We start from the raw sequence: 288,358 nt of genomic DNA, 5'->3' as shown, positions 1-288,358 counted from the left end.
TTTTTTGACCAATTACAAAACTTTTCCATAATATTTTACACCATTGTCTTGACCTCAAGTAGTTTAAATAATAAAGTCAAACATTATTAAACATGCACTTCGCAGGCATTTGCTAGTGTTGCTAATTTTACACGTTCATTAGACATTCAAGCTGCCAAATAGCAGTGTGTGCCAATAGATAAGACTTGCAGAAATGGGTACTTTGCAAAACATCAAACCTGCACCCCTGTTGAGGGGGATAGTAAAACTAAGATCCTGTAGATAGATTTCAAAGCAGTTTGACACGGTTTGCATTTTAATTTTGATCAATTTGTATGCATTTATTTCTTGTTAAACAAATGCATATGTAATATTTTTTGTGACCTTGTCTGATACCTTAATAAATTGAAGTTAATCGCAGTCATGTCCCTCCAGTCTTCCCCCATTGCAGTGGATCAGTGGCTCAACACAGTGGGTGAGTGTTGCTTATCAGAAGTACTTTATCCAGACATCTATACATATGAAGATGTCCGGATCACATTCTAGGCTTAAAATAAATAAAGAACAAAGTAACATAAAATAAACAAATAAATAACAACAGCAAAGCAAGGCTAGACGGATGGGAATCAATTTAAATAGGCTATTTGAAAGAGGTGAGTTTTTAAGCAGGATTTGAAAGTGGAGAGAATGTTGATGCTTCGAATGTCCTGTGGGAGGGAGTTCCAGATGCAGGGTGTTCAGAGCGGCTGAAGACTCCAGACCCCATGGTGGTCAGGCGGGCTGGCGGGACAGTGAGGTGGAAGGAAGAGGAAGACCTAAGAGTGCGAGTTGGAATGTGGATGTGCAAGAGTTGGGAGAGGTACGGAGGAGTTTGGTGTGTAAATATTAGGTATCATACCTCATGGCTAATATTCTGCATGTAAGTGAAAATTCAGTACCGTCGACATCACACATAAAAATATGGGTATTTGTGGGCTCCAGGTACGTTTTACAGTTGTTAAACCTTCATGGCTAAAACCCATATAATATAAAAAGAAATAACTAACCTTGTGTGTTCTAATTGTTATCTTAATGTGTCCAAGGTTTTTTTTTCATTACACATTTATTTTAATAGAATCTCCATAGGGAAAAGATTACACCAATGACACCTGATTTTTGTGGCTTATGATGGGGAATCAGCTTCAGTTAAAACATCTAGTTACTATCAGCAAATAATTAATCGACGGAGTGAAGAACTTATTCGATTTTTGGCCACTGGAGCAACGCAGCAATCTGAAAACACAACACATATGGCCAACAACAGGTAAGTCAGCAGTAGCGTGTTTACTCATCCAGCAGTTAAAGAGCAATATTTGAATTGTGTCTGCTCACCTGGCAAATGTAAGACCAATATTCACTCTTCTTTTAGCTCTGTTTTTGGTCACCTCCAACTTGTAAGGGAAAAACCTGGTTCTTCTTCAGCTGCTAAATGCTCCACTATGCCCACAAGTTGCTAACTTTATCTGTTGTTTAGTGCTGAGCGGGTAGCATACAGCTGGAAATGTGGTTCATGAAAGCAGTGAGAATGAAACAAAACGGTAAAGTTGCTGGCTGTAAAACCAAAACAAGGAATTGAAAGACGTTAAAAAGCTTTGTAGAGCTGAGGGGAAGTAGCATGTTTTTCATTTCATAAAATTTGTTTTATGTAACTACTGTTTTCAATAAATTTGACAGTAGTGACAGAAACCTTTACTGGAAAATGAAATATAGACTTCATAAATTCAAATGTACCCTGACGCTGCACTGGTAGATTAATATAGCGCTGTTGAATCCAAACCCAGGCATCAACCACTAACCCAGGAGCCAAAAGCTGAAGAGCTGATCCTTAAGAGTGATAATTGGTTGCGTCAAGTCTCGACGCAAAGTGTGGTTTAAGACACAGCTGTTTCTTATACATCACCTACCAAAAAAATTCCACATTTGCACCTACACGTGCTCCTAAATGTTCACCAAGAGCCAGAACCTCAGATCCAAAACATTACCTGCTTTTTGTAGCCAAGAGCTAATTGATATTTTTCCACAAACAGCATCCAGTAAAGTTCTCTAATGGCCTTAAATCTTAATCATTGCAGTTGCTCTAGACTAGACATGACATCATGGCAACAGGTAGCCCAGTTTGTTCCACGGGTCTTTAATCATCAAGATTGCCATCATAATGGCTGAGTGGGCCACTGGTTCACAAAAGAAGGCCTCTCTGTGTGGAGGAGTCAGATAAGGTATATGTCTCTGCTTCAAACAGTCTGGAAACAGAAGAGAAGAGAACAGTGTTTCCTTTATTGCGATGATCTCGGATCCGATGATACACCAGAACTGTTCCGTTTATGAATATCTGAAGGTTGCAATAATCCAACAAGATGGGAATGAACATAAGAGAATGAAGATGTTTCTAAATATGGTGCAGTGCAATGGACTAAACACCCACATATGGCTCTCAGATTTTGGACAATCAACAGTTATAGATTCAAACCATCACCAATGACCAGACCCCTGCCAAAACACAATCAACTCCCTGTCAACACATTTGCTGCAATCCTTCCTCTTTTCTCTCTCCTCTTCCCTTCGCTCCTCCTTAGCCCTGCATGTTGGATGCCTCGGTGTCAGCCACACCAGTTATTCCCCTAATCCTAAACAGATTGGCTTCCGCCACAGAAGAAAACCCTCAGTCTGGCCGTCTCCTCGGCGCTTGCTCCGCAGAAACCCCATTAATCGGCAGCACATGGCGATAGGTTATGGAATGGATTATGGGCCTTGCAACGTATGTGGTCCGCTGGCTGCTCCGATGGTTGCATGGTGGTGTTCAGGGACACACTCCCTAACGAGGAGACAGAATTGATCGGCGCTGTTCTCACTTTTACAGCCGCCCCGACCAAAAGGGGGAGGGGGACAGTTGTCAGTCATTCCTAATAGTTGCTCCCCTCAACAGCGGAGTCAATGGCTTTCTCCCTGATGTGAACACTGCATAGAAACTCATGCGGCGGGCTGAACGTGTAATTATCAAACTTGGAGCTGCTTATTAAGATGAGAAAGAGGACAGGGCGATTGTGTTTCTTTTATTTTTTGTTTCTCGGCACAATAGAGTAAGTGGAGGTCTGTGAAATCATGGCGAGGAAGAAGGATCTGAGAGGAGGAGGACAAGGGAGGGAGCGGGGAGGGGGCAGAGGGAGAGAGAGAGACATGGGGAGAATGAGATAAAGGAGAACACACATGTCTACACACACACACACACGCACACACACAATAGGCAGAGAACATAATAGTGAGGTAACCACAGTTCTCTTTTTTTCTACTGCTGTGCCAGTAGGTGGTATGTGTGAACAAGTGTGTGTGTGTGTGTGTGTGTGTGTGTGTGTGTGTGTGTGTGTACCACCTCTTAGGGGGTGGGTGAGGTCTCTGAAACACAGCTGCAAGGCCCGCTCTGCCTCTGTCATTTGTACAGCACTAGTCTGCCAAGGGTGAAAAGTGACCAAAATTATCCAAGAATCCAGGGTTAACGGTGTGTGTGTGTGTGTGTGTGTGTGTGTGTGTGGTAGGGGGTGTCCTAATTCAGGAGGAAAGGGTGAAAATTACACCTCTGCACACATGTCCAGAGAGTGGATCATACACCGGGTGGTTGCAAAGCCTTCTGAAAAGGGAGGACAGTGTGTGAGAGTGCTTGTGTGTGTGTGTGTGTGTGTGTGTGTGTTTGTGTGTGTGTCTGGGGGGGGGGGGGGGTTGCTATGGATCTGACATTTGTTTATTTGTCAACATGATACCTCAGATTTTAATCTAATATTCAAAAACGATACATCTCACCACCCTAGCATTTAAAAAAAAACAATCAGAGGTTCATATGATGCTAATTTGCTTTGCCAAATTGATAAAAAGCACAAGAACTTGACAGATATAGAGTTCACATGTTGTGTCTCTTGCATATATTTAGTTATAGTCTTCTGAAATGCTTGGTTGATAATAGGAAAGGTTCTGGTTTTAGTAAGATATTGAAGAAGTCAACAACTTTTGTCTTCAGGTTAATGTTGACTTTTTCAACAAGATTTTGGCATCATAAGTGTTCTGGGGTCCGTTTCACAAAGCAGGTTTAGTGGAAACTCAGAGTCTGTTAACCCTGAAATGAGGGAAACTCTGAGTTTTCCGTTTCAAAAAGGGAGGTAACTCAAACCAGAGAAAGAGGGGTAACTCTAGCCTGTTTCAGAGAGAGAGGTAACTTAAGCTCTCGGTCAGTTACCATAGTAACAGACTCTATGAACCTAACCTGGTCAGGACCAGGTTTTTCTCAATGAACCTCGAGTTTCTCTCTGTCTCCGCCCTCTTTCAGAGCCACACACTCCATCTGATTTCCTCATTCATTCAGTCAGCAGGCGAGTTTTGGCGTAGCCTAGTTCTGCCGTCTGTCATTTTAAAAAATCAGTCAGTATATTAGAAGTCCATTAGGCACAGTAGGTGGTGACTTTTTTCACTAACATGGCATGTCCTTTTGATAACGATCCCGTGGATGAAGGTGCAGCATTACTGCGCAGAGAATTAAATAGGCCTATTCGTTGGGAGATGGTTATCAGACCGCGCATAGATGTTTTAGCATTTCCACACAATTATCTTTTTGAGCTGTACCGTTTCACGTCACAGTCCATCATCTACATACACAACCTAATCCGTCCTTACATTCGCAACATTACTAATCGTAGTCATGCTCTCACATCCCAGCAGAGACTGTGTGTTGCGCTGCGTTTCTTTGCAAATGGAAGTTTTTGTACAATGTCGGAGATGCTGAGCACTTGAGTAAGGCAACTGTATGCAGGGCGGTCAGAAAAGTGTGCTCATTTTACAGGCATCTGCCTTCTTTCTGTTGGCTGAGTAGAAGTCTGTGTTAGTTTAAATAGGCTTAATTATTTAACAGAACATGATATAGATGAGAAGACATTTATGTGTGTGAAAACAGCATTATGTTGGGGATAAAACAACGGCACAGTCAAACAGCCACTTAATATTTACTTTACAATGTAAAACATTATCAAAATGAGGTACCCCCATGAGATTATGCCGAGGTCTTACCTGTTTGAACAACGTTTTTATATTTCATCCTAAACTGCTGCCAAGTGCGCTTCTCCCCTGCGGGATTGCACCTAAATGAAATAAATTAATAGGCTACCATTCAAGCAGTTTTCCCCTGTGATATTATTGTGATTGCAAAGGACTACATTTAAACTTTGCATTGACCAGAGCAGCAATGTTGTCCCATGCCGTCTCCCTCTCTTTTGCAGCTGCAGCGGTGTTGCACTTCTTTTTGAAAACGTGTGCAAACTCGCCATATGAGCGCATTAAGATTTCTAATTCTAATGGGGTGAAAAACGCAGCCCTCCTCTTCCCCGTTGCCATGGTGACTTGTCAAATCGGGGCTCCATTGATGCTGGCTTTTTATAGTTGTGGTGCATGCGCATAACTCCAGGTGAAACTACTCTGAGTTGATTAAACTGATTCAAATCAGCTGTTCTGGAACCAGAAACTCAGAGTTTCCTGTCTCAGAGTAGATCAACTCAGAGTTCAGGATTAGACTCAGAGTGTGTTGAACCTGCTTTGTGAAACGGACCCCTGGTTTCCGTTTGTAGTTGTTCATACGCAAATGTCTGTTTATAGAGATTAACCAAAGTGACGGGCACATGGAAGAGGAAGTCTTGCTCGGATATCCACTGGCTACACTGGATCAGTCCAAAATATTGGCCCTCGACCCGGAGGCTTATTTACGTAGGTCAGTTCATTTGCTGTTATAATGGGCCTGGATGAGAGGTTAATGTTGAAGGTGGAGTTTTTGACCACTGGTGGTGCTATAGAGCCGTGTTTTTATGAGTAGTCCCGACTTTGTTTGTGACATCAATGTGCAACAGTGAAGATTCTCAGTCATCCAGGTCATGGTCATCTTAAGTGCCATGTCATAGGCAGCTTCTTGAAGTCGTTTCACCTCTCATCTAAGAGGCTTCTTCACTTCAGCGTGATATACATTACTGCTAATGTTTTTACAAACAATGCAGGATTTAAAATGCATTTTGGTGAGTAACACTGAATGTAATCAGAATTTTTTTTTCTTTACAAGAATAGAATAGGTCTGAGTGAGGAGCAACCAACCAACCAACAGTGGAAATGTGTGTCAAAGTTGTCTTGATGTGATGTGTTCGAGAGCTGTGAGCAGTCACTGGGACTAAGGTTGAGCTAACTGTTGATGGTAAATACCCCCACACTGCAAGCTGGCTATTTGTACACTGATGAGTGGGTGTGGACACTTTACAATTCCTGTTGCTGTTGCATACTTAATAATGTATTTACTTTTTAAATGGGTATGAAGTAATGAGTAACTAATTACATTTACAAGTCAGTTGCACAACACAGCTCACATTCATTTGGTAAAGAATTGTATTTCGTTGAATTACTGCGTAGACGAGGTCCCAAACATTCACTTGCTGTATGCGCAAGAACACGTGACTGGTCATTATGTCTGAGTGTGTGTGTGTGTGTGTGTAGGCCTATGTCTGCGCATGTAAGGCTAAACAATGGGACTGGTTCATAGACGCCACTGCAAGCGGCCCAAGGCCAGAAGGACGTTGGCCCAACAACAGCTCATACAGACGACTCCCTGGCTTCTTGCCCATTATCTTCCCCCAACCATCCAGCCAGAACTACTCTGTGTTCTCTGGCCTTTTCCAAAGGCTAATGAATAGAATCCGCGGCAAGACCTGAGGATGCCTAAAAGGCCATTCTGGGTATTCTACAACTCTGAGAGGACTGTCTACTCACCCAGTAAATGGTTGATTGTGGTTGCGTCCTCACGCCTTTTGGGTGGTTTATCTTAGAATCACAGAGATACCATCATGCTCATAGTTTAATAAAGACGTGATAAACCCCTCTTTGCAGATGATAGCCCTCTTTTATTTTGAATTAATGCTGTCTTCTGACGCATCGAAGAAAGATGAACAGGTCAGTATTCGACAGATGAGCATGCAAATAAAATCAGTGGTGTTCCCAGCCTTTATGCCCTTTAGTGCCAAGCAATCAGACATAATTCAGGTTGCTGTAGTTTTTAATTTCAAATGATTTTATTACCATCCAGGATAAGCTGGATTTTATTTCATTAGAGCTACGGGCTAACCTCTTCACACTGCTGCTGTGTACAGTGTGTAGTGTTACTGCTGATATTACCAGCTATGTGTTGTATTTTTTTTTTAATGCTTATTATTCTGAACTGTGGATGTTCACATAATGGAAGAGAAGAGGTGTTTCACTGAGCAGGTCAACTCAAAGTTACATCATTCTAAACTCTTTATCATCTCTTCACAGAGTTAAAAGCATTTAAAAAAGTGTGCACTTTATTACATGAGAGGATTTTGGGGAAACTACTATGAAACACCTGCGTGCACATGGTTGTGTTTGTGTGTCATGGGAAAATTGATTTTGCAGCCATGTGAAAGAAAATGCAACAATAAAATGCCACTGAATTTTAGTGTTCTTTAGCATTGTAAACATACGTGGTAAGGTCCTGTGTGTAGGATTTAGGAGGATATATATGCATAAATGGAATATAATATAATAAGCATTTTTTCGGTATCTTTAGTATCTGTAGTGTATAATCACCTGAAAATAAGAATCGTACTTTCATTACACCAGAATGAGCTGTCTGTATCTACATAGGGAGCAGGTCATCATCCATGGAGTCTGTCATGTTGCATCACCATGTTTCTACAGTAGCTCAGAACAGACGAACCAAACACTGGCTCTAGTTAGGGCCATTAGTGTTGTGTTTTCGCATCGGCCGCCATAGTTAGCAGCCCCTCCGTGATAAGCTGAACAGTGTCGGAAAAACACAGATTTTTAATTTGAAACTACTTTATTCTGTGTTTTTACTGGTTTAAATCACAGCGTCAGTTTGCTTTGGAGAGGAAGAGACCTCAGATAGATAATTTGGCTCCCGGTAAAAACTTCCTGAACATCTGGATCTTAAATTGTCAGAGAAAAAAAGCGAAAAAAGTGCAAATTAGCAGTTGCTGGGCTTGCAGCCTGTCTGGAATGAGCTGAACAGTGTCGAAGAATCAAACTATAACGTGAAACTGCTTTATTGAGTGTTTTAGTTTTTAATCACCTGGTCCGAGGAAGAGACCTCTGCTTAAAATTCGGCTCCCGGTAAAAACCTCCTGAACAATGACGATTGAAGGCATCCTAACTAGGAGTTCTCACTTGCAACACGGGATAAATTTCAGCTGGTTGCAATACAATCCTCACTGCTAGATGCCACTAAATCCTACACACTGGTCCTTTAAGTGAGTGTGGCTACAAATATTTTTTTGCATGAAAATGTTTTCCAGGGGAAAATGTTTAGTGAACAGCAACAGAACAATATGCTGATGCTGATTAATCGACTCATTTTGGATCAAAAGACCAGGTTATCCTCTCCGACCATCTTTTCAGGCCAGTTGGTGGGTCCCATTAACTTTGCTAATGATGAACTATAATCTGACTCTTTGGAAAATCAAATTTTACTCTGTGATGACAATGGAAAGGTTCCAGAGCAACCCTGAACTGGCCTGCATTTCCCCTTTTCGTGTGTCTAGTTCTGAGAACCTCCCACGCAATCCTAGACTGCTTTGCTCTGGATCAAAGGTACAGTGTGTCATTAAGAGAGCCTGAAACTATGATAAAGGGACTGCTGTTACAATTAGCGGGAAGTTACCCTTTCACCATCCTGGTCTTGTAGTCTTGTTGAACGGGCAACTCTAGACACAAGAGCATCGTCTCTGACCTCTGTTTGACAGTAATGATTGTCCCTTGACCTCAGGCTTTTTTGTCTAAGTGATGATGACCCTGCCTGTATTTTGTTGAGACATGACTAAGCAAGATCTGGCATGGGTGATATGGTGTACAACACACCATAGTAACAGGATGGTTAAACAGGGAGATGATTGAGTTTCAGTAAACTGAAACCTTTTTTTCCTCTCCCTAACCTTAACCTCCATGGGCTGTAGGACTCTTTAAACCACCAGCTGCACTTTCAAATCTCATATCCCCGTATGCATGCATGGGAACTTGTCCTTTTTCCCTTGCAGTCCCCCCTCCTTGCATCCCCCCATCCACTTCCTGCTATCTCCAGGGCCAATCTAAAGCTGCGCTATTACGAGTCCTGTACTCGGTGTGTTGGCGGCCGATTTAGAACATCAACACCATCAATCAACCCGCCGATGGGGCCAACCAGCTGGCTGAACCGTCCTGTCCCACTGCTGGACAATTTGTCATCCGACGAGGCCAAGTTGCGTTCACGTAACTACACCCAAACCTTTCTCCTCCCTGTCTCTCCCCTTGCTAAAAACCTCTTTTGATGACTTTTTGACTTCTCCTTTCAACTACTTCCTTGAAGCCTCGGCATCTTGACTCACAACAGCCTCTTTACCAAAAGCTTTACAATTGTGTTTTCTGTCTGTCGCTCCATATGAGGATAATAAACACTTCAGCACCCACGGAACAAGGCTCACTTTGGTTCTTCTTGACTGATGCTTTTGTTTCTGTTCACAGCTTGTTTTATTCAGTGTTTTTTGCCATTACTCTTGCTGGAAAAATAAGCTGTGTATTGGCCATTACAAATGTTTCCCCTTTTGCTTTATGTGGTTCACTGAGGTGGGTCATTATCTACCAAAATATATGGCCAACAAATAAACAAACAAATAAACATGCAATGGAGAAACCATGAGTCATTGTTCTATAAAACATTGGATACGACTATATCCCACTCACATAAACTACCCAAATATTTGATTTTATGCGTGCTTCCTGTACACATGAGCGATAATAATAGAGTAGAACAGACTTTATATGTTCATAAAAGTTGTAGACACGGTCGATAAAAAGGAAGGCTTTTCCCAAACTAATAAAACAGAGGCAAGATTTATTTTCTAAATTCATGTCATCAACTAATATGCAAAAAAAGGGAGACACTCCAGCTGTTTCATATTAAATGATAACTCTTTATTTGGTAAATCATAATAAGAAATCTGAATTACTGCAGCTATGCATGCAACAAATGGCTTTTATAAATTCTCTGTTACAATGATGTCATAGATTCCTCATCACTCCATAGCTCCTAACACACTCACTTGCAGACACACATACAGGCACACACTTCCCCTCGTAATTGCTCAGTGTTCACTGCTTTGCCTTATTACTCGGTCGCTCTCACTCTCCGGGCCAGCTGAGAGGCCCCTGGGGGCACTGGGGGGGGCTTAGAGTTGTCCAAACACCCCAAATGAAGGTCTGGGGAAGTTCCTTGCTCTTTTGTCTCTGCCGTCTCAGCCAGGGAAACAAGTGCAGCACAGTGCGCAGACTTTGGAGTGTCTGCTGGGGTCATGATATGGCTGCTTGGCGGTCCCTCGCAGTCACGCTACCATTTCTTCCCTCGGCACCCCACCACCCTGGCCTGCCAGACAGCCGGCCCCAGCTGCACAACTTGCTGCCCTTTACCAGTTCAATCAGCCAAGGTCACCAACAATCAACCGGTGATGATGCACATCTGTGTCTATGTGTGCGGGCAGGAAGGTATTGAGCAGCACACCTACTCTGAATTCTTTAAGGTCCCTCTCCAGACGCATTTAATAGGCTACTAATATTTTGTTTAACAAGGTTTTCCCACATATTAGTTAAAAAAAAAAAAAACTCTGAGAAAGGACTGGAAGCAGATCTACTCTTTCTCCCTCACTGCAAATTTTGCAAGCGTAGGTTTCGCTTTCGCTTAGCGCTGCTTGCACTAGTTTGCCCAGTGAAAGAGCAGTGCACGTCAAGATAGTTAGTGTTAGCATTAGAGGAAGTATCGGAGAGATTTAGCCATACATGTTTGCACCACAGTCTGATCTATACGCACATCAGGAGTCTGTCTTGCAATAAAATTGGCAGCAGACAAATCAGGATGATAAGTGTACTTAGCATTTTCTATTTGTTAACTTGTATGCTAAGTGGCAGTGGCTAGGCTGACCAAACGTCCTCTTTTGCCTGGACATGTCCACTTTTCACGTCCCGTCTGGGGCGTCCGGGGTTTTTTTATAAACTGATGATAATGTCCGGTTTTCCGTATGTTTGTGTGTGTGTGTTAGAGTGAACCCAAACCGAGCCCAACATTATTTAATGACCAAAGCACTGAGTTTGTGTCACACAGTTGTTATGGTTACAGGCTAACAGGCTGGGCGTGCGCCGTGGGTGCTCAGCAAAAAGGGAGACCTCCGTGTTTGAGACGGGAGCGGGAGGCGGGAGCGGGAGGCGGGAGCGGGAGGCGGGAGTTCCGACGCTTCCAGCGAAAGGGGAGGGAGACATAAAACAAAATAAGATAAAATAGGAAAAACCTGTCTCCCTCTTTTATTTTATTTTCAGCGTTTAATCAAGGCGGAGGCGGGCGGCTAGAGGTCTGAGACTTCCAGCGAGGGGAGAGGTAGAAACAAACAGCCAATGTGTGTCTGTGTGTGTTATGTTCAGGTGTTGTCATGTAAATAACAGTGCCCAAGCAATAAACAGGACAGACAATAGGATTTTATTTATTTTTACACTACATTTTCACTGAAAGCTGACCGAATCCGACCCGAGCCCGAATACAATTTATAGCTACATTTTTGACCAAACCCGGTCTGACCCATCGGGTACCGTCGGGCTCGGATCGCCACACTCTAGTGTGTGTATGTGTCCCCTATTGGGGCCTATCTGAATTTCTGTCTTTGAGAGATATTATTTTGTAATATAACTGAATTTTCTATCCATAAATATAAATTTTAAATATATTAAAATGATAAGGCATCTTTGAGTAAACTGCAAGTATCATTTAAATAGGCTATGTCGTGGCCGGCTGAGTGTCCTCTTTTTTGGAAATCAAAATATGGTCACCCTAGCAGTGGCTGACGCAGCATTAGTGGTTGTGTAACATCCAAGAATATCTGTTATGATGGGGTTTCTGGTAGGTAGTGAAACGAAGCTCCAGCATCCAGTTTACATCCAAAAACTGCACACTCGACCAAGTTTGCAGTCAAAACTTGCTAATGCTAACTCTGGGATTCTTGTTTTAGGGCATGGTCACACATGAGCAAAACTAACACCAGCGAATATTCATCTCACATTGACTTCCATTCAGTGGGAGCAGAGGCACGAATGAAACATTTGTTTCCAGTGGCAAAGCAAATACACGTCTTTCCATCACGTGGAACTCAATTTTGGTGAACTTTGACCGGCAAAGTCGCAGCCTCACCCAATAACAAAGTATGTGTGGAGGACACATTGATTGTTGCCTCGTCTAACCAGCCAATATTGAATGATATTAACCATGAAAAATACAAACTACCCCACATAAGAGATGCTGCCTGGCTGGCAGTGAGCTGAGAGACAGGCATGGACTGTAAGAAAATAGAAAATGTACCATTAACATATTCATTATTTATTAGCAAGCTCGCTAACATTAACTAGTAACGTGGCTTTCCTTGTCTTGTTACGTCAGGCACTGCCCTCATTCAGCATAAATATTGCCTTGGCAGGATATAGCCACTCACTTGCAATCGTATGTGACCGTGACCTTAGACAGCAACTGGCTTTCATATTAGTGACATATCTAGTCTAGCCTGCCCAGTTGCCACATTGCGATCTTCAGTAGAGGAATGTGAAAACAACGCTTTAGTGACTAACTTTACACAGATACAAGTCCATCAAGCTCATTAATGTTAGGACACATAAACATAAGGAAAACACATTTTTGGTGGAAGGGGATTTTGAATACAGCAGTGACGTATCTTCCACTACACACACAGTTTTACACATGATCAAGCAACTGTATGCACATTCAAACACACAAAAATCATGCTGTTGCCATCTGCGGAGAGCTGTGTTAAATTTAGATGATCAACTTTCAAATGTGTGCAAAGGATTAACAAGAGTCTGCAGCAAATCACAGGCGACACTTCCAAATTTCAGAGTGAAAATGATTTCTGCTAAACAGAACCATACACCAAAACTGGGCGGCTTTTTACGCGGTCGCACGCAACTTTATTTGCCTGTAAATAATTTTCCAACATCCCATTCAAGAATTGGAGCGTTTGATTTTCGGTTTTATGAGTGCATGTTTTACAAATGCTACACGGGCCAAGAGAAACTGTACCTGGCAGTCACACTGAAAAAGGCTTTCCTCACCTTCTCTGAGTATTAATGAGCCCAGAAACAGCTCACATCCAAAGCCAAAGTAGATTACATACAGCGCGAGGCAGCTGCCAAACATATTGCATGACAAACATCAGTGTAAATGCTGCTGTAAAGATGCTGAACTGGATTCCATCACATTACCTAGAGACTGATTACAACAATTAATGTTTAAAAATCCAAGTAGAAAATTTGTAGCAGCGTTATAAAAACATTTCTGGCGTTACGGGGAATGTGATATTTTTTGCATTCAATCACACACTCTCAGTTGCAACTTGTGCAGTGTTCTTTGGATACCTGGAAGAAGAATGTGTTTAGGGGCATGGGGGAGTGATTGGAGTGAAATTATAACAAGCATGAATTGGACCCCTGGCATTGGCCTTTCTCTGAAAACTCTTAATGACAAATCACCACTTTCCCTTTCACCTCCTAGTGTTTCATCTGGGCTCTACCCAGGTTGCTCTGCTCCAATGTGAGCGCCATATCATTGGCTGAGCCTTCTTAAGCCTCGCCCATGGCCATATTCTCAAGAAGAAAACTTTTTTGGTTTTATGCCTGCCTGGACTTCTGTGCTAAACCGAGGTTTACTTTTGCCGCTGGCTGATTCGAAAGTGCAGCCTGGCAAAGTATGTGGGAACCATGGTGTTCTGTTGTAGTGCGAGGATTGATTCTGTGTCATTAATACCCCCTTGCAAAAAAGCATAAATGATAAATCATACATGACTCTAACAATTTCTGCCTTTGCTAATTTCGGTGTGAAAGAGAACCAAACTAAGCAAACATTCAAATAGTTTTACATGTGTGGAGTGTATCGCAGCCTTTCCTTTCTGCTTAATTTGAGATGTTTATTTTCTCTTTTTCTCCCTCAAACTTGTGAAATTGACGATGAACAGACATACTGTGCATCTTTGTTTAAAAATTCATCGAAGGAGAAGAAACAATTAAGAAACAGTAATGACTTTACCAAAGGGGGGGACTTCGATGCCTACTCTTGCATACATTCCTCTCTGTTTCATCATTAACTTCCCCCAATACAAATAACAATACCTGTGAAGGGAATTTAAATTGATAGCAAGGGGGTAAAGTTAACAAGGACTGAAAATGCTTAATTAAAATGTAGACTTCATATTGTCCTATCTTGTGGACAAAGCTGGATTGTTATCATGTTATTCAAAACACAGGAATTTTTTTTCCCGTGGTTGTTTTGATAAAGTGCTAATAATTACATCTTTTTACCTGACCAGGCTGAACAAACATACAACCCTTGACCTCAGTGCAGAAGAGAGGATTGTGTCCCATTCCCAACATGAAACCACAGTCAGACCACCAGACCTGACTGATGGCTGAAGGATGCCGAAGCTAAATCCAAGCCCAGGTGACCACCGGCGGTCCCTGTCTGCAGCCCTCGTCTTGAGGTTCTAACTACTTAATAAGTGGCTGTCCCAGGTTTCCTGGACATAGTCCAGACCCACAGAGGCCCCCTTCGAACGGACGCCCAAAAGCATGAGGAGGGCTTCATTTATCAATCAGACCAATCACAGACTTTTCCGGGGCTAGGGACGGCCACATGTTGGGGATTAGGTGCACGGAATTCAGTACAACCAAATTGTGGAGGGTTAGTCAGTTAGAGATTATAGCAAATCAACAATGAAAAGAGATGGATTACACCACAGTTGCAGCTGGATCGATGTGCAGTGGGTATCACCTATCAATGTAAATTCAAGGCACAGCGGCCACTGTGGTTACGAATGACTTTATAGGTAGGGCTGGACAATATGTAGAAAATCAAATATGATATTTTTAACCACCACAACAACACTTTCACTTAACAAGAAAAGATACATGATGTATGATACGTAAAATGCTACGGCAATTAAGTAACAGGCAAATGAAGACACCATGGGAACTACAAAGAAATAAAAGTAGCTTAACTAGAGAACGTCATTGAGAAAACTCAAACAGGGGTCTGTCCTGTAAAAGACAACACTTACGATATTATCAATTTATTGCCCAGGCTTAAATATAAGATAATGCTCAGTGCTGGGAGGGTTACAGGACAGATTACTGAATACATGCCCTAAAATGCAGTTATGTGTCATTGGATTATTCTAAGTAACGGAATTCCAGAATAGCCTTGCTGAACTCATTTCTCTGGGTCTTATATTTTCACACCAAAAACACACGACAGTGTCCTGGCTGTGTGTCTCCTCTGCCGTTGTTGTGGGGCAGGTGCACTAAACACACTTTCTTAATGATCTGTCTATTGGGAAATGCACGCTTTATATGAATTTTACACCATGTCCTATCAGCGTTGCTCTCTGTCCACGCTAAATCTGTTAGGTATGTACTTCTGTTACGTCATGCAAACAAACCACATATCTGTCAGATGTGCGCTTGACTGAAGATGATCTTCTTACGTTTGTGCTTTTTTAAACAGAAAACACATTTGTGATATTTTCTGAAAATGACATAACACATAGCCAACAGCAAGCAGATGTTAGTAGCGACGTTCATTTACCAGAAACTTCCAGCTCCCTGGCGATCTCACTCCAGCAGGCTGTCACCTTATTTAGGTTTTTGTGGTGAAATGAGGAGGCGTTTGTAGATAATTCCCCATTTCAACTTTACTAATCAGCCATTCTTGGTCCATTGTGGGGCTTTCGAAGCAAGTGACAGGATTAAATAGAAACAGGGAACCTGACAAAAGTTTAGTATCGACATTCCAGTAACAAAGAATGCGATCAAACTGGCACTTGCTGCATCGCATTCAGTTCAGACATGAGCAAATAAAACAAGAACAAATCAAGTAATCCTTTTTAAGAAATCTACTTTTAACGACAGTAACTGTATTCAAAATACCACCAACTGAAACTGCTGCTCATATTTTGTATTTTAAATGCATAATGCTGTTAATCGTATTGTTACTCCCCAGTCCTGGTAATGCTAAATGCTGAACCGTTTAGCATTAGCTAAAATGCTAAGTTATTGTAACAGTAGCATAATAAGCATCTACATTTTGCTTACATTAGTAACCATAAGACCACATCAGGCTGTAACAGAAAGACCTGTGAGAGTATATTCAGCATTTTATTGCTTAAGAAGACAGCCTTTCATTAGCAGGAGGAAGAGATAGATACTTATTTTGTCTCTCAAAGGAAACAAAATCTGACTTTAAGCATCTATAGGCATGTATGTAGATGAATATATCTTGCAGCATCTTGCATCAAACTCATTCGTAGTTTAACATGTGCGGACTGATGCTCACCATGCATGTTTCTCCCGCCACATCCGTAGCATCTCAACTAAAATGTCTGAGGGAGTGTGACATCACTGCATTGCAAATAAGGCTCATCTGAAAGCCTCGGAGTAGATAATTATTATTACCCAGGCAGCAGACGAGCCGTGAGCTGTGCAACTGATTTAGAAGCCGGCGGAGAGAGGTGAGCCGTCACCGTCACCTCTGGCATGTTGTGTCACTCCCGCTCATTTCCATCTCTGCGCACAGACGACAGACAAGGCTCTGACAGGTGTCAGAGAGGAGCAGAGCAGGTCTTGTCACTCATTCACTGAACCCTCCCCGCTGTGTGGGACATGCACACTTTTATATACCATGACTGTAACTAGAGAGAGAGTGAGGGAGGTGTTTCTGTGTCTGTGTGAGATAGACAGAGAAATGGAAAATGACTGGGGAGAGGAAAAGGGAGAAAAATGGGAGACACATGGGCGATGATATATGGAGGCAACAAACAATATGTAATGATCCTCTTAAAATATCAAGCAGACAAAAACTGAAGTAAAGTCTGGATAAGCGGGGATGTTTGTTTGTTTGTTTGGCACACTGAGAGAGGGTTAAAGATTTTTTTAAGCAAGAAAAAAAAAAAGAAACCCAGGTAGCCAGAATTTCTCCATATGTCATCTCTTACAAAGCCCTTTTGTGACGCTGATCTTGGGAAACATCGCAACACAATAGATGCACTTTAGCACTTTAGGCCTAAGTTAGCAGTAAGTACAAAGAAAAGAGAACATGCATCATTTTACCCTCTTGGCCTAAATGAAGAAAATTAAATTACCATTCAATTATTCCATTTTTCAAGAGGAATTCTAGAAAAACATCACAGAGCTCAGTCATTTAAATATACCTGCATGTATGGTGTAATATTTCATATCTGTGGGTTCCACTGTTTCATTTATCTGTAATATATTTGTAGCAGTCAATGAAAATATGAGTCAATTCACCAGGCACCATTGCCAAAGAAATTAACAACGATTTTACACAGAGGACAGCTTAAGCTAATGACTTTGTGTCAGCATGAAGATAGACTTTGCAGATAATGGGTACTTCCAATAAGAGTGCTTTTCACAGAGGGGGTTATCACCTATGGTAAGAGTGTGTGAGTGCTTTTCATGTACAGTATAGGTCCATGGCATTGGACCATGGACACAGAGGTAGTACACTATTAGCGCACATTACTGGAAATAAATTAGCATGTAATTTTATGATTTTATTAAATGATATTTTGGAGGTCTAAAAGTACAGCTGCTGTAATTGTGATTGAAAGTGTAGAGCAGCGGGATTATCATGCATTTATGCAAAGGAAATTTAGAATCTAAAAAGATTGCAAAGCCTGTGAGTGGAATTTGTACCACCTCGGTGTTGGTACCAGTATTAAATAATATTGACAAATAACTATTGTGAATATTGAGTCATATGGTGTTAATGCCAGAGGCGGGACTAAGTTTTTGTATTGCAAGTCACACGTAAGTCTCAAGTCTTTGTACTCAAGTCTCAAAACAGAACTGACACGTCCCAAATCAAGACCCAAGTCCTGAACTTTAAGTTTAGAATCTTAAACAAGCCATGACACACTCTTCATTGCTCTTCATGTAATGCCATTTTAACAAAAGAGTAATAATTAATAATAAATAATTAATTTACAAAAATCATTAATGTTTTTTTAAAATTTGTGTTTATTTGTTAAAACAAGTTCATTTGAAGTTGTTGCATCTGCATCTGTAAATTACTACCTGCACATTTTGCTTACTGCAATTCATTTTTTTTTTTTGTCACCACCATATATTATTGTTTGCAAATGAAATTATCCTTGGTATCATTTTTTCCTGGGTGGATCTTAGGAATGTTGGGAGTGTCGTCTTGCTGGGAATTAATAGCATTAACGTTAGCTGATTCAGAAAATGAAGGGAAATTAATTATTTCAATTGAAATTAAATCAACAAATTACACTTTTCTAATAACATACTTTTCAATCTGTGGGCTTGGGGAAAGGTATCAAGTATTTTTAATTCAAAAGGCTCAAGTCCACATGAAGTCACGAGTCACTGGTGTCAAAGTCCGAGCCATGTTGCCAGTCTTTTTTGATTTTGACAAGTCGAGTCCAAGTCATGTGACTGGAGTCCTCATCTCTGGTTTACTTTGACCCTACAGGCAGTCTAGCCCCACCAATAGAGGTGTCATTGTTCCTCAACACCAGATTTCAACTAGGGGCTCAGGCAAAATGGAGCTAGACCCCCCATATTTCATTTCTGCCTTGCTGATAGCATTTATCAGCGGTGTCCTGATAAAAACAAAATATGCAACTTAAGCCTGAGCAGGGCTAAGCCGCCGAGGTGGACAGGATTACCTGGAGGCTAGCCGGGACAGGCATCAGATTGTACTGTCATAAAGGGCCATTAGCCTCTTGGCAAACTGTACCTCAAGCCCAAGATGACAGAGCTTTTCAAGAGGGACAGGGGGGAAAATATGAAACTTAAATTCGTCATGACAGACATCTCAGTGAATGAGACCCCCGGAAAAATGGCTTCGTAGCGCAAAACAAACATAAAAAGATCCTTTATTTTTGTGTGCATTTGACACCTATGGGTATTGACTTGTCTGTATTACAAAGTTTGAAATAATCAATATCCACTGTTCTCTACTGGATGTCAGTATTTATACAAAAAGAGAGACTGGATTTCCACACAGCACACAATGGAGTAGACTTACTGACTGGCTGGGATTAAATTTAATACAGGATCTTGACAGACATATCCTGGAAGCATATCACTCTCTCTGCAGATTTCCTAGCAGCAAAGCTTACATGTTTTTTCTTGGATTTGCCTCATTAATTGCTTAGGTAAGTCCCCTTAATCCACGATGATCACTTTCTTGTATGTCTTAGGGCATTTCTTTAATATCCCATTCCTTTCCTTGTCTTTATACTTCACAGCTTTGACAGCAAAATTAAGCTCAAGCACAACTAAACTTTCTACGGTATGCGCACACTCAGTCTTGAGTGGCACTGTAGGAAGCCTCCATTTTGAGGCAGGGAAAATAACAATGTAAAGTGTAATTGTTGGGAGGGGGGTGTCTAGACAAAGTGTCCACAGGTACAGCAAGTATACGGCTAGACATCACAGCAGACAGCCGGCTGTCTTCCTATATGCTCTGTCACTTTCTCTGACATGTGGAAGAAGAGGTCTTGTCTGTTATCTCGCAGAGGTGATCTGGATTATTTAGTGACACGCACACACACATACACACACACACACACACACTTCTCTTTCAAATCTCCACCCATTTCCATCCATCTACCTCTCACTGTGCACTGCCTCAAGGCCATATCATGAGCAGGCCCTGTGATAAAGAGCTAGGCGGGGGTGATGTGTGCTGGGGGGGGACAGACCGTCAGACTGGCCGGGCAGGCTTCACCTGGAGTCTTCCTCTGTCTACCCTGTCTGTCTCTTTCAGTGTACTTATAGCGGCTGCCGACCTGTCCTTTCCCAGAGGGCTTTGTGAAAGGACAGAAATGTGATGCTGCTACTCAGACATAAGTTGCGGTGGAGTCTGTCTGCGGTAGCCATGTTGTATCTCCCCCTCCCACTCCTCTCCACCTCCTCCTATTTTACCTGAGCAGAGAGACTCCAGGCGCCAGGCGCGGTGTAACTGCAGTCTCAGGTATGCTAGGCGGACGTTGCAGTCAATTCCCAGGGCTTCACCTGCACCTGAGACTGAGTGATGTGGGCACCATAATCAGCTAGGGACAGCGGTGGCCCGGGGTGGGACCAGGGATGGCCATGGCCCCCCTGATACAATTGCTGATCCTCCCCCAGTGCCCCCTGACAAAAATAATTGAAGACTGAAATTACTGTCTTTAGGGCTGTGGCACGCTCTTTTTTTTAAGGTAGTGCTAAGACATTGGTAGCTTGGGAAAGAAGACAACCTAAGGCATCTATTGGTACCAATCATGTCATACTACCTTGTCAGGAAAGGGGCTAAATAAGGCTCCAAATTTAGGCGAGGGAAAAACTGGCATGGTGATTTTCAAAGGGTTCCCTTGAACTAAAAATGGGTGCTATGGGTACCCATACACAACTGTACCAGTATTAGTCTATGCTCATCAGATAACCAGTAATGTTAAAGGGGAACTAAAGGGGAATTTCAATAGTTATTTCCATGGCCTCTACGTTCTATCAATATTTGTGAACATGAGTTGCAGATATTTTGTATATTTTATGTCAAGAAGTTGTTTTTTTAAATTTTAGAAATCAGTCGATTGATCAATTAACCGCAAAAAATAAATGCAGATTAATTGGTGATAAAAAATAATTGTTAGTGCCAGCCTTATAAGCATAAATAAGCATGTAACACTAATTTCTTCTGTCATTACTTCAATTGAAAAGTCATTAGGAATGTTACTAAATTTGTTCTAATTTGTGATCTTCTGTTTTAAATGTTTTTTATGCCTAAAAGCTGCAGTTTTAAGCATGCATGTCTACGTCTAACTGCAATGAGCCTATTTAAACACAGTGGCATTTACTTCCTGCACTTTCTCTCCATGTCTTGTTCCTCTTTCTTCCGAATGTTGTGGCATTGTCATGTGTAAAGGCTTAGGATGATTACAAAATAATTTGAAAATAGAATAAGTACGTAGAGCCTAAGTTGAGGTTTGCACCATCTGTCAACATATGACAGCGGCAGAGCAATTTTCATTGTGGTGCGAGTGGTTTTGTGGTCAATGTGCGCTCTCATTTATCTAAAATACATCCTAAGCTGTGGCTGCCGCTTCATTATTTGAGCAGGCCACATGGGTTACAATGTGCATTTGTTCCTAAATGAAAAATCTTTGCTGAAATTTGACTGACTTGCATGCATATGTTTTGAGGAAAAAGGGACTGCAAGAGGCTTTTGTGGTGGTGTGGGAGAGAGAGTGTGTGTGTATGTGTGTGTCTGGGAGAGAGTGAAACATGCAGGGAGAAATTCAGAGGGGCAGAGAGAAATAGCTTTTCCCAAATATTTGCAAGTAATTTCAAAGCTTTGCTCCACCCTTTCAATGTCAAACCAGCTGCTATTGAAAACCATCCATGCTGAAAACAAGGAAACAACCAAACACGTGCAGTGCAGTAGCTCTAGGCGCTATACACTGATGAAGGTCTGCATCCTTTTTAAGTTGTCCTTATCCAAGAGGTAAAACAAAACGTAAACTTTTTAAGCCAGTGAATACCAAAGAATATTTGCTCCATTTATTTAACTTTGTTTTAAAGTTCACATCAAATCAAATTCATCTGAAAGTCTTTTACGCTTTTTTGCTCCTCACATCTTTAATTAAGGTGTCATGCTGTTAAAGTTTGACAATACAATAATGAAACAACAGTTTGGAGCCAATCCACTGACATAAGTGCATGTTGAATTTATCCAGAATCAGTCTGCACATTGCTATTGATAAAACTCATAATGGATAACAGTGTAAACAGTTTTACCTTTATGAAATTACAAAATTATTTGATTGACAGCATATAACATCCACCTATAAAAATTTCAATGACACCAAAAACATGTGGACTCAGGTACATTTAGCCTAAGTCTTACATATTTTCATGCACATCAAATATTTTATTGTCACATTTACATTATGACAAGTGAGTAAACTGTAGCCCAGGGATTTTTTGTACTTTGAATCATAAATAAGGCACCAGAGTGTATAAAAAATGCACTACATAGAGCTTGTTTTTCAGAGTGTTGTGCTAAGCCTCAAATGTATTTAAAAGTCCCTGCATACATGCAACCGATGTGACTGTGGACTGCTGCGACTGGATTTTCCTCTTGGTAAAGATGAGTGAGGGCAGCATATGTTGAAAGGCTGAAAACAGTCAAATCGCAGATTATTAATACTGGTAAATATAATTAATGTCTGTTTATTAACTTGCATTTTGCAGAAGTGGCCCCCAGGCAAAGCAAGGTCAGTGTCCCTACTGTAGCCTGTTGGTGGTCAGTTAGGCTACTGGTCATCCAGAATTATTTTACAGGTGCATTCAGGTAAAACACACATACCTGTAAGTCCTAAATATCAAGTACAGGAACTGTAATTCACACAAGAGTCACACTTTGTCTTTGGAATGCAGCGAGCAAGTCAGAAACCTCAGAATAATTTTATTTTGAAAAATACATCAAAAGCTAGACTACTTATATCCCAAGCTGATTTGAGAAAATGGGTCATGTATTCATTTCAAGTAAGTTAGACTGCTGTGATGCCCTCCACCACTGTATGAAGCTCACTGTATGCGTGTGTCAGTGCTGTCTGAGTGGTGACTGTGGGATATTTACCGTGGCTGCATGCACATTAATGTAAAACACATGTAGTTTACTTGTAATAAAATGTGCTGCATATAAAGGCTTTACCCTACCTTGCCGTGAGTGGCTGCTGCGCTCTCCTGCGCAGTCAACGCAATCTCTACCCGCTCGAGCAGCTCCAACGTCCCATCCCTGCGTCACACAGCCATTCATTAAACAGCAGCATCACAGCGGCAGCACAGCTAACGCTAACATGTCAGACAAGAAACAGACCGTGGACCTCGGCTTACTGGAGGAGGATGATGAGTTTGAAGAATTCCCAGCCGAGGGTAAATAATGTGAATAATATTTGAAGCCATGTTGCTCTTGTTTTCAGTTTATTTATATCTGTTACTGTTTTTCGCAGCTGGGCCCTGCAGCAGTGACTCAGCTAGCTTAGCCATGTTAGCGTTAGCTAGCAGATAGCTAACTTGCTGCCAATGCGAAACAGCCAGCTGAGTTAGCTAAATTTACCAAATTAGTTGCCTCGTGAAGCTGTATGTCCTTCAATGTCATAGCCATTGTGCCTTCACCACTTAACATTAACGTGTATTTGCCAGCGTGTGTACGTTAGCCATCTTGCTAACGTTAATGCGTGCCGCTACAAGCTACACAGCTTTAGCCGTTGAGGTAAACAGTTAGCTCAAGTGGACGCTCACAAGCAGTAACGTTAGCACCTATAATGTTCTTAACGTTTGTTTTGTCAGAGAGTTGATTGAGGATTGTCCTAGAGTACTTTTGTTTCTAATGCTGGTGATATCCTACTTTATAATTCCTAGATTGGACGGGGCTGGATGAAGATGAAGACGCTCATGTTTGGGAAGACAACTGGGATGATGACAACGTAGAGGATGATTTCTCAAATCAGCTCAGGTAATTCAATGAACACTCACACATTCACAATGTTCAGGTACACATCTTCATAGGCTGTCAGTGTGTGTAGTGCAACAGGTCAGGTAACCAAGATGCAAAGCCCAGTGGGTTTATCTTCTTAGATAGGGCACCAAGTCACAGGCCAAATCCTCTTGCAAAAATTCAGTACATGAGACAAACAGCTTTATGATTAGTTATTTGACATATACTAACTGAAACAAACAACAACCGGTATCCACAAATAAGTACATCCTTTTGTGACAGGCATGCCTTTCTTCTAGTTTGTTGCACTACAGTAATGAAATGATAATACCTTGATCCTTGAAAGATTTCCAAATTTCACTGTATGATTAGCCACTTTGGTTTTATGTGTTTACTAATATTAGTATAATAATAATAGTATTAATGTAAAACCAAGTGGACTGGTTTGAAATTATTGCTCTTTATATCTTACTTAAATCTGTGTTAACAAGAAATTAAACACACGTGAGTAAACAAAATATGCCCACATACAACTGCAGGTCATATGGGATCAAATGTGACAGATGAAATTGGTTTAAACAGATGGACACATTTTGACAAGAGCAGTTACAAGTGATTTCTGTCATTTATCAAACTCATGCCTGTGTGTTTCAAAGTACTTGATATCCAGCATCAAAACTATATTTTATGCATGCCTTTTATACATTTTATATGCAGTGAAATTAAAGGTATACTAATACAGTTTTACCTTTTGGAAGTCAATATAAATTTTGTAAATTTTCTGCTATAAAATAATAATCTGCACAGCAGTCAACATCTTAACACAGCTGTATTTATGATCTGTGGTCATGATTATTGTGTGTGTGTGTATATATGTGTGTGTATATATATATATATATATATATATATATATATATATTTATTTATTTATATATATGTATGTATATGTGTATATGTATATATATATACATGTATGTGTGTACTGTGTATACTAAATCATATATGTGTATATATACATACATATATATACATGTATGTGTGTACTGTGTATACTAAATCATATATGTGTATATATACATACACATACATACATATATATGTATATGTGTATATATGTATATATATGTGTGTGTGTGTGTGTGTGTGTATATATATATATAAAAATATATGTGTGTATATATAAAAATATATATGTGTGTGTATATATATATGTATGTATATATGTATGTATGTGTATATATAAACATATATGATTCAGTATACTCCTTGTTAAACAGGAATGAAATCCAGTGCTTATATTTTAAGGATGAAGGAAGGTTTTCTCTAATGTACAGCTTGAAGGTCAAGAGCTCGCAGCACCAAAAAGCCTGCTTAGGAAGCTACTTACTGCAGATGTGTTAATGCATCTTGCATTTTGAAAATAGCAGGAAGCCAAGTGTGCTCATATTCCCGGTTTCCTCACGTTGCTGCCATCTTGCAGCTCCTCCTTGACAGCTTATGTTGTTAATTGCACTTTGCCACTGCATGTTTCACTTGCATCTGAAATTGTGCCACAAACACCTTGCATTTCACATCAACGTTACCATCATCATCATAAGATCTGTCATGCTTACACTCACATTTGCTGGATAATCAATAACTGTTGATAGATAAGTGGCTGGTCTGTTTTTATTTGAGTACACTTTACACAGTAATATGCTATTGTTTTATTTAGGCCAATTATTATAGCCGTACTATTAAGTTGTTTCATAAAGATATTATTATTGTTAAAGGGCACTGCTGCCATATATACTATGTATATATGTAATCATCAAATCCATAGCTGCACGCATTATGCAATATTTATATATTTCTTCACTCCCATCTCTTAATGGTTCTCACAATCAATAGCAGAGGGTACTTATGCCTCAACCACCCACCTGTAATCATCTCTACTGACTTGATCTTTCTTTCCTTTTCCTCCCTGCAGAGCTGAGCTGGAAAAACATGGTTACAAGATGGAGACCTCTTAGCGGCTGACGAGGCCTTTCAGTGTTCGATGACATCAGATATGGACATTTATATTTGAATATTATCGGTTGACCCAGCACACCCCCAGGAGAGAGGATGTTAATTTGTTTCCTTTTTTTTTTGTAAAAAAATATTGATGGAAAAGTAAAAGTGTTTGGAGAAAACAGGTCTTTTGGATTGTTCTTACTTACCAACTGATACTGCAGATGTTTAGACGATGACATATATAGAAGGGTCACCACAGGTCCTTGAAATCATTGGAGGAAAAAATCATGCTCTTTAACATTTTTGAAAATAGACATAAATAGACATGGGTCATTGAAAGTGCTTGAATATGTACATTTTGTGCAAGAATAGAAGTTCTTTGTCTCTATCGCTCAACTTACACATGCTGTTTTGCTTTGCTGTGTCAGAGAAGGCAAGGAACACAGACTGGAAAGTCCTTGAACTTGAATTTTAAGGTGTGGGAACCCTGTTATAGATAATACACATGCTATAGTTTACACATTACTTTTGAGTTTATTTTACTTAATGTTTAATTAGATATACAGAATGCACTTGAACTGGTCTAATTGGATTGCATTTCTTTAGTATTCACAGGAACATTGCTGAAATTGAGGAAGTTATATTGGTAAATGAATACTTAATAACTGCCTTCACACCCCCAACAAAGACTACATTTAGCTGATGCTGGAATGATGATAGCCAGAAATCTATATTTGCATCCTTCCATTTCACCTCGTCCTTGGACAGCTCATACTCTTTCATGCATAAACTAAGTCCATCTTTGCAGTTATTAGTCTTTGTATAGAAGATGACTCGGGTTTGGCTAAAATATCTACAAATTACAGTCTTTGTAAGAGCTGTTGATTTTTTTAAGAAGCACATCTGTAGAGTCAACACAATCTACCTGTACTGGACAGGTGTTATCACCCTCTGACATGCTGTGCATTTGTTTCAGACGACATGAGTTACTCAAGTTCAAGTGCTCATCAGAATTTATCGGAGATATTCACAATCATTTTGTAGCAACTGTACATTCATGTAGAGCTCTATTTATTGAAACTGTCACAGTGATGAATGCATGTTGGAGGAACAGAGAGAAAGTGTACACACGGGAAAATGTACATAAGCTGTGCGCAGTTGAAATACACAATGCAAACAAGTGTGTTTGTGGTACATGCTGCACACATACAGAGGCAGTTCCTCTGCACTGTGCCGTATAACAGCCCCCTTCCCTCTCAGCCCCACAGCGCAGGGCCGAGTCCCTGAAGGAGAGATTATCCACTGCCGTGTTTGTCAAAGGCAGGGAGGGGGTCTCAGCATGGGGCTTCCCAGCCTGCCTTGCCTGGGCCTGCCCCTACTGCCAGCCAGGCCCTTCTCTTCCGCTTGGCACAGCGGGGACTCTCGTACTGAACCAGAGGCCAATTTATCCCCGCCACACTCCCCCGGCAAAATGATTTCTCTCAGTGTTTTGTCGACTCTCAGTCCCAGGGTCCTAATGAGGTGAAATGGATGCCAGTAAGACCGGGCTGCAAGAGCAGCTTTTATCCTGAAAACAACATCCATCCTCTGCCTCTAGAAGTGGAAAGCAACCTAAATACATTTACTCAAGCACTGTATTTATGTATAGTTTTTGTGCATGTCTGAGATGGAAATGTAGTTCTTAACCCACTATATTTAATTTATGTAGCTACTAGTTACTGTGACTAATGCAGGTTTATTTTCAAAACACAATAAGCTCAAAATGTCATGCAGTGTGTGACAGGAATGTGCTGGCTTTGAATAAATGTTAATACACCACTAAAAATTACCATATTATCAATCCACACCTGAACTAAATCCTACATTTTTGTCATCTAAAACAAGTGCCACACAGTGCGAGATTTTAAACCTGCTTCCAATATAGTCAACTTGGTAAGAACAATAATAAATGAAACTTAATTGAGCAAAAATACCTGAAACATTAATGAAAATCACAAATTTGTTCAGTTTGTAATGATTGTTTTATCAACTAATTCCATAAGAAAAATCTCACCTTCATCCAGCGCACAATATTGTAAATTAAACCAAGCTGTGTTTCTGTGTGTCCTTCACAGTATGTCCTGTTTCGAAAGGGTAAATACCACCTGTGTATGTATCGAGTGATTATCTGTTGATTTTAGCCTATGTGACAATTCATGAATATACCTACATATTCTTAGAATACTTTAACTGAACTTTTCATCCAACCTATGTAGCATAAGTTGACTGAATGGTTTAGATTCTGCTAAATTATTCTGAAAATATTCAGTTAATCAGACAAAGCAAAATACTGAATGGTTGGGTCTCAACTAATAAGCTGTGGAAATGTTACAAATACTCTATAAATGGTCTGTAGGTGGACTTTTAAAATAAGGTGCTACCAAAGGGTTACACTGAAAGCGACACACCCTAAAAAGAGATGTCATTTCATATTGTTTTGTATTAGTTTCTGCCACATTTAGAGTATTTTTTCAACCACTGCCGTCTGCCTGTGGGTGGCCATTCCTACCAGCTTTTGTTAGCCTCCTCTTCTGGTGTTGATTTGCCAGAACTCTTTGCTGTTTTGCATCAGTTTATATTTGGAAAGAGTCATTCTGCACTTCAAAGTGTTTCACCCTGATTTTGGCATTAAAGGCTGGAAAAGGTGGAAGTGGAAATCTGTTAGCTCAGGTCAAGCGTTTGAAAGTTGGCAACTGGAAGCATGCTGACAAGCATCTGACAGTCTCTCGTTCTCTTCTGGGAAAATACAAAATCCCTGTTTACTACTAGCTGTTATCCCAATCAGCTGCATATCACAGCCCAACAGCTCTCCTGGGCCCATATTGTGATTGAGAGACAATGCCCCAGCTGCTACTGATATACATGTCAATAAAGAAAATAAATATTTGGTTGGCAAGTACTGCAGGAAATAAAGCAAGGTCACATGATCATCAAGTGAACTCAAAGAGCACTGACTCAAACATAGGAGATACTCAGATCTGTTTATGCCCTTGAAACTAAGGGCCCTGGGCCAGATGATTATTCTAAGGGTTGGGAAGTCGGTGAAGTGAGAGAATTGGTAAGTGAGAGCAACAGAGGAGGACCTGTGACCATTTTGTTTGTGCTGAGAGCATGAGATTGGTCCCTTGTGTTTGACGCCATGAGGGCCTCAATGGGCCCTCAATATTCATCCTCACACAGATCGCCAGGCTGTTCAGTGTCCCTGCACTAGTTTGTCTTTGATCCCATTCGATTGTGACTTTAAATTGTGCAAACATTTTTGTTGTTCCTTTGTGACCCACATGATTCCCCAATGACATGTATGAGAAGGCTCACTGCGGCTGATATTGACTGTCTTACAGAGGCTTGATTCAAGGCAGTAATTATAATATATTTCGGGAGGGGGCACACACACCCCAATTTTCAGATATGCTCAAAATCCCACCTCCCACTATACATATATATATTTATATTGGCAAATGTAATTAGAATGATTTATAAACTTAATAAATTGCCATTATTTGTAGTACCATTCCCAGTATGACAGTGTGGTTTGTCCAAGTGGTGTTTCCGTACGCCAGCAGAAGCCATTGCTCAACTGCTGTGTGTAGGTACCATAAATATTTATGGTAGGTAAAATCAGTGTCAAACATTGTACTTTCTCTCTATTCATTTTCTTTCAAATGTATTAAAAAGTGAAAAACTAGAATGTGAAATGAGTGATGTAGGCTATATCACTGAGAGATAGTTAAAGTATAATTTTATGAATGGTTATTTCCTCGCAATGTTATGTTGTGTTCACTCCGGGCACAAATAAAACAGTTTGCATGAGTGAATTACATGTAAAGTCCATGTAAAAATGCAATTAGACGCGAATTTCCCCCAGGTGGTGCAATGGACATGACGCAAATGATGCAAAATACGCAAATTAAGTGGAACGAATGAAGCAAGTAGCACGATTTTGCATCATACTTATTTACAAGAGTTGAAAAATCTGAACTTACGCACGATAGCTAATTAGCATTGAGATCATTCGGGGATGTATGACGTAGAGGATGCACTGGCGGTAGCTCATTCATTGAATCAGCGAATTCACGGGTGTATGACATGCGTTATTAGCACATATGAAGCGAGTCAACACAAAATATTCTAGCGTTCAAACTTGTGCAAATAACGCAACGCAAAAATTCGCATCGCGTTTGGTATGAACAATACGCTAAATTTCTGTCAAAACATTGGCTAGCTAGCATTACGTTACATGCATTAGCTAGTGCACAGGCCATACTCTCGGAGCATATTTCACTTGCTAGCTAAACCATTGATGTTACCATCACTTGTTGATCGGAAACTTATTATTACAACACCATACCAATAATAGAGCCAGAGTGTGTTCTGAATCACGTACTTTTTCTTTTTACTTTTAGTAGGTACTGCAGCTGTACGTAAAATGTACGTACTATTGCATGTAGTGTGCACACAACTGAGACATTCTACTTACTCATAACGTTACATCCTGAACTTTGACCCTTTTACTTATACGTCTGTTACCATGGAGATAAAACAAAATGCTGTTCACCAAGATCACCAGAGACAGAGATCAACCCGGAGAGGTACTTGGTATTTTTGACACACTGCATTTGACATACTATGTGTTGGGACATACTAAATGTTTTTCTGGCATAGTATATAGTATGGGTATTGGAACGCATTGCTAGAGACCGTTAATAAACTGAGGCAGCTCATTTTAGGTTTATTTCCTGTATCCGTGTCATGTGGGTTTCACCACTGCCCCACCCCTTTAGGAGACGAGCAGCGGTCCTGACTCCATTCATTCTAATGAGAAAAGTGGAAATGAGTACAGATTATGACCATTCTCTTCACTCCATAGTCACTGAAGTTAATATCGGACCCATTTTTCACAAGACCCAACCCTTCTAGACATGCTGACATTGAATAAGCATTTTCCAGACAGACAAATCAGGAGAACATTAACTGTTAATTTTTATTAGTTTTAGCAACATACTCTTGTGAGATCTGGCAACAACTGAGGCGATCTTACACTCGGGTGATACCAGACATTAAACTAGCAGATGAATCTGATTGAATCTGATTTCATCCATCTACACAACGTTTACTATAATTAGGTGGGGGGATGCAGTGGAGAGACGACCATGCTACTTAGAGACCTGAAGTGTATATCATTTCGTTCCATTGCTGCAGTGGGGTATCTTCAGTTATAGAGTATCTTTGTTAGAGTTCCCCAGGAATAAGTCCTAAAGCCGGGAAGTGAGTTAGCATTTTACCACTCCCAGTACCCTTGTCTTGAATGGGTTTTCGGTTAGATGCCTGAAGGAGCTGTGGCTTCAGAGACTTTCATGTTTTGTTCTATGATATAAGATATATCAACAAATGCTCCTCTCATTAATTTGAAGTTTTTTGTGTCTTAAAAAAGGTGGTTGCTAACAAGTGGCTAAATGAGACCGCAGCATGTCGTCATGCTGTCCACAGCTTTACAGTCGTGCTGTGGGGGCAACGTTAAGACATGCAACAGTGGTGTAGTTCTTTTATAGCCTAACATTAGCTTTTTGCTTCTGGTGATTGCATTGATGCTTCAGTGATGTTAATTTGTGAAGATTATCTTGCTGAACAAAACATGGAAGTATCATGACTGTTTGTTTGCCATAAAGCTTATTTTCTGCAATAATCTAAAATCTAGTGGAAAAATCCAACAACTGACAAGGGAACCAGAGCGAGGCTAACTTCCGTGTCGACCTACAAAAAACGTCATCCCTGGGGCACTCGATAACACTTCACTTCAGCCAGGACATGCATGAAAAGGTAATGTTTACTTAACATGCCATTTTGCGCTGGAATTGCAACTGTGAAATTAATATTTTGCTCAAAAGTTCCCTTTGCAGTTTTGTAGACTCTATGGCTACACCCTTAGCCTGAATAACAATTTGCTGGGTGAATATTTCCACATTATTCAAAGGTTTCATTGAAATCTTTTAAAGATCTTTAATTTTTTAAACAGCTGTCCTTGTGTAAGGGGTGGCAAATTTTAGTCTTTGTACAGAAATCCACATGTAATACTTTATACAGATTACATTTGGGATCAGTCTGTATTGAAATTACTGGATGCAGCAAATTTCTGTAAACTGATTCTTGTCTTTATGAAAGACTAGATTCTTCAAAAAGTGTTTTCTTATTTGCAAATAGTTTTTCCTCGGCCCACGCAGTTCTGAGACCACATGACTCCGTGCGAGAGAGCAGCCAATCGAACTGTGGCGAAGACTATTTCATAATACTTCATGTTGGGAGATGGCAGATCCATTGTTCTCAAGGCCCACGAGCCTGTGGGCGAGAGTCCCTGCTGTGTCTACACTGAGGAAACACACCAGCCTCCCGGGCTATATTTTCCTCTTTCCTGCAGACACTGGAAGCTACTGTGACCATTCGAACTCTCTCTCTCCCCACTGCTGCAGGCCCTGCTCTCGCTGCTTCTCCCCTCTCCAGTCCCTTCACCACCGAGCCAGGGAGAAGACGAAGCTGTCTCTGCACAGCTAGGAAGCAAGCAGCTGCTACTATAATAGCCCTAATTGCACGTTTCTTTTGTTGGGCTGAAATTAGTGGCGGGGCTACAATACTACTACTAAACCCCCCAAAAACCTCCAAGTAAAGATGGAGGGGAGAGAGTTAAAAAAAAAAAAGACACTCGGGGCTGCGTTCACCATTGAGACTGCCAAACCACTGCCGAGTGGCCCACACCTGCACGCTCGCACCCCCGCTAAAGTAAACACAGATAATAAGGTATAATTACTTTAGAAAATAATAACGAGGAGCAACCCTTCAGACCCCCCTACTCCCGTTGACAAAGGGCTGCCTGTTTATTGTGGGGGGAGAAACAGCCCCAAAGGACTCTGGCGAATGCCCTATCAAAAGACCTGAGGGCCCTACTGAGGGTCCCTCATAGGACAGCCATCAGTGTCAAGGAGGAGTGGGGCTTTTAAGTCGCTTCTACCCTAACTGCCTCAATTAACCAGTGTGGACTGACCACAGGCCACTTTTTCAGCTCCATTCATCCTCATCAAAATGATCCTGTGTTGTCTTGAATGGTTCTCCTTCTCTCTATGGGATCAGAAGAACCCAGAATATGTATCATCTAAAAACACACCAAGAATATCATGTACAAAGTGAAAGTCTTTTGTGTTAAGCAGAAGTTCAACATTTTGGGAAAAAGGATTATTCATTTTCTGGAGGGGAGTTGGATAAAATGATCAATATCCATTTTATATCTGTCCGTTGAATATGAAGCTGCTGCCAGGTTAGTGGACTAGCATAAACACTGGAAACAAGGGGTATCAGCTAGCCTGGATCTGTCCAAAGGTCAGCCTATCAGCACCTTTAAAGACTGAAAAACAATAATTGCGCCATCTTATTTTAGTAGAGGACCACTATTTCTAGTCTTAGGGTGTGGTTTGTCCCACTGGTAACACTGCCCACCGTGAAAGGTTGAGTTGTTGGTTTCTGATTCATCTAAATTAAGCTAACTGGTTGCTGGCTATTGCCTCATACATGAAAAATATCTGAAAAAATATCACAGTAGTTGTATCAATCTTCTCTTTTAACTCTGTGCCAGAGCAGTTGTGTGTGATTTAAAGGTTTTGTATGCAACATTCAGAGCGTTAATATCACAGCAAACCACTTGCTATTTAAAGTTATAGTGGAGCAATGGCATCCTGGGCAGAGAATGTTAGTGCATATATGTTAGCTCATTGCCGCCACTTTGTACTGTGCTGATAAGGCGGTTACCGCTGATATCGGGATGTCATGGAGGTGTAGCACCCACCCTCCAGTTCTGCCCCATTAACACTGTTACCTCTGTCAGCACTGTTGCTGTTGTTTCGCACTGTTTATGGAGTTAGCACCATAGCTGCTATAGCTACCGTCTCAGCCACCTCTATCTTGAGAACCATGTCCAGGCAACTCATACACTCTGAATTTTGTGGAGAGCCCCTTTAATGTCCTCCCTCTTCTCATAATGTCAAGGTAACTAATCTCTGTCACTGTAGATTCAGCAGACATCATTCCAAACTCAAGCCACGAAAAGCCTTTTAATTAATAAATGCATATGTTGAAACTACTAGGCTATTACTTTGATCTTTAGAAAACTAAACAAGTCTTCACTTTGACACTTCAGTGAGCATCGAGCACCATACTTTGACCCACAATGTAATACTTGTGGTTGAGGGGAACATGAATTTCTAAAATGGAAATATTTGACTCCACCTAGTTACACATGCACTGAACAGATACAATATCTGGGTTACATTTCATGCTTTTCTCTTGGTTTTTATGAGAGTCATCACAGCTCAGCTAAAAATGAGGATAAAGCCATTTGAACATGTGGACATGACACTGGATATCTGAGACAGTATGGGATCACGCCACGGCCTCACCGTCACTTAAACCCATTCAGATTTTAACCTGATCTGACATGTTGGCACACAGAAAGAAGCAGATGGGTATGTTTCAGTTTAGCGCTATCCCTGGTGGTTGAATCACTATGAAAACACACGACTTTGGTTTGATGTCAGGACGGATTATGAGTGCCCTGTTTCAGCCTTGCAGTTTATGACTGTTCGTCTTGAAGGTCTTTGACAGACAAATGTATAATTTTACAAAGGCGAAAAACAGAGTACAGAGAATTTAATATAGTAGTCTACTGCTACTCTACAAAGAGCAAACAACACTGAGTGCAAACCAGAGTCTGACCCAAAAAATATTATGCCACAGAAATTTGTAATTTTGGGGTAAAAAAACAAAATATAAATTTTTATGTTCTGGAAAACTGAGATTAAAACTAAACTGCAGTGACTGTTGGCCAGTTACAGCTAACGTTAACTAGATAGCCTCAGCTAAAGCTAATTTACCCACTTGTTTTGTGTTTCCCACATTTGAAAATCAATTTTAATGCTCCAGCATTTTAGTAATTAAATTTCTTACCACATAAATAAGGCAGTGGTAAAATCTAATCATAGTGGAGAGAAAAATAACACTACATGAACTAGTGCTGCTAAAGTTAACTAGCCTAGCTATGCAGGGTGTCAGTAACTGCCGTCTATAGCCTCAAGCTCTGAGTTCCATTTCCTTCATAAGTCAGAGGGCGGAGCTGGGAATGACCTAACACCCAAGTTGACCATGTTCCAGTAGGCTTACAACAAGTGGGAAAACTAAGATATTGTTAGCAATACCAGTTCTAGCCAAATTAGCATTAAGCTGTACTGTGTGCGTACACACACTGCAGCAACGTGTCTATAGGTAGAAGTCGGACAGTACTGTGTACGACAGTATATTACTACAGCTTTCACTACTGCTGATGCATAGAGCAGCCATCCTGGATTCTGAGGTTGATCTTGAGGGTTAGTGAGGTTCGTCCAACTTTCAGAGTCGGAAATCCGACTCAAAGGGGCGTTCCAGTTGGAATTTTTTGACTGGGAACTTCTAAATTCCAACTTCCCGGTGCAAATGGAGCGCACCATGACTCCAGTGAAACTCATCTGATTTGATCTGGTTAAGCTACCTTAAACTCACATATTTAAATGTCATTAGCAATGAATTCATTGGACTAGTTATGTAGTTCAAAAGTAGAGGGCTGAAGAAGAAATAAGACAATGTTTTTTTCCTGCAGCCTTTAGATTGTCTAAGCATCTGGTGCAGTAGCTGTCTGGTTAATTTTTTTTTTTCTTTGAGGATTTTTGGCGGCTATTAATGATTGATGTTTTCCAACTATTATAACTCTTAAACGGTGTTTTAAGGAGCTTAAAACTTTTTACCTTTCTTTCTTAACTGTTTTTGTAGTTACTCTTTGTAAAGTAATGTTTTCAACATCTGTGAAATATGACACAGTACAGACCTTGGTAAAACCTCAACAAAACCAGTGCTACTTGAGTCATCCATGAGCAACCAACTTGGTGATAAACAAGGCTGATAGTAGCGTACAAGCAGCCTACACCATAAAATAACACACCTAAGTGAAGCGGAAATTCTCACAGAGTAAATGTTTTGCATCTACTCAACACAAGCCTTAGTGGAGTCCTGTACTTTTACCAACACAAAGGGGGCATAATAGCTGCTGTGATTAAGGGTCTAATATAAAGTAAATCAGTGTTGCATGTGAGTCATCCTCATGCCATCATTAAACCACAGTGTGCAACCGAGCCGAACGGCCCTGCGAGGATGGCAGCGTGTTTTTAACTGTGACGTCTGTGGCAACAACATCCCCCCGCTGTGTATCCTTTCCGTACACCCATGATACCTGGCAATTAGGGTGTTTGTTTTCTATTTTTACTCCCAATTTTTACCCATCCCCTCCCAAACCTTGAATATTTGAACACACACCGTAACAGCCATTCACCTGTCCTGCTGCACTTAAAAGCATTGGACAGTGAAGGAAGAGAAATTAATAGGGGGGGACAATTTAGACACTGGAGAGGCTTTTTCCGCCAGAGCAGTAAAGCACACTTGATGTTATTATCATCTCTGGTGAATTATCAGGCCTCTGATAATTGTAATTAATCAATCATCAGGCTCACTCATGCACTCCCATAAAACCCAGCATCACAGTGGATCAACCTGAGCAGTGTTGACCTATGAGAAATCAATGTGCAGCCATGACTCAAGGCAATAGCTGGAGCTTCTTTCACTTGGATCAAGTAATTAGAGCATGGTTAATTACTTGCCACAGTATCTGCATCGTAACTGCACAAGGGTGAGAAACAACTGCAGGAAAAAGTCCATTAAAGACCTTTAACATCGCACCATCCAATTCAAGTGAACATAAAAAGGTTGCTGGACAAATCGTCCCCTCAATTCACATCGATCATTTTCACCACATTCGACCAAAGAAACCTCACCGCTTCACTGTGTGGCCGGGCTCAAAACAATAGCATATGTTTAAAAAGGGAGTACAATGACAGACAAACTCATAAAATAGGACATAACATTCCCTCTCTCTTTTTCGCTGTCTTTTCCTTTCATCACTCTCTTACTTTCTCGCACACACACACCCATGTCTGGTAAGGCTGGGTGGGAGGCCTTGGCCCAGCCACAGTCAACTGGTCCCAGTCCCAACAAGGAAACAATTAATCATGTGTGAGCGGCTGTCTGAGTGTCTGCTCTCTGGACAACAACAACACTCAGCCATTTATCTCCCCTCGAGGCAGGACAGCCAGCCAGCACACCACGCAGGCATGCACTCTCTCATCCTCACACACTCACAGATGTGGAAGAAGAAGAAGAACAAAAATGCACACTCTTCCAAATTCACTCTAATGTACCAAAAAAGTACCCATGCGAAGCGTACATACACATGCAATGCAAAAAAAGCGCATTAATGCAAGCACATGGTTACTTTCAGCAGATGTGAATGACATTTGCACGCACACACGCACACTTACTCACAGGTGCTTGCTGTTTTGTCATCTTAATCAGATAGATGTCAACACTTCCTAATGGTCATGATGACACACATACAGGAGCTACATGTTACTGCCTCACTACAAATCTCCGAGATCAAAGACAGACTAAAACAACTCAACTTTCCTTCATAACTCATTTAAGAGTGAAGCCTTTTACCACGGTTGCCTTTGATATTTCAAACTCTGTTTGCTATTCAGTGCGCAAAAACAGAATGGAAGGACTGGGGTATTTTTCTTGCACTCTTCTGAGATGATGGAGCAAAGTTGAGTTGACAGTCATTTCATTTCAGGAAATTTAGTCCTCTCTAATTTAACTCTTGTTCTTCCGACGTGGCAAGGCAGGTTAGGAGTGAGCTTAAGCAGGCAAGACTTACTGAAATGAAATAGGAAATTTGTCGTTTATTCCTCGTTGCTGCATCTACCTCAGACAGGGGGTGGTTTGTGAATGTGGGTGTGTGCATGTGTGGTGGAGTGTGTCCGAACATCATGTTGGTTTCAAAGTGTGTATTTTTGGTTAATGTGCATCTGGGTTAGTGCATGTCTAACTTGGTGAAAAAAAAGGGCCCTAAACCTCAAGTGGAGCAAACAAAGAGGCCGGTGTGTGTTTCAGGATGGGGCATCTGGATGGCATCAGGAGAGGCTGGCAGATTGGTAGTGACACAGGTTACTCCTGAGGTCCCTGGTGAGAAACACATCGCTGTAGTCTGCAGTGGAAAAGGAGCTTTGAAGCGCCACGTCCACGCCAAGCATAGAAAGAGGTATCTGCATTACAATGTTTTCATGCAGCTATTTTTTTTTACCACACCACCCACCTCTTGCTGAAGATAGGGTCACAGGTTGCAAATAGCAAACAAGTGAAAATCAGTCAAGAAATGAAGACCATTTTGCAAAGTCCACTTTCAGTCAGTTGTTGCTGTGCGAATATGGCATGGGGGAAAGGTCACTTACGGTACAGTTGTAGCTCTGCAGAGAACTGCACGGAAAAGCAGCAAATTAAGATTGTTTTCTTTGTGACATCAACACTCCAACATGCTTAAGAGCTGCTGTGTGACTGGTTGTACGACTGACAAGACCAAAAGTCCAAGACCCCAGTTTTTGATCATACCAGAGTTGAGGGAGTGTAAGGAAAATATTGACTGGCAGCCATCAACCCATTTCAAAGCAGGTGAGAATAATAAACCAATCTTAAACAGTACTAATAAGTCACATGAATATGGTGTAATAGTGATACTCCGAGTCCATGTGTTTGGTCTTGCATTTTGGCGGTCATAGGCCCAGGCTTGGTCAGTTCAAAGTGCTTTTTTTTTAAGATAGTTTGAAGCTAGTGGCACCACGTCAAACTAGAAAACCTAAAGTATCCATTGATACCAACCATGTCATTCTAGCAAGGGCAAGTTTGCTCTCATATCTTGCCTTAGAACACCATGTTGGCCTTAATATACTTCAATGAAAATGTCACTCATGGTTGTAAATTTAACCACAACGGGTGAAAAACTGAAGCTCATTCAAGATTTTGCAGTGTATAGACCAGAGAGTACACACCACTTTCCCCACCAAGATGACAGCGATCTTGTGATGTCACGTTGACTTCGGTAATATGAATACCAACTCTTTCGATGAAAATCCCAACTGTTATGTTGTATGGGAAGACTTATATTTTGATAAATATAAGGTTAATGTCAACAGCTGGTTATCTTAGGTTAGCATAAACAGGTTAGGTTAGTCTGGAAACATAAGAAAACAGCTAGGTAACACTTCTATCTATCAAGTCCCTTTAATCTATACAAAAAAATCATAGTGTAAAAACAGCATGTTTTGATTTTGTCGGGGCATTTGCCGCACTATGTCTTGGCTGGGTGCAGGTGGATGCACTCGGCCAAGAAAAAGGTTAGCAGGCTAGCCCATTTCCCTTGTTCCCAGGCTTTGTGCTAAGCTAAGCTATGTGGCTGCTGGCTGTTGCATTACATTTACCACACACACATGAGTGCGGTATTGCTCTTTTCATCTAACTCTGCAAAACACAGACTATTCCTGAGACAGGTATTATACACTGCAACTAGAGTGACAGTATAGCGTCCTGGATCAAGATGTATAGCCACCCTGCACCTCTACCAAAAATCCCTCATTTAATCACACTGTTCATGTTACATTCTAAAACTTCCTGTGCCAGCTTGAACTTCAATCAAGTCATTTAGACGAATGCGACCATCATTCTCTCGCTCCCTCCTTCCCTCTCAGTCCAGGTGGCAGCTTGACAGGAAGAGGAACAGGAAAGGACTTAAAGATTTGCTTCTGCTCTCATTCTCCTTCAAAGACAAATGCCCCTCTGATCATTTCCCACAATGCTCCTTGCACGGAGGCCTCTGTGATCAGTGGTTATGAGAAAGCACAGGAATCTGACAGATAACTGCCTCCACTAGGGGAGTAAGAAAAAAGAAAAAGAGGTCTCTTTTTCTGTCTCCACCACCCACTCCCCCTGCCTTCATTCCCTCAGCCTGGTCGCTCTGCATTTGCGGGAAGCATCTGGGTTCATTTATCCCAGCCCAGGCAGGCTGGAGGACCCCTGTGCCCTCTCGGGTTGCAGGGTCTGAGCGTGCTTCAGCGTGGGTCCTTGTTGTTGTGGAAGAGAGGAGCTCAAGCCTGCCCACTAGCCCGTCTGGACCATCTCAAAGCTCCCATCCACCCCTTCCCCTGCTTCGCCAGGCCCCGGGCCCATCCCAGATGCCCTGAAGCATGGTTAGTGTAGAGCTTCATCTGAACTGAAAGATACTAAACAGATTCATCCAGAAGCTGTAGCGAAGACAGCCCGCCTTAAGGTTTAGGTTGGCAGATCTAAAAGAGGGAGAGTCTGCAGAGGAAGCAAAGCTGGTGCTTCAAATAAATGTGTATGGGTAGGGCTGATATTAACTACTCGTGTCTCACATGTTTATGAATGCACACGTCAACATTTGCATAATGAGACTAGCGGACGTACACTACATCCGTAATGTGTGCACAGGAAATGCATTCCCATGTCTCAAGGCCGCAGGTGAAATGCCTGAGAAGTCCATTCAGCCCTACTGTTTGGTATAATCTGCAGTCCACTCCATGCCAAACGTCAGTCCAGGTTATCAGGCTGCACAGCTGAATGGAAGCAGAGTGAGTCTGGCTGCTGGTTACTTAAAGTCATTGAGAAGTTATTCAAACACCCAGTTATTATGGTGTAAACAAAGGCGGCTTGTCACACGCTATTACAGATATGGTGTTTACAAGAATGCCACTTTAATGCAGTGCATGTTATGTACGGTGATTAAAGATAGTGTTTGACAACCAACTGATTGGAGAAATGAAAGTAGATTATAATAGGCAGTGTTTTGTTGTTAGACAGACAGCAGAGACTATGCATACAGAGAGAACTCTATTATTTTGCTAATAGGCTCCCTATATGACTGATAAAGAAAGGACAAAATGGCTTTTACGTATTAGCAAGAATAATGTTTTTTCTTATGGAAGAGGTAGTCCGCCATAAATAAGCACGGAGGAAGCACAAAATGTCAAAACAGACATAAAAATCACTTTTTTGTCTTATGATAAATGTATGAGAGGGTTGATTTCATCAGATTGGCCCCACAGCACTGTTTTCTCCCATCATTTCTCTTCTCGCCACCTTCTCGTCCTTGATGCAAAACAGATTTGTCTGAGTTGTCCCACTCAATCTGGGCAGTCTGTCTACTGTGTGGTTTTGGTGACACTTCGAAGTTATATAAAATTTCCACTTTGGCAAGTGTGAAGTTTGCAACAATTTGTCATTGCACAATGGGCGTTTTCATCAGTCTTGGCTCTTACATGAAACATAGTGAATTAGTGGGGAACTAATGTGGTTATAATCAAGTGGTTGCAGGTGTGTCCATCAACAGCCATGTGTCTTGCTGGTGTGTCTTAGCTGAATAAGGGCATCAGCTGACATTGTACAAAACAAAATCAGAGATCCTTGGAACAATTAAGACGTGGGTTAGCCCAGGGCCACCCAAACTGGGGGACATAAAATTTGATTTTGCCAATTTGAAAACTCATTTATTTCCACTTTTAAATATTTTTCACTTTAAGGGCATAATTCTGCCCCGTGTGCCCACAGAGCTATAGATCAAAGTCACTCACAAGGGGTTATAATTTAGTCTCTGCAGCACAGTATACAGCCTATAAACTAATAAAAAGCACATTTTTTCCTATGTGCCTGAAGGTAGATTTAACACGACTCTGTTGTCCTGGCATTCTTGTTAACAACCTTTATGCTTTAGTGCGTCTGCAACTTAACTGATGTTTAAAAGATAAATCTGATATCATATTATATTATCGATAAATCCCATAAAAAGACTGAAATGTGTTGGTCCTTCTCAGTACTTCCTATGACACTCACACACAAGCCTGGTGGATTCTAATGAAAAAATATATCTAAAAATGAGTCACAAATAGTTTTATGTACTCTCATACAACAGTTCGTATGATATTAGGGGTCGACAGATAATCGGCCTGGCCGATTATCGGGGCCGATATTATGAATTTTTAGGGTTATTGGTATCAGTGATTTTTTCCACCAATATGCCGATATACAGTTTTGTTTTCCTTAGCTGCGCTGTTTTTCCCCTGGCGTGCTTCTCACTGCCTGCACGTACCACTCTAGGCTCTTAAAAGCAAACTCAAGACCTACCTTTTTAGCATGACTTTTAATTGAGCTGTCCTTTTTGTTTTATTTTATTTTATTATTATTTTCATATTTTTCCATTCATTTGTTTACTTGTCAAAGTTTTTTTCAAAGTGCTGCTGGCAGCTCCTTGTACTGTTTCATTGGAAAAGTTCCCAGAATAAATATAGGCTTAACTGCATTTGAATGTAGTGCTTTGTCAGTGTTTAATTTTTTAATTCTGTGTTCAGCTATCGGTATCTCTGTTTCATAATAACTGGTATCGGCATCGGCTCTGAAAAAACCATATCAGTCGATCCCTATATGATATCTAACAAATTAGCGCCTCACGAATGGCATTGTCATGTCACCTCCTTAACATAAAGTTACGTACTTAATATAAAGTTCTGTAGGTTAGGTTTGGGTAAGTAAAGTTACATAGGTAAAGAAGCATGGTTTGGCATTGTCACCTTATGTACTTAACGTTAAGTTACGTACTTAATGTAAAGTTATGTATGGTCAGGTCTAGGAAAAGAAACATGGCTGGGCGTTGTCACCTTACGTACTGAAAGTTCCATAGGTTAGGTTTTGGCATTAACTCACAATTAACTTGGTGTCACATGGGACACAAACACCAGTCCTATGTTTGTTTGAGCCATCCACCACCACAACCACATTGACTTCTTTGTGATTACAGCCTTCCCTATTACGTCGGTTATATACTGATAACTTGCTTGTGATTATGTGGGTTGTAGGGTTGCATACAAATTCTGGTACGTTACTTTTTACAGGTATTTTTTAAAGCACATTGGGCACTGTAGTTTTCAGCAAATGTTACACATACAGGAGGAAACAGTGCATATGTTTGGTACTATTTTCAGCAGTGGATTAATACACATTTGGTGCTCTATTGAATATTTTCGGCAGCAGTTTGGGACTGACTCAAATTAAACTACAGACTTATCCTTTAATACTACAAATACAATATATAAGGCAGCCTTATTTCAACTGTTTATATCTGTTAAAGGGAACAATCATTTTATCATGACGACTTCTATGGTCTTGGGTTAGTTAATTAATTACTTATTAGTATTAAGAAAGGACTGCTTTACAATGTGCTCACAATTTCACTTGTATTGGTTAGCATGCAGGGATATCCACTGCCATTATACTAATTTTTCAATTTTTGAAAAATGATGACATTTTGCATGTCTTGCACATTTCAAAAACAACACATTTATGGTGGGATAACACAGTGCAACAATGTAACACCACTATAATTGCCACTGACCTTGCTCTCCATCAATCACAGCTGTTTTGACAGTAAATGACAGATCAATAAATTCCTTGGTTGTTTCGAGCTTTTAACTCTTCGGCTTTGTGTCTCCATCCCATACATTTTTTGAAGTGACATTAGGAATAGTGAGAGTGACTGCGAAACTGTATTCTTGAGCGGAGGAAAACAGGACAAAGCCGTTGCCACAAGCGGCCTCTTTTTTTTTTTTTCAGGTCAAAAATGTCTTACAAATTTGAATCTCATTACCATGTCATGAATACGTCTTTGGGAATCCATTAGGCATTTCCTGCCTAAAACTACAATAAGAATTCACATTCAACCAAAAAAGAAAAGAAAGAGTGGGGAATGAGAATAAAGCCCCAGCGAGAACATTACTGTAAAGCTGTTTTAGCTCTTTCAGTCCACTTAAGAGGAGGCAGGAGAAAAAAAAGAAAGATGTGAGTGACTGACAGATGATAGCAATAAAAGTAAGAACAAACTGGCCATTTTACTGCGGTAGGGCCATTTGAGAAGGGATTATTAACTTGTCAGCATTTCAAACTGAGACACAACTTTTTCTCCTCCAAAACACATCCCCATGTCTCTGTTACTTTTATTAGAAAGTCTTAAAACCTTTTGACCCCAGAGGGCCTCCGTTATTGGCTGTTAATAGGGACTCGCTGGTCAGTGGGGAGACCCTAAGTGCCCTATTAATCATTTGTTTAGAGCTCGGGTCTATTTTGGAAGCTCTGTGTTTAGTGTGGGTTTAAAAATAGGAGGAGACAGATTGAGACAGCAGTCCGCCACTCATCGCTCAAGCTGTCAGGACGCGTGGGCCCTTGGGGACGTGGGCAGGAGACCCCTCGAGCCACTGAAGTTCAAAGGTCGCAAGGTTTATCATTATTACCCACTTACTCCGTGGGCGCTGACAGAATCATTGTTGGTTTGATTGCTAAAAATAGAGGCTGAGATGCTGCTCAAAATCATTTCACTGAAGGTAATTTTAAAATCATTCTTCCACATAAACAGTCAAGAGTTGTATGTCAAAGCTCCGAGACACTGTAGTTTACATGCCTCAAGTAAATTTAGCAGTTCATGAATAATACACAAGCAAAGCAAATGCTGCTACATGCTTCCTACACCAAATGCCACAAGTAAGTGAGTTGTTTGCTGGCAGATTGACAGTGATGGGAAATAAAATGTCATGGGATCAAATCATTAATCTTGTCAAATATTGTCATATGACAAGGGAAAATACAGGTGTGGAGATTGCATCGGCTGATAAAACATTACTTACAGCCATTTTTCCAATAAGCGATGGACTCAGTGCTGTCAATATTTGGAGGGGATGTGAGGTATGCCCTAGCGAAGGCCATTTTGTGAGGAGCAGAGAGCCTGCTGGGAAAAATACAGTGGTTCATGCTGGGTCTCCGGGAAGCTGAAAAGCCACCGGCAAAAAGCTATGAATTATTTTGAGCGCAAAATACATTTTCTTTGAAGACTGTCGGGCCATTAGAGCCCTTTTGCTCCCTTTTAAATTGTTTTTATGCTGTGAGTAATGTTAACCTTTGCTTTTGTAGTCATGAAATTCTCTCTGCACCTTTTTCCCTCCTGGCACAAAGCACAGATGGGCTGGAAAAGCTGGAAATAAAGTATAGGAACCATTTACTGCGAGGAATGAAAAGGTGTGGGGAAGGAACTAAGGCTTTTATTCTGACGTCTATGGACCTCTGTTCCCTAGTACAGTACAGTCTCAACGTGCATAAGTATAAACCCATACACAGATAACCATGTTTTGTAATATCGCTCGAGGTGCATCTTGCAGCAAAAACTTTTAAAAATATTTCGCCACTACTCGTAACCTATGATCAGAAATGTCACTCTCATGACTCCTTTTCATATCGGACTCACTTCTATAGTGAATGAAATAGGAAAAATAAATCTTTTCTCCATTTTTCTGGAGACCCCCTGAGACTCCCTCTAGGACCCCTGAGGGTTTCTGGACCTCTGGTTTGGACCCAGTGTTTTACATGATCACTGTGGAGCAATCACAAGATAAGAAGCCCCAAGGCACAGACATGTAGAGGGCCTCAACTCTTAACCCTACAGCATCCCTCCATATTGTTGGAGGTTGCTTTGCACGTTTTCTGGTATTTTACAGGTTAACCCTAACTTTAAAGTGTTGTTGGTTTAATACTGTAGCATACCAATTATTATAAAAACCATCAAAAGAAACCTGTTATGCTGTTTTTTTCAAGCAGGGTTTGAATTTCTTTACTACTACCTAAGTATGCTTTGTGCATTAAAAAAATTGATACTAGATGAGCCTCGATATCAGAAATGATAGGATCTGGATTAAATAAAGGGAGCAGGATATGGATAGTTTTGAATGAGCCCTACTTAGAAATACTTATCGCAGTCACTCAAACAGGATCTTGAGCTGGTGCCCCAAGGCATCTTGGGTCCCTGTGCCTGTGTACTGGGCCCATGCATAGCGGTCACACATTCAGGCAGGGGACAGAATCTGATTTAATTGCCCTAGAAATTATTTTGATTGTTGTTTTTTCATTTAAAACAATAGTTTCTCCAACTGTTTTTAACATGCATGTTTAAAATATAATCCGAATACAAAAAAGATACATTTAATAATACATTTAAACACAGTAGGGTAGATTTAGACTCATTATTTATTACAAAACAAAAGAGGAAATGTGCTTTCACAGTGTGCACAAACATTAACAGCACAGATTTTAAGGCATTTTCATTCAGTAGGTCTAGTTAAATATAAGGCACAGGTGTAGAAAGAGTCTGTCTCACTGTAAAACAAACAAACAAACAAACAAACAAACAAAAAAACCCCAACAAAAACACAAACAAAACCCTCATACATTATCAGATCAATTAAAAGATCTGATATTCCCAAGCCACTGACCAGTTAACCTCACGTGCCCCTGCACCACGTGCGCGGCTGATCCTCTTTCATCCTCCTTCCACTGCACCGGCGCGTGATCTCCATGGGAACGTCGTCACGCAGGAGGAAGTGAACGGGACGAGTTGACAGTTAGCTTGATTAGCATGGCAGCAAAGGTAAGCTGAGTTTTCAACTTCAGTTTCTCCTCTTTCTGGGGAGCTGTCGCGCTGGCGGTGGTGCTGCTCAGTCCCGGGAGTGTCTCCTCTCCTCCTCTGCGCTGGTTAGGGTGTCTGCCTGGAGGGCTGTTAAATGCCGGTTAGCCTGCTAAGAGGATGTGCTCGGGGTTAACACTGGGCATAAGGCAATGACATTGAGGCTTTACTGTAGCCGGTTAACAAGTGAATGTACAGTTGGCTTAGTCAAACTGACTGAACTGTCTTTCAACAATAATACAAAGGGCAGTAATGACACTGCTTTTTAATTCATGCTGCCCAGGCCCTCTGTCTCTAGGTTACCGGTGTGTCTTGGCTAAAACCCGGTTGTGGTCATAGTTAACCTTTGCTAGCATGATGCTATATGTTGTAGCACCCCGCCATAAACTGTCTGTTTTAACAGTTTCTACAGGCTTGAGACGTTTTAACATGGTTGTACTTAGACATACTGGTTGTTTGTATACAACCAGCATGGGTTAGAAACTGGTTCACTCTCACATTTTCGGACATTTTGGGTGTTTCTCAAAGTCAAGGAACGATCCTTAGACTGCTGAATTTCAAGAATCCTACCTCATCAAATCTCACCAAACGACTAAGGATCCTTCCGAATTTCACCAAGGATGTGAGTCCTTCCTTCAGAGAGATTCCAAGGATGCATGTGTATCATCAGCAGGTATCCATTACCCACAATTCTACACTTTCAGCATTGAATTTGCTGGGAGTGAAGGCAAGGCCTCTTCAATGAAACCTGCACAGTGGGATACTGACAAATATATCACTTATTTGCATTAATATCGCCAGGAGTTTATAATCATACAAGCATAAAAAAAAATCACTGACAGAAACCTCATAATTTATATTTTCAAATGTGTCCACTGTGGAACAATGCAATTTTTTAAATACTGTGATTTCGATAAAACATGAAAGTGTTTAAATTTATCATTTACAGCAGAGATGAAGCACTAAGTGCCACAAAAGTTTTGACTCTGAAAACACTGCTGACATTTGTTTAAATTGTACAACGACATTAGAGAGTGCCAGAATTATCACAGTACCCTGAAACCCCCTGACGCACACCTGGGGGCACTCGTTAGCCTGTTCCAATGTGTGTTCACCAAATGCTAGGAAGGATTCTTGCCTTGCCTCTGTAGGACGAGTCCTTCCAAGGAAGTATCCTTGACTTTGAGAAACACTCTTTCACGTGGTGCCAAATCAAAATGTCAACGCCATTTTGTCATTTTGACATCGTGGACATTTTGACGTGTCATAGTTGGACATGCATAGGTTAAATTGATAACATTAATAAGAGGCTCAACTCCATTAAGTGTCCCAGTAAGCTATCCCAGTGAGCTAGCATGCACAATTTCAGTGCAATACCCCTTAGTGTAATGCAGCTATCATTATTGTTATTAAATACACCATTGCTTTTTCTACTGACATGTCAATATGTCAACCATGAAAACAGTCCTTTACACCAGCAACAAGTGGTCACAATTTAAATCTGAGGTGTTGCGAGATGATTAAGAGGAGAGGAAAAACTACACAAGACATCAAGAAACATATTTCTGCCACCCAAGATTAAGCTTGTGATAAACCGGTCTAAACCCTAGGTTCACTTACTGGCTTTTCCAAGAGCTCTCTAAATCTTCTGCCTTTTTCAATGACTGAGTAAAATCCACAGAGGGATACAGTCAAAAGCTCCATGAAAAGCCAGTAAGTGAACCTTGAGTTTAGAATATTTAATATGAGATGTTTGTCCCCAAGGTTAATAATCAGTCTCTACACTCAAAATTGTGTTTAATTTGACAGTTTCTATTTTGTCACTTGGCTTGCCAGTTACTGGATACGTTGATGCACAATGCAAAGTTGGGTGTTTTGTATAAAAGTTGTGTTCACAGAAGTTTACTTAATGTCTTACAGACAGTTCTGCCTAGGAGGGCCGACCCCACTGAGTTGAAAGCTATTTTTGAAAAGGTAGGATTTTACCTATGCATTTTTTGTTTTCCCCTTTTGTGTTGGTCTCTTATGAAAGAAGCTTTTTCACTCATCATTCGATTTATGTTTGTTTCTTTTTTTAAAAATCAAATTGTAAGGCTCAGCGTGCGTCCTCCCTTGTGTCTGTATCTGTTTTTCTCCTTACAGTATGCCAGCGTCAAGAAGAATGACGAGAGCTTCATGTCACCGCAGGACTTCGTGAGCCGTTTCCTACATGCCCACACAGACATCCGGCTGTCGGACGAGGCCACAAAGCTGCTGGCTGGAGTGGTGGATCAGAAGAAAGACGGGTTGGTATTCTGATGTTTCTCTTTTAGATGATCTGATGTCTCACATGAATTAAGATGCTGGTACACTTTGAATTCGAAACTGAATTTATTAGATAGTCCTTGCAGCTTGGAGGGTATAATTATAAAATAACTGCTGATCAATGGAGGGCAAAAATAGCCATAGATTTTTTGCAAAATGATGAAAATAGAGGATCAACAACAGAGTGTCTCATGAGGATTATACTGTTTGAAAATATCTCTGGCAGAAGTTGATGATGTGACGATGAAATTGCTACGCTGAGTCTCAGTTTAAGCCACAATATTATCTTCTCATTAATATCAAGCAAACTGCTAAGTAGCAATCTTATGAAAGACTCTTATCAAAGCTATCAGAGCATGTATTATTTATCCCTTTGATCCCGTGTGACTACCTTTCTAGTGTTATTTTGCATTTTATAAACAAACCTATGACTGAAACCTTTGGTGTAAAAAATTCACAGGATGGATGTTCATACTTGAATTATATAGCAAAGAGACATCAAACCACCAAAGGCCCCTTTCAGGTGTTTCCTTCTTTGTAGATACACCCCCAATTTCACACTTACTCCTCCCCCCATCCCCATCACCCCTGTTTTTTTTTTTTTACATTAATATGTATGTATTTAATGATACATAATGATGGGTAATAAAATGTTAGGGTAAGTCAAAAAAGATAAAATAAAAAAAAATACATTGCCATGGTAACCACCTGGGCTTCTACAAACAGCAAAGTGCACATGGCTGCGCAGTTTCATGTTATTACATCTGCTTTAAGGTGTGTGTGTGTGTGTGTGTGTGTGTGTGTGTGTGTGCGCAGAGGACGGTGAGATGGAGTAGTGGGGGTTTTGGAATTGGAAAAAGAGAGAGCAAGGCACACGCACACGCGCGCACACACACACACACACACACACACACACACACACACGAAAAACACACACATGCACTGTAATTGCCCGTGCTATTCAGGAGCACTCCGTTGCATTGTGCGGCTTTGGAGCAGGATAAATGGTGGCCGTGGCATCAGGGTAAATCTATTAGGAACCCATGGCCCAGGCTTTGTATCTAAACCTCATTTTGGTTTTGTGGAGGGGAATGGAAATGATATGGGGGCAAAACAGGAAAAAAAAGTCTGTTTAGACCCAGGTTTAGATGTGATTCGTTTTTTTTTTTTTACAGTTGACATTGTAAAGGCCTTATGATGCTCGTACTTTACAATGTGTTATTTTCCTCCTGAACTTTGATAGATAAATGATTTGACGAGACAAAGAGTCTGGATGATTGTTCTGCAAACCTGTGTCTCACGAACACAAAACAGATGGATGTAAAAAGTAGAGATGCAGCAACATCAGCACCGTCAGTGGTAGCTGGAAACACAAATGCATTGTTTTTTGAGCGCTCATCCAAGCAAACCTTATGAAAGGAACAGGGCGCAAGACAAAACAAACCACTTTAGTGACTGTATTTTCATCCAGCTCGCCCGATCTCATGCAAATATGTTTGTGAACAATAAGTTTTGGTTGGTACATGAGCGTAGTATATTTGAAGCTCGTATGCCTGCTGCTGTTTTTGCCAGATAGGACTCCATTTCAGCAAGATGAGTCAGGGGTAATAGATTTAGCAGGGGGTCGGATGGCAGGCAGCATGCTTGCTTACTTTTCTTTTGGAGTGTATCTCTGTGAGAGAAATTTTACTTAGATGCCAGTGTGTGTTTGAGTGTATGTGTGGGGATGTAAACAGTGAAAATGCATTTGTCTGCCTCCCCGCGACTGTGTAAATCAGGGGATATAGTGACAGTCGTAACAATCTGTTATGTGGAAATCACTTTCCTCCTTCTTATTCTCACCGCTCCCAGTGAGACAGAGAGATGGATAGAAAGACATAAGAGAGAGAGAAAGAGAGACTTTAGAGGGTGGAGATGTCTCAATTTCCAAGAATCAAATGTTTTGTGTATGTGTGCACTGACGCACGGAGCTTCTGGATGGTTTAAAGATTTTTCCTCTTTCACTCGACTATTTATATCCTCTCTTTTTCCCCCCTCTGCTCTCACTTTCTTTACACTCTCTCACATACCATAATGCACTCTAAGCTCCCTCCATTTCATTTTGGCTCCTCCGACTCCCTACCTTTCTGCTTCTCTATTCCGTCTTCCCTGGGATATTTTGATAGAAGCATCTGTTCAAGTGTGAAAAAACCCCTCTTCCCCCATAGACTGTCGGAGGTTTGGAGAAAAAAAAGGAAAAAAACTTTGTTAAGGGAGCGTGCTGGGAAAATAGCAGTCTGCCAGCTGCTGTGGGTATTCTGGACTTGTACTGGTGGGTGTCCACTCTTAGAAACCGAACAGATACTGGCAGCTAGCACTCATCTGGGTGTGTGTGTGTGTGTGTTTTGGGGTGTTTGTTGTGTGTGTGTGTCTGCATGCAAGCACGCTCTAGGTGGGTGGAAGGCTGTCAGTAACAATGCCAAGATGCCAGGGACAGGGGATTATTGAAGCCCCTCCAGGCCCCTCTCTCCCACTACTATCAACGAAGGAGAGCTGTCTTTCTATCAGCCGGGCCTAACCAACACCATGCATTTATGTTACTTGTAAACAACGTTTCCAAGGCTGGTTTTCGGTTCAGAGGAGTGTATTTGGACGCCTGCTGAGAGGAGACAGAGATAAAAGCCGGGTGGTGAAGATAAGATAAAAACAAACAAAAATATATGGAATATAGGGTGGAGTTTTTATGCCGGATGGACGTAGCAAAGACAGTTTAAATTGCATTGTATTGGCATCCTAACAAAAACATCATTCAACTGTCATCCGTAGAAGCACATGCTAGAATCAAGTCTTTGTTTATGTCTTGTGTGTTACATCTCTCATCTGATACATGCCATGGATATGTCTGCGACTGTTTTAAAGATTTAGCAAAATCCTGCAGAGGAAAGTCAGCACACAGTACACTGAAGAGATGCCATACTGCAGTATCACATTAGCCCTGTCTCCGAAGTTCATCCCGGGCTGCGTACATGGATCGGGCAGCCCTGGACACATGCCATAGCAGTTGATGGTTGGGAGATGCTGTCGGTTGATTTGATTATTGAGTGTCTCGTTGGGGTTGGGTCCGCATAGCAAAAACGACGGCTTCCCCCTCTCATGGTAATCATTTTGCAGCCGTCATGGCGCTGCTAATCAACCATCATAAGCTTCATCCCCGGCTACAGAGCTGTGTGTAAATGCTTACGAGTATGTGGAATGTTTCTCGTGTGTGTTATGGAGATGCCCCCTGGATCTTGTCTGGACTCCCTGGTCTAAACCAAAGTCCAATCCCTTCATGATCAACAGCCCTCTCGGTTACACTAATATGCTGATTATCCACGTCTGGGAAAACACAGACAGGACGACCAGCGTGCATGTAAATTGATGCGTGTGAAAAAGAAGAAATCTGACTTTTTTTTCCCCTCGGTTCTGTCTGGGAACACTAGCTCTCTGTGAGTCTTTGCACTGCAGTCCGTACCTGCTTAAACTCCTTCATTAACCTCTGAGGTATAATTTCAGAGTGTACTATACATCTGTCACAAACGAATGATCATTATCGGAGAGTTTGATAATATTCCAGCAGCGTGAGCGGCAATGGTATTAGTTTTGTTTTTAGCAGTGGATCCACAGTCGCAGCAGTGTGCTTTTGTGCCCCCTTCCACCTACTTGCCATCAGCAGGGCCCCGCTCTTAAGAACTACCTGCTTAGTTAATAAAACAATTAGTCTTGCCTTTGAAACGACAGCTGATTTGCCACTGAGGAGAACTGTATGCTCACTTTTATTCCCTCTCCATATTTTTTCTTTTGCTCTCATTCCAACACACATCTATTATTTTCTGGAAGCATGGTGAATGCCAGTATGTATTTCTAAGTCTTTATTGAAACCAAATGCTGATCCGAGTCATTTGTGTTGACTGTTTGGCTTCTATGTGTTTTTTTTTTTTTTTCATGGATGGTTGACGGGAGGAATAACATCTTTGCAGACAACATGCAAAAGCCAGTAATCTAAACATGCTTTTCAACTCAGGTATCTCTGGCAGTCACCAATTTATATTTCCCTTTTTCTGGTATTGTGGTGACAGGGGCTGCCAATACCAGTTTTTGGACATCGAAGCTTCAGTGATAAATACCCACAATGAATCGTAGCTTCAGCTGGGTGATGGTGGTAGTGGTTTGGGGGGGATGGTAGTCTGACTCACTGGGTGTAGACTGTGGCTATAAGCTTACCATTGGGCCACTGATTTTGGCCGACCAGCACCCTTCCATCCGCTATCTGCGTGTAACCATTTCCAAATCCTCTTCACAACTGCAGACAACAACAGTCTCCAAGTAAACAACTTCACGCTAAAAAAATGGCAAGATGTGGATCATGCGATAAGGCATACCATTTTTGTTTCGGTGAATTGTTGTAAAGATCTACAACGAATAAAAAAAGTAGTAAACGCACCTCAGAAAATCCCAGACACCGTCTCGCAGGATTGTCATGCCCCTGATGCTGATCCATTTTCTGACACATTGGAGTTGATTTGCCACATCTTTTAACTATGGCAGCTGCATGCCCCAGTGACACTGACTTCACGAGTGTTCTGATCCGTTCCACTTCGCACAAGCTTCTGTGATATTGTCATATTAATGTTCTGTTATACAGCCAGGAAACCATTTGTGGTTTTAACAGGTTCGATGAGTACCTCCAGAGCTTAAGTATAGTCAGGCTTCCCCTTAAGGGCACTGATTATCAAGCTATGTTTTTTTTTTGTCACTAAAAGTTGAATCACACAGTGACATACAGCTGTTAATGTTTTTTGGTGGTGCTTTCTTGGGTCCTTTTTAATGTGCAAATGTTCCAAAAAGACAAGTTCACCTCCCACTCTTTTTTGCAGGAGCACCATCTGCATCCTAGTGTCGTCCAAGATGGCTGTGATTGGTTTAAAAAAACAAGAACAACCCAGACTGTTTTTTTTTTCTCCTGTAGCAAAAGGATTATCAGTGATTCCAGACTTTTCTCTAGCGTTGACACAGAGCTGTAGAGATAGGTCTGGCTACGTAAGACTACGGAGGCTTAAATGAGTGACAAGTTGCTGTACCTTAAAAAACGTAACAATTAGCCACTTTTTAACATGCAGGTCGCAGTATTAGCCATGATAGCTTTAACTTTACAAGATAGCTAAGCTGTTACCTACAGTTTTCAGGTGAGCTTGTTGTAGATTTGTGACATACTAGTTTCCTTTTGCATATCTGACTCTCGACTTTGGTGGGTCATCTTCGCAAATTTCAAAACTATTCCAGATGCTTGACTTTTTCGACATGTTGCAAGTGTATCTGTAAGCAAGTTACATGTGGTCAAACTGTCCCAGTTTCAGTCGCACTGGATAGTGACTGAATTAGATGAGATCGAGTCAGAGCCACAAAACTTTAGTTAAAATGTCCCTGTGTGAGATTGAAAAATTCCCCTCTCACCCCCCAATATATATATTAGGGATGCACCGAATATTCGGTAACCAAATATATTCGGCCGAATATTGCAAAAAAACACACATTCGGTATTCGGTGGAATAAGTTAAAAGCAAGGCCGAATAATAGCGGCGTGTTTTGATAATGCAATCAAACAGCGTGCCGTGACCGGCTGAGTAAAATGTCGGCAGTGTGGCGATCCCTCCGTCACCACACTCGCATTTGCGAATAAAAATAGTTTTGAGCGAGCAAAATAGGCTTAAATCATTCAGCACACTGTGCGAGTAGCCTACAGATTTCAACCAGCAGCAGAAACGAAAGGCGAATGCCACCGATTGTGGGTTGAACGGGGGTCACAGACACAGACAGTAATGCATTCCTGTCAATTACGGCGGCCATCGGCTTACCGGGCGACGGAGAAGTCGGCTCCAATAATATCCTCTTCTTGGCGTCATGACTGCCCAGAAGTACCTGAACAGCTGAGCCAGCTGAACACAGACCGTACGTGATGTGTCAGAGGAGAAACGAGCCGTTCACGGCCCACAAACCTCACCGCACTTTAGGGACTGTTCTTTACTTATGAAGGGGAGGAGGGTGGCTGGTTGATTCTTATTTTATTTATTTATTTTATTTTGATCCCCCCTATGTTAATCACTCGTTGATGCTGTTTTTGAAGTATGAATAAGTCAATAAGTAATTTATTCCATTGAAATATCATTGATGTAGCCTATAATAGAAAAGTGATTTATCTTTTTATGAATGACAAAAGGCACATCTGCCTCATTTTCGTTGTGGTATCGTGATACTACTCAGAACCATGATACTTTCACTGGTATCGTACAGTGGGATCCAATTTTGGTACCGTGACAACACTAATTTGGAGGGGGTTCATCTGCAAAAACTAATGAAAAACTAAACAACGATATTCAGTACTCGGTATTCAGCCAAGCGTTCAATATTATTCGGCTTCGGCTTCGGCCACAAATTTTCATTTTGGTGCATCCCTAATATATATACATATATATCGTTTTGGCGATGATTACCATGGCAATGATCGAAGCATTTATGTCAGCCCTAATTTTGATTTTGATAACAATACTTTTGTAAGTGCACAGCTCTTTTCCTCCTCAGTCCGTTCATCTACACAGTACTATGTCTGTGTATAAGGATGCACATCAGCACCCACATGCAAACCCGAAACACTCAGACTCCAAACAAACACGTCTAAATTTCATCCGTACCATAATTAATTAAAAATGTAATCATTGCACCCCCCCGTCCTTCTCCGTACTCCCCCCTTGGAAATTGAAATAGGTTTAATAGATGGATGCTCACTTGCTCATTAGCACTGACCCCTTCTGTAATTATCAGAGCCATTTGTGAAATTCATAATGGACTTGTAGCAACTGTGAACCAGGGCCTAAATAAAGGCGAGACTGCGTGGTCCAGTTCCCCACAGCAGGGCTCTCCCTTGGGGGCTCTCAGCGTGTTCACACAATAGCAGTGTTTATGTTTATTTTTTTCTTGTTAATGATGTATGTGGGCATTTTGCGTTACTATAGAAAGACGGGAGATAAAAAAGTGTTAGTCAAAACACTGACAAACTTGCAAAGAGAGGCAGCAGTATAATTAGAAAACTAATGTGTTTATTTCCAACTCATAGTTTTGTGTTTCTTGTGTTGATGCAGACAAATTTGTTCCCTATTTAAATTTTTTTTCCACGTTGGCTCGTCTTGACTTTAACTCTAAACCACATATTGTATTACGTTTATATTGACTGGAATTATATTTCCTTAACTGGCTCCCAACTCCCTCCTCGCCTGTCTACTTGTTTAAAATGGCACACTAAAATATAAAACTTCATATTTAATCATTTTCTTTCTGTTGGTGTAAAGTTGGCTCTCTCTATACCAGCTGCCAGCTCAGACTGGGAACACACACTGAGCTTTTTAAATTGTTTTATTTTCTTGCTGTCACACTCGATGAGTTTATGACATTACATATGGAATAACAGACTACTGGATAAAAGGCCTCTTGAATTGCGCGTGGCACAGATTGATAGGCTGTCTAAGTGTGCTGGTTTGCCACTGTGTGGCAGTAATTACAATGGAGTTTGTAGTTTAATGCAGTGTTAAAATAGCTTGTTTTTTAATTTAATATTTTATTGTAAGAGTGCAACTTAGGTTAAGTCTTTTAATTATGTATTATATGACTAAATGAATATCAAAGACTGTGTCTCACATTTGTAACTGATTAAAGATTCATACAGGGAACTTGAAACATGAATAGAGCAAATCAACTCAATTGACAGCATTTAGCAGTCTCTCACAGTCCTGCCTATGCTCTTACCTTCTTTCTTTCTTTTTCCTTTCTTCTCTCTCCTCTTCAAGGTTGATCTCCTTTCAGGAGTTTGTAGCATTCGAGTCAGTGCTGTGTGCCCCGGACTCCCTCTTCATGGTTGCCTTCCAGCTGTTTGATAAAGCAGGCAGTGGAATGACCACTTTTGGTAAGCAGCTCTGACTCTGATTCATGGGGTTAGACAGAAAAATGCTACAGTGAAAGCGTTGTACTGAACTATTACCATTTGTATGGCAGGTGCTGTTATGTGCTTAGCAAGAAAGGCTCACACACTTTGAAAAGTACAAACTTCAGAAACTTATGATCACTAATGTTATGAAGAGATTTCTTGCCCATTTTCAAATATTGGTATAAATGTATTTATCACATCTTGTCGTCCACTCTTCTGGGAATGTTGTTTCTTCATATATTCTGTAGGCGTTTTACTTCTTCTCTTCAAAAACTGAGATAATTCTGTTGTCCTCTTTGTTGGTAATCAGGGAAACCAAGTCACAAACACAGTCGCTTTATTGAAGATATTTAAAAATTTATAACTTAATGTTATCATGTAACTTAATATAAAAGTTCAAGTCTTATCACTGCTTTGTTTCTTTGCAGTTGACATTTGAGCACTGAGCACGTTTCCCTAAAGAAGTTTTCATACAAACTCCTTGTTTATTTATGTAAGGGTCTGACCTCCGCTCATCTATTTTCTTAAAAACCAAACTACTGTATGTGGTACTGTATCTTGCCTGTAAAGAAGATAAGGTTAGGTTTGGAGGTGGAGAGGGCTGGTAGCAACTAAAGGATGGAGATGAAGATGGAGGAGGGGGTGGGTAGCGCTGTGTGTGTGTGTGTGTGTGTGTGTATGCACACATGATTGGCACCATTACCCTGATGCCTGGAATCTCTGAGGTGAAAAGGGAAGACATTTGTACTCGTTGCTTATTTCACATTTGCCTAATTGATTTAAACAAGTCTAATGCCAGCCTTCTGTAGGTGTGCGAGGCGTTAGCACATTAGGCTTGATTTGAAATGCAGCGCACACGTCCCGCTCGCAAACAGGGAAGAGTAAGTGAATTTCATTTTAATTGTTGCTGTCGACAGGGTGCAAGATCATTGCGGGTGATTATATATGCACATATGTAAATTTTCATATTTAAAAGGATCAATTAGAGTGACGTTGTCTTGGTGGCAATTAAAAGGTCTGCTGTTTTTCTGCGTCTCCCAAAGGTTAATGAATATCCCAATGCCTGTGAGTTATGAGACTCACATACAAGTGGAAAATTGCATGAAAAACATACCACACATCATGCCATGCACAAACACTGACTACAGTGTCTGCCACTTGCATCGGGCTACCATTTCACCAAAAGCAAATAACTTGTGACTGAGATTATAGACTTGTCAAAGTTGCTTTATTGTGATGCATTACAGAATTCTGCCTTTTTCGCCACTGCTCCCTTTTCCCTCGTTGCCGTTCATCAGATTAAAGAGCCTCACCAAGGTACAAAATAAAGAGCTGCCTTCTTTATTACCTATTAAAAACATTAATAGCTGAAACTTACGTCGCATTAAAGGCGCGTTTGTTTTCCCATGCAGTAAATGTCTATGCTCTGATTTCTTTTTCTTTCATTTTTCTATAAAGCCATTTTTATTTGATAATAACCTGAGTAATTTCTGTTAAGTACAGGCGGCTCAGTGCTCTGAATTCTTAGCGCTTAAAAAAATAAATGCGTAATTTGGTGGAATGTCGAGTTCATAAAAATTGCAATGTAACATGGCATATGAAATGCAGTTGTGCCTCAGCCAGTGAGACAAAAAAAAGAAAAAGCTAAAGAGGACTGAGTGTTGACAGGTCTATAAAAGCTGATAATATAAACGACAGGCTCTGGAGCGGCCTCTCCTTTAAAGAGTTAAAGGCTGTATATTTATTGCCTCATTAAAGTGTTAAAAAAAACAATGCACAAGCTGTCTTCCTTCAGAAGGTAAGGCTGAGCAGAAGTAAATATCACCTTTCTCTTTCTCTCTTTTCCCCTCCCTGTCTGTCTTTATAAAAAAAATAGTTTCTTTCCTTTCTCCACTCATTCAGCACAGCTTGTTTGGTAATAAGAAACAGGTCGCTCTATTGGTTTGTTTTTGTTTCTTTAGTAAGGCTGTAATTTAGGACTCATGTTCAGTGTCTCTCCACTCCGCTGGCTGCAGAGAGGCTTAGAGGGTTCAGGCAGAGGAACATAAGTGAGAAGAAAAGGCTTTCCCTCTGAATACAGAGCCTACACAGCTCAAACAAGTTCTGCCATGTGTCATTCAAGACTGATTTAGAGTTGAGGAGCTTAAGTCTCAATCAGAGCAGAATTGTGTGCTGCAGATTGACGTTGACATTTTGTCACAAACAGTCATAGACTTTTTTCTTTTTCAACCAAAATCAAATAATTACTAATGTTAACCGCAAGATAGGAAACACATGCTGTTTGTTAAGGCCTGACGCACAAGACTTTGTATCGACAGACTTTATTAGAGCAAACTAAAAGAGGAAGAAGTATTTGATAATTGTTTGTTATAAAAACATGAACATTCAGAGAGGATTTTAATAGAGGTGATTGCCTTATACACGGTTAATGTATGCGCATTAGCCTGAAAAGTGTGCAGCCTGTTAAACCTAAACAGATCTGTTATTCCATCATTGTAAAGGAACACTGTTTTGCTTAAGCCTCATTGCTCACTGATATTTGTTTAAATTGTCTATATTGTGCATATATCAACACAGGAAGTCCGTGATGGATTAAACTAAGTACATTTACTCAAGCACTGTACTTGAGTATAATTTTGAGGTACTTGTTCATGAGTGCTTTCATTTTATGTTACTGATATCTGTTATATGGTTGAAGTTAGCTTCAGCTTGACTACCTACTTACACATTAATGCATAAGTAAGAATATCTAACAATCACATGGGATGTTTTTCTAAATATGCTATAAAAATATCCCCGTAAGCAATTAACTCGCAATCTCTGCTTTAAGCAGTCAAAGTCAGGGTCAAGCAAGGATAATAAATCAGACACCCCCAAAAAAGGGGGCTCTGGGCTAACAAACTGTATCTCACACTGAACATTCACTGTTACATTCATTGTTTACTGCTAACCTGATGTCCAGCTCACCTGCCGGTCCTAAGTGCGGACACACCGTCTCTCTCTCTCTCAGGCTGCAATACACTCAGCTGTTTTCTGACAATGTTTACATTTAGCTTTATTTTGTCCTGTATTGTGCCTACATGACCAACATGGCATCTTTATGTACACCAGCTCATTCTCAGTCGTTTTGTTTCTGCGTCTTGAAATGCAGGGTTGAGTAGGGGAGACCGGGGGCAATTATAGCAATTTTTGATTTGACATTTCTACTCTAAAACCTCTTCAACTATTAAGATTTTTTTTGTGTGTGCGTGTAGATAACTTGTGTCTGTGTTCTTTTTGTTAACAGCCATCAGTTGTTTTTACAAGCAGTGATAAGAGTCACAATGTTGATTGAAACACTAGATGTCAAATGTTACATCTGTCCCCATGTGCAGGAGCAATTGTAACAGCATATGGGGTATGGGAAGCATTTCATTAAATGTAATTGACATCTACAACTGTAACCGAATATGTATCTAAAGCCTTGCTCATGTCAGCGATTGTGCAAAATAAAACTTACGCACTTCAGCACTGCTCCTGGAAGAAATCAAAGGGGAAACACTATGTTTCCTGGAGAAATATAGTGTTTCCCCCAAAAAATTTGATATTAGTAAGTCAACTTAGAAATAGTAAAATCAAACAATTTTAGCCTCTTTTTAGGTGTCAGCAGTGAAAACGAGTCATCCTTAACATTGCTGAAGAACAATTTGGTACAAAACAGGATGTAGGCTCTACAGGATGATTTTTTTTATAAGGAAGCCCAAATGATGCATAGGTTTTTAAGCCTTCTATGATCTCAGATGGCTTAAAAAATAGTGCTTATAGCTGCGGTAACTATGGAGCATGCCCCTGCCCCCCCCACCTCCCACCTAGGTGTGAGCTGAGCCCCAATTATATACAATCTCTAGCTCCAGCCCTGCTATTACTTTGTATGTAGGACTTTTACTTGTAATGAAGTATTTCTACAGTTATGTCTTTACTTTGACTTAAGATAAAATAACAATACCACTACCTCTAATTCTGGCACACTGCCGAATGGAGTTGTTGCATCTTGTTATTATGCTGTCAAATGCAACATTTCACCACTCAGTCGTTATTAAAGCAGCATCTTGTCTCTTTTTATCTCCACAGAGGATGTGAAGCAGGTCTTCAGCCAGACCACCAATCACCAGCACATCCCCTTTAACTGGGACTGTGACTTCATACGGCTGCACTTTGGCGCAGAGAGGGACAAGAAGCTCAGCTACGGAGAGTTCACCCAGTTCCTCCTGGTAGGTTTCACGGTGATCACCGGCTCTCATCGTCTTTCGCATGCCATTTTTTCCCCACTCTGCTGATGTGAAAACACCGTCATTGTGTCTTTGTTTTGCCTCTTTGTCTCTCTGTGTCTCTGTCTTTTTGTCTTTTTAACTAACTCTGTCTTCTTTCTATTATCCAGTGGCCATCAGTGATAGTCAATAAATCTGTATCAACTGATTTATGCGTCTGTACACATTGTCTTATCATCACATATAGTTTACAGGCTGTTAATACAATCCTGTCATCTCACTGTATTGTTAGATACTTATCTAAGCTTAGCCAGGCGAATTCGGGCGCGTGCAGACACACACAGATTTTCCCGATCCCTCTCAAACACAGCCCTACATATTGACCAGATTAGTCATTAATGAAACACTGAGGTTATATATTTGGGATATTTTTGGCATTTGTTTCCCATTAGCTGACGTACACCTAGCATTACTCAACTCCACCTACTCTGCAGCAGGTAGAGACGCTGTTCTACCTCCATAAATAGTATAGCTGGAATATTCCTAGTGTATTTCTGGTGTGTGAGCCATTTTCCAATATGATGTCTAGACTTAAATCAGGCCTAAGCAGGGGGAGGTGGTGGTGGGGGGTAGGAGAGCGGGCCTGAGCTGTGCCAAGTTTGCATCCACACTCACCATGTATCTGAATGAGCTTTTTATATTACACTTAACGTAGACCAGATGGCTTACACACAGTGGGCAGCAGCCCATGGATATTGGGACATTGTTATACGTGCGTGCGTCCTTGTGCGTGCGCTTGTAAACTTACAAGATGTGTGTCTGTACATACTGTCTGTGCGGTTCTGGATATGTGTCTGTGTTTATCTAACTTATCTGCTTTACCGTATGCACAAGCAGTGGCATGCAATCTTTGTGCATCTGTGTTTATGTCGGTGTTTGTGTATTTGTGTGTTCTTGTTTTTGCTTGTGTGTGTGTGTGTGTGCATGTGTACAAGTCTGTGGCGCTGTGGCCAGGAGACGCTGTACTTTGCATTGACAGTGTGCCCAGTCCTCTCCCAGTCAGTCACTCAGTGGTTTCCAGCTCCTCACAGCAGCATGCCGCCAGCAGCTGAGTCGCACTTATTGCTCAATATGAAATGCACATTTCCTGCTTATGCTCTCTGTATTTGATCAGTTCTTGTAGCTTTTGATTCATGCCTTAATACATGGCAGAGGAAAGAGAATGTCACGTTACTGCAGAGATATTCATCAGAGAATTTAAAGTGTTGTAAATATCGTCCTGCTTGTCATCTTTTATCACTTGTTTCATGAGTATATTTTATAATTATATGACAAATATTTTACCTTAAGGGATCTTATGCTGTCTTGGGTTCAGTTAAACTGTGTCACATTAATAAGGCACATTCATATAATTGTGATAGTGTATTACTTACTGCAATTACAGTACTTAGGTACAAGTTAAATTCAGATATTGACAGTTCATTCTTTACAGTGTGTTATCAGAGACTCCAGTGATTGACGACATGGCAATTAGGAAAGGTACAACAACATTTCCTGAACTAGAATTTAAACCTGTGCAATTACTACATACTTTGTGATTGCATCCCAACGCTGTTATGATACTTTTGTTAACAGGCAAAGCCTTCGTAAATGTCAGCCAGAAAAAAAAGTACACTGAGCAGCTATAAAAGTTGTCAGAGAGTTGTGAAAACCAACACACTCCCAAACACACACACACACACCATTTTCTGAATATTTGTCAGTTATTTTTATAATTCCCTAACACCCACCCCCCCAAGAATGTTCCTATCCTTTATTTCCTCCCCTTCCTGCCATATATGCATGTGTTTATTGTGTTTTTCTGCCATTGTAACCACGCCACTGCCAGATGCTCACAAGATGGGATTATCGGGGAAAACGTTTGCGCCGCATATTTCTCACAAGGGCTCTCTCTGGCCAATTACTGGCTTGATGGAAGCCAGAGATTCTCACCAATTACATGCATTTTTCCCGTCTCACGCGTGGACGCCGGCCAAGGCTCAGCTCGCACTGTCAGCGTGGTGTTGTCTCTGGCAATGGTATTACCGATGTCCAGAGAAGTGGCACATAGTAGCCCATATTATAAATCCTGGCAAGTAAAGGGCTTGAATTACATGGAGGGGACACCACATGTCCCACTTCTTTTCCCAAGCACTTAAAAAAAGTGAATTGTTGGCATTGCTTAGATTTTAAAAGTCCCAATTATATGTTTGACTCTCCCAAGAATCAGTGGGCAGCCCTTAACATCACTGTGTAGAGGGCTCACTGGCACATGTAAATGAGCAGTTGTGCTTAAGCTTCCCCTTGTATAGCTTTAGCCCTGCGCTGACAAGAAGCAGGGATTGGAAAAGAGAGATACAATCCTGCTCCACTCATATCTATTGTTTAAGTTTTGATGAGAGGGGGGAAGAGAATCACAGCCATTGAAAACAAACAGAGGTGGCTTGTCATGTGTTAGACATTAAAGCGACTGCAAATGCCTTGGCGGTCTCCTTTTGGCTGTCTTAAGCCCCGAGCCTTACGTCTCCTGCCTCCCTTGCTCCTCTCCCAAATAAAAAACATGTCCCTGAAACACTCATACAGTTGCTGCAAGGTTTTAAGAGGCTGAGACTATAAACTGCTCCGTCCCCTGGACCACAGTTGTTTTGTTGCTCTCTGTGGTTGGTGTGTGGCTTTTCAGACTTTCGACTTGTCCAGAGAAACAGGATCTAATTTTTTTCGTCATTTACAGATGGACACAAACACAAAGATAAACGCTTATTTTTGCACATGCACACAGTCACACATGCAAAACATTATCTTCCTCACTTTCCTTTTTTTGTTTTGACTTTAAATATTCAGCTCTTCTCCTCCCTCTCCTCTTCCCGATTTATTCCACACCAAAGTGTTTTGACCTACTCACAACCGACCGGAGAAGTGAGTCACGACACTCAGGATGCTGACACCAAAATATCTCACCTTATTTACCTTGGGAGTGTTTACATGTGTCAATCTCTCTTCGTTTCCTCGCCTTCCACTCACTTATACACTCTCCGGAGCCCCTGCTGTGCTCATAGGTGATACTGACACACGGCTGCTACATTTGCTGTTTTTGCAAATCTGGCTCTTTTGTTGCAATGTCTATTCTTACTCCCCTCCGGTCTCCACTCAGCTTTGTGTAAATGTCACTCTTCCCCAGTCAGTTTCTCTTGGGTGCCGCAAATTTAGAGTTCGATCAGTTATGCTGTCAGTGAAATATCACTCAAATTCAACACAACAATAAGTCATAGCCTCATAGGGTTTTGTGTTGTGGTAATACCACTTTTTTGAGTTCCATTTCTAACAATAACATCTGAATCAATCAATTGAATAATGCCATGCATGCTCAAAATTTAATCAGTCCCCCTTCAGCACTTTTTGTCCAACAAGTAAGGCTTGAAAAAGAAGGTCCATTCTTCTTGAACAAATTGATAATCGTTTATTTTGAACAAAATTATTAACTTACTTATTGTACTAAAACTACTAGCCGGTACTTACTTGAAATGTCATTTAGAAACATTTTCCCTGACATGACTGACATATTTTCATTCTTTCGGCGTGTTCCTATTGGATAGTCTTTTTTTGTTTATTTTATTATAACACATTTATGAAATTATGTGTGCAATAGAATAACTTAATATTTAAGTCGAATGGTGCCTTTTTAAATAGAGAAATATGCAATAGTCTTGTTCTACATGCATGTAGAGCTACAACTAAGGATTGTATTAATTATTTTCAATTAGTTGATTAACTGCTCGGTCTATAAGATGCCAGAGAATAGTGAAAAATAGCAACTGCGATTTCTCGTCATGCAAGCTGACACATTGAAATTGCTTGTTTTATGCAGGATATTCAGTGCACTGTCACAAAACCAAACAAAAAACTTCAAATTTTTACTTTTCAAAAGCTGGAAACAGTGGATTTAGTCATTTTTTGTTAAGATCAATCAGTTATTAAAATTGTTGCACATTCATTTCCTGTTGATCCAGTGATTAGCTCTACCTATATGAGGGAAATTGCAAGAGAAAGGGTCTTAAAAACTCTTGTATGGATGTTTCAGTTGTGTAAACATATTAATATGTACTTACAAGTAAGTAAACTTGAATTGGTAATTTAGTTTTTTTGTATTGTGTCACCATATGTCAGAAACCTTTATGACTAAGAGTAGAAGAATTTCTTGCCTCATTTATTTTTTGACCTAAAGGCTGTGATACATTGCAAGTGAGTCAACAGCCAAAGCAACTCATTTAAGCTGCCGTCCTCAAGCTTATGGCTGTGTTAGTTGATTATTATTGTTCTGATATCCCTGTCTTTTGCTGCAACCGATTTTTTTGTCATAAGATAGAGGAAGCCTCTGTGGCAGCGGTTTGTTTACAGCTTCTCTCTGTAGACTTGTGGTTGCAGGTACCGATAATGGCTGCTAATTTCAAAGGCCTTGTGGGATGTGTCCCCACCACAGCCTGCTGTTGTCCCTGTGGACCTTTGTGCGTACATGTGTGCAAGAAGAGAGACAAAGTGAGCAGTTGGGTGATTAGCTGTCTTGCCTGTGTGTGCACGTCTGTGTGTGTGTGTTTGTATGTTTCTCCTTCAAGTGGCTTTAATGGGGATTTGGGGAGGGTGTGAAAAGCCCAAGCGACACCTCACAGTAGGTAAGCCGCTGTTGGGAGAGGGGGCGAGTGTGAAGCCTGGCCAAACGCTGGCTCCCCAGTAACTGAGATGGGGAGACGGCACCAGGGGGCCCATCAAAGCAAATGCTGTGTTTTTATGCATAGATGTTTATATGAGTGAGTTTATGTGGATTTTAATTTATGAAGGCAACTTAAAGAGGTGTATGACCCACATATGTGTCCAATAATCTGCATTTACTGTATGAGCTAACACCCAAACTTCCCTCATTCCCTCCCTTCCACAGGAGATGCAGCTGGAACACGCGCGGCAGGCTTTCATCCAGCGTGACCAAGCCCACAGCGGCTCTATCTCAGCCCTGGACTTCAGGGACATCATGGTCACCATCCGGCCACACATGCTCACATCCTTTGTGGAGGAATGCCTCGTGGCGGTGGGTTTTTTGTTTGGCCTTGCTGTTCTCCCGTCCATTTGTTTTACAGTTGTCCACAGGAGCCAAAGTCACACTGGTTAAAAATAGTGAGATCGGTCACTGCTGTACGCCTAGGAGTTGTAATTATTTGTTCATTATATGTTAAGAAAATATCGTCAAACTGGGTGTTCTTTATTTAGAAGTGGATGTGCATCTATTCTATTCGTCATGTGTTAGCGATGTTGTGGCGTAGTAATGTCTCTATGTATTTAACAAAACCATTGTATGACCAAATGTGAGATGATGGACATGGAATTTGAGAAACAAACACAATGTTAAGGAGTGCGTTTATAAACAATGTTTGCCACTGGTTCAGTTTCTGATGCCAGCTAGGACAAAAAGCAACCTGACATTACTCTATTCTCCATAAAAGGGTTAAAGGCAAGGCTATTTTCTTCCATCTCACCACCTCTTTCTCGTCTTCTCTCTTCCCCTGTGTTCGTTTCTTTCTCTCACACCCCCACAACCAAACGCCGTGGCTTTCTCTTTCCCTCCAGCTGTCCATCTCTCATTTCTTCTTCTTCCTTCTTTACCTTTTCTGTCACCTCTCATCCGTCCTCTCTCTTCTTTTTCCCTCCCTACATTTTTTTTCTCTCCCTCTCTCTCTCAAACCACCCCTCTTTCTCTCCCTCCCTCCCCCGTGTCTCTGTCTCTCTCCCAACATGTCATTAAGTCTAACCTCTCTGGCAGTGTCAAAGCCAAACAGGCCAGCTGAATGGGAAGATAGAGACAGAGATAGATGGAGACTGGAGCTTTACAGTCCATCATCTTTGCCTGTGTGTTTGCGCGTGAGCAGCTGTGCACGTGTGTGTGTTTGTGCGTGTGTGTGTGTGTGTGTGTGTGTGTGTGCACTCTTATTTGTTTTGAACTCTGAGATGTTTGTCTTTTTTTGTGTCTTGCCTTTTCTTTATGTGTGTTAGTGTTTTTGTTGCGTGCGCGTGTCTATGCCTTGCCCCATTTCATAAACACCTTGCATACTCTGTCATTTTCTTTGCTGTGTTTACCTCACCGACCAGACATCTTAGTGTGCTGTTAGTAAACTCTCTTACACACACACACACACACATACACACACACACACACACGCACACGTACATATATCAAAAACCCTATAAACACTGCCGGTACATTAAAGGCGGCATTATGGCAGAACACAAACAGTGAAACGGCAACCTTTAATTCACTCACCAAACATGGTAAATGATCAGCGCCACGCTCTTTTCACCCAAATATTGTTCTCCTCTCCCCCTCTGTGAAAGACTCTGTGTTGGATATCGTGGGAAGATCCATGCCTATAGGCTCATAGATATGAACAGATACAAAAGTGTCTCTCTGTTAGGGCAGTTTCACCCAAGCCAGAGCTTCCCCCCTTGTTGCAAACACAGTGAACCGCAAGCAACCTTTCTGAAAGCGTCTGTAAAGCAAACAGTGCCATCTAGTGAAAGGAAGCTCCAAATTTTCTATTGCCTCAACCCCTCAATGCTGTTATGAGCTGCAAAGCCTCAAAGCTCATCTGATACTCTGGCCTAAGCTACCCAAAACAGGCAACAACATTTATGAGATGTACTCGAACACACATTTCTAAACAGACAGCAATGAGTGCTGCTCCTCTTAGTGTTTGAGAGGCTGATTTGATAAAGATGGGATGCTGACTCACATAAAAGAGTTTGTGTGCAGTCTGCAATGTCCTCAAGAGCCCGGGGTCTATTTTAAATCCACTACCTTTTTTTTTTCTGTTCTTTTATCACTTCCTCCACCTCATAAAGAAAGTTAATTAAACTCCCTGAGAGTGTACGTTGTGTGATGGAAAAAGTAGCGGTTGAAATGGGTTTACTTCTTCCTGTGGAGCGACGGTAAAGAGGAACGCTGATGATTAACCACTAGTGTTTGTCAAGATTTCCTCTTGATGTTAAGAGTTTGTTCTGTCTTACACATGATCATAACATCTAGATGCATTTGCTGTTTGGTGTGTAGTGTGATTGTGTTTGTGGGTTGTTGAAAGCTTTTTAGTGCATGTTAAAAATACGTGCCTCCATCCATGTCCAGGTTGCGGGTGGCACCACTTCTCACCAGGTCAGCTTCTCGTACTTCAACGGCTTCAACTCGCTTCTCAACAACATGGAGCTGATAAGAAAGATCTACAGCACCCTGGCTGGCCATCGCCGAGATGTGGAAGTCACTAAAGGTACACGGGAAGGAATAAAAGACAGCACAAAACCTCAATCTTATATTAACACAGGCAGCCAAAATCAGATGCACACTTATAAGTACACAGTTTACGCACTCACACATAGTGATGCTGCAAAAAACAGACAGCATACACTCACAAAACATGAGCATGTATTGTATGTGCTTAGATGCACAAACTGATACAGTCCTGCACTACAGGCAGCATTAAATGTGTTTTTGCCAGATAATGTATTTACGTCTGTGTGTGCTGAGGGTGGAAACTTGTTTTTGTTTGGTTTTCTTCCTTCCCGGTGGCATTTAAATGGGCATGCTGGATCTGACCCAGCACACGTACTGCATGCCCACAGTCCCTGATGGAGCCTGTCTTGTCTATTAGACATCCTGGCACTGATCTGAGGACCACTTTTTTTGTCCTGGGATGCTTTTGGTTGATAATGAGATTTTAAATTCTTAACAAAAAAAAAAAACAGACAAAAATGAGGAACGCTATATCAGAATCATGTACTTACTTTTGAGGATGAGGTGTTGTGTCACCCTGTGGATCAATGTGCACGTTACATAGTTAAAACCATTTTATAAGCTTTTCCTTAACCCTATAATTTAAATCACTGTAAAGCAAAGATGTAAAGCTACAAGGTGATGAAAATGAGGTATCATTATCTATCGATCCTACAGCCTTTGTCTTCTTTTAGACATTTTCTCTCTGTTTCCCATGGTTAGTTTCTTTAAATCCTTATCTCTCTCACTTGCCTGCCCCACTTGCTGTCTCTCATTCCTTTCCTCAGTACTTGGCAGGAAGCCCAGTTAGCTTTCTCTGTCTCTCTACCTTTCTCTGTCTCTTTTCTTCCTGACTCCATGTCTCCCACTCTGGTCGGTCGTCTTTAAGAAACCATTTTGACCTCTCTGCACATGGCCCAGGGCCACTCGTGTAGCCTTGTGATGCTATCTGAAGCCTTATCAGGGGTGTGGACCATAGCCGACCCAGACCAAGAGCCCATACGCTCCCCAGGCTGTTCCCACCATGGGTACACCGAGGCTGGGCTTGGCTCGACCCGCGGTGGCCCGTAGCCAGCCAGACCTCCACAGCCACCACCCATCCACCCTCCACTCCCTGAGTCATTAAGGCCTCCTCTGGGACTGCAAGTGCTCGGCTCCATGTACCACTGGCTGGCCGACAAACACATACTGCACACACACACACCCGCATGTATCAAGTGTGTGCGTATTTTGTAGCACACCGCTTCAAACATTTCTCACATACACACAAGCATTCAGAAACATTAACACAGCCAAGCATGCACACATGCGTAATAATCCTGATTGATTCCGTATGTGCAACAAGGCCACTGTTTTGCCTTGGGGACGCCATTACAGTGCTTAACGCCTACACAACAGTGAGTGTGCACATGTGTGTGAGTGCTTGTGTGCGTGCGTGCACAGGAGACCTTTACAGAACACACCTTTTATTGAGCCAGCAGTGTGCACCACAAGGCAAATCATGACTGTGCAGCTTTCTGAGCAGGTTAAAATCAGGTGTGTTGATGAAGTACATGTTTTAACACGAGACTGTAAATGCATCTTTACTAGATAGTCCCAGAAGTGATGATAGTCTCACAAATCATAGTTCTGATCAGGTTTGCCTGTTGGGTTTCTTGACCATGTCACAATTTCAGCTTGTTTTTACACCAGTTATTTTTAGCCGTGCCAGCAGTAAGGCTCTAGAGAAGGCAGTGTCGGTCAGTCGGTTCACTGCTTTAGATCACACTGAAATTGACATGAAATGTTCTGCTGACATTCAGTGTCTAATGAGGATGAAGCCTGCATTAAGTGATCCCCCAACTTTTTGTGTAGTGCAACCATGAATTTGACATCTGTGGTTTTGAGTCAAATGTCTCAACAACTATTCGATAGATTGCTCTGAAATCTAGTGATACCTTCCCTCAGGATGAATTTTAACAACTCTGCCGTTATAAGATCAGAATTGAATTTTGTCCAGTTCTTTTGTTTGTCACCGAATGCCTGCAACAATTTTTCGATCGTGTGTCATTCATTCTGTCATAATCAATAGGGAATCCAAAATCTAACAAACTAAAACAATTTATGTATGAATCCAGCACAAAAAAACTAATATTGGTTTGTTTTTGGTGTCATTTTTATTCTCAAGTCAGCAGGTCACTGTTTTTTGTGATAATGTGTCCAATATTTGTTACCAGGACGCTGCTCACTTTTTTTTTTTTTTAAAGATTATTTTTATTGGCTTTTTGCCTTTATTGACAGGACAGAGGGTGAAATGGGGAGACAGAGAGAGAGTGGGGACTGACATGCAGCAAAGGGCCGCGAGCCGGATTTGAACCTGCGGCCGCTGCAGTGAGGCAGTGCCTCTGTACATGGGGCGCCGGCACTATCCACTATCCAGTTAGTAACTTCCTGGTAACACAAATCAGACACATTAAAGCTGCAGTAGGTAGAAAGCCTGAAAACAGTTGATTTTTGAGTGTCATCTGAGTTAGGTTTCGTTCTCTCCGCCCTGAGCCCCTCCTACCAGATGAGCACGCGAGTATTTTATCCTACTTGGTTCTGTTTCTCCCTCTCTGGGAGCCTCGGCTCTCCCTCACAGCGCAGCAGCCCTCCCCATCCCTCCCTCGCGGCCCCGCACATATTCCCGAGCCTCGCTCTCCCTCACCGCGCAGCAGCCCTCCCCATCCCTCCCTCGCAGCCCCGCACCTATACCACGAGGCTCGGCTCTCCCTCACAGCGCAGCAGCCCTCCCCATCCCTCCCTCGCAGCCCCGCACCTATACCCCGAGGCTCGGCTCTCCCTCACAGCGCAGCAGCCCTCCCCATCCCTCCCACGCGGCCCCGCACCTATACCCCGAGGCTCGGCTCTCCCTCTCCGCGCAGCAACCCTCCCATCCCTCCCTCGCGGACCCGCACATACTCCCAAGGCTCGGCTCTCCCTCTCCGCGGAGAGCCCTCAGCTCCGCTCCCATGGCCGACCCTCGCGCCCTCCAGCTGGTCCCGGCCCCACCTCACCCTTCCCCTCCCTCTGGGGCTCCGGGGAACCGAGTTCTGTCTTCCTTTTTTTGGGTTGTTTAGCCGTGTAGGCAGTTGTAGCCAATGCTGGAATAGCTATTTTACCTGGTGCACTGTTCACCATTGCTGCTTGCTCTCCCCTTCTGCTGGCGGCACAGGAACGTGCATATGCAGTAGAACAGCCAATAGGAACGCAGTGGTCTGAGCTGACCTTTGATTGGTTGATGCACATCAGCACGATACTGATTCTTTAGAGGCTGAACACAGAGCCATGGTGAGGTGCAGAAACCTATTGTTTGTCTTAGACCACTTGATTTACATTATGCTTAGAGGATATTGTACAATTTTTTACTCAATTATACCAAAACATTGTTGCCTACTGGAGCTTTAAATGTGACATCAAATTTAAATTTGGTGCACGGCCTGTTTTTTATTTTATTTTTCTTATATTCAAATTGAGCATATAATTCAAGTACAAAAACAAATCTTTATTAGTTTTTTTTGCTAGTGCTAATTATATATATTTGTTAATACTATTGTTTAAATTTCTTATATTTTCACGTATCTTTCCTCTCTTGCAAGGAGCACCTGTAACATAAATAATTTCCCCTCGGGGATCAATAAAGTATTTCTGATTTTGATTCTGATTGATTGTGATTAGAGAATATTAGCATGCTAACATTCCAATTTAAGATGGAGAACATGATGAAAATTATATATATAATGTTAGCATTTAGCTCGACGCACCACAGTGCCTAAATACACCTCAGAGATCTGCCAGCATAACTGTAGACTATTGTTAGTGTTTTTGAAAACTCTCTTGTATGTAAAAGTATTTTTGTCCCTGTTATGTTTTACTTGAATGTGTTTTTTTAAGCTATTTGTAATGCACTTTGTAATTGTTTTCAGAAGTGCTATATAATTGACAATTGATATTACAATACTCCATTAGGCACTCATTAACAACAACGTACCAATTGCCTCGACAGAGGATAGTAGAAAGAGTTTAATTTTAGCAACTCTATGATATCTTGCTTTTTAAGTCGAGTCAAGTCAAACTATAATTGTAGAGCACATTTATAAACAACGGCAGTTGACCAAAGTGCTCAGCAGGCTCAAAATACCAAAACAGATGAATACAGATGCAAACAACAATCAGACCAATAGTAAACAATAAACTTAATAGAGAACAAATTGCAGTACAACAGAGGATGAGGTACAACAGACGATGAAGCCAATTAAAGTATCAAGCTCAAAATCAATGGTATGCCAACAAGAAGAGGTGGGTCTTTAGCAGCAACTTAAAGGTTTCTGTTGTCAGAGCAGTTTCTGTTTGAATAGGTAAGCTGTTCCAGAGTTTGCGAGCAGGCACTGCAAAGGCTCGTTCACCGCAGTTTTTGTGTATTCTTCTTGGTGCATCCTGAAGCACCTCATCAGTCAAACTTAGTACTCTAACTGGAGTATGAGGATACAATAGTTCTGCTGTATAGGGTGGTGCCAGACCATTTAAAACCTTTAAAAAAAGGGATCAGATCTTAAAATCAATCCTAAAACGTACAGGAAGTCAGTGGAGCAAGGACCATTTTCTTTTTTCCACTTAAAAGACGAGGGACCACAGTTTGTACTAACTGCAGATGGCGAAGCTATGACTGATCTATACCCAAAAACAAGAATTACAACAGTCTAGCCAAGAAGTAGATCATTTAGGGGTAGATGAGCCTTTACTTAGCTAAAAGCCTAAACTGGGAAAAGCTAGTGTGCTGCAAAAATCACACCAAGTTTTTTAACAAAATGTGGACCGTGAGATGCTAAGCGCATAAGAATACCAACAGAGTCGTCCAATAGGTCGAGTCGTCCAAACATAGCAATCTCTGCCTTGTTTTCATTTAGATTTTATAAACAGTTAAGTAAAGGCTGTGCAGAATATGTACTATTTGTTTTTATAGGCAAATAGATCTGTACATCATCGGCAAGGCAATGAAAAGGAATATCATGTTTATTTAAATGCTCTGAAGTTGTTAAATGTCAGTAGGGAAATGTTGGCAGCAATATCCAAACTGATTTTTACATCACATTTATTTTTCCTCATCCTCAGTCAGTTTGAAAATCTGAAGTTTGTAGAAAGGACAGTGAGAAAAAGTATGTTCTGCTGCACAGATTTACACACAGCTGCATATATATACTATCAAGGAACTGTGTGTGTAGACAAGCAGTTGTGTGGGACTCTGCTTATCATTTTATTACACAATGGGCTCGACCACGGAGAGGCAGGTAATCATAAAATGTCTGTAGAGGTCAGTCAGGTGTGTGTGTGTGTGTGTGTGTGTGTGTGTGTGTGTGCGTGTGTGTGTGTGTGTGTACTGGTGACTACAGGCTACAGGTAGACAGGTTATCAGCATTGTGATCTGTGATCTCTCCAGACAGAATTCTGTCTATGTCTATGTGTGTGTGTGTGTGTGTGTGTGTGTGTGTGTGTGTGTGCGCGTGTGCGTGTGTGTGTGTGTCTTTCTTCTTGTGTAAGTATGCTCTCTCGCATGCTTGTGAGCATTACCTGCATGTACTCATGGATATGTGTGTGTGTGAGAGGGAAAGAGAGCATGCCTCAGGGGTAAGCTGAGCCTCGGCGGGGTGAATGGCTCCAGTGTAGGACGACTTTGTCACAACCCCAGCCTGCTGCTCTTTGAATAAAGCAGGTCAAACAATGCTGACTCCTCCACTGTAAGCCAGCCTACAGTCAACCTGTTCTTTTTTCCCACCAACAATAGACCAGGTCTTGAGTTACAGCGAACTGAAGCTTCCTCAGAAGAACTCTTGAAGTCCATATCTATCTACTATAAAACAGCTACTACCAATAGGCCCTTCATGTTAGGGCCAACTTTATTAATATAATTTTCACATTCTCTCTGCATTTAGATAAATGCCCATGATTGATTAAAAGTAGCCTGTCTTTTCTGAATTGTCAAAAGTTCCAGGAAATCAGAGACTGATACAGACGTATATGAAGCAGGTTATATGATAATGGAAACACCCACAAATGAAAAAATATTGAATTAAAGGTACAGCACACATAAAATAAAAATGTATAAATAGACAATGTAACTGTATTTTTTTTCCTTTTAGGCTTGCTGCACATCATAATAGCTGTAAATGTGTCAGATTATGTTGGTGCAAAGTCTGTGATACAGTATGATGAACAGTTAATGGAAATACAGTATGAATCAGATAAGAATAAAAGAGATGTCAGTCAGAAGAAACTGCTCTTGTTTGTGATAACAGATTGCAGCTTTAGGTGATTCATTCAGCTCAGCACCACATATTGTGACTTATTTACATGTTGGAATGGTGGTGCTTGATAAATCATGCTGTCATGAAAATGTATCATGACAGTTCAAGTTAAAGTACCCACTGCAGATTTGCTTTGCTGCTTTACACCAAAACCCTGACAAATCAACTAAAGTGGATAAATGACTTTTCAAGCTTTTTTGCCTTGGAAGAAATAAATAGAATGCTTTGAAGATATAGCAATCCCTTGAACTTAAACTAGAAAAATATGGAATAATAAAATCACTCTTTATTGGGTCTTGGGATTTAGGAGAAGCAATATATATTCTGTCCCGGTTGTGAAACAGTGGACCAGCTATTCACACTTGCATGGAAACTGCTGCCACAAAGTTGGTTGCCAGGACTGTTGGTCACAGTCATCCACTGCTTGTATATCTGCATTGAAAGCTGCGTCTGCATTCTGTGCAGTAGGTCAAACATATTCTCAGTGGGATTTAGGATCCACCAAGGCTGCTTCTTGTCCCCCATTCTGCTCATAATTTTCTTCGACAGACTCTCTAAGCACAGCCAAGGAGTTGAGAGAGTTCAGTTTGGTGACATCTCAATTGCATTGCTTCTTTGCTGATGATGTAGTCCTGTTGGCTCCATCGGGGCATGACCTAGCATGCACTGGGGCAGTTTGGAGCCAGCTGTGCAGCTGTTAGGATCATTTTTGGCACCTCCAAACTTTAGGCTTGGAAAAAGGCCAATTGACTGCTTTGAGTTATGAGAGAATTGCTGCCTTGAGTTAGGGAGTTGGAGATATGAAGTTGCATCTATGTATGTACAATAAGGCATGAAATGGACAGCCAGATGGGGCCCTGTTTGTTCAAATGTACGTTGCTTAGCGTGCCCATGAAGCCAAAAAAGTTAGAATTCCCAGGTATAAAACTACCTGATTTTTCTGCATTTGCCCATAGAGCAAGCACACTCTAGACTTGCTAGGCCGTCAGTTCAATTCAGTTCAATTTCAATTTTATTTATAAAGCCCAATATCATAAATCACAATTTGCCTCACAGGGCTTTACAGCATACGACATCCCTCTGTCCCTCTGGCTACCTCGCACTTGCGGTTTAGTGCTCTGCTAACTTGAATGGGGATTTAATTGTGTGTCTTCTTTGGACTTACAAATTGTTATCTCCCTAATGGATCAAATGTCGATAGTGAAAGGAGTCATGTCATGAGGGTTGTGATGCTCAAAAAAATGTTTCCACTGATAAACAGATGTCTCTTTCCCAATGTAAGACTATGGGAAAACTGTTTTTGTGGCCAGTGGCATCACTTGACAGAGCCGGAAGTTGTAATTACACTGTTTGGCCACAAAAAAGATTGGCTTCAAAACCTGGTGCACTTCCAGGGCATCTGCTCCACAGTCTTATGAATGTTGTACCCTTGCACTCTCACGGTGACACGGTAACTGAGCCCAGCAGCGAGGCTCTGAGGTTACCTGTCAATCTTGTAGCACTGGTAGTCATGGGCTTTGTTCATCTGAGAGCTCAGACATCCAGAAGGGGCTCAGAGATTGTGGCTCCTTCTCATTGAAAGAAAGCAGTTAAGGTTCAGGCATCTGATCATGATGCTCCCTGTGTGCCTTGTTGCTGAAGTCCCCAGAACACACTGGAGGAATTATATGAATCCCATCTGGCCTGGGAGTACCTGGGGATCCCCCGGGTTGAGCCAGAGGATGTTGCTGCGGAGAAAAACCTTTCTGCTGTTGGAACATCTGCTGAGTTTGCTGCCACCATGAACTGGACACAGATAGACGGTGGAACATAAATTTGAAACTGAGATTTTTTTTTTAATTTACTTTATGGCTTCTATAGTACTGTGTTACCCTGTTTTTGAATGTCTGTACATATCTGTGTGTATTTTTGTTTGTATATTAAGAAATGGTTCTAATCAATTTAGAAAAAAAAAATGAAATAAAATTATCTCTTTCTTCTCAGAGGAATTCATTGTGGCAGCTCAGAGGTTTGGCCAGGTGACACCCATGGAGGTCGACATCCTCTTCCAGCTGGCTGACTTGTCAGAGTCCCGTGGGTAAGACAGACACAGACACATACACACACACACACACGCACAGCTTTAATACCTAAATTTTGATAATGTGACTGTTTTGGGCATAATTTGGATTTTTTATATGTAGTCTAGTCTAGAGGGGGTTGATATAATCTCTTAGGAGATAATTATTAGTAATGTGGATATGATGGCAATGCAGGTCGAGGCATTCATTCTATTTTTTGACTGAAACAGGCAAATAAGTTCAGAAAATTGTTGCTGTGTTACAGCTGTAATGGAGGAACAGCATCCCGCAACTGAATTCATACTTAAGTCGTTTCATTTTTTTTCCTCAGTTAGTCAGGGAGTTGTAGAGAGTAAGTCTATCCCATACTTGCCCCCCATAGCGCACCTTTAGCCCCAGGGTCCATACCTCAGAGAGACGAGCGCTTTCTTCCTTCTCAAACGTCTCTGCAAAAGGATCAAAAGAATCAGACATGACTACATCAGTGCCAGAGAATCCTCTTTCAGTCCAAAACCAATCCAAACTCCCATTTATTTGAAAAAAAGGGCAATTCCAGTCCCTATGATCCGTGGCACACAACAACTGTATGCGTTTCACATTCCCCCACTTCCTTTGCGTCTGCCTCGCGGCCCAACCAGTGCGCTCATAATTCCTAACCCCGGCCTGAGACACCACCTGATTATTATTTCTGGGCAATGGGATACTTTAATAGCCCTCTCCACTCCCCTTGATTGGAGATGCGAGAGATAATAGCCCCAATATTCAGAGGAGAGGGGTGGGGGGGATTTGGCGTTCCCCACTCCCTCAGCCTGGGAAATCTGGGGCTGCCATAGAGATGCAGTGGAAAGACTCAGAAAGCAGTACTTTTACATCCAAAGGTTAAATATCTTTGTTATACTTGGATGAAGGGATAAAGGAGTGGGAGTTGTCAGTTCCTATAGATCGGTTGTCTTACTCAATCATGCCAAGCACAGGCCTGGATTTTTGAATGCCACAATATTTTCACATGGAACGATGGCAAAGTATCTGTAAACTTAAAGTAACTTCAGACTGACGGATCGCGCTTTCAAAGGTCATGGACTAGATGATGCATTGATGAAATATTATATTCCTCAGAGAGTTTTTACAACAGTTGAAAGTTACTTGAAACCTCTCACTCTCTCCTTTCTCTCTCCTCATCAGACGTGTTGGTTTAGTGGACATTGAGCAGATCGCTCCGCTGGAGGAAGGCGCCCTGCCCTACAACTTGGCTGAGGTCCAGAGACAGGTACAGAATATGAAGACTTGTTGATGTGTTTGGTTTCCTCTTCCACACTGGCAGCTCCTTTTTCGTCTCAGCACATTCTCTGGTGTCACCATGCAGATGAATAAGATTTATAATTAAGGATAATGATATCTCCTGTTCGCAAGAAATTGATCCCTCAAACCAAAACAACAGTTTGATTTGTGATTTAAGCATTAATTACATAGTAAATTCTTTGAAGCATTGTTTTGGAGTTACATGTGCAGGGTTCCTGTGCAGTATGAAAAGCATGGTATATGATTTTAGGATTTCCAGGTCTGAATAAATATTTAAAAAAAGAAAGAGAATATGAATAAATATTTGTGTTTTTAGACGATTGACTGTTCCCTGTTTTCTTAAATATAGAATTATGAATTTCTAAAATAAATTGATCATACAAGCAGAGTGTTTTTCAGGCATTTGGAGCAGCCATAATGCTTACCACTGTGTTAGACAGTGCGGGCTTAGTGGATAGAGCAGGCGCCCCATGTATAAGGCTGTTGCCGCAGCAGCCCGGGTTCGAGTCCAGCCTTTGGCTCTTCGCTGCATGTCATCCCCTCTCTCTCTCTCTCCCCCTTTCACACTTAGCTGTCCTGTCTATTAAAGGCAAAATGCCCAAAAAAATCTTTAAAAAAAAAGATGTTAAGGAAAAATGATATTCGTATACGTAGCACTGGTTTGTTTACTTCCTCCTTGGGCGGAGATGTTTGACAGTGGAACATTGTCTGACTTTCTGCGTAGGAGCGTTGACTGAACATCCACAATGGATAAATACGTTTTTTTCAAGGGTTGGCTATTCACACTCAGATGTCAAATATGGTCTGAAAAATCTATCAAGAAGTCTTGAAATTTGAGTCTGGAAAGGTATGGAATTTTGAAATGGAAAATGTGTAGGAACCCTGCAATAAAGTAAGAGAAAGAAAAATACAGGAGACAAATCCAAACAAGTTTTGTCAGATGTAAAGTGGAAAGTTTGCCCCCCAAAACCTGCCAGTGTTAGTCAGCCCTGCTCATTTTCAAAAGTCCACACCAAGGTTCAGACCAAGTCGTGTCCAAGTAACTTCCCATCACAGACTTACAGAGACTCTTGAGAGAAAACACCACTAGACCTCTCCCTGACATGTGGTTTGTGTCTTTAAGAAAACATACAGACAAAACTCACAAACCCAGGGAAATAAAGACAAGCAGAGCCATCCTCAAGGCCTAATGAACCTCAGACATGCTTCACATTGCAAATGATAGATGGGAAGAGACTTTGCAGCAGCTAACAAGAGCAATTTGTAATGAAGAAGAGGAAGAAGGACGTATGGACAGCCAGACAGATGAGCAGAGCACTGTTTTCCTTCTTGGACTCTTTGGTCAGAGTTGTTGCCTGGTGGGTTCCAGCACTACAGTAAAGGCTTGGCCAGGCCATATTGGAGCAGGCGGGGGCCAAAGGGGAGAAAGCAAAGGGGCCCAGCACTACACAGACGCCAGTCCCACCACAATGAGCCACTTTAGGCCCTTGTGGTTTGGCCTCAGGGGCTGGCCGCCAGCAGGCTGGAGCTCTCCCTCCTCATCCTCTGCTGGTTCTCTCCATTTCCTTTTTTTGATCTACTTCTCTCTCCATCTCTCTCATTTCTCTACATGTTTGTCGGTTTGCCTTTTCTCTCTTTATATCCTGTTAACTTGTTCCCTCTTTCTCCCTCAAACATCCTGACAGTTGGTCTTGCCAAGTTTCACCAGTTCTCGGGCAGACAGAGCTGAGGAGGATGGTAGAAGTGGGGAAGGTTGTGTTTAAAGGAGACATTTGGGCAGGAAGAAACCTCTGGGGATGAAGTGAAGAGGGGGGTGGGAGTTCACTCTGACAGGTGGACCTGTTCTAGTGACTCCCATCCCCCTCATACACACAAACACACACACACACACACACACACATAGACATACTTACAACACTGCACCCCTCACCTTCCCAGGGTCAAGAGGCCAGGACTGGGCTGACCAGACCAGGCAACAGGTACCTTGGGTGGAGGGGGGCAGTGTGGCTACTCTTTTCCTTTGCCATGTTTCCACCAAACACCTTCAGTATAGTAACAATATAACTGGTGCTTAACCCGTACAGACATGTACCTAAACCCTAGATCTGCTTAATGTTTACACTGCGGACAATACTCTTGAACGTAGGGGGGGTTGTTACCAGATAGTAATAGCTGTGTTACTGCTTCGTCCAGCTCTTGCTGTATTTCCTCTTCATGAGCAATGCAGATAAATACTGCGCCTTGCTAATCGTCCACGGAATAGAAATAGCGGGTTTGTGCTTTGAGTTCTTGTAGAGCAAGAATGATGATTTTTACTTGACCAATCAATGGACTGCAGTGTTTCTAGCTCCACATTTTAGTATCGCATTAGTGAAGTAGGTACTTCAACAGAGGGGTCACAGAAAAATAGTTTAGTTGGTATACAGTCCACAACTTTTGACATTGGAAACACAAAAATAATCTTTCTGATGTGTAACGAAGTGAAATGAACTGAACGGGCTGCTTGGTGGAAACGAGGCTCCACTGTATGGCTAATGCTGACTACTAACACTCTCTCACTCACGGGTGCACCAAGATCACTTTGATTCCAGTTTTAATTCGACAGCTGCTCTGACACATTAGTGTAGACCAGATGATTACGGCATGGTGAATTCTCTGAGACTGTCGACCCAAATCAGCAATAAAAAAATGTAAGCAGTCGGTATAAAGATGTTAAAATATTCCAACAGATGATACAAGCAGCTTTGTGCTTCGTGATAAGTTCAGGTAGAGAAGGGTAGTGAATGGAATATGTGTGTTTAAAAAGAAGTCATCATAAATACCCGCGCACCATTTCAACTGGGCTGGACAGCCACAAAAAAGGTTCACAGGCTGAGATGTACGACTGTCCTGAATAAATTGACATTTTTTGGCAGTGATATCAGCCTGTGAATCTTTATTGTGGCTGTCCAGCCCTGTTAAAGTGGTGTGCTGGTATTTCTTCTGCCATCTTTTCTTGGTTGTCCATTGTACTGACGCACCGAAGATACATTTTTTGTCACCCTAAGTAGGCGCAGTTTCACAACAGCCCTAAGACTTTGTAGAATAGTGAAACCATCTGTATTTAGATTGGTTCCCTGTAAGCCTCACTTTCACTGTGCACTTCTGCCTGCCACCGGGTACAATGTCCTGGGAAAAATTAAGTTTCGATTTGCCGCACAAAGGAAGCGCATCGACCGTTGCACAGCCAACACAGGAAGGGGATAGAGCTTTTGTTTTCCATGGTATCTATCGGCAGCTATCCCCGGTTACCAAAGAGCACCAATATAAATTCTTTGCTATTCCCAGACATTTTTGTATTGTATGATTTTGTGTATCTCACCAACTAAAAACTTTTACTTACTTTTATGTTCAAGTAGTTTCCCACTCTCTTTCCTGTCTGCGTAGTTTATTAATTGACCATTATACTGCATACTAATGTCCCATCATAAAAGTGATAAAAGGGTGGTCCCATGCAATGCTCTATAAGAAACAGCATTAAAGTGTACGTGGATTGGTAGAGGGAAATCAGTGTCTTAAACAGCCCCTTGTCTGGTGTAATGTCTGCTTAATTTGTTGTGTCCCACTTCTGCACTGATGTCTTCATTGTCTCCTTCCCACTGTGTGAGCAGCAATCTGGCAGTGACGTCTCCCGCTCAGTCCTCATCCAGGTGGCAGAGTCGGCCTACAGGTTCACCCTTGGCTCAGTGGCAGGGGGTAAGAGTCACGCCCCATTGGCTCCCTGCATACCTTCACCCCACCACCCACCCATCCACCTACCTGCTTGCGTGTCTACCTGCCCCCCGCCCTCTGCTGTCTTCTTAAGAAAATGGTGAGACAGACAGAGGACAATAGCCCCTCTATTGCCCCTTCCCTTGCTTATAAGAGCAATGGTTGCTCCCCTGCTTTAAAAAGAAGTGCTCCCTCTCCTTCTTTTTCTCTCTCTATCTTTGTCCTGCTCTTTACCATTCCTCTGCCTCACTCTGTCCTGTCTCTCGCCCCTGTGCGTGCCATGGGAAAACACTCCTGTGTGGATTCTTTTGTACCTGTGTGAGTGATCAGAAGAGGGAGGATGAAGGTGGGGGGTGAAGGCTGGTGCCTAGGCCTTGTGTTTGGCTTCAGACTCCCCACTGTTTTTCTACTCCTCCTCCTCCTCCTCCCTTCCTTCATTCCTCCCTTCTCCTCCTCCTTCTATCCCAAGGGAGACAGCTTAATAAGGAGGTATGGGTCTGCCATCCCTTCTTCTTTCTCGTTCTCTCTCTAATTAAGTCTGTCGCCTTGGGTCGGTTCTTTTTGTTTGTGTCCGTCTGACGGGTCGAGGACACTGGGACTCAAAACATTTCAACGTCTTTCTTAACATTATCCCCACAGACTTCCCCTTCCTCCTCTGCCTTTTCCTCCTCTTCCTCTTAAAGGGTCAGTTCACCCAAATTGCAAAGACATATTTGATCACCCATCTCAGGTGGTATCAAGCAAAGCTACCTTTAGTTTGTCCTAAACCTGTCTTACTTCTTTCTGTGCGGCTCGATGTGAGTTCCAATTTGCATTACACAACTCTGAGCAGCACAAACTTGTCATAAATTGCCGGTTTCAACCTGATGAATACCTCCTGTTAATGAGTGGGTGTGTGTTTGTGAGATTTGTTTCATTCATTTGTGAACCATTTAGTCTACATCTCTAGTTACACTTCATACAGGTCACTCTAGTCATAATAGTTATAAAGAAAAGGTACCTTAAAGATCCAGTGTGTAGGATTGAGGGGGATATATTGGCAGAAATTGAATTTAATAAGTATGTTTCTTTAGTGTATAATCACCTGAAAATAAGAATGGTCGTATCTTTGTTACCATTTATATCTGCAAAGGGGGTGGGTCCTCATCTACAGAGTCCTGCACCACCATGTTTCTGCAGAAGTGCAAAATGGACAACCCAAACACTGGCAATTATAGTTAGCAGCCCCTTACGACAAGCCAAACAGTGCCTGAAAACCACTGATTTTTAATGCAAAAGTGCTTTATTCAGTGTTTGCTTTCATTTGTTTCGGAGAGGAAGACACCTCTGCGGATAATTCAACTCTTAGTTAAAACTTCCCCGAACGTCTGGATCTTAAAAATTATCAGAGAAAAAAACTGAGCACACATTAGCATGTGCTGGGCCAGCGCAGCATCAGAAAAACCCTGATTTGTAATATGAAACTTCTTTATTCAATGTTTTTACTGCTTTAAATCATCTGGTCTGTTTGTTTTGGAGGGGAAGAGGCTATTTGGCTCCTGGAAAACGCACAAAAGGAATCCTAAGCGTGGCTTCATGCATGGCACATTGGAGAAGTTGGTTGCACTTTGCAGTCTGCAAGATGCCACTAAATCCTTCACACTGCTCCTTTAAAGTCAATCAGTACTATCTTCTCTTTACTCTTACTCTGTCTGTAACGTTTTTCAACTTTTTTTTTACTACTGCTGTCTTCAGTGGCGACACACAAAGATTTAGGCACATGAGTGGGATACAGATGTGGTTAAGGCAAGGGGAGGACAATGGTGGCGTGATCATGACAGTAAACCACCTCAGTGAATATGTGTATTGAAATACACAAAATGTACCTTCATAACGTGATTGTTTTTTTAATAAGCTTTTTTTAAATTCTCTGTAGCTGTGGGTGCCACAGCAGTGTACCCCATTGATCTGGTGAAGACACGCATGCAAAATCAGAGAAGCAGTGGTTCCCTGGTGGGAGAGCTCATGTACAAGAACAGCTTTGACTGCTTCAAGAAGGTGGTGCGCTACGAAGGTATCTTTGGACTTTACCGAGGTCAGTGTGCATCGACACAGATTTAAACCCCTGTTGTTGTTTTTTTATGTATTATATCAAATATCCACATGATGTTAGTCGTGGTTGCAAACTGTGCGGCTGAAACCATCTCTGAGGACTCCATACAGCATCTATCCTGCTACTGTAGCTTATATGAGCTGGAGTGTCTGTTATATGTTCATTATAATGCATCTCTTGAACTTTCCAGATCTTTCTTCTTGCATGTAGGAAACACTCCAACAACAGTATTTCCAAGATCATAGTGATTACCAGGGTCATGCTGCGTATAATGTACAAATGTAGGTTTAACATACAGTGTATGTAATTTTGTCAAAACTTAAATAAATTGGCCAAAGTCCATCCCCAAATTTGTATCTACAGACAGCTTTCAGGAAAACCAACTCACAGGCATTCAAATCCACAAAACAGGTTTTAAAAAATAAAAGAGCTGAGATGTGAGAGAAGAAAGAAGAAGCGAGTAGTAGGGACAATGAAAGAGGGGAGACGAGGAGAAGAAAAGTGTAGGGTGGACAGGAGGGCTGTGTGAGTTCACCTCTCTGTTGACCTGTTTCCTTTGAAGTGATTACCGGCTGGCTGGGGACTTTCAGAGCAGGACAATGAACGTCACACGCAAGACCACATACCTTAAGGCCTGTGTCACGATGTGGTGATGTCGCATGTCTGGACTCACACACTTATACCAACGCATACACAGACGCTGAGCAGACGCACAAGTATGTAGGCATGCACACACGGACATGCAGGCGACTACTTGGGCATGCAGGTACGCACATACCAGGGCAAGACATCTCTAATGACTACCTGCCCTGTCTTCAGAAGCCGGGGTTAGAGTGTCTGTGTCGGTATTGTTGGGGTCGGATTGAAGAAGGATTGAAAAAAGGTCCCCTGGAACAGTGGCGGGGCCTTTTTAAAATCCCATGATTCTGATTGACAGCGTAGGACTCCCGAGAGGAATCTTGAATGCTTGAATTTCTGTGGGAAACACAAAGGCCATCAAGAATGGAATGGCCTCACAGACACAGAGACAGACAGGTCTGGCTCCAGATAGATGGCCAGGCAGGTATCCTTACAGCCAAACTGGAGTTATGTAATATAAGTTGAAAGTCCCTCCATTGGAATCTCTCATAAACAAAATGGCACATGAGAAACAGGAGCATCTTTTCATAGGGATGATTTTGCCGCAATAAATTGGGTGTATATTCCCATGTCCTGTCATGTGTGGGCATGTATATTCTGTGCTGAAGAAAGTATGTCAGCATTCGGAAAAACAATCTTTCAAAAATGATTTTGGGCTCCTTTTAAATGAGCTCCAGGCTTCAGGTCCTTTTGCCAAGATCCAAATTGAGTATATGATTATGTGTGTGTGTGGCCTCGCTACACACAAACTACTGTAGATTATTAACTGTGTTTGTTACTTTGAGGAAACGTGTGTGTGTGTGTGTGTGTGTGTGTGTGTGTGTGTGTGTTTCTTGCCTTGGGGCTGGGTAGGGGGCCAAGTTTTATTGTGCTCTGTTGTGATTATTTTGTTTATTTTTATCCTGCTCTGGGTTGTAATTGAGGTCTGCGTAAACTTTTGGTTGGTTTGTTTTATACTCTGCCCTTTTTTCTCCTATTCTGGGAAGCAGTTTCTTTCTCTTCATCCTCTCTTTACCCCTTCTTCCTCTCTCTCTTGTTGCTACTCTGATGTCCCCACACTCCACATCAATAGATTTCATTAGCGTCTGGAGGATCTTTCAGGGTCGGACGCATGCAGCGGGAAGCCACACATCATGTGGAGTGTGTGGAAGTGGTATATGTATATGTATGTATGTGCATGTGTGTGAGTGAGTAGGGGTACCACAGCGCTCTTTTTTTCTAATCATTTCGTCGTTTTTCTAATGATAGGTCTTGTACCACAGCTACTGGGTGTGGCGCCCGAGAAAGCCATAAAGCTCACAGTAAGTCACTGCGTTAGAAGGCGCATAGACACACAGATGCACATTCACACAGACACAAAACCATGAAGCTCTGCCATCGCATCAATCTGTCGGATGGATTTGAAATTACGTGAAACTGCACGTGTAACACACGATTAGATGCAAATAATGACGTACTGTATAGCTACACACATAATCTGATTGAGTCTGTTAATTTTCTACATTTCCTACAGAAACATTGTCCACTGTATATTGACTTGATATTCATATCATGTTTCACCATACCAGCTTTAATATGGAAACAGACATCTATTCCCTCCCAGCATTTCTAACTGGTTTTATTGTTGCCGCTGCTGTTCCAAAGACAGCAGGATCATATGACATTTTCCTCAGAGCCTAGCAACTACAGTTTATCCAACTTAACCTGCTGGCATCTTACAATAGTCAATCATTTGTCTGCTTAACTACTACTTCATTATAACAAAAAACACTATGTTCAACCACTGCTCATTTTAGGAAGGCCACTACAAGAAAATGTGTTCATTTTTAGTTTTTCAAAGGCGACAACTAATCTAGATCAGGGGTGTCAAAGTCATTTCAATACATGGGCCACGTACAGTCCGATTTAATCGCAGGTGGGCCTTTTTTTTTTTGTTCAGAGAAATACATTTTAAAAAGACTAATGCATTTACAAAACAGCCTGTGATATCTCCAGAGGACAAATGTAATTTCAGTATTTGTGTTTTTCCACATTCAGTCAGTTGACTACTCACTCTCATTTCATGTGCATTTTCCCACACATCTTCACTGCTGTGTAGTAATCCAGACATCACCACACCAAACTAAAGTGAAAGAACTGTATTCTGGTCGGGGTGGAAAAGCCTTTTCATGAAGAAAGCTACTCAGTGTTTAACATGCTCCTGAAACCTGGCACCTCTTAGCCTTCCCAAGTGCATCAGTATTAGGTGTGCAAGGTCATCCAGTGGGCTGGATTGGATCCTTTGGCGGGCCGGTTCTGGCCCCCGGGCTGTATGTTTGACACCCCTGATCTAGATGTTGGTGTCTGACTGGTCTTAGCTTCCTTGTAGCTCCTGGAGCATTTCCTGGTTGGTGGCATTAGCTAGCGGTAACGTTAGAAGCGTAGCTACTGCTCACAGCCTGGCTATTGTCCAATGCAAGAAACAACAGTGAGAATCCCAATTAGAACTAAAAACCCTTAATCTCAGTGCTATGATAAAGAAAAAAACACCTAGTAGTATTAATAAACAGGCAGATTTTGTTACTAACTGGTCTAGTAGAAATACACACTTCCTTCAAGCAGTGAAATGAGCCTTCATTTACCCGGGAGACACCCGGTGACAGAGAGCATTGCATAATTACAGCGAGGCCAGTAGGGAACCTAGAGAATCTAATAAGTTGAAGCAGAAATCTTGTCTACTGCCACTTTAAAAATCCTTGATCTTTGTCTGATTGTAACCTGTATGTTTCCAGGTGAATGACTTTGTGCGAGGGAAGACCAGACAGAGAGATGGCACAGTCCCGCTGGGAGCTGAGATCCTGGCTGGTGGATGTGTAAGTCTTAAGTCGACTGTTAATAGCCTTTTTGTAAGTAAACTAGAACTAAGTAAGGTGTCAAAAACCTGGACATGATTTAAGATAGATTACCTACTGAGTGTTACGTTCTGGGGCCTTTCTTTCATCCCATCAATTTATAAAATTTAGAAGTGAAATGGGTAAAAAAGATATTAAAGGTATAGAGTGCAGGAACTGCAGGTTACTGTTTGTGACCACACCAGGGAAAATGAAAGCCAACCTCAGATTCACTCTCGTTTTGGAACTAGCTTTGTCCGCTTGGCGTCGCCTCGCTATATTTGTGTTTTTTTTCACTGGTATCCACAATTTTTGTAGCTCCCTCTTGGATGTGTGCTGCCTACGGTGTAGCCACTTTGCCAGGGTATAGGTCCCTTTCAGTTCCTCACTCAAAATCTCTGAGAAGCCAAAGCTCTCCTACGAGTTCTATGAGAGCGCTTTCAATATGAATATGGCCACAGATATTCAGCATGTTTGCAACAGCTACAAATATAGTCAGCATTACATTTTTCAGTGTTCACCTATTTTTTCCAGAAAAGCTCAAACATGGAGTTTCTCTCTCTCCCCCTCTTCATCATCCTGGCTCTTCAAAGTGCACTGTGCTGAAAAATGATGCTGCACAGTCCACAGACAGCATATACAGTACTAAGGCAGCATACATCTCTTAACTATGTTTACCTGTTTTCTGAGTGCCGCCCCTCTGACAGTTGAGCGGACAGACATGGACCTGTTTGGAGGCCAGAAGTCTCTGTTTGTTGATGGAACGTGTAGAGATCACACATGAAAGAGCAAATGTGCATACTGTACATGCGCGTAGGAGTGTGTGCATGCATGACAAACAGAAGAGCATACAGGTGCACAGACAACACACACTTACTGAGAGGAGATGATTGACAGCAGCTGCTACCTGAGACCTCTACCAGTCTGTTACCTGCTCCCCTCCCATCATAGGTTTTGATCACTGAGCTGTCACAGTCTACCCCCAGTGCATACACACACACACACACACACACACACTGTGAGTCCTCCAAGGCCAGCAGCTTTAGCCTGAGCAAATGAAAGAAGGTCTTTCACTCAACCCCTCTTTTGATGCTGATCACTAAAGCAAAGTATTTCAGGATACACAAGTCATTATGGGTTTAGCTCCACTCAGGCACATTCAATTGACCTTATTAGTTCTAGCAATATGTTCAAGAAATGTTTTAGCATGCTACATTTGCTGTTAATTTTACATTTCTTACGCTGATTATGTTTTGTGACGGAGACAAAAATGAAAAGGTGCACTAACCACAGGAAAGCAAATAAGCTGCAGAAATGTTCTGCACTGTACTGAGTGTGAAAAGTAGCGGTTGCCTTTTTTTATACAGCCCGTATGGATTCAGAAGTAGAACCATCACAGATGCATAGGGAGAGGAGAGGATAAATGTAGAGGAGAGGAGTGTGGATGGATGGATTTTTCCTCTTTTCCTCCGTGAGCCGTCGTGACAGCTCCTTTCATCCTGGCTGAGGCCCCGGTGTTAGTGCTGGCACTGCACTCTGCCTGCCACTTTATCTCACACACACACACACACACACACACACACACACACACACACTCGCGCACACAATCACACACACGCATAGACGTCGAACCCTCCTGAACCCTGTTTTAGCGAGGCTCCAGCCACAGCACATGAAATCTGTTTATATCATTTGGTAGCTGTGAAAGTGTTGGTTTGGACCACAGTGTCAGCCTCAGGTCCACAGTCTATAAAGCAAAAGACAGAGAGAGAGAGAGGAAGATGGAGGGAACAGGGGATTGTAATGTTATGTGTTCGCTTTCCATGTCATAAACTTATCCCAACTTCTTCATCTCCTCTTACATGCTGTTTTCCTTCTCATCTTTTCTTGCTCTGTCCTCTTCTTACCTACCTATTTCCTCTCCTCACCTCCTCCTCTTGCTCCCTCCTCTTTCCCTCTCTAAATCCGTGGCTCAGCATCATTTAAGCTCCAGCGCCGGTTGCCAGTTTCTAATGATTATTTGGTAAGAATGGCATGCTCCGTTGACTGAGCTGGCTGGATGCTTATCTGGCAGTTACTGGCCTGCATTTTAGGACTTAAGTTACACAAAATACTTACTGGGTCATTGCTGAGGGGGGGTGGAGAGGGGGGTTAGACTGAGAGTCAAAATACAGTAATACTTTGTTCATTGTGAAAGTATCGCAGTTTGCATGGTTGGTTTGAGTCTTTGTAATGGGTTTCTTATTATTATTCTTATTATCAGAAAATCGAACACACACAGATCTGCACGTAGAGCATGAAGGGTGTTAAGTACAAATGAATTGTTATTTATGGAAAGCAGCTAATGTACTCGTGTGTATTTGTGTTGAGGGGGGTGTGTTCCTCAAACTTAACTAAGCTCTTGGTATGCTCTCTGCAGCACACACACACACACACATAGCCAGGAGCTGTGATGCATGCATAAGGTGCTGACGTCCCAGGTTTCTACGGATCACCTTGCCTTGTAATTACCTGGGAATCATCAGAGAGCCGCCGACGCTGTCACTCCATAATCACAACCCTCAGCCTCTCCGCCCCAACCTCGACCTTCCCTCACTTCTCTTGTTTTGACTACTCCTCTCTCTTGTTTCTGTCTCATCGTCTTTCTCTCTCTCTCATTAGCTCACTCTGTTTATTTGTCCGATCCTCTCGTTTTCTATTCGTCTCCCTCTCTCATCCGGGATGCTGAAAGTTTTTCGAGTTATTTTCCAACAGTTAAGTAGGAACGTGGGATGGTGAAGTGCACAAACAGCTCTGCACTGTCACTCCTTTTATCTCATGTTGTCAGGTCTAATTGTCAGCTCATCTCTCTGAACAATGTTGTTGTTTACTCTCCTTGAGTAAACAACATCTCCATCTCCTCCATCTCCAGTCTCATTAGTATCCAATTGAAGCAGCCAACACTGCTAGGGGCCGGAGCCAATAGCCTCTTGATGCTTACGCTATTAGCCAGCATGTAATCAACTAGGTTATTTCCATAAAACAAGTCATAAAGAGTTAGCTGTGAGATGTAGCAGCTTTAGAGCGGCAGGCCTTCTGCTATTCACAGCCTCTCATTGGGTCTGGAAGGCAAGCTGTAGCCCACTATGCTCTGTGTTATTTAAAAAGCTGCTGCACACACCTTCAATGAGACTATTATGATCTCTGTCTCTCCCTCCTCCCTCTCTTCTTGTAGGCAATATATGGTAACACTTAAAACTGAGGGACATTTAGCAAAATGAATGCCCATGTTGCAGATTGGAGCTCGATGCCTTCCCGTAAGGCAGGAGGCGACAAGCACAATCCATCATTCATAAGGAAGCGACTGAAGGCGGGGGAGAAAAGGAGTGAAACAACAACAAACAGACCAGGCCTATTTAAGACAGAAATGGCGCCATGGCAACCGATTGCTATCTAATTGCGATGTGCCACCCTTCTGCGTGTAGCTACAGTAACCACTGGCAACCGTAGCAAGAGAGAGACAATATTAAAGAAGATGAGAGAGATCGTTTGAGAAGAGGTCAAAGCAAGAAACGTTGAGAGAGGATGCTGGAAAAGCCATTCAGAGGAAGAGAGAAACAATTAAAGGAAAATAGAAGGCGTAGGAAGTCAGAAAAAGCCCACTTTCGCCCAAATGGAGTAAACATTTCTCAATATCAAGACGCATGCTGGAAATCCCGTCATGTTCCCTGACTAGACACAGTTAACCATTTGTCTCGCCACAACTCTACCACAGCAGCTACCTCTTATACTTAAAAGCCCTGCCGACCTGAAAGGCAAAGAAACCAGTCTGAACTTGCTGCAGTATTGTTGCCCTCACAAGTACAGGTTTGGAGAATGGTGCGAAGTGAGAGGTTAGAGAGGAAAAAGAGAAGTCAGAGTCCCCGCAGGGTCTGTGTGATGAAGACAAACAGCTGACAGACTTGACTGCATCAGCTGGATTTCCTGGTACTCTCCCCTATTCTCCTCCTCTCTACATGTTTGTTTTGCAGCTGGTTGCTGAGGAGGCACTATTGTTAAGTTGCATCACTTGCTGCTGTTGCGTACAAGCCAGATAATAGTTACATTTTTAGTCTTGATTATATCAAAGAAACAGCTCAACCCAAAATCAAAAATATATAATTTTCCTCTTACCTCTAGTGCTGTTTCTCAATCTAAATTGCTTTGATGTGAGTTGCCGATGCCTGCCTTCTCTTGAATATAATAACAATATTACTATATTTCTATTGGAGCACCACACACCAAGTACCATCTAAGTTCCAATACATTCAAGAGAAGGCAGGAATCTCTACGGACGATATCTCCAACACTCTGCAACTCACACCAAAACATTATAGCTTGATAAATAGCACTACAGGTAAGAGTAAAAAATGTGGTTTTGATTTTGGGGTGAACAGTCTCTTTCAAATGTTTTTAGTGTTATGTTGAAATAAACTACTTTACTAGAACTCAGACAACACACTCAGAAACTCATATTAAACATAGACAAAATCTCTGTTGACATTAGGTGTTATTTGCTACACCAGTCAATATATTAAAGCCAGTTATTATGTGCAACTGAAGTATGCCTTTGTCTTTCTGTTCCTCCAGGCTGGTGGCTCCCAGGTGATCTTCACCAACCCTCTAGAGATTGTAAAGATCCGTCTGCAGGTGGCAGGAGAGATCACCACAGGGCCGAGGGTCAGCGCCCTGTCCGTCATCAGGGACCTTGGCTTCTTTGGACTTTACAAGGTGAGAAACCTCCTTGGGGTCAGAGGTGCATGTATAGTGCACATGTCTAAATCACAAATTATTCTTTAAATTCCTCTTCTCTCTTGCTTTGGGTCTATTTTGATGCAATCTGCTTATCAGAGGATACAGAATTTTACCTTGTGTATAGAATATACAATGAAGTTATGGTTTCAGTAGTTCATTTTACTTCTTCTGAGGTGTTTCAGTGGTTATTTTGAATGATTCTAGTAAGAGATACCAAGGCGAGTACAGGTGTCTGACTAAATGTGCATAAGCAACTAGTTTGCACGAGGTAATGTGCAGAATGAAGAGCAGCATAATCCTATAAGCAGCTAACCAGGAGGCTACAGATCACATACTATGAATAAGCACAATATTCTCAGTCTTATCTGATGTTTTCAGCCACATTTTTGGTCAAGTCACAGTAGGATCAGAGAGTAGAATTACAAAATTTACGTTTCCTCCATTCCCTTCTAGAGTAGAATTATCACTGTGGTAACTTCCACCCACCATCAGCGCCAATATCCCAATGGAAATGTGTTGAGGACTCATGTCAGTCTGTCCTCCTGCCCCCAAACCCATGTTTTCATTTTGTCTTATTTTCAACTTATTATGTAAGCATGTCATTCATTCCTGTCCCAGGAGATGTGTTGGTGAGAAAATTCATTTTGAAACAGTCAATAGGCTGAAGAAATGAACCTTTAGCAGTTTAAAATAAGCCCACCACATCATATCGGTATAAAGACATTTGACATAACTACTGTAATAATAGAACTCTTGTAAAGAACGCATAACTTAAAACACAAAGCTCACATTTATCTTTAAATGAGACCTACAGTCCCGGAGGAAGCCCAAAGCCATATTTAATGTAACACTGAAATCAAGTTGGATTTGTTGCGACTAGGTTAATTAGACGTCCAGTGTCCATTCCATTGTGTTTTCATCAGCCTCACCATTTCACAGCAATCCATTATTTCTCATTACTGTTATGACTAAATCATATGTGATTTTTCTATCAACTATTGTAAAATTATACTTTACCCCACATCAGCCATCATTTAAATCAACAATTCTATGTGGTCTTCTGTTTGAGAACAAGAAAAGACACAATTTATGCTAAAAGCTGTATTTAACCTTAATTGCCATAATTGGTATTTTTCAGTGGCACGGGGCTAAAAATTACAGTGCACTGTTTGAACATATTAGAGTTGTATGATATTATGCACCCATTAGATTGTAAAGCAAGCGTGAAAAATTATAGTGTCATAAGAGGCTAATATAAAAAAATACTGTTGCGTTGGTGTGTTTAAAGAATATTTTCATTATGTTATAATTATTATTCTTAGAAATCTTATGACTTCTAACATCCATCTGTGTGCACAAGTGAAGTGGACAGTCACATAGTGGGGTTTTTTTTTTTTTTTTTTTTTGGACAGCTATAGGAATCAGTGGCTACCACTAACAGTAGCAGCTTAACTGGCTCGACAAGGACATTAGCCCTCAGGGTAAAACAGAGCATGTCTAATTAAATTACTTAAATAAGTCCTAATGGAGCTCGGCGGGGGACACTCTGCTTCGACTGTAAACACAATCAACTGAGAAAATGTCAATCTCATACCTGCGGTTGTGTTCATTTGCAAGTAAGATGATCGCACTTGTGTTGTCAAATTCCAAGAAGTAAACTACTTTTCAAGAACATCTAGTCGTCCCTCAGACAGGACTTTTAATTTTGATGGTCTGCTGATTATTTGCTACGCTGAACCATATCACTCTGAGTCTCGCAGGTTTGTCTGTGTGGTTTTCTTTCTGTCTGCACCTGTCAGCTCAGCCAACTTCCATGTGCGCCTTTTGGTTCTTTTAACAAGGCTGTAATAGAGTGTGGAGCCTCCTCTTGTTTCTGTCTACCTGCCTCTTGTTCCTGTGTTTGTGTGGCTGTGCACTCACTCCTGTAATTTATGACTATGTTGAAGAGTATGTGTATGTGTGTGTGTGTGTGTGTGTGTATCCACATAGCTACTGTCTCCATTTAGCTGTCTGCGAGAATGCTGTTTGATGCAGTGTGTAAATGTGTGCATGCTTGTGCACATACTTCATTGTGTTTGTCTCCTGGTCCACGCATAGAGAGGAGACAAAGTGCATTGAGAAAGCAGTAGCGGTGTTGGCGGTAGAGGTGGCGGTGGTGGTGGTGGTGGTGGAGGAGGGGAGGCGGGGTGGAGACGAGCTTCAGCCTGCAAGCCCCAGACGGGCTGGCTCCGGAGGGGCTGCACCCAGGCACAGAGCTGCCTTTGTCAGGGTAATTATCCTGACGCTCACCCTCCGCTGGTGGAGCTACCGGTTGGTAGGGTGGCTAACGCACTAGCGCCACCATTCATCACTGGGGGAAAGTTGTCAGTGTAGGAATATCACCCTGGGTGAAGTTTCATGTTTGAGGACTTATTGTGTTGAAGTTTTTCTTGTGTGTAGGAGTACATCAGAGGCATTTTGTGTATACTTGCTCAACTAAATCTTTTAATTTCATCTCAATACACACAGTATCCGTGAGCCGCCGCACTGCCAGTGCATTACCCAGCCCAACACCCTGATATTAAGGCTTCCAGTCCCAGTCCCTGTGACGCTGCTTGTCTGTCCTGCCTTGATAGAATCTCCCAGCTTTCAGCAGCCGCTCGGGCCCCAGCCAGCCAGCAGGAGGGACAGGCAGACAAGAAGTGCCAGAGGAAAGAGAGGGAAAGAGATAGCCCAGATACCTGCCAGTCCTCTCTCTGTTTGTGTGTGTGTGTGTGTGTGTGTGTGTGTGTGTGTGTGTGTAGGAACCAAAGGATTATCCCATAGGAGTTAAATGAAGCCTGTCCAAAACAGGGAGACCCTGCCCAGCTCTTTAAACGCCTTCTGTTGACTGTAGTTGCTGTATCAAGCAGGTGGCAGCGGGCCAACAAGCTTGAAATACAGCAGGAAACTCAATAGGCTTGATGATATAGTGTTGTTTACAGTGGCAGACAAGGAGTCATCTTCGTCAGCCAGTCTGTCTTTCTCTGCTTTTCCCACTCTTTTTTTTTTGGTGCCTGTCAGCTTTGCTTTTGGAGCTGCCTCCCTCACCTGCTGCTGAGGACACAGATCGTTTGCACATGGAGAGGCATGATTTGTTGTGGTCGATACTTCAGAGTTCTTTTGGAAGTAGTTTCCTTGGCTGCAACATCAGTTGATGCCTGAATATCTGGTTTGTGAACAGACAGTTGAAGTTACATATTGTGGTGAGGAAAAAACCAATCCATCTTTAAAGACCTGAGCCAGAAGTCACGGTTTGAATCCCCCCTAGCATCATCAATCTTTCTCTGCTCTCCTTTCTGTTTATTCTTGTCTTTGTTTTCCATTTCTGAGAGTTTAACTCTCAACCCAATATTATAACCTAAAACTTCTCCTTTTCCCTCTGACTGTCTTTCTCCAGGGCTCCAAAGCCTGTTTCCTGCGCGACATCCCCTTCTCAGCCATCTACTTCCCCTGCTACGCCCACCTCAAGGCTCGCTTCAGTGACGAGGATGGAAGGATAGGACCAGCCAAGATGCTGCTGGCTGGAGCACTGGCAGGTAAAATACTCCAGCCTTTATACTTCAACAGAAAAATAGAGAACTATTGTATCAAGTTCAGAGGCAGACGTTAGTTTCAAGTTTCCAGATCACATTAACAAAATGTTTTGCAAGAATTATACTAGAGGGATCCTGAAATTCAAAGCTTCAAAGTACTAAACATACTGACCCTAGCATTTATCAATGTGGACGTGAGCAGGTGCTACACTTGAATCTCACGTCAGGTCTCATCTGGCGTATGCAAGTGGGAGTCAGGGTGGACTTAGTGGTGGACTAGTGAATCTGGCTGAGTTGGAGAATGGTTATTTGACCATATTCTGATTGGGATATTGGAGTGTTTGCAACCATAGATTCAATATATGAAGGGTGTAGGCTGGTGCATGTAAGGGATGTATAAGATAAATTTTCCAACGTCAGCTGGAGTGTGATTGTCTACTCCAACTTTGTTGACCGCAGCAGTGGTTTATTTCTATACTGCATTTGACAGACTTCCATTGATGTCACTTTTCAGGCTGTCAAAGAGAACCAGTTGGTTAAATTGGACCTGGAACGTCAGCATTTTCATTCTAGTTTAGAGATGTTTCTCTTCTTGGCCGTATTGCGCCTCTCCATGTTGTAAACTCAAGGACAAGGCCTCTAAAAGAGAATATATTGGGGCAGGATATTTAAAGCGACACTTACCTTTCTGGAAATTTTACGCTTTTCTTTGTTTAGGTTAAAATGCTATTAATAAGCTGATGGCACACTAAAATGTAAGTGAATTCCAGCAGAGATCAAATCTCATAATTGTACCATTCTCATATGGTTCTAAGAAATCTCAGACCGAATGCAATGATTGGCCGAGTGTCCTGTCTGTCTTCCCCATGTGGAGGCCTCTGACTGACGTAACCACTCGCGTAACATCTCTCGGGTCAATATCGGCTCTGCTTTCGAGCAATGGCGAAGACTGATGCAGCTTCATCCTGAGCTGAAAAAGGGAAAAGTTCCTGCTAGACAGGTATTTTTAGTTTGCCTCTAGTGTAACATAGGCTATAACATGATGTATGACAACACAGCATCCAGTTGCTAATGGCTAACGTTAGCCTACTGTAGCGTAGCCTCTGAAACATTAACGTTATCTTCCTTGTGTGTTTCCACTTAGTAGTAACGTTAACACTACTATCTAACGTTAGCACTGTAACCTTATTCTAAAACTCATCACTGACTCCAGTTGAGTTTTAAAACTCCAGGGTTGTGTTTGACTGTCTTGGTTGTAACATTACACTTGCTCTCCTCTTCCATGTATCTAACGTTAACTTGCCAACGCCTACGCCTATCATAAACGTAATGAGGACGTAATGGAGGAGGGGGGAGTAGACCTTTGGAGGGGGGTGGAGTTGCAGGAGGAGGGGGATGGGACTTTGAAGGGAGGCGGGTGCCAGGTACTCCAGCTTCCTCCCGCAGTCCAAAGACATGGTGACTCTAAACTGCCCGCAGGTGTAAAAGGAAGCGTGAATGGTTGTCTGTCTCTATGTGTCAGCCCTGTGATAGTCCGGTGACCTGTCCAGGGTGAACCCCGCCTCTTACTTAGTGTCATATGGGATAGGCTCTAGCTCCCCCAGCGACCCCTAATAAGATCTTCGGTTACGGGTAATGAATGAATAATGAATGTCATCAACTGCTTACACTATGATCAGCATGATAAGAACGCTTCATGAATCACACGTGATCCTTAGATGATTTCTGTGCTTGGATCTGCGCTGGTTTGTACGTTAGATGGATACATGAGGGCCACTGTGTCTGTACGCGAGAATAAGAAGAAATGAAAGCAGTGAAATTGTAATTTGTCTCCTATGTTTTCACTGTATTCTCTGGCATCTCTGGTGAGACTTTGTCCAAAATCTTAAAACCAGACCGTTAACAAAAAAGATGACTTAAATTTTAAACTTTGTTATTAAGTCTGTTAAAGGGACAGTTTACCCTAACAGCAAAAATACAACATTTTCCACTTACCTGTTGAGCTATTTATCAGTCTAGGTTGTTGCAGAGTGTTGGCGATATCAGCCATAGAGATGTCTGCTTCCTCTCCAATATAATGGAACTGTGGCACTCAGATAATGGTGCTCAAAGCGATAAAAAAAAAAACATTTGGAAAACTCAACAGTAATTTCTCTTTCTATAAATCATGACCCGGTTACTCAGGATAATTTCATGCAGGAACTATTTTCTTTCCACCAAGCTACATCCGCCAGCTACATCACCGCACAGACGGAAGCGTGTATCAACTCCTGGACAAGAGGCTGTTTTTTAGTTTCATTATATTTGAAAGAGGCCATACATCTCCAGAGCTGATATCTCCAACACTCAGTAACTCACACCAAAACAAACCAAGAGGAAAAATATGCATTTTTGATTTTTGGGTGAACTGTCCCTTAAAAGTCTGCATTACTGTATACATCTCCAGACACTACTGTCAGTATGAATGGATCCCATGATGCCAGGAACAATCTTCAACGTGTTGCATTTTTATAACTTCGCCTTTTAGAGTGTGTGTAATTTGAAAAACTGCATTTTGTCTCATAAAATATTTGACTATTCATAGTGAGCCAGAGGGCTTCAGTCCCAGAGGCAATGTATAGAGTGCTGAAGTGTATGAAAATCTTTAGTCCGGTCCAGTTTTGAACAAAGTGTGAGAACAGGTCTAAATCAGCTCTCGCCTCAGACCTCCACAGGTCTGCAGTAACAGTAGCAGAGCTCAGAGTTTGGAAGCGAGGCAGCCTCTGACCGCAGGCTCCATGGCGGTAGCTGCTAATTAGAGCGCTGCTCAGTGATTGGGGACTGGGGTTTTGGAGCTCTGCAGCAGGGAAGCGCCTCAGATGCCTGCCAACCAGGCCGACAGGGAGGCTTTCCAATCCTAATATATTGTACATGCACATACACACACACACACGCAGGCAAGCACACAAACATGCATGTGCATACTTTATGCATGTTCATCCTGCAAGAATGCATACAGTCCTGTCTGTACGTTAGTCATAACAGTTAGCAAAGAGGCCAAGAAGACAAACATTCACTGATGACTTAACAACTTTATCGTCTGCATGAAAATATGATCCAAAGCAGAGTTTAAATATTGGATTTATCCCTAAAGCAAACACTAATGACAGACCAGCACTCCCCTGCCAAGTTAAAAGGCTTTACATTTGCATAAAAGACTTAATATTTGTTTTGAATCCTCGGAGATGTGTCAGCAGCACTCTCTCTTTGACGCAGAGGCACAGCACAACACGGAAAAATCATAAATCCTGCCTCCCTCCTCCATTTTTACTCTGGTTTCTCACCACAAGACTGGCAGCCACGGCCCACAGACTCCGAGCTGAAACGAGCCTCATGATTTCTTCATTTTTTTTCGTTACTTCGACACATTTATCTTCCCTCTTTCACATGTATTTATCAGCGGTTACAGCATTCTGGCAATTAGTGTTTTACAGTCAGCACAGGAAATTGAATTACACGCTCAGTTTGCACAGCATTATTTAGCTAGGCATTACTCTGGTCTGTGAAGAACATAGTGTTGGCCATCTCTAACTGGCATTAGCTCTGTATGTGAGAAAAAGTTCTGGTGGGAATTTTAGGCCTTATTCGCTGTGGGGTGTAAGAAATGTCCATGTTGCTTGGTCTTAGTCATGTGCTGTGTAGTCAAAACAATTAGTCAATTCATTGATTGGTATTTTGACAGAAAATTTAACTATTTTGGTAATTGTTTTATTGATCAAGTCACTATTTACACCTTTTTAAAAGGAAACTTCTGCATTTTTCAACCATTCTCCCATGTTTTTGTGTCTAAGTGACTAATGGGAACAACAGTATCTGAAACCGGTCCAGTATTGAGAGAGAGCTGCAGCCACAGCAGTCAAACAGGCTGCAAAGTAATATGCAACATCAATTTATGCCTTTTAAAATGGTCGTTTTTGCCACTGACAGGCTCAGATAGTTATTATGTGTCTGACAACATTATGGAAAGGACCCTGCAATGAGAAGAAACATTCTTCTTTACATTTCACTTGATCCGATCTGTTATTAAAACATTTCATTTCTCTGTAGGAATCCTTCCCATAATGTTGTCAGACGATTATAACAACAACCTGTCATTGGCAAAAATGGTACATTGATGGTGAGCTGCTTGGGAATTCTGAGGTCGGAGGTTCGATCCTTTTCCAGGGCAGGTGAATTTTAAAGTCCAGCGTCCAAATAAAAAGGTTAAATGCGCCTGGAGAAAAGCGTATATGTGTAGCAGCAGGATAACTCAGTGGTTAAGGCTCCTGGCTTTAGTGCGGGAGACTGGGGTTCACATCCAATGCTAGCTCAGGAATACGCTACAGCAAGGGGGAGCCAGGACAGCAGGCCAAAGTGGAGATGCCATCATCATCCCCTCATTTTATACACGATAAAAAGTGTAACTGTAAGTGTAGTTGTCATCAATTAGAGTAATTCATCAGCACCGCGACCTCTCTGCTCTTGTCTCACTTCACTCTGTTGTGTCTGTGTGTGTGTGTCTGTGTTTGAGTGTGTGTGTCTGTGGGGAGGAGGTCAGCTCTGACATGCAGAGCGCAGGAGAGAGGCTGCTTCATGATGATATATGAAACCAAAACTTTAAAAAGTAACAATAAGAGATGATTACGGCGGAGCTTATTATTATTATTATTATTATTATTACGGTCTTAAATGTGCCTCAGGCCGTTTAATACCGGGTCTCTGTACCAATCCCTGCTCGGGCCACTCAGAGATTGCTTCTGGGCCGCATGTGGCCCGCAGGCCGCTAATTGAATAGGCCTGCTATAGACATCACGTCAGGACAACACTTGTTTATTTCTATTGTTATGTAGTTTCTATATTGGCTCTAACTCAGATACTTGTTCCTAAACTTTCTTTTGTCTCCATCGGCTATTCTCCACACCTCCTCAAAAAATCCACAGGAAGCCTACTCTCCTCTTTCCTCCTTTCCTATCTTCATCTCTCCTCTCCTCTCCTCTCCTCTCCTCTCCTCAGTGCAGGTGGTCAGTCTCCACCGGGTGCCAGTCGGTTACCTAATGCTGAGATGATTAGGCTTTCTGAATAGCTCGTTTGGCCGTTACAAAAACCAAGAAGTCAGAATAAATCGTCAAGAGGGCAGTTGATGGTAATGACCGAGCCATCAATGATTGAGCCCATTCATGGCTGAAGTGGCTGGAGTGGGGGCTCTGCAGTCACTCCCTTCAGTCAGCCAGTCACTTTCACCGGCACACGGGGCACAGTGTGCATTGCTCTCATTACCGTCCATTGTCTGGCCCCGTTCTAACGGCTGTATGAAAAGTGGGAGAGGGAGGAAAGGAAGAAAAAAGGTAGAGATTAAATAATGGCCTCGCTGGTGGTATGGATTAGTTGATGGTGAAGTGATAGGAACTGGCCCCTACTTGTGTTTAGTGTATGTATGCGGCAGACTTGCTGCAAGATGGTCAAGCTCCAAGATGATGTGTGTTAGAAGAGGGAACAAAGAATGCTGAATCCACTCGATCAGATGCAGTTACGATGATATGCAAGATTTCGTCCAACCGTTGATGGCCGCTCTCGACAAATCACCTAATTTGTTTGGAGCTGATTTTAAGTTTGTGCTCCATTTAGAAGCGAACACATCCGACGGTTTAAAAAGGATACGCGTCACACGGCTGAACAGCTTGTGCTTTCTTCCCCGCAGGCATGCCAGCGGCCTCTCTGGTGACCCCAGCTGACGTGATCAAGACCAGGCTGCAGGTGGCAGCGCGTGCCGGCCAGACCACCTACAGCGGCCTGACCGACTGTTTCTGGAAGATTCTCAGAGAGGAGGGACCCAGGGCTTTCTGGAAAGGAGCTGGAGGTAATGTTCACCAAGGCCAACATGTAATGGGCTACATTCATGTTGCCAACAGGTTGCTGGGCCGTTTGCAGCCTCAGAATTAAACTGCAGAGACTGAAAAGGGGCTGTAAAAGTACTTCCATCACCTCTTTGTGTTATTTTGATGAAATAAAAAATCCATCCAGGTTTTAATTTACAGGTAATAGTCTCTTGAAAAGATGCTACAAATAAATGTCAATCAAAGATAAAACATTACAGGACTGTGTTTCAATATCAGTACACACATTTACATTGACTTCTTACAGTTGCATACACTGGACACTACATTATTTGTAATTAGAATTATTTTAAATGTAAATTAACACATTTCTGAACCTTCTCGCAGCTCGTGTGTTCAGGTCCTCACCTCAGTTTGGTGTGACCTTGGTGACCTATGAACTCCTTCAGCGCTGGTTCTATATCGACTTTGGAGGACAGTAAGTATCACTGTCTTATTTACAAACAGTCCATGTGGAGAGCAAAGAGGCGGGACGCACTGGTGCGAAATGCAATCTCAAACTTATCGGCTATCGTCTGACGATGATTTAGCTTTTTATATGCTTTTTCCTGATTTATCTGCATTCATATCCCACTTCTACCAGAGAGAGAGAGACATGCCACAAGACCCAAAAATAATTTCTGTGCACATTAGCGGACAGATTGAAGTCCTGACTCTGACATCATGTACTTTCCCCACTTCTGAGATTGAAACAAGCTCATTTTCCTCCTCAAAATAGGTCAGTCTCAGGAATAATTCATGAGAGAGTTTGGGAAGCTCTCACAGTGACTAAGAGAGAGCTTCTTTAAACGGACAGCTGCGTCACACATGCATGTCACTGGGTGGCTCGTGGCTCTAACATGACGCTCCCTCTCTCCCAGAAGACTCAGTGAAACTAAATCAGCCGCAGATCCAATGAAAATTCGGTGTGGTTTTGGGCGAGTTGATCTGTGCTCCTTTGCTGTCCGCGTTGGCAGCCAATCACAGAGCTCGAAGTGAAATCAACGAGGGATTTGATTTGTTCTGCTCTGAGGGAGAAATGTTCCTCCTTTGATTTTCTATTAAGATGTTTATTTCTGCGGCGAGCAGTGTTGAATATGATAATATTAGGTCAAGATTTAATAATGATAACAATAAAACTCCTGCCTGTGCACGCTCTCTTTCTCCTCCACTTGGTTACAATAACATCTTATGCAGTATTTATGTTGTTCGACAGTTTTCCCCTTTACCACTCCTCACCTTCTTCTCCCTTTCTCTCCTTTATTCCAACCTCTCTCTGACTGCGCCTCCGGCTTCCTCCTCCCGTCTCTCTCTCGCTCCCTTCACACCGCAGAAAGCCTGCTGGCTCAGAGCCCACCCCCAAGTCTCGGATCAGCCTGCCGGCGCCCAACCCAGACCACATCGGAGGCTTCAGGTTGGCGGTGGCCACGTTCGCTGGCATCGAGAACAAGTTTGGGCTCCATCTCCCACGCTACACGGTGGCGGCGGCAGCAGCAGCGGCCCCCTCCAATGCAAGCACCCCCTGAACCTCCACTGGTAGTGGGAGGGGGGGGTTAGTGAAAGAGAGGGCTTGAGTGTTAGTAGTATTTTAAGTTATTTAAAGTTCTTTATATTTTTTCTCCTCATAATCTTATTTAAATGGTAGTCTGTATGCAAGCATATGGATTAGTGAGGAAATTAACACGGGCGCACAAAGAAAACTCTTTGTAGGACTCGTGCAGTATTTGTTTTATCTTTTGATTGACATTGTATAGAGATGTATTCCAATGTGGTTTTGTTTTTCATACAGTCCAGCTGGTTCAGTATATGCACACAGGCAGCAGACGGGCTGGCAGAAGTTAAAACACACCTTAACTGCTTGCTTTCTTTGGAACATACTATGAAAAACTACATATAGTATCGCAGCTTTTTCCAGTGTCTTCCTTTTATTGCTTTATAACCAAAAGCACATTCCTCACGGGATCGTATAGCTGGCCAAAAAAAAAAAAAAAAGACTGATCCTAAATGTTGCACTTCTGTATATATGAAAAATTCAGAGACATATTTTCATATCTCTACGGCTATTTTGGTCCTGAGTTGCTCAATTGTATCCACGAGAATATGACCAAAAAGTAACTTGAATGTAAAGAGGCAGCGTAACAATCTGAATGTACACAATGTTTACTGTGAGATGTTTGGTTTCAGGTCTAAATGTATGCAGATGTGTGAATATATCTGAGGGACAGCTGGCACCGACTGTAGTGTGCCACGACTGAGTATTAAAACTTGTTCAGCACAGAGGATGTAGGAGTTACATATGGTGTGTAATAACCGTGCCTTACTGTGTGTACGGCAGCAACATGTGTTCGAGAGTAAAAAGAAACTTATATTAGTAAACTGAATGTGTGTCTGAGTTTTCATTTCTACTCCCAGGTGAACGCTACAAGAAAAATCAAGACAGCAGTTCATCAGCTATGCTTTAATACTCAACATAGCAGGTTTAACAGCCAGCACTCTGCAATACAATATACCTCTTGATAATTAACAGTTCATTAAAGAATATACAGTCGTCGCTCTCGTTTGGAACAAAAGACAAAGTGCCAACACCACGCTCAATTCAGTTTCTGACACACTGACATAAAGTAGCCACAAAGCCCCACGTGTGGAAATGTCACCATAACAACTCCATGTTTATGTGTCTGGAATATTTCAGGAATGTGTCGCATGCAGGCGTAGTACAGAGAAAAGAAGCACAACATAAAGTGAACATGACATTTTGTAAACAATACATGACTAGTCTATGGACCCTGCTTTTATTTTTACGGTAGTGCAAAGCATCGTCACAGTACACATATCTTCATAAGGCTATAAGACTGCCACGTCGTATATACTGTAGGCTCACAGGTTGCAAGCAACAAATCATTTAAAAAATAAATAAGGGCGGACAAATCAGTAGAGGTCAACAGTTTACCCATTAACAGACGGTTTGCTTTTACAGGAGAGTAAATGCAAGAATACAATAAAACTGCAGTCCTGTTTGAAGCAGACAGGAACATGTAGGTAAAGGTGAAGGAACAAAACAAAACTGACTGAGTCGCACATGCTACAGTGACACCGATAAAAGCACACCAGAGGGTTGTACTACGAAGCAAGTTTGACAGCCAAGCTATCTTTGCGTTAGCGTCTGTTTCCTGTGATTTTACAGAAGGTTTCTTTTAGAGCTAGCAGGAGCAAATGGCCACAGAACACTACAAATACCTTCAGTAGTTCAATGAGAGCAAGAACAACTTGTATATGTTGTATACAGTATTCTCGCTTGGATTTTCTGCATCAACAACTGAATGCATGTACTGTAGGTCCCCATGGCAGAAACAAAACACAATGTGATGCATACAGTTTGGGCTACTTTGATTACAACACTTTGTTCCTTGGCATTACTAATGTACGGCTCAAGTTTGCATATATATCATATTCTCTTAGCCGAGAGTGTATATCGCTCTGAGAGATATCGTCATGACTTTGCAACAATAGTGACAAAGGAGTTGATAAGTGAAAGGCGCTTTTTACAGCAGATTTCATTCCAAAACTCAGCGCACGTGTGCAGCATAAGTTACCATGGTGATCTAATCAGCTTCCTGACATTTAAAACTCTGGCTTTAGGCTAAGCAGAACTCGCTAACCCACTAATCTGGCTTCGTAGTACACCCCTCTGGTCTCTGATTCCCTCTGCTTTGGTTTGGAGTCTTGCTCTATGAAGCCAGCTCCATAGGCCCCTCCTCTTCACCGTCCGCCCGGTTAGCACGGATCTCCATCAGGGTACGAGCGAAGCGTGCCCAGTCGTCAGTGTGAGCCACAGACAGCTGTAGAAAACATCAAAGAAACACAAGTAACATGACATTAGACACTAGGTTGACACATCTGCATGGTGTCATTAAATAGTATGCCATACAAATTTAAATAGAAAATTCATTACAAGAAATTTCCTAAAATGTCATAAAGTCATAGTGTGCAATTAAAAAAAAAAATCACAGTATACTATATCATACAAAACACAAAAACAAAAAAATTGTCACTGTAGTGTGCCATGAAAATGTCATGACAGTCTTAGTATAGTATGTCATGAAAAATCTGAAAAAAAAGTCATAGTATAGTATGTCATAAAAAAATCCGAAAAAAAGTCATAGTATAGTATGTCATGAAAAATCTGAAAAAAAGTCATAGTATAGTATGTCATGAAAAATCTGAAAAAAAGTCATAGTATAGTATGTTATGAAAAATCTGAAAAAAAGTCATAGTATAGTATGTCATGAAAAATCCGAAAAAAAAGTCATAGTATAGTATGTCATAAAAAAATCAGAAAAAAAAGTCATAGTATAGTATGTCATAAAAAATCTGAAGAAAAAGTCATAGTATAGTATGTCATGAAAAATCTGAAAAAAAGTCATAGTATAGTATGTCATGAAAAATCCAAAAAAAAAAAAAGTCATAGTATAGTATGTCATAAAAAAAATCAGAAAAAAAGTCATAGTATAGTATGTCATAAAAAATCTGAAGAAAAAGTCATAGTATAGTATGTCATAAGAAATCTGAAAAAGTCTTAGTATAGTATGTCGTAAAAAAAAAAATCAGAAAAAAATCTCTGTATAGTATGTCATAAAAAAAAGTCTGTATAGTTTGTCATAACAAATTACAGTACAGTAAACTATGGCATTAAAATGATTATAAAACAGTCATAGTATACTATGACATTAAACATTTCTTAATATAGCAAGTCGTAACATGAAGTCATAACAAAAAGAAATTAAGAAGAAAGTCCTATTTTAGTATGCCATAAAAAAGTCGTAAAAAAGTCATGAAAATCTTAGTTTAGTATGCTGTAAAAAAACAAAACAATAACAAAAACACATAAAGTCTTTGTATAGTATGTCATTAAAAAAAGCCTTAGTAGAGTAAACATAAAATAAACATGTATACTATTTAATTAAAAATGTCTATCATATTATGTCATGAAAAATGTCATAAAAAGTCTAATCATCTAAAAAATGACATGTATTGCATAGTAAATATGTCAGTGGTTGAGATGTTTCAGTCTGGATCAGCCATCCAGAGAAGATTCACAGGAACTGTACTGACCATAAGGCTAATACAGAATGTCAAACTGAGTGTTCTCTAAGTGTTTAGCTGCAGTCGTACACTGTGGGAGTCAGAATGAGTGGGACCAAAGCTGCGGCTGCCACCCAAGCTGTCTGTAACCGCTTTGCATGGCCAGGCTGTAATTAAACAGGAACCAGGAGGAGGGAGGCAGCCATTTTGAACCCCCCAACCCCCCACAGAGCTGGGCTGGCCGCAGCAGGGGGCTCCGACAAAACATCATGTATATGTTGCCCGAGCGTTCGCTGCATTTTAACAGACTCCAACGAGCTCAAGTGTCAAAGAAACACTGTGGGATTTAGTGTTGTCAGGCTTTAAAAAGAAGCAGGTCCAAAACATTTTCATGTCACGGAGCAGCATTGAGCCACTAACCCTGATCTACTAGCGTTTTCTTTCCCCGTGGCAGCCATCCGAAAAACCTTTGTTTTATGATTTGGACTTTCCGTATAGTAGAGGACCAATCAAAACAGTCCTGATCCCTGCTGATAAATGACCTAAGACTAGTTTGTACTGAGTAAAATAATACTGAAATGAAAGAATTTGCTATTTTGCCTTCCTGGAACCATCTCAAGGGTTGCTGCTGCTCTCATGGAACCGCTGGCATCTCTTTTTTCACATGCTGTTCCTGGTTTAAGCTATACAGGGGGGGGGTGTTTCTAGTGAAGTAAATACCCCCATCACCACCACCACATACACACTCCTCTTTGGAGTCATAAAACCTTTCAACCCAGCTCACTTTTATTGATGACTCTTCGTTACCATTAACCCAGCGCAGAGGCCACCAGCTCAGCCAAGCTTCTCTCCAACTTACCACACAACAAAAAGATGCTAAAATTAGCCCGGCGGCTAGGCTAACTTGCCCTCACATGGGGATCCTAACCAGAGCCCTGCAAACATGAGAGAACATACAGGCACAGGCAGGGTGGTTGGCCGCTTTGTGGTGATGGTAAAGTCATGTGGAGGCCATTTTACAGGGACACACAAAAGAGGGAGGGGAGAAAAAAAAATCAAACACATACATTCATGGCAATGCTGACAGTTGGGTAAACACACAGAGCTAAAAGACCTAAAATGATCGGTTGTGGCGCATGTGGAGGTTTCTCCTCTTATAGTACATGTCTTTCGCCAAAGTCAGTGGACCAAACCTACATGAAACACAGCAAGACTACAGTGTGTACTCTGAGGAAATGAGAGTATACATTTGTAAATCATAATTCATTTCATTTAGCTCATGTTTTATTCACTACGACCAGTAACTCAACTTTCAGGCACTAAAATCTCTCAATCTACATGTAGTACAACTTCATTTCAATGATGCAATAAATTTTGGTCATTGTAGTTCACTCACGCTTTTGGTACCTAGGGTGTAATTAAATCTTTGATTGTTTGAAAAGTAAACCCGCGAGAACCACCAACTCCATGCATTGCAGCACTTACAGCGAATGCAACAACAATGTACTCAGCTGATCTTGTTAAACCCGTGGAGGCTGCCAAAATATCAACACTACATGAGAAGCATCACTATTTAAAATGCCAGAGTTAATTTTCTGAAATGATAAAGATTGTACCTGAAAAACAGGAGTGCTCGCTCTGCCTTTATTTCTGGGAATCACAACACATTTGGTTCACAGTCACGCAGTATGCTTCTGCTTCAGAGTGAAAATGTGTTTCATCCACTTTGAGATTAGACGATTATGGGGCGACCTCTAGCTTACCCACTATCCCATCTAGGCTGAGTCCTTTGCAGTGGCCTGAGCTTCCTCCAACCTGCGGCCATTTGCTGTGTGTCATCCCCCCTCCCTGTCCTACCTTTCCTGTCTATCTGGCTGTCCTCACAATAAAGGAAAAAAAAAGCCTTTAAAAACTACATGATTATCATTTGTACCTCTCCAGTATCGTAGATCCAGACTCGACCTTCTGAGTCGCCCACAGCCACCTCCTTTCCCCCAGACGACCAGCGGACCCTGTTGAGGGCCGAAGCGCCCTCGATCGTCACACTGGCAGTTGGTACCTGATGGGCAACAAATGAAAACGAAATGCTCAGTTATTGTAATTTTGTAAACATCTCAACCTCCACATATAGATCACATTACATTACATAGATATCTCCAGTAGGTGTTTTTAAAATGGTGACTTTAGTCTGTACACCTTACAACCTTAGTGACAAGGGGAGACTGCTGAAGACGGCTAATACTGGAGAGTGTTTGGAGTCATTTTTGTGTTCTGATGCAGACAGAGATATTTTGTACAATGAATGTTGTGTGGACAGAATTAGTTTTTTAAATGGAGGAGAAAAATACCCACTTTCAAAGATATATATATGTGTAAGTGTAGACAGGGTTTTAGACTTCAAAAAACTTTAGCATCCCCAAAGGGGCAATTTGTGGTTCAGCACAGTAAACATAATGTAAACACACTTAAAACAGAACAGAACAACAAGACAACAAGGAGTGATTACAATCTTTCAATAAATAAATAAATAAATAAGATGTATTGCCCCCCCATCCCTATGAGTCTGCATAACCTCCTCCAACCCTAACTCTCGAGCTGACCTACATATGTATAGTAAACAACATATTGAGATAAGGAAGTGGCAAGACCTCAAACTCAATCCTGTTTTCTTCCTGAGGACACAGCACATTGTTCACTCTAGAAATAAAATACTATGTGACCCTGTAACAAAGCACATAAACCTTTATGAAACCCTACAATACATCCATCAAAACAACAACACCTCCAGCCTGCCGCCTGCAGGCCAGTGGTGTTAAAACTGTTTTGTTTTCTTGGTTACAGCTGCTGTTTGAGTTTGCCATCTTATATTTTCCTTGTTGATAAATGTACCCTGCTGAATGTGAGTTTGTTTGTTTGTTGAAAAAAAACAAAAAACAAATCTAATTCCTTCCATCTCTAAACAAAATGCACTGAAATAAAGATTTATATTTACACCATGTCTCCGGAGCCCTTATTTCTTTTTATTTGATGACCTTAATTACAGTTTAAGCTATTCCTCTTAATGTTTATTGGAAAATGGGAGCATTATGCCATTATAGTCAAATTTACAGAAGGAGTTTACTACATCGACAGCAGAGCTTGATCCAAATACCCAGGAGGTTAGACAAACATAGCTGTCAAATTTACAACTACTCATTCATGTGTGGACACACACATTGCTCTTTACTGTATAATAACTGTGCTCATGTTTGCTGTTGTGGGTGAGCTGTTGCTCTTTTTAGTAAACACCAGTGCTCGTGCTTGCACCTTTAGAAACCTAAAACCATCTGCAGCGTTTCCATAAACTGTTCCTGACATGGGGCAGGCGAGTCTGACACATGTCACCAGTGGAGACAGAGGCCTTGGCATCATGTCGCCTCACACACCGAGCTCCTGCGTATTTAAAGCAGCGCTAACCACAGACTGACTGCCATTAGCTTGCTAGCTTCCACCGCTCCGCCCGAGTGGATCTGAACTGAGCGCTCTAAATTGGCTGTACATGTCTGTGTGCGTGTGCTGGAAATGAGAACCAGGCGCACCGCACTGCTCCGCTAGTGTCGTTATGTGTGTTTTTAATATGACGGCAACAATGGACGTCTGTTGCTATTAGACTGACTGTGTATGAGTGAATGTGTGTGCATGTGTTTGGGACATCCGTTTGTGTGTGTGTGTGTGTGTGTGTGTGTATGTGTGTGTGTGTGTGTCTGAGCAAATGTTTCTCATAAAGCACATTGTTAGCCAAGTTAGGCCATAGATAATGAACTCTTCCTCCGTCTGTGAAAAGGCCGCTGTTGAGGGAAGCATGGGAAAATTGTCATCTGTGCTGCAGAGGGAAGACACAGCACCAGTGATGGGATCAGTGGCTAAGTGTCGGGGTTAAAACAAGAGGAGAGGAGGGAGAGTTTAAATGAAACTGAGATGTAACAAAATTCTAGGAGATGAGAAGTGAATTGTATATGTGGACGGTGCGAAGGGGCTGCAAGAAAATGAGGAGAAGGAGAGTGAAAGGGCATTATGAGAGAGGGAGCAGAGCATCTGTGGAGACGCAGACTTGTATTAAGGTTGAAGGCACTGTGGGTGTTGTCTCCATGGAAACCAAGAGAGAAGGAGAATGGAGGATCCTTTTATCCCTACTTTTACCTGAGTGATCAAAGGTTTGGTACCCACTCTCATATCAGAGTTGCAAAGAAGTATGGTTTTCAGACTCAAGATATCTTTCACTGTAATGCAACTTTTTCTTACTTAAAGCAATAGTTTGGGAGATATGCTTCTTATCTTCTGAAATGTCAAACTATTCCTTTAATCAGTAAGAAACTGCAAACAAAACATATGTGGTTTGTAGAATAAAATTACTACAAATAATTAAGCTGAGATTGCTTTTGTTTTGGAAAAACAGGTATGTAATTTAATTTATTTTTAACTACAGCTCAATCCAAATACACCCCTTACCCCTCCATTTTGTGCGTTCATGTCTAGTTGTAGGGTACCCTGATAGATGGGTAGGGCCAAGTGTTAGGACGACGTGGCCCTCCAAACTGATGTATTTCACGCGAGTGTGTTATGAGAAATAACCGGCAAGATGGCTGCTCAAGCAACACAATGTGTTTCGTTTGGTCATTAAGATTTTAAAAATTACAATAACCATCCTATTTTTTTATTTTAATGTTGATTCAATGTATTTATAGCAGCATAACAAAAAAACGAACCCCTAGTAGTATGCTGTTGCCTCATTAGCTAAGTAGCCAGCTAACGTTATGATGTTATTGCTGATTTGTGCATGACAATCCCGATCTCAACATGTTCCTATGTTGCAGTCCCCTGTCTTTAATGGCATATGACGCCTGAAATTTAACTTAGGTCCAGTGGTGAAGTTGCTGCACTTGTTATCGCTGCTCTATAACAGTGCAGACTGGCAGGGTAGGAGCACGGGTTACTAATGTTAGCCTACAGAGCACTGCTAGTGGCCTGGTAATGAAGCAGCGCTCTTTTTTATTTGGTGACTTGTTTAAAATGTAAGATGTGAATGAACCCATGCTTTAACATTTCCATCGGATAAATGGAAAATGCCATTGTGATAATACCATTATTGCCATAGCTGGGCCTGTTTACATAAACGCCATCGATGACTACTGAGGACCTATCAGGGTCTAGAAGGGTTGTTTTATTTCATAGGGGAGGGATCCTCAACTTGCTTTTGAAGTTCTGACAAATGGAAAGAGACCAGGGGGCAGTTAATTAACAAACATTAATAGTAATCAATATATATAATTAATGAATTGCCTGGTTTCAACTTTTTTACATTTGTCTTCACTCATCTTTGCCAAGAGATGAATTCAGTTGCAGCAGCCCCACACAGGTCAGGTGTACACAAGGCTGTTTCTCGGATTTGAGGACATTCGGGGCTTCACTCGGACTTCTGTTAGGGGGGCAGAGGGATCCTCCTCTGATAATTTTTTAATAAACAAGCTCTATTTTGGTGCTTTTATACACTCTGGCACCTTATTGATATTATATTAAAAGTAAATAAAAAAGTTCCCATTGTGAATCAGTTTACTTTCATTGTGAATTGGAAAAAGGTCGGCGGGCCACCCAGAACCCTATCGCAGGCCAGATTTTGCTCACTGTAATCACTGTCATAGCGAAAAATTTCAACCAAAGGGACACTTGAAAACAAGGGTCAAGGTTAAAAATAAGAAGTGGGACTGGGCCTATATGTGCTATATTTTATTCAATAGTTTGTGCTATAATTAAACTGAATAATAAGATGATCTTTCTTCCCTGGCCTCAAATGCTCTCTTCTGAAAATAAATCCACAGCACAGAGAAACCCGTGGCCTGAACTTTCTCCTTTTATTATTTTCATCTCCAGCATGGGACTGCGGACTGAGGGCTAGGACTCTCTGACTCGTGGTCTCCTGCACATCTGTGTACTTCACTGATGGAACAGAGTGTGGGAGGCAGATGAGACGAGGTGGTGGGGTCCTGAGGTTGCCTCAACGTTGGACAGAGGTTGCAAGAATGTTAGCGGGACGTCTGGGTGGGAGCTGGGATGAGGAGCTGTCACCCAGTTTGATTTAAAGCGAGAGCTGTGGGAAACGCCCACAGGGGAATCTTGAACCGTGTGTGTCTGTGTGTGTAGAAAGGGATGTGGAGGGGTTGGTGGTGGTGAGGGGAGGTTGATGGGAGGGAAAAGGCTTGGGTGTTTGGTTGTGCGGTTCGGGCTGAGGCCCAGCAACAGGCCCCGAGGACACCAAAAACACACACGCACACTAACACACAAAGAGATGACACAGAAAACACACCCATAATCACCTATATTCACCCAGCACTGTGTATAGAGACACACACACCTCAGTGTCGTTGTTGAGGTTCCACAGGTCTAAGCGGCCCATGCCATCCACGGCGGCGAAGATCGCAGGATGTACAGGCGACCACATGACGTCATACACATAGTCGGCGTTGTCCTCAAACGAGTACAGAGGCTTGTTGTGCTGAAAGAGAGAAAAAGAGGATATCTATGGAAGTGTGTATGGTGTGAAAAGGCACTGTGGAGAGAAAGAGAGAGTTCGGGGTTACAGAAGATGACACAGTGGAGATAGACAGAAAAGAGAGAGAGAGAGCAAGAGAGAGAGAAGGAATGGAGAGAGGGAGTGAGTGAGCTTCAGACAGAGTGGCGCTGCCTCAGCCTTGGGGCCTGTCTGGGTGCAGAGCCTAATTAAAAAGCCTAGCACATTCACACAGCACCATAAAACCGCTGGGAGAGATGAAAGGGAGGGCCCCTCCACAAGGTGTACTGTAACCTCAACACAACAGCTGTCTGAGAGAGAGGGAGAGATGGGAAGAGATGGAAACGGGAGGAAAAGGAGGGGTGGACAATGGACGGAGGATAGGATGTGTGTGAGTGTGTGTGTGTGCCTGTGGAGCCTGACCGATACAGGATTTTTTCAGGCCAACACCAATGTTAGCATTTGAGAGTACAAAATGAAAGCTTATCAAGATATATCAGCAAACAGTCATCTTTCAACATGAACAAAAGTTATTAAAGAATTATGTCCGAGACATGTGGTGAGCGGGATGTCTTACATTTCAAAAACAGACTTGTCAATGCTCTCTGGTGGACAAACTTTTAATGGTTGCACCGTTTCTAAATTGCAATAAAGTACATTTTTCTTCCATGCCTGCCCATATTACAATAGTCTGTGACGCAGCTGGATTTGTGAGAGTCACAGGATCACACGATTATCATGCAAAAATCATAAAAGATTCAATCTCTGATTTGCTATAAAGCCTGCCCAGGCACCCAAGAAGTGCACTAGACTTTGAAGCCAATTTGACATGGTGGTCGAACCATGTAACTACAACTTCTGGGACAAAAAAAACTTGTTCCCATGGACTTACATGGTGAAAGAAACATCTATGAATCAGTGAGTGTCACAACATCCACATAATGACTCATTTAACTATTAGAATTTACTTGGTCTGATACAAATTCACAGTCTAGAAGAGCTGAATGATTAAAGTCTCGAGTGTGTTCGCTCTATGGGCCCATTGATGCGGAAGATCTGGGTGATTTTATACACTGAATCCACTGCTCTTTAAATATCCATCCATGCTGCCCTGAGTAGCTCCCGCAGTTAAAATGGTCTTGCCAGATCTCTACAGTATGGTACTGCATATTATATATATGTATATATATATGGATGTGGACAACTTAAATGAGTTGATTAACACAAATAGAGTGTATGTGTATGAGTCTGTGGGTGTGTGTGTATCCCCATCTGTCAGAGCGGCTGTTAGGATTCCAGAGGCTCACAAACTGCATTCCTGACAGGTAAAGTGGGAGGGGTGGAAGAGAGGAGACAGGTTGGCTGGAAGACCAAATGAAGGAATGTAGTCTCTCCCTCTGTCCTCCTCCTCCTCCTCTTTCTCTCCATCACCTTTTACTCTCTCTCTCCACAGTTGTTCTGAAAGGCTGTGAGACCTGCAGACAAGATAGCAGTGCACACTCACACACTCACACACACACACACACACACACACACACACACACACACACACACACAGCCGAGCCAATTTCAAGCCTCGACTGAACCTGTTTTCCAGCCGGCGGGGTGACAGCAGAGGTCATTTTTCTCCACCTCACAGTTTCAACATTCGATCAGCTGAGCAAATCCTGTTTATGTTCTCTCTCTTATGCTCTCCTTGTTTTAGTCCATGTCCCCAAACACACACTTTTACACACCCTCTAACTCAAAGCTTGTATTTCCCACAACCAAATTGTATTTAAAAACATTGTTGACAATCTGCCCTAATGTAATTTCAGGCCATCTTTCTTCACTATGTCCTATTGGCCATACACTTCAACATTACATAGCAGATGAGATGAATAAAGTCTAATTATTTAAAATGTAAACTACTGTTTTACTGCAGTCTGTCCATAATCTAACCATCTTAAATAAGGTGGTTCGGGTAAATAATCTGCAGCAACAAGTCTTAAAACTAATCTTAAAATTAAACTTAATCCTTGTGGCGCCGCGCGTGAAGTAACTGGTTGTCATTATCTTTCCTGGGGAGCTTCTAGCACGTTTGAACTGGAAAACCATCACTGACGCACTGGATACTGATAGTTAACATGCTAGGTCTTGGAAAAATAAATGGATGTCAGGTAAGGCATTTAATGCTTTGGATATTGATGCTAAAATATCTGTCAGCCTGCGTCTTCTGACCTGGCTATAAAAGTCTAATAAAATCCCCCAGTATTCACACAACCTATAAGTAACTTTTCAGGACTGCAAGCAACACCTCAGCATGTGCTGTCTTTCAGAAAACCTCTCATCACTTGGACTTTCAGAGAGATCCATCCAAACCATCTCATCTGTACAGCAGCCAGAGGCGTATAATTTCACTGCTTCTATCCTGGCTGCATCACAAACATCACACTAGCTCGACAGCTTCACACCAGATTTCATAACCACACACTGAGGGGACTGTGACGTTGTCTTCAAATTAGAAAACGTCTCACAAACGGTGCTGAAAAAGATACCACACCAAAAATCCTTAAGTGAAGATCAAGAGTACAGTCTCATTATCAGCGTACAGACGCTCGTTAACAATCACCTGAACTGACTGTGCTGCAGGCCTTTAATTAACTTCTTAAGAGAGCAAAAGTGGAATGATTATGCTCCATCCAATCACTTAGTAGATGCTGGTTTTTGGGGTCAAGAGAGCACGACGGTTCAAGTTATGCACAATCATAAACCCACTCCCAGCTGTCGCGACGTCTTCACACTCTGGCCGACTCCAAATGTTTTCACTAACCACAATATTTGCACCGCCGCGTGTGAAAACATCAGCAGACTTCTGCGCAACGGCCTTTTTGAACTGTGAGGGCAAACGTGAATGCAAAGAGAATTCACTGCAAATATATACGTATGTGTGCGTGTGTGTATGTGTGTGTGTTAGAACGGTTGGGTTGTAGGCAAACCTCGGGGGGATTTTAGGTAAGCAAAGGCAGCTTGCTTAAGGTGCATGTGAGGCATGTGTGGTGTGTCTCTATTTGCACACACACACCTACACACACAGAGTCAGGTATTCCGCCTGCCCACACACAAATATGGGTTATGTGGGATAAGAGACAGACACGCATTCCTGCGGTGCCCCTCAAAGGAAAGGGAATTCCCAAATCCTGAAAAATAACACACTCTTCTGATGAAAATCCGCAGAAATGTTTTAATATGTGTCACGGGACCCTTTGCACAAGACTTATGGACTAGCTGCATGCAAACATGAGCTAAAATTCATCAGAGTGCTTTACTGCCTGTCACAGCCAAGTATGAAGGCTGTAACTGGATCTTGTATAAAGCTGGAGGTATTATGCAATATGCATTATGTATTTTCCTCATATTGAATAGGACCCTCTTTGATTTTTGGCTGTGTTTGCTGTTTGACGCCTTGCTCATGTTGATCCCTCTGTCCATCAACGTTAGCATCACCTCCAACATTAACCATGTAATTTTTTTGTCTTTAAAATGCCTCCTGGCCTTTTTCTCTTCACTGCGGACTCTTCCATCCATATTCCTCTTTCTGTCTCACTATTAACCATTAATTCTTTCTTCCTGCGTCTGCAGTCTGCATCACCTGTAGAAAGTGTGATATGGTTTCTTGCTATCCAAACATTACCGTTTATCCTTTCCGCCTATTACAACCTTCATTCTTAACTTCCTACCTTCTTCAATATCTCAATTTCTTCTTTATTCTCACAAATTCTACTCCACTCATTTACATGATTTTAAAGGAATATTTCACCCACACAATGATCATTTGTATATCAATTTATCATCCCTTCTTATGTTGATTTCAGAAAGAAAACTTTGCTTTTTAAAATAATTTTAAAAAATGAGTATTCTTGATGAACTGGAGTAAAAGAAGTACTAGTTTAACAACAACAAAACTATATCAAAATATTTGTTTACAAAATGGCAGAAAACTCCTGCAGTATAGTCCAGGACTCATTTATCCAGTATGCTCAGTACTTCCACAACACATGCATTTTCGCTGAACCTTACTATTCAAAACACTTCTGTATGCAGAAGTTTTAGCAAAAATGCATGTGTTTGGGGAGTACTGAGCACAAGACTAGATAAATGAGACTTGGATTATACTGCACGTTGTGTAAGAGTTTATAAACCAATGTTCAGTCAGGAACACTTTAGTCAAAGAAAACTTTATTTCCATTTGCAGTATTATATATGGCGGTATGGCTCTGTTCTGGGGCCCCTCTGCCTTTCCTTGGGCATATGCAGAAAGCCTCTTCCACGCGCCTACGTGGAAAGCATAAGGTGGAGAAAGCATACCTGTCTGCCCTTCACCACACAAATGAGGAAAGCCTGAGGCAGAGAGGCAAACCTCACTGCCCTTCCATGCGCCTACATGGAAAGTCTAAGGCAGGGAGAGCAGCAGCAAAAACCCCTGGGAACAGAACAGAGCAGCATCAATGACAAACAGAAATGACAGTGGTCAGCCACAACATGAAAAGGAGGAGCTGGGGTGGAGACAGGTTGCAAAGCAGCTTGCAGAGGAAGCAGCAACAGTAGGCAGGCCAGAGCAGTTTAAATAGGGCGCCCTGGAATCATCTGATTTATCAGCTGACTCCCTTCCATCAGTCAGCTGCTCCATCAGTTGACTGGGCTGTTTGAGATCAGCTGATGTAGCTGGGATGTGAGCTGAGCTCCTGCCTGAACTAATGCTATGCTCAATTTTTGATAGAGTTTTGCTGCTGTTAAACGCAGTCCACTATGAGTTCAATTCATCAGCAATGTTCACCTTTTTTTTTATTCTCCGTTCACCGTGGCAGCATGCATGCAAAACAAAGTTTTCATCCTATATTCAACGTAACACAGGCTGAGTAGTTGATACACAAATAATCATTTGTTGGGGTGAAGTATTCCTTTAACAATGAAATGTCTCGTCTTATAATCCTGAATTTCCTCTGTTGTGCAGTCAAACGTACCTGAGTGCACTCCTCTGCATCTCCCCACCACCGCCACCATGAAAGTGTCTCTGAATGTATTAGCTAACTTTTCTATTCTCCAACACTCACTTTGACAGAAATAGTGACAGTTTGCTTTTTACCGCCACTGAACTGCTGCCAAATGGAATTCATCACATCGGTTTGAAAGGAGAACAAATGCCCTGAGTGGACGGGGTCACTCAAATACCAGCGAGAGGAGGAGCGCCCGCCTTTAGAGTGTGTCTGAGTTAGACTCACTGAGTGCACCTCAGGGAATCTGACTGACTGAGGTGCACAGAGTTTAAGATCTGATGAAGACCGGCAAAAATGAGAGGCTGATCTGATTTGATAATTACAGGGTAACACAGTGTCACAGTGAAAGACTTCTGAATGAGCTCTGTGTGGAGTTTTTTTTATTAAACAATAACCAATCGATAGCTATCAGTAATTAAAACTAATATAGATTGTAATTTTGATTTTAGGAAACAAACTAATTGTTTAAAATGACTGCCTATTCACACCATATTTACTCTCAACTGGTGTTATTATTATAATTCTGAAGTGACAGTGACAAGCTTTCCATTTTTACTGGGAAGGCAGAATAAACTAAAGAGGATTTTATACCCTTAGTTAGGCCTCACAGGCAATCAGTCTTCCAGTGTTGTGAAGATATCCAGCCTAATTTTATTTTATTGGCTTTTCACCTGATATGTACACCCAATAAAACTACTAGAGCTGCTACTGAATGTCATTTTTTAACATTCAAAGCTTTTATGGATTGATTAAGCTTCAAATGTCTGTCATTCTATTTTATGACATCTTCACCCAAAAAAGAAAAAAATCCTAAACCTGAAGTGTTTAATCAGATTTTAAAAGTTAGTCTTTTTTATCAAATCACCTTTCTTTAATAAATAAATAAATGTAATTTAAGGTGCTGTTAGATTGCTACTAGACTGCACCAGTAATACAGGTGCGTGCTGTGTGTGTCAACCTGCGTATTGGGCAGGTTTGGGTAAACTGATGAGAAAAGTTATTAATAACTTACAGAAAGACTGCAAGCAGTAGTCCACCTTCTACCATCTCTTTCACTCTCTCAAACACACATACCTTGGAGAGCCCACTGGAGCTCAGTCCTTGTCTCAGCCCTCAGTTCTTACAATTGTGCTACTGTAATGCATAAAGTCGGCGTTTATGGCTCGGGTCATGTTCAGGTGTCAACAAAAATATTTTTGCAGGCATTTTTAGTACATCTAACTGAGGGCAGCACACAGACTAGGAAGAAACTGCCTGCCAGGCTAAATTCAGGTCAAAATAATCAAGGTTCCAAAACAATTTGTGCAGCAAAAAGTGCTGCTTGTCAAAGAATCAATATCTATTATTATCTAATAATGTGAGTTTCTGAGATTTACAGCATTTCAATACTTCAGCCTAATTGTGTCACACTACTATTGGCACAGTAATCATACACACAGTAACAGAACATATCCAGTTCACACACACACACACACACACACAGAAAGAGAGATTTTCTAAAAAGTTGCTCACCTATAATACTCAGTTTCTCCCCTTACTCACTGGTTCATTTTCACTCTCAACTCTCTCTCTCTCTCTCTCTCTCTCACACACACACACACACACACACACACACACACATTTTTCCTAATTTCCTACAACTTCTTGGAGTCCACAATCAACCCCCCACACATCCTCTTCCTCTCCTGCACACACACACACACACACACACACACACACACACCATACCTTGGTGCTCCAGAGTTTGACTGTCCAGTCGAAGGAGGAAGTGATAAAGAGGTGGGAGAAGTCGACGGTGCCCACTGCGCTGTGACAGCTGATGCCCGTCACTGGACCCTGGTGGCCCTCGAACATGTCGCAGATACCAGCCTTGCTGCAGAGGGTGGACACAGACTAGATGTACATAACTACACTCTTTGGCTTTCCAGTGTTTTAATGTTCTTAACTTGTTTAAACAGAAAGTGGTAAAGTGGTTTGTGTCTTAATGAAATTAATTTACAGCACAGTAAGGGAGCTTTGACTGAAAGTGAGACAATTAACTCCTTAAATTGATGGGAAAATCAGCAATTAAATGTTTCTCAAACAAGTCTAATATTACTTGTAATACTTGGACCTTTTACTCAGTTTGTTTCATTGGCTTTCTAAATGTATATTATTTCTGAATTACTCTACTGCGATGTTTTAATTCCAGATTATCTGAGCAAATAAAATGGGACTGCGTTAACACATAAAACACCCATCCAAACATACAGGGGTGATTCAGCAAAGATTTATCTGTGATGTTTTTTTCGCGCGTGTGTGTGAGTCCACCAACCTGCCGTGTCTGGATGCATTGTACACAGTGCCCTCCTCACTACCGACCACATAGTTGTTAACGTCTCCCGTGGGAAAAGCCATGCCTGTCACGGCCACAGATTTGGATTTATTGTACACCAGTTCCATGGTCTCCTACAGTACACGCACACACACAGAAGGAAGCACTAACGTGAGCCTATACACACACATTCTAGGACGCAAACATGACAATACACATATATCAGCAGTTACAGAAGATACATGTGGACTACCAGCATGCATGAACACTAAAACTCAAATCGTTTGAGTATTTTTGGTGATGAGTGTGTTGTGTACCTGCGGCTGGGAAAGCATGTCCAGACTCCAGGAGCACATCCTGCCGTCTGTAGACACAGTGATCAGGTTGTTGGCGTTCTGGGTGCCGACCACATTCACGCAGTATACTGGATGCTACAAACACAGATAAGACACACAGGCACAAAAATAAGTCAGGTGACAATAACAGGCCAGCTAATGTCACATGCTTCCAGTATCTTGTAACTTCCCTCAACGGTAATATGATAACAACAATCTCTACTTTGTTATTCTGATTCCTATTTGTGGTTGTGATCACAGTCATAAATCTTTATTAGTCTCATTGATTAGAGGCAAAATGTTTCTGCACATTCATCATTTTATATGATAAGTATTTGGATAGTTGATAACTGCAGTAGGTTGTAAGGGACCTAACATATTTCAATAATTTGATATTCTAACATTAATTTTAAAAGAAGATTTTAAACATGGTCCTGAAGTAATCATGTAACACCACTCTCTAATACATGACATCATTAGATACTTTGTACAGATGCAGCAGGCTCACATGCCAGCGTGCAGTCTTTCCCTACGACAGCAGTGTGTGAAACCATGATGTCATTACTGGGCAGTAATTGATTTGTGCAGCACAAAGAATCCATTCAGCAATCAGCACCATGCTGGCCGGCTGGACTCACTGAGTGGAGAGGACGAGAGCGACAACTTCACTGTTGGAGTTTAAACCTGCAGTGGGGGTGCAGTGTAGCAGTGTGTGTGTGTGTGTGTGTGTGAAAGCGCGTGTACATGCTGTGATTATACACGACCCCGGGTCTTAAGTTATTGCTCGTGAATACTGGTCACTAATTTGTCGAGGGACAGTGAGTTCATTGGAGCATCTAAACTGAGCTGGGCTTTCAGTTATGTCTAAAGTTTGACTGTTCCAGTCATGAGTGTGTGAGTGTGAGTGTTAGTGTGTGTGTGTGTGTGTGTGTGTGTGTGTGTGTTTCGAAATTGTAATGCTGCAGTAATGTAACATAATTTAATATTTTTATCTCAGGGTGTTTATATGACAAATTTTAAAATCTTTAAGTCTCGAACAAGTTCCAACTGGTTGATTATATTTTAACTACAATAATTTAGTTTAATCATTTAATTAAAACACAACAGGGAGCTTTTTTCATTTAGGTCAGAGCTTATTTTACTAGAGCTTCAACTAACAATAATTTAAATAATTGATTGAAACTTTTCATCATTTTTTTTACAGTTTAAAATTAAGATATTAAACCTATATAAAACTGGGAATTTCTTTACCATTTAGGAGCTGTAACTAGCAAATAATTTACATGTTGCTTGATAAATGAGTTATCAGCTTGTAAACGATCCTCCTTTTTTGTATTGTAAATATGTCAAAATGGCAGCTGCGCCTCCCTCTGTGTGTCTTACAGTGTGCGCAGCAGCAGACAGAGGAGTCCTTTGGACAGGGGTCCGACGATGACTGCGATTATCCCACAGGACAATCTGTCCTGAGTAAGTGCCCCCGACCACCAGGTTGGGATGAAACCTTGCAAAGCCCACAGATACTACAGGAGACTGAGGAAAGAGAAGAGGAAGAGAAAGCAGAATCACTGCATATCATTCTGGCGTGAGATTATTTTATGAGAACATTTCTGATATATCATGAACTGACAGAACAGGAAACATGATGAGAATAGAAATGCCTTGGTCGGATGAAATGTGGAGATAAAGCAGCAGACAGTGAGAAAAGAGCAAAAACAAAGAAAGATATGAAGCGAAAAATGGTAACGCTAGACGGAGCGTGAGTAAGAACGAGTGATCAAGGCATCATGATGGGTGGCGGACATCAGGAGATAGACGGGAGAGGGAGATGATGAGTTTGGCTATGGTGAGGGTCCACTGAGGAGAGGAGAGAGGGGTGACACTGGGGCGGAGACCAGACAAAGAGAGGAATTGTAGTTCTCTTTCCCCCAGCCGTTTCACATTACAGCATCAAAAACCCCAGCAGCCACTGGAGCGCTCACTGTAGCCTCCATCATGACAAGCGCACCCTTGAACTCACTCCCTCCCCAGTGCCGTGTTTATTGAGTCTTGGTTCCTCTTCAGTGCTCGTCCCATATGGGCTTCTGCGTGCAGCAGCTAGCCTTCCCTGACCCAGAGCCACTCAAGCATCTGTACTGTGGAGTTATGAGAAAATGTTTCAGCATCGTATCGCCACAGGAGGGTAAGTGATGTTATGCATTGACAAATTCATCCCTCCATCCATCCATCCATCCATCCATCCAGCCAGCCAGTAGAGCAGCATAATCATGTTGAGAGGAGCAATAATTTACAGGCAAGACAGGGCCAAGAGAGCATTAAACAAGAAGCTCGCAGACACACATCACAATTAAAAACATGCAGAGTACATTTCGCAAAAGCATTGTTGCCCAATACGGTCATAGATTTTGCTGGGAGAACCGTCGTTGACAGTTTTAGGGTTCCAGAAAACGGTACGTCAGATGGTTTGTTGTTGGAACGACAGCTCTGAGACGGTGTTTGGAGGCAAAGCTTGTCATTAATTATCAAAATCCTTTCAAATGAATCACTGTATTAACAAGGCAATGTTTGCAAGATTTATGTTGACAGCATCATATTCGTTAGACATGTTGCAAATTACTGCTGCTTTAAATTGGTGTTTAATAGCCAGTAGACTATGATGAATATGATTTTACGAATTTAAAATAAAGCAAATTCCAAATTCACATTTAATTCACTTAATAAGAAAAAACTCCACCAGGTGGCCGTCCGCCCCTCTGAGCTTATCGTGGCTGACCAATTATTGTAATTATCTTGTAAATATCACGGAACAATGACACAATCAACAAAATCTAAATCTCTACAAAATCGAGCGGGCAAAAGGCTCCGCTTCTGAAATTCACCTGGTGTGGTATGACGACTTGCGGTGGACCGCATAAACACTGGTCAAAGCCAGACTGCAAAGAGCTGAGCCTGGTGGAACTGTCTCTTCCAGTTCCCTTAGTCAAGACGGCGGTGATGTAACAAAAACAGGGACTAATTCATCTCCTATCATGCCGAAATTCAGTGGATCACAACATATCAGGTATGGAATTAACCTGCAGATGCTCCAGTACAGAATGAATCCAAACTTTCTACGGAGCTATGTCGAAGGCCAAAATGTGGCCTGTGACTGACGAGGTAGGGCTGATTGTTTTTAGCCAAGCCAACTTCTGGAAAACCTGCGGCCCCTAGCAGTCAGTTGAGAGGAGTGAGCAGTCAGCAGTCAGTGATGGTATAAACCAGTCAATAAAACAGGTTCTCTAACAACTGCGAATCACCAGAACCACGAGAGGTCCTTGAGCACACAAAATATTAGGCTTATCGGTCCAGTAGTTTGCAAGATTAGTTGCAGACAGTATACAATCACATACATACACGACCAAATGTATGATGCTCACCAAGCTTAGGCATGGCAGAGATCATTTTGGCTTACTTGAACCTAATAATAGGAATAACCACTTTAAAAATATACTGACACTGACCAATTTATATAGAATATCGATTAACAAACATTACAGTATATTAAAAAACTGCCGAGGCATCATTCATTTTAAAAAATCAGTTTTTACATCACAGACATGCTTTAGGAACATCGCACGAACGTGCCAATATATAATGTGGTCATGGCAGTTTTTGGGAGCAGCTGTCACTAGATAAGTAAGAAATCCAACAATGGCAGTTCATGTTTAGGAAAAGCATGACGTTCGTCTTATTTTTCATTTCTTTTTTCTAAATTTCTCTCCCTTGTGCTCCCCCTCTCTCCTTCTCCGTCCCTGCCACCACACCATGTGCGGAGCAGCCAACTCCAAACCCCAGTTCATTTTGAAAGGAGACTGGAAAACAAACCAGAGGGAAAGAAAACACTGCACACTCTTTCTCGCTCTTTTTTGTTTCTTCTGAGGAGTCACGGCTTCCAGACGAATGGCTCGGGAGTCGCTTCAGATGTCTAGGCTCAAAATAAACTCAACTTTGGTAGAAAAAAATAAAGTCGTCAGCTGGCAAGGAGGTACTCTCCAAGAAGTTTATTTACATGGTCAGATAAGAAGGGATCAGGAATTTAAGTTTATTAGCAGGTATTAACACACAAGATTTGATGGCCATGCAGGTGCTTTGCCAGATTTATGTCACATGTACCGCAATAGCACCATTTAAAATAATGTCAGAACATCTGTAATGGTCTTAAGAATGTAAAAGCAGTTGACAAGCAAAGCTGCAATTGTTGTACCTTTTTTTCTAAATTAAATTGGACAATTTGACAAAAAAAAAAAAACTCCTGACTTGGCCAATGTGTACAGAGACAAAAAGTAGCACTACTTCAGACCAAATGTCAAGACAACGACTCTCATACTCACATACACATGGATAAGTCTGCCTTCAACTTAATCACTTTTAATATCCAAGAGTTTTGGGATAACCTTTACACTCTGTGGTTATCTGACAGGCTGCTATCTAAGGTCGACCCCCCTCCATCAGACTCCATCAGTGGGCTAATGAAACCAAGTCCTGCCCTCTCTGTCATCTCTCTGCACAAACACACACACACATCCACTAAATAGGTTCATATACACACACATGGTTCCACCGCCACAACCATTTATCAAAAAGTGGGGGAACTCTAAACGATATTTAGCATCTGGAAGAGACAGGAAAGCAGACTGAAGGAGGCATAAACAATATCTAAATATCTAAATGTTTCTTAACTCTAGCTTCTCATTTTATAAAAGAATAGTTTGACACTTTAGGAAATATGCTTATTTGGTTTCCTTACAGAGGTGAGAAGATTAAATAAAAAGCCAGTGGTAACAGCTTAGAAACAACAGCTTTAAAAGCTAGTTGTTTCCTGTTACAAATCTTTATGCTGGGCTAAGCTAAGTGACTTGATGTATTTCCCAAAAATGTCAAACCATTTACCTCCTTTAATAGTCTTTTTCTTCCATCATCCTAAAGAGATAAAACCCGCGAGGCTGCTATAAAAGTGTCATTTCTCATTTGAATTTAAATATCTTATTCTATGCTGTTCTCCATATTGTTCTAATTTGACAGTGTAATAACTCAAATATATTAATACTGTCTATCTTTTAACTCACTACAGAGACCTCCCTGCCTTTGATCTTTCAAGTAAAAGTGAATATGACCCTATTTTTACTATTAACACCATCAAAAATTAAAACTAAACACATAAATACACAAGCACATGCAGACACAAATGGAAAACATCCCCACTCTCTTCTCTTTCTTGTCATTCTTCCACCAGTTATCACACTAAATAAACACCCCTACCCCACATGAGTAATGACAAAGAGAAGCCAAATCAAATCAAGAGCCCCCTCTATTTGCTCCATATGTTAGTTTAACTCCTAAGCCCTATCAGTGTCCCCATCTTAAGAGGAAAAATCCTGACTAAACTCTGAATCCACTCTTTGAGAAACCACACGTTATGCCATCATTCCCCTCATGTACTGTCAGGCTTAGTGAAAGAGCTACTGAAAATTAGCCCAGCTTTGTCCCCGATAGTTCACTTTGAGGCGCCTGCCAGCAGCGACTTGGACTTAACATGAAAGCAATTCTCCGTAAATGCTTCTAATCAAATGTCACATCTGCACATATGTTTTGGAGCTCTATGCCTTTTAAATGTACTGTATGTCATTTGGTGCTGAAATAAGATCAATTTGTCCCGCGCTATAAGGAAGTTTATGATTTAAGCTCAAGGGGAATTGGTTGACACTCTAAAGCGGATTCTCAATTTGAATGTCATGTAGGAAATTAATGACTGAGTTTAGAGCTGAATTATGGGGCGCTTGGTTATGTTTTCGGCTGGATTTCTGAAGTCTTTCTGTTCACTTTTATTCATTCATGAGCCTTCCCCATCAATGGCTCAAATACTGCTTCTGCATCTATTAGAGGGAAATTATCTCAGTGTGTAAACATGACTGTATGAAATGCTTTATGTGTCAAGATAATATTCTGAATTAAAGGAAAAGTTTGACATTGTGGTAAATAATGCATATTCACTTTCTTCCTGAGAGTTCAATGAGCCGACCGACATCGTTCTCATGTCTGGGTAGCTCAGCATAAAGACACAGCAGGAATAGTTGCTTGGCAACCAGCAGAGACACCAGGAAGTTATGGGTCCAAGAAATAGTCTGGTACATAACCCCACATAAAGAGATGAATTGTCGTCTTCACACCTTTGTTTTTGTACGTATTAAACAAACCATTAAGGGTGTCAAAAGTATTGATACTTTTTCTATAGCACATATTTCAGTACTGTCACGATACCGGCACTTCTGACTTTGACAAAAACAAACATTTTTTTAAATACTATTATTGTATCGAAGTGTAAATTCTGGTATCGTGACAACCCTATAAATGAGTTACATCGTGTTAATTAGTAAGCTTTAGAGGTGCTGTTACCTTAGATAGAGCCACGTTAGCTGTGTCCTGCTTCCAATATACTGTAAGCTAAATTAACTTGTTCCTGACTGTGGCTTCATCGTTAACATACAGACAGACGAGTGCTATCCATTTTCTTATCAAACTCTTAAATAAGCATATTTTCCCAAAAGGTTGAACTTTCCCTTTAAATCAAATGCAGCCACACTCATCTCATCCCCTGCAGCTCGTCTTCATTTCAGATTGATAAGTTTGGACATATCAGTCACACGAGCACCACATCTGTCTAAATAACACCTCAACAACTCTCATGTCGACAATACTCCCGCTATGATTGCATCTCCATATCAGGGCTGACTTGATACCAAGCCTGACATTTCATTTCCAAACGCAGAGTGGCTCTGTGGATGGTTCTCATCTCACATGCAGCGCGGGTCAGACACCTGCCAAGTTGTCTCCTGCCAGCCCCAGACGGAGAGGATGTGGGGAGTGACAGCTCCCGGAAGAAAAAGCAGCGGAGAGAGTCACTTCTGTATATTGGGCCTGAGATGAATTGTGGAAGTTTTAAAGAGAGACACTTGCGCAGTCAGAACAGTGGGTTTCATTTCTTTCCTCGGGCAAGGTCCGCTGTGTGTGTGTGTCTGCGCATGAGGGAGAGACTCACACACACAAAGTATCGTCTACCATATCTCACACAGGCTCACAAGGCTAAGTGCTTCTGGCAGCCCTTATTATATAGATGGGAAGTGTTCTGTAGAGGATAATACACACATGGTAGGCCCTGATGAAAGATGGCACCCAGCAAGGGATTAGGGAGGTTCGAAGGAATGACAGAGAGAGAAAGAAAGCTAGAGAGGCAAACACTCCCTCCTTTGTTGCCTCCTCCTCTCATTCGTTCTTTCCTCGGGCAACAAACTGTTGCTTAAGTCGACTTGGGAAGGCAAAGATGGAGCAAGAGTGCTATGGTGAGAAGACAGGGGGAGGCGGGGGGCTGATAGGGGACGCCAGACAGTATATCCTCCCAAGTAGATCCACGCTCCATCCCTCCTCCCCCCTTAGCTCACCACACTCATCTGTTTTCCACTCTGCCTTATCAGGACCAGATGGATCCAACTGTCTTCCCTTGCATCCCCGCTTCTCAACCTCCCCCTCTTCTCCCAACCACCTTTCTCCTCCCTTTCTCCCCCTGGCTTCGCTCGTTTATGACACCCCACGGATTTTGTCACTCTGTGGTTTCTGGCAAGGAGAGACAAATACCGAGCCGAGTCTCAGTTTCACCAGGCAAAGAATGAGGGTTTGACGGAGCGAAAGCATGAGGAGGAGGCTCTGGGAACACAAACAGGCCTTTCTCTGCCTCCTGGAGCTCCTATCCCTTTATTTTCCATATCTTGTTTGTTTGCTTGGATCATATTTTCGCTTTTGCTGGTTTGTGGCTTTAATGAGGCATTTGTGTTGTACATGTAATGCTTGTCAACTCAACCACGCAGTGCTCTATTCTAGTCTTACTTTGACGATGAAACTCAGGAGACAGATGCTACAAGTTCTTCATCAGGTCTGTTTTCTAAAGAAATTCAATTAAATTGAAAAATTGTCACACTCATTAAACCTGAGTAGTTTAAGAGAATTTAAACAACGTAAAATAATCCAATAAAATCTAACAGCCTAAGGACTCAAACTTTTAATTTCTGTTAAACACTCAATCCACTTGTACGGCTGGGTATTGTTTGCTGTTATGCGATATTGGTGCCAAAACAAGACCAGAGATTCTGTACTGATACCATAACAATACTTATCAGAGTATTTTCTAAAAGTTTGACATTTTAGGAAATATGCTTATTTGCTTCCTTGCTGGCAACCTCACAGCGATGATACCCGTAGACACCTGGAAGAAACAGTCAAGCACAAAAAGTAACCCCCGTAAAACCACCACTTGTTACTTACATACACTTACGAATTAAACAAACAAGATACAACATGTTAGTTAGTGAGCTTTAGAAGAGTCACAGGAGGCTTGTTGTTTCCAAGCCTTATGCTAAGCTAATCTAGCTAGCTAAATAGACAAATAACTCTCGACAAGAAAACTACTTGCATATATCCTAAAACACTAAACTCTTCTACTCATTTTGTCATTTGCAACATATGCCAAACTTCTGATTGCATGAGTATTAAGAATTCAAAGCCAAGTTTTGATTTTCAACAGGCTGGTGCTTAAAAATTCTTGGATTCAACATCTAAACATTCTTCTGAGTTCTTAGTTCTTCTTGCATCCTGAGCAACAGACACTGGAAAGATTGACTTTAAATTCTCCATATAATACGAATAAAAACAACCTCTGATCAGCACGAATTTGTACGAAGTAATCTAATAAATTCAACACTCAAATTATTTTTGCCAATCGAAGCTACATCTGTTTAGTGTGCCACAAATCAAACAGTCACAAAGTCTTAACCCGCGTGTTCAGCGAGCACTTAAAGGACTCTGCTAAGAATCTGAACACAACGCGCAGCTTCATCCTCCAGCGTCATTTCTCATGGGCTCTATATGGCTGTGAATAATGCTGCTGCACTCTTTCCAACTCCCCCTACCCTCACCCTCCTTCCCACCCTCCTCCTGCTCTGCGTCTCTTACTCAACCCTTCTGGAAGTGTCAAAGGCCTAGGGAACGATGCAAGGCAGCAAGATATTAATAAAAATATGACTGAGTCCAATGGGATATGACAGTAGCGGCGGGGGTTGTTACAGGGAGGCGTGTGGTTTGGGGGGTTCGGCAGAGGTTTTAAGTCAAGCGGTCCCTTTAATGTGGTGTGACTTTGCCCACTTGAGAGGCTGGTGTGAAGTTACAAGATTAGACCCAACTGGGATGGGGCGATGATGGGTCCAACTGCTGAGATGGCCGTGATGAGGGGAGGCACGCTCAAGTGATACCAGAATCCACAGCAGCGGCAGCCCCTTTCCTAAAGTACAAACCCAGCCCATACACTGATGGATCACATACTTCCTCCCCTATATAAGAGATCAATGGCTGCTAAAGTGGGGTCATGAAACTGCCATGGGTCCTTAAGGGGACTGAGAAAAACCCCCTGGTATACAGAGATACTGTTTAATTTTAGATATAGCTTACTGACTATCAGAATTAAAGCTGGGGTAGGTAGTTTTATTTTAGCAATGTTGGGCAAAAAACCCATATGAAATTTTGAGCATACTGTAATGGCTAATGGCTCTTTTCTTTAGGCTTTATAAAACCTAGCCTGTGACAGAAGACTTTGTCAATCACAGGTCTTTTCAGAGAGAGAGATCATTCCTACTGGCTGTTCTACAAATGCAGATGCGCATGCACGTCCCTTTGGAGAAAGCCTGATTCAATGGCGGAGAATCCTGTAGAAAAAGTTGTTATTCCAGCATTTGCAAAAACTGCCTACACTGCAAAGGAACTGCAAAATAGGAAGACAGAATTATCAAAAAGAGAGTCTAAAAGAAAGTCTGTCAACAAACGAGATAAAACAAGTTTCAATATCAGCAAAGCATTTCAGAGATGGAGAGATATTGCTAATAGTTTAGCCTTCTGCTAACTGGAGCTAATGGCTCATGACTGCGGCTGTTTCAAGTTTATGTTTATTATAGCTGATGGTTAGTAAAGCCTTGAATCCCAGTGTGTCCTCCGCCTCACTCCCAAGTGCTACAGACCACCTGGGCAGCAGCTCCGGAGATGGACCCCGAATCAGCCAGCACAGTCCCTGCTCCTGGGAACCTGACAGCCTGGACTCCCCACTGGATCAGCAAACTTTCTGTTGCTGCTGTTACACAGGTCAGACCCCTGCTGCCGCTGGTCACCAACGCACTGTGGCACCTGGCACTTGAGGGGTTTGTGCTAGATCAATTCAAGCCACTACAGCCACTGACAGAAGATCCATCACCCTAGCTACTGCCCACTCCCCTCCCAGTGAAGCAATCAACAGAGGCGAGAAGCGAGGTGGAGGGACGGTGGGGTGGCTAGCTAGCTAATTCTTGTCTCATCTGTGGTCTGATAAACAGAGAGAGAGAGCGCAGGACAAGGAGGCACTGACCGATTGTGCTTCCACAGCTCTAAAATGAAATAAGATTAAATAAATCATTGTATGAGGAACACCAGGTTGCCTTTTTGCAGAGTTTTGCCTACTCCAGCTTTAAGCAGAATTAGAGAACAATTATATATTTCATGTGTAAAGTGCAATTCCATAAAAAAAGTTTCACATAACCCAGAAGTACATAATAAAACACCACAAAGAACCATAATTGCTGAATAAAGGGGTATAAATAAGCAAATGTGTACAGATGTGTAATGTAGATATAAAACTTCAGCAACTGAAGCTAAATACAATTCATTACTTGATAATTCTGCAGTCAAATTATTCTGAAATTGTGCTTTCAAAAACAGCCAAAAACCCCCTCAAATTTCATTATCAGCATTACAAGCAACCACTGATAACAAGCCTGAAAGCTACAGTATTTGCATAAATGGCTTAAAGAAGTAGAACACAACTAAATAAGAACAGGAGGAAAAGATTTAGCAGAGCAGGAATAAGAGAAAGAGAAGGAACACTGACTGCATAACTGTAAGATTTGTTTGGACCACAGGGGAACAACATTTGTCAAACCAGGACCTGTCTGTCTAACTATTGCATTAGAATTCGATATTACAACACTGCTGCATGTTGCCAAAAATGTTAGTGCACAACCCACAGATTGCACTTGCCTAAAGAAAGTCACACACAGGGACTCTTCCAAAATAAAACCAAGCCCAGCTTTTAAATGTTTTATTTTGCACCACACCAGCGAGTCAAGGACATAAATCCCAACAAAGCTACTGCAAAGTAGGGCTGTGTCTTGGCAAGAATCTGGCGGTACGCTAGGCTACGTGTCACCAGGGTTAGGAATTAGCACCAGCCACCAGCCAGATGTTGGTAAACTTACTAGGTGGCTACTAGATTTCCTTCACTCAGCAGCAAAAAAAACAATGTTTAAACTTCTGAGTGGCTTTTAGATTTTGGAATCCATTGGCCCCAGTGGCAGGTGGACGAAAAAAGTTAAATTAAACCCTGGTAGCACAATACAAGAATTACAATTACATTGAGATTTATTATAATACTGTAATCAAGGCGATATATTGACATTATTTCAAAGTCCAGAAAAACTGACAGACTAAAACTGAAATGGAAACAACCAAGATTATCTAACCCCAATGAGAAAATGTTCCCTTGTTTGGGCAATAATTTTCAAACCCTGAATAAGAGGTTAAAAAAGGCAATTTTTGCATTGCTAAGACCATTCACCAAACTACACACAGCCAGACAAGAAATATAGAAGCCTGACCTCACCAAAACCCCATCTGAAACGTGAAGCCTTCTATAAGCCATAGCCTTATACAATAAAGCCCCTGCTGAACCAGACCTCAACCACAAACCCCAACCCTCCAATACCGACCCAGCACTGTCATTCTTTTGTATCCTCCACACACACACGCCACAGCTTTACACATGTGTATGACACTCACATAAACATGTGCATACACACAGACAGCATCTACCTATCCATCTACCAGATGAAAACTGCAACAGATGCAAGGACAGAGTTGCTCTGATGCTTCAGGATGGGAGATGGAAGGTGAAAAGAAAATAAGAGAAAGAGAAGCACCCGGCCCTGTGGTTTTGGGGGGTTAAACAGCAGTACATGCTCGCACATTAAGAGCCATTTGATCCGTGGCTAACTAGGGAGTCGTGGCTGTTTGCAAAAGGCCCCGCAGAAAGAAAAAAAATGTCTCTACACTGCTCTCCTCTCGTCTAACCACTCCTGTGCTGCTTTCATCTGAACCCAGCAGTGACGGGAAGTCATGGGTGATTCCAAATGACTTGCAACCTCTTCTTTCGTTCTCTCTCCAGTCTATTTTATCTCCATTTATCTTCTACTGTTTACGCAGCACTTTATCTCAAAGTCCCTACTCATTTGCTCTCCACTGTATCTTTCTGTCTCTGTTTTTCTGTCATTCACTTTTCTTTCTCCCCTCATGAAAAGACCATGGCGCAGCCCCAGGCCACACTAACTCACTGACTAACATGGGGGCGGTAGGAAAGTGGGACCACTTGGGAGTTTCTGTTCTCTCTCAGTTTTTCTTCTGTCTTTTTTCCATCTGATATCACTTCATCTAATGCACATCCTTCCAGTAAACACTGGCTTAAAACAACTCTCAGCATGTGGACAAGCTGACTGTGTTCGTAGAAGTGGTTTGTATGAGTTGGAGAATCAGAAACAAACACAAATGACGACGCTTTGTTCTGTTGCAGATGGACGCCATTGTACTCAAATGATGGCATTCCCACCTAAACTTGAGCACAGTTCACTTCTGTTGTGCACGTTTACAGCCGATTGCCCCCTTTTGATAAACTGAGCACTCTATCAGCTGCTTACAAAAACATCCTTGTTCCCAAAGTCCTAATACTCGACCCTGACAATTCACAGATCAGCATGCTCAGAAACCACACTGTGAAAAAAAAGTCAGATGTACAGTACATATTTCGTCAGAGAGCCACATGGAAAAACTACTGAATCCTACAGCTACAAGATGCAAGATCAGATACAAGATCGCTGTAATCTATCCGTAAGACCACATGGATTTCAGCAGCAGCATAAATTATGGTGCAGTGAAAGAACGGAGTGCTTTAAAAATCCATTATGGAGCTAGACTTATATGGCAAGCTTCATATCGAAATATTTGCACGCAGCATGCGGTCTGAGGGGATATGTGGTTCTGTGTGTGTTTTATAAAACGGAAAGAAAATCTATTTCCTCTGTTTAAATAAAGCTTAAATGTAAAAGCATGCATGGGCATTTCTAACATTATTTCTGAGCAGCGAGGTGAATGCCTGTGACATTAATTCTATTACAGGTGTATCTCCACATTTACAGTGACGTGTATGAGAAGGACTTGTCAATTATTGGGAAACACAGCACGGCTGTCATTAGACGCAGCATCAATGTGGGTGGGCTAACACACATGTGGCAGTGTTGGATTAGGAAGTGGTAGGCCACATCATTTTACTACCAAGACGTCTCTATATGGCCTCGCCTGTCTCGTGGGAGCCGTGAAGCCCTCACACCCAATTTTTCTAAACCCTCACTCCTCCCTCTGTCCTTCTAACATTTTTTCAATGTCACTTCCTATTAGCATCCCACCCGTCAATGAGTTTTTTTCCCACCAAGACCTAAATTTCTTCCATTTAAACTGGCCTCCAGTGGCAGTGTTCAGCCATAATCCAATCTGGAGGGTCAAATGTAGAGCCGCCTTTCATTCCCTTTTCCTTTACTCTTTATTCTTCAGTCACAAAGGTGCTGTCATTATAGGACAGAAAGGAGGAGCAGGCTGTAGATTACCGGATGGACTGTCTGTTGGTAAGATATGAACAAAGGTATGAAAAATAAAAATGAACAATGGTACTTTTGAAATTCTGAGAGGCAAACAAGGAGGTGAGAGAAACATGTTGTCCTTTTTTCAGGATGTAGCTCTGCAGCAGTTGTTTGTAGGTTCATGCTGTAACTAACAACCCACAAAACAGAGGAAAAAGCACAAAGAGCAAAACTAATTTCTTCCCTACATGTCCTGCAATCTTGACTGCCATCATATTCTATAGTTATGGAAAATATGTTGGGTTTGATAGGTACCTGACAATGAAAGATGTACTCTGGTGTGGCCTTCTTAAATTTGATGTTCCATACTAGAGCAACACCATCTGGTTCATGAGGAGCATCTTCATTATTGTTGTAGGAGGCAACCAGCAACTCAGGATACTGAGAGAGAGAAAAGGAGAGAAGGAAGGGATGGAAAAGTGATGCTTAACACCCGCATAATTGGTGTGCAGAGGCTTCAAATTTGGGATAGCATAGTGTGAAGAAGAAAAATCATCATGCATCATTTGAGTGACACACACAACACTGCGGTCTTTACCTGAGGGGACCAGTCAAGGCAGGTGATCACGCGATGTTTAGACCAGTGCTCATCGTAGAAGAGTCTACTGAAGGACAGACTGGAGCCGCTACCCAAGTCTCTGACAAAAGACAGCAAAGATAACGTGAGATAACCTGGCAAGACAAAAAAAAGCCTTCTGTCTCCAGGGGTCATTTGTGATCACTAGTCTAAAAGGACCAAAGTACAGGTGATGTCTTAGGTCGAACAAATAAGAAACACATTTAGTATTTGTTAATAAATCTCAGTGATTGATATAAAATGTTATCTACTGTACACAAAAGGCCTCTGTAGACGACAGTTAGCCGTCCATGTTGCCTAAAGTTTCTGAGACGTGTTGGCAAAAGTCTGCCCCTACCAGCAGCCACTGGCTGATTCAGCATGTTGTACGGACACTGAAAAAATTCAGTGAGAGAGCAGTCTGACTGGCTGTTCACCCTAATGAGTCAGTCATTTCAGCCAACATGTTGCCTGTGGCCACAGGATCCTAGGCAGATTGTTGCGTCATTGGCCACTTCTGAAAGTTGTATCACTGTGTTTTTTTATGTTTGTGTCTATTTGTTAATGTCAGTTCTGTCAGGAAAATGTTGCCAGACCTTTAGAAATGAAAAGTTTTGAGTGCTACTTACATTAATTCTAAACACTAATAAGTGCGAATGATTGACTTTGTCTGCAATGCTATGTGAGAATGAATAGTAATGAAACAAGCTAGTGAAATGTAGGTTATGTTGTTACAATTTCATAAATAGCATGTCCATGGAAAAATAGAGGAGGACTGATGTTAAGCACTGGGCCATGGCCTGTTTTAGACATAATCTCTATTTGACCACAGGCTTGATGCTTCTCTGTGGCTGCAGTGGTCAAAGTTGAAGTGAGCTGCATTCTTCTATAATAGCAGAGCAGCATACTAAAACAGCTTTGCACTTATGACTCTCATAACTTCAACCAACACTTTGATAACCTCCATTTGGAGCCAGCTCTTCAGATGGCAAGACAATGCTCTTTAAGACATGATGGTTGTCAGTTCACAGAAGTTTTTAACCCCCTGGGAGCGTGACATCAGCAGTAAGACATGTATTTTGAAGAACAAAGGAGCTCCCAGGCCGCTAGAGTGACACAGTGAGCATGAGTCAGTCTTTGCACATTTCTTAGTTTGAGGCATGCAAGTAAACACTCACATGTGCGCTCACATCCAAATACAGACTCTTTCCTCCTGCCCCCTCTTGCCTCCTGCCCCCTCTTGCCTCCTCCCTGCTCACCCCTCTTTGTCCTCCAGGTCCCGGCCACTGTAGTCAAAGAAGATGTTGCTGTCCTCGGCCAGAGCTCTCTCCATCACCCGGATGCTGCAGTCGAAGAAACTCTGAAACTCAGAAGAATGCAGGATCTGCTGCCTCTCCTCCTCCGTCAGCTCCCGCAGAACTGGAAATGAGCCTGGAGGATGGAATTTAATAAAAAAAGACATATAAGACAGACTTATCTGCACATATTTTATTCTATTTTACCTTCATTTTACAAGGGAGTCCCATTGAGATCAAACATGTATTATGAGAGAGACCTGGCCGAGGTAGCAGCAGTGCAAAATCACAACATATTAAAATACGACATACACAACATGATGTAGAAAAAAAATTACAACAAAACAGATGAACAGCTTTCAAGAGGAACCACCACATGCCTCTATCACCACATTTTTATGATGCCCTTATATTTACCAATGGGTGTAAAACTGTCTAATTTGAGATCTTTTGCAGGTTATTCCATGCCCAAGGTGCATACCAGGAAACTGCATTTTTTTCCCCCCAGAAATCAAAACCTGGTGAACATTAAAAAGCAACTACTTGGAGGAGCATAGCGGGTAAATGCCGGAGCTAAGAAAGAGAGGGGTACAGAGGTAAGCTGAAAGTTTACCAAAGTTTACCAGTATCACTTTGGACATTGTTTGTTCTATAAATCAGACAACAGTAAATAATGCCCATCACACTTTTCTAAAGCCCAAGGACACATCTTTGAATTTCTTTAATTGTTTGCATGTTCTCCCTGTGCCTGCACAGGTTTTCTTCGGGTGCACCACTGGCTTCCTCCCACAGTCCAAAGACACACAGGTTAGGTCAATTGACCTATGGCTAAGCCCCGCCCTCAAACGCGATGAGCCAATCACAGTGCGTATATCCATTCCCATACACTCGGACATTCTCTGCCTGGACGTCCATTGAAATGCATTACAGAAAGTCAGTTTTGTTTGGTTTTATGAGCTTTTTCGGAGTTTTGAAGTTTAAAAATGGTCAAACGGTGTGCATGGGGTACATGCAACGCTGACACAAGGTATCCTGAGAGGCTGGGTGACGGGGTGTATTTTTTACCCTTTCCTAAACCACATCTCAACCGAGAAAAGTGTCTCCTTTGGATAAAGTTGTGTGGAAACGTTAGACTCAATGTAAATAATATTAATAAGGATGTCTATACATCTGTTCTAAGTTAAGTCAACATTGTGTTTGAGGCAACATATTGTCACTTTGCTGGAAAGAAATATAACGTTATCTTTAACATCTCTAGCTAACGTTAGCTAAAGTTAGCCTAACGTTAGCTCCTAGCTGCGTTGTTGATCATGTCACCTTGTTTGCTGGGAGTTCATTAGCCTATTTTGTTCTAGTTTTTGTACTTTGGTGATCATACATCATTGTTAGCTGTTGTCCAAAGGGCTCTAGTTAAACTAAGGCTAACTTCTGGAGCTTAGCTTCATTAACTTATCTGTAATCGCAGAGATAACAAAGGTTGGCAAACGTTATGCTGAATGATTCAGTGTATAAATACTGTAGCACCAAACTAACGGACACTAAAGATGGTACAAAGATGGTAAAAAGGCCATTATCCTTTTCTCATATTCTGAGCCAAAAACCTTAAAGGAGCTATATGTAAGAAATCTAAAGCAAATAGTCGTAAAATCATCCTAATATGTCACAGAGACTAAGGAATAATGTTCATATAACATACTGATCTCACCGACAACAATAGTACAGCCAGAATATTCGCATTTAAAAAAAAAAAAATTACGGTCCGCAAATCATGTTTATGTTTTGAATTTGTGTTTTGGCCTGTTGTGCCACCCACCGCCATCTACCAGTCACGCAGTCAGTAGAGTCTCAGCATCAGTTAAAGTTACAACTGAGCTACAGCAGCATGGCAAGCAGCAGTAGCAGTGTCCCGGTACATAGCATTAGCAGTCTCCTCAGCTGTATCCCGGCAGCAGCGTTAGCAGCAGAGAAGTCGGACTTGCTCGAACGGTCCACTGGAAAACTGAAGATCAAGGACGCGGCGACGCAGCCCTGCCACGGCAGCCGCCCATGGGCAAACAAATCAGTCTCCAGCGTGCCGCTGTCCAGCAACCTCGAATCTGTAGGGGAGGGGGGGCGGACACGACTCGCGGCAGTATTTTGAATTTGAGTTTGAGTGCAGCAACCATTTTACAGTGCCTTTAACTTCAGTGGCACTTTGATGCACCAAAATTTGATCGTTACGTCGCCAAAAATCATCAATTGCCTCCTGTGAAATGCTGTGTATTGTGACACCTGCCATAGCGCCGGTCACTGAATGTTGATATTTTGTCCGAGTGAGTGGAGGGGTGTGTGGTTTAGCCATAGGTCAATTGGTGACTCTGAAATCATCCCTGATGTGAATAATCAGCCTTCTATATACGTCTTGCCCAGTGTTGGCTTCTCAGTGTACTTTATTTCTAGCAAAAAATTGTTAGAATCAATAAGACCACAAATGGCAACAGACACAAGTTGTGCTGTACAATCTATGGAGTTATTTCAATTTTATTATATTTAAAATATAAGTTACACATCATATTCAACTTTTTTGCTAAGCAATCTCTATTTTCATCCATGTTAACAGACAAATAATAATGCATTGGAATATGGCATTTAAAATCAAGTAAATGTAAGTAAATAGTGTTTGATGTGACCTGCAAACTACAGGTATGTTTTGTTTTGAAACAGCTGCCAAAAACATGCTTTTCTCAATTACTGCTCGAGAGCCTGAAACTGAGAAATGTCTATTTATTCTATTCATCTGACACTGTGACATTCTACTTTTAATTATTCAGTTGCTGACAGTAGTACAGATGCCTTGCTGTATTTTACTGTACTGTACAAATTACTATCATGTCTACTCCTGCCAAAAAAAAAAAAAGGTACATTGTGTGCTTCTGATGTCAGATTAACATTCACTTCAACTCTATCAAAACCAGAATCACATCCAGGACATAATAAACTACAAACAGTCCCTAATGCATCTTTTTAATAAAACCCTACAGTAAGAACTTCATAAACAAGAGGAAAACAAAGCCCTCTGAGCGTCCCGCCTCCCTTTGAACGTAATGGCTGCACAGCACGGCGTCCAGTTTTTGAAGTCACTGTCCCCAAGCACACATGCGATTTTACACACACAAGCACGCACAGACACACATATATCGACCTTTACCCTGCCTCTTGACTTTGATCCCCCCCATCCCTTTGTATTTCTTACGAGTTGTCAGAAAAGACCCAGTGAATCGAGTGGCAAAGATCAAAGGCCAGACCTTCTAATAGGCCAGGATGGAGAGGAGACGGATGACTGTGTGTTTATGAGAGCGTGCATGCATACATCTGCCTGTGTGTGTGTTTGAGTCACACAGTCAGGATTGTGTGTGCATGTGTGTCTGAATATGAATATGTCTCTTTCCATCACGTGTTGTGTTTTCATCCAACCAAGGCCTTTTCTCCATATTTTGCTGCACGAACCGTCCATATGCACACACGCAGCTCTCCATTCCTCTCCACTTTGAAGTGTGGTCGAGGGGTCAAGTGACAGGTTTTTAATCAGTGCTGACCCCCACATGCCACGGAGCTGATATGCTGGACCCGCCTTAACCCCCACAGTAACCTACCCCCATCCTTCCATCTGATACACCCACTGACTGGCAGAGGGTGTCACACGCAAGTGACCGGGTTTCGTGACAGTTTGACCAACAACATGTGAGAAGTCGAGGGATGAAGGAGAGAGGAGGATAATAAAGATTGGAAGTTGTGTGTTTGCAGTAATTAGGAATAATTTATGTAGGAGAAAACTTGGTGAATTTAACAAAAATTACACCTGAATTAATGAGGTGGTTAAGGTTTACGGCTAATACCTAACCATTTCCCTCTCCCATCATCCATCCATCCTTTACACTTCAGCTGTTTTGTATGGAAAATATCAAATATCATGACATTTTTTGGAGGCTGACCAATATTGAATTTTTAATGATGATAGTTTGGAACAGGAAAAAGACGACAGCCAATTAATAAGCTGATACCTGATGAAATAAGTATTTCAATTACTTGAGTATTTTGTAACTGCTAAATCTAATGGTTTGGAGTGGAGTAATTTTGTATTTTCAAAATACTCAAAATACTTCCTCAATGATTAATTTAACATAATTAGTGGCGGCAGTAGCTCAGTCCATAGGGACATGGGTTGGGAACCGGAGCATTGGCAGTTGAAGTTCCCATCCACACCAAATATGGAGCGTGGACTGGTAGCTGGAGAGGTGCCAGTTCACCTCCCGGGCACTGCCAAGGTACCCTTGAGCAAGGCACTAAACCACTTGGGGCGCCCGTCCATGGGCAGCCCCCTACCTCTGACATCTATCCATTCAATGCATGTATAGGTCCTGTGTGTGTGTGTGTGTGTGTGTGTATTTTAGGCCTGTGTGTATATGTATATGACAACAGAGGGCTTTTATTTTGAAACAATAATTTGTAACAGGCCAGGCCAGCATTCACCCAGGACTCAGACTTTTGCTTACAGTGCTACAACATCAGACCTGCTGTTGCAGGTTCGCTCAAAAATGTACCTAAATACATATTAAAATGAAGAACAATACACTCCAACACACTCATGCAGCAGACGGGACCTGTTGTCTCTGGAGCTGTACCCACTGATCAAGCTCCTTTTTGCTCTATTTAAAACAACCCACCCCTCTTCAACTACGGTTGGTGATCTATGTCTCTGCATGACTGGTGGAGGCTTTGCAGCCATCAGCCACTACCGGAGCCAAGTTTAACCGATAATGATAGTCTATAAAACATCATATCAGTGCTGATTAATTGGCCAAACCCATAAATCAGTCAACGTCTAATACTTTTGACCAAACATCTCAGTATTGATAGTACTGACGAAACTATGGGGTCGACCCTTTGCTTTCACACTGAGATTTTCGATAAATATCATAAATAAACAATGAATGACTGTGTGTTTATGATGACTAACTGATTATAGGCAACAATAGAACAGTCTGGTAAGTTCAGAAAATTACATCACTTCACTGTATTGCAGCCTTAAAAACCTGTAAAAGACACTATTATAATTGCCATATTATAAAAGCAAAACAATAAAACAATATCTAGTCTCAAGATATCGACATAATATCGATATATTGCCCAGTGCTACTTTTTACCTTCTTTGGTTTCCCTGTTGTCATCTTCATCCTGCTGCTCCGACTCGGGGCCTGGCTTCGCCTCCATCATCTCTTCATCTTCCTCTTCCTCCTCTACTGAGAGACAGTAAAAAAAAAGAAAGAGATAGAGAGCACTCATGTTAATCAACAGCTGTTCCAATTTTCTTCGACCTCCCGCTGTGTGCTACCCCCCCTTCTTAGCAAAATAATCATTCCCAGACATGCACCGGTACACCTGACTAACTAACATTTGGACCAAGTGGATTTCATTTACAAACACATGCACACGTTTGTTTGGTAGGGTTTTTTTTTTTTTGTTTTTTTTTTAAAACCCAAACATGTGTAGCATAAATGCTGCAGAGTTTCTATTACTGTTGCATATGTGTATTGAGTATTGTCTTGGAAAAAGAAATATAACAGGAAACAAGTTCAGTGTCATACCCATTTTGCACGTGTTCACATGGTCAGCATGTGTGGACATTGTGCACGCAAATCACACACACACAGACAGCAGGAAATGTCAGAGATGTGTGCACTCTCCTCTTTTTGTCTCACCTTTGACCCCAAGCAAAAAGATCCAGTGATATGTGTGTGTGTGTGTGCGTGTGTGTGTGTGTAAAAGGGGATTCCCTCTGCATTCCCTTCAATCAGGCTCTGCAATTACGCTTGCCTCTCTAGGATTTATTGTAAGTGTGTGTGTTGGGGAGGAGGTGGGGTTCAAGTATGAAGGGTTACTGTCAACATAGGCACCTGCTTGTCAGCTACTGCACCCCCCCTTCTCCACCAACAAGCCCCAGCACCCCTCAGGGTATGTGTTGGTAACCCTTGCCAACCTCTCCTCCTCTTTTTCTGCCGCTCCCTCCCTCCGAAACAGATGCCGAGAGTCGGGGGGCCTCTCGGAAGACCTCTTAATACCCTGACACCGTGACCAGACACCTGTGGTCTGCCAACACACACGCTGCACACACAATCTGTCTCTTTCTCTCTCACACAAACACACACACACACCCGGGGCCCTCGCCTGCAGTGCCAGGGGTGGCGAGGGGTTAACTGGCGCAGGGTCAAGCTGACAACAGTCGCTCAGTCCAGTGGGAGGAAGTGACTACATCACACCCTCAGATGTGTCCTGTCTCTCTCTCACACACACACACACACACACACACACATACACACGTCGGGGTGTGTTTAACTCAGCTGGAGTATGGCCTGGGGCACTGTTAAAACCACTCCAGGGCCGCTCTTGCACCGGATGAACTGTCAATTCATCACTTGGACTTGCCTAAGCTTATGATGAACTCATTGCTGCTACTTTAAAAGGTACAAATACGATTATAATTGGAGGACCACTTTTGTGGATTTACTTTAATGACTGCAATAATTTCTGGCGTTATTTTAGAAATTATTTTGGGCTTAGACGTACATCTCTCTTTTACCCTGTCTTTGTGTTTTCTTTTCTTTTTTACTCCCAAGTTTAAGTGCTTGATATATGACTTTAATTTTCATACTGTGTGTATGTAATAAATGACTAAGCTAAATCAAACACTTGGCGGCAAAGTTCAGTCCAAGTTGGTGGTTAACAGCCAGCTGTAGTGATCCAAACACCAGTGACCCACCAGTATGGAGCAGAGACCAGAGAGGACCAGACAGGCAGACTGCCAGACTAGCTCTATGTGTGAGCTGCCAAAACAGACAAGCAAACAGAGACGCACAGGAATACCCTTCTTTTGTCCGTCCCTTCATGCTTCAGTTTGTGTTGCTTTATTTTTTTTGTCATCTATCAGTCTTATCGCTCTTCCCCCTTCGCAAACTGTTGTTATTAATCCGAAAATGCTTCAGAATGTGAATCAGGTTCCTGCTAACCACCCTTGGGAAGATGCATTACAAACTGATACTCTGTTCTATTCTATTCTTTACTATTTTCTTGACCTTACGTGACCGGTCCAGTGGTTGGAATGTGTGGTGATGGAGATGGGAGGAGCGTGAGTAGAGGAGAGAGACCACATTGAGGAGCGGTCAAACTGTCAACCCCCGGGGACCACAGGACTCTGGAGCAAGGCAACGTGATTCATGGCCTATGGGTTACCTCACTGAGAGGAGACGGTCCAATTCCCGTATGAAGATACTGCTGATGTTATTGCCAGCAGCCATGCATCAAGTTGTTCTGTCAGAGTCGCGCACCAAAAATATCCCGGCTATTTCCTTTGGATGGAAATTTTCAGAGATACATGTCTGTGTGTATGAGAGTAAAGCAAAAGCTATACTGCGGTAAATGATACTGGAAAGTAGGACTCATGGGTTGGAAACGATAATATAAAACTCTATGCAAAATGTACATGCAAACGCACGCAGAGGCACTGCAGGGTTTCCTGTTGAGTTGCAAAAGAAGCCGGGAGGGGAAATCAAAAGAGACAATCTTCCACAGTTTGAGTGTGTCTGCCTGCTACCCTGTAAGTATCTGCACACTTTCTTGTTTCCACCTCTTTCCAGTCACGGGATGCTTTCTCTTTCCACCTGCCGCTTAATACCGCTCCTCACTGCAGGACAACAGGTTAACTGGTATCCTCCCCCTCGCCGCAGATGGGGGTCCACCTTGATGAAACTCCGGTTGGGGGCTCCCGTTTTGGCCGACTACACGCCCGGGGTAATGATATCCTCGGTAGCCCGCAGCCGCCGCATCTGGCTGCCTCAATCTTCCCCTGGCTGCTTACTCATGCTGACCGTGCCCAGTCAATTCAGCAGAACCCAGCAGGTATGTAGACACACAGATTCTCAGTGTGGAGATACAAACACAAGTACACACACACACACACACACACACAAATGTGTAAAGGTGTTTGTAAATGCATATGCACGCACACACTCACAAACACACAAGCACACACACACAAACAGAGGCATGTGCACATGTCTGAATTTGTGAAATTGTTTGGAAACAAATATTACTCACTGCAAAAAAGGATGGATGTAACGACATAGCCTTTCATATGCTCTGTCAGCCTCTCATAAGTACTATGCTACAAACTAATGCCAATAACACCAATATGCTGGTGTTACTGACTATATCGATATCGCGACAACAGTGTAGGGTTGACTTAAATATTTACACAATGAAATTTCTGAAAAATAATCATCAGTAATGTGGAAATAATGGCAGGTCCCTCCAGGATTTCACGGGTTGTTTTTGAGATTGTTGCAACCTGAAATGCCTGATCTCACAGCATCTAAAAAGTGCGATGCATGTTGCAGTATTTATAGGTGTAGTTGTGGTGCTGTCTCGGATTAGGGGCGTATTATCATGAGCATTCAGTGTTTCCCAGTGTTTGGGGTGGGGCAGCAACTGCTGATTGCCGACAATCAGCTGTTGTTGCCATTTGATGCAGCACTGAAGGACCATTTCCACGAGAGGCTCTCCTGCTCTCTCTGCCCGGTTAGCACAAGCTAACACAGCACAACATGATGTCATCATTATGTCATATTTTTGGTGCTTGGGCAGAAGCCTTACAACAATGGTTGACATCTGACACTTAGCAATTAATCACACACCTTGTCACACCGTCACAGCTGAGATGGTTCGACTCAGTTGTTTAACTTTATAATAACCACTGGGTAATGTTAGCTGTGTGATGCTAACAGTTAGCCCTGTCACTGGGAATCTGTGACTCTGTCCCACGCATAGAGCTCTGGTCCCACAGTACAAAATTATAAGGTTATGCTGAATTGACAGGGATTGGCTGTATTTGCGTAACTTGTTGCAATCGCAACATTGCAACCTTTTGGAAGGACTGAATGACTAAGTGGGAAAGGCAAGTTTTACAACATCTAGAACAGTCTGCTAAGTTCAGAAAACTGCATCACTTTACTGTAATGCAGCCCTCTAAACCAGGAAAAGACAACCCTTATGATATTACGATATCCAAAATCTAAGACAATGGGTCCTTCCCAATACTCACACTTCCCCTCAAAATTGGCCCTAGCCCTTGTTTTAGCCGCGAAGGGCTAGGGTGTCCCAAACTTAAGGGAAGTGCTTTTCAGCCCTTAAAATCCCCACTTAATTTGAAGGGCCGTGCGATGCACACTTACGAACTCATCTAAGCTGAGGGGAAGACTGAATTTCCCAGGATGCACTGCGAAACTATCCAGCCAGGGAAATTTTCCAGGAAGATGGCAGCCTCCATGAGAAAGCCATCGCACAATTGTAAGTACTATTTTCCCAAATAAACATGCAAAAATTCCAAAATATGTTGGAATGTGTTTCTGCATATGCATTGTTATCTGTAAGCGTTGAGTTAGAATATGAAGGCTTGAAAATCGCTAATTCACAATGTAGCGAACATTTCATTCGCTCTGTGTTGTCAAGTTCTCTACAGTAAGATCTACATGTTTTTAATTTGTGAAAAAGGGAGCACTGGTATCTGATTAGTAGTTGGTATCATGATACCTTGAGCTAAGGTATCAGAATTACTATCAGGAGAGATCAAGTTAGATTGGTGCATCCCTGTATGCGTCCAATTTTGTTAGAATGGTAAAGAGACAATATGATCATATCATGTGCTTGTTTGACAGGTGTTTTTATGTCTTGTGATCGAATCTAAGGAGCTGCAACTGACAAATATTTTCATTATTAATTAGTCTGCAGATGGTTTTCTTGATAAATCATTTGGTCTTTAAAATAAAAAAGTGAAAAATGCCCACCATAATTTGCCAGTATCCACATTGACATCCTCAAATTACTTGTTAAGTCCAACCAACAGGCACACAGCCAAAATATTCATCTTACTATAACAGAGGACTAAATATTCACATTAGCGAAGCTGGAACCAGTTCTCATTTCTGCATTAAAAAAAATAAAAAATACTTTAACGATTACGCAATTATAAAAATAGTGGATGATTTTCTGTCAACTAATCACTTAATTGCACTACAATTTGTGCAATACAATCCCCAACAGTGGAACATAACACTATTGTAAAAACTACAGTAATGCAGTTTGACTTCTCTGTTCTTACATCCTCTTTGCATTGCATCACAAATATCCTATCTAGCAAAATACTATTCTCTTTTATTGTTTATGTAACTGTGCAACATGTGCTGCTACCTCCAAAGCAAAGCATAAAACCTATAAAGCATCACTTTTTAATTATTTTCCTGCACCAACACCGAGCTCCTCCAAAGACAGATCACGCTTAACCTTCTCAGACAGACAGGTAGGAGTTAGCTAATAATTACAATACAACTAGCTACTGCATTTAGGCTAATTAACACTTTTTTATCATGTTTTCTGTGCATGATGCTCTGGTTAGCCAGTATCAGCATCATTATTTCTTTTATGAACTGACAGAAGAGTGAAATAGTTCAAGTGAGAGTAATGGGCTGATTTGTTTGTGGAATAAAGAAAACATAGTCTTAATGAAGGCTGACACACCGCTGAGAGTTTCATTAGCTTAAACATCTTGTATTATTTCACAGTAGGCAGCTACTATCGAGCATGTGGAGAGAAGTTTTAAAGACACTGACGGCGTATAAAAGATATACACACTCTCCTCTGCTCCCCTTTGGCTAGAACATAAAGCACAATGGCATGGCGTGCCACAGCAGTAATGTGTTAGCATGTGTTCTGTTTGGTAGGGATCAAAGTGTTCGCTAACCTTTTATTCCAAACACAATCCACAGTAAGTGCTAGTGTGCTGAAATGTGTTAGCGCATGCTTGGAGCGATTGGCATAGTTATCAAAGAGCTGCGGGTGTGTGTAGAGGGGAGGATGAGACCAGGCCCCAAGTTTGTCATCGACTACATTATGGGGGCAGAGCCGCAGACTTATTATAGCAGTATGGAGGTGACTGCGAAGCTGAGTCACACACAATCAAAGTTGACAGAACTCATAATTTTTATAGATCTCTATTGTATTAATCACAAAGAAAGAGAGATACTGATATGATGGAGAAGAGGCGGAGGAAACAGGAAGAGGGACACAAAAGAGAAATCGAGCAGGATTTTGGGGGATCCCACGCACTGGAAATAACCCGAAAACATTACGCACACACACACATAGAGTTCGCAGGGGTTCTGGGAGGTTGGCTGTTGAGCAGACCACAACACAAGCACTATGCAGAGGAGTAGGAGGTGGCTGACATGACTTGAAAGGCTCCTCTAATGTGGCCCTGGCACGGCACACACACACAGACATACACACACACACATATGCATTAACTTCACTGAGAACAACCCTTATTGTTGGAGACAGGCACAACACACACATACTCACACTGCATCCACTTCACCTCTGCATATATTACAAATGACCTGAGGCATCTGGGGAATTCTCTCACATTTATTCGCCCCACCTCCAGTAATATAATCCTTCTTATCCAAGTACCCCAAAAAAAAAAAAAAAAAAAAAGATTTATATAACCACAATGATTTTATACGACTGAAATAATGATAGGGGGTCACAAATAAAATGACGCAATTCCAAAATAAATCAAATGTGATATGACAGGCCTACGGGAAATTTGTCTTGCCACACAGGGAATTATTTTTGACATGAACATTTTCAAAGACACACCTATGTAAGCAGCTATGTTCTATAAAACCTTTAAAGGGTTACATAAAGATTAATCGGCAGAAGCAACAAGGGTGTGATCTGAGCCATGTGGAGTGTTTAAAAATACTAAGAGATATATAAGAAGGATAGGGGGATATGTACTCAGTAGAAGGAGTAAAATAAAACCTATGTAATAATTTACATAGGTTTTAGTGGTAAGGTCTGTCGGTACCTTTATCACAAAGAAATATGATTTTGCAGTGATTTAGGTAGGGGTTGTCACAGCTGCCTGAATGATCCTCACATTAGGAAAAAGTCAGTATTCTCCAGATCTTAAAAAATGGATGGAATTTATGTTAGAGATGGTATCACATGAACAAATGTAAGCTAGGTCAATGACGAAGGTGAGAACTTTAGGAGGTCATGGGACACTGTGATGATCTGACTGTCTTGCTATAATTGCTAAATGTTTATTTTGGTTGTTCTAAATTGTGCATTTGCTTTTGTATAACTAAAGGTCATAATATTCTCCCTTTGTGTATATTTAAATAAACAGCTTTTAAATCCAAAAATGGCACCTTTCCACCTCTCTGAACAAATCTTGAAAACAGTATAATCTCTACACTAAATGCATAAAAGCAAGCAGTAACACTGGGGATGCGGTATTTTAGCTACTCTCAGTCCTTATAGGTTTACACACCATTTAGCTCAACAAGTTGAGTCTTCTAATTTAAGACATTAAAGGAGAAACATTGAGGTTTCAGCCATATGCAACAAGCTCATGGTCCATTTTGGGCAACTTAAGACAGACGTTTTTTGTTACGTTTTATTAATACTTAGCCGGATTCGCACAAAACTCTCTTTCTGAACACAGAGAAGCACTGCCAACATTTTGGGGACCTCTGTTCGGCAGGTTGGAAAGCAAATTGATGGGTTAGAGCCAGCCGCGCAGTAAAGTCGAACAGATCATTTGCCGAGAGGTGAGAGGGCAAGATTCTCACTGATCTGTAGATGGTTGGGACAGACTGTCGAGAAAAGTGAACCAATATGACATGAACTCGATGTGTGAGCCCACAGTTGCAACTTCTTGCAGGGAAATTGTATTCCAGAGACAAAACACTGCTTAAGCCTCCTACAAAGTCATTCAAATGCTGAGTAACTGCTTGTTAAATCAGTTTTTTGTAGACAGACAATAAAGTAAAAAAGCATAAAATGTTGGGCCATGATAATTCTCGAAATCCCTTTGCTTCAGTTTTTTGCCTTTCCATTTGCTTGTAGTATAAAATAATGTTTAAAATTCATCATGGTTCATCAAGTCATGATTACCACAGTAGGGGTAAAAGTATTCACTACATACACACACACACATTAGCAGCAGGACCTGATGTAAAACTGGTGAGGCTAAAACCCGTGGGATGATTTAGATTAACTCATCTCTTCACCACACTTCCTCACACTGATCAAACATTGTGTATGTGTTCGAGTCTGTGCACCCGAGAGTCTACACCGTATGCACACATGCATGCCCTCACATAATCAGCTTTCGTTAATGCAGCCCATTCAGGTCTTTGGGGGTCTGCAGCCAACTCTGCTGTGTGCTGCGGGTGCAGTTGGAGTAGATTCTCTCCCCCATCTTTCTCTCTCTCTTTCAGTCCCCCCCCCCCTTTCTCTCTCTCTCTCTCTCTCTCTCTCTCTCTCTCTCTCTCTCTCTCTCTCTCTCTCTCTCTGTCTCACCCCCTCGCTTCTTCTAGTCGTGCCACCCAGGCTTGGCCGCGACCCAGACCCACATCTTTAAACTGAGCCATCATGCCACGCCACGCCATGCTCTGAGCCTGGCCGCAAGACCCTGATTAAAACCCATGACTTCAAACTTTCCAAACTGTCAAAAACCCAGTCAGAGAGACAGGGAGAGAGAGAGACAGACCAACAGAAAGAAAAACTCTTACATAAAATCACTGCTATGGCATCGACTCACTTTTCAACGCGTCATCTGAGTTGGGATTTGTGTCACTCAAAAACAGGGCTGCGCGTGTGTGTGTGTGTTTGTGAGTGCGTGTGTGTGGCTCAAATGGTGATTGGAGGTTGGTGTTTGCCACTTGGATGACGATGGTGTTTCATTTAGTTTTAATGAGGGACGGGCGGACAGATGGGACAAACTGTTTTTATAGGCCCGCTAAAGGTTGATGCTTGGGGTTGAATCCTTCTGGATTGTACAAAAATAGACAAAAGTAAACTGTCAAATAAATACACAAACCTATATTCTGAGTCAAAAAAAGCACTGCCCTTCAATCTGCTGGCATTGTGTCAATCAGATTAAAGCTTTAAAAGCCACTGCATGTTTTACATTAATTGTAAAACTGTTGTTTTATAATACCATAATTTATTTTCAGCTGATACTCATTTCTAATAAAAATCTCTGACACTTATGGGTGCTGAGACTTTGAGGGAGTCCTCAAGTATATGTGCCAAGAGTGCTCCCTGCTGGAGACTTGCAGAATAGCATGTCGCACATGCAGCCAAACAGAAAACCAGCATGGTTATCTAATGTCATTTCAATCAACTGCCAAGCTATAAACTGTGATAATGATCTGGAAATTTAAAGTTTGACACAACAAGAAAAAAAAAACATGAGCTCATTTGAAAACCTGTTGAATTTGATTACTAGGGTTGACTGAAGAACAATTGAAAACAAACTTGCGCAGTTTTAATCTAGATTTATTTTGACTTGACAAATAATATTTTGGATTTACATTTTAATTGAGCGCCTGTGTTAAAAAGTGGGGTCTGTTAAAAGGTGACGTTTTTTAAACTGAGAGCATAACACAGTCTAAAGGCACAAACATGCCAAAGAAAGGGTTAACAAACATCAAACTGAAACAACTAAAGTGAAGCAGGGCTATGAGCTGCAGGCTAGCTGTGGCAGTGAACCGCTAACCCTCTCAAATGAAAATCCCTGGAGAGTCGAAGGGATCTCGGAGTACAAGGAAGACCACCCAGGCTAACGTTCAAGACACACTGTTGTTTTACACACGTATAAAAAAAAAATGCAACAAGAAAGGGGGAAGGGTGGGGCAAGGCATGTCAAAAAGTCAAGTTCAACGAAATGCGAGTGAAAAAAGAAAACACTTGAAGAGAGAAAAAAGGGGACACATGAAACTGTATTCCTACTCATCTCAAGCACTCATCAGATGGCAAATATTATTTTGGATGATGGCCATTTTGCCAAAGAGAGAGAGAAAGCCAGAGGGAGGGGGATGAAGAAGGGGTTCATGTACCTTATTATACGGTGGTCATAGGGGAAAATTGCAATCATCTGTGACTCACTTGGAATACCTTACGCACTGTGAAAGACATTATTTTTCTCTAATATCAAGAGTTTTTCTGGGATCTGACTGCCATTGCCATTTTGACAGAAACCTCTTGGGACCCTGCATCAATTTCAGGAGTGAAACGGGAGTGAAGGCTGCGCCCTTTTGAGGGCGATGACGATGAAAGCCAAACTCACAGTTGTTTCATGAGGAGAGAAAGTGAGAAGCGTTGGCCGATTATGTGTGTCTGCAGGGGAAAGACGAGGGGAGATCATAATAACAAGACCCGCGTCTGCTCCAAACTACGGGTTTGTGTGTGAGCATGCACGTACAGCACATTCACACTTGGTCTAAATAGTATCTCTGAGAACCTGCTACCTCAAGGCAATCATTCTTCCACGTGTCCAGAAGTCGCCAAACATAAAAGACAACTCCAAAATGGACTTTCAGCTGAGCAGATTCAAAGTAAAACAACGGAGTACATTTTGTTCAGAGTCCTCTGGGTACACTCACTGTGGTTATTCTCTATTTGCCTTGAATTTTGCCTTTAGAAAACATTCACACACACACACACACACACACACACACACACACACACACACACCCTCTGGTCTGTTCACTCTGTTGTAGCCGCCTGGCTGGAACAACAACAATGTATGAGTCAAGCACTTCCATATGTGGCTGCATACACATACTATATATGCACATACACAGACACATACAGAAACATATAAGTACCTAACCATGCAAAGCACACACTCATGCAAACCACATTCCTCCCTCCAGGACCTTGACGACTGCCCACAAACCCCTCAGTCATGTCGGTTTCATATAGACCGGGAGTGTGTTACATTCACTGTTTTTATATGAATGCATCGTTGCTACAGTGGATTGTAGAAAATGCCAAAGACAGACACAGGATAAATTGACAGAAGGAACTTGAAGGACCTCAACCTCCGAGCCTCAGCCGGCTGCCAAACACAGCAATACTTTCCCTGCTGATGATGTCTTGTAGGAGAAACTAGAGGCAGCAAAAGAGCTACAATCAAGCATTACTTTTCATGAGCACAATAATGTGCCAATAAGAAGTCATCAAGCTGTTTACACAACCCTGCATTTTACATGTGGTCACTGTATTTACTGCATTGTTGACTTGAGCACCCCTTACTAAAACTGTCACTCACTACACTCCGCACACTTCAACACACTTCTTCAAATTCACAGCTCACGGTACATGTTCTCTGACGCATTTATCGATAACACTTAAATAGATGTACATATGTGACTTAGAGCTGGGTATGTCTTGATTTGTATTTTATTTATCTTTTTTTTTTCAACTAGTGCCAATATAATATCTGACTTTTGTTACCAATACAAAAATGTATTAAATTTCATTTAACAGAGGAAGCCAAGAACTGCTCATGCTTAAAGACCAGCAGCTGTGCAAGAATTTGGCCTGAATAAAATAGTCCAAAATTGGAAAAAGTATTACTTAAATCAGTAAATACCTGATCAAAGAAACAGTAAACAAGGCTATGAATGTGATCAGTCACTTTTAACATTTTTCTACACATTTAACAACTAAAATTTCTTTGTATGACTGTTAACATGGCTACAGATTTAGTGACTGGAACCTAATAAAACCTAAAAGGATATAGATTTTAGGGTCTATTAAGTGTAATAACCATGACAAGAATGTGGGTGGGATCAATATCACAATGTTAATATGAATATTTATGTTATATAATATAATGTAATGTATGTAGGGTTGCATCGGTATACCATCATCGGTATATCGTGGTTTAAAGTTTCAATTACAACGCTTGTTCAACCAAAAAAAACATTCTGTTTTTCATTTATTTAAGGGTCATTGTAACTATTAACAATAGAAATGATAATTGTCGAATACCATACAGTGATACCATATTTTGTGAACATCTCATGCCAATGCAAATCTTAATTTATGTAATGTATAATGCATATTAATGTTAAATCAGAATATTTTCCCCAAGCCGATATCTGCTCCTCTGTTATGCAGCACATCAGACCAACTCACATGTGCAACACAAACACTTCAATAACCTCACCGATATAAACTACTAAACTCGTGTTGTAATGGGTTTCAGACAGATTCCAATGTTCTCAGTGCCAATTCAAAATCCAGCCCTATTGGATTAAATCCTGAAGGACATTTTGTGTACAACTGTTGATAAATACCGACCAGTTCAGGACCTGTTGAACCATATTTAATATATTTAGAAGTTTGTGGAAACATACACAAAAGTAAACACCGTAATTGGTGCAATGTGCTGCCAATGGTCAGGATCATTTCATAAATTTGCAGTTTGGTTTCTTAACTGCTCCATTATGGGATTATGTAGGGCTCGGGTGACGTGTGTGTGTGCGTGTGTGTGCATGTGTGCTTCTGTGTACACTTCTGCTGGTGTGTGCATTCTTGTTTATTCCCATGTATGTTAGTCCACACATGTGTGTTTACATTTATGAATGTGTATGCTTACGTGTGCGAATACACTCAAAAGAAGAAAAAAAAGTACGTTGTTTCAGATTAGTGCTTGGAAATGGGTTTTCTCTTGTAATTAGAGGCCATTACCAGTCCACCACACGTCAAAAGAAAGCCACTTACTGCAGTAAATATACTTAAGGAGTGAATTACTGACCAACTATATACTCAAGCTGTACAGACCCTGAAAACTAATGGGCCAGAAAATACTTGAGGGGTAGAGAGAGAGAGTCGTGCAGACATACTTTTGCATACGGATGCACGGACATTAACAGACCCTCTTGACCCCGTGAACTTTTAACCTTAAGAAGGGGGTTTTCCAAAGTTGCAGCATCAAATTATACCCAAACGCACACAGAGTTGTATTTCTGAAGGCCTACTTGTGGTTCACTGCAAACAATTACTGCTGTAATATCATGCTGCAACATTTCTCAGTGGCCTCTACTGCTTCTACTCTATTTGTTTCTCTCTTGTTCTTCCTCCTCCAGTCCTCTGTTTATTCTCTAGCGGCCAAAGATTTCTCTCTTTCTCCTTTCCCCTCATTTTCTCTCTATTTCTCTGGCTACCTTTCCACTGAGGCCTATTATGGATCTTTTAAGGCTCCACTGAGCGAAACCAATTCACGACAAACTGGGTCAGACTCACACTACACCCATGCCAACCTGCACATGTGCACAAGCACATGCACAAAATGCCTGCGATCCCCTTGACCTTTCCTGCTCTTGCCAACATCTCAACTAAGCACAGACACACACACACACACACACACACACACACAAACACACGCACTGATAGTTATCTTCAGATTGGTATCAGTAGAAAGTAAAAGAGTGGGTTTGTCAGAGTACCGACATTCACTCCCTTCATAGCCAAAAGGGATTGGCTAGTCCAGAGGAGGGATGCAGGGGAGAAACAAAGAGAGAGGCAGAAAGGTTGCCCATATTTTGCTGAAATCTCACGCCCTCCTCCCACAAGTGTTTAAAACTTGGCTCTGCAAAATATTGTAAGACCTGAGGAAAATTGAGGTGGAACATTTTCAAGTGCTGTGGTTAAATAGTAGACATGAGAAAGGGTTCATAGAGTCTCAATGAAACTGAAATACTTCCAACAGTTTCTGTGCTCAACAGTGATAATTACATGCTTTATTTTAGAACCTAAGGACAAAACATAGCACAATTTCCATTTAGCACAGGGACATGTTTTCATGTAATATATCTAACACTGTCAGTACTTCATCACTAGAAGTGACCCCTTTCACATTACAGTTTTTGATTTGACTCATTGTTAAATGTTCGGTATGCAATTCCCGAGTGGGAGCCTCCAAGGCTGAAAAATAAAGTATACGGAAGTGCCAAAAACTACAGTTCATCAAATGACCACTTGAAGCTGGCACCAAAACAGAGCAAATTCCCATAGACCCCGATATCAAAATGTCCAACCTTACAGCTGAAATAAACATGATTACAGCCTGGTACAACAAAACAGTTTTGGTCCCTACAGCTAATTTCAACATTCAGGGCAACTATAAAGGGGTGATTTTTTTTTAGAACTTCAATTTACATTCTATTAAGGCTCAAAGTTACACATATTTAAGGGCAAGGCCGCTTCAGTGACAGGCCATCTGTGAAGTGTCCCTACAGTATATCAGTCAGATCTATCCCTCACTCCTCCACAGCTCCAGCTTCTTGTCCAATTATGGTCACTTCTGGCTCCAAAAAACAAGATGGTGATGGCCAAAATGCCGAATTTGAGGCCTCAAAATGGCAGTCCATAAACCAAGGAGTGACATCACGGAGGCTACGTCAATTATTTATACATTCTATGATAATGTCTGCAGCTAGGGGTGGACTTTGATGAGATTCAAAGTAGCTTGGGATCATGGGAGTTGTCTTCTTTGTTATTAAATTGAAAAGCTATCTGACGTGACTCAGGCAGAAATCATGTTCACAGACGAAGTATTAAAGTTTTATTTAATGTTAATTCACATTATGTCATTTCACTCTAATCAAACTGTTGCGAGTAATGCAACATTAACTTGCTAGCTTACCATTATATGAAACGTTCTGTGGCAAATTTAATCATAGGATAGCTCAGCACTGTGACGGTTAGTCTTTGAGGTATTTGTCCCACCCCTCCTCAATTGTGATTGGACTGCTGGGTAAAAGGTGACAGTGACACTCAGCATCTTGTCACACTGCTGCCATTTGTAGCAGAGTGTTAATAGGTAGGCTTGTCAATAGCACAGTACTACAATATTGTAGTTATCGCAAAAGTCCTAATCATATTGATAAACTAGATCTCTACTGGAGGCTGCAAAATGGCACGCAATTAATGAAAAAAATGTGGTGTGTGGCAGAAAAAAAATGCTGTATTACTGTTATTGAGGGTAATTCTGTGACACTGCATGATTTCTTCCTCTCACTCTCTGATGTATCACCTGGTGTTTCCCATGTTTCCCCAAAAGTTAGAGCAACTAGAGGGGGTAAAGGGGATATTGCTACCTTTGAACATTGCTGAAAACGTTTGGGATAATGTAAGAACACAACTCAACCAAATTTAACATAGGTTGAGTTGTTTTTATACATTGTCATTCGGAAATGTGACATATTATACCTTTAAAATAGACATATTGTGCAGCTTCAAATGTGAGTGTGTAGCTTTCTCTGTTTCACATCACAATTGAAGTAAGAATCTTAATACTGTCGATAGATTAGGACCTGAAGCACTGTTCTATGTCCCTATTAAACACCATCAAAGGTGTTTAAAAATGTCCTCCTGTCACATTGTGACCTTTGCTGGCAATGGCCTTGCCTTTGATTACTAATATTCAGAAAAAAACAAACTAAGTTTCAGGGTTCATTTATTTGTAATTACATTCTGTTTTGGGTGAAAAGTACAGTCAATTCGCAACACAAGCCACTTCTCTCTGTTACGGCCCAACGCACACTTTGCTTGACCTTAGTAGGTTAGGTTACTATCACACACCACATTAGACCAGACTTTATTTCCCTGCTATGTTGTCAGACAAAGCGTCCATCCCTCACGACAAGCACGTCCATTCATACCCATTAGGAAAGCAGTAAATAGCTGGAGCCAACCGTGACTGGGGCTAATCCGATTGCCTGACACAATGGACGCTCAGGACAGACAGATCAGTGAGCAGCCAATGGAAAAAGCGGACACACATAGACAGCTACACATCACGATTATAGGAAGGCGATTGGTCACGGAAATGAAAAGCCATATCATTAACTGGTTTAAATGAGAGTCACACACACACAAACTCCATGGGAGCAACACAAACTCTTCAACATGCACAGATCAATTTGATAAAGCTGTATTCAGTCTCCAACACACACACGCTCCTATAAAGCACTCACGTCACACACACGCAACTAGCCACCTTGGGCATAAGGGCAGATAGGAGAACTGGGGAGTTCAGTAGTTCATGAGGGGAGGAAACCACAAGAGAATCCCTGAGTCATCAGTCAGTAATTTAAAGTGATTACGATGAGACTACACTTGTCCTTCCTTTCACACACACTTGAGGTCAATATATTAGTTTCAATGTAAAATCACCTTCTAAAGTAATGATCACCTGAATTCAGGCCCCACTTTTTTTGACAGAGATAACAATAAATCTAGTCATAGAGGTCATAACTGGAATATAAAAAACATCAACTGGTTACATGAGACTTTTAGTAGAACATTTTTAATTGAGTTGGAGAAAAATAATTTTTTGCTTTAATTTATCATGAGCAAGGAAATGTTGATTACAATGTAATGGTTATAGCATAATGACATCATCTGCATTTGGATTGGTTCCCCATAAGTCTCCTTTCCTCTGTGTAATTCTGTCTGCCACTGGGTACAGTCTCCCAGGAAAATAAAGGCTCAATTCACAGCACAAAGGAAGTGCACCAACCATTGCACAACCAAAACAGGAAGAGGACAGCAGTTTTGTTTTCCCAATAGCTATTAATAGCTATCCCCAGTTACCAAAAAGTAGCAGAAATGGGGAATGGTGAAACAACCAAACTAACTGTAGAAACTCTACCCATCCATCCATCCATCCATCCATCCATCCATCCATCCATTTTCATCCACTTATCTGGGGCAGGTCCCGGGGGCAGCAGACCGAGCAAAGAACCCCAAACATCCCTCTCCCCAGCCACGCTTTCCAGCACCTCATGGGGGATCCCAAGGTGTCCCAAGCCAGATGAGATATGTAATCCCTCCAGTGTGTTCTGGATCTGCCCCAGGGCCTTCTACCAGTGGGACATATCCGAAACTCCTCCAGCGGAGGACACCCAGGAGGCATCCTGATCAGATGCCCGAAACCACCGCAACTGACCCCTTTTGATGCGAAGGAGCAGCAGCTCTACTTCGAGTTCCCTCCAGATGTCTGAGCTTCTTACCCTATCTCTCAGGCTGAGCCCAGCCACGGAGGATAGTCATTTCGGCTGCTTGTATCCGCAATCTCATTCTTTCGGCCACTACCCAGAGCTCATGACCATAGATTAGGGTTGGGACGTAGGTGGACCAGTAAATCGATAGCTTTGCCTTCCGACTCAGCTCCCTCTTCACAATGACAAACCGGTAAAAGAAAAAAGCAATGTTGATGGAGGAGGCAAACATTGCCTAGAGTTTCGTCTCGTCTCGTTGTCCTCCGCTTATCCGGATCCGGGTCACGGGGGCAGCAGCCTCAGCAAAGAAGCCCAGACAGTCCTCTCCCCAGCCACCTCCGTCAGCTCTTCCGAGGGAACCCCGAGGCGTTCCCAGGCCAGCCGGGCGATGTAATCCCTCCAGCGTGTCCTGGGGCGGCCCCGAGGTCTCCTCCCAGTTGGACATGCCCGAAATACCTCCCAAGAAAGGCGTCCGGGAGGCATCCTTACCAGATGCCCGAACCACCTCAACTGGCTCCTCTCGATGTGGAGGAGCAGCGGCTCTACTCCGAGTCCCTCCCGGATGTCCGAGCTCCTCACCCTATCTCTAAGGCTGAGCCCAGCCACCCTGCGGAGGAAACTTATTTCGGCCGCTTGTACTCGCGATCTTGTTCTTTCGGTCACTACCCAGAGCTCATGACCATAGGTGAGGGTTGGAACGTAGATCGACCGGTGAATCGAGAGCTTCGCTTTCTGGCTAAGCTCCCTTTTCACCACAACGGACCGGTTAAGCGCCCGCATCACTGCTGACGCTGCCCCAATCCGCCTGTCAATCTCCCGCTCGCCTAGAGTTTGACTGATAAAAACTGAAGTGAAACAAGAGTGAACCTTAGACGAGCAATCACTCAATGGAGAGAGCTTCAGGACTTGAGAAGGTTTTAAACTGTTGGCAATTGGCTTCTTTCTACTAGATCAGTAAGTAACAACACCTGCCTACCTATTAATGTTACATATCAATGTTAATATTAATGTGTTGTTGGCAGTTGCTAGGCCCTGAGGGAGACAGAAAGCGATCGGTTGTCTTTGCGACAGTGGTGCCAACAATACTTGGATGATCTTTGTTGTGAATTTGTCTTTTCAGTTCAGAAGGTAAGAGATCAAGGTCCACTAAAGCCCAACCAGGACCAGTTTTCCAACCTTAAAACATGCTGAATCACTGTTAAAATTATGCTTCAACACAACAAACTCACGCTATTTGACACGGATAAATTACATATAGAAATTCTAACAACTAGAGTTCCCTCCATAGAGATTTATACTGCTCTGAGACACACCACCATCAATAAACCACAGATTTACTCTTCTGTTCATTCCTCAGAAGTAGCCAGCTGGCTTTCTTACGCACTAAACCTCTCCGCTCTCTCTCTCTATATAATATATGTTTTAACAAGTCACAGAGGTCGTATTAGTTGCTTTAAAGAACAGCCTGGCGCAGCTCAGAGCCTCTGGGCAGAGAGGGAAGATAGGAAGCAAAGAAAACAGATACTAAAAATGCATAAGAAAGAAAGAAATGAAGACAGCATTAGTGTATCAGTAGCCAAACTGTATGAAAATACAGTGAAATGGTGGCTTTAAGTTACTTGCATAATTTAGATAATGCTGTTGGATAGATCATTTCAAGGTAAGGTTAAATTATTTAGGGGAAGAAAGAGAGTTTTTAATATTAAATAACTTTCTGCATACATGCATATAAAATCCCAAACTGAAACCACACAGCAGTACCCTGGCCAGGTTAAGTCGATCCTCATACAGCTGTTAGATTAGAGCCTCTGGAAACACTAAACATCTGCATGTGAAAAATTCCAGAAGCTTCAAGGTGAGCTCACTGGCTCTTGAAGCTCAAAGCTACATAGAAACTAATGACCTACAAAGATGTATATATGGAACATAAACACACACACACACACACACACACACACACACACACACACACACACACACACACACAAATACTGCAGACCCATCTGCTTTTAAAGCTCAAAGAAACTGTGTTTGCTATATTTAATCCTAAAGAGGACTGTACCTGTGTCAAACTGTACTGTAAGTTGATTTAGTAACATTTAATTAAATGTGAATTGTTTCACATCCCTTAACAAATCGAGGATTAGTATCCAATAGTTTTAAGTAGCTAGGCTTGGGCAGTATCTATTTTTTCATACTGTCACACCTTCCTGACATTTCACCAGGGTATACAGTATATGACAGTAATTGTGTATGTAAAAACAAACAAACAAAAGAACATAAAGGCTGAGCTGCTGAAGTCATTGCAGCATGTATGACATTGTCTACCCTATAATGCTGTGTGTCTAATATGTAAATAGCCTACTAAGATAAGTCTTGCTGGGTTTAAATATTTATGGCTCATGGAAAAATAAATAGACAGGAAGTACGTATCATTCTTGCTGGAGAACCCAATTAGACTCGTTGCTGTGGCGGATACCGACCCATCACTGGGCTGAACAGAGACGAAGTGCAGGTGGTGGCAGACCAAATAGAGGTTTGACATGTTAGCCTCTTTAGCCACAGCTGCCTTGAGGCAAACAGCTTTGTCCGTGTTTGTTGGCTCACCTTTCTCATCAGGACTAAACCCAAAATACTCCCAAACAGGGGTAAAGGCATATTTATTTTTGGTAGTCCTCTAACATTATCCCCACCACTATCTTTCTCAGCTCAGCTGCCTGTTCCACCAGCAAAGACTGACATCTGGTGGTGCATGCTGTGCACTACAATACATCGCCTTTATACAGCATTTCCGAATCAGTTTAACAGAAAGAGGAACATCTGTATTTTTGACAGTGCTAAAGTTTTTCTAAATACCCTGGTATACCGAAAAACCTTAATGCTGCCCAAGCCTGCTACCTACAGTTAAAAATAACTTCAAAAACTCCAGATTAAATAGAAATCTGTAACCAGCTTCATTTGGTTGGGACGACGGAAACAGAGACAGAAAATTCATGGCCAACATACTTATGTACGCAACCTGTTGCTGCAATCTGAAAATGAGATGTGTGTTGTGTGCGTGTTAATTTTAGTAATCAACAAAAGGAACTGGCCTGAACAAACATACAGCCAGAAGTGCAGGCAGGTGCTACCATCAGGCTTTTTTTCCCCGTTTCTCCAGACACACAAGCTTTGTGGTAGTCTGCAAAGGAAGGGTCTCCTAAGGCCAGGGTCACCTCCCTGTAGACCACCACAGCTCTGCTCTGGCTCCCAGATGTTCACACACACACACACACACACACACACACACACACACACAGAGGGACCTCTAGAAAATTCTGTTGGAAATGCTGAAAACAAACAAACGTAAATGGACCGACATTTGTTTGTATATATACACAGACTACTAAACCCATGCTGCGCGTTTATTTGTTTGGATGTTTATCTCTTCACCAAATTGCCTTGTACAGTTTGTAACAGTTGTATTGTTTGTTTGTGTGTCTATGTTGTTTTGGTAGGTAAACTGACAGCCTTTAACAACAGTAGTCCTTCTATGCACAAGCAAACTTGGTCAAAAACACTTGATTCAGATTCTGGTTTGTGTGCTTGAGTGTGCTTGAATGTGTGTGTGTGTGTGTGTGTGTGTGTGTGTGTGTGTGTGTGTGTGTGTGAACATGCGTGTGCATGTCTCCCAGCACACATATGTGAGTCAGAGCCTGTGCACTTGTTGAATAAATGATCTATTCCTGGGTCTGTCAAGGAAATGGGGGGAGCTGAGGCAGGCCGTTTGGATGCTGATCAGGAAAGACGTGTGTGTATGTGCGTGGTGGTTTGCTGGTGGAGGAGGGCAGTGGAATCCACACCAGACCATCTATTATAATGACAGGAAGCAGGAAGTACAACCCCTTCACAGTCACATGGCTGCCAGCTGTCTTGGCAACTAAAAAAAGGGAAGATAGAGAGGATGATAGAGTGTGTTTGTGTGTGTGTGTGTGTGTGTGTGTGTGTGTGTGTGTGTGTGTGTTATACATGTTTGACATGTTTGGATGGAGAGCGTGTAGGTGGAGTTATATCTCAATGTGCATTCCTACATGTGAAGACAGACAGACATTTCTGAACGGAATATCAACATTTGGAATAAGAGCAAAGACTTTAAGTTCAATTACGTTGAACAGCTGCAACTGTCGTCCATCCAAATCTCTAGTCTTTCTCCTCCAATAGAGAAACAATCAAATCTATATGCCTTGAATGTACAACCACTAACGTTATGCCAAATCTAGTGCAGTACTAACCTCAGTTTTCACCATATGGATGTGTTTAGTAACTGCAGTTCAGCTCACATATGCACGCCCACTTGCAGAGACAAAAATATGCACATATACATTTCCACAAATGCACACATAACCTTACATGCAAACATACTCACACACACACGGACAAAAACACATTTTTCTTGTGTACTATTTCTTTCCAGATCAAATCATAATGGAATGACTGACTTCCTATTCAAGAATACGAAACTGTCCATAATGGTAACGAATACGTCAACACACAAATACAAATGAACATCTTGGTGTGCATACAACACACATACACACAGAGATGCTCCAGCATCTATCAGGAATCATCTTGAGCAACTTTCATCTGTCAGCCTTTAAATTACTTCAGGTTTACAGGCTGTGAACTGGCTAACAGGAGGGGTATCAAATTCAACCACACACTGACGACAGTCATTGCAACCTGAGACCTCCTGTTGCCTCTTGTGAACTACGGTGCCCCATGGACCCTAAAAACAGCTTGAATCTTAGACTTTGATATCGACTGTCAAGAGACGTCACTCATGTATGGGAGCCACCAGTGTGATGCAAAGAGATCCTGTAAGTCATTATAATGAGAATTCCCAGAATAATCAGTTAGTGTCTCAAAATACTGAAGCTTTCTCAAAATAATGACTTCGTATTGTTTCCCATTATTTTGAGACACTAACTTATTATTCTGAGAAATTGGCATTTGCAAATTGGCTTCCATACACATACACACGCACAAAATACTCACCTTCAGACAGGTGGGCTGTGAGTGGAGTCTGTGTCTCCTTGCAGTAAGAAACCACCTCTTTGGGAAGGAAGTCTACCTGTGTGATCTTGGAGGCCCCCAGCCTCTGCATCCTGCGCCTGGGTAACAGAGACAAGATGCTCTGATTAGAATAGTTATATTGTGCATAAACTCAATTTGTCCTGTTTACAGTGCAATATATTTGCATTTGTTTTGAAATTTAAAGCAATGAATAACATGTGGAACCTTGTGTCTGTAGCAACCACTTGACTGCGTCATTAGATTGCTTGAGTCTTTAAAGGGGAACTACGCCCATTTTCAAAATTTATACAGTATTCCCATGGTCTAAAATGGTCCAAATTTCATGAGTAAACATGGACAACTGTCACCAAAATCCAAAAGCTAGAGTGTTGTCATAGGATATAAAGTCTGGAGCTGCTCTGCAGAAAATTAATTCGGAGGATGAAAAATGTTCTAGATGAAACTGAGAGCACCCCAAGGATTGATACTAGTATAACTTCTGTTTCAGATCTGAGAAAACAACAATAAATAAAGCTTATATGGGTATAATAATGAAAACAAATTTTTTGTAGGTCCACCAAATCAGCTCATTCATTGTCTATGGAGCAATTTAAGACTTTATACCCTTTGACATAACACGTGTTTGACTTATTTCTCTGGTTTCTGGTTTGAGAGAATGGAGCTCATGTGCAAATACTGACTGAACTTTCCTGGGCATGGAAATAACAAATTGGAATTCTTAATTTCAGTGGTGTTCCCCTTAAATCGAATATTAAATTAGTGCCATGCAATGCCATATAAAGTGTGTTACAGTGCAATTTTTTTAGTGATACAGTGAACTAGAGGAGAGAAGGAAGATGTACCCGAGCTCAGAATCAGCCTGCAGCTGCAGCACAGAGGGGTCTGTGTCCCACTGCAGCGTCCTGATGTCACCAACAGAGGGAGCAAGAGATGACATGCATGTTTACAAACAGACACATAATAAAGAACACACAAACAACTGCACATGTGTCAGTGACACAAAGAACATACATTACCACATGTATGCACACACACACTCACCTACAGACCAGTTATCTAGAGAACGGCTTAAAGGAAAACTTCACTCATAAAATGACTATTTGTAGATCAAGTACTCAAACTGTATTAACTTGAATTTGTGGAGAACACTTTGTTTTATTGCATGGCTCTGAGATGGTTATGGTAAGGGACGTGTAATATACAGCAGAAGTTGTGTGAGAGTTTGTAATCAGTTGTTTTGAAATAGTTTTGCTGTTGTTAAATGTGGTCCTGTTTTACATCAACTCATCAAGAATTTGTTCATCTTGTTTTCTCTACGAATTCAAGGTAACACAGGGTGAGTAACTGATATAGAAACGGTCATTTTGTTGGTAAAATATTCCTTTAACATAGGGGGTTCCCGTCAACTTTCATGCAAACACAGCACTTTTAATGGAAAAATGTTTGGATAAGTGGATATAGTGCAGGAGGGTTATACATTAGGGATAAATTATCTTTCACTATAGCTCAGTGTATTCTATTTAAAGACCTCTACTCATCCCTTGTAATATATTTCCTGGTCATCTGCCAGGAACCTAATGTTGAAATTTATGGACAGAACAAATTTCCATGGTTTGTGTTGAAGAAGGTCAAAAGTGGTTTCATTGTTTCCAGTGGGGAAAACCATTTGACCTGATGGCTTTTAAATGCAGGAAAGCTCTGCAGAATGCTCTAATCCTCTGCAGCATTCACTTTTAGCAACATGGATGACATTATCAATCTGCATTTGTGTGACGATCTGTGTCTTGATGTTTCATACGCAAATCTGTGATAAATGATGCATGAAAGCCATGAACAATATATCCAGCAACATGATTTCCATCTCACATCTAGAGCACAACACACGTCATCTATGAACATATTCACATCCAGCACATGGAAATCAAATTAAAATGCACTTGTAAAGATTTAGCTTGCTCGAAATACATGACATATGCTTGCCATGCATCGCCAATGAGTTTTTCAAACGATGAGGAAGTGACTGAGCTCGCTGAATCTTCTATAAATTCAAGTCAAATAGCAAATGCAACCTGGAGAGTTTTATGGCAACTTGGGTTCAGATCTACCAACTGAAAGGATAATGCTTCCAACATCACTACACTTTTTGATGAAACCCTTTAGGGCCAGTGAACACGCCCATCAGACCTTCAGCTTGTGCCACACAGCGCCAGGTGAGAGTGGCAAAGCATTTCGTTAGCCTGACAGACCGGCTGTTTTGCAGTAACAGCGATGACACTTTAAGCAGCAGACTGTCAACTCTGCGAAGGCTGAAATGACTTCTATGGCTCAACTCATGCAAACAGAACTCTTTCGAGCTGGTATTACAGGAGACAGTCGGGCTTCACAGGGGAAGTCGCCATAGGAGACCAGAGGGACGAAGGAATAAGGGGCACTGCATTGTTTTGATCTTAAAAATCGTGATGGGAACACATTGCTAAGACCACTGACAACACTGCAGGGGACTCTCTGCGTTCACATAAGGGTTCACTCAGCTAAAAAAAGGAGGGAAGGGGGGGGGGGTTCCTGGGTTTGACGTGAAAATGCTTACCTTGAGCTCTGTGCTTGGGACTTGTTTTTAGAGAAACCTGACCTAAGAAGGGACACACACACATACACAGCCACAAATGGAGAAGCTCAAAATGGCATGCCATCATTCGGGGTGGATTTGGGGGGAAATAAATCTCATTCCAGGCAGTGGAACTAACTCACCAATTTGTAAAATCCAATTGGTAAAAGCTAAAAAGAAACATAAAGTCTTACGTAAGAGAATTTATTTCTGCTAGGAGCTTAAATGAGCTCCCACACGCTCTTAATCCCCAATTCCACCCCTGGCCATACCAGAACAACACATCACTAATGAGCCCTGGGGGCATCACTCACACACTGACCTCTACAGTCAGCTGCCATTAACAAGCAAATGGAAAGCGCTTGATGACCACTCTCTTCTCAACTGCAGGTTTAATTCACCAGAGCAGGCAGCCATGTGTAGAACTTAAAGGTAAATAGTTGCTCCATTGCTTTGGTGTGTAATGGATGTTTAAGCATATAAATAAATGCAGGAGCATATGACACATGAGCTAGTAAGCACTGTGAATACAGAGCAGTGACAAAAGGGGGAAACGCTTATATTTTTTAAACATACTCCATTAACTGGCTCACTAAGGCTGCTTTCTGAAAGTTTACCAATGTGGTTCTTACTTGAACAGAAATTAGCATCTCTCTGTTTTTTTTTTTGTCAGACTAACAACTTCTTTGCAGGAACATCTGCAGCTGAGACTTACCTCGACATCAAACTCCTCAAGACTAGTTGTGAGAAGCGACAAGCCACACAGTGGTCATCAAAACACCGGATGCCATGACAAGTGACAGATACCACACTCAAAACCTAACAAGGCACCACAATGTCACCACTAGGGACACTCATCCTTACCTAAACCTGTTGTGCCATTGATGAGAAGAGAGACAGAATATGTGTCAAAAGTGACAACATGCCAAAAATATTCACAGCCCAAAGCAACTTCAAATCATCATTTTTAAGCCGCGTGATCGTCTTTCAAGTTTAAGATGCAGGCACCACACACTGGTTATTGGTAATCTCTCAAAAAGCATGCCTGATACGCAAGAGTGAGCAAAGTGTGATATGTCTTTTACATAATGCATTTCACGTCTGACATTGAACTTGGGTATGAAGTGTGTCACTTTGGCCTACCTGCCTGCTGCTCCTCCATCAGCTGAATCCTGGCTTCCCGTCTCACTAGGCGTGCTCACTGATTTGGAGGGGGACACAGGGGTCGGGACTAAATAATAACAATAACATGAATCTAACATTAAAGCCTGCAAAGAATGGACTGTTTGAAAATTGGCATGAAACATCACAAAGTAAAATGAGCAATGGACCAATAAAATCGATGTTTAAAAAAGGAGAGGTAAGTCAGGACATCAAATGCATTTCTAATTTTGCATGTAGTTATATTTGTACTCAGCTTTGTTTGAAGATGTGGTATAAATAACCGAAGTTAAAATAACAGGCATAGATAGCAGTGACCCAATTTTGAGTTGTTGAGGGGTGTTGTTACAGTTTCAGACCACTAGAGAACAGTGCTTCCAAAAGCTTGCTGGAGGTGACAGACAGTTAAGAGAAGATATCTTTGAGCAGCATATTTTTCCAAAATCATGATTCAATCATGTTTTAGGGCATCTTAGGTCTGCTACTTGGAGAGTATAGTCGAAATGTTAAAGGGTTCATTTGGCTGTAATTAATGAAGTTTGGTGTAATTTCAGAACCACCTAGGCAACTTTTATTGTAGTTAACAAATACACCTATTGCAGTACAATCACAAGAGAACAGTGAAATAACCTTTAAGGGTTACTTTAATGTTTAGGGGGTAAGAGTATTACAAACCTAGTGGAGGCTCTGGTGAGATGCCAATACTCTGTAGCAGGGCCTCAGTCTCCCTGCGCTTACGGTCCAAATCTGAATCCTCTGGGGTGGACTCTCTCTTCTGCTGGCTCTCTGACTGCTCAGGATACAGAGCAAAAAAATGCCAGTTTACTCATCATGACTTAAGGTCCAAGCTAAGCGAACACATGCATGTGCATGAACATTTTGATCGAAAATTCCAACACCAACCTTCTGCACACACATAGATGATTGTATGCACACATGGACACACACAACCTCAGCCTTTTATGTGTCACGGCCTGACAGAAAGCAATCGAACACACAAACAGTGCACACCAGAGTGCGATACAGTATGAGTGCCAGTCGTGTGGACGTTACTCACTTTTTTCCTTACCTCTTTCTTCTTCCTCTCCTCCTCCTTTATCTTTTTTTCCTGCCTGATTTGGGCGAGGCGCTGCTTCTTGCGCTCCAGCTCTGCTTTTAGGTCACTTTTGTCTGACATGTTGTCCTACAGGGCTTCGGGTAAAGGAACGAACAGGAATGAGCAACATAGGGCACTGTTACAATATGCTCTGGTTTCATGTTAACATGATACAATATAGAGGAGTATCAGTTTTTCCAGTGAGCTGGAAGTAAAGCTTCAGAAAACCCACTGGGTGTGGCAGTTACACATCTAGTACATCCATAACCTTGTAGGCTCAGCAACCATTAAGGACTTGAAAACTGGGAAACAGCTGTCAATACTAGGCCATTCTGGGCCGGAGAGATTTCCACATCGGTGTTACACTTGTAGAAGTAGTCCTGTGTGTGCAGGTTATATTTAGGCAGCCACCTCCCTGTTCAATCCCTTAGTCAAATCAACAGAGTTATCAAACAAAAAAATCCACCCTTAGAGTGAAATCAACATTACAATAATCCAATGTGGTTCATGGGAATGGCTCAAAGCTCAACACCTCTATTGACACTGTTCAGGTTTGGTGAACATACAGCAAATAGTAGTGATTATTTACTTTAAAAACAGACTAAATGTAGACTTAGGCTCAGGATCTTGACAAGGCTCACTGACAGTGCTCTGAGCTATTATTACAGAAAGGTTGGCTACCTATTTACAGCAGTCTGCACCCTGACATTGATTTGTTGGGTACTGGCTACTGTCACATCCCTCACACATAGCGAATGAACAGACACCTGACCCTGGGGGTATGAAAACGTCTGCTAAAGCTATGTGGAACAATATATGGGAGAATATCTAATATTATGTGCGCAGTTGACACATACACAGTATAACCATAACAGCAAACACAAGCCACGTAGCTAAATATGTACACAGGAAAAACACCAAGCCCCTGAGGCGTTTGTTTAATTGAAGTACTGACGTTAGCATGGCATGTCTATTCGCAGCTAACTAACGTTAGCTAATCACAAATTTGACAGCATTTGTAATTGCGTCAATGCGTTCACGGCCTTGCTATTAATTCTAGTGTGTGTTTTAATAACAAAAATGGGAATATTTAATCGCAAGAAACCGTCAAATGCACTGTTATTGTTTCACTCATACCTTGTCCACTCGCACTGGTAATGATGTGTCACCCGGCAAAGATGCTGTCTCACTGCTGCACCCCGAAAGAGGAGAAAAATCAACACATCCTCCTCCTGAATCACACTGAATCGAGGCCTCTCGTGAACCACCGACTAGGTCGGTTAAACGTTTTCGTGTGGCTATTGATGACACCGGTAACAACGGAGCATTTCAGCGGTCGATGACCCAGATAACACATAAAACAGGTGCACCGCACGCCGATACATCCCTAGGAGGAGTAGGATGATGTTGATGAGAAGGAGGAGAGGAAATCCCTCCTCCTTTGACACGCACTGTCATTGTCTCATGGCTTTTGCAACGCCGCCATCTTGTGGCCGTTTGGAGGGAGGAGTGCGTTGGAGGGTGGCCAAAACTAACAGAGTTGACACCTGTCAGAGATGTTACTGTACTAATAGACCGTATGTTATATTTTTTAGACAAGTAACGTATAAGAGGCTCGTAGTTGAATGCTTGTTTAATTTTAGTTAGCGTTCCATTAATATTGAGCTTAAAACTGAAGTAACGGCAGCAACGGTCGGTCCAAACGTCTCTTTTGTGGACGGACTAATATCGTAAAGTGTTAAAAGCGTAAAACAAACTTTTTTTCGGGTAGCTCGTCGGTAGGAGATGATCTAACGTTAATAAAATATTTTGTTATTTACAGCACGATAAGGATTTAACATTTTTAAGAAGACCCCGACCCTTCTGACCTGACATCACTATCATTCTTCTTCTTCTTCTTCTTCTTCTTCAAGCTTTAACGGCAGTTTACATTCCTACTGCCATCCATCCCCTGATATCAGTGCTGCTACTCATGATTGATTTCGTCCATACATTGTCCTCTCCTTCTGATGCTGAAGTTTAATACAAATATGTTTATGTTTTCCTTTTTAATAGCTTGTGTAGCTAGATTGTTCACTCTCTCATTACCCAGAATACCCATAGTCATATGTGCAGGACCCCAAATTAATTTGACCTCATTGCCTTGTGTTATTTCTGTTAAATTGTTTAAAATCTCAAGCTCAAAGCTGTCAGTTTACTCAAAACTGTTCTGCCAAATTGTTTTACTTGACTTATTATTTATGTCTATATGCTAAGCATTCTAATTTAATGGGCATATCTGATGTTACAACAATTATGATATGTCGTTTTGTAGCTGTTTAATATACTTACCTTTGATATAAACTCAAACCCAGTAAGTAAGGCAAATTATTTTGATTTAGCCGAGGAAATGGTTGTATATTCTGCTGAATTTGCATATGTTTTTTATAATAAGGACCCTGAAGAAGGCCTTTGGGTTCCCTTATTAGAAAGTAGATACATTAATAGTGTAAGGTAACTTAGGTACTTTTGTTTACCATTCATCCGTCCTCTATCTATTCTCCTACTGCAATAAATGGTTATAATGGCTCTTGGATCCTTGTGTTTAAGTGTGCACACTGGCTAGAAGCTCTGTCCAGTCAAACTTATACTCCCTAATTAGGCAGTGAAACATTCATTTTTTATCAATGTATTGCCATAATTTGGAATATTAAGTCTCATCATTAAAGGCTGCATGTAGTCCATTTACATTTTGCATGACTATAGAAACTCACTCACTAAATCTGCACTTACATTTCTTGCCTTAATTTGTGATAATTCCAAATCTACCAACAGAGTTTCTAGTAACTGCACAGGGAATATAAGTCATTCAGGATGGAGCAGCCAGAGTCCTTACATGTACAAGAAAATGTAAACACATTATGCTGAAATCACTTCATTGGCTCTTGGTGCAATATAGAATCACTTTCAAAACCCTGCTAATATCTAAACAGGAATTAATGATTTGACTGCTAAGCAGACCAATTTTTGACTTGCTCATTAATTATAAGCCTGTCAGGCCTCTCAGGGCATCTCGCAGATGTTTCCAAGCTGTACCCAGGATTAGATCCAAGGGTGCGTTTAGTTACTGTGGTCCTGCTCTCTGGAATAAGCTGCCTGATGACTTGAGGTCCAGCACAGCTGTGTTGACATTCAAATGCAAACTTAAAACCATCTTATCGTGTTATCTCCCTTTCCCAGCAGACCTTTGGTTGAATAACTATCGAAGTGGTTTTCTGTGTAAAAGCAGTGGCATTTCTCCAGTCTCCATTTAAAGGGCACACACATGCAGACACAGCTCGCAATCTAAGAGCCCGCACCTGAATCATGTCCAATCCTACGATTCGTTTTTGATGCAAATCCCAAAACTATACTCCCATAGTCTAACTGATTAGAGCTGTGTCAAGGATTAAATATTGGCTCCCCAATATTTGGCAATTTTTTTCTCACCATGAAAATCTGAGTCAAAATACAACCTACTATTGTTACAAACGAGTCTTTTTTTTCTAATCATCTCATAAAGAACACTAATTCTCTTGTTGGTCTTTCAACTAAAATCCTAAGCACCGCATTTCTTCCCCCATATCAACTTGATTTATCACTTTTTTGTGCTCCATTGCCCAAATTGCTCCCTCTTGTCCACAACCCCCCACCATCTCCCCATATCTAATGATGTGTCATTAACTGTAATTGAGAATAGTATGGGACTGCCTGACTGCCCTGAGGTATACCATTTTCAACCTCATACTTATTGAAATTTTCAGATCCTTCTTTAAATTGGGTAGTTCTTATATTCAAAAGATCCATTATCCACTTAAAAACTTTGACTTAAAAAAAACTGCAGCTACTGTTTCTTTATTAATATTCTAAAGCATTTCTAGTTTTAGCTAGCTTTTTAACTCTCCCAAAGCAATGATGATTCAATTCATGGTTAAACAGAACAGACAGTTGGAAAAACTCACGTAACCTCTGAAAACATCAACAGCAGTGTTTTTATCAGATCACAGCTGTAAGCCTGACTGGTTAAATTTAACAAAACCACAGAAGAACAAATTGCATACAGAACAGATTTAATGATTTGAAGCTAAAGTTGCTTGAAGTCCACAGGCTGAAATACAAAGGGAATATGCTTTGAGACATAATGAGGAGAACTTGAATCACCCAGACACTACCGTTTCATGACTACCCCCTGCTGAACGAGTCCCTGTGTGACCTCATAACCAGAGAATCCTGTAATAAATGACAATAGAAATACAGCAGGACTCTTGTGCCACAGTTTCATGGTCCTTTCCTCTCTCTTGCCTTGATTCTGATGCAGAGGTGCAGGAAGACTTGTTGGAAAACTAAGATTTTATTATTCCCAGGTTTTCATATGAATGATTTTGGTACAGATTATTTAAGTCTTGAAAAGAAGATCCCGCACAATGTTCTTGCTCAGCTTCATGATTTATTAGTTACACTAACATTTCAGTCCCTCTGGACCTTTGTCAAATATTCAACAGGTAATATCCTGCATCTTCAATTTCTCCTGGCTATTTGGGATTAGTGGGACCCCATAAGTATAAAAAAACTAAACATGGTCAACAATAATTAAGTCCTAGTGTACTCAAATAAGACAACAATAAAGTCCCAATGTCTTCAAATGAGTACTTCCTCTTAGCTTGATACTGTTGCTAAAATTGGTCAAATTTGTTGCCATAACAAAGTACAAACATTATCAATCATAGATAAATGACTTTCAAACACAAAATGTGATCAGGTCTGGGTTCTTGTCCACTTTCGTGTCAGGATCGGCTGCAGACTGACTTAGCAGAGATGGCTGCCATTTGTTTATTTTCACAGATTAGTGTATTGTGCCCTCACTACCACTAGATGGCACAAAAAAGTGTCCACGAACAAGGACAACAGGTTTGAGTTAAGTAGAATGAAGTATAAGGTCAAGTAAACCCAAAATATGATGACACAGGGTCTCATGTAGTGCAGCCTAGGGATCCTACCAGCTGATGAGGAGCTTTTACCCACTCCACTTCAGTCTGCTACTCTGCATTGTCTGTGTAGCTGCCTCTGTTTTATTGCCTTGCCTCTGTTGATTGTTTCTGTTTTCGTTCTGAGTTATGTGTCTTTGTTGCAGAACAGGAATCTGCTGAAAACCAGTTTTTAACTGAGCCAGGCCAGTTTTAACTTTAGCACACGATGTTGCTTTTAATTCCATTCCTGTATAAATGAAATCAAATGACAGTCATCACTCTACCTCTTAAACTTAATCTCTTAATCCAATTAGATTCCCCAAACACACCCAGCTCCTCATCAGTCACTGATGTATTGTACATGACACTGCCTATGGATTTTCCAGTCACATACTGGAGCAATAATATTTTAAACCACTGCAAGTCCAAGTGCTGCATTAATAAATATCCTTGCCCTACATTGTCCATGTCCTCAAATCATAATAGTTTACAGCCACAAACTTCTCCTCCATCAATCAACACTTCGTCCTGCACATCCTGCAGCGCCAGCCCGATCTTGACGCTCATTGGTCGGGTCTCATGTCAATCCCGCCTTCGCCCCGCCCAACAACAACACACACCGCTCACTGTTGGAAGTTGTGTTTGAAGGGCACACAACAGCTTGCAGAGATGCGAGAGGACAGCCCGAGAAAAACAACGATGAGAAACTCTTAACCAGCATCCTGGGAAATATAAATTTACTGAGGAGGCTGTTAAACGACGTCGAGCTTTAGCCCTGCTAGCTAACCGTCGTCAAACTGGAGCGAGCTGAGGAAAGAAAGGGCAGTTTGTCCCCGATATATTTACAGCTGGGGTCTGTCGAGGACAGGAAACATGAAGTTCGCTCAGTTTTTGCTGAAAAATGGCTCCGTCGCTGGGATACCGAAACAAGTGGAGAAGTTTGCCAAGTTTTCCCCGTCTCCGTTGTCCATGAAGCAGTTCATTGACTTTGGTGAGTGTTTCTAGTGGTGTTGGTGTTGTCGGACACTGTGTGCTACCTGTGAGCCTGCTTTCCCACACTCACATGCTAGTTGCACAACTCACGCCATTCAGTGTTAATGTATGTCCTGGTGATAGTCCTCCATAGTGTCTCCTGGGCTAGGGTTAGGGGTTAATCCCTAACCCCTAACCCTAACCACATGACTGAAATCACCATTTTCAGTTTTAGATTTTGATGACTGTGGCATTGTGGGCATTGCAGTGACCAAGAGAAGACAGCCTCTAAAAACTGATGTGTGGTTGATGTTACTGCTACCTCAGCACAAAATAAAGCAGATATTGTCACCATAGTTTTTTATTTGATTTGCGCAACAGGTTCCTCCTTTAAGGAAAGACTATATCCACAAATAATCCTGGGTAGATGTCCTCCAAATATCAAGTAAAGGTTGCTGTGTCTTTGACTTGTGTTTTGACAGGATGGGGTCAAAAGTTGTATGCTGGCTCAGTGTTTTATTTTCCTGTCTCTGTCCCCGCATGTGACTGCAGGCTCGGCCAATGCATGTGAGAAGACCTCCTTTGTGTTCCTGCGGCAGGAGCTTCCTGTCAGACTGGCCAACATCATGAAGGAAATTGATTTCCTCCCTGACAAGCTCCTCGGCACTCCATCCCTAAAGCTCCTCATCAGCTGGTAGGATTCCTAGGCAACCCTGCATACTGTGTCATCGAATACAACCTGTTGGATACCTGACAAAAGTCCAGAGGGACTGAAATGTCAGTGTAACTAATACATTGTGAAGCTGAGTTAAAGCAGTGTGCAGGATCTTCTTTTCAAGACTTAAATAATCTTAGTTTTCCAACAAGTCTCCCTGCACCTCTGCATCAGAATCAAAGCAAAAGAGAGGGCAGGATCATGAAACTGTGGCAGGAGAGTCCTGCTGTATTTCTATTGTCACTTAGTACAGGATTCCCTGGTTACACAAGGTCACACGGGGACTCGTTCAGCAGGGGGTAGTCATGAAACGGTAGTGTCTGGGTGATTCAAGTTCTCCTCATTATGTCTCAAAGCATATTCCCTTTGTATTTCAGCCTGTGGACTTCAAGCAACTTTAGCTTCAAATCATTAAATCTGTTTTGTATGCAGTTGTTCTCCTGTGGTTTTGTTAAATTTAACCAGTCAGGCTTACAGCTGTGATCTGATAAAAACACTGCTGTTGATGTTTTCAGAGGTTACATGAGGTTTTCCAACTGTCTGTTCTGTTTAACCATGAAGCGAATCACCTCCTCGCTCACCCCGCTGTTGTCTGAGCACTGTCTGGCTCGATGCCATCGATCTGGGAGTGTACTTTATTTATACTGGATAGGCTAATGTACTGGCTGTTGTCGTGGTGATATGTTATTCTTGTGTAATATAGCTTAAAGGATTATGTGTACGTTCCAGTTTCATGTTGTGCCATCAAGATGCAGCACCGTTTTGGAATTCTGGAGAATTCACGCTACTTGGTGCATGGCAGCATTTGTTTGTAGTTAGAAAATTCACACAGAGTTATGCTGACATGTGCGAATCTGTGTGCACACGCCCATTTCAAGGTACATGTTGTAAAGAAGAGTGAAAGGTTGTAAACATTGGGGGTGCAGCCAAGTAAATGTGTGTACATAGGGTAATTATGTTTGTTGTAGGTTTTCAGCTGTGATCATTTTCTCTTGGATTTTGTTTTTCCACCATAGCTGCTACTTCCTGGTCACATTAAAACTATTCTATTCTGCAGGAGACTTCACCCTAGCATGTTGATTATGTCACGTTGAGACATGTTAGCAATACTATCATTACCCCACCCTGCTCTTCTTATAAGAGCCACAGGAGTGTCTATATATGGCTGTGTACCTCCTTCACTGTGGCTTTCTCTTCTCACTATGGCAGAGCTCTTTGGTTGCCAGCAAAGAGTAGATCTGTCACTTGTTAATGTTGTCGACAAGGGCAGAGAGGTCATGCCTTGATATTTCCTGGCAAGCTTGTGAAACCACAAGTCGCAGAATAGTCTATTTCAGGATGTACATCTGTTTGCATGACGGGACTTAATCCAAAATTTGAGCGCTGAAGGTCAATTGAGGGACAAACCGAGCACATTGAAATCATAGGCAGTCACACTGCTGTTCACCTTTCACCCAGTTTCTCTGCTGTGAGACAGCATGAGAGAGTGTGACTCAAACAACTCAGCACTTGAGTCCTCTGCATCCACTGGCCTACAGATAAACTCTTTGATAAAATAAGCAACTGTTATCCAAAGAGGAGACATTGTCATTTTAATCATGTGGAAATAATTACACAGTTGTGAAACTGGTTAAGAATTTCAAGCATGTCTAGTCTAGCAGAAATTTACTGCTTGCTGAGTAGTTTTTAATGCTTACGTGTCTCTTATTTTCTTCTAAAGTCTACCCTTTTGTGTCCACCAGGTATTCACAGAGTTTGTTGGAGATTGTAGATTTTTTAGAAAAGGATCCAGATGACAAGGATGTCCTGAAAAGGTAAGTCATTTACAGGCACTTTCCAATACATACGTACTGCTTGTGTAGACCTTCACCATGTCCCTGTCTAGTTGTTTTGTTGCTGTTACCAATCCAGTTGGTTAATTCTTCAGTAACTGCCAACACTAATTCAGTAATCCAGGAATTATTTAACTGCCTATTTTCGACCTCACACTACAAAGACAGGATCAGTCCAAATTGTGATCTCACTCACAGTTCCTGAAGGCCACCGTCAGACTCAAAGACTGAAAAAGAAAAGCAGAAGCTCCATTTAAAGTCCAGTGTTTAGGCTTTAGGGGGCTCTATCGGCAGAAGTGAAATACATTATTCATAATTATACTTTTATTTGTGTATAATCACCGAAAAATTTGAATCTTTGTGATTTTGTTAGCTAAGAATGAGCCCTTCCTATCTGCGTACGGAGTGGGACCACCAGGTTGTACTGCCATTTTTCTAAAGTTGCCAAGACTGGACAAACCAAACAGTGGTACTAGAGAGGGACTTTTCACATTTTCACATTATTTGAAGCAGGGTTTGGTGCCTGTCGATGTGTCCTGAAGGATTTTAACATCTTGGACAAATAGGAAGAAGGCTGGTCAAATATTATCTGTGCTAACGGTGCTTAAATAACAATTGATAGTACTGATACACCATGTAAACAAACCAGCATAACCACTCCAAAGATGGGTGAGCACTTGCTATCTTCATGCGTTGTATAGACATATAGACATATTTTATTGGCATAGATATAGACATAGAATAATGAAATATAGCCAACAATAAGTAGATTGTTATTAGCGACGGTCATCTGCCAGAAATTTTTAGCTCCCTTGTGATCTCCCCTGCAGCCAGCTGCCACCTTATTTAGGTTGTTGCAGTGAAATGACGAGGTATAACAAACAACTCCATAAATCAGCTGTACGTCGTCCATTGCTGTGCTTTCAAAGTGAGCGATAGGAATTAATAGAAACAAAAAGTACGGCTCAAGACGCTGCTCAGCAACACTCACAGCCAGTTTGGATATTACACTCAAGAAAAGTGCAATCCATCTGATTTTTTGCTGACGCTCTTTTGCGTTGTTTGAGAACATGGTGGGAATTATTTTAACCAGACATTATGACTGAAGAGATTGAAATGTGGTGGACTTTCATAGATTGTCCCAGTCAAAAAGCGGTAATTACCAGATAATGTCAATACTGGTACATTGAGAGCAAAGTTTACCGAAGTCACATTACTTGTATGTGCACACGTACTTTAACTCTTAATCAGATACCAAATGTTAGAGCATTTTTTACTGCTTTCAACCCAGTGCCCAGTGCCATTCACACTGCTGGTTACATATATCCCAATAATCCTAGTGCACTGTACTACCTGCCCTCACACACTCACACGCCTATCATGTCTGTGCCCTCCCAGCTTCACACGGACTCTGGTAAACGTCCGTAATCGGCATAACAACGTGGTGCCCACCATGGCTCAGGGCGTGGTGGAGTACAAGGAGGCCTTTGGCGTGGACCCCGTCACCAACCAGAACGTTCAGTACTTCCTGGACCGCTTCTACATGAGCCGCATCTCCACACGCATGCTCATGAACCAGCACAGTCAGTATAGCACTCTGTGATTGACTGTGAGTTAATCAACGCAGTTGCTCACACACGAAGCTCATGTCATAAGATTAAAGCCAACGTGTGATAATGTTTGAGAGCTGGGATTCAGAAATGTCGCAGCACATTTTGTCCTTTTTGTCTCATTGTGTCTAATGTGATTTTTAAGATTTAATGCTGTAAAAAAACACCCAGCCTGCCTTGAAGGTTTTACACTAGTTCTATGGAACTTAGTCAACTTGACATGTGCTCTATAATTGTTTAAATATTTACAAATGTAGAAAATCTATGGACATTGAATTGTATCTCTACGGATTTTGAGTCACACACATTTGTTGCTTTGTGCCCTGTAGCATTAATCTTCGAAGGCAGCGTGAACCCAGCCCATCCTAAACATATAGGCAGCATCGACCCCACATGTGACGTCGTGGAAGTAGTAAAAGGTAATGAATAATCTTTCTCAGCTCCAATACGGCTGTCTATACATACACACTCATACATACCCTGGATGTGTTATCTACTTTCCCTCAGTCTCTGTTTGTACAGATTCATGATTGTTTGACCTTTTATCATCTGATATTTTTAGAGTCAATACACAGAGTGGGAAGTGAAAACACCCACCTTTTCGATGTTGTGTAAACTGATGCACTGAAAGACGGAGACATACGTTTCTCTGCTGTTGTTCTCCACTTTCTCACGCTTCAAAGTAACCACAGATATTTTTTTTCCCGCTCTCTAGATGCCTATGAGACTTCAAAGATGCTATGTGAGCAGTATTACCTGACCTCTCCTGATATGCAGATCATAGAAGTCACTTGTAAGTCTTAAAAAACAACCTTCATGTTTGTTTTTGCAGATGTTTTTTATCCACATTTTTTTTGTAGATATCTGTGTGAGATGGAAGTTGTGCTGGTGTGCTCTTGAAAATTCAACTAAACCTTTTAGGATTAATCTGTTTTGGCTTAAGTGAGGCTCCCGGTGTCTGTGTCCTGTTAGTTGGGCCTGCCAAGAGCTGGCGTCAGCATCAGGCATTCCTCCATTTAATTCATTATCTACAGATAATGTGACAAACTAACCAGAGCAGGGGAAGGCTTTATTTTATCACGTGTATGCTCATACATCTGGGGTGGGAAAACATTAAAAACTGTAGGTAGTATGATTAATGTACATGCATAATGAGACTATGTCAAAACTGAGTTTATGGCTGGACCGTGCTGGATGCCAGAGGTCTTTTAAAAGATTCTGATTTAAAAAATCTGTAAATACACTAAGAAGAAGACCAATACACTTTGGCAGAGGGACCCACTTTCTCTGGAGCTGTACCCCCTTATCAAGCACCTGTTTGCTCCTATTAACACAACCCTCCCCTCTTCAGCCCTGGTCGGCGATGTACATCCCTGTGTGACAATGATTTGTAAAACGTTCTACAGGCGTGTTTAATTGGCCAAAAGAAATAGTTCATGTTGTGACCTCTAGTTATGGATTGTTACAAAGGTGTTGGCACCCGTTCTTACGTCTCCCCTTTCTTCTCAAAACTGTGGCGGCATCCAGTCCGACACTGTATCATGTAATATTAAGTAATGTTTCTCATTAATTTTAAAGGCTTGTGTGTCACACAGACACTTCTGTTCCTCAAACAAATTGATGAGGTGATTCTCTCTTTCCTCTGTCAAAAACTTGGCTGGGCTAGTTAATGCTAATTGCTAATTGGTAATTCCACCCAAGCAGCAACCTCAGAGGCTGAAAAATGAAGCTAATGCAGAAGTGCCAAAAACAGCAGTTCATTGAATGGTCACTTAAGGGTTGGTTCCAAAACTTCACAGCAGAAATAAACAAGTTGGGGGGGGGGGGGGGGGGGCGTTTATACCACAGCATTGGCAACAGCCATGGCTGGAGGCCTCATGTTTTCGGGTTGTCTGTATGTACTTTTGTCACATGAACATGATGATGAACGACCTGGGGAAATTTCTTCAAATTTGACACAAATGTCTACTTGGACCGAAAAAGTAATTGATTAGAATTTGGTGGCTGAAGGTCAAAAATCAAGGTCAGAATTCCTATGCTGATTATGACAAGACTTCACACAAATGTCCAATAGGATATAATGAAGTGATGACATTTTGCCAGGGAGAAGATGTGTGTGAAGCACCCTGGTTTTCACAGACATGATTGTAAACTGTAAGAGAAACTTGACTGGTGTGTAAAGGCAAAAAAACGGCGGGTTATATAACTCATCCATTCACATTTTATAAAGGCCCAAAGTTACACATATTAAAGGGCAAGGCCACTTGAGTGACTTGAGCTACAGTCTGAGTCAGATCTACCCTTTGCTCCTCCACAGCTCACCCCTCTCATTCAAATATGGTCACTTCTGGCTCCAAAAAAAACAAGATGGCAATGGCCAAACTTCAAGGCTTCAAAACAGCAGTCCACAAACCAGTGGGTGACATCATAGACACAACGTCTGTTTTTTATACAGTCTATGACTCCACCATGTTTTTATGCTAACGTTACAGTGGTGACTGAAAATGAGTCGAACAAAGTTGTCACTCATCTGACAATAGCAATGTGCTTTCCTATGCTGTGACAACAGTGTGTGGATGAGGTATTACAGTAAGTTGATAAATTTTACACATGTAGCAGCTAGCTAGTTAGTTAGCTTGCTAATTCCACCATGTTATCATGCTACATTGGTTACAAAAAATGAGGAATACAGTAATACAGGACTCTCAGCATCCACGGCTCTGTCAGCATGTCTGCGGCTATTCGTTTCAAAAGGGGAAATATTCACATTTATGTCATCACTCACTCAAACCAATGGTGTAAAATCATCATTCACGCACTCACTCACTTACTTTTTCACTCACCGACAGACTTTTGTGTTTATAGGGCTGGCCTCACATGCTGCTGTCCAGCCAAAAGAGACTAATATACTGTATAGATGAATATGTGGTTTAGTAGAATAAGTGTGATAGTTATTGATACAATATGTTCTATAACTGAATCCATAAACCGAAGTCCTGCTGCAGAATGAGTCAGAACATGCACCAGGGCTTTTAATATAAACTGTACATACTAGGCCAGCATGTTCTTGGCAGACATGTTCTAGATTATATAAATCGAAATGATAAATGGAGTTACAATGTCCTTTTCTTTGTTTATTTGGCAGGAATGGCTTTAATTTTTTTCCACTGATATTGAAAATGCTTGTCTTGTCTCAGGCCGGAGTTAATGTGTAGTTTTGTAATGCATGCAGTTTTCTTCTTCTTTCAAGCACTGGTGTACTTTTCAGTCAGGGTATCAGGGTTATTGATTTGTCATGGTTTTAACATATTTCCACATTTAGGAAAGGTGTCTTTTTTCCCCCATGTGATCAGCTTTATTATTTTTTTTCACAGCCAAAACCCCCAACCAGGACCTCCACATTGTCTATGTGCCATCCCATCTCTATCATATGCTGTTTGAGCTTTTCAAGGTACAGTGCCCAGCAACCCTGAAAACTAGACTTATATTATTCATCGCCACATGTCTGCTCACTCGTTTTGTGATCTGCTTCTCTGTTAGAACGCCATGAGAGCTACAGTAGAAACCCATGAGACGAGCCCAACGTTGCCCCCGATCAAAGTGCAAGTCTCACTGGGAACTGAGGACCTCACTATCAAGGTAGATAAGTACACAGAGTTAAGGTTTGATCACAAATTTACACTAAAGGCAACACTGTGCAGGGGAAATCAGGTTAAAATTACACCAGCAAACAAGTGTTGTTCCAGTCACTGCCATCAGCTATACTGTGTACTGTATGCATGTCCATTTGAACCTTGGTAGTATATAAATAAAGCTAATCCAGATGACCTGATTCACAAAGCATGACACTGTTTAGATTCCATTCAAATGGCAAATGGTTAAGAGCTGATTAGGTCACTGCTACCAGAACAATGAGAGGAGCCTTGTTGATATAAAATACCTCCCCTTTATTTTTAGATGTCTGACAAAGGAGGCGGAGTCCCTCTGAGGAAGATCGAGCGCCTGTTCAGCTATATGTACTCCACGGCACCCAGTCCAGTCCACGTAGACAACTCTCGCAATGCACCACTGGTGAGACTAAACCTGCCTTCAATGTTGTCTTAGTCAGTGGACTGTATGCTACAAGCTTGCTTTTGCATTTAATGACGAGGTTTCAACTGGGATTACAAGTTATCTAAATGGTTAATTTCACAAAGACTCCCACAGCTGAGCAAGGTTGCACATTAGCTTATTACAGAGAGGAATGCAGTCTGCAACATTGCAGTGGATTACACTGTAACCATGAGAGAAACACAAGACCTGTCCACACCACAAACCCACCACAACATCCACCTTATTTCATAAATGTTGTAATATTTTAGCAACTGGTCCAGACAGGCTAATCTGTATTGATACTGTTGTCTTCCGTCAGGCTGGTTTTGGCTATGGCCTGCCCATCTCCCGTCTGTATGCCAGGTACTTTCAGGGAGACCTGCAGCTCTACTCTATGGAGGGCTACGGCACCTCAGCTGTCATATACTTGAAGGTGAGAACTGCATTATCTCCACACACACTGTCAGAAATAACCTTAATAGTTGGTGTAGAGTTCACGTATATATTTACTGTCAGCTGCACAAGGTTGATTGACTGAGTGGTGGCAGATGTGGCGTAGCTGTGTAATGCAGGCAATTCACTACTAATGTGTGTCATGTTGTGTGTTATAACTCACCACAGAGAGACCTTTTCGGCCTCTACTTTAAAGAGACAGTTCAACCCAAAATCAAATGTACTGTAGTTTTAGTGCTCAAGCGCCAGAAATATACACTTTAAAAACTCATCAGCAATGTCTCTTTCCAGAAATCTTGACCTGGTTACTCCACAGACCTTATGAGCAGTTTCATGCAAGAGCTTTTTTCTTACTACCAAACTATGCCCGGTAACCACATCATCGCACGGAAGGAAGTGTGCGTCTACTCATGGATGAGGCTCGTGCACAATGTTGGTCCGTCTAATCGGTGCTAGGTGAGCTAGCAGTAGATGCACGCTTCCATCTACACAGGTTGATGGGTGTACTTCAGTGGAAAGAAAATAGTTCCCGCTTGAAACTGTTCACAACGAGGTCTCTTGATAATCTTGAGTAATCGGGTCATGATTCCTGGAAAGAGACATTGCTGTTGAGTTTTTAAGGAATATTTTCGGAACTTTGAGCACCACAAGCTGAGTGTCATGTAGTTTCATTATATTCAAAAAGGCAGACGTCTCTACAGTTGATATCTCCAACACTCTGCAACTTACACCAAAACTATCTAGACTGATTTTTTTCTAGGTTCTAAGGTGAACTGTCCCTTTAAGGAGTGTATAAAGGGATCTTTGAAGGAAAGCCCAACGAGAAATTACCTGGAACTGATTCTAAATCAAGCAAACATGTCTGCGTGAAAAGGCCAATAAGAACCTTTCTGTTGCGTATCACAGGCTTTGTCCTCAGAGTCAGTCGAGAGACTTCCTGTTTTCAACAAGTCAGCCTTACGGCATTACCAGACGACCATAGAGGCTGACGACTGGTGCATGCCCAGCAAGGATCCAAAGAGACTGGGCAATTCCAAGAGGACTCTGTGATGGCGGACTGAAGGAGGACACAATAAATGTAAGAAGACAAAGAGGATCCATGTTGGAAGAAATGGATAAGCTTGTACTGTAAGTGGAAGAAGGCACCAAAGGCTTTCAGCACGCTGTTGAACCTGGACTTGTGTGTGTGGGTTCCTTTGTCGCATAGGAGAGAGAAATCTGGATAAAGGAAATGGTTATTGTTGGTGTGGAGAACCAGATTAATGCACCAAAATAACTGAGCTGAAAAATATTCCAACCAACCGGCAGGCAATTTCATTTTACTATACGACAATTACAGGCTGCTAATGGCAATGGAACTAGTATTAATCTGCCTTTGCCTCACTCATTACACTCAGTTATCACTTATAATACCGTGTTAACACTTGGAAGTAAGCATGCTGTTTGTGTTAATGTAACTTTTTTTTTTCTTCACAATCTTAAGTTTTGCACACGGTCTTTGGTCAGTATCATGGGTAAAGTTTTGTAGGCTAAGTGTGTATCGATGCCTTGAAACACCCAGCCAAAACCAGCTGCAACGGGGTCACTTGAGTTAAACAAAATGGGAACATGCTCAACCACTCCAGCATAAACACCAGAGGAGCAAAGTCTGTTCCTCCACTTATGTTCATGGAGGCATTTCAGTCATTTTGAACTTGTAGCATTGCTTCACTCACACAACTTAAGCATTTCAGTGGAGTTTAGCTCTTATACAGCCACAGCATTTTAAAGATGCCAGAAGAAGAATTTGCACTGGTTATGCGTGGCATAAAATGATAGTATTTTTGCTTTGATGACATCAATGTAAATTTTTAGTCTTTAAGCTTCTTTAATATAAGGTGTAAAAGAATATGGTTCTTTTAATGTACGTCAGTAAGCTACCTACCTTAGTCTTCAATCTATGCAGGCTGCGATCATTTTAAAAGTTGGAATATTGTGAATAATATTTGATGGATGTTTGGTTCCATAGAGCAAAAATGAGAAAGTGCCTTTCTGGAGAAGTGGAATTGTTATAACATAGCATTGCAGCATATGTGAAGTTAATTTGTACGGTTGAACTGTGAGTAATTATATTTTAACTGTAAAACTGCCAAGTGAAAGCTGTGCTACACAATAATAATTCTCCTCTGTTGAAACTGGTGTGAAATTAATCGCAGCAGGAGCGAAAATACCATACACACTTTTTAAACTGTTTCCAAGAAACTTTTCAGTGTTTCTCTGAGAGTAACTGTAGACCTGCAGTCACTAGATAATATCATGCTAAGTGTTTTGTAATGATGCATGTGTTGTATATTTAATAACCAACTTTAGAGGGTGTAAAGGCCTTTGTGAAATGTCAAATGCTTTAGTGCTGATCTAACAGATATTGCCTTATCTGTATCTAACAATTTCACGTTTTTCCATGTCTTCATTACAAACCAGTCAAACGTTCAAACACTGTACTTCTCAATTCAGTCAGTTTGTAGTGTTTAGCATTGCTCTTGTTGGTTAAAATATGAATCTTTAGCTTTAGACTTTTATCATGATTTGTGAACTGTCTGTGCACCAACAGACACATTTGCATTTTAAACTGTATAAACAGTAATCTCAAAAGCCACGTGTGACTGTACTGAAGTTGTGGTTCGCCACTAAAAGGACCAGTGAATGTAGAAAATAAAAATCTCACTTCTCAACACATCATTTCTTGTGCCTTGTGCAGCTCATGGTGCATTTATGAACTTAACCCTGTGCTTCTGTTCAGACCAGAAAGATCTTACCAGTATGTTGAGGACACAGCCCCATGTGCCACTGCTCTCTGACATATCTGGAAGTTGTTTTCTCCCTCTGACTCCCTCTTCTCCCCCTGCATCTTGTTTTTAGGAAATTTTGCTCTGTTTGTCTGTCACCATCGCAGACACAGTCCAGTGGCTTTTTTCATGGCCAGCTGCCAATAGGGGTTTGAGAACTGGCTGTCCTGCTCTGTTGGGCCCCTTCATTAGTGTGCCCACATGTCGTGCTCTATTCTGGTTTTGTTACTTTTCTCTACTTGTCTCTCTTAATTCTGTTTTCCTGCTCATTCAGGCACGATTGGCATGGCAGCAATACAAACACAGTGTTATGCAAGCTAATTTTCAAAGATAAGAGAATAAAAAATAAGATCACTGCAATGTCAGAATCGCTACAGCGGTCAAGTTCAGTTAAATGCGAAACCCATTTCCCTCTTCCTGTTATTAAAATGCATGATTTAAGTATATAATCTCCCTCCGCCTGACTTTTACTGGTCTATTTTAAGAGCTCAGGGAATAACGTCTGACCCTGAAGTCATCCAGACAATGTTCCTGTACAAGAGATGTCTGCTCAGCCTCACCTGTTTATGTGTGTGATCTATGGACTGCCATAATGTTCCTAATGATTACACCAACAGCTCACCACAGGTACAAACTACTGTTGTAAGACGGTGAGGTCACTGATCCTGGCAAGGGCGTAGTTTTCTTAAACACTGCAGGACACACATATGAGACAGGGGGGTTTAGGCTCCTCCACCAACGTGTGCCTTTTCTGCATTGATTTATGGTGTAAATGTCTTTAATTTTGTCAAAATAAAAGTCCTCTGCTACTTCTGTGTTTGCAGTGGGGGACAAAAGCACATGTTGTAAATACTGAGGGGGATGTATCCCTGCATCCCCCCTAAAATCTACACCTATGGATCCCAGTTGCCTCTAATTATTTGGCATAAAAGATATGACACTAACCCACGGATCCTGGGATGGTTCAAAGAATTGCAGGACGATCCATCCAAGCTGTATCAATGCGCACCGATTGGAGATAAAGAAAAAGCTCCCATTCAAATGTAGCCTTCATCTTAATGATTTGTGAGACTGCCTGTTCATTTTCTCCTCTTTCTCCCCTTCAACAACATCGTTGTACAATAGCTCAGCAGTGCTTCTCTGCTCAGACGACAGCCTCAGTCTTGCGTGCTACCCTCTTTTGCACAGGTTCCCTATCTGGGGATCCAGACCCCCACTAGGGGTCGCCAAAGCTTTGCAGAGGGTTGCGAGGCCTCTAAAAAATATATATACAGTAGACCTGTATCTCAGCTTTTCAAAGTTTAGCTTATTATACAAAATAATATTTTTAAAAATCTCACAGAATAAGGGCACAGTGAATCCTGAACACAACCTATGTTCACAGAGCCTTCATTCTCTGCTAATGTCTTGTCCTGCATTAGAAAAGAATGCAGTTAAAACCTGTTAAGTATGTATGACTGTTAAAAATGTAAAAAAAGTACATAATACAGACAGAGAATCTTATAAAGTCCTTAAATATAAGGAAAACTCATCTTTGACGCAATAACTTGCTAAAATTCCTCCAGATCATTTGTTCTATGCAAACTTCCTGCAGTTGTTGAGTTCAATATTTGAGTTGATTGTACTGTTTATCACTTGTTCTGTGCTGATATTGTTATGCATGAAATATAATATAAAATAGCCATAAAATATGTCACTAAGTCAGGGATCGTCGGTTGTGGCTGGGTTATTGGCTCAGGTCACAATTAAATTCTACCTGAGACTTTTCAAGGTTGGTTTAGTCGTCTTCCTTTAGATGAGAATCTACCTTTGAAGTCAGGATGTAAAGCAGCTCAGAGAGAGCATCTGGTGTTGAGATAAGCTGGATATTCTTATAAATCTTGACAAGGATATTATTACCATCACTGTTTTGCAGAGTAACCTCTATTTTGAGGGAGATCGGAGTTTTAATTTTATTTCCGGACGACGACAAAATGGTGCCTGTACACGGCTTTGTGTGGAAAAAAACAAGCACTTGTTGTGGAGGGCTTTGTCAAGTGTTTGCTCTGCAAATAGTGGGGCATCACAAGAGTGTGAGCAGGACAGGGAGCATTCAGGCAGGTTGCCAGGTAGATCTGGATTCCCTGAAGTACGAGGCAGCACTGTGACGTGTAAAATATAAATTGTCTTTACTGACACTCATGCCACTTTAAACGAGACAAATAAGGCCTCTGTGGAAGGTGAGAGACATAAACAACACAGGGATTACAGAAAGAGAGGTTGTGAGGCCCAGCGGGCAAAAAAATCTCACTTGTCAATCACTATAGATGATTATTATTAGACTAAGTTGCACAGCAGTTTTCATTAGCATATTGCTATTTGCTCACCTGTCACTCAAATTACTGCATATTTCTGGTTGAATGGTCAATCCATTCATAATTTGGGCTTAGTTGAATGGCATCCTTTGTCATGTCCAGCTTCAGATCAACTTCATTAATCAGTTTTATAGCAAGTGATTAGAGTTCAACTCCAGCAAGACAATGTGCATGTAGAGGGATTTCTTATGTTCCAGACAAAGGCCTCTGGGAATGTTAGGCAAAAACAAAAAAGCCACACACGTTAGTTATCATTAAATGGTTAGTACCAGATCCAACTAGCAGCATTTTCATTTTCCTCAGTCTGCAGACAGGAAGTAAATGTTTGATTACAATCACGTCGACAGGCTGAGTATCGTCCCTTTCTGAACAAAAAGTCTCTCCATCAGTACAGTATCCCCTCAGGTTCCAGCAATAAATATTTCTTAATGGGAGATGGCAGAGGCAGCTGCGCTATACCTCTGTGGCAGGATGTAGCCAGGCTGAGTCTGATGGCACATCTGGTCAGGTGAAGCAGGCTGCGAGGAGTGTTGGAGCAAACAGCAAACATGGAGTCGTAGAAGTCTTTATGTCGCTGAGGGAGCAAAGAAAAACAGATTGTGGAGTCTTTTAAACAAAGACAGTAGTGACATTCTTACTACTTGCTCGGTTCTACACTGAACACACACTTCATGCTACCTGGAAGCAGTCATCAGGAATGGCAGCTCTCCACTTCTTTGTGGGCTTTAAACGTTCATAAGAGTTGACCATGACTTCCACTGCTCTGGGGTAGTCACAGCAGGTCTGCAACACCTGCACAAAGCAACACACAACATGACACACAGCACAAGAAGACCTATCAACATGTAATCAGCCACAGATACTGTAGGTACTGTTTAAAGTATGATCTAATAACAACAGTTTGACCTCTCACCTTGTGGAACTGGGGCGGGTAGACCCGTGCTGCGTTGAAGTTGAGCAGCAGCTGATAGCAGAGCTCAGGTATGGCCATGGGCCTGACACCGGTCACTTTGAGGAGATACTGAATGGGGGCACAGCCGTTGATGTCCATGGATCGCGCGTCTGCTCCGGCCTCCAGCAGCATCTGCATCAGGACGTGATCGCAGTTCCAGGACGCCTTGTGAAGAGCTGTTTTATTGTCCTCTTCTCGGAGGTTGGGGTCTAAAACAGACGTGAAATGTTGTAGAAAACAAATCAATACATGCACAGAAGTCCAGAAAACAACTCACCTGCATGGTGGTCCAGCAAGAGACGGCAGACAAGATGGTGATCTTGGCTGTAGGTTTGCTCTTTGGCGTCAAAAGCCCAGAAGCACGCAGTCATCAGGGCAGTCTCCTGGAGAGAGTTGACTGCATTGACAGATGCTCCGTGGGCCAAGTAGAGAGCTACCAGCTCTGGGACACCGAATCTGGCTGCTGTGTGTAAAGGTGTCACCTCCTCATTGTTGTTGCTGGGCTCATTGACGTTTGCACCTCCATGGGGGAAAAAGAAATGGTTATTTAGTAGTTTTGGGACGTAAAACATTATTGGCTACTGTGGCTTTCCAATAAACTCCATACATAACTTCTTTTCATTGTATCTTTATGCATTTCCACCCTGTTTTTTAACTATTAATTTGCTTGTTTTTGCTTCATTTTTAATGTCTTTTGAATGCAACTTTAATGTTTTCTTAATGCCTTATGTTTAATGTATTTTTATGCCCCTGTAAAGCACTTTGAATTCCCTTTTGTCTGAATGATGTTACATGAATAACCTTGCCCTGCCTTGCCTTTGAATGCACTCTCATCCTTCTACTAATATATCCATCTACCCATGCATCCTTCCCTCCTGACCTTTGAGGATTAGCTGCTTGGCACAGTCCACAGACTCCCTGGTGATGCAGTAGTGCAGCGCTGTGTGTCCGCTCAGTGACAGGCTGTTGACTTTTGCCCTGTGAGCCAAAAGCAAGGCGACACACTCACTGCTGGAGACCTCGCAGGCGACATGCAGCGGCGTCTTCCCGTTGGGCTTCCGGTTGATGGCTGCACCTTCCTGAATGAGCACCAGCGCTGTTTCCACAGCATTGTACATCACACATACATGAATACCCATCGCCCAGGACTTCTCCAGTTTGTAGCCCGGGAGCCAGTAACCTGTGGTAAATAAGATAAAAATGTAAGTTTGTTTTGAGGCCTTGTGGAGCTACTTTGACAATCTCTTTTTACTGAAAATATATAATCTTTCAGGGATATTGTCCAATTCAGAGTCACAATAACTCATCTTTCTTGGACTTAACACTTGATAGCCTAGCATGGCAAACATTACAGTTGCTGCTGGTGCAATGTGGATCTCATCCTACTTCCTCCATACCTTGTTTATATGAAGCAAGCACCATGCTGGGGTCCTCCACCTCCAGCACAGTGTCAATATCTAATTTCCTGGTGTGCAGAATCCGTTTGACCTCCTGGGCATTGTTGGCCTGCAGGGCCTCCATAAACTGTTGCTTCAGCTGTTTCTCAGCCAGTTGTCTGGGGCTCAGCTCCTCCATGAGCTCCCTAAAAGTAAGCCTTCGCTCCTCGTATGGCACTGCCAAACCAGCCGGCACGGCTGCTATTGCTCTCCACACGGCGTGGAGGAGATTAGAAAGAAATGTGCAAATGGTGATAATGAAGGTGTCAATCATACCCACACCAGAAGGCCTGCAGAAGCCCCTGCCATCACATAAAGGAGGTGCACGAGGAAGGAAGACGGAAATGAAGAGGGGCAACAAGTGACAGGAGGGAGTCGTCAGACAGAGAAAAATAGCCCTGGAGTGAAATTAGGCTGAATATAAATAGAAAGCAGAGAGGGAGGGGCTGGAGAGCTACAGCTGACTGTGGTTGACTCCAGGTCAGCCAGGCTGCTGAGATGTCCACTGGGAGAAAGGCATGAGGCAGTGGAGGGTCACATGGTTAAGATAACAGGCCATGTGAACATGTTTTGGAGAGAAATCTTCTTGTTCTCGTCTATTCTATCTTAACATGACGATCAGGTTTACTATGATAAATTCTACACAGAAGAATGAAAAAGGACCAATCATAAACTTTTTGCACACCGTCCTGCTGCATGAGACTCAGATTTCTGTCGTACTTAAAGGGACAGTTCACCCTTAAATCAAAAAGTACATATTTTTCTTCTTACCTGTAGCACTATTTTTCAATCTAGATTATTTTGGTGTGAGTTGCCGAGTGTTTGAGATATCAGCTGTAGAGATGTCTGCCAAACTACACTCTCTAACTGTATCACTGCGCATAAGGAAGCATGCATCTACTGCTAGCTCACCTGGCATATAGCTCAGCCTAGGACGATGCCATTAATGTTTAAATCATGCCGTCACAAGCAGAAGTCTTTTGTCCACGAGTACATTCAAGAGACAAGAGGCTCGTGTTTGTGAGTTGAGTTTTTTTGTCACTTTGAGCACCACAAGCAGAGTGCCATCTAGTTCCCTTATAATTGAGGGAAGGTGGACATCTCTAAAACCAATATCTCCAACACCAAAACAATCTAGGCAGATAAATAGCACTAAAGGTAAGAGGAAAAATATGTAATTTTAATTATGACCATTCACACTATGTAGAGAAAGTCAGACACATGGTGAAAAAAGAAGAAACAAAAGCAAACTAGGGACAGTGACCGCACATTTTATTCGGTGTGACAGGTAGCTGCCCTTTCAAACTTTTCAGAATGCGAAAAAGAGAGCAAGGTTAAGACAAAAAAAGAAGGGGAGGAGTAGGAAGACAATAAGCACAGCTTTTTTAAAAGAGTGAAAGCATGGCTAGCAGTTTGTGGTGATTATCTTTTGCTCTCTATGAACATTAAAGACAAACCCTTCCAGACATGACTCAAACCCCCGCCAGGAGCACCAGGGATCTCATCCACATGTTGGTTCCATCATGCCTAGGCAAGCTCAGTCAAGCACATAGAAAAGATCACATTTTGGCCTCAGACGTGACCTTTTAGCCTCCTCAGCCCTCAGACAAACTGTGCACACACACTGACACGATAGAAAACAAGGCTTCTTTAGGATTCTTACAGCATATTGCTCTCAGTGTTTTACTATACATACAAAAGAGTGCAGTCGGGCGGACTGACTTGACAGAGGTGGGGGTGGGGGGGTATTCACAGAAAGGTTCAAGTGTTACAAAATATTCCATAAGAATACATCATGAGCAGTTTATTGAAGTTGCACTGGAGCAGCACTATGGTTGTATTAGAGGAAAAACCACAAGCACGATGGGGGAGTATTACTGCGTTTTGCATTTCCAAACTTTACGTCCTTCATTTGATAACAACCATTCGAATCTAAAATCACTTTTAATGAACAGGTTTAATTATATTTTGGCAATAGGAAGTAATCATACAATTCTGGATAAATCATTGTTAGGTGTTAATAATACTCTTATTTTGTATAAGTTATCATAAACAGTAGTCAGTTGCTTCATTAAATACAGAAATAAATAAATAATAACATTAACAGATCAGTGATACCTGTATTACTGTGGCATTGCATGGAGCTATCTGTAACCCCTACTATTATTCATATCCTTAACCTGTTAACAGTTCATCAGGCGGTGCCCTTGAGACCAAAAGGGAATCATAATCAAAGCTGCCTTCGTGTTTTGTTTTTTTTTTTAATCACGGTGACACTGGTGTCTCTATATTTGCTGTAAACCTATGGAATGATTCTCGGGAATGCTAAAGAAGTAACACAGGGAACATGTCTCTCGGTGAGCGCCGTAATCCTAAAACAAGAACTGCATTAAGTACATACATCAAAATAATTTCAAAGGTATATATTTTTTTATCTAACAAGTAAATCAAATGTTAACTGAACCAGTTTCATAGGAAAATTATAACTACATTGCATCCATGAGGTGCAATTTCCAGTGTAACATCAGGTGCGATCATTTTTAAGACAATTTCTGGACTCACTGCATCTGTCCTCGATCACGGAGATGACTCATCTATATGGCAGCATTCCTAAATATTATTCAGAGAGTCCAAAAGTAATTCGCATGGTGAACTCTGACCTGTGATTTTTTTTTATGAAAGAAAAAATTAAAGAACAATTAGAAATGTTTACTCTACTGTATGTGTTTCGACACTCACACAGAAGCGGGTAGAGGTCAGAAAAATTCTACTTCTCTAGAATTTCTAAAGGCAGCGGCGGGGTTTCACTTTGTTATTGAGAGAGAATATAAAAAGAGGTCAAAAGCAGGTTACAAGCGGTGTCAAAGCAACGTTATGCATATAAGCAGGAAGTTTTGTTTTGACTTTTTTTTTGTTTGTTTTTGTGGTACAGGTTTGGTAAATTACAAATTTCATGATTACATTGTACCTGAAGTCTCCATTAGAACCAGTCCAATGAGTTACAGTATGTCCTTGTCGTCATTCATACCTTGTGAACTGCTTTAGTATGGTACGCGTATACTGTAAGGAGCATTGGACGAGCCAGTGCCGAGGTTCAATTTACAGTGTTTGCACTTCCAGTGTTCTTGCAAGTACTGAGAGAGTTTGTTTCTTCCAGTGAAACTTGGTTCCTGCTTCAGCTCCTATTGGAGAGTTCCAGTGTCGCCTCCTTCAGTAGTGAAAGTAAGCAGCATGGGGACACCCAGTGGTGGGAGATGAGTACTGCCTCATACACTCCATCACACAGGCCTGACCTGTCTGTGCTTCATCAAAGCAATAGAGCAATTCCACTGATCTATGTATCTGAACAGGATGTACATAAGTCTATCAAAATGGCACATAAGACATATTTGTATTTATCACTGTACATGGTCGTCATGTCTACAGGTGCTGTGATGGGTGACGGCTTTGAGGATGATATGGGATGAGGATGAGATGAACTTTTCACAGATTTACTCTGGATTTGAATAAATAATCCTAATTTACAGCAGTAAACAGTAAAATAAATAAAACTGAGTAAAATCTTAAATGGCTAAAAACAGGATGAGGTGTAAAATGAGGCAAATGAACGGGGGGGCAGGTTCCTATCACCCAACTGCTCGTTTTGGTTTGATTTGCTTGGTGAAAAAGTCACTCAACGATCTCCGACAGTTGGGCATGTAGCTCCACCACTGAGAACTATTGAACTACTGAGCAGGCGTCCCTCAGGGTTCTTTTGTGGGGCCTGCTGACGTTCTGTTCCTCGAGATGCTACTTGGTGTGGTGCTACAGTAAAGCGGGAGGTGATCTAACGGTGCGCTTCACTCTGCTGCGCTTTCTTTGCGCGCCTCTTTCTGCTGCTGCTCCAGCTCTCTCTTCCTTAGCTTCTCGCGCTGTTTCTCCACTTTCTCTCGGTTCCTCTTGGCCTTCTCCATCAGAACTTTAAGATCTTTGATCTTTTTCTTGATCAGGGCACGATCCTGGGAAGAAGTGACTCCAAGGGCCTGAAACAAATAACGGCACATAAGTATCTGTCTTTCTTTGGTCTACCTATGTACCCATTAATATTAAAATTGTAATGGTAGCACTGTTTCTAAATCACCCAAAACACATGATTGGCAGTGCTATACTCTTAATTTCTCATACTCACTGGCTGACATATGTTCTGATATACCTGTGGGATCTAGTGTATATGTATGTGAATACAATATATGTATGAAAAACATTTAACTTACCTTGAGCTCAGGACTCTCCAGCTGCAGCAGCTGTTCTCCATCTATGTTTTTGGCAGTGAATTCTGGGATGTATTGTTCTAAGTTGAGGCCCATGAGCCAGCGGGCCACTTGCTGGGAGGTCCACTCTGTGATGCAGCGGTTCTGCCACTGGCACTGCTTTGGAAACTGTCCCTCGTCCAGGATCTGACCATGTGCAACAGGGAGAGAAGCAGATTAGATGCAAAACTTTCCAGCTCTTACATGCAGTATTTAACCATGCACTGAAAGCCTATCCTCTACAGAACGCTTAATGATGATAAGTATACTTAGAATCTATACTATAGAACTATAGTACTATATTCTGTTGCAACCAATGACTACACAGTTTACAGTCACAACACATACTACTCTGTGGGAAAATCAATCTTCACCATAAATGATGTGTGGGAATGAAACACAGACAAATACTCGACAGACACATGAAGACATTCATGCAGTAAAACGCAGGTCTCACCTCGTCATCTATCATATCCAGACTCTGAATGTGGCAGCATTGAAAACAACAGAAGATGACCGGGGTTGTTAACAGAGACAAAACAATAGGGCTTACACTACAACAGCCAAGATCAGCATTTGAATACAATGAACCAAAACTGGTGCATTGATTTTAAGCTTGTTGTTTTCTGACAGAGGAATATGAGAGAAGCTTCTTCCTGTAAGGATGTTTGTCTTTCTTTATATCCATTAAGGTAAAAAATTAAGGCAAGTTTATATCTTGAATAATTATGTAAACTAGTGGTTCCCAACTGGTGGATCGTGGTTTCAAAAGTGGGTCGCGGGTCCATTCTGAATGTGTCAAGTTCGTAAAAAACAAAAACACAAACACACTTTATTGTTAAATACAGTGAATCTACGTCACAGAGCTTTTATTTTGAAGTGCTTTTTCCTGCTGTAGAGTGAGTGACTAATGGACAGCTACTTGACAGAGACAGCAAACTAGCTTGACGACATGGCCAGACACAAGTATGATGCCGAGTGTATTTAACTGTTGACGTTGACCTAATGACTAAGGAGAAATCTGGACCCTGTGGCTGGACCAGTTGGGAACCACTGATGTAGACTTTAAAAAGAACAATTTCATTCAGTTTTCTACACAGATATTAATGAAATGCTGAGATGTACTGTATTATAAAATGTTTTCTTACACCCCGTAAAATCAAAAAGACCTCACAACCCCCCTGTGAAGCTTTGGCGACCCCTAGTGGGAGTCAGGACCCCAGGTTGGGATCCAGTGGTCAGAGCATTATGGCCACAATTGAACTAATGAGTGATTAAAATGCTCTTGTATTTAAAGGGCTGTACCTCTCTTGCGGTAAAATCAAATCTCATGTATATCATTTATTTGAGAATATATTTCATCGTCAGAAAATATGTTCAACTTGTATGTGTACCTCATCTGAGGAGAGCACAAGAGTGTGCGAGCGTCCCGACATCTTGGCTTCACTCAGCAGGCCGCTGATCTCCACCGAGCTGCTGCTGCTGGCACTCAGATCATCGTTCAAAGTGGGTCCCTGAGAAATCAACAACACACTTATAAGACTGGTGCCGAGAGCCAACTGGCTCCGAGGCTGTATTTAGTTGATTAGATGGAGAGCTTCTCTACTTCTATTTCTTAAAACAGAACGACAGGATGAGGAGTGAATGAATCGGAGAGAATGAAGATTTTCCCACTGAGCACACACTGTTATGATTGATGTGCTTCTTCCCAATATTTGACAGTCAATAAAAAGTACATTAGACTAATATATTTAAGCTGTTAGACTGCAGGACGTCAGGGTTGTGCACATCCCTCACTTTTAAGATGTTCCATTATTGCACAAACTGTGAATGTGATTAGTGGTGGGAAATGATGTAGCTGGATGCTATCCAGTTTGAAAAAAAACCTCTCTCTCTGTCCTTGTGAGTGTGCCAGAGTGCGGACATTTATGGAGTGACGGTAATAAGATCTAAGATCTGTGCTCAAACATGCAGAGACAAGCTGCTGCAGAGAAATATGGACTATCAGGAGGAGAAAAACTTAATAGTTTTTGTAGAGCATCCGTAAGGCCTCTTTTTCTCTTCCTTGAATATACAGTATTTAACAGATTTAATGAGTGTCAAAGACAAAGTGTTACATTATATTTACATAGGAATTTGAGTCAAAAATGTAGAGCTTCATCTTACATTAAGCTGTATACTGTAGCTTGAAGCAATTCTTTGAATTTCAGTGCCGTCTGAGGTAAAAGCGAAACTAATCTTACACGTTCAGACTTTCAGCTCTCTGCGCTGCGTCCTCACTTAAAAGCTCCACATAACTATTAATGCGAATACATTCTGCATTGATTTCTCTTCTGATGTGCACTCGTCTCAAGCGGAGAGCATGGAGAGAGAAAAAGGACTGGATTGGTGCAGGATCAAAAATAATCTCCTTTTTAATCCTACGGTGAGCACATCTGATTTTACACAGGATTAGAAACAGTTTTTATACAAGTTCCTGCACTGCAACGAATGCCCATGTTAACAACTTTAATTTAACTGTGTCAGTATGATATGAAGCTGATTGAAGATGCATTATGAGACAAACTGATTTGCTCAAAAACTGGAATTTAATACTTAAAAACAGATCACTTGATTGCTAAAATGGACATTCTTTACAGTGTCGCTGAAGACGTAGTTATGATTATAAGAGATGTTCAGGATCATGTAAGAATACTTGTTGATTTTCTTGCAGTTAACAATGCAATTAAGCATTCCTGTGATTGGAGTGCAACAGTTCCCCTTATTATAAACCATGTTTACCTCTTAACTCATTTCCATGTCTGTGGATTAAGGTATAATTGAACAGAACACAAAAGAATACAATACCAAGTAATATGAATAGGAGAAGAAGTGGGGCCATGTGAGGGAGGTCTGTTCAGTAAAAAATAACACAACACATCAAAACTAAACACCATACCATAAGGAAACATGTCAACAAGCTATATCTGTCTGACAAAAAGCCCACTGACTGGACTTATAGTCACATAACACAGTGTCTTTTAATGTCCTCACTGTAAAATATCTGTAAAGTGAATCAATATTAGCCCAATGCACAGCAGCCAAACCTCATGTACCTTGGCCTTGAGTTTCTCCAGACTGTCCTCTGCTGACGGCTCTGTGGAGCTGAGAGAGGGAAATAAAAGGGAGGGGGGAATTCAATAGAGGTCAGTGGTGACGATTACTGTACAGCTCCTTCATCAACAGTTTCTGGACCTGGACTCACTTAGGAGAACTACAACTAAAAACATCCAGATATTCTGCTGGGTCTCACAATGTGTCACTCTACAGTTTTAGAACCAGCAGGAAAACAACGCTCGAACTCTGATGCAGTTATTATTTACCTGTTTCCAGGTGAGGCTCTGGGATCTTTGTCCGTCTCTTTAGTTTTCCTGAGGGAGGACCTGAACAGAACAAATGTATAGTGAGAAAATACATGTGACTGAACAGATCCAGGTTGTAACAGAATTACTGAGAATCTTTTTGGTGCTTTGCTTTGTCTAACTATGGAATTATGATAAACTGAACTACAGTCGAAACTGATATTAGTGATCACATCTGTCAGGTTTGAATGGATTACTATAAGCAGATGACGAGTAGGGATGCACGATAATGTTTGCACGTCATCTGTATCAGCCAATATTGGCTGTAAAATGAACTCAGAATCGGCCAACATGCTTTTTCTTAATTTGCACAATGAATGAATATCACATTCACTGAAAAGCATGTCTCCATCTGCTGGTGGGCCATCACGATAAGAGTATACATGCAAAGTCCTCAGAAGAGACTTGATGATCAGTAAAGTTAGGTAGGGAATAAAGTGGATATGGCAGCACGGTGGTGCAGTGGTTAGCATTGGCACCTAACAGCAAGAGGGTTCCTGGTTTGAACCCAGGGTGGGGGAGCCCTTCTGTGCTCAGTTTGCATGTTCTCCCCGTGTAAGTGTGGGTTTTCTCCAGGTACTCCAGCTTCCTCCCACAGTCCAAAGACATGCAGGTTAATTGGTGACTCTAAATTGTCCGTACTGTAGGTGTGAATGTGAGTGTGAATGGTTGTCTGTCTCTATGTGTCAGCCCTGTGATAGTCTGGTGACCTGTCCAGGGGTGTACCCTGCCTCTCGCCCAGTGTCAGCTGGGATAGGCTCCCCTAACAGGATATGCAGTTACGGAAAATGAATGAATGAATAAAGTGGATGTATCGATATCAGTTTCGGTTATGAAATGAGTCAAATGAATTGTGACATATTGGCAAATCAGATATCGGATAAATTCACTATTTTGCATCCCTAATGACTAGTATAACCAATGTTTGTTTTTCTTTCGCCGGCTTTCTCATATTTATCACATGAATATAAAGTAATGAAATGGACAGCTTTGCTATTTACTGAATTTTATTGACTGTTTCAAAATACAGTACAGCTGTTACGGAGGCATTATGTGACCAGGCATTATCAATCCACACGAGAGGGCGGCTTCAACCTGTGTGTATTTGTTTTCTGGCTGATCATGAGCATCAATGACTGTTTCTGGTTATTTGAGCAGACTTCATTTTCACTGAGAAAAATTACTTCTTTCTTTCCGTCATGATTTTAATGTGCATGCAGCGCCAGCATCAGGTAGCCAGAAGCAGATGGGTCACCATGAGGCAAAGTATCAAAAAAGTAAAGTAAAAAAAAAAAGAAAAAAGAAATAAAATAACTGCAGTTTTCCCATATGTTGTCTTATATGAAAAGACCCCAAATGAACACTGTAAGGCTTCTTGATAAGTACAATTATTTAAGCAGTGTTTGTACAGGAATGATCTTATCCCAAGCTTTTCGCTCCACATAAGTAAATGATCTAAATCCAATTGCGTCTCAAATAATCACGCAAAATGACAGGTAAATATTTTTTCCTACTGTACACATTAGTTGGTAGGTGTACAACTTAAAACAAAAATATGGCATTCCACTATTTGTCGTCTTACCCTGGATCCAGAGCCTGTCTGTGTTCCTCCACACTGTGAGAAGGGCTCAACTTTGCGGGAGACTGAGAGCCTGTGATCACAAACACCCCGCACTTATTACTCCCACGTCAAGTGATGAGTCAGCATAGTTACAGATATATTGGTAACCATTTGATGCTTCATTATTAGATGTAGCGAAGCTGCATGAGTACTAACCCGTGGTGAAAGGCGACTGCAGTGTTTGTCTGGGGGAGCTTTCCGCGCTGCCAGGGGCCCTGAGGACTGCGGCTCCTCCGTCACAAGAGGTGACGCTACGAATCGAACTGGATCGACTGTGTGCCGGACTGCCGTGTCCCTCTGAGACCTGAAGACAGACGTAAAGGGACAGAAAAAGAAAAAGAAGAGAGATGAAGCAAATGAAGGAGAGGGTAGTGGGAAATGGGAGGAAGGGTGTGAGAGTGTAAAAATTTGAAAGCAAAGGCTCAAAGCGGTCACAGAAACAACAAAGAATAAAGTGCAATCAAAGGAAAAGTGATCTCAGTGACTAATCGGAAAGAAGTCACTTGACATACTTTCATTTCTAATTCCTCGCCCTCTTTTTTCCCCTGGAAGCCTCGCCACTGTCTGGTTACTGTGTTCCTGCCAATTCTGATCCAGTTCTCAAAGTTGTTTATCCAATCTGAACTCATTGCTGCTCTGGCTGAGTTAAGTGACAGCATTAGTCAGACGAGAGCCTTTCATCCAGAAAAAGACTGCGGCCGTTATTATCACACTGGGAGAGACAATAAGTTGTGACAGCGTCACAGACTCAATTAGTGCTGCGGAGCAACACGTAGCAATTAATCCATTAAAAGAATAAAGTGGAATGGACAGGGGTTAAAGACACACAAAGGGGCTGATGAACACACACACACATATACACAAAACACACTCTAATTAAAACACCCTGTGGTGTAAGAATAGTCTATTGAGAATAATGTAATTAAAACACACATCTGGTTGATACTTCAACAGATGTTCTTAAAAAAAGAAATCTGTCGGTCCCTGAAAAAAAGAAAAACGTGCAGGTGTGTGTGTTTCGATACAAACCTCTCCCTCTGTGGAGCTGAGGCTGTCTCGGGCGACTCCTCTGTAGCTCTTCTTTTTGCTGGGTGAATTGGGAGAGCCCTCCTTCAGGTCTGGAGTCACACACACACAGCCACACACACACACACACAGGGAAATGAGAGTAAACAAAACAGCAATTTAGCTCGACAAAGTTAAAAGAATAAACTGTGTGATCCATTGGTTTAATAAAAGCATTTGTCCATCAATGATGTGCGTGTTTTCCCTTGTTTTAGTCTTATTAAGAGGCACTTAATTTGGCGTGGCCCTGGTGCTGACACCCCCGTTAAATAAGTCTATTAAGAAAACATTGACGCATTTAAAATATCAAGTCTTCCCTCAGAAGTAACACCATCAATTAGGCAGGCAATTATCATTTTCCTGCGTGTTCCCTGAGTGCACAGGGAGATGCTGTCAGAGGAGACAAAAACTCAAATCGTTTAGATTCAACTGATCGTTTCAGCAGGTTCTGTTGTCTCCTCCCACGTGCTCTGTCTTTCATTTATATCCTGTTCCAGCCGTCTCCCTCAATCGCCCCTTTTTAATATTGCATAATGGGCTGCCTCAGTCGGATCAATGCGGATCCATTCACTCTGTTATCCCGTCTGCAGTGTACAGTATCAGATGCGGTGCTTCTGTGTGCACAGTGTTCTGAAATAAAGCCAGCGGAGCTTAAAAAGACTTGAGGACAACAAAACCAGACAGATGTGCTCAGAAGGGATTATGTGTTTGTTTCTGTTTGCAGAGGTCCTAAGTGAACAGAGTATGGGGTGAAAGTGTGTGTGAAGGTTGAGGAAAAGGGAGGAGAGGAGGATGTGAGTGTAAGAAATCCAGGTCTCACTGTGTGTATGTGTGTTTGTGTGTGTGTAATATCTTAGCCATAAGAGAGTCTAAACTTCTGAATGCCCTTCACGGGGCAAGAGGAGTCAATAAACTACAGAGGCTAAAAAAGGTAACGGTTGCATCATGGGTCATTTTAGGGACAAAATAAAAATCGAAGTGCTCAGTTGATACTTTATCTAAACAGCAAATGCAGTGGGGAAACTTTGAAGGGTTATTTAAAGGTATACTATGCAAGACTGTCAGATACCGTTTCTTAATAGTCAGAGAAAGTGAAAGTAGATTTATTCTAGCTTAGTGTTTTGCCTTGCTGTACTTCTTTTTGTCTGTGCTGTGTCTCTTGGATGCCTGCTGTTTACAGTCTGGCACCTCTCCTGACTTCACCTGAGCACTGTGGGGGTACACGTCCATAAATGTCCCGAACACAGACAATAAGAAGAAAATAGGAAAATAAAATCAGAGGGCAGAGTCTCTGCAGATAAATACACCTTTAAGACCGTATATCAGACATAAATATGATGAGATGCAGGTGTTACAGCCTCCTCTTCTATTTGAGGTGTCATAGCTTTCATTAAATGAATAGTTTACATTTTGGGAAACAGACCTATCAGCACTACTCTCATGTCTGTCAGCTCAATATGAAACTGGAGCCAAGAGAAGAGAAAGACTGGGAACAGGAGGAAACAGCTAGCCGAACAGAAATTCTTAAGCTCAATAAATAACAAGTTATATTTTGTTTGTTTGATCAGTACAAAAGCCATAGTGTAAAATTGACAAGTTGTGGTTGCCAGGAAACCAGCGGAAACTGCAAGAAGTCAAAGACGAGCACAGGTTGAAGCTGCTCCCATCAGCGAGTGGTGCTGTGTCGAATGTAAGGTAGCAGATATTACTGAAGTTGTAATAAGCATCACAATTGAATACTGCTGCAGAAACACCTGGTGTCTCTGCGGGAAATGTTCTGCCATTAGTAAAAGTAATTACTGGATGTAACCTCAATTGTATGTGTACGAGAGCTGCAAGGAGAGAAAGAGGGAGTGAGACAGCACCTGGAACGTAGCGAGAGAGATATGACCTCTGGACAAAGCAAGGCTAGCTGTTCCCTTCTGTTTCCAGTCTTTATGCTATGCTAAGCTAATTGGCTGCTGACTTAACCTTCATATTTAATGACAGTGGTATCAATCTTCATGAAACAAACTTCTCTCTAACATGTGGAACAATTCCTTCAAATCAATATCATAATAATGATCCTGGCAGAGAGCAGTCCCCTCACACACACACACACACACACACACACACACACACACACACCTCTGGCCTGTGCCACAACCCTTTTGGGGCTGTGCTGCTGAGCACTGAGCCTCTCGGCACTGTTGCTGTTGTTGTTGTTGACCTGGATGCCGTTCTGCTTCATCAGCTGCATTAGCTCGGACTCTAATGCTGCAATCTGTAGAGGGAGAGGAACCGATCAATGTTAATCAGCCCGAGGCGTTTACCTGTCAAAACAGTTGCTTTAAAAGCACCAAAACACGGCCTACATGATGACGAGCACATAATTCGTCTTTTGATTTAGTTTGAAAATACTCAAGTCTCTTACAGGTGTTGGCTAAGTGCACATGGAAAGCACAAGTGAAGCACTATGTCAGCTTAGTTAAAGCATAACCCTCCTGTCTTGCTGTTGGCTTAAATTCCAGAATGTGCTGTTTTTCCACCACTCTTGCTTATAACACTTCACCATTCACCCTTTCCATTGCAGTGCAGTGGGAGAGTGAGTGCTCACTGTGCAGAATAATAGAGGGGGACAGTCGGGTTGACTGCCCATTCAACTGTGGGGCATGGCCTTCGACTTGAGCGGAAAACAACACAACTGTCATGTTTTAAGACTGGGAAAGCAGAAAATCAATATAGAGTTTGACAGTGGAGCCGACCACAGGCCCCTGGACACCTCCAGCCCACCCACTGTCACTGTTCAAGGAGGACTGTGGCAGAAGCGGCACTTTTAAGCCTCGCAGAGAGAAAGCAGTCATAATGAACTGCTGTTATTGAGCTTCTTTAACATGTTGATCACTGAGTTTGTATTTCATTTCTCTTAGGGCTCTGACACACCAAGCCGACGGTTAGCCAATGTCAGACGGCTGGTGAGCACCTGTCGCTTTAATTTTTGGGGTGCGTCTCACACTGTTTTTTGGCAGATTCAGCAAACTGAAGTAGCGTCAGAGATGGCGTAGCCCGTCAGTGAATGAAGTCCCTCTGATTGGTAGGTCAGAGGAAATCTCTGCTCATCGGTAGGCTAATTCATACAATGTAAAATGCCATAGGCTTGCGCTAATAATGTTAGCATTATGTATTTCTTTGGATAGGTGTTAAGTATGGCAGTTGTTTTGTCAGTGAATCTTGTGAGTTGTAATGGAGCCAAATTATGTTCTGTTACCTTTGTTAAATGTTGCTGTTGTGCCTGGTTTTATATGAGAAAAGGGAAAGATTGCCGGCCGCTAGGCTAATCTATACAATGTAAAATGCCATAGGCTTGTGCTAATAACGTTAGCATGTTGTATTTGTGGGGAAAATGTGTCCAGATAAAGACAAGCGTTTGTCTGTGAATGCGCCGAGTTATAGTGAAGCTGATTTATGTACTTGTGTTTGAAATTGTCTCTATTAAGCCATGTTTAATGTGTGTTTAATGTGTGTTTTAAATCAACTAAACTTTACGCTACTTTTCAGAAACCTCCGCCGCGGACTAGTGTTTTGGAGGTGTAACTGCAGAGTGACACAGACACACCACTGCACAAATACACGTCTACGCACAACCATAATTCTTGCTTTATTTCCCCTCATGCAGGTGCAGAACCTGCACGCCAGTTGGCAGTTGGATTTAGTCTTCTTGGTGTATTTAAGTGCAACTTTTTGGTCGAGGCATAGGCAACGTGAAGCGACTCAACGGTCGGCCTTGTCACCACTAGTTCTTTGACGTCAGTTTGGTGTGTCTGGGCCTTTACACATTTCCAGGCTATGCTATAAAAGAAAAAAAATACCTGCATAAATATATGTTATGTGCAAAACCCAAGAATCTTGATCATTAGGCACAGAGAAGAACTGCAGTGTTCATTAGTTAGTTTTCACTTCAGGGATTTCTGTTGTTTTGAGGCCAATATGCAGAACTGTGCAGACACGGACAGAACAGCTAAAACACACAAAGGCACACAGGGAAAGATGGAGGTGAGAGATAGACAGAGTAAAGTTAAGCAGATCTGTTTTACCCTGACTTGCAGTCCCTGGATCTCAGCCAGGTGAGCTTTTTCTGCCTCCTCCAGCCGCCTCCTCTCCGCATCTTCCTTCTGGATAAACTCCACCTCTCTGTGGAGATGAAAGGGAGGGGAGATCGTAATGTGGTGAGTAGGCGTGTGCTAACACAGGAAAACGAGATGCATTTATGTGTGTGTGTGCGTGGGTGCGTGGGTGTGTGTGTGTGCAAGTTTAGCCATGTGTGACAGTGCCTGCCTTTAGTTTCAGCTGTGGCGATAAGGGAGCTGAGGCTGTTTTAGGATGTCAGCGTGACTTCACTTTGACCCTGCTGCTCACACTGAACACAAACAACACATATCTACAACTAAAATGCACACACACATATTTTTATCCCTAAGAATACTAAATTCATCCATGTCCTCATGCCTGCTTTGCCCTTGGTCTGTGAGCTCGCTGTCCCTCCTCTGCAGCTCAGTCCTCTGCTACAGATCAGCATGGAGAGTTTGTTTCATCAGTTAGCTTTCATTTGGCCTGCAGGGCCGGAGCCAATTAGAGGCAGTCAGACTGGAGCTGAGCAGGAGAGGTTGTGATGGGACTGACCAAAGAGATCAATGCACTGAAAAGCAGGAGAGCTGCGTTGCATGAGAATGGAGACTCGGCTCTTACTGTTGAAATGGGATAAGACTTGGCTATAAAAAGAGCCGCTCTGCCTCACAGATAGAAACACAGTGGATATTCTCTTTTCTGTTCACTGAAGCAAGAGAGGCTGTAAAAGGGAATAATGAAGGAAGTCATCTAAAATTATTTATTAAAGCATACATTTAATGGAAGGGGACGGCGCAATGACCTCATTTAAAGAAAAGCTTCCACTGTATGAGTTTTAATAGACATGTAAATGATGTTTCAAGAGCCTCTTTGAACAAGTTTGGTGGTTGCTGGTTTAAAAGAGGTGAGTAAACAGAAGTTTCTAACGGCATTATGCTACACTAAACTGTGACAACCAAAGCAACAGACTGACCTAGTCGGACCTGAAACAGAAAAAAAGAGACAGACTAAAGAAGCATCAGGGGAAGCTGTCTAAGCAGGTTAAAGAGGAGCTCCATACTCCATGAGAGATGAGGTGAGCAAACTCTCTTCGCTGATAAAGACCTTGAGATGTGATTGAAAGCTCTGGAAAAAGCTTGAGAGTGGAGCTTGTGTTGAGAAGCTTTGGCCTTGTCCTGCCCTGAACTGTCTCTCTCTCAAGAAATGATTGTCACCAACATTGTCTTTAGATTAAAGGCGCTGTAGGATTTGAAATGTTTTGGTTTTGCAGACACGGAAATGCACGCTGACCCACAAATCTGACCCAGGTCCACTGAGGTTAATAGGCTGGAAGCAACACTGGAATTATGTATTTTTTCTTCAAACAAAAATGTATGCCGTCAGAATACTTTGAAATGTGAGGTATAAATTACTCACATAGTGGCTTTATATTGTTTTTAAAGTACATTCTCATGAATTTTACTAAATATTGTACGTTTACATTGCCTTAATCACTTGTGTTGGATATGTGGCACATAAACTGTATAAAAAAATAGACATGTTCCCAAAAAGTGAAGTCAAAACACCTCAACTGCCCCCTGGTAGCTGGCTGCGGTATAGGTAATAAACCCCGCCCCCTCCAGAGCCTCTTTCAGCAAGTCTGATGCGACATGGGCAAAACTAAAAACAGCACAGTACACTTCAAATCAGTTTTTCCAAGGTCGTTCTCATCATGATGATGTACGTTTATGTGTTCATTTTTCTGATAAGTTGCTTTAAAAAGTGGGTGTGGCATCATGATTGACAGTTGTGTGTGTCAATCAGTGTGTTGCAGTTGGGTTGGACCAGTATATGGGTGGGAACTCAATGCCATGACTCCACTTCCTGATCACTACTGCGCAGACTCTGGCTCCAAATGATGGCACCAGCACAAAATGGTAGCAGCTGTATCTGGGATACAGTGAGGACAAGTGGGGGTGCATTGCCCATCTTCATATAAAGATATTAATTTGGCATTGTTTAGGTCAGTGGTCTTCAAAATAAGGTCTGACTTTCTGTGGTCCTCGTCCCAACAAAATGAGGAAATCAATTTTAAGTTACCTCAGTAAGAGAATACAAGCTCAGTTATAGTAACTTTGGGTTCTAATCCCACCTCTGTTGATCCCTTGCATGCACAGCACTGTAGGTGATCATACACTTTCAAACAAAACAACAAAAAATGCACCTTAATTGAGGTCAAACTGTGTTAAACTCCTAAAAGTTTGAAATGTCTCACTACAATCTTCCATATTCACAATATATTCCTCCCCCATTCCTCCATCACAGATAAGGATGTCCGGTTTAATCCAGGTTCACTCACTTCTGCTGGAAGTCTTTGATGAGTTTCTTGGCTTTGTTGTACTTCTTCTCCAGAGCTTGGTACTGAGCCTGCGCCTCCTTCAGGTGCTCGTTGACTGTGTGGCAGAGGGTCTGCGCTTCGATCCAGTAGCTCTCCAGCTTCAGCATCCTCTCCTTGTTCTCCTCGATGCTGGCCTTCAGCTGGCTCTTCTCCTTCTCCCAGCGCTGCTTCTCCCTCTCCACTGACGCCAGCTGGAAGGGGACAAAAACAGCTTTGGCTACTGAGTAAGAAATCCCAGACAATGTTTGTTTTTTAATTTAATTAAAAAAAAAAAAAAGATACCGTGGTTCGGAATAACAGCTTTCATATTTTATCTTGTACAGTTTGTCCCTCAAACCGAAGCATTAGTGGTTGTATTTTTACTGTCTGCAACTACATGAAAGCATGCAATGAGCAATGAGATTTTTAAAATTGGGAATGACATCAAACAAAGATGGTCTATGAGAAATGCTTCACAAAGACTCCTTTTACAGCAAAGTCTGTACTGAGAGCACAAATTGCATCAATTCTCAGTAAAAGTGGAATCTACTCTCAATCTTAAAACATTTTTTAGGCACCGCTTCTCTGATGAGTTTAATCACATCAACTCTCAGCACATTAATTTGGGGATTAATCAAATGAGGTACTTAACATTTTACAGAGCATATCAATTATATCCTTCAGATGTGTATATAGGTAAACATACGCACACAGAGCTTTGCAGAAAAAGAGGTGAACAGAAACTCTAGCAAGTGCTTTAGTCAACATTTGCAGAGGCAACTATAGCACCGCTTACAAGAAGCATGATTAGATTCCTTAACAGCTTCTGTTTTACCAAAATAATCTGCTTCCTATTTCTAAAGAACAAAATCTATTCCTAAACCCCTGCCCCCGTGTTGCCCTGACACCAGTCCCACATCCATTTACAAATTGTTTGAACTCCCAGCAAACTTCCGTCACATGCACCCACAACCAGCCCTCGCACTGACAGTTTTAATCTCTTACCTTGTTTTTGAGCTTCTGGATCTCGGCCTCGGTCACTGTGTGTTTGATCTGGAGCTGTTGGAAGCAGAGGCGGAGAAAAGAGAGAAGATAGGAGAGAAAAAGAGAGGGCGGTCAGATAATCAAATGCATGGCTGCGCAGGCTCTCTTTGCTGTCGATACAGTGTGACGGACGGAGGCAGCCGACCCTGTCCTCCCCTGACAGCATCCCGGCGCCTGCACTGACACACACTCTCAGAGGAATGGGAAGGAGATGCAGGAGATAGAGAAAGATAGTTTTAAAAAATTACTTAACATAGCAGTACATTTAAAAATTCATACATTATTCCAACAAGAAAAAAAAAGTCATGTCTAAAGCTGTTGAAATCTCAAGACAAAAAGGCGAGTGTACTTTCTGAAGTGTAAAATGTCAGATGGATGGAGCTGGAAATGGAGAGAGAGCGACAAAGGAGTTATGCATGGGAGCTGAGATGAGCACTCATTTACAGGCAGACAGAGAGGCAGAGAGATAATGACAGAGCAGACATAAAAGAGAAGAGGAGATGGCGGGAAAAGGAGTGGATATGGAACAAGAGATATGGAAATGGGAGCAAATAAGAGCTCTAGTAAGTGAGGCAGAAATAGAGAAAAAGGGAAGGAGGGACATTAGGAGCTATGGGAAAGTTTCAAGTGTAACAATACTGACAATGACCATACTCTCTCTCATCATCTGAAGTCTGATTTCTCTTTCACTTTAAAGGATAGGTTCACAAAAAGGCTGTCTTTAAAGGTGTAAAACCTGCACCCTATTATTTCATGTTTTTGTATTGTGACCGGCGAAACAGGCAACAATATAACAACTCATGGCAGGCGCGTCCCGTCGGTATACATCAACTAAAAGTGCTTGTTTTGCCACCTACTGGCAAAGATTGCTATTATTGTTGTGTTAGCGCATTATGGAAAATGACTGAATAAAATGTTTCTCTGTATCGTTTGCTTGTTCCATTCTGTTTTGTGTCCAAATCTCATTCTGAAATCTCATGAGAGGTGACTTGTTGCATAAAGAAAATAGTGGAAATGTTAGTGTAAGTGACAGTTGGAGAGAGGAGTGCCGGTAAGATTTTCAGTGTCATGGTTGAATATTAACTGATTTCAACAGTGCGAAAAAGTCTGCGAGATTTCAGAATGAGACTTCTCCTTTAGCAAGACTTGGACACAAAACAGACCGAAACAAGCGGAAGGTGCAGAACAATGTTTCACTTTTCTGTAGGTTATTTCCCATAATGATGTCTAATTTATGGGGCGCACCTGCCCCGAGTGGTCACACTGCAGCCTGTTTCTGCAGTGCTCTTCAACTCAACTCAACTCAACTCAAATCTATTTATAAAGCACATTTAAAAACAACTCACAGTGCTGTACAAAAAGAATAAAATGCTAAAAACGCATACATAACTGTCAGGTACACAGCTCACACCTTTAGGGACACAACACACACAGGCATGCGTCAGGGAAAACCACATCAGGGGGACTCAAACGCTAATGAATAAAAGTAGGTTTTGAGCCTGGACTTAAACGAGTCAGTGGTGGGGGCAGATCTGACTGGGCAGGCGATGCTGTTCCACAGTTTGGGGGCAGACACAGCAAAGGCACGATCACCCCTGAGCTTACGTCTGGAGCGTGGGACAGCCAGGAGCCCCAGGTCAGCTAACCTGAGGGACCTGGGTGTAGAATAGTAGGTTAGAAGGTCTGTGATGTAGGATGCCACCAGACCATTAAGGGCTTTGTACACAAACAGGAGAACCTTAAAGTCTGAACTTTACAGGCAGCCAGTGGAGAGAGGCCAAAACAGGTGTGATATTGTCTCTCCTCCGGGTTCCTGTGAGGAGTCTGGTAGCAGCGTTCTGAACCAGCTGGAGACGGGACAGAGAGGACTGACTGATACCGGTGTACACAGAGTTACAGTAACGGGAGGAGATGAGAGCGTGGGTGACTGTGTCCAGGTCTTTGAGGGAGAGAGATAGCTTGATTTTGGAAATGGTGAGAAGTTGGCTTTTACTGCTGCATTCATTTATTTGTAAAAATTAAAGGCAGGGTCAAATATCACACCAAGATTTTTGACATGGGATTAGAAAGGCTGGACCAATTTTTTTAAAAAAAACCTGTTGCTCCCAAACCTACAAATCACTTAGACACAAAAACCTGGGAATACAGGATCCAAGTTGAAAAATATCAGAGCTCCCCTTTAAACAATAGCCCACGTGTTTATTGATTACAACACTTTTTGCTCCCTTCTTAATTTGCCTCTAATGTAAGAGCTGGGGGACAAAAGTTTATCGCAAGTTGGGGCGTTGGTGGCTTAGTGGTAGAGCAGGCGCCCCATCTACAAGGCTGTTGCCGCAGCGGCCCGGGTTCGAGTCCAGCCTGTGGCCCTTTGCTGCATGTCATCCCCTCTCTCTCTCCCCCTTTCACACTTAACTGTCCTGTCCAATAAAGGCAAAAAAATGCCCAAAAAATATCTTAAAAAAAAAAAAAGTTTATCGCAAGTTATTATAAGGCTTCAAGAGTCTGAATTAGACAAATTAGGTGGGTGTCTTCTAAAGTTACAGTCTTTTTAATGCCAAATTCCTGCCTTGTGTTACTATCCCTCCACTGCAGCTCAGCATAGACACACTGTCAGGGGAAACACAAAGAACAAATCCATCCCAGTAGACTGTAACTTCGGAAGATACCCACTTGATTTAATTCAATCAGACTGCTAAAGCTTCATATTAAATTTAAATCACAGTGAGGACAGGCTGCCCCCCATCACCACCACTGGAAGAACATCAGGAGAGCATCTTTAATGTCCAGAAATGATTACAGCAAACAAAAACTGTTTCAGTCAGGCAATCAAAGTACATATGGGCATGTCAGACATTAAAAAAGGAAACCTATCCTTTATTATCACGTAAGGAAATTCACGTTTGGACCATAATTTTACTCACAACATAACAAAGCAACACGGATTATCTTAAACAATTTCCTCACAGTTCAGAGAGGCATCTTCGGTATCTTTTCACTTATCTTGACACCCTGATTAGACATTTTAACAATGTTCAGCTGTGCAGTGAGGCTATATGGAGATTAAGCAACGACTCGTGAAATTGCGTCAAAGTGTAAATCTGAAATTTGGTTAAGTGATTGGAAAATCTGTGCTCAACATACATACCATATTAAAGTCAGTGCATGTCATGATCCTGATTATGTTAATATCATTTTAATTTAAATTTACATCTGCTGATGATTAGACCAAGTTTTGTAAAGCATGCTGCTTCTACTGTGGGTGGGTTCAATGTCTTTCTGAGGTGAGCTAACGAAGACTGGGATTTAAAGAGAGTATTTAGTGATGTGTGTGTGTGTGTGCCCAGAAGAGTATGAGTAAATCAGTCAATACGTCTGTGTTGACTGAGGCATTATTAATTACTCTTGGCTCCGAAGCATAAGTCAAAACATCATCAAAAAGTAAATGGACTTGAGCAGCAGCCTGGTAGGGAACATTATTTTAAAAGAGGACGTTAAGAGGATAAAAAAGAGACTTTTTTGTGTGAACTACACAAGCACTATGTTTTAAGGCTTATTTCCCACCGCATGGATTCTTTTTTCCTTGAGTGTGTAAAAGGCAGCAAAGAAAAAAAAAAAGAAGAAGTGAGAAATGGTAGCAGCCTTTCAATGAAAAAGGTAAAAGCTACACTCTGGGTGACAGAGGTCAACCTGCAGAGAAAATGAGGAAATAGAACAAATGTATACATCCTGTGACCAGGGATTGCATTATAGTTTCACTTAATATCCCCCTGAGGTGCCTGCAGTGCAGCTGAAGCCATTTGTTAAATGTGTCATACAGCTATTCTGGCGGTCTACAGAAAGGCTCAAGCGATGCCAAAAACAGCGCTGGAGTGCTCAATCAATATTAGCGGCTTCTCGGCAGCATAAAAAAAAACCAGAAACGTGTTAACAGCCAGTGAATTCATGTTCCGTTTTTATCGCTGTGGTTTTTAAGGGGAGTTCATTGAAAGCAATGGAGGCAAAAGTTCAACAAAATGTGCTTCTATTCTCAGAGGCCAGGCTTTTTAAGAGTTGCCAAGATCAGGATACAAATCGATTCAAATACAGGTTTAAAGTGTTAGCTCCCTCTTCTCATCTGTGGGTTTTAACTAAACATGGGTAATTAGAGATGTAATGAGCATAGGTCTTACATCGCTTTTGTATTCATGCTCTAATCATCCAGATTAGGAATTAGAGAGAGTAAGCGGATCTTAGATCTCGACAAAAGAATATAACTCTGCCAAGTAAAGCAGGAGTGCTAGACTCCATTGTGTTGGTATCTTTTGTTGTTTAATTGAATTACCTTCTTTTCTGTGGGTACGTTATTCTAGTGAGTGTGTGGGTGTATTTATTCTTTGAAATGTATTCTTCAAAGCACTGACAGGGAAAAATGTGGTGGGCTCCCATTATTATCACATATTCAAGACTAGGGATTAAACTACAGATGAGAAAGTATCTGAGTTTACCTCTCTGAACTTCTGGTAGAGTTTAGTGGCGTCCAGTTCCGAGGGAGACAAGATGTCCTCCGATTCTGGCAAGTCAAACACCTCGATGCTCTTGTCCTCGCCTGCCACTGTTGTCCCTGCCTCCTCGTCGTCTGTAGCGTACTCTCCTGTCTGCTGTAACAGGAAATGCAAAGTCAGTTGAGTAGTCTGTGTTTCTGCAGCTACACTTCATACAAACAGCACAGTGCACAGATGTAAGTCTAGTTTCATCTAGTTTCTCTTGTATGTCCTATTACAGGTAGCCGGACATGACAGTCAAAATATTAACATGTAATTTTGTATGAAAATATAAAATACTGTAAAGAAGTTGTGCAAATTCAGTAAGAAAATGTGTGATAACTGGCTACCATCTTTGTTTGGATTAGGATGCAGCCACTGTGATGTCACTGGTCACTCTTACTGGTTTGTGGACTCTTGTTTTCAGCATTTGGGCCATCGCCATCTTGGTTTTTGGAGCCAGCAGTGACCATTTTTGGACGAGTGTAAGGTGGATCTGACTGAGGGCCAGAGGACACTCTGCCTCAATGAGTGTAGCCTATATAAAAATGGACAGCATGACGGATGCCCAAAAGTGAAGCCAAAATATCTTGATCGCCCCCTGGTGGCTGGCTGCAGTATAGGTCAAAAACCTGCTCTGTGTATGTTAGCAGATGGGACATGGGCCAGACTAAAAAATCAAACTGGGTCAGATGGGAGTATGGACGGGAACTCGATACCACAGCTGCACTTCCTGATTCCTCATGCACAGACTCTTGCTGTGTCTCAAATCGTGTCAGTACACTTCTATGTAGTATACTATGTGCACTATGTACTTATTGGCGTAGTGCACAAATTTCGACAGGGTAGTGTTGTCTCAAACCAAACACTGCCTTTGTGCACTTACTGGAAATGACGATCACAAATTAGCTAGTTAGCAAACTAGCATTAGCATTTGCGTTACTGTTCGCAGTACCAAATCATTAAAGACTGCTAAATTAACCCAGTTAACATACTGCTGGCTTATACCCGACAACAGTATAGTGGTGCTTAGTGCAAAAACACATGTATTTGTACGATGCAGCGACGGTAATGGTCGCACAGTCCTCGGCCGCCATTTCCAGTTTGAAACGTGGTCCCTCCTCTTCCCCTACCTAGCCAAGATGGCGACAATGGAGGGCGAGAAGTGTCCATAGTTCCACACTCACCTTCTTGACCGTTTTGAGTGCACCATGCGGGTACTCATAGTGCACTGCATTTTTCCGTACTTCTCAGTGTGAACGCACTCATGCACTCAAAATATTAAGTGTAAGTAGTACAGAAGTATGCGATTTGAGACACAGCATCTGTCTCCAAATGACGTCACCAGCGCAAGATGGCAGCACCTGTATCAGGGAAAATTTTGACTTCATTTTTTGTACAACTGGAGGAAGTGGAGATATGTCAAACGTGCCTTATACACAGTGTCAACAGGCTGCAAAACAGCCTGAACTGAACAACCACCCAGCATCTGTTACCTCCCTCTTTCTGTCTGTCTTCTTTCATCTGTCTTACCTCCCATCTCTCCTCAAAGCCACACCACTCAGAGTGCATAATATTGCATGTCAAGCACTTCCAGAAACTCCTACCCATTTCTACCTCATGCCATCCTTTTTCCCCTCCACTTTCTATTTTGCATAAGTAGCCTAATGCTATTTTAATGCTAAGAGTTATATAAGATTTAGGTAACCCATTTAGTTGGCCAAAAGTTTGTCAAAAATAAACTGGCTTGACAGCCTGGTCGGCCATGAGTGTCATTTCTATAAAAATAAGCCAGAGGATAAGTTGTACTGGACAAATCTGAGTGTCACTTTTTATTATTTTTAGACATTAGTCACCATCTCGCCTCATGTGATAAGACATTGCTTGTTCAAACTTATGAGGACTGAGAGCGTAATAGTGTCTCTACCTTATGGAGCTAATTGAAGATGTTAGTGATTTCTGGGATTTACAAAAAAAATCTCTTCTAAGTCACTATTTGTCGACGATTTGTGGAGTGACATTAATGCAGGCCATTACGCTGCATGTTTTCCAGGCAGTTTTTCTTTTCTCCCATTGGATCTAAGTGGATCGGTTGATTCACTCTTTGGCTGATGACCAACAGAGCCTCATATTTCCATTGCAGCTATTACTGTATGTTAAAACATCTATCCCCTATCCTATCCTATCCAGCTTTCTCTTTTCCTATCAGTCAAGTTGATAATAGGTTTTATTATCAACGTGTAAATATTCAAAAAAGATAAGTACAAATTAATTGCTTTACAGTGAAGACAATTGAAGTATCCCTTATCTATTCTGCACTTCAATTCTTCTATTACTTTGTCTTTCTCTATATCTCTATCTTGTCTGGTCTATCTAAAATCTCTCTCTCCCTCGTTACACATGTAGCACACACACACACACACACACACACACACACACAGTCTCATCTCCTCTCTCATCATCTTGGCCTATATCTCCTCATCTCGTTTCCTGCACTTCCCTCCATCTATCTCCCACCCAGATAACACAGCTCGGTCCTGATTTGTTTGCATGCATGGCCGACATAGAGTTCCATTTCCATAATAGGCTAGCTTGTTGCCATGGTACCAGCATCCTACATTAAGGTCCCATTCACTGAAGGTGGAGTTAACCACTGAACACATGGCAGGGCAGTCAAACACCAATTTGCATATGATAAATGCTTCACCTCCCACCACATGCATGAGGAATCAGGCGGAGAGGAGGGGACGATTTAAGGAGAAATGTTGCTGTTGTTTAGAGGGTGCTCAGCACGCCATGATCTGCACTATGAATGTCTGATATGAGTGTGATGTTGGCATAATGACTGTCACTCACTGGAGAAAACAGCAATGACTGCTTCTTTGACTGGAGGAAGAGTGTACTTGCGCCACTGTGCACAGTTTTGTCTTAGTGTGTGTATGTGTGTGTGAGAGAGACTGTGTATGCACTGATATAATTGTACTGTATATGAAATATTGTTCTATGGGACCTAATGTTTTAATATAATTACCTAAAGTTGTAAAAAATAACTGATCAAGGCAGCAGGGAACCAGCAACTCCCGTGTTCTGCAATGTAAAATGACTGTTTTTGTCAAAGGAGTCTGGTGGCTTTGAAGAGAGCATAGATAACAGCTTCAGAAAGGGCTGTCCGACGGCAGATAAAGCGGTCAAAGTATTTTAAATATAGCGTAAACTTAAACTGATGTAGCTTGTTTTTAGGTGGCTAAATATGCTTGATTGATTACCCAGCTGAAGCCGTTATATTGCTCTCTTCAAAGCCACCAGACTCATTTGACAAAACACTAATTTTACCTCACACAACACGGGAGTTGCTGGTCTACTGCTGTTTAAAATGAATGTTTTTGTGCTATTGTGTGACTTGTTCTGACCATGGATAACAGCACTGGGTTACATCACATAACATTAGCTACAGTAGCTGTATGGGTAGTCGCAAGAGGCAACTTCCCGGGCTGAAAATGGAAGTGCTAAAACTGCAGTTCTTCTAGTTGACACTTGAGGCTGGCTTCAAAAGTGAGTTAATCCCAGAAGACCACCACCTTAAAATGCCCAACTTTACAGCAGAAATAAACATGTTTACAACCTGGTGCAAAAAAACATTTTTGGTCTCTGTGGCTAATTTGTAGTGACAACTACATGATTTTTGCCCGAGTAATGTTCGATAGATTTTCATCAGTGATGGTGGTTGTTCAAGAATGAAGACCCCAAGTCCCATGATCCCTCACTACTTCATGACATCACCAAAATTTGTATTATTTTGTTTTTGTGACCTCTAGCGGCAGAAATCACATACTTTGCATTCAAGTCAATAAACTAAAAAAACAATGTTAATAGTTAGCAGTTTACAAATTGTATGTACCATTCACATCAACATTTAAGTCGTCATTACAAATGGGAAGCTCAGTTCTTTTGTGAAAGCTCATATATGTCTGAATTGGTGCTAAATTGGTGTACTATTGGTGCAATAGTACAGTGGATAAGCCCTCACATTGTAACAATTGTGCAGTTTATAAGAAAAGCATGACATAGCGTCATTAATATTTACCATAAGGTTTATTTTAACTTGAGCATTCGTAGGGCATATGTACAAAGGTGAACTGTCTTTCACGCCTCTTTAACAAATCTACATAACTTGCTTACAATGGCGTTCCTTTTGAATGTGTCCTCGGTATATTTAATAACTCTGCAAACACAGCATCTTCCTGCCTAACAATAGTCTTTAACTCGACAACTTTAAATACGTTACACCACAGGTAAACACCCACATCGTCAACATACAATAACTTCCCTTTTACTAGAGCCAGCTGGAAAAAATCTCCAACAGCAACCACACTTGATCTGCCTTTATCTGCAATGAATATATGTCATCAGTTAATGATTAACTATGAATATCTAATAAATTATTAACATTTGCTGATTACTGTATTTGGCATGCTACTGATCTTTTCCCCACACAAAGGTGTGTGGGGTAATTTCATGTCTGTGCCAAGTGTATTATGAAAAACTGAAGCATGTCAATTGTGTGCAATGGCAGTCGGAACAGTGAACAATACACAAATGTCCTCAGGGTAACAACACAGTGTCAATAGTAACCTCGCTGCCTCATACAGTAGCACTCTGATTACATAGTTCTTTCCTGTACCTGAACCACCTGTTATAAAAACCATAAAATAGGTCCACATTTTTACCACAGATCTTCATTTTATTGAGCTCTGGCGAACTCAGAAGCATTACCAAATTAATAGCCACCCTGAAATAAGTTGGAAATGACACCGTAAATGTTTTTCTACACAGTTTGGTGTCAAATTTAATGCATTTGAACATCAGACCCAGTGAACTGGTGGCCATCTTGGATTTAACCTCTCATGGCGCTCAGAGGTCAGATCCAACGTCCCTACACATCTGAAAATAAACATCATGGTGTGCACTTTGTAGAAATTTCATGCTGTTCTCATAAAATGCACAATTGTTGTGGTTATCCACTAATGAATGCCTTACATCAGCCAAAATCCAATGTTCAAGAATATGAAACCCAAGTCACACTAACAATTCTGCAAACGGTCTGTACCATTTATTCTGTATGATGTAAACATGGTATGTGTGTGTGTGTTAACGTGTCTTCCAGTTGGCGCTGACATGAATAGATCTGTCAGCACAGTGATGCAAATCAGATGCTTTTATTCACTCTTGATTGATGTGTTACTTTTTGTTGACTTCAGTTAAACAATGTGCTTTTTATTCTGTTTATTAACATTTGTTTCTACTGTACATAATTGGGGGAAAGAAAAAGCAAGTATCTGTGTCAAGAGCAGCAACTAATAATTATTGTCATGAATGACTACTGTGTAGACTATTACTGTTTATCAAACATTATAAAACACAAAAATGGCAACCGCAATCTCCCAGAGCCCAAGGCGATGTCTTCAAATTGCTTGTTTTGTCCAAATAACAGATTCCAATTATTTTAATTTACAACCACGTCAGAAAAAGTAGCAATAAAAGTGAATATGAGAACTTAGTCTTACATATTTTCTAGCATGCGTCTCTCTCTCCATGCTTTTTTCATGCGTGTGGTCACAATTAACTGCTGACAGATGGCCACGCATGTGTGTTTGATTACACATAATCAAACACACCAATGGGCTGACATGTGTGTGATATCTATTTCTAACTGGAGGAGCGTCCCTCCCTCTTGGGAAAAAAGCCCCAGCACCAATAAAGAGCTGTCTGTCAGATCAACCCAGGCAGCACTCAAGAGTGAGAAATAACCCCCCCGGTGAGAATTCGTTCTAATATTTATAGAGATATTAATATTGATGAGTTCCTTTTATTGCCCCATAGATCTCTGTAATGGTTTTGTAACTGTTTACCCTATCGGCGGTGACGTAGGGAGTTATGGATGACTTGGTGCTTGGCAGAGACAGATTTCAAGTGTATTTTTACAGCCGGTAGTAATCTATGTACGGATTAACAATTTTAATACAATCACCATCCTTATTTTCATGTCTTCTTCCAGGGGATCTGTGGCACAGGGTGTTTCTTCAATTAAGTTGCTCTCTTGCTGCTAAGTTTACTTTGATTTTCATTATACACTCCAGATCTTAAAGTATGACGGACAGCAGGGTTTCTTGTGTGCTTAATGTAACAGAGTGTAAAATTCAGGGAGAGTTAGTGGCATGTAGCGGTGAGTATCGCACATTACAACCAGCTGAAATTTCTCCCAGTTAGAATTCCTTTCAGTGTTCACTGTCTGTGAAGATTCTCAGTCATCCAGGTCATGCAGGGGCGATTGCTCTGAGACAACAAGGGAGGCTGAACTTCTCCTAAAATTTCATAGAAGAAATGGTCAAATATGCACTATTGAATTTACATTAAAATAAGAATTTACATTGCATTAAACGTGCGCTAGGATGCGTTTCACATCATGACTATGATGTACAAACGTCAGCTGTTAATCACCAGTTTTCAAACGCGACCTCCCTGTCATACATTCCCGTGTCAGCACAGTGGACGCAGAGCCTCCAAGCATTCCTATGAGACAGCGATGAGCAGGTTTTTTTCATGCAGCAAAGCAAGACGGTCATAGGATAAATGCAACAAAATCGTCACTTCCAGGGAGGCTCAGCTTCCCTGGGACCTAATGGAGCGGTGGGCGGGAGAGGACACTCGGTGTTTGCTTGATGATAGGAGGAATTGTCTAAAAGGCTGAACGCCTTTGTGATTGACAGTGCTTTGGAAATACACACTGGCATCGGCAAGTGGACTCTTCTGACAGAGTGCCGTCCGTAGTTCCTCATTTCCATAAGCCATATAGCTCATTTTCACCGTTTTAGACACAGTTCAGGTGTTTAACCCCACCTGAAAATCTTTGAGGTGTGTTTTGCTGTGGATCTTTGGCATGAGTGTGGTTGAAAAACGGCTTCAATTAAATGTTCCTTTTGCCTTCTGCCTCGCTACAATATGACAAATTTTATGATGTAAACTTAAAGTGAGCTTCCCCTGTTTGAAAGACCAGCAGCCGCCACTGAGGTCATGGTAATCATAAGTGCTCTATCGTAGGCAACTGGACTCGCTTGCGTTTCTTGAAGATGTTTTGCCTCTTATCCAAGAAGCGTCTTCAGTTCTAAATGACTGGTGCAGAGTCGCAGGCTCCATACTGTGTGTCAACACACATGATGGCCAGGTGGGTCAACAATTCACATGTGACCTCTACGATACTGTAAGGGTTCACACCCACACTGAGTTCAAAGCCTGCGACTCCGCACCACTCAGTTAGAACTGAAGAAGCATCTTGGATGAGAAGCGAAACGCCTTCAAGAAACGCAAGCAAGTCCAGTGTTATCTTCCTCTCCAAAACAAACAGACCCAGTGATTTAGACTAAACAAAAAACTCCCACTGAATCAAGCAGTTTCACGTTACACACCAGTGTTTCTCCAACACTATTTGGTACATTGCAGATGGGCTGCTAATGTGTGCTCTCAGATGTTCAGGAAATTGTTACCAGGAGCTGAATTATCCACAGAGATCTCTTCTCCTCTAAAACTAATGGACCCGATGATGTAAACTGGGAAAAACACTGAATAAAGCACTTCCATGTTAAAAAAAAATCAGTGTTTTCCCTGTGCTCTTGTCACAGAGGGGCTGCTAAATACAGTGGCTGATGTGAAAACCTGAATGGCCCTATCTAGAGCCAGTGTTTAGTCTGTCTGTTTTGGACCACTGTAGAATTACGGCAGTGCAACACTGCAATCTCCACAGACAAGGACCTGCTTCCTCCCCTTGTGAATATAATCCGTTCATTCTAACGTGAATAAAACACAACGATTCCTATTTTCAGGTGATTAGACACAAATGAAAATGTGCTTATTATGTGAAATCCTACACACTGGACCTTTAAATCGGACTCTGCCCAGTGACACTTTTGTTTACGGCTGAATCCTCAGCTCTCTCTAGGAGCTTTAATAGGAGCTGACAGTGTTACATGTGTATGAGGCTGTGATTATGGGAGCACTGGAATCAGCTTCTGGGGGCCTGGTGAGGAGTTTCTTATGCATGACGGCTCTCAGTCCACCAGGAAATGAAATACTTCAAACAACACTGATGAAGACAGCAAAAGAGGAGGAAAGAAATGCTCCAGTGAGTGTGTGTGTCTGCATGTAAATCCACGCATGAGTGCAGCTGTTCCTGTGTGTAAGCCAGGGTGCACTATGCATTGATTTATGCTCCTTTAGTGTGTGATTACATGTGTATATACAGTGTGAGTGTGTCTACACGCACGTGTGTCTCCAGGGCACACACATACGCACATAGCATGAGTTGCCCGGTCATGAGCTCAGTGTCTGGTGGATTAAACGTGCTGTGAGTAAGCAGTGGAGAGGGGGAAACGCTGAGTGATGCTTTCTAGGACTGAAGCTCACATGGCATCCTCTTAGTGTGTGTGTGTCTGCGAGAGAAGAGCGTTTTGTGTGCCAGCATCAAAGCCCACTGTCAGTCAGTTTTATGGAGTTAATAAGCTAAAACTTCAAGTCAGCTGTCATGACGAGAGAGCTGATTTACATTAAGTGACAACTAGAAGCCTCAATTTTCTAATATAGAGTCATGTGTAAGAGCTGTGTACTGACAACGGATGAACTTCAAACAAATGTAGATATAATGAGCTTTATTTATATGAGATAATGTTGCTTTTACTAAAGAGGGCAGCTTACCCTGTGTGCACACTGGATATATTTTAACATTCACAATCTAGCATACATAATCTCTTATGTTTGTGTGCATAATCAGGGCTATAGCGACTTGTATAGTGACCAGGGTTGTGTGTGGTCATTACCTCGTCATCATCAGCGTCATAGTGGGCGTACTGCTGCTCCAACAGCTCTCTCTGCCTCCTCTCTTGCTCCAGGGTCTGCTGGATGAGCGTGGCCACCTCACTCTGCTGACCCGGACGCTCTCGGCCAATCACAAACCTGCAACGACACGCCCTGTTATAGACAGTCCTGTCAACAGCCTGTGATTACACGACAAAAACTACATTTACATGAGAATTTTCAATTAATGAATAACCAATAATGTTTTAAGTATAGTTGTGGAAAATATTAATTACATGTCTTTAGGCTGCATTTTAGTGTCAATAGCTCCTCCTTCCCCCCCCCCAAAAATTGCCTCTATAGTAAAGGGTTAAAATAGGAAGTGAATGGGCTTATGGGAAATGTAGTCTCTGATAAATGCTAGTATAAAAAATATCACAAATTCTAAAGGATCTCCCATTTGTTTAAGGCAACGATTAATCTTATAATGTCAAAAATAAGTTTAAAAATATGACAGATAACAACTTTATTTTTATCAACATGATTTTTTGAAGACATGCAGAGTCACTGCACATTACACCTGATGCTATTTCCTTTTTACGGCACATATAAGCATATTTACTGAATTTTTGCTCCAATTTCTTGTGTCTTTTTCTCGTGGTGTGTATTTATACAGTGAACTGACCACAGCAGTCACTATGTGAGGGCAGCAGAGGCCCACAGCCACAAAGCAATGACAGCGATATCTGCTGACGTATCAGGGCAGGGCGGGGAGACGGGACACACATAATAATATGAGAAGACAGTCAGCTCAGCCAGGCAGCCTGTTATTAGCCTGGCAGTGAACTAAATGGAGAAAGCCACAGGCTGTGCCTCAGAGCTACTGACGACTAGCTACAGCAATCACACATGGGACCTACCAACAACACATATCACATTAACATGTAGACAAAGTGAGGAAAAAAAGGAGAAAGAGCACAAATGCAGTTGTATGCCTCTGCCAACCAGTCAAGTTATAGTTTACATTCACGCCTGTTCAGACTCATATGTAGCCACAATGCTGCAAAGAACCTGTAACGTGCATTCCTCACACACATCTTCAGCACAGAGGATCAATACAATCAGTACAGTTTCAAGGTGGACACTCAGGATTAGTGTCACCACTTTAGTGTCAGACCAAATGTCTCCCTTTCTGTTCCTGAGATATGACATGCAATCTCAGAACCCATCGGCTATCATCTGATGATGCTAAAACCTCTGGGGTGTGAGGGCTGATCTGAAGTAGCTAGTGTGTATCAGGGCTAAGACTTCCTCCGCTGAGCGCCAGTCATTTCAGCTTACCTTTATACGCAGATATCTGCATATGAATGTAGAAGAATATTAACAAAGCTAATGAAAGCTACCTTGTTGTCCGACAAAGCTGATGGGTGCTTCCGGCCACAACTGTTGCCGGTGTGCGGCACAAAAGTTTGTCCCAAATATAACCTGCCTCCCTGATAAATTGTGTGTGTGTTATATTTGTCGTATGATGGGGCAAAGAAGGATATAGTCATCTTAGATTGAAGAGCAAATAGTTTACATAACCATAAATAAATGATTTACTCTTACCTCCATTATTACTGTTAACCCAGCAGAGACCCTGTAACTGTGTGTGTGTGTTAAGGGTTCCTATCTACTGTACATGTACATATAAGTGTGTTAGATAAGTGTGTTACAGTGAGGGAGAGAAACAGACAGAAGGAAAGAGAGAGAGAGAGTGGATTCGAGATAGGGCCTAATCAAGTGAATTCAGCTACCCAGAGCTCTTTCATATATTTCTAAAGGCGATGTAGAAAAGGCCTTACGCTTCAGCGGAGAGGCGTATTTGATCTACATGTGAAGGAACAACTGAAGGGCAGGACAGAGATAGAAAGTTAAAAAAAAAAGAAAAGAAAAAGGGAAAGGGAGAGTGGCTAAGCTAAGTACTGTACTGGAACAAGCCTTTGGACAGCAGGGAGGTCTGAGGAGCAGCTGACCTGGAAACAGCCTTTCTCCTCACGCATGGGGAGCCTGTCTTGGTTCCTCCTTACCTCCCACTGCTCTGGGGCTGCCACACAGTGCTGCTTCAGCTCAACTGCCAAAACCTTCACTACTGATCTCATTTACTCCAATTAATACAGACATGGCTCTTGTTTAACGTACAGTTTGGTGCAGGAAGTTGAAGGGATGGGTGAAAAAGGAGGCCCGGGTGTAGGAAGGAAAGAAGACCGAAGTAATGCTGGGAGAACAGAATATGAGTCTTCCCCATTAGATAGCACTGGGCTGACAGGAATTTAAGGGTGTCAGTGCAGGTTCACACATATCAGATACGACATGAAGAGATTTTCTCTTTTGTTAATCTTTCTGTAGGTTGTTATGATAGTTAAAGAAGTATTATCACTGCTGGTCTTTTCCTTTTTCTTAAGAGATAGAAAATCTACAATCATCAGAATACCCCGCACGTACCGGACCAGTAAACACTCCTATTGGTTTAATGACGTGATGCGTTTTGACACAGGGAAAAATATGTCAGCCAGCTAATAACAAACGTTTTTGAATTATAGTCAAACAATAAGCTAAAATATGCTTCTGAAAACATTTTAGGCAAGAATTCAGCAATGCAGTAAAAGCAATTTGGTTAAAATTTTATCAGCAATACTTTCTTTTATGGCGCCTGTTTCCTGTTCACAAATTTTAGTAATTCAATCAAAAAGTGCACTAAAATATGTTTTCAAATACAAGTTAGGCAAAAAATAGGCAATAGAGCAACAAAATCTTGGTTTAAAGTTGTCACATGATGCGAACCGTGTCATTCAGCGGGTCTGATCTGTGAGAGAAGCAGGGAGATCTGGGCGCTGGAAAGACAGAGGGAAGTTTACCATAGTCCATTAATACATTTAAACATCTCATGGTTGTACCATGCATCTCTAAGTTTTATTATAAGCGCAAAATCACTTACTAATCACTGCATTCTTTATGATTTGGTGGGTTGGATGTCATTGACCACTTGCAGACAACAGCACTGGTATACTCATATCTATAAAGCAATATTGGGCAAACTTTCGACTGCTCCCTTGTGTGTGTCAGCTCTTGTAGTTACCAGCTACACTCCTCCAAGTGGTTGCTTTTTAATGTTCCCTGGGTTTTAACAGATCTGGGGAAAACTGCATTTTCCTACTCTGCGCCGTGGACAAGAAACAATCTTCAGAAAGATCTAAAATTAATAATACTTATATCCATCAATGAATTTAAGGGCATTATAAAGAATGTGGTGATGGAGACCTGGCTTGTTTTTCTTGAGAGGCCACTATGTTTGAATAGTTGTTAGTTTAATTGTGGATTTTTGTTTTATATGTTGATGCATGTAAATGTGTTTTGATTGGTTGCTACCCTGGCCAGGTCTCTCCTGTAAAAGAGAACATTTTCAACCTCAATGGGACTTCCTGGTTAAATAAAGGCTAAATAAATAAAATAAATATAAAATACATTAAAGTATGATGATGGTTTTATTCTGTATTTCTTTTTATATTTTTTGATAAATCCCATTATAAGAAGTAAAGTCCTTCTGTCATCATTTATGACTCCGGTCTGTGGCACTCAGCCCCATTTGTTGCATTTGAGATGTAACCAAAAAAAAAAAAAAAAAAAAAAAAAAAAAAAAAAAAAAATCCTGTTAATATATAGTTTCATTTTTCAAACTAGAATTACTGTTGGACAACCCTAAGACATAATATCTACAGCCATGGCTGTTGCCGCCACAGACATGTAAAAAAGACTAAGTAGATTCCTAAAACAGCTGGGCACTGTTTTTAGTAAATAAATGAGTAAGTAGTGCATTTGCTGGGGACTATTTTCAGCTGCGTACTAATACGCATTTCGTGCACTAGTCAGAATTTACAGGAGTAGGATGCTGTATTTGCATGACTCTGAATAAATGACATCTCATTTATGTGCTTGTCATAGCTTTTGGACAACAGTGGAGCTCTGCGACACAAAGGAACAAGCAGGTTCTGGGAAATTCTTATTTAGAAGAATCAATTACAGTGATTTTTGGTTGGATTTTTCTGGCATTTGTTGACAATAAAAGACAGATAGAATATTGCAAACCTTATTGTTTAAAACTGGAAAGGACAATCAACAGAAGGAGTTGCATATAATTAAATTAAACACATATTTGTGTCGCAAAATGTAACAGTGCTTGGCCTTTTAGGATTTCTAGATTACTATGTTATGGGGGTGTAAATCAAAGTTTTATCATGATACAAAACACTGACTCTTTGTAAGATATGACATTTGCACGCATCACTGCCACGATACAATTTTGATTCAGTTCAATTCAGGGTCCAGCGATCGACATGGGACGAAATCAGTGAATATCCTCTTTCTCTTTTTCTTGGCTGCCTGCCACTGTCTGCTGGGCGCTAGGCGGCTAGCGCTGTTTGAATGTTTAGAAAAGAGATGTGCGTGGGCGGATATGGTGACAGATGTGCCATGCAAATTTCAAAATAAAAGCATATCTTATAGGTGACGATACCGATGTTTCACTCGATCGATTTAGACGTATTGTTGCTCCCTATTATGTTATTATCACTCACACAAATAGTCTGAGCACCTACAGCCAACAAAGATGCATTAAACCACGTAAACTAAATTCAGATCCAAATTTAGCAGTGTCTTCCATATGCAGTCTATTTTTCATACCATCTTAACAAGTGCATATTTCTCTTGTGTATCCCTACAGGTGATCTATATGACAGGGCCTTTAAAGCTGTGTTTTACACTCTCACACTGGGGGGAACTTCTGACTTCAACCTGGAGGACAAGCTGCTGGAAGTCAGGGTTAAATATAGCTAAAATGGCAAATCTAGGACAGTTGGCCATAAAACCTCTGGTGATCAGACAGCGAGAGAAGGATTTACCAAGGAGGAGGAGTGAGTGGGTGAGACATGATGGAGGAAGACTGAAATAGTGAGAGAGCAGAGAGGGAGAGAAGATTGAAAATAGGTCTGATGATATGATGAGAAATAGCAGTGGGTGTAATTATCATCACAATTCGCTGTAAGATTGTCACAGTGGTGCATTCTCCATACGGTATAAGATCAGAAATCTTAACATGTCCTCTGTTTTTTGAGTAATTCATTATAAGTCTATAAGCCTTTTAATCAAAAGGCATATGGGACTATAAAGCTTTCTGCACTGCTCACTTTAAACTATTCATACTTGCTAGATAGATGGACAGGTGATAGATGGATCTTTTCAAGGTTGCCTCATCTATAGTGCCACATCCTGGTATGTGGAAAACCCCCATTGTCAATATTAGTTCAGCAAACAGCATCTTTCCAGTCGACAGTCTGTTCTGATACTGTTTGACATGTCTTTGTTCAGCTACCAGCTTTTCCCTGGGAACTGTACTCTCCACACACACATCTATCTTTCCACAACTCCCAGAGGGAACACAGTGACCAGAGGGGCTGGAAACCGCAGTGATGCTTTTGGATCATTTACCAGAAATATAACGGCTGTCCATGTGCGATGTGTGTGTATGGATGGATGTATGGATAGGTGGTACAATTCATTTAGACATACTGAAGCTTGATTTAGTAAACAAGACCTCCTGAGAATGCAAAGAGGTGAAAACAGCATAAAAGATGAGAGAGTAAAAAGAGGAGTAAGAAAGGATGACAAGAAATACTCAACAGCAGATGATGGTAAAACAGAAATAGAAAGGACAACAGTAAAACATACCACACCACAAGAACCGATTGAAAGCGAAAGATGGCAGGCTAACAACACTGCCAAGGACAGCACTGGCTTTCCAAATCAAAGCCTTCCTGCCATGCTGTGTGTGTGTGTGTGTGTGTGTGTGTGTTTGTGCTGTCTGCTCCCCACTGCTCTAAGCGGACCCCTGCCAGAAACCGTTCGACTGTCAAACGTACCAGACTTTTGTCACATATTGTGTTCCCACATCTTCAACTATCTCAGATATGGTAATGGCGCAGAGGGGCCTGCCAAACAAAATCTCACCGAGCATGGCTGCTTAAGCGGCTGTTTTTGCAGCTTCTGCACCATGACAGCAGGACGAGCAGCATCCAGAGTCGTACCATGCAGGGGTAGTGAAAAGTGAAGGCTGTCCTCACTCACCATTGCTGTATTTAAAAGGAATTTTTAAGAGGCTTCGGTTTGTTAGTAATTATGTCTGATGCTGTACGAGGGTACGTCTGCTTCTTGGGGCTGATAGCTGCTTGACACACTTCTATAATCTTATGGTAATCCAAAGATCCTCATCAGCAAGTGAAAACGTACAAATCTTATGTGTGTATGCAATAAAAAAACTAATAAAATTAAAAAATAAATATAAACAAGCACTAAATCTTAACAACTAATTTTATATTCAAGATTAAACTGATGTTGCAGAACCATCATTTAACTTGTGTTCAATGTAATGGACCCTGTTCTGATTGATTTCTTGAATTAAATTTTACTCTTTTAATAGTAATGGAGTCACTGACATCACTCTGTCCTCTTTCTGTGGAGTCCATGTTTAAAGTTTCTTAACTAAGTAGCAGTATTGTTTAAGTACTTTAAAGGGACAGTTAATATTTTTCCTCTTACCTGTAGTGCTTTTTTATCAGTCTAGATTGTTTTGGTCCACCGTATAGATGTCCGCCTTCTCTCAAATATAATGGAACTACTGCGAGCTCACCTAGCAGCTCGGAGCTAGCTAACGTTACAGCTCAGCTGAGGATGACGCCATTAATAGCCCATTTTCCACCACAGGAACTTTTATCATTTACCTGTGATTTTGAAAAGCCTCGGCGCGTTTCCACCAAAATTACCCGGGTAAAAAACTTTCCCTCAACCCCAAACTTTCTCTGAAAAAAATACCTAGTAGGGGGTAGGACTTTTCAGATTACCCAGAATTCTTGAGGGGCGAGGCTGTGTGCTGAAGAACGCTGATTGGTGGAACACACATTTGCGCATTCCGCACTTCCTGGTACGGGCAGCCGCTGAAAACTTTATTTCATTTCTACAAGCTTCACTTTGTTTGTGTTTTGATTAAGGATGGGTACCAAAACCTGGTACTAAATTAGCCCCAGAGCTAAATTATTAAAGACCGTAGTATTGATAAGCGCTAACGGTATTGGTTCTTTTGTGCTGGCGCTGAACTCCTCCACATACACACATCCACACACCCACATCCACTCACACACGCCTTCACGACACGGTAACTGGTGAACAGCTGGAAACGAAGTGAAGATAACTCGAAAATGACTCGAGTTGACGGCAGCTAGACTCATTATTGTAAGTGACATTAAGCCTTAGCGAGTAAGAAGCCAATACTTTATCAATACATATGTTTAGTAAGCATGACCATGTAAACATGTAGACAGGGCTATTCAATATGCTCCGTCCACAGTCTCTCATCCACTGACACTAACGTTATGTCTTACACAAGGACAGAATGCTAGTTCAGCTGATAGTGAATTGTTACTAGTAAGCTCAAATGACAGTTGTCTGTATGTAAACTAACTAAGCTTGACACTTAAAATACTTTTAAACTTAGCTGCTGGCTGAGACAAACAGCCACTCCTCTCTCTACCAGCGCTAATGTTACCATGGTACCAGCCAATAAGCTCGTGGAGCTGAAGATAGGGCACATGCCGTATCGTCTACGTCATCACGCTAATTTGAATACATTTTCCGGAACTTTGAGGTGCGGCGGAAACGCAAACCACACATATTACCAGGAATTCTTTTCCCCAGGTAAATAAACTCCTGGTAATAAAAGTTCCTGGAGATGTTGGTGGAAAAGGGGAATCACAAGCCGAGTGCCATCTAGTTCAATTCTATTCAAGAAAAGGCAGACATCTCCAGATTGATAAATAGCAGTTTAATCCAAGAAACGCAAGCAAGTCCAGTTGCCTACGATATTAGCACTTATGATTATCATGACCTGGATGACTGAGAATCTTCACCGACAAATAGCACTTTAAGTAAGAGGATTAATATGTATTTTTGATTTTAGGGTGAACTGTCCCTTTAAGAAAACACAGGATCATAAGACCACTAATGGGACTAATCATTTGCTGTGATTAGCTTTGGTTTAAGTGTGTGTGTGTGTGTGTGTGTGTGTGTGTGTGTGTTCGGGCCATACCTGACCACCCCTGATGTGTTCCTGAGGACGGAGGCAGCAAAGCTCTGGGTGACGCCCACCAGACTGGTCCCATCCACCTCCACGATCTGGTCATTCACCTTGATCCTGATACACACACAGATGACAGCATCATTCAACACTATGTACAACAATTCTATGTCATGTGTCACTCTGTGTTCACGATCTGTGTGTGCATGTCAGCTGAAACACGGCTGATCCTGATTTAGCCCACACACAATGTCCCTGACTCATCTACAAAGACCCAGGAAAATTACATTATGACTGATGCAGCAAAACTATGACAAAAGGAAAAAGGGGACAAACAAACTGGCCTATCATGTATTTTCACATTATTTTCAAAATTGCAATCGTGCCAGACTTTCTTGCGGTCACAAATTTCCACTGCAATAGCTCCAGACTATTGTCTACCCAAGAGACAGAAGAGATGAAGCTCAAAACAAACTAGGAGGGCTAACGAGGACACAGAGGCCAGCTAGCCTTTCGCCCTGAGCCAAAACACAGCCGGAATTTCTGCTCTGCTCTGGATACGATGAGAGGTCAGCTAAGTTCTTGATCCAAAATGAAACTCCCGATGATCCACTTTTCGTGGCGGGGGAATAGTGAACAAATCACTTAAAAGAGACGTCCTTGTTAAATATTCAATGTAAACCACTTGGAAATCTGCATAAAAACCAGACTAAGAAGAATTCTGAATCTGTGCTTTGAATAATTTCTTTGACATGAATAAAACAAAAAATGTCTCTCGTTGTTTTTCAACAAAATACCATATTGTTCCAGTATATCAACACATACATTATATTCTTCTACAACAAACCAGTTAGGTCTCCACTGTAGAGATTCTTCTCCTATTTGTTCCAAGTAATAACAGCATGCAAATACCATGTTTGACGTCTAACAATCCCCTCAATACCTACAAACACAGACAACTCAAAAACACTTTAATCTAGTCCAATTATCACATTTATATGATATATAATGGTCCAATGAAACCAGCACAACTACTCTGGAGACTGGAGAGTGATCACACTCAGGATAAGTGAGAGGATAATGAGTTACTGTTTCATGAGAGTTGCGTCCAGTTCTGCAGAGATCACTTAGCACGCACCATTACGGCTTCCATTTACCCTGAACCTCTAGACACATAAATCCTGCCTCACGCACCATTTCTAAATATAATCATGGTGCATTCAGACAAGCTGACTTTACAGTATTTGGTGCGAATGTTTATGAATGCTGGTATCTGAGCACCATGTTGCCACCAACCTGACTCTAAATTCAATTTTTCTTCATTTCATTCAATTATTATGACAAAACAAAAAACCATTTTCTCTCATTAACGATTAACTTCAGTCAAGGTCTATATCTATTATTTTGACAGATATTGCTTTTTGAGTCAGGATTTTAAAGGGAATGGTAATTTTTATATGTGCTCTTATGTCTGGAGTAATATTTGTAGGTCAGGGCATCACTGTTGCACCACAATGCTTCATTTACAATGGTATGTTGTAACACATTTTACCTTCATCAAAAAATTGCAGCTCCTGTGATTTGGATATTGCACCTGGCCATATTGCAATTTTGATTATATTTCGATTAACTGTGCAGCCTTGTGTCTTTCTGTCAGATCAGCTCTCTTCATTTAAAGCGACGCTTACCTTTCTGGAAATTTTACGCTTTTCTTTGTTTAGGTTAAAATGCTATTAATAAGCTGATGGCACACTAAAATGTAAGTGAATCCCACCAGAGATAAAAACTCATAACTGTACCATTCTCATATGGTTCTAAGAAAACTCTGACCAATCATTGCATTCGGACTGAATGCAATGATTGGCCGAGTGTCCTGTCTGTCATCCTCACGTGAAGGCCTCCGACTGACGTAACCACTCTGCTTTGCGGGCGATGGCGAAGACTGATGCAGCTTCATCCTGAGCTAAAAAGGGACGAGATTGTTGCAGAGTTTCTGCTGGACAGGTATTTTTTAGTTTGCCTCTAATGTAACATAGGCTATAACGTTATATGACAACACAGCATCCAGTTGCTAATGGCTAATGTTAGCCTACTGTAGCGTAGCCTCTGAAACATTAACATTATCTTCCTTGTGCGTTTCCACTTACTAGTAACGTTAAGGCTACTATCTAACGTTAGCACTGTAACCTTATTCTAAAACTCATCAGTCATCACTGACTCCGGTTGAGTTTTAAAACTTGACTGTCTTGGTTGTAACGTTACACTCGCTCTCCTCTTCCGTGTATCTAACGTTACCTTGCCAACGCCTACGTCTATCATAGACGTAATGAGGACGTAATGGAGGAGGGGGGAGTAGGCCTTTGGAGGGAGGTGGAGTTGCAGGAGGAGTGCTGTGTGAAATGCAAGAAAGGTAAGAGTAGCTTTAAGGAGAATCCCCCCTGGACGGTCATGACAGTGAACTTGAAGGCTTGAATTAGTTTTTGTTTACACCTGATAAATTATCTTGTTATCAGCCTTTTGCTTTCTTGAGATCGTCACAAGAAGACAAGCATTGTTATCTCGAGGCATAAAAAACAATTGCACGCAAGTCTATTTTCGGCCATTGTATAAGAGTATTGAAGTGAACTTGAGGGACACAGGAGAGATTAATTAGGAGTGGTCACAGTCAGTGCAACAGAAACTAAGATATCCTTTCTTTCAGTCCCTAGAATGGGTTAACCCTGCGCCATCTCCTTCCTGCAAAGCTTCTGCAAATTGCAGTTGATTTTTTTTTTTTTTTATATACTTTCCCACAAAGTCAAGATCTAAATCAATGTCCTCTGATAGCTGCATCAACAACTGCAGTAACCACTGTCCTCTCGGCTCCTTTCGCAGTCTGTCACAACATCCAGCATTTAATATGACCGTGACACCAAACACATCAACCAGAGCTGTCGTATGGATGCATAGAGCCTGACAGGTAGACAGAGAGCGGGCTGGTTGTGTGCCAGTCAGCGGCTCAGACACTTCTCTGACCTTCACGCCATCTAATGTCTCAATTTGGCTTTAGGTGGTCAAGGCTGTTTGACATACAGCTGCTGAGCAAAGGCGGCAGGAGGAAACGAAACTAACTGACAGCAGAGGAAGATTCATATGAATAAACCAAAACACACACACACACACACACACCTTCATCTCATAACCTCCATCTCACCCCAGTGCACACACACCTAGGGTCATCTGCACCAGACAATACAGTGAGCCACAGCCAAGCTCATCTATCTGTCTGCCCCTGAGTGTGTGTGTGTTTGTGTGTGTGTGTCAGACCATTAAGTCCAACTCAGCGAGACAGAGACAGAGCCCTATAGCTGCAATGGGTAATGATGGAAGGAAATTACATTGTGGCCAGTGACTCCTCCCCTGAGTGTGTGTGAGAGTGAGATAGCACTTATGGGGCGAATGAATGTGCACAAGTTATCCAGTATTTATTACTAATATCTCGAGTCTTTGGTTTATTGCTCTCATATTGTGATCAGGGTTTATTGTGAAATCCATCATGGGGACACAGGCAGAGCTGCAGACTCACAGTAAAGGATGATTCTGTTATGTAATGCTCACACACTACATTAAACTGACCTACACTATCAAGATATTTTTATACAGACGTAAAGAGGAAGTATTTCTCCTACATCGCCTGCTCTGTTTTTGGAAAGGTCAGCAGCAAATGGGATCTAAGCTTAAAGTGGCACAGCTGTAAATGGACCGTTGCACAGTAAGCACAGATCCTGTTGTGAGCAGTTTCATGTAGGAACTATTTTCTCTCTCCCAACCGTATCACACTGCAGAAGGAAGAGTGCATCTACTGCTAGCTCACCTAGCACCACTGAGCTAGCTAACGTTACAGCTCAGCCAAGGAGGACGCCATTAATGTTTACACCTTACGCTGTCATGAGCATGAGTCTCTCACCCATGAGTAGATGCACGTCTCTTTCTGAGGCAGGTGATTGTTCCATTACATCCAAGAGAAGGCAGACATCTCTACGGCCGACATCTCCAACACTCGGCAACTCACACCAAAACAACCTAGACTGACAAACAGCACTACAGCTAAGAGGGGAAATATGTATTTATGATTTTTGGGGTGAACTGTTCCTTTAAGATAAATCTTCTATTCAAAATATTTTCTGCATTTATATCATATCGTCTTAACCACTGGGCCAGCAGGACACCCCCGTATGAATGTCATTGTGCGAGAATTATGGTAGTCTGCATAAAAGTAAAAGACCTGCGGACAGACCGTGCAGCTAGCGTGGCTGAAGAAATTTAAGCAAGCATAGTTTCACTCTTTTAAGTGTGTGAGAATTATTAACAAAAAGGCAAACAACTTGGACAGATTGTGGAGAGCCGAGGAGCAGTGATATTCAAAGCTTTGTTCAGTTTAAATGAATGAGAAAAAGGATCAAATCCACAAGCTCAGAACTGAATTGAACTTGAGCTTTAGCACAGCCTTCCTCTGATCTTTTAACTTTTCATACTTCTCCCAGTCACTGACGGGAATGAGACTTTTTGGAGTCGGTGAAACTGTCATCTTTTCTCACTTTTGAACAAGCCGTTTCTTTTCCTCACTTGTACTCCTCTCTCCCGTCTCTCTGCCTGCTACATTTTAACTAATCTCGCTCTCATGTGTTCCTGAATGTGGCAGCCCTGGCTGTGGTATAAAAGAAAGAATTAATCCCCGAAGGAAACACACCTACCGCAAACAACCCCAGTGCACTTGGGTTCCCAGTGTGTATCGGGAGCTTACGGTGCTTACAGCTCTCATACTGCATGGAATGGAAGTGCCTATCTGTCTTTTAATCTGTTTATGGGGAACCTGAGCCACACAGGCACACTAATAGGTAGAAGCTGCCGGTTTAGAGGCAGAAAACCACAGCTAGCCTGCTGGGAAGCTGTCATCTCTTCCTCTATGGCCGGCTGAGTGCTTACTCTGCACTGTTCACGCTCTTAATGCACAAATACACACACAGTTTCTTCCCTGCAACAACAGCAACACACACACACACACACCATCGAGGGACACAGATAGAGACATATTGAATATGGAGGCCTACACAACAGAATAATTTTTGCAAACTTACACAGAAACAAGAAATATAATACACTCTAATGCCTCTGTCACACACACACACACACCTATACACATACAGTTCTGTGGGAGACTTCATGCCCCAGACTGCGCCTCTCCCAGTGGATCTAATCCGAACCCCTGCTGCTAAATCTGACAGGGACAGAGTGTGACTGTGTGACTATGTGTGTCTGTGTGTGTGTGTGAGTAAGTGTGTGTGTGTGAGTGTGGGTGAGAAGCTGTTGGGAAACGGAAACAAAATAGCTGATTAATTGTTGTGTATATTTTTGGACAATATGTGATAAGTGCATTTTTTGGTTCCTGCAAACGCTGAGCTTTCACACCTTCTAATCTGCTTTGATGTGTTTTTCAGACTCACTTATCGCCCAGTAATATCTGTGATGTCCAATAGGAGAGCAGATCTCACCTGCCGTCTCTCTCAGCAGCCCCGCCCTCGATGACAGTCTTGACGAAGATGCCCAGTTTCTCCAGGCCTGCGTCGGCGCCAACACCCATCCCGATGATACTGATCCCCAGGCCGTCTTCATCTGGAAATATACACAACATGCAGTTAAAGTGTGCATGTTTGTGTCTTTAAGGGTCTTTCCTAATTTCCCATTGATGGACCCATCACACAGCTACCTGGGCTTCAAGTATCAGCCGATACTGAGTAGTGATCCAATGATATCTGTGATTGATTAATAAACTGTAAGCCTCACTGTGTGGAAGTGACCGAGATCATTGTTTTATCTGTGAGGCAACATCACGCTTCACTTAAACTTTGCATTCCTAACTTTGTAAAACAACGTGTAACAAATAAATACATAGATACACATGTAAAGAATTGTAATTTAATATTAAAAAAATTGTGCATCTGCAATTTATCAAAAAATCTTTAAGATGAACAAGAATTAAAATGCAGCAACAAATTGGCTCAAAACATAAACAGGAATTACAATTCCAGTATAAAACAACACAACTGCAAAAACTGAAAATAAAGGGTGACGCAGTACGTGCATTTGAGCTAAACAAAGCTAAACATAGAATTGAATTGAATAGATTGGCCCCATTATCAGTATGTTCACATTAGAGGTGGGGGAAAAAAATAGATACAGTATAGTATCATGATGTTATGCATGGTATTACTGTATCGATTATTATATGAATTATTTGTAGCTACTGTAAATGTGAATTAAACTTTTGGTAGCCTTCTACAATAATAAAATCGATTGCTTTTTCAGTCCACGAAATACATTTTGCTGCAATAAATACGATTGAAATGAGATGAACAGACTGTCAAAACATATGTTGACAGAGTTTTCCTTTGAGGACATAATCTGTAGTTAAAAAAAGCCTAATAAATCACAATGTATCGCAGTATACATTGTAGAAATACTCAGCATATCGCAAAACGTTTAAAATCACAATAACATTGTATAGTGACTTAATTATCGTGATAACATGGTATCATGAGGCCTTGGGTTATCTGCAGCCCTTGTTTACATGCACAAAATATTCCAGTTCCAAAAATATTCCTATGGAGTTGTTAACATGGCTGATGAAATTAATATTCTACTAAAATTCCTATTGACATGCAGCTGTGCATACTTCATTTACATGCCCTAACATGTCGTTTATGATGTCAAAATGTAGAAAAGTGGAACGGCGGGAGCTGCTTGTGCTATTTTGCTTCTTTGCATCAGCATAGAACTTTTTCTAAAGTTTTTCTCTAGGAACAAAGCCTCCCTCTTTCATTCCACCTTCTTGAAAAGGTTGGCATTGCGATATTTGTGCATATCTAAAAACCTGTTGATATCCCAGGTCTTTCATAATGTTTAAAAGTAGGTGTGGTGTGTTTCTCCTTCTGACAAGAAATATGGGCTTTTCTTCTGAGCGTGCATCTCTATCCCACAGTCTTTCCAAACTACTGGCTAGTTGGTTTGTGTGCATTCATCAGTGACAACGCACAGAGCTGACTGTAAACAGGTAAGAGGCCAGTTGTTGGAAACTGCGGTAAAAACCCCAATTGAGACACATATTCCAAATACACTGTATACATGTCCAAGGAATGTTCATTAAACCCCAAAAATACATAAGGACATTTGGAAAAGGCCTAATTTTGAATATCCAAACAGACTATACAGGTTATATGACCCATATCAAAGTCAAATTATTGTCGCATTTAGAATAACAGTGGAATATAGTATTGGATTGGCAAATCCCTGTTTCTATTGTGCTTGGCTCAAATCCAAAATGGCTCCAAATAAACTGACACCAGGTGGACTGAGGGATACATGGAAAAATGGTTGGGTGAATACACGCAAGGAGGAAAAACTGATGATTTATTAATGGAAAAGAGGAGGAGACTTTTACTATAGGCATGGTGGCCTTCACGTTAAAGGGAAATGCGCTGGATGGGAAATTCCCTTCCAGTGTAGCATCCGTCCGTCTCCATCCTGCATGAATAATTCACGAGTTGTTGGGATTACGTAACAGGGAGTGGATGGTGAAACCCTGTGATGTAAAATCATTCTATTTCAGGTCCGTGGCAACGTTGGATTTCAACACAGGAAAACCTCAACAGAAATAGACAAGTCCCCCTTTTTTTAGCTCATAATGGAGAATTAGGACAAACTGTGCACTACAGTGTCTTTGAAAGGATCTAAGGAGATTTCTAGTGTAACTTTTACATCAAAACACAATGCTGAAAAGCTGTAACTGTGTTTTTAAAAGGTTTAAAAAGAAGAAGCCTTTTTTGTTTTGTTAGCCCCGAAGTCGAAATGATGGAGACATAGATAAAGTGATGAAAAAAACAACTTGGATAGAAAGACGGAAATATCACACCAAAAAAAAAAAAAAGTGACATCCCATACGTGGGTGTTTCTGTCTACTGGGTATAAATGACAGGATCCACCTCCTCATTTCAATGTTCTCAGATTTTCTTTCCCACCTTTCTCCAGCTCCACGGGGAAGAGCTCCAGTTTCTCCACCCTCTTCTCCAGCTCGTACTCTGCGGAGGAGGCCACAGGATCCACCTCTTCGTTGCGACGGTCATAGTCCTCGTTGGAGTAGGTGTTGAACACCTGGAGAGGGAGCACAAGGAGTTAAAGGGACGTGGGCACAGGAAATCAAATATAGCAGTTGGTTCACACTGTAGAGATGGAAATAGTTCCACCATCTCAGCAGCATGATTCTGGAGGTTTAATAAAGTTTATGAAAGACATATTGTACCTACAAATATGGCAAGACACTTCTATTCTTTGATGACAACAGTGAGTAATGCTGCTTACTTTTGAAGTTCATGAATGGATGAGAGTAAATACGAGCTTTTATTATCTCAACCAATGCTTTATCTACACGGCAGAGCTGACAACACTGTGGTAAATAAAGGCCAGATGACAAAGCCACAGCTACGACCACAAATCAGCCCATTGATCAACAGGAAACTGAAATGTAAAGAAACAGTGTGGTGATGGGGGATAGGAAGGCCATCCTCCACTAAGCTGTGCGGTCATCATAGGAGCCTCTCCTCCACAGCAAGAGTCAGCCGTCACTTCACATCTCATCCTGGGCCAAGCGCTCCCACTGCTCTCTGCACTGAGGAAGAGGGGGAGGAGGTGAGAGAGCTCCAACATGCATACTGTCTGTAGTGCAGCGTTCTGGTGCCGAATAAAGGGGTGCAAGGGTATGCAAAGTGTTTAAGTGCACAGGCACGCTTGAATGATGATATAGGTGTCGTCTCTGGTGTCTGTTTCTCAGTCAGACGCACACCTGCACACCCACACTGACTGCAGCTGCTATTATTAAAATGCCACATTAAAGTGCCACATGGTGCTGTCCCCTATAAGCAACGATATCAGGCTAGGGATATCACATATTTAGCTCGATGACATCAATTATCATTCACAATGCTGCATGCCCAAGGAGCTTTGCCACATCCACCTTGCTGTTGTGTCACTGAGCGAGTCAGTCACTGCCCATCTCAGGGCTCTGACCTCTTTAAGTTAGGTGAAATAGGAAATCTCTCCCTAGTAGAGATCAATAAGGTGTCACGGCACATCAGATGTATTGATTAAAGCCTAAAGCCAGATTTATGTTTGCCGATGCTGGCTTCTGTCGTCAGCATTTAACATGATTGGAAAAGTTAATAACGAAAACGAGGGCAAAAAATGACGTCGAGACATTTGTGCTTTTAGATACACGTTTTTAATGCTGTAGGTGATGCTATAGGTGATGTGCCACTGGTTTGACTAATATCTTAACGACAAGCTAAAGACGCAACAAACTACAGTGAGTAAATACATGCCACTCTGTTGAAGAGACATTGCGCTGGCTGTACACACAGCTTGGGCACATTGATGTAGCGTGATGCTGCCAGGGTTGGCTTTTAGTCTTTCCTCTGTGTGAGCCTGCGTGAGCGCTATCTGTGACCTCCCTGTCATCAATCATTCAGTGTGATCAACAGCCCTGCATTATTAACGCTTGCATGGACACACACATCCATACATAAACATACTGTTGTGCACAGCCTTAAAGAAATATAAAAAAAATACATATAGGCACACAAAAAGCAACCTGTAAAGATACACACCTAACTCCACGCACATGCAGCTACATAATAAATACCAATGCACAAACACACACTGCTGACGAATGCTAACACCAGCACTTGCACTGTCCGGGACGTCCTGAACGGGATGCTACCACTGGCAGTAAGTACATTCTCTAATGGCCTCTCTCAGTCACTGTGTGCTATCTACAAACACATTAGCATGTGGCCAGGCAGAGAGAGGGAGCCAGGGGAAGAGAGGGAGAGGTCACGGAGAGAGATGAGGACAGTTGAGGGTGGATCCATGAGAGAAGGCGAGCAAAGAAAGAGACAGAGAAGGCGCAGTGATGGAGACAGATAAGAAAAGGCCAAAAAAAACAAAACAAAAACTGAGAGACAGACGAACTGAGAAGACAAAGGATGGACAAGAGAGCAAGAGAGTGAGAGAGGGGGTGACAAGATAAATAAAAGAGCATGCACCGGGGAAATAAGAATAGGTAGGCAGAGGGGGAGTGAAAGAGAAACAGAGACAGACTGCACCATCAAATGGAAAGCATTTACCAACAAGATAAAGAAACCTGACAGTTATCTGGCTCTAAACGGAAACTATCGGTATATATCTCCAGAGAATGGAGGCCATGTTCAGTCAATTCAGTACATATTAAGGCACCAAAGGAAAGAACACAGCTCAAAATTACCCTGGCTTACAAAGGATGAAAGAAGGTAGAGGGGTTTGCTGAAATGTGAAGGTCAGCCAGAGCAGACTGATAACTGATTCAATCTTTTTTACGTTTTTATTATGAGCTAAGTTTTTACATTTCTTCTCACAGATAGGATGTATAATCTTCTTGTTCTTTGACAATAATTGGATTTTGTTCCATCAAAAAAAAACTTTTTGACCTGAAGTAACAGAGGAGAGATAAGGACAAAGAAAAGAAAAAGCAGTGGCAGAAAGAGAGAATGTGAGATGATACAGTAATGTGTGTATAACCTTGGCAGTATGGTAGGATGCTGCTGCCTGTTGTGTGTTTCACTATGAGGAGCTGAAAAATGGCAAGGATACGAAACGCACGGCAAAACCAGTTTCTACCTTCCAGGTCTACTTTTGGGGTTCTTTTCTTTCTCACGCTGACCCTGCCCAAAAGTTCCCACACAGCTCAGAGACCTTACATTGTGGTGATGTCATGGATTTTTGAAACACATTTCTTAACTCAAGGAAAGTTTTACAAATATAAAACCTCCATGGATCAAAAATGAATCATAGAAAGTAGGGGTGTAATGATACAACGATCCACATCGATTCATTGATTAACGATCCAATTATATCGATGCAAAATGAAACCATCGATCCATATCGTCATCTTAAAGATACGCATTTATTTTGAAATTCACATAGCACGTCTGTGTCACCATTTCTGGGCAAGCGCGCCTCCGCTCAACAAACAGAGCTCAGAAATAAAATGGTCAAATCATATTCTAGTTGTTTTTGTGAGTTGATGTAAATGATTGTGTTAGATGGGCATATGATATCGCGTCATATCGATCACAAGCTCCTGAATCGAATTGAATCAAAATCATATCGTGACAGATTTTGTGATATCAGCAAACATCGTATCGTCACCCAAACAAATCGATATAATATCGTATCGTGATGAAGCTGGTGATTTATACCCCTAATAGAAAGAGTCATAATTGACCCGTGTCACCACAAAAAAGGAAGAGTGCATCTACTGCATCTGTACCTAGAACCACTGAGCTAGCTAACATTACAGCTCAACCGAAGGGGAAGCCCTGAATATTTACATCTCTAGAGGTCACTGGCATGAGCCTCTGGTCCATGAGTAGATGCACTCTTCCCCCTGGTGCTGATTCGGTTGGTGGGTGTAGTTCAGTAGAAAGAAAATAGTTCCTACATGAAACTGCTCACAACAAGGTCTGTGGATAAGAGACATTGCTGTTGAGTTTTTCAAATGTACTTTTTGGCGCTTTGAGCACCACAAGCTGAGGGCCATCTAATTCAATTAAGAGAAAACAGACACCTCTATGTCCAGTATCTCCAAGTCTTGGTAAATGTCAAAAAAACAATCTTGATCGATAAATAGCACCACAGGTAAAAGGGAAAATGTGTCCTTCTGACATTCGGGTGATCTGTCTCTCTGAGTACAGCTTGAGAGAAACAAACATGATGCAAAGCCTGACAGAGTTGACAAAACCCAACACTGCATATAGGCGCAGACTCAAGAGACAAAATAAATCATGACAGCTCCCACAACCTTAATATGATCCATATCAATATGTTGACCCACATAATCTAATAAAAGGATCCCTGGGAGCAGCAATGTCAGAGCACTTCACCCTTATCTGCATTAATAACCGTGTGAAATCTATATCCTCATCACGTCAAGCTGACAAACACCTACAAATTTCCACTTTCAAGTCCACTTGCTGTGTGCTGAGGCAGGTCATTATGCTGAACTGAAATCCAGTTTTTATTGAAGAGGCAGCGCACAAGGACAACCATTGAATATGGAAGTATAATGGGCCGTCTCTCCGTGTGGTGCCCCCCTGGAATAGAATTGGAATAGGCTTTTGAGGGATTAAACACAACACACAACCATTTACATGTAAATATATTCCTCTACAGTGCCTGCACTTTCTTTCAAGCCTAATGCACTTCTTTGGATGGAAAAAAGCTTGTGTCAACAAAAAGTCAAGATTTTAGGATTCACATGAAAGTGCCTTATTTTCAGATGGCTGGCCGCATAGATTTAAAATCATAAATGGAGTTAAAAATAGTTTTATGGACTCTGGGGTAATGGTGCTTGCTGAGTACGTCATGCTATCTAATTTCAATGCTTAATCTAAAACTTCTGTACATCCTCTTAACATGAGAGCTGGTAAATACAATCGTCTTATAGAGTACACATGCAGGCACTTCCTTCTCTGAGATCTAACACACACACTGTAGAGTCTGATAATGGCGACCTCTCCTTTCTCTGTTTGTCACTCCTCACTGTATCAACCAATATCTCCCCTCTTCCTCTGCTTATCCTCAGCTTTCATCCACACAACACACTGATCGATCCCCCTGACACCAAAGACACGCACATTTTTCTGTTTTGTCAGTAATTAAACCCCTCACAATGGAGACACTGGTGCAGACAGCAGTTCTGTTTGGGCATCCACAGATTGGCAGTGTTGCAATTTGACCTCCGGGGCTTGCGGGAGGATGGAGGGGGTTTGGTTTGACTCCTCTGAAATACACTTTTACTGTCATTTATGGATGCTGCTGCAGCTGCTGTGACTCTGCAGATGCCTGCGGACGTCCTCAGCTTCTGACTTCAATAAAGCAGAGCCCTCTCACTCAGAGCAAGTGCCTCACACTCTCACTATATTTGTGTATAGGGGCTCGAGTGTGTATGTCAGAAATGCACATCAAGTATGTGAGTGATAACAGTATGCATGCAGGGTTTTTGTGCATGTGTGTGCAGCCGGTTGAAGTTTCATTGCACTTACGTGTCTGCACAAGCGTGCGTGCATACATGTACATGCCAAGCTGGTGTCCTGAATCAAGATTCATCTCACTGCCTGTGGTGCTAGATGACAACCGCTCAGCCAAATAATGTCTGTCAGTCTGTCTGGACATCCTCAGGGACAGAGGAGCGTGGATTAACCAAGGGCCCACTAAGCCACAGGGGAGGAGAGAGGAAGAGGGAGCGACAGAACATGCGGGTGAGGCTTGACAAGGAAAAGGTAAAAAGATGGAGATGGTGGACTGGTACAAAAAAGGGACAAATGCGGGGACACAAGACGAGATGCAGGAAGCTTTAAGATGATGAGAAAATGGAGGAGGAGTAAATGAAAAGGAAGAATCGAGTTTACAGAGGAGGCATATCCACAGAGAGAGAGAAACAGAGTGATTCATATGATTCATGGGTTAGGGCAGTGGCAGACAGTGAGGCTATTGAAGAGTGAAACAGGCAATAAGAGAGAAATAAAGAAAAGAAAATGAATAAAAAAAGAGAGAAGCTGAGGACCGGGTAAGGCTTGGGGTAATGCGCTCCAGGGTTGTTTGAGTCCCTGCCTAAGATGTCACGGCATGGCGCCCATTCCCGGCCAACCGCCTCTGATGGTATTAAACTAGGGCCTTTGGTGTGTCGCTGCCAGTGCCGTCGCCCGTCCTGCGCTTTCCAGACAGTGGACGCTGCCCAGGGCAATAAGAGGCTGGAAAGCCCAGGAGAAATGTTCCTACTGCTGTGGCACGAGCCCAGCAAACCCTGCAGAGGATTAACTCCAGCCTGGCACACACATACACACACATACACACTCACACAGTCTGCTCTGCTGCGACAGCTCAGCACATTTGCATTCCATTACTTGTACCTGTGGCCACCCCGCCCACTCACACAACACCGTGCCGGAGGGCTGACAGGTGCTGAGGAAAGTGTCTGGATGCTGAGGGGACGAGACAGTTGCTGATGATGGAAATTAATTCATGTCTTGCGAGAGCAGACCGAGACTGACAGATATAAAGAGGTGGAGAGGGGAAGGAGTGAGTATGAAGAGAGAGAAACAAACAGAGACATCCAGTTCTTCATAGAGATAAGTGAGAACGTACAGATTTTACTGTCCATTCAAAGCCGACCCCTCCGTCATCTTGACATGCCTCACCCCTCGTCTGAGGAAGTGACACAGACTTTTGAGAAAATCAAGTCAGCATTTCTTTTTTTAACCGAAGTAGCTTCTGCATACAGAGCAGACACACATACTGCTCAGACAAGAGAAATACACTGCTAACATGTACTCTGTGTAATGTAATCAAGATTCAGTTTTACAGCTTGTTTCAGTTGCTGTCTCTGTAGCCGGGTTGTTTTTTCCAGTCTGCTGTTTATGGCCCAATACCACTGGGTGCCATGACTCCCACCAACAAACCAAGCCACTGGCCAACTACAGCATGAGAGCCACAGAGAGCGAGGGAGTGAGGGGCCGGCTTTAAACAGGGGGCAGAGCGTAGTAAACAAGTGCAACTGAATGACTGCAGACAATGTCCTGCTTTATTCTATGTCTTGGTCATATACAGTGAGTGGGAGGCTGGGATCACAAGAAACACAACAACAACATGTTGCTTGTTACAGTATTGACGCTCTGATGCCCACTTGCTATGCTATGCACCTCATTATGCTGCATCAATGACTTGGCAGAGTTTGGGACCACAGTCGGTATTCAGATTTCTCCACAGCATAATAACCACTCTGTGTGATCTGGAATGATTCTGTTTTGGCACAGATCTCAGGACAGAAATCAGTTTCAGCATTTCAATGAGTTTAAATTCAGACAGTTCACCTTAACTGTGTTCCTGGCTCAGTACAAATAAGGACATGGTGACAGTGCAGCAGACTAAACCGTCCTCAGCGCCGGCTTAGCAAGCACTGAGAACACTGTGTTACTCAGACGCTCTGTTCTGTGCAGTTTTTCATTGCAATAAAAAATGGCAGCACACTGATGATATCATTAGCAGTGGACCAGATTGGGAAGGTGGGGTTTGGATGATGGTTCATGACAAAGTCCACTGTGTGGCAACTGACCAGCCCCGAAAACCGCAAGGCACATCTCGCCTTTCCTGGATCATTAAAAATGCATCCCCCGGGGAGGATCGGGTGGCACCGAAACAAGCAAACAAAAACACCACTGCATTAATAATGGAGTGACTAAGCTACATGCACGCACATACCCTCACCCGGGTTTGGAGTAGTTGTACCTGTCAGAGATAAGAGAGGAAGGAAAAATCCTTGGAGTCATGATGATGCGCTTTCACAGCTGGGCTACTTGACAAAAACAGCATTTCCTTGACAGCTGAATTTCAATTTATGATACCTGAGAATCCTGCTGGATTGTTTTTGCTGCCTTTTAGTTCACATATCTGCATAATAACACAAAGCCATCACACAAGTTTCTCCACTACTACATGATTTGTAAGGAGTCTAGCTGTTAGTCAAGATTTTGGATTTAGCCTGCCCGAAAGAAGCTTAACCAAAATACCCGACTGTCGTTCTGAATGAGCTCAGCTGCTGTTTTTTGCTGGTCTAACCAAAATGTCAGCTGTTATATCGCTGCTGTGGCAGAGTGTCGGAACTCTCTCCCAACAAAACCCTGCTCTCTCCCATTATGCCCAGCCACAGATTGCATAATTAGGAAGCTGACAGCCAGCTTCAGTCAGCTCACAGAGGGAAAACACCAGAAATCAGGGCAGGAGGGAAATGCATTGGGCTCTAAAGTGTGTTGCAATTAAGAGATATACATGTACAGAGAGTGTGTATTGCAAATAATGGCAAAGTACCACTTGGCAGCAGTTAATCAGAGTTAACTTTGACTTTGAATGTAGACTTTGACCCGTACACACCCATAACGACATGGAAAGGTGTCAAAATGCTGAACTGTCATGCACAAATCTGCAATAGCAATGCTTTTGTTATGCTTGTTATAAAGGAATGGACAATTCATGCCTCTGGAAAAATCTTCGTTTGGAGGGCCCTAACACGTCACCCCATCCCTCTATCCCAATAAGACTTGGGACAGCCTACCCCTAGGCATGACCACACAAAACAGAGGGGTAAGGGCTTAGTGGTAGGGGCAAGGGGTGTTTTGGGATTGAGCCTTTGACTCAACCGCTGAGTATGATTGGAACAGAGATGTCTACAAACTGGATTTTTAACCTATAAGTCATCCACTGCAACACTAGACCATACTGAAGGTGGCTAAGCTGGACTGATGCTGCTGCAGGCCTCAAATGCTATTTACAAATGACATTGCCAACATCCATGTCAGCATTGGTTCCAAAATTCGAGCAATGCTGTTGACACATATACCATTAGCCAGAAAGACAGACTGCCCTTAAGTAGAGTAATCCTTTCCATCAAAAACACGGTCAGAAAGTTCCTGGCTGGAAGCCATCTCATTTCAGCTTGTGAGGCACAAGACTGTATTAGGTGATGCTCCAGATAAGGATGATGTTAGAATCGCACAGATCTTTACTGTTGATGCATGTACGTTGGATTTAGTACAGCCATGTACAGCAGGAAGGACAGGCCAGTAGTTGCATCCAGACAGAAAGCTCAGAGTCTCTGTTGTCATGTACCGTATTAAGGGCAGTCAAATGAGCTCCCAAACGTTCACAAGAAATAACCGTCTGGCAAGGCTGTGGAGCAGCACTGGGAGGGTGCTAGTTGGCATTTTCTCTGTTTTTAAGCATCAGCGACTTTGTCTTTATGTTCTTTCATGCTCCAGTAAAGTACAAGATGAGTCTCTGAATTAGTTTAATGACTGCAGCCTGAGTTGCAAACCCGCATACAGCAAAAGTACACAAGCAAAATGTGTGTAGGTTGTTTTTGCAACAAAGTGTTTGTAGTGGGATCTAATCTGCAAGCATGAGGAGATCAGTCTGAGGTAAGGGCGGGTTTAGAAACTTGTGCCAGACTGAGGGCACAGTAATGCAGCAACAGCAATAATAAACTCTGCATTGTTGATAGTTACATTGTTCATTCAGTATGATAAATGAATGCCAAATAAACAACTGTCAATACTACTAAATAGCAAACAGCAATGGAGAAATTGAGACAATGGGCTTGTGGATACAGACATATAAAATGTCCCCAACTCCTATTTAGGAGAAAGACACCCATGGACTGAAAAACCTGTAGCCATTTATTACCTTCTGACGCTGGTAGAGGGGGCACTTAGGGCAGCCAATCACATTCTTTGTGTCACCGTTCTGGTCCCACCCCTCGTCTGAGGCAAATGAGTCATCTCAGTGACATCATATGCCCCTGTGTTGACCTCACACCCTCTTATATTCAGGAAACTAAATCTCGAAAAAAAAAAAAATACTCTCACCAAAGTTCAAGACACAGACATTTATACAACACAGAAAAAGAATGAACACAACCATCCCTGTTGCCGAACAACACACCGGTCAAAACATCTAGTAAAAGACATTCATAAAAAAGTCTTGCGGATCCAAAACCATTGCCACAGAGAAGAGAGGCAACACACATCTATCATATCGATTAAAGCTCTGAGCTCAGATCCATGCTACTCAGCATTCCACTAACAGTACGGCAGCAGAATCTAATGGACAGAACGCCAGTCTCTTTGATACAGTAACAGACAGCATGCGAAGTGGAGGGGCTGATTACAGAGCGACTTCAGTGGCCGGTGAACTGCTGCTCCGCTCATCACATCTGCTTAATTCCATTACGATATCACGGTGTCTCCACCGATGAAAATGCTGTTGCACTACAGGCACAAAAAAGTACCATTAAAAGGACGATATAAATGCCAGTCACGTACAGACGGAGGGAGGAAAACAAGAGGAGACTGAAACAGCAGAGTGCGTGCAGAGGGAGAAGCGTTCTTCTGTCAAACTCCTGGGGTGCGGTTCCACAAAGAAAGACAGAAAACACGCTGCATGCAAAGAAATCGGCAACAAGTGTGAGATGGTTAAAAGCTTTTGGGATTTGTTTGTGATCAAGGCTGATTTTTTTTTTTTAAACTGTGAGGGAACCACACGGGGGAACTGAGCACTGGCTGAGATGTGTGTCATACCGTCAGATCAAACATTGTATTCTCAATGTCATATCAGCTGCACAGACTGTACTTTGACAACAGGACATCAAAAGTGCGATAGTAGATGGTAATCCACTTCAATACTACTACATCGATCTATAGGCCTCAGACTGAACAACCGAACTAGAGGTTCTAATGACATGAATAAAACCGGTTGCTTGACTGAACATGAGATCTGATTCTCGTCTGTAGGTCAGTGCCTTCGGGAGAGCAGGCTGCCTTCGCCTCAGGCAGCTCAAAGCAGTCACTTCTCACTGGGTCAGTCGGGATGTTACAGCTGAGTGAAAGGATGTGGAAGTAATATTAATGAAAAAAAACTTGCATGAGTATTAACAAGAGTTAACAGCAATGGGAGCGACTCCGTGCGAACACTGTAGGCACAGCAATGCGCTGAGCTGAATGCTAACGTCAACATACTAACATGCTCACAGTGACAATTCTAATAATGTGTAATGTTTACCATGTTCACCATCTTAGCTTAGCGTGTTAGCATGCTAACACAAGCTAGTTAGCAATAAACACACAAAGTACAGCCAAGGCTGATGGGAATGTCATTAGTTTTACATGTGTTCAGTCATGAACTAACAGAAAGTCAGGTCATCACCAAAATTGTTCTAGTCCATCGTTAAACTGATCAGCATTACACTTGGCAGGTGTATTGCTCAAGACCCATAGATGTGCAGGGTTGAGTGTGAAGTTGTTTAGATGAGAGGTTCTTGAGAAACCTGAACAGCAGAAGGGGCACTGCATTAGTGTCACTCAAAGCCACAAGTGTGAACCTCATGGTGGTACTAGAGGAAAGACAGGCAATCACCAAAGTCTCTGTAATAATCATCAGGGAACCATAAACGTCTGAACCGCACCCATGGATATCTAATCAAGACACCTCACCTAGGCCAGGCTCAGACTGCAGGAGGTATAAAATCCTGAACGATTTTGAAATTGGGTTGCTTCATGCACATGAGGAGAAACTTCAGAGAAGTTCTTCCAGCTGATCTCAAACATGCATGCACTACAAGATATTATTATTCTTATCCAACCAGAGGGAGCATGAATACACCAGCACACGTGATCTCATGGGGATGCAGATGTAAAAAAAGAGAGACTGACATCTTGCAATAACTTCCTGTGTATTAATAATGCTTTGCATTGAGGAAAACGAAAGCAGAGGGCTAAATGAGTCTGAATAAGAAACTTGGCTTGGTTGTTTTTTTTACCAAGAACTGAAGGTGAGATTTTAACTGCCAGTTTTGATATCTACATAATATATCAACAATAGTATGCTAGCATTAGCCTCAAGGGCTAGACTGTTTATTGTTGCGTGGCAACACAGTCAGCTGATGTAATCATAATTGTAATCCAGATTTTAATTCCTAAATATCAAACAATGTTTGACATTATGGAGGCAGCCCTGATGAGTCTGCGAGCAGTTCATAAGGTTTAAAACTGGATCTGTAAACCTCACTCATTACCAGATAATCTGGGCTGATCATTGGTACCGACCAAGGTCCTAGACCAGGTCTTTCCTCCGTCTGTGGGGTCAATCAGGGATAAATCGGCCCTAAACTTCTACAGCTTCAGCCTGGGTTTTAAAAAAGACACTTCACTTAAAGCAAAAATGTCAACCCTGTGGTGACACTACATGAAAGTCAGAGCATCATCAGCCAATAGGGTTCATCCTCTGGGGACAACCGTGCAGACAATCCATCCAATAGTTGTTGAGATATTTTATTCTGGACCAAAGTGGTGGACCATCAGACTAACTGACATTGCTATCCACAGACCCATGCTGGTAGCATGGCTAAAAATTTGATTTCTAAACTCAACATTCATGAAGTCTAGGGCTGAAACTTACAATTATGTTCACGGTTGATTTATCTATTTATTATTTTCTCGATTAATCAATTAGTTGTTTGGTCTAAAAATGTTACAGCTCTAGTGAAGTCAAACCAATAACAAGCTTCTGTGAATATCTGGACCTGTTATTCATCTTCCCAAACACAAGCCAGTGTGCATGTTAACAAGATGTTGCCAAAAGTTGGTTGTGTGTCATCTTCTCCCTGTGGCTGCCACGATGATTTCTAAAATTAATTAAGCTTTCAGAGCTGGGATGTTGAAATTATTTATCCGCTTTATGGGGCAGAACCAAGAAACATTACATGAAGGGGAGGGAACGTAAAGTATTAGATTATAAAACGGCAGTTTTTTTCAAGGTTTTCTCTGCCGTCTCCTCCCACAGGGGTCAAGCTGGACTCGTGCGGGGCCGGGGGCTGAGAAAATAGCTTTGTCTCTTTCACTATATAGATGAACAAAAGACAGAACCCTGCTTGTTCCTCATGTGCTGAGAGGAGAGGGGGTGTTTGATGGAGAAGTGGGAGGGGTCCATGTCTAATTGTGCGTGTGCGTCTGTGTGAAGGGGGGGCAGTGCCTCTGTTGAATATTCCATATGATGAACGAGCGTCTGTCCTTTTCATAGAAAACAGAAGCCTTGAAACTACAGACAACAACAGAGGAACATATTGCCCGCCTGTTCGACCTAAATGGGACAACAAGATTTGTAGTGCTCACTTTTAACTGTGTGATGAAAATAAAAATGAAATGAATTCAACATATTATCAAAAACATACATTTATATTACATTTGATGCTTAGCCAGATAATGGGAGAACCAATATCCTTGTGGAAATGTATGCTTTTGATTGTGTGTGCTTTAAAGCACGTGTGCTGAGTCCTGAGAGGGAGGAGAGGAGAGAGATGCAAAAGGACACACACTGCAGAGACAGTACAGGGTAATTAGTGAGCCAACATCACGTTTTCTCCTCAGAATAACTGGGCTAATTGTTCTGGTTCATTACAGCAACTTGTGGAATGTTTGTGTTAGCTCCAAATATACATAAATCTCACTCTCTAAATTACCAGTGTTCCCCTCACATTTTACATGTACATGATCACACGTTGCTTGTATGTCAACAGGCTGAGAATCTTAAAAATAAAAACAGATTTCATTGACAAACTAGATAAAAAGGAAAAGTGCAACCTAAAGCATGTTGTTCACTACTCCAAATAAGCTTATTGATTGCAAATGCTTGGGGATAAAGACTGAAAAATATTTCCCATAATCTTCCAAATCCATCTTCCCAATCCACAAACACTGGCTGCATTGTGTCCAACTCAGCACTGCAAACAGTGTCAAAATACTTCACGGCAGATGATGCAACAAAAACTGTGGTTGAGCAATTTCTATTCATTTAAGACAAGAGGTTACCGGAGAAATTAAACTCTGTGGGAACTGGGCATCATGGCTGCATCTTCACCAGAAACAATGACCTTTATTTAAAAGTGAAACCTTATTGTGGCGTTATTATGCCCTTTCCAGTCCCTGTAAAATCCCTGTGGTATGGATGGTAGAAATGCATGTTGTAACTTGCCATAAATCTAACGGACACAAGGTTACACACACACATACACTAGGTACACCATATTCTGTACATACAGTACAGATTCGTGCAGACTCTGCGACTGAAAAGTACAAAATATTCTAGCTCGATAAATAGCTTCTTCATTAAGACAGAGATGAGACTGAGAAAAACAAACATGGTATCATGTGTGAAAACTGTGTGGGTGCAGAACCAGCATGACTAACACATGCACAGATGTTCTCCTCTTGCACACGTCAATTTCCCAGAGGGCGATGCTTTGACCCTGAAGCTCTGCATCAAAAAATAGCCACACAATTTGATATTTTATCTAGCATATCAGCGACGGTATTAAAGAAACAAAATGTGAAAGCACACTATAAAGGTCTTACGAGGGTAAAGATTATTGATGTCAGCTCATTTAATCATGATCATGTGACCTCATAAAAATGTATTTGAAAACAACAAAGCTAACCACATCCAGTAGTTCAACAGTAACTATAAATACGAGCCCATAAAAGGAGGCTCTGAATACAATATTAGCTCTCTGTTGTTTTAACCTACTTTTGATAAGAGCAGCACCAGGGCTTTTATGTTGGATTGTGTTCAGTGTGTTTACACAATTAAGGCTTCCACAACAGTTTTGTTCAGTACCCAACTTACTGTAATGGGGGCAGTGCTGAAACGAATCTTCCTCTTTGCAGGGATGTCCTCTTTGTTTTCTTGTGGCAGACCGGGAATCTCTGTCAGATCAGAGCCCGGGTCGTAGACAATATCCTCATCGTCTCCGTAGAGGTCATCCTCAGGATCCGTGCAGCTTTCCCCCCAACCCTGGTAACAGGCGTCCCCATCTGCGTTAAAAATCACCCGCTCATTCCCAACGTATTCCTCATCGGGCTCTTCCACCTGGTCCTTGGGAGATTCGGAGGACTTGTCATCTCTTGAACCGTCTCCATCCTCCTGGCTTTCCCCAGCTGGTGTAGCTGGGGTTGGCAATGGCTCAGGGGTTGCATCGTCAAAAGCTTTATCGGTAATCACAGCATCATCTGTAGGTTTTGAAGCTTTGGACACCCCTAAATCCTCAGTATGTTTTCTTGTTTCTGAGGGTTTCTCCTCTTCTTCACATGAGCCATTGACCTGGCTTCCGTTGGTGGTGACCCCAGACAGACGTTTTCTTTCTCCGCCCGTAGTCTTAACCTTGTCTGATTTGTCTTGGGCTTCTTCCTCTTTTGGTGCAGGTTTCAGCTCTGAAGTCTCCATCCCAGGACTGGGGCTCAGAAGGTCCTCAGAAGAGGAGGATGTTGGAACCTTTCCTCCTATCCTGCTCCGGTAGCTTCCACGAACTGGAGATTGTCTTGAATCATCTTCACTGACGTCACCTCCATGGCGGTTGAATCCGTCTGGTGAGTAGAGGGCTCGTCTGCTGACTCCTTTGTAGGGCGCACCTTGGTTGTGGTGGTCAGCATTTTCAAAAACAGCACTAAGTTGACTGACAGTTGGCGAGGACGCCTCTGTTCTAGAGCAAAGTGAGTCCAAGGAGTCTGTGCTGCCTCGATTAGACCTCGCACCTCGCCAGTCGTCTAGATGCTCATGGGAACCTCGCTTATCACGTCCGTATGGAAAGACTGGTGATTGGGACTGGTCACGTGACTGCTGCTCAAACAGCTTCCTGGTTTCAGAGAACTTTGCTCCAGCACCTCCAACCCTGTCAGCTGATGAGGAATGTTGGAGTCTTATCACCGATCCATCGGCCTTGTTGATGAAGTTGGTGGGCTTGACCAGCTTTTGCGGCGAGGTATCATCACAACCCCTGGCCTTAACCGGCACTTTATCTGAGCCCATCTGCATGAACATGTCCTTAATGCGACTGACATGGCTGCCATACTGGCGGCCCCTTGGCTGTTTCACCCGTTCTAGGTCTTTGGGCTTGGAGTCTCCATCGATCCGAGGCTGGTCAAAGGCCCTTTTTAGCGCCTGAAACTCAGCCCGGTAGGCATTACGGTGGGGGGAGGCACTCCGGAGGCTGGTCCTCTCCCCCGAAGCCTCCGTCTTCAGCATGATGATGTCTTTGGATTCAGGGGGGATGTCAGCATCGCCGTGGCCTCATTAGAATGTGGGAGTGAGGAGTCTAGTTTGACCTACTGCAGCGCTGCCTAGTGGGATCCACCTGATGTTGTACTTCCTTCAGACCCATTCACACCTGCAGAGTTAAAAAGAGAAGTTATAAAGATAGAAACACTTTGTAACATTGCATTATAATGTGATTTCAAGAGGGATAACTATTTAAACACGCGCGCTGTAACAACACAAACTGAAAGTGGCTCTTTCTCGTAAAAAAAACGATCACAAAGCTTGAGAAGGGATCATTTTCACCTTCCATAAATAAAACTATTTAGTAACATGGGAGCCAAATATGCTGATGTATGAGTCTTAGTACAAGAGGACTAGTTATGAAAGCCTATTGGACTCTAAAAGCACCCTGATTATGTTGTCTTTTCAGAACTGCTGGCACTGTTAACCTCCTCAAATCAATATCCTTGTTTGAGCTCTTTATATTTAAACTGGTGCTATGCTGCAGGAAATATTATTTTCCTCTCCCACTCCCTCTGTTTGCTATAGTAAGCTGTGACCCTTGTTCGCCGCCACATCCCATAGCTTTTCAAACCGTCACTGAAATTATGCCGGTCCCTACTTAATGCCCTTAAACAAAGCATTTCATGGTAGTTGCAACCTTTACTGCACAGAGAGAAAAGGGCTGTTGAATGCACCAGTAATGTGTTGACACCATCCCAGGAACAACAATACTAAACATTTCATGAACTGAAAGCCTTGCAGTTTACCCACCATTACAATAATACTGCATTGGAGCAGGGTAGCAGGCTAGCATAGTGGTTAAATATTCCATACCTACAGCTATACATATTTAATCCTGTTTGGAAATACATTCACACAAAGAGGATGATGAAATATGACACAAAAACATCCATGTGGGAAAACAGACAATCCATTAATCTCAGTTGTGCTGAATGGTATGGATGCATCAGCAGCAGCAGCAGCAGTGGCTGAAACCTAAATGTCCTGGCTCAATATTCATTATTCACCATGCCGGACTCTTGCTGGTAACACCTAGGTAAAATTCCTTGTGCAAAATAAAATCAACTTGAATAACATTCTGTGCTGCTTTGGGTGACATAGCACATAAAGTTAGAGGTGAAAGATGAAAGATGAAATTGAGGCTTTAACATTGTGTCAGTGGGATCAGACAAACAAGCACATCAGCCACACCGCACACAGCATGACAGCTCAGGTTTCCCCATTCTGACACTGTTAAACATTTATTTATGTGCATTTCCCCTCCCGTGCACATGCAGGGGGCAAACATATAAACGACTGACCTTCCTCTGTGATTACCAGAAGACTAAGTTAACTGTTAACCACAAACCACCGCGATGTTGCTCCAATGTTACAAAAACAAAAGAGTCAGACTTACATTCATGGCTCCGGCTCCGTTTGACGCGTGATACAAACAAACTGTAATCCCGAGGCGTAAACTCGTGGACAATATAGATGCTCTTGTTGCAAAACCTTTCGATAAAAACATTTCTATCCCACGCTCGTAAATTGTCCGGGACGGAATCGCCACTACAGAAACGTTTGGACACACTGGAGCCGCTACAACGCCATTGCAGGCAGTGGGTGATGCTGCCAGTCGCGCTATAGGGGTGTCGGTGCAATTTGGCAGCTCATCTCACAGAGAGCTGCACTGTGGCACCATCTACAAGGGCTGCTCCGATATACGTCTGCAGGATGGTAAAGCAAACATACTTAGCTGTTATGGTAGCCGGCGATTTGCGAATGTAAAGCCTCATGTGACAGGTGCTAAAACCTGAACTGCGGCAATGGTTTGGTCCGATAATCTGCTGCGCGGAGGGGGTTTCAGTGAGCTGCAGTCTGGCATAAATACCAGCACACAGCAACTGTAACTTTACTCGCTGCTTATTGTTCATCACTGGGGTTTGGGTGGGGTAGATGGGGTCAGGGACCAATCTGGCAACGCGATGGGTGCTCAAATTAGGGTGACTAGAGATGAGGGCCACCAGAGGGCCTAGAGGAGTTTACAAGAAGGAAGAGCAAGAAAAATGGGTGAAGTTTGATATCACTGTTAATTAACTGTGTGCTAGGAGAAATAAGGATAGCAACATCTGCTCCTTCCTACATCTTATCAGTGTAAGCATAGGTGTAGATTTCAGGGGGGGCACAGGGGGCACCACCCCTTCAACATTTTAAACATTTGTCGCCACCCATAGAAACATCAAAGTAGCAGAGGTCTTGCATTTTGAAGAAATTAAAGACATTTCCATCGTAAAATGCTGCAGAGAAAACACAGATTGATGCATTCAAATTCACCAAAATGCAGAACATTAGGCGTCTAACACAGGGTTTAAGTCAGAAGGCATATGCTGGCTTTTTGCTGGAATCACATGTAGTTGTCCAGCAGCTGAAAATATCAAAGGCCAAAATGTCCAGTGGGAAATATGCCAAATAAATAAACAGCATGTTAATATATATCAATATTAATCTATATTTGTTGCTTAGACAACTTAAATACAAACATGCAGACCAGATTTTTATTTTTACTACAGACGGATCTATTTGACCGACGAAGCTGTACATATGACACATCCACAGCACTCACGATCTTCTCTTACCACACTCACTGTCGCTAGGTGATAGCATCATGGATCACATTCTCCAAGCAGACCTTCAACACACCGCAACCTTGGAGCTCAGACCAGAGATACATTTCACTCTACCATGCATGGTGGGTTTCACTGTCATTAAATGTAGTCTGTTATATGGTCAGAATTCTGGAATATTAATGGACATATTGGGCATAAATATAAGTCTAGCGCAAACCCTGGTCTGATGCTCAAAATTTCCTGAGGAGGACCAAAAAACCCTCATTTCATATGTGTCCACTTTCAATGTTGAAATGGCACCTATGCCCTTGATTCTACTGTAGGTAAAGGTGACACTGGGCATTTGTTCCTTCTGGAGGGTGATAAGTGTCATGAGCAGACTTAATTCAGCCACACGTGATGAAACAAGAGCCTCTGAATATTAAAGTTGGCCATACTGAACACACCATACTCACACACTCGCATGCTAAATGCATATCAGAAAATTATATGGTTATCAGAATTTGCAGTCTCTTTCCTCAATTAAAATGTCTGATTTTACATTACACAAATTTTAACAATTGCCAACATTCAAATGTGTGGTTATCTTAATAAACACTGCAGAGTTATTGATGTTGATGTGTTATAATGCATGGCATTGTTGCTTACATGTGTATGTTGCAAGCACACATGACATGTTATATTCTGAATTAAAATCTTAATCAAAATTTAATCACAATTCATTCAAAAAGTATGTGTGATTTAGCAGATTAAAGAGCAAGCGTAAATTTGAATGAAATATTTATGACTTAATTCGTCACATTCTTAAATCCCATAAAGTAAATCTCATTTATAAATGTGCAGTCATATGATCTGCCAAAATATGCAATTTACATTATTATCAAAATAAGGTAAATCGCATATTTTGGCATGGTAAATGGTTAAATAAATTTTATGTAACCATTTCTGTCCATATTAAACTCACTCAAAGATACACATTTGTTCTTTTTCATGCAGTAGGCTATTGTTGTTCCATTTTTACTTATGATCTTTCACATTTTTCATTACCAGCGTCTCTAAAGGAAGTCTTTGCCACAATAAACCTACATGAGCTATAGTTTGTTCCCATTTAGCAACAGGATGCACTTGTGAGGAGCGAGGGTATGTTACATCTTGCCCTGCACCTCAGAATAAGTAAAGTCAGGGCAACTACAGCGTAAACTGACACTTAACACAACCTATACTGAGGAAGAAGTGGTCAATCCAAATCAGCGCACATTCACCACATAAGATCTCAGACACATTTAGCCACTATCTTAACCTCTTGCCAATTGGGAAATGCTGTGTTTTCCAAGCATGAAGCATGCATTGACCTATACTGTTTGTTGTGATACATTCAGTCCAAACGCTGGCTATGTGAAGATGTTGCTAAGCAACCTAAAAATAATCTTAAGGGAATGATAGGGAGGGTGAGAGAACAGAACAGCCTCGCAACCGCAGAGCGCTGAGGATGGATGGCATCATGTTCATCACCACATGCGGAAGCTATGAATCCAGTTTCAAATATCCCTTCATCAAACAAGAGGCATTCAGTGAACACGGTCGACATGTTAGCCAGAACCAGGGTGCTTCTCTGCAGAATCAAAGTGCGCTCTCAGTGGCAGCTGACATCAAGGGAGCATGAAGGGTGAATTAAGGGTCCCACAGCCCTTTAGCCGGCCTGACTTGAAGCCAAGGGGCCAAAACATGACCATCTGTCTGCTAGGACTGCCTCTGCAGGGGGTCTGGGCAGATTCGAGCAGACTTCTTAAACATGTCTCTGCCCTCCAACAGCTGGGCTTCGGAGGTCATGCTCTGGTGAGGTGATGGTGTGTATGCATGTGTGTAGGAGCCTATGTGTTTGTCAAGAAATCATCAAGCTCATAGATCAAAAAGAAATCAAAGAAGGCATTAATAAACAGAGGAATTTAGCAACCTTCTTTCAATTGAAGATAAAAAGATGCTTTAAGAGAGTTACACTATAGGGTCAGTGAAATGACATGTAGTCCTTAATCACATGGAGACAAGTCAACAGGGACGCAGCCACACAGCAGCCACTCCTTGTGTATGATACACAGCCAGCTGAAACCTAAACCCCAGTTTAACTCCACCAACATCCCACAGAAACATCCACAGAAGGCGTGACGCCCCTTTCTCTGATTCATGCTGTGTTTTTGCCCCGTTTTTTTACGAGACAACCATCTTTTTCCATCCAGATGTGGAGCCAATGAGGAGCCGTGCTGTTTCCAGTGAAGGAAGGAGGCGGAGGAAGGAATGCTGCAGGATGCTTATTATCATGGCTGTCAAACCCCAGTGGCGATTAGATTAAAACAGCCTTTTTACATGTTAGATTTACGAGGATGATGTGCACCATGTCCGCTAGAGCTGTCGCGGTATGGCTCGGTACGGGTACGTATCGATTAAACTCGGATATATCCGGACATTTTCACGCGTTTGCCTTTGATGCGGTGTCTATGCTAGCTAGCTAGCTAGTTAGCATGCTGCTGTTTAGCTACCGTGCTCATTTTTTCCAGGAGGCTGAGGAGGAAAAATGGCTAACAATAGGCAGCTATACCGTTATACAGTGTACACAGTCAGCATAAAAATGGTTTTATACACTCTCTTACATCTTCAACGAGTTATATAATAACGTTATACAATATCTTGCTGGTTATATTTGTTGTCATTCATTCAGTTTTAATTACCTTTGTGAAATTAGCCCATTTCCCATGGCGCTGGCCTGTGTTTATATTTAGACCAGGTGTGTAATGGATGCCTAATTTAGCAGCTCAAGTCACCCCTAATTATATATGGAGAATATATGTGAGAATATTATTACACTGCTTTTTTTTTTTCTTACAGCTGCTTATTAGTGGTACACATCTTGTGCTGGCAATTTATATTCTCTCTGTTGCCTGTTTATTAGGTAGACATGTAGGTGAAATTAATGCAGTAACACAACAGCCTTGCAACAATGTTAAGAGTCAGAAATCTTGGTGCAAGATAATCATATGAACTCCTTACATCCATCTACCAGGGTTTAACAAGTCTTAAATTTGATTTTGAAAATTTAAGGCCATAAAATGTCTTAAAAAGTCTTATTTTTACCTGTGAGAAGTCTTAAATTTTGAGGTGAAACTAGGACTAACGGAGACATGTCTGAATACCTAATCAAATCTAGCTATTACTGTATCTAGTTACATGATTAGTTATATGATATTATTACTTTATTACTCGTAATGCGATAGAAGATACACTGAAAAACATGTGAACATGATGTTTACTACCGTGTATTAATGCAGTTTGTTGGAGTTAAATGGTATTAATTTTTCTTTTTTGAGGTCGTAAAACATCTTAAATTTGACTTTAAAAAGTCTGCAGGAACCCTGATCTACAGGTATAAAATCAGCCCAGTATCACTTCAACATTACAGCAGGAATCAAAGGTCTCTAACATTTGTCCATGCTTTTATCTAGGGATACAACTTACAATTACTTTCATCATCAGTTAATCTGTTTTAAAGATAAGGAAAAGTAAAATAAGATGAGAAAAAGACAGCAGATTAGAAGTGTTTAGCAAATATTAAATAAGATATATGATATATAGCAAATGTAAAAACTAGATAACAGTAATGTGCAAATTATAAAACTAGCTCACAGTCAGGTGCAAACATGGTGCGATCATAAAAGCTACACAGCAACAAGAATATATTGTAAAAAGCGAAAAAACCTTGATAAATCCATTAATTGTTTGGTCAAGAAATCAAAGAAAAATAGTAATAAACGCACATTAGAATTTCCCACAGCCCATGAAGAGATATGTCTTGTTTTATGTAATCAACAATCCAATACCCAAAGATTTTCAGTTCACTATTATGACAAAGAAACGCACCAAACCAGTTTCAATGCACCACACATTAGAAACAATGGTTTCAGTTTATTCAAATTAATTTCTGTGTGCAACTTCTCTTTATCTGGGGGATTTATCCAAGCTTGAAAAATGTGAATCTGCATGCACAGCTGTTGTATTAGACTGCATTAGTTTAAGCCAGGTTAATAAACTAGTAACAAACTGAATGTATAGTTTAGACTGCCCTTGAAAGACACACTTGTTCTATTCATGCTTCTGTTCAATGATCCAATAGTTTACATTGTGCATGCCTATGACGCCAAACACACGTCTTTACATGAGAGATTTGTCCATATGGATTGGCCCGTGGGCTTGAAGCAGAGAACAGCCCTATACAGAGATGGTGAGTGGGTGTGTGCAGTGGTGCACTTCATGTGTTGACCCGCTGTCCCCTCCCCCCTGTCATAACACAGTGACACGCTCAACTGGTTTCCCATTAATACTGGCATTATTGTTTTCAGTTGTCTGCTGTCCCACAGACTTGGCCCACATACTTTTGCTGTAACAGCAGTTTACTGAATTTAGATTTTGTCTGATCCTTGCCCCTGCTAGAAGTAGAATTCATCCTTAATCATTAACTATGAAACAAAGGTCTATATCTTCTGTTTAACACGATACTGGTGCTCTACTGCCCTGAGTCAACCTAATTGTTTTAGATAAACCAGAGATTTACTTACCCCCACAGAGCGCTAGAAGATTGAACTGGCTGTGTCGTGTCCACTCTTGTCCTTAGCCACAGCCTTCTGCCTGTTGTGACACTGACTACTTTCACTTCCAGGTCTGTGTTTAGAACAACGAGGCTCAACCTCATCACAGGCAGAATACCAAAGCTGCGGTTCAAACAGTAGCGATCCTTGTTGTCTGTGCTTCCCCGGAACACCAAAGAAGCACATGCATTCCTCCTGACCCGTGCGACGTACACATACAAAGCTGATTCAACAGAACTAAAGGACATCCCTCCCTTGCCTCTGTGTCGGCTAGCCGGAGGCCTCAGTTAGCTCGAGCCATTAGAGGAACAAGGGTGTGTTTTTTTCTCTATGTGCTGCCAATGACATTTTTAGCGTAGGCATCACTCCTGAAACTTCAGTCAGTCCAAGGTCAGCCCTGAAGAGCATAAAATCTGGTTAGTCATTTCCACCTCCCCCATGGCCTGTCAGTGATCTACTCTAAATTAAAGATTGTCAGTTTATTATGATTATGTGCAATATAAAGGAAATACCTGAATGCCAGCGCGTACAGTATGTGAGCCCAATTATCAGTAGAGTGTGGCTTGTTGTGTGTATGAGTGTATGAGCATGCACTTTTGTCTATCTTTACATTTGTCTTGCAGCAGGAGCCTAATGGTTAGTCTTCAGTCAGTCTAGTATTAACCTTTAACTGGTGATGTATTATGTACACAGGGCTCAACAGTAATAGTTGCCAGGTTGCCAGTAGCAACCTTTTTGAAAAAAATGGCAACCAGTTCTTGATCTCCTTAACATATAAAATTAAATAAAGCCTTAATAAAATGAAAATTGATGAGTTATATAAAAGTTAACCCCCATACAGTTGTCATGAATGTTGGAATTAGCTAAAGAGACCCAAACTGTTTTATGTACCAGCTGTAAACATGTCTATTTCTGCTGTGAAGTTGGGCATTTTAATATGGATGTCTTCGGAAATTGACTCGCTTCTGGAACCAGCCTCAAGTGGCCATTAGAGGAACTGCAGTTTTTAATAACACTTCTGCGTTGGCTTCATTTTTCAGCCCTGGAGGTTCATGGTTGGTCATAAGTCACAGTCATGACTCTGATGCAGGTGACAACACTGCAAGTGCATTGGTGCGTTTACTGGCATGTATGCAGGCATCTGTTTTTAGAGACAATTGTAAAGCAAATTAAGTTGTTTGACTATGGGGTGAAAAGTTCAACGAACCTGTCAGCTTCCAACTCGAATGTGCTTCAACGGACAAAAAAACAAAAAGTAAATCTGTGAATTCTTGGTAGGTGTAGTATCTCGGCACCCTTGAGCTTAACAGAAATACACTGCAAAATATGTACAGCATACTCATCAATAAGTGACGTATCAAGTTTACTAGTTTACTGATAACACTTTAGATTCAAAATCTGTCAAGTATCAGATAAAACCATATTTTTAGTTTCGGCAACCAAGAGCTGCCTGGCTTTTAAAAGTTAGTGTTGAGCCCTGGTACAGTAGGAGGGCTGAGGTCCATCATCTCGAGAAGGCCTGGCAGAAATTCAGCCCGCCGCAAATAAGCAGATCTGATGCTATTAGCGGAGCCTCAGTGTAGCTTAGTTAGTGATCTTTACTTACAGTGGCTGCTCGCTAAACAGAAGTGACTGCAGTCAAACACAGTCCAATAGGATCCTGTAAGCGAGACCGGCTAACATAAGGCAGCCAGGAGTGTGTGTTAGGCTCAAAGGCTTGCTGTTGAATCAGAGCTTTAATGTTGATCGGCCAAAACACATTTCAAATCCCATAGGTCATTTCCTATTCCTCAGACCATTAGGTGAGACCAGGCCATCTGGGCTCGCTTCTGTGTCCTGCTTGTCTCATCTGTGGACGTGCCACAAATGTTTACACCGCATCCAGTTGGCCTCTGAGCAGAACAGAATAGCCAGTGCTTGACCTTGAATGGGAGTGTGTGACTGTGGTCCTTTGTGTGGTGAAGAATTGATGAGGCCCAACGGGTCGGGTAATAGAATCCAAGCGTGCACATTCAGAGTGGGATTTGCAGATCGACTCAAGTCATCACCGAGGGTGCCACCGGTGCGCCGAAACTGAATGAGGTTTTATTCTTGGTCGCTGAATAACCTAGATCTTAGTGTCATGGGTGCAGTAGTAGCAGAGAAAGGAGCCATGGCGCGGATTAGTCTCGCTCAGGTGGTTCCCTCAATCTGTTCTTGGAAAGAAACGTGGTGGATATAACCTCAGGTTTCTACAAGTAACACCACATTTAGCGGCCGCTAAATGCTATTGATTGTATCTAGCTGCGACTGAGCCCTCGGGGACATCGGACATATGGCCAGTCACCGTTTGTGGCCACAGATGTAGCCCAGTTTAACATGCATATGGGAGTGTTTTATAACCTTACTCGTACAGGCAGCTCATCAGTGCACCTAGATTGCAGTTAGGCAATTTGGCCTTGTAGATGTGGACTTCCTTAATAATCTGCAGCTTACTGTGTCACTTAATCTTTTATAACCCCTTTGTGCTCCCTGGTAATAGATAACACTTAACAACCGAAGATCACATACTGACTTCCTCTTTCATGGGCATGGATTAAAATGTAAATCCTGCTCTATTACTGTGTTCAGTGGAGATTCTCCTTGGAAATCAGCTTGTGTTCAAGGAGAGGGCTGTCAGTACAGTCGTAGAGACTCACTCCATGTTGTGATGCTGTAGAATATGTTAGTTTGACGTTAATAAGAAGATGAGGCGGGAGATAAACAATGGTGAAAATCGGTGACATTTTCCTCGAGGGGAAGGCACACATACAGCTTTCCCATGCCTTCTTGCTGCTTAATGTGTTTGGAGTTATGTGTCTGCAGGCGAGAACAGTACAAACTCTCCTTCCCTCCTTCTCTTGCACTTCATAGCACAGATCTCCAGTTTGCCCTCCCTCCCTCTCCTCCCCCCCTCCTTCTCCTCTTCCTCCTTGTACACTCAGTCTCCCATGGTGATTAAAAATTGAGTGCCCACCCACTGCGGGGAGAAAAAAGTGAGAAGAGGAAAAATTCTCAGAGACTGAAAGACGACAAGAGAAGGGGAAATAGTGGAAGATGCAAAGACAGGGAAGAGAGCTTTGCAAATCACAAGTCTTTTGTTGTGTAAACTTTTGTGAAGGGGCTGCCATTTTCCTAGCGATGCCCTTCACAAATACAGACTAAATGTTTGTGTTTGAAATGGAGTGGGGCTAAACAGAGAGAATAATGGAGACGGAGTGGGAGGAGGGCACGAAAACAGCTCCATACAGTCTGAATGACTCTCATTACTGCTGCTTTTACTCACAGTACCTCGGCGCCTTGGCCCTGAAATTCATTCTTTTGATTTAGCAGCTTGGTCTTATTATGTACATAATCATAGTCTTTCCGTCAGCTAATAATTTGAGTTCGTGCCTGTTTCTTCACTGCGTTCTTGTGTGAAGCAAATGCATTTTACTTTTAAGAGAATGCAGACGCCACCAGGCAAGAAAAGTGGACAAATCTGTCATTGCCAGCAGTATTGATTCTCAAAGTGTGAAGTAGGTTAGCAGGTGTTAGTAACCCTGAATGTTTACTTTATTTGTTTTCACCTCTATTAACGCCTTCTCTTCTTGTCTAATTAGTGCTGCTGGCAGGTCATTAATGATAAAGCAAACACAGAGGGGGAAAAAAGTGTGAATATTTTGCTTTCAGGTGCTAATTTCCTTTTTGTTTTGAAATCTGTGTTTCAGTGGTCACCATCTTGTCAAGATCGCATGCAGACCGTAACGTCTACCCATCTGCAGGAGTGCTGTTTGTCCATGTTCTGGAGAGGGAGTATTTCAAAGGAGAGTTTCCTCCCTACCCAAAATCAGGTATAACACCATCACATTCCCACTTTCTGCATGCTTATTAGCTTACTATGCTTATTATCTAAGTGAGTAAAACATTTGTACCGGTAGTTGTTGGCGCAGCCATTGTATAAATGCAGCAGTGCATTGTCCATTCATCACATTTCACTAGTAAAAAATGCTTAGCCGCTGGTGGCAAGTCGTCCACAATTCAGCTAATGGGTCTAAATGTACATTACTGAATTGGTTCTGACCCGTAACAGATCATTGGGTCACCCCTCATTAAACAGCTCTGCCTACAGGCGATGCCAGCAACGACCCGATCACTTTCAACACCAACCTGATGGGCTACCCCGACAGGCCGGGCTGGCTGCGTTACATCCAGAGGACCCAGCACAGCGACGGAGTGCTCTACGGCTCCCCCACTGCAGAGCATGTTGGCAAGCCCTCCGTCATAGAGGTGGGTGGTTGGACCACTTTCAAAGTGAAGAGAGGGAAGATGAAGGCATTCATGTTTCTGTTTAATGTGTCAAGAAAGTAAAACTGTCGTACAACATGAAAGCATTAAATTAAAAGAATCATTTTCATTCAGAAGGCAGTGTCACACATTTACAGTCTCTACCAAATCACACACATAAAGGTAATGGAGTAGTAACACATTTGAATTGATTTTACAGAGCACAGCTGATGTAGCATAGTAAAATGTTACGCTACGAGTCTTCAGACTTAAATTCCATTATGTTTTCTTATGCTTTCTTTGTCCCCCATAAGCTACTGTAGAAATTCTTTTCCCAAAAGGCTTAGCATTCCCAGCGGCGCACATGTGCCTCTATACGGCGTCTCAGTCTTGCACAGAGCCTGCGTAGTGTGTATCTAGCTCAGCCTTGCCCAGAGTGCTGCTGCCATATAAGCTGCACTGATCTGGGCTTAAACTTTCACCCCTGTGTGTTGCAGATTACTGCCTATAACAGACGCACTTTCGAGACAGCACGGCACAACTTGATCATAAACATCATGGCCACAGAAGGTAAGAGGTGCCAGTATGAGGGCTTAAAGCAAACAGAGATCAGACTGTGCAACTTCCCTGATTAAATCCTGAGGGCTTGATCAGTACTTGAAGTGTCATGGAGAGGAGGAGAAAATGCCGCCTGTGATTATTTTTGTCAACAAGAACTAATCAGTCATTCTCAAGAAAAAGAACATGTTGTATTGATCTAACCACGTGTACGATATATACAAGTGTCTCTACCAAACTCTGAATCAGTTATTGTTTGCAGATGAACTAAAAGATACATCAAGAATCACAAGTCAGTGTGGCTTCTGTAAACACACACTCTTGCATCAATACAGAATGTTATGGTCATAAATTATTATGGTATATCTATAGAAAGCAGCCACTCCCTTTCATCTGTGTGACTGCACCTCACATCTGTGCGTCTGCACGTTTGCACACCGGCTTGTCGACCAGTCGCGGTACATGCAGTACAAGATGAACTGAATTGGCTGAACGCTCGGCAGATGTTCGCGGCGCCAACGTGACATCACTTTCCCTTTTCTGTGATGTCATCTGCCATCTGGCTCCAGAAGGAGGCCAAGTCATAACAGAGCAGAGCAGACACACTAACGTCTGCTGGACAGACTGCCGAAATCAGTGTCATCTATGCTGCAGCAATGAAGTATTAATGATGTCATAGTCAGCAGAACGCAACTGTAGCTGCCCCCCTCGCTTCTCTATCTGCAAATCCTTAAAAAGTCTTAAAAGGCACGAATTCATTAATCTAAAAGTAAGGGTCTTAATTGGTATTAAAATGTCTTAAAATAATCTTTCAAAAGTCTTAAAAATAATAATTAACATCTCAGATTAACATCATCCAGACGAAGTTGACGGATGTTTCACATTACAGTAAACATTTGTGCAAAACTGTCCTTAACCCTTTGTAATTCATGCCCTTTTTTTCTTTAATAGTTTATCGTAAAATTAGTCTTAAATTTCATTCCAAGTGGCATTAAGTAAACTGAAAAAGGTCTTAAATCTAACTTGCCTTAAGCTGTAGGAACCCTGTCTCTCTCCGCCATTCAACTTTGATTCTGAGTCTCTCTCTCCCTCATCCCTGTGCACAGAGTTCCCTCTGCCCTACCAGGCGGAGTTTTATATCAAAAACATGAATGTGGAGGAGATGCTGGCCAGCGAGGTGCTGGGGGACTTCCTTGGAGCGGTAAAGAACGTATGGCAGCCTGAGCGCCTCAATGCTATCAACATCACCTCAGCTCTGGACCGTGGCGGCCGTGTGCCCCTGCCCATTAACAACCTTAAGGAAGGGTGAGGAGTTTGAAAGTTTTGCAGGACTTGTATTGCAACACTGAAGGAAAGATGATCCAGTCACAGCTAAATTAATTTTCTTTCTTTTTAGGCTCTTTTTATTGCACGTTACGTTGATTTTTTTATACTGAAAACCAGATAAATTGCGGGATTAGTGTTATGATTCAGGTGAGTTTTAACAGTCTTAAACATGGTCTCCAATCAAACAAATTGCTTATATTTTCAGCCCACTCACATCATGCTGACATTTTATTTAATTGGGGCCCTAGGGATTCACCGTTCGCTGTGAATTAGATGAGTACACTTGACTGTCAGCGCCGACAGATACTGTCAGCTGGTCTAGTTCAGAGGGGAATAGCCCACATGAACTGCCATAAGTTGTGCATCAAAGATTCATGCTGACGTTTTGGAAGATGAAAGCATGTAGGAGAACGCTCAGCGGAGGAGAAGTGCTCTGACTATTACAAGCCTCAGCATAAACATGTAAAATGAGGCTCCATTTTCTCTCCTCTTCTCTCATGCTTTGCGTTTCACTTTCTCCTCCCCTCTCCAGAGTGTATGTGATGGTCGGCGCCGATGTTCCCTTCTCTTCGTGCCTGCGGGAGGTGGAAAGCCCACATAACCAGCTGCGCTGCAGTCAGGAGATGGAGCCTGCCATCAGCTGTGACAAGAAGTTCAGAGCCCAGTTTCACATTGATTGGTGTAAGATCTCTCTGGTGAGGATTGTCTTGTACAGATTTGCTTGGATTGAAAATTGCAGGTTCTTTAAAGGGGAACTATTATGCTCATTTTGAGGTTTAAACTTGAACATATTAACATGCTTCAAAGGACAAAAAAACGCGCCATTTTCTTCATACTGCCTAGGGCTGGCTCCCTTCTCTCAAATTCATATTTCAGTATTTTCAGGCTGAATGGTGTTACACGATATATATCTCTGTAAAGTCGTTTACCATCGCCTGTCAAATGAATCTAGTGCTGAAAAATGATTTAAATATTTGTATTCATTTAATCTCATTTCTGCACAGAGCATCAACAGAGAGGCTGAGGGAGGGAAGGAGCGAGAGATAATTTGTCTGCGTTATATACATCTTGTATGCTAAACGTCTGTGTTGTTGCTGCATTTTTTAAACAGATCTGTCACCTGCATCCAGGCGCTGTCTCAGTGTCACAAAACAGACTACAACTAACAAAAAGAACAGCGATGCACTATGATCCACCTCATGCACAGACTAGCAGCGCAGTGCTGGATTACATGCGTGCTACTGCGGTGATTTCAGTCATCTCACAGACTGATGTAGCGTAGCACGTGCAACATATCGACCAATGTCGCACTGTAAACAAACAGATTAAACAGAGGAGCAGCTCTGCGTCTCTCAGTGCTGCTGTAGAACTTGTGAGTTACCAAGTGGGGCGGAAAATATATTGATATATCATATATAGTCGCCACATTGCCCAGCCCTAATACTACCTGTGCCGAAACACCTGTATTCACCCTCTGTCTGAGATACTCCATTATAGCGCCTGTCTCTTTAAGCCCCCCTACTGAAAAAGCCCAGTCTGCTCTGATTGGTCAGTGTTCCCAGGTCTTTCAAATCTTTGCGTTTCTGCACCCTCATAGCAGCCAGGAAAATGACATTAATGGAGAAAAGCAGTACTTTCTACTGTGAGAAGTCACCAGTAAAAGCCTCTCAATACAACAGGACATGTTCCAGCAGGAATAAGATGTGAAATCACTTTCCCTGACGACAGCATGTAGCTACGTGTAGCAGTGTACTTGCAGCTGGGGAATGACTGTAACAGAATATAGTGGCACTTTCTACCATAAAAAAAATCCCCAAATCTCCACAGCTGGAGACGTTTTAGCAGGAACATGATCTTAAGTCTCAGAGACATTGACAACATCTGATACCAGGATTACATGTTTTCTTGAAGTTAGCATGGAACAGTGTAGGCTACGTAATGAAAACACTTGCAGTGACGTGCCTGGAGCAGATGACCATATAAGGAAATCTGTCACGATCAGCCGTATTCAGAGTGGTCTGAAGCCTGAGGTTTTTGCTCAGTTATACATATGTTTACGTCATTATTTGAAACTTTGGCTACGTTTCATATGGACTTTTGACATTTTAACATGATATATATATATATATGACAGAAATTGAGGAAAAGCATAATGGGTCCCCTTTAATGCTGAGATGAACAGGTACACTAGTCTTTGTGCACCAAAAGCAGTGTTTTTGACCAAATGCTGTCATTGAGTAAATATTATTCTAAACTACTGTTACATCTCTGACACATTTTTTTCACAGACGCTGTATTAACTACGACTTATCTCTTTAGGTTGACATCAACAAAGTGGCCCCGGTATACATTACCCGTCCCGACCCAGGCACCGGGATCCTGCCTGAATTCGGGGAATACAACCCCCCCTCTGAGTCCCTGCAGGGCCGCAACTACTTTTCAGACTTCCTTATCACACTGGCTGTTCCCTCCGCTGTGGCACTAGTCCTCTTCTTCATCCTCGGCTACACTATGTGCTGCCGGCGGGAAGGGGTGTAAGTGTGCTTGGTCTTATATTTTTATGCAAATATCACACCAGACACCCCAACAAACATTTGAGGAAAGCAGAGAAACTGTTACTGAAGTTTATGAGAAGCAAGTGCGAGACAGGGTTGATAGTGCAGGATATTTAGATAAGAGCAATAATCTGGACTGGAATTGCAGCGTGTCATTACCATCCAGTTGTACGGTCCATTTATATTACGTTCCCCCCATGAATATTTGTCACAGTTTTTTGTTAATTTTGTCATCTTGATGTTTTGAAGCATAGCCGTGACATCGGTAGCCATTCATCCATGGTAAATCTCTTTCATCATCCTCCATCATTTACAGGCTGGGAGAGACGTGCCCCCTCGTTCACTCAATCTCGCACACCCCCATCACCATTTCCACTCTGTCTTTACCCAACGGTCCATTCACTTGTGTGTAGATGTCTCTTTTAACTATTAATATTAGTATTTAATTCATCCATTTTGTTTTGTTTCTAGGGAAAAAAGAAACATGCAAACACCAGAGTAAGTGTTTTACCTCTCCTGTGTTTTTCTTTATTTTGGGTCTGTTTCTGTCCCCTGCCCCCCCCTCTCTCTTTGGTTTGCAGTTTTGTCATCTATGTTGTCATTGACGGCTTTCTCATATACATTCATATGCTCATGTGTGTGTTGACATCCATTCATCCAAACGGGCTGCTCAAAAATTCAATGGCCAGGTGCAGGTTATTAATGTTGTAGCTGTAACAGATTGCCTAAAACGTACATAAATCAAAGAACATATCTTGCACCATATGTCAAACAAAGTAAAGAAGTCACAGCGATAGGTCAGGATGGAGGTTATGTTGCTGTTGTGCATGCATGAATTGAGCACAGAACTCAGCATAGCTGATACAAATTGATTGCCTATTTTAAATGTGTGTCGGATGAGACAAATTAACACCACCCGCCGTGACTACACCGAGCTTCAATACGTGTTAACCGCACTGCCTCTCCCCTCTCCAGCATCCAGCTGGTTCACCACAGCTCAATCCAGAAGTCCGCCAAGGAGCTGCGGAGCATGTCTAAGAACCGTGAGATCTCCTGGCCCCTCTCCACCCTGCCCGTCTTCAACCCGGTCAGTGGCGAGGTGGTGCCGCCCATCCACCCGGACAACTACGAGACCACCAGCATGCCCCTCATGCAGACACAGACGTGAGTCCAAAGATTATTCACTTTGGGTGAAGGGGACATGCATGTGCGGTTAACGCAACACGTGAACGAACAAACAGACATTTGCTCATTAGCAGGCACGCAGCTGTATGGCTTATAGGCGCCGTTATAGAGGGGGAAATATAAGTCAAAACAATACCGTTATCGTCTAATCTTGTTTTCAGTGCCATGTTTACAGCTAAAGCCAGTCAGGCCTCTGGAAAATACGACCACAGCTTAAGAGGTTCAAGCTGTCCCATGATTTTTCTTAATGGGCTTGAAACACAGAAATATTTGCTAATATAAGCACAACACATGATACTAAAGGCTCTTGTAATGTATGTGAATGCTCACCATAATGTCGTTGTTGATTTCAGGAATCTGCAAAACCAGATTACGATACCACAGCAGCGGCCATCAGGTTAGTATTTTTTTTCAACCTTTGTGTAGTACCCACGCAAACTGCCTTGCTCCATCTAATATGACACTATTTAATAGATAATAAAAGTAATAAATAAAGAATATAGATGCTGCAGATGCCAGAGCTACAGTTCAAGGGACAGTCCACCCCAAATTGAAAAATACATAATTTACTTTTAGCTGTGTTGCTGTCTATCAATCTAGATTATTTTGGTGTGAGCTGCAGAGTGTTGCAGACATCAGCTGTAGACATGTCTGCCTTCTCTCAAATACAATGGAACTAGATGGCACTCAGAAAAATAGATTTGAAAAACTCAACAGCAATGTCTCTTTCCAGAAATCATGACTCACTTACTGAAAATTATCCAGTGACCTTGTTGTGAGCAGTTTGATGTAGGAACTATTTTCTTTCTGTCCAACTACACCCAAAAACTATCACATAGAAGGAAGCATGCCTCTTCTGTTACTGCACCACTGAGCTGGTTAATGTTACAGCTCAGCAGAGGAGGACGCCATTTGGGCACGGTCACACATGAGCGAATGTAGGCAAATGACCATCGCCTGCCGAGTCGATATTCTGGCTGAGTGTGGGCAGTGCCAGGTTTGACGCCCAAGGACAGTTAGCTTGCCAGCTAATGTTAGCAAGCCTGCCTTTAAATAATGTGACATATGATCGCACGTCTCTCATAAGGGGCAGTTTGTGTTTTTTACGGCCAGTATCATACAACATCAGCTGGTTAGACACAGCTGTTGGTTGAGGCTGTGACTTCACCGGTCAAAGTTCACTAGAGTTGAATTCCACGTGATGCAAAGGTGCGAGTGGAAGTGAATGTTTTATTTGACCCGTTGCTTTTATTGGATGGAAGGGAACGGGAGGCAAGTACATGTCAGTGCAGATTTCACCCTTAATGGAGCACTGGCCACTGTCCATGAGTAGGTGCACACTTCCTTCTTTGCAGTGATACAGTTGGAGGATGTAGCCTGGGAGGAAGAAAATAGTTCCTACGTGAAACTGCTCACAACAACGTCTGTGGAGTATCTTGAGGAACTGGGTCATGATTTCTGGAAAGAGACATTGCTGTTGAGTTTGTCAAATGTGTTGTTTTTTGGGTTTTTTTGGCCACTTTGAGCACCACATGCTGAGTGCCATCTAGTTCCGTTAAATTGACGAGAAGACAGACAAATCTATGGCGGACATCTCCAAGACTCAGCAACTCACACCAAATACAATCCAGACTGATAAACAGCACTACAGGTAAAAGAAAATATGTTTTATTGATTTGGGGGTGTACTGACATCTTTCTACATTGAGTAAGATGACTGCACTGACGATAATAATTACAATATTGGAGCCACAGTTATTTTGCCGTGTTGCTCACACCCTCAGTCTGACCTCACCGTCTCCCCACAGCACTGTAAAAACACAAGCATCCAGACTTTATAGAATTGGACACAGATTATTGAGAGCAAATAATTTCGCTCCACAAGAAATCAGAGCTTTACTTCTCATTCAGTGGCATCTCAGCCCCTGCGGTTCTGGTATCAGAGCTTGAGCGCCCTCCTGTGTACATGTTGTTCAGCTGCATGGCCGTACTAGCACTAACCTGCTGCTCTCTCTGTTTACTGCTAACAAAGGAGATAATTATGTCATGTCAACATTTCGGAGGCTGGAGGTAGGTGCTGCAGTTTCTGAATTAATGTCGAGATAATTCATACTGATTTTCACGAAGTTATTTCAGCTCATCTCTGCAGCCGCTGAAGGGGACCATCAGGGTATGAAACTTAAATGTGAATTCTTGCCAACGAGGTTTTATATTCTGTTTTTCATATTTGTTCTAGGTAAATGGTATTCCTGAGGAGAGGAAGGTGGCTGAAGCACTGAATTTGTGACCAGTGTCGGAGCTGACTGATTTCATATCTACAGTATATCTTTGTTTTATTCTAACATTTGTGCCAATCTGCATGCGTCAGAAGTGTCTTTACAAAGATTTATCATCCACATGCACTTACACCTTAAAGAGTGAGTGAGAAAAGAGCTTAGCTGATTATAAAAATACATCAGAGTATTTTGAAGAGTTTGTAAATGTTAAAACTATGTTTGTATTTCTACTTGCTTTGCACAATGGACCTCTTAGAGGAAGAGAGAGTTTTTGTTGTCATGTGTTATTAAATATGTTTTGTGTCACATGATAATAAAGTCTTTCAAAATATTTTTTGACCCTAAGTAATTTTTGTCTCAATAATAAACAAGACACTGGTAATGTCTGAATGACATGAAAGGTATATTTTTGTCCAAAAAAGAAGCCAAAAAGCACATTTTATGAAGGTAATATTAACAATGTACAACAGAATAAAGGCATTTATAAATAATATGGATACATTTCACATTTTTAAGACATCACAATTTTTTTGTTTTTACATGTAACATATTTAAAAGAGGCCCTGCACAGGGGTATAAATAGTTGTTGCTTTTACAAGACCAAAAAGATCTATTAAGGCCTGAAACAATTACCAAATTTATAACTGTTGATCAGTAATAGACGAAGAAATGGATCAGTAAACTTCACACATATCAATGGAAATCACAACATGGAAATGCCACTCTCCTCTCTATACGATGAGGTGACGACTGGTTATAGAAATTACAAATTTACTTGGCTCTTCCTCAGTTCGAGAGCACGACCCGCACATTGTCTGATAACTGACACAAAAAGCTTCGAAAAAGCCGTCGACAGATTGTTCCACTGTGAAGAAGAAATCAGTTCCTTGTGGACCCACGATTTTCTTTTACAGAGAAGCTACATAAATGTGTAGATGACAATCGATAAAGCAATCTTTTACTGCCCTGTGGTAGATGTAATGCAACTCAAAATTCAAAAGCAAATACAGATTGGATTAACAATATTATATTTTTTGTATATGCCAAATGACTTTGACAAAACATTTCATTTACCCAATAAAAATGCAATAAAGTACAGAAAGTATCTGCACCGGTATCCATGTTGAACTTCCTGTTTCACTGCAAAGATGAAAAGAAAACGCAGGTCTTAAAATCAAAGTGCTTATCTCTTAAATGTCTGTGAGGATATATAGGCAAAGAGACATCACCCAAAAATATACAGTATATTCCTTTAAATGACAGTGATGTGCCCTCGTAGCTCAGTCAGTGCATTAGTTAGCAGTTCTTTTTAAATGTTGACATGGCCCTGATGCAAAGTGCCAAACAGAGGGAGGATTGTGATCACAGATGAGCATGTACTGTGTGTATAAGCCACTGAGAGAAGCTGTATGTTCAAAGGCAGTCAGTCTGAGAAATCCCTCACCCACTGACCAAAACGTCCACTGGCTGTGACAGCAGGGGAAGGGTGTGTGTTTAGCCGTTATTCCTATGGTAAAATATATGCAAGCCGGAGCATTTTCCACCAGAGCTAAGAGGCATAATGACAGGATAGAAACACTGCTGAAGCACTGCTGTATAAAATAAAGTCTCTCACTCTATTATACAAATATACACAGACTATGAAGTGAGCTGACAGGACAGAAGGGTGTAAAAGGCTCGACCTCCGCAATGCGTCTCTGAGGCAAGTGATCATCTATGAGATGCTGGGATGGGTACAAAATTATCTATGTAATACTTCCTTCACAAACAGCAGTCATGAGCGCAAAGTACAAAACAAAGCCCAAAGGAAAAAAAAAAACTGTATAAAATATAAGCTTAATTTAAATCATTAAATACTGTACATACCACATAGAATTTCAGAGCAACAGCAGGTGACCACAGTACCTTTCAGCACAAGGCAAACATCTCTAAAATCACTCACAAAAACATTAGCAAAAATATGTCGAGGAATAATCCAACATTGTCAACAATTGCACTCCAAATTTTTGACTTTAGTCTTGACAGTTTCATGATCACCCGCACCAGTTGTTGGTCCATACTTTGCATATTTAGATATCTAATGCTATTTTTTTAAATCACCAGAAATACTGTACAAAGTCATGTTGATAATAAAATGCAGCACAATTTTTTTTTTCCTTTTTAGATATCTGAATATGTAGATTATGGATCCACCTGAGTGAAAACACCTTCAACTGCTATTGCCATGTGGACGGAGTGTGCCAAGTGATCATTTCCAGAGTGAGGTTATGAAAGGAAGTACTGTAATGTGACAAAATAAACGGATTAGTTTGTTTGGCTAAACAGAAGCAACGCTGCAAAGATTCACACAGCAAGCATATGGTCTTGAAATGAGAGGACCTCTTTTTGTTTTAGATAAAACTCAACAGACTTCCCCTCTGCTCTCCAATGAATTCAGATAATGTAAACGTTTTGAGCGTTTTGTTCTTTTTTTCCTCTCTTGCAATTTGCCCTTTGCCCTGAAAGGAGCAACTGTTTTGTTTTTTTTTTTGTTTTTTTTTTTTAGTATTTTTCTTTTATTCAGTGTGCGACTTTCACAGCAGTCAAAAAGTACAGACTCTGCTCATGTATGGCCAGCAAAGAGACAGTCCTCCCGCAGGTCCCTGTGTTGCCACCCAACACATCTGAGAGTCATCTCCCGTGGCCACCAGTAGGCAAAAACACCAGGCCTGCTCCCGGCTTGGAACAATACTTCACTTCCAACCTCAGCAGGGGCTTGATGAGTCTGTTGTACCCCCACCCATCAAGGTGTCCGTCAGGCGCCGTGCGTGGGCTGGCTGCTCCTGGCCAGCAGCAATACAAGGACACCGAAGAGTCCGGCGGCCCCAAGTCTCTTCAGCAGGGCCATGCTGTCTTTGGGGATGACCACCTGGGCCAGTTCATTGGTGATGAGGGAGATCTCATGAGCCACACAAACAAAGATGAAGGTGCTGACCATGATGTTAAGTGAAGGGTTTCCTGGGATCAGGACTAAAATGCCCCTGGTGTCTGCTGCCAGCCAGATGTGGTACTGGCATATGAACAGCTGGGGGAGACAAACAAGGCATATTCAACACAATGTTATATTCCTCAGATGTCAGGAGGAGCTGATAGCTACACTGCCACTAACATTAACTCTCAGCTTGCTTGTGGGTTAATATACCTTAAGTGTTCATTGTTCACAAGGTTTTCACATGGAGTTGATTAATCCGCAGAGGCTTCCTCCTCTCCAAAACAAACAGACTGGGTGATTAAACCAGTTGAACACTGAATAAAGCAGTTTAACATTAAAAATCAGTGTCTCTCAGACGCTCCTCGGGGCTAGGCCAACTGTGAGGCGAGCTGCAGCTAATGTTTATGCAGCTTCTCTGATAACTTAACCTCCTGAGGCCTGAGCCTTTGTGTGGTTTGTATTTTTATTTTCTCCTAGCTATTTGTAATTAGTAAAAACTAAGCATTGTCTTGAACAGTTACATAAGAACGATCAGCTTACTATTAATAGTCACAAGTGTGTATTAAAGTATAAAACAGCTTATTTCAATGCCTGAACGCTGTTGTGCAAAAGCAACATTGCAAATCATGCAACATTTGTTTAATGCCTTGTAACTTTATGGGTTAGGTCACGGTTTAAGTCTAAATCTTTTCAAAACTGTTAATTTCAATGCCTAAACATGGCTGCACGAAAGCAAAAATGCAAATAATGCAACATCTAAAAACATGATTTGTTCATTTTGTCAATTTATAGCCTCTTAGCTTGTTCCTGTTGCTGAAATTAGTCAAATTCATATGCCAAATCAAACTACAAGTGTTATCAGGCAATATTAAACATGTTTCAACCATAAAATTTCATTAGGTTTTGTATCTTTGTCACTTTTGTGTCGGCCTCAGCTGTAGACTGACTTGGAAGATTTGGCTGCCATCTTGTTTTTACATGGATTAGTGCTACCACTAGATGGCACAAAAAAGTGTCCACGAACAAGGACAAGTCTTACTGTAGTAATGCAGAATTAAGTAAAAAGTGCAGCAAGCCCAAAATGTAATGTCTTCATATGAGAATGCAGGGTGTCAGGAGGTTTAGATCCAGAGGCCTGATGACTAAAACTCTTCATCCCGTTAAAAGATGTTGTTAAAAAAATGATCATGATCTAAAAAGAGACGTGAATTTTATGATTCTTATCTCATCTTAGCTGAATTACAGTTTGCTCGTTTCTCTTAACTGTTTTATGGTGCTTAACTTAACTGCCGTTCCTGTCTTACCTCCAAGGAGATCTTTCCAAACCATGCAAAGAATGAGCTATATACAGAGCGGGCATAGCCAGGAATGTTCCTGATGAGAATGAAGGCCAAAATCTGTGGACAAAAGAGAGTGAGGGCACACTGTGTTGTCAGATTCTTATCATTTAACGTGGCAAGCTGAAGTCAAGGAGTAGTAGACACTCAAGTTAGGGTGAGATACAATCACTGAGTCATCAAGTGTAAGATGCGCAATCCTGGCCAGTCTCAGAGAAATAAGCTCAAGTATGTTCTTAAAGACATTATCTACTGCTCTGCTCCTTCCCAGTGGGGACTGGCTCCACATAATAGCAGTGCTATCTTTAGCAACGAGAGAAGGCAACTCCCTTGTTGTTACACTCATATTATCCTGTCATGTGACAAGGATAACGACATCTCAACACAAGTGGAAAGGAATCACAATCGGGTTACGCAATGTGAAACAAGGCGTGTTTGCTGTAAAACCTCACACGCTAAAACAAAAGGCAAGGTGATGACGGAAAAACTTTGATGGCACCACCCAGGTACAGACAATGGTTTGATACAGTACAGGAAATATCTGTGATAGAGAGGATGATGTATTCTTTAAGAATGAAAGAAGACGAGTTCAACAGAAAATGGGAGAAATGGATTCGGTTTAGAAAACAAGACATTAACAGTGTATAATCTTAGTGACAAAGTGGCTGCTAGATTTGCTTCACTCTAATCCACTCATAGTTAGCAGAGTTTGGAATCCACCGGCCACAAAGTTAATTTCCAAACCTGAATGCATTACTAGTTGTAACCTCCTCTCTATAGCTGTACATTTCAATGTTTTGGAGGAGAAAAAAAAGAGGGAGAAGCACAGTTTGTTTGTTTTTTTTTACCTGGACCACAGAGATGAAAGGATGCATCTCGTTGCACTCTGTTTTGGTTTTGCAGCTGCTTGCCCATATTGAGTAAGTCTAGAGTGATGGGGGGAAAGGAGACGTTACGCAACATGGTTTAATCTTTGGATGCAACAAAGACAAGGAGGTGGCTGATTTAGTTTGATTAAAGCAAAGCAGTTACTATAATCCCTACAGTCGGTGCTTTGGCTGAGTCAACAAAGAATAAAGGGCTGCCTCTGTGTTACACAACACACATTATCTCTGCGAGATGATGGATGTCACTATACTGAGTTGACCTTTCTTTACAACGTACGTAAGAGCAGACAACTGTGGTTTTCAAAACAGACCAAGGTTGACGACAGCTATCTAGTGAGGCTACACCCAGTATTGGTACAAAGCCAAGTATGAAGAGTCTTACGATGAAGGAGACGACAGAGAGGAAGAGAAGCAGGTTTGAGATCTTGGCAGAGAAGAGGGCCTCTCCTTTGCCCTCCGACAGCACCTGGCGCTTCTGGAGCACCAGGTAGATGAAGGCAAATAACATGCCGTGGATCACCGCCTGCAAAAGAACCATCGCCACGTTAAAACAATTCATACCAAGTCTGGGAAATGTGGTCCCACTTGAAGAAGCTTCAATGGATTACATTTCAAACAATGTGTTAATGCAAAGACTGACTACGACAGCGGGGCGCAACTAGAGTGAAACACATCTGACTTACAAATCGGTCCAGCTTCCATCTGAACCACCACTCGTGGATGCTTCCGTCCAGCTCAAACAGCATGGAGATGGGCCACACAGAGAAGACACGCTCAAAGAAACCCTGCAGTCACAACATCAAAACATTAAATAAATACGCAGGGTTTCACACAAGGAGCAAACCATGAATTTGTGGAAAATGACGACAGTATAAAATAGCTCTTAAAACATTAAATTCACAATCCATTCAGCTTCATTTGGGCTAAATTACATAAATGTGATTACCACTTAAAAGTACGTCTGGGTGCAAATATCACGGTATTTTTGACCAAATATCTATATAGATATCTACATAGCGACAACACTGTATTGGGCTGAAAGATCAGCTCATGTAAAAGTGGCAAAGTGAGTTCAGAAGTATGACATCATATGCTATTTATGTACAATATAAACAAGAGCTTAAACTGGAAAAGTAACTGATGCATGAAAACCAAAAGTACAGGCAGGCTGTTTGTAACTACAGTGTAAACAACATCAGAATTCTTGAAGTCATTGGAAGACAAAGAACTGGAGGGAAACCAGAGGATCTGCAACTTGTGTAAATGACAATGTGAGCTTAATGACGTAAAGAGAAAGCTACTGTATTTGCCAAAGTGTTATTTAAACTACCCACCTATATTTAACTTAACTTGTTAATACAACCAGACACGCCAAATATCAATTTTGAAATAGGATTTGAAGCAGCATTTGTTGTATCTTACTGTCACACTATGTGCCATCATTGCTATTACTGTGTGTTCTCTTTGTGCGCCACACCAAATAGTCACACAGTCATTCCTGCCTGTGGCCATCAATATCTACAACTCCTCCCTCACTGTCAGCCGCTCTGAGTCAACACACTGGCACTTGGACTTCATCCATCTATCTGTATTTATAATTCATTATTATCTGTTTTGTTTCTACTGTTGAATAGAGGCAGCATTCTTGTATCAGGCATTCTTTTATTGTGCAATAATTGGTGTCATTATTCAACTGTGCGATATTCTTCAGTACACGCCTTTATTCTCACCAACACCTCTTTAATGTCTATATTAATTCAACATACAATGCACAAGACTGTACATATTTCTCATGTTTATTCTTATTATTCTTTTATTCACATTATAGCAAAATACATATTTCATATTTCTGAAGGTAACACTAGTTTAGACAGTGTAATGTAACACAATGCACATATTTGTATATCTTACACACTCTGTGCACTGTGAAGATATATATTTTATTCCTAATCTTTTATACTTCATATCTTAAGTACTAGTGTTAAACATTCTATTTATTGTATTACCTTATATTTACATACTCTTACTTTATATAACTCTCTATTCTTCAAACTGGAGCAACTGCAAACAATTACAATTTCCCCTCTGGGATCAGTAAAGTCTTTCTGATTTCAGATCATGGTCTTAAATCACATAAGATAAATAAATGAAATTAAATGACTATTTATGCTTTCACTAAATATTTACATGATAACATTTTGATAGATAACCATCAGTAATGTAAATGACTAAGTGGGCAAAGGCAAATGATAGAACAGCTAGAACAGTTCGGCAAGTTCAGAAAATTACTTCATTTTAATGTAACGTAGCCTTTTAAACAGGGGTGTCAGTCATCACCAAAGGCTCCGATACCGCCCACTTGATGACTAGGCACACCTAATAGTGACACACTTGTGAAGGCTAAAAGCTGGCAGGTTTCAGCGGCAAGTTAAAATGCTGTTTCAAAGGCGTTTCACCATGACCAGAATAGAGCTCTCTGAACTAACAATGACATTCAAAACTAAAGTGAGGTTTCAATTGTGATGTGTGAGTTTAATTATTTTTAATTCACCCACCTGTGAGTAGGCAAAGACGCAGATAACTAGCAGGAGGCCAAGTAACTTCGCCAAGACCCCGAGGTGCCACAAGCCACTGCCTGATCAGAAAAACAAAACAGCCATCAGTAAAAAGTTTTTGTAAATGCAACCCAACACAACCCCATTCAAATAACCAAGACTTTTTCACAACACAAGTGAGTGAAACAAATTAGGTTTTTTAGAAACTTTCTGACACCTACTGTTGGCCTTCTTCTGAAGGATCTGAGGCCACATGGCCAGCGTGGCATAGATGGTGACAAACCAGAAGGTGACCAAAGGAACAAAGTAATAGGCCTGGTAGGGTCTGTCCATCACCATGCACAGCACCAAGACCAGGAAGTTTAGACGGAAAAGCACCTAGAGTGGAATGTGCATGAAAACAGACACATACACAGATCAATCCATAATGGCATCACACTGATAACAGTCCAAACCAAATAACTGTATGTATCTTATACATAATATGACAGTATGTCACGCTGAATTACAAAAGACATGAGTAACTGTATGAGTAACAGCCTTAAATCTCATAAAAATGTGATTACTGCCATATAGAGTATTTGCATGATCCTGGTTAAAGTATAACTGAGTGAACCCTCACCTGGCACACTCGATACAGTCCAAAGTCTCCTTTGAGCCAAAAAAAGGAAAAGTGTCCATAGCCAGTCTGGAAAAGGTACGCTGCCACCAGCACCCGCACATGCATATACACTGGAACAAACTGAGACAAATAATATACGCCTTAATATCAAATATCAATATAGACCGCTTGAAAGCAGGTTACTGATAGATGCGTAGAGGGTCAGGTTAAAGACTCACAGCGCTGGCCCCAGAAATGTGATAGATTAGAATGACCAACTGCATCCAGCCTTTCCACTCATCTGTTTGCTCTCGGTTGAGTAATTTGGTCTGTTTGTAAAAGAAAGACAACATGTTGATTTGTGATATCAAATCGTTAAACTTGTTGCATCCTTACCACCAGCAAAGTTTTTGGGTACTTTTACTACTTGCCTACATGTTGTGTTGGCAGACAAAAATGCACAATTTCAGAAAAATCTTTTTTCACACTTCGCAATTAATTTTATGCTGAAATGAGACTGTGTTGTTGAAAGCTGGAAGTAAGCTTCCCCATTATAAAAAATATTTCCCTGAACAGCGTCTCCTCACCTCTTTGGTGTTCTCATTGTAGAAAACTCCCAGGACAAGTATATAGATGAGAGGGATGAAGAACGAGGAGTGTGTGTAGAACTTCTGCTCTTTCATGAACACATCCGCTCTGTCACAAATGTAAAAATAGGCCATGATGATGCCCATCCTGCAAAGGGCCTGGAGTGGTGCCTTTGGTCCCTGAAGGACAGCTGCAGTCGCTGGCTTCTTCTCCTCTAAGCTCTCCACATCCGGGAGCACTGGTCGGCGGTGGCGGTTGTTGCCGAGGATGGCGAGGACGATAAGGACCAGGGCAGAACCCACAAAGATACATGCCGACAGTTTCTGGAGGTGGTTTGGGGGGGGCAACGTCTGGCAGCAGGAGCCGTCAATGGGCCTTATTATCTTGTTGCACAGAGAGTTCATGAGGACCATGGCTCCCTGACAAGAGGATTACAGAGTGGGGAAAAAATGTGAGTAATAGTCTAAGATAAAACTCAAGGACTGTGCTGCCACAATAGCTACATAACCAGAACAATCGAATTGTGACGGGCAGAAATAAACCAACAAATTTTTTTGAGTGACTCTTTCTAGTGTCCTATATGTAGTAGGTCACTCTGTTGAATGCTGAGTAGTCATGAATCCCTGACTTTTCCCACTTGCTATCGTAGGGTACTGCTCACACTGCCTGCTATAGTAAGCGAACGAGAAGCAATTAAATTGGACCTGAGTTGAGCCCCCCACCAGCCAAGTCCAATGGTGCATTCACTTGCTCTTCTTCCAGTTTTGGTGCATTCATGAGCTTTAATTTGAAATGTGGAGACAACATGGACGTGACATAGAAGATGTGCTGTCTTTTATTGCTCAAAGCGTTTAAAGAACACATTCATAATGAAGAGCAAGGAAACTGATAAGGTGAGCCATTAAATATGAGCAGGAATCCATTTGTCAGATTATTCCAACACCACATGAATGCTTCACAAGTCTGTGGAGGTAACTGGGACATATGCTACTTGCCCCTCAAAGAACAACAGATCGTTGGGTCAGTGACATTTCTATAGCCTACCTACAAGTGCATTAAAGAGAAGTGTTGTGGGGGGGGGGGGGGGGGGGGGCAACACTAGCTGTTGAACATGCACGTACTATAACGAAGTGTCACGGTGAAACTGACACCATATTTTGCAAAAAGTGTTAACAATCTAAATGCCAACTAATAATCTTAAAATCAACAGACACATGTCCTACCACATTCCTGGTGCTCTCCGGCAGGTGCAAGCCGTCCACTGACTGGGAGATTGTTTCCAGTGCAGCCTGGCGTGACGCGGCCAACAGCTTGACTCGGGACCTGCCATACCGTTTGCTGCTGTTGAGCACGTCCACCGCCGCGTCATTGTACATCTCCAGCTGTGAGTTGGTGATCACTTTCCTACTCTCACTCAACACCTCCTCGTTTACTGGGTCTAGAGGTGTGATGGTGATTTGCGCAGTGTGAACAACAAACGAGATTTAGTTTAGAGGGTGCATGTATGACAGAGAAGTACCAATCATGTCAACTTCTACTCAAAAGTACTACTTGGGAAATTAGAATTTAGTAATCATACTGTAGCACCTAAACACTGTGAAGCACCCTACCATCTGGACTTGGTGAACACTTTTGAATCACTGCTTTTAACCATCAAGTTGTTCTAATTGTAATCCCATTTGACATGAATGCAGTGGTCACATGAGAGTCTAATCACTGTGGTGAACGGAACAGGCAGTAACACTTTCCTAACCCAACTAAAATGACACATCAAAGAAAGCTCAAAGCTGAGTTTACCTTGCAAGACCCAGTAGACCTCTCCATGTTCAGCGAGCTTATCCAGGTGCACAGCAATGGTTGTCAGGTTGAGTTTGTACTTCTGCAGAGACTCGCTGCTGCCACTGTGCAACTTGATGGACCACTGTGGTAAATGGATTAATTCATGGATGAGATTAAGATTGACAAAATTTAGCCACCACCCTGTTTTTGTCTATCATGGAATGTGCCGGCATTGCTAAGCATGTAATTATACAGCTTACTGTTGCCGCTCCGAGGATGACAACATCTGGCTTAGCTGAACCTTCCTGCAACATGAGAGAAGATGTAATTAGAAAAGTAAATTTATGCCCAAGCTACATGATAATGTCAAGTTTTTCTTGTTAATAACAGAACCTCAAGCAGAGTTGCATGTACAACCTAAAATCTGTCAAGTATAACTCAACATTTTCATTGGTCACACCAGTGCACCTGACATTTAGCAGTTGTCTCCGTGTATGTATGAAACCACACCCTGTATTTCACCTCTGCCACATCCTGTTACAGCCCTAAAAGGCCGCGCCCAGATTCATCACAGGCAAAGGTATGTGCTCAATCATCTGCCTCCCATGTCCCAAATAAGAGGCCGTTTACACATACACTGTGATTTTGATAAACGGAGACATCTTCCTTTGTTTGTGCCCTTCGTTTACACGCAAACGGAGATTTCTCCTCTGAAAACGAGTCTTTCTAAAAACTTCGGCCAGAGTGGAGATTTTGGAAAACTCCGGTTGCACATTTGCATGTAAACTGAGATAAACGGAAATAAACGGAGTTATAGGCAGCTGACGTCACAGTATGCGCCGGAACTTGCGCCTGTGTCAAAAGTGCGACCTATGTTGCTATGGTGACAATGGATACATGGAAGGCTTGAGCTTCTCATTACACTGCCCCCTACAGGTTTGGCATGCTCTTGTGTATATATATCCGGGTAAGTGTAAACGAAGATCTTTTTGAAAACGGAGATAGTGAAGTGTCCGTTTATGAAAATAGCCAGCCACGTGCAAACGGCCTCTAAAATGTCTTATCCTGAGCCAACAACTTCAGTGTTTAAAATAATTTACATAAATGTGTTAATACACTACTAGTGTGTATGGGAACTGACAAAAAAGGTTACGTTTAAAATGTGCTTAAATGCTGCACCAAAAGGCGTGAAATATTGTGGGTGCACCCAAGTTATGTGCTGGTGTAAAAAGTTAGTCTGGAGCATGTTTACTCACGTATGTCCATGATATCAAGCGCTCCTTCATGGAATTATTTGCCTCTGGATACCACAGGAATTTCTACACACAAGAAGTAGTAGATGCTTTATCAGAGTATGTTTTTACAGACTTAGAAAAGGATATAAAACACATCCAGAAAAAAGCTTACCACATTAACAGAGGATCTCTCATCATCAAAGGAAATGTCCTCGTGCTTCAGACATTACATGCAGACAGAGAGAAAGTCTGTTACACAAATAGCGTTCCTCTTTCTCCCTGCTTGAGATCAGACCAAAAATAGTTGTGGCTGCTGCATGACTGCCCCGCATTCCAGGGATGCATTTTTTGTTGAAGATTATTTTTGCGCAAACAACTTGGATAAACTTACATTTTTCTGTTTGAGTACATCTTCTCAATGCTATCTATTTCAGGATTTCCTGCAGGTGTTTATTATGAAAGCTGAAGGCCTCAAGATATTCAGTGAAATCACATCTATACAGACACTTCAAGGAAAAAAGGTCACTGAGACCATTTTGTAGCAAGTAACTGTAAATTGATTACAAAGGGTGCAATACTTTCACATCCAGCTATATAAATGGGAAAGTTATTAGTAAGGCGTACATGGCTTTAGTTGGAACTTGAATATAATGGTTGGCTGTGTATAGTGAGATATGGCAGATTAAAAAGCAGACAAATTTCTATAATCATCAAGGGTCCACTAATTTTCATCAGATACTTTTGGCATATAGACTGTTAAGGGCACGAGTAGAGACTACATAGAGAAATGTCTGTCAGTGTCAAAGGTCTGCTTCACATCTGTAGATCTGTATGCCGAGCACAATCACCACTATGGTATTTGTCCCACAACTCTTGCTACCTCTGCTGAACAATTGTTAATGGTGCTTCTTCTCATAATTACCTTGTTTCCATCTTCTCTTTGCGTAGGATCAATAATTTTGATGAAGGAGTAAAACAACTGCCTGATTCGTGAATCACCAATAAAGGCCACTTGCTTTTTAGCAAGGCAGGTTTTGGCTTCACTGTAAGACAAAAATGGCAGAGAGGAATCTGAAACCTGTCCATTCAAGGAACTACAGATAGCAATCATTCATGTATTGGTTGGTTAATTGCATTCTCTAACCTCATCAAAAGCAGATCTAATTACACAATGCCTATTAGTGTGATAGTATCTTCTCAATTGCTTATTTGTCTCAAGAATTACTCATCCACCATACAGGGACACACACACACACACACACACACACACACCTCATCTCATCTATCACTGCAACACACTTTTTTATTCATCTTTGTCTCAAACATAGTGTTCATATAGCAACCTTGCACAGTTAGTGTGACTCACATGCTCTTGTATTTGTGCATCATGCAGCCATAAGGCTGCCACACGTTCTCCCCCAAGTAACGTCCTTTGGACAGCAGCCATTCACATGAGTCTCCGCCTGGAGGCAAGACACAGAGAACCCCCCCAGTAAGACCAAACAAAAAACACTGCTCTTGCATTCACTCATAGTATTTCTTTGCCTATGACTGCAACCTGCTGTCTCAATAGTACCATGGCTTTTCATTCAGTGCTGTCAAAAGGCTGGTATACAATACAGAGCTCTCCTAGGGGCAATAGCACAAAATGAAGCCATCAGCAATTTAGCTCAACCATTAATCTCTGCAGCTATTCATTTGTGTGCAAAATGAATAGAGCCATCAGCACTTGAATCAACCCATGGAAACAGGCGAACATGAAGGGTCTGGCGAGATGGGTAGGCATGTAGTGTCATCGCCAGGGACAGCAGCTGTTCCCACACAGAAGTCTATGGTCCCTATCCCTTCTCAAGAACAAATACAACTTTGTGCAACACGGATTAGTGGCGGATGTAAGCGATGCTATTTGCTTATAACAAAATTCTGGGCTTTGTTTAATCACTGTCATTGTCAGGCTTAGGGTGTGGGACAAGAAAAATGACATCCAACCTGTTACACCTGAAAACCAGTGAGCGTCTCTGTCATCGGAGCTAACTCATCTTTGCGTGACAAGCCAATGCAAACTTCAGAAAGACCTGAGACAGGAAGCAGGCTGCTCCAATACTGTTCACAACCACTGAAGCCACAGTTTGTTAGTGTAAACTAACGTTACACATTACTGAGTAGCTTTGTAGATAGTGTAGCATGTAGCTTTATCTGTGCAGCTAACGGAATAGGCAGCACTGGCGATTTAAATAGCTTTGGCCTCCTAGTGCTGACAATGTCAATTTTCTGTGTCAATTATTAGCTACATCAACCTAACGTTACACACGGCTTCCCCAGCGTGTCCTGACAGCGGCATGTAAACACAGCTAAATGCAGTGTTAGCTTTATTCAGCTAAGCTAGCCAGACAGAGCCGACTTAAGTTCATGCAGCAGAGTTACCGTCGGTGAATTTACGCTATAACGTTATATATACACACCCAGCTATCTTTATTAAGGCTATCAATGTGTATGTCTCAGCTTTAAAAGGCAACGCTGATTAACAGCACTGTGCCGACCCACAAAGAGAAGTCCTAACAGAGACACAAACAGCGAGCTACAGCTAGCTAGCTAACATTAGCATTAGCTGATGTCAAGTGTTTGGCTGCTTCAACAGTAACTTTAATGAACGGGATACCACTTACCTCCATAGTACCGCGAAGCAGTGTGGAACACGATGAGTAAGATGACGACTACTAGCGATATCAGTTTGGCGTTTTTGATGGTGAAATGTTGATTTATTTCGCGTTTGCCCAGGCTATAGGCCAGGACCGCCATCTTTGCTCCTCCATGACAACAAGCACCTGTGCAGCCTAACGGCGGCGCTCCTCCCTGCGCACCCTCGGCCCGCTCTGCCTCATGCGACACCGCCTCCTTCTCCATCAACACACCGCCGGCAGGTGCAGATCAACAAATAATTAAATAAATAATCGGTGTCTTTATGAATCTGCCCAACTTTTCACGCAGATTACTGTCACTTTAGGCTGATGTGCCGGAGTAGTTTAAAGCTCAAAGCCCGGAAGCAACTGCCTGAAAACAAAACTTAAAGTCTTCCTGAAAAAGTGTAGTCGTCGTCCTCCTCTCCGTGAGCACCCAATGCGGGCACGCAGTTTGTCTGGTTTTTAATGAGGTGATTTTCAGGTGTGGCTTGTTAAACCGGTTGGTTTAGAGCTGCAAGAGATCAGTTGCGCCAGCTTTGTTTACCCCCCGAGCAAAGGGTAAGGGAATCTTGTGTAGTAGTGAATGGTAGTTGCTGATTTTGGCGTTTTGGGGGGATTTCGTGCTCTGATTTCCAGGA

The 288,358-nt window shown here is 41.8% G+C and overlaps 8 protein-coding genes across 34 annotated transcripts; 4 read left to right on the top strand and 4 right to left on the bottom strand.

Annotated features, from left to right (window-relative positions):
• Window positions 1-22,943: 22,943 nt before the first annotated feature.
• On the top strand, window positions 22,944-25,840 carry sem1 (SEM1 26S proteasome subunit). The gene is made up of 3 exons (XM_033636322.2): window positions 22,944-23,097; window positions 23,587-23,680; window positions 25,632-25,840. The coding sequence occupies exons 1-3, from the start codon at window positions 23,022-23,024 to the stop codon at window positions 25,672-25,674; spliced, it is 213 nt and encodes a 70-aa protein (XP_033492213.2). The 5' UTR covers window positions 22,944-23,021; the 3' UTR covers window positions 25,675-25,840.
• Window positions 25,841-46,089: 20,249 nt separating this feature from the next.
• On the top strand, window positions 46,090-103,724 carry slc25a13 (solute carrier family 25 member 13). Its single transcript, XM_033636923.2, has 18 exons — window positions 46,090-46,178; window positions 48,135-48,188; window positions 48,357-48,499; window positions 56,375-56,490; window positions 60,622-60,761; window positions 65,728-65,874; window positions 67,960-68,098; window positions 76,404-76,497; window positions 77,663-77,747; window positions 81,430-81,514; window positions 83,445-83,603; window positions 85,509-85,561; window positions 87,032-87,112; window positions 91,739-91,879; window positions 95,322-95,460; window positions 101,174-101,332; window positions 101,697-101,787; window positions 102,682-103,724. Exons 1-18 carry the CDS (start codon window positions 46,167-46,169, stop codon window positions 102,872-102,874), a joined length of 2,031 nt encoding a protein of 676 aa, XP_033492814.1. The 5' UTR covers window positions 46,090-46,166; the 3' UTR covers window positions 102,875-103,724.
• Window positions 103,725-103,791: 67 nt separating this feature from the next.
• dync1i1a (dynein cytoplasmic 1 intermediate chain 1a) lies at window positions 103,792-169,685 on the bottom strand. Of its 16 annotated transcripts, none has more exons than XM_078175553.1 (18): window positions 169,386-169,685; window positions 168,210-168,343; window positions 167,828-167,942; window positions 167,133-167,222; window positions 165,974-166,019; window positions 164,229-164,288; window positions 163,348-163,463; window positions 141,538-141,633; window positions 136,319-136,490; window positions 135,042-135,141; window positions 134,759-134,884; window positions 122,043-122,189; window positions 120,642-120,755; window positions 120,325-120,458; window positions 119,739-119,883; window positions 112,819-112,959; window positions 108,364-108,489; window positions 103,792-105,187 (listed from the first exon to the last, which is right to left on the bottom strand). In XM_078175553.1, exons 2-18 carry the CDS (start codon window positions 168,327-168,329, stop codon window positions 105,077-105,079), a joined length of 1,959 nt encoding a protein of 652 aa, XP_078031679.1. In that variant the 5' UTR covers window positions 168,330-168,343; window positions 169,386-169,685; the 3' UTR covers window positions 103,792-105,076. The 16 variants fall into 16 exon arrangements, with proteins under 16 accessions (XP_078031679.1, XP_078031684.1, XP_078031678.1 ...); XM_078175558.1 differs by having other exon boundaries at window positions 168,222-168,343; window positions 169,386-169,637; XM_078175552.1 differs by having other exon boundaries at window positions 167,828-167,945; window positions 169,386-169,524.
• A 4,190-nt stretch (window positions 169,686-173,875) lies between these two features.
• Window positions 173,876-185,625, top strand: pdk4 (pyruvate dehydrogenase kinase, isozyme 4). 2 transcript variants are annotated; one of them, XM_033637654.2, is made up of 11 exons: window positions 173,876-174,224; window positions 174,758-174,899; window positions 176,663-176,734; window positions 178,151-178,335; window positions 178,692-178,781; window positions 179,078-179,155; window positions 181,737-181,813; window positions 181,903-182,001; window positions 182,320-182,433; window positions 182,774-182,887; window positions 183,814-185,625. In XM_033637654.2, exons 1-11 carry the CDS (start codon window positions 174,107-174,109, stop codon window positions 183,955-183,957), a joined length of 1,233 nt encoding a protein of 410 aa, XP_033493545.2. In that variant the 5' UTR covers window positions 173,876-174,106; the 3' UTR covers window positions 183,958-185,625. The 2 variants fall into 2 exon arrangements, 1 of the variants encoding a protein (XP_033493545.2); XR_013493558.1 differs by lacking the exons at window positions 181,737-181,813; window positions 181,903-182,001; window positions 182,320-182,433; window positions 182,774-182,887; window positions 183,814-185,625 and having other exon boundaries at window positions 173,880-174,224; window positions 178,151-178,361; window positions 179,078-179,096.
• Window positions 185,626-188,339: 2,714 nt separating this feature from the next.
• Window positions 188,340-190,862, bottom strand: asb4 (ankyrin repeat and SOCS box containing 4). The gene is made up of 6 exons (XM_078175503.1): window positions 190,436-190,862; window positions 189,919-190,218; window positions 189,316-189,558; window positions 189,000-189,247; window positions 188,765-188,878; window positions 188,340-188,660 (listed from the first exon to the last, which is right to left on the bottom strand). Exons 1-6 carry the CDS (start codon window positions 190,746-190,748, stop codon window positions 188,472-188,474), a joined length of 1,407 nt encoding a protein of 468 aa, XP_078031629.1. The 5' UTR covers window positions 190,749-190,862; the 3' UTR covers window positions 188,340-188,471.
• Window positions 190,863-192,721: 1,859 nt separating this feature from the next.
• ppp1r9a (protein phosphatase 1, regulatory subunit 9A) lies at window positions 192,722-255,264 on the bottom strand. 4 transcript variants are annotated; one of them, XM_033636960.2, is made up of 21 exons: window positions 255,060-255,264; window positions 252,233-253,769; window positions 237,934-238,066; window positions 235,411-235,531; window positions 229,892-229,996; window positions 221,742-221,877; window positions 212,839-212,991; window positions 208,316-208,369; window positions 207,293-207,522; window positions 204,924-205,020; window positions 202,978-203,113; window positions 200,815-200,903; window positions 199,942-200,089; window positions 199,747-199,816; window positions 198,126-198,185; window positions 197,859-197,907; window positions 197,611-197,655; window positions 196,158-196,277; window positions 195,221-195,244; window positions 194,728-194,910; window positions 192,722-194,496 (listed from the first exon to the last, which is right to left on the bottom strand). In XM_033636960.2, the coding sequence occupies exons 2-21, from the start codon at window positions 253,625-253,627 to the stop codon at window positions 194,314-194,316; spliced, it is 3,531 nt and encodes a 1,176-aa protein (XP_033492851.1). In that variant the 5' UTR covers window positions 253,628-253,769; window positions 255,060-255,264; the 3' UTR covers window positions 192,722-194,313. The 4 variants fall into 4 exon arrangements, with proteins under 4 accessions (XP_033492851.1, XP_033492853.1, XP_033492854.1 ...); XM_033636962.2 differs by lacking the exon at window positions 195,221-195,244; XM_033636963.2 differs by lacking the exon at window positions 197,611-197,655.
• Window positions 255,265-258,385: 3,121 nt separating this feature from the next.
• Window positions 258,386-273,417, top strand: sgce (sarcoglycan, epsilon). Of its 8 annotated transcripts, none has more exons than XM_033636967.2 (12): window positions 258,386-258,696; window positions 264,632-264,754; window positions 265,033-265,190; window positions 265,685-265,757; window positions 266,852-267,050; window positions 267,604-267,766; window positions 269,391-269,605; window positions 270,098-270,124; window positions 270,602-270,790; window positions 271,165-271,208; window positions 272,843-272,880; window positions 273,047-273,417. In XM_033636967.2, the coding sequence occupies exons 1-12, from the start codon at window positions 258,648-258,650 to the stop codon at window positions 273,095-273,097; spliced, it is 1,329 nt and encodes a 442-aa protein (XP_033492858.1). In that variant the 5' UTR covers window positions 258,386-258,647; the 3' UTR covers window positions 273,098-273,417. The 8 variants fall into 8 exon arrangements, with proteins under 8 accessions (XP_033492858.1, XP_033492860.1, XP_078031630.1 ...); XM_033636966.2 differs by having other exon boundaries at window positions 258,521-258,696; window positions 265,021-265,190; XM_033636969.2 differs by lacking the exon at window positions 270,098-270,124.
• A 2,183-nt stretch (window positions 273,418-275,600) lies between these two features.
• casd1 (CAS1 domain sialic acid O acetyltransferase 1) lies at window positions 275,601-288,085 on the bottom strand. Its single transcript, XM_033636965.2, has 18 exons — window positions 287,706-288,085; window positions 286,406-286,502; window positions 285,962-286,082; window positions 285,212-285,256; window positions 285,061-285,123; window positions 284,065-284,109; window positions 283,823-283,946; window positions 283,249-283,463; window positions 282,025-282,444; window positions 281,677-281,766; window positions 281,459-281,578; window positions 281,058-281,214; window positions 280,837-280,916; window positions 278,965-279,066; window positions 278,664-278,804; window positions 278,243-278,320; window positions 277,362-277,454; window positions 275,601-276,150 (listed from the first exon to the last, which is right to left on the bottom strand). The coding sequence occupies exons 1-18, from the start codon at window positions 287,941-287,943 to the stop codon at window positions 275,881-275,883; spliced, it is 2,499 nt and encodes an 832-aa protein (XP_033492856.2). The 5' UTR covers window positions 287,944-288,085; the 3' UTR covers window positions 275,601-275,880.
• Window positions 288,086-288,358: the final 273 nt, after the last annotated feature.

This window comes from Epinephelus lanceolatus, chromosome 16 (genome assembly GCF_041903045.1).
Source record: "Epinephelus lanceolatus isolate andai-2023 chromosome 16, ASM4190304v1, whole genome shotgun sequence".
Taxonomy (NCBI): Eukaryota; Metazoa; Chordata; class Actinopteri; order Perciformes; family Serranidae; genus Epinephelus; species Epinephelus lanceolatus.
The sequence above is the reverse complement of the archived record's forward strand: the minus strand, read 5'-3'. Positions and strand labels throughout refer to the sequence as shown.

Excerpts from the sequence above, each read along its gene's own strand:
- sem1 (XM_033636322.2), top strand. The coding sequence starts at position 23,022 with ATGTCAGACAAGAAACAGACCGTGGACCTCGGCTTACTGGAGGAGGAT. Across the intron at positions 23,098-23,586 it reads TGAAGAATTCCCAGCCGAGG|ATTGGACGGGGCTGGATGAA; the intron begins GTAAATAATGTG and ends TATAATTCCTAG. Across the intron at positions 23,681-25,631 it reads GATTTCTCAAATCAGCTCAG|AGCTGAGCTGGAAAAACATG; the intron begins GTAATTCAATGA and ends TCCTCCCTGCAG.
- slc25a13 (XM_033636923.2), top strand. Across the intron at positions 60,762-65,727 it reads AGTTCACCCAGTTCCTCCTG|GAGATGCAGCTGGAACACGC; the intron begins GTAGGTTTCACG and ends TCCCTTCCACAG. Across the intron at positions 101,788-102,681 it reads TATATCGACTTTGGAGGACA|AAAGCCTGCTGGCTCAGAGC; the intron begins GTAAGTATCACT and ends TTCACACCGCAG.
- dync1i1a (XM_078175552.1), bottom strand. The coding sequence starts at position 168,329 with ATGTCAGACAAAAGTGACCTAAAAGCAGAGCTGGAGCGCAAGAAGCAG. Across the intron at positions 135,142-136,318 it reads GACCTGGAGGACAAAGAGGG|AGACTTGGGTAGCGGCTCCA; the intron begins GTGAGCAGGGAG and ends GTCTTTTGTCAG. Across the intron at positions 122,190-134,758 it reads AGTACATCTTTCATTGTCAG|TCTCCTGTAGTATCTGTGGG; the intron begins GTACCTATCAAA and ends CTCTTTCCTCAG.
- pdk4 (XM_033637654.2), top strand. The coding sequence starts at position 174,107 with ATGAAGTTCGCTCAGTTTTTGCTGAAAAATGGCTCCGTCGCTGGGATA. Across the intron at positions 182,002-182,319 it reads CTGAGGACCTCACTATCAAG|ATGTCTGACAAAGGAGGCGG; the intron begins GTAGATAAGTAC and ends CTTTATTTTTAG. Across the intron at positions 182,434-182,773 it reads ACTCTCGCAATGCACCACTG|GCTGGTTTTGGCTATGGCCT; the intron begins GTGAGACTAAAC and ends GTCTTCCGTCAG.
- asb4 (XM_078175503.1), bottom strand. The coding sequence starts at position 190,748 with ATGATTGACACCTTCATTATCACCATTTGCACATTTCTTTCTAATCTC. Across the intron at positions 190,219-190,435 it reads GCTTGCTTCATATAAACAAG|GTTACTGGCTCCCGGGCTAC; the intron begins GTATGGAGGAAG and ends TATTTACCACAG. Across the intron at positions 188,879-188,999 it reads ACCCGCCCCAGTTCCACAAG|GTGTTGCAGACCTGCTGTGA; the intron begins GTGAGAGGTCAA and ends TGCTTTGTGCAG.
- ppp1r9a (XM_033636960.2), bottom strand. The coding sequence starts at position 253,627 with ATGCTGAAGACGGAGGCTTCGGGGGAGAGGACCAGCCTCCGGAGTGCC. Across the intron at positions 200,090-200,814 it reads TCAGCTCCACAGAGGGAGAG|GTCTCAGAGGGACACGGCAG; the intron begins GTTTGTATCGAA and ends GTCTGTCTTCAG. Across the intron at positions 197,908-198,125 it reads AGAGCCTCACCTGGAAACAG|CTCCACAGAGCCGTCAGCAG; the intron begins GTAAATAATAAC and ends TCCCTCTCTCAG.
- sgce (XM_033636966.2), top strand. The coding sequence starts at position 258,648 with ATGATGTGCACCATGTCCGCTAGAGCTGTCGCGGTATGGCTCGGTACG. Across the intron at positions 258,697-264,631 it reads CGCGGTATGGCTCGGTACGG|TGGTCACCATCTTGTCAAGA; the intron begins GTACGTATCGAT and ends TCTGTGTTTCAG. Across the intron at positions 264,755-265,020 it reads TCCTCCCTACCCAAAATCAG|CTCTGCCTACAGGCGATGCC; the intron begins GTATAACACCAT and ends CTCATTAAACAG.
- casd1 (XM_033636965.2), bottom strand. The coding sequence starts at position 287,943 with ATGGAGAAGGAGGCGGTGTCGCATGAGGCAGAGCGGGCCGAGGGTGCG. Across the intron at positions 284,110-285,060 it reads GCTTGATATCATGGACATAC|GAAGGTTCAGCTAAGCCAGA; the intron begins GTGAGTAAACAT and ends CTCATGTTGCAG. Across the intron at positions 279,067-280,836 it reads GCGTCTTTGCCTACTCACAG|GGTTTCTTTGAGCGTGTCTT; the intron begins GTGGGTGAATTA and ends TTGTGACTGCAG.